The sequence below is a fragment of the Oncorhynchus nerka genome, linkage group LG14 (genome assembly GCF_034236695.1).
Source record: "Oncorhynchus nerka isolate Pitt River linkage group LG14, Oner_Uvic_2.0, whole genome shotgun sequence".
Classification (NCBI taxonomy): Eukaryota; Metazoa; Chordata; class Actinopteri; order Salmoniformes; family Salmonidae; genus Oncorhynchus; species Oncorhynchus nerka.
The window spans coordinates 60344500-60611763 of record NC_088409.1 but is presented as its reverse complement, the minus strand read 5'-3'; the positions used below and the strand labels follow the sequence as shown (position 1 = coordinate 60611763).

The 267264-nt window shown below is 44.6% G+C and overlaps 10 protein-coding genes and 2 pseudogenes across 21 annotated transcripts in view; 3 read left to right on the top strand and 9 right to left on the bottom strand.

Annotated features, from left to right (window-relative positions):
• The window catches only part of rap1gap2a (RAP1 GTPase activating protein 2a), a 140943-nt gene extending 82021 nt beyond the window's left edge, over window positions 1-58922 (bottom strand). The window contains exons 1-2 of one of the 2 annotated variants that reach the window (XM_029680620.2): window positions 58703-58922; window positions 54841-54876 (exon numbers count right to left, since the gene is read on the bottom strand). In XM_029680620.2, coding sequence (XP_029536480.1) covers window positions 54841-54876; window positions 58703-58746 — 80 coding nt within the window. In that variant the 5' untranslated portion in view covers window positions 58747-58922. Of the gene's footprint in view, window positions 1-54840; window positions 54877-57851; window positions 57870-58702 lie in introns of those variants that run through there. The other variant, XM_065000229.1, reaches the window with a different exon arrangement.
• A 30614-nt stretch (window positions 58923-89536) lies between these two features.
• On the top strand, window positions 89537-98876 carry LOC115141597 (XIAP-associated factor 1-like). 2 transcript variants are annotated; one of them, XM_065000227.1, is made up of 7 exons: window positions 89537-89677; window positions 96681-96816; window positions 96935-96991; window positions 97168-97372; window positions 97518-97588; window positions 97770-97988; window positions 98145-98876. In XM_065000227.1, exons 1-7 carry the CDS (start codon window positions 89634-89636, stop codon window positions 98175-98177), a joined length of 765 nt encoding a protein of 254 aa, XP_064856299.1. In that variant the 5' UTR covers window positions 89537-89633; the 3' UTR covers window positions 98178-98876. The 2 variants fall into 2 exon arrangements, with proteins under 2 accessions (XP_064856299.1, XP_064856300.1); XM_065000228.1 differs by lacking the exon at window positions 89537-89677 and adding an exon at window positions 95701-95956.
• Window positions 98877-99002: 126 nt separating this feature from the next.
• Window positions 99003-102126, top strand: LOC115141598 (F-box only protein 39-like). The gene is made up of 3 exons (XM_029680617.1): window positions 99003-100231; window positions 101195-101371; window positions 101750-102126. The coding sequence occupies exons 1-3, from the start codon at window positions 99086-99088 to the stop codon at window positions 101876-101878; spliced, it is 1452 nt and encodes a 483-aa protein (XP_029536477.1). The 5' UTR covers window positions 99003-99085; the 3' UTR covers window positions 101879-102126.
• LOC115141245 (tektin-1-like) lies at window positions 102074-106733 on the bottom strand (annotated as a pseudogene).
• A 308-nt stretch (window positions 106734-107041) lies between these two features.
• LOC115141244 (centrosomal protein of 55 kDa-like) lies at window positions 107042-108604 on the top strand (annotated as a pseudogene).
• Window positions 108605-109133: 529 nt separating this feature from the next.
• On the bottom strand, window positions 109134-119888 carry LOC115141596 (inositol polyphosphate 5-phosphatase K-like). The gene is made up of 13 exons (XM_029680616.2): window positions 119745-119888; window positions 118665-118770; window positions 116251-116355; window positions 115958-116066; window positions 115458-115574; window positions 115117-115292; window positions 114603-114714; window positions 114194-114303; window positions 111469-111706; window positions 111004-111141; window positions 110835-110918; window positions 110654-110758; window positions 109134-110482 (listed from the first exon to the last, which is right to left on the bottom strand). Exons 2-13 carry the CDS (start codon window positions 118757-118759, stop codon window positions 110402-110404), a joined length of 1470 nt encoding a protein of 489 aa, XP_029536476.1. The 5' UTR covers window positions 118760-118770; window positions 119745-119888; the 3' UTR covers window positions 109134-110401.
• Window positions 119889-123516: 3628 nt separating this feature from the next.
• LOC115141595 (phosphatidylinositol transfer protein alpha isoform-like) lies at window positions 123517-137944 on the bottom strand. The gene is made up of 12 exons (XM_029680615.2): window positions 137753-137944; window positions 136436-136466; window positions 133082-133227; window positions 131489-131580; window positions 131177-131184; window positions 130375-130449; window positions 129775-129858; window positions 126276-126353; window positions 125657-125767; window positions 125127-125249; window positions 124900-124965; window positions 123517-124119 (listed from the first exon to the last, which is right to left on the bottom strand). Exons 1-11 carry the CDS (start codon window positions 137767-137769, stop codon window positions 124918-124920), a joined length of 813 nt encoding a protein of 270 aa, XP_029536475.1. The 5' UTR covers window positions 137770-137944; the 3' UTR covers window positions 123517-124119; window positions 124900-124917.
• A 1285-nt stretch (window positions 137945-139229) lies between these two features.
• Window positions 139230-171567, bottom strand: LOC115141594 (large neutral amino acids transporter small subunit 4-like). Its single transcript, XM_029680613.2, has 14 exons — window positions 171356-171567; window positions 169776-169992; window positions 161039-161279; window positions 160614-160669; window positions 160428-160504; window positions 151978-152070; window positions 151659-151792; window positions 148675-148877; window positions 144901-145044; window positions 144646-144772; window positions 144316-144448; window positions 143834-143907; window positions 143604-143727; window positions 139230-143376 (listed from the first exon to the last, which is right to left on the bottom strand). The coding sequence occupies exons 2-14, from the start codon at window positions 169933-169935 to the stop codon at window positions 143215-143217; spliced, it is 1728 nt and encodes a 575-aa protein (XP_029536473.1). The 5' UTR covers window positions 169936-169992; window positions 171356-171567; the 3' UTR covers window positions 139230-143214.
• A 153-nt stretch (window positions 171568-171720) lies between these two features.
• On the bottom strand, window positions 171721-179816 carry LOC115141593 (NLR family CARD domain-containing protein 3-like). Of its 3 annotated transcripts, none has more exons than XM_029680612.2 (8): window positions 178703-179816; window positions 176141-178296; window positions 175543-175992; window positions 175306-175392; window positions 175046-175129; window positions 174848-174931; window positions 174501-174584; window positions 171721-172767 (listed from the first exon to the last, which is right to left on the bottom strand). In XM_029680612.2, the coding sequence occupies exons 2-8, from the start codon at window positions 178084-178086 to the stop codon at window positions 172674-172676; spliced, it is 2829 nt and encodes a 942-aa protein (XP_029536472.1). In that variant the 5' UTR covers window positions 178087-178296; window positions 178703-179816; the 3' UTR covers window positions 171721-172673. The 3 variants fall into 3 exon arrangements, with proteins under 3 accessions (XP_029536472.1, XP_064856298.1, XP_064856297.1); XM_065000226.1 differs by having other exon boundaries at window positions 176141-178223; XM_065000225.1 differs by lacking the exon at window positions 178703-179816 and having other exon boundaries at window positions 176141-178695.
• An 814-nt stretch (window positions 179817-180630) lies between these two features.
• LOC115141592 (unconventional myosin-Ic-like) lies at window positions 180631-234499 on the bottom strand. 6 transcript variants are annotated; one of them, XM_029680609.2, is made up of 32 exons: window positions 234024-234499; window positions 198553-198708; window positions 198174-198289; window positions 196973-197171; window positions 196483-196563; window positions 196028-196207; window positions 195196-195294; window positions 194486-194599; window positions 194227-194298; window positions 193522-193641; window positions 193003-193076; window positions 192786-192891; window positions 190928-191008; window positions 190623-190714; window positions 190106-190200; window positions 189887-189933; window positions 189629-189709; window positions 188859-188964; window positions 187439-187556; window positions 187040-187153; window positions 186656-186732; window positions 186456-186524; window positions 186047-186131; window positions 185606-185765; window positions 184895-184978; window positions 184626-184719; window positions 184480-184535; window positions 183157-183292; window positions 182863-182933; window positions 182512-182609; window positions 182053-182152; window positions 180631-181678 (listed from the first exon to the last, which is right to left on the bottom strand). In XM_029680609.2, exons 1-32 carry the CDS (start codon window positions 234111-234113, stop codon window positions 181652-181654), a joined length of 3198 nt encoding a protein of 1065 aa, XP_029536469.1. In that variant the 5' UTR covers window positions 234114-234499; the 3' UTR covers window positions 180631-181651. The 6 variants fall into 6 exon arrangements, with proteins under 6 accessions (XP_029536469.1, XP_029536467.1, XP_029536470.1 ...); XM_029680607.2 differs by having other exon boundaries at window positions 181995-182152; window positions 234024-234497; XM_029680610.2 differs by lacking the exon at window positions 234024-234499 and adding an exon at window positions 230601-231042 and having other exon boundaries at window positions 181995-182152.
• A 16544-nt stretch (window positions 234500-251043) lies between these two features.
• Window positions 251044-256673, bottom strand: LOC115141591 (14-3-3 protein epsilon-like). 3 transcript variants are annotated; one of them, XM_029680606.2, is made up of 7 exons: window positions 256444-256673; window positions 255028-255227; window positions 254662-254768; window positions 254098-254304; window positions 253817-253953; window positions 253302-253349; window positions 251044-252036 (listed from the first exon to the last, which is right to left on the bottom strand). In XM_029680606.2, the coding sequence occupies exons 1-6, from the start codon at window positions 256505-256507 to the stop codon at window positions 253342-253344; spliced, it is 723 nt and encodes a 240-aa protein (XP_029536466.1). In that variant the 5' UTR covers window positions 256508-256673; the 3' UTR covers window positions 251044-252036; window positions 253302-253341. The 3 variants fall into 3 exon arrangements, with proteins under 3 accessions (XP_029536466.1, XP_029536464.1, XP_029536465.1); XM_029680604.2 differs by lacking the exon at window positions 253302-253349 and having other exon boundaries at window positions 251044-252039; XM_029680605.2 differs by lacking the exon at window positions 253302-253349 and having other exon boundaries at window positions 256444-256672.
• Window positions 256674-259451: 2778 nt separating this feature from the next.
• LOC115141590 (adapter molecule crk-like) lies at window positions 259452-265475 on the bottom strand. Its single transcript, XM_029680602.2, has 3 exons — window positions 264945-265475; window positions 264054-264616; window positions 259452-262532 (listed from the first exon to the last, which is right to left on the bottom strand). The coding sequence occupies exons 1-3, from the start codon at window positions 265162-265164 to the stop codon at window positions 262395-262397; spliced, it is 921 nt and encodes a 306-aa protein (XP_029536462.1). The 5' UTR covers window positions 265165-265475; the 3' UTR covers window positions 259452-262394.
• Window positions 265476-267264: the final 1789 nt, after the last annotated feature.

The following is a 267264-nucleotide window of genomic DNA, read 5'->3' as shown; positions in this document are numbered from 1 at the left end:
CAGCACCCAGCAAGTGGGGAAGTGAAGGAGTAAACATTGGTTCAAAAGAGGCAGCTGATCCAGTGAAGGTTTTCGGCTGAGGAGACGGAGTTTACCGTAACAGGTGATCTGGTGTGTCTGTGTGTGCGTGAGTGAGTGAGTGAGTGAGTGAGTAGGTTGTTGTATGGTTGTGATTCTACCACCAGGCAGTGAGCCTAACCTTCAGGGAGATGTTCATGTCATCAGAGACTGCAGCTCTCTACCTAGAAGGTCCGGCAAACACAAACCCCGTGCCTTACTACAGATATAGTAACATACATTCAGCCTAGCCACTCTTCTCTCTTCAGCACCAGACCAATCCGTCATTGAGTGAACGGATGACATACACAGACAGACATGGTGAATAGGTTATCCAGTCGTTACCTCAAGAAGGGGTCGATACTTTTAAACGTCAAACAGATTACGTCAGCACATTATAAAACGCCCTGTAGCACAATCTGCTGCTGTGTCCATGACCCTCCAGCAACCTCTCCCCATGGCAACGAATACACTCCGGGAACACAGATTAGAACGTTCTGCAGGCGCCACGGGACCCCAGGTCCGATCTCCATGGTTATGGGGGGCAGAGGAAGATCCCTCAGGTGATGAACATGTGACGGTAAGGGTTTTTAGTCTGTCCTGTTACCGTGGCAACAGTCTCCGCCTCCCCCCCCCCCCCCCCCAGGCTCCTTGGTTTAAGACACACGTTGCTCCAGAGATATTACCACGTCTCAAAACGCAGTCAGTCAGAGCGTCGGAGAGGATCACCAAGAGAACGGATCTTTCACATGGAGCAATGAGAAGATCGAAGATGGTGTATCATTTTTTTCTCGGTCATCGTTGCTATGTGTCACGCAGGCTAAAACTTCACGGAAACCAACAGGGCTTTCGACCCAAGTGGAAAACGTCTTTGTTCAACTCCGTGGTTGTGAGGACAACATTTCTTAACATCTTGGATAAATCTCAGATATTTGGAATTGATAAGCATTACATGTACCGTAAGTGCGATCAAGCAGTTCCTGTCCCACAAACAAATCAGCGCCAACCAAACACTGCCGCCTGCTATAACAGGTATAGGCCTCAGGGGCAATTTATGCTCGATCCGGAAATACGGTCGGAGACCCTGTATGGATGGTGTGACCCAATTGCGGATCCTCACGCAGGCTCGCAGAGGACAAATTGAGCTCTGTACCGCGCCTCTCCACATAGCTCCGCATTGACATGATTGCTTGATGGTAGGTGAGGGCGGGAGGTCCTGTATAAAACACAAACTCACTTCTTTCACAACAGCTCTGCGCCACATCGGTAAAGCACAAAAAGTATGAATGCACCAGACTTCTGCAGTGGCTGAATCATCGTAAAATGCTGCACGACCAATGAGGACGTCGGATTGAGCATGCAGCATCTTTATGCAGATGATACAGTCTTATACTCAGCTGGCCCCCCCTTAAATGCTCTACAACAAAGCTTTATTATTGTCCAACAAGCTTTCTCTGCCCTTAACCTTGTTCTGAACACCTCCAAAACAAAGGTCATGTGGTTTGGTAAGAAGAATGCCCCTCTTTACTACCTCTGAGGGTTTAGAGCCTGAGGTAGTCACCTCATACAAGTACTTGGGAGTATGGCTAGAAGGTACACTGTCCTTCTCTCAGCACATATCAAAGCTGCAGGCTAAGGTTAAATCTAGACTTGGCTTCCTCTATTGTAATCTCTCCTCTTTCACCCCAGCTGCCAAACTAACCCTGATTCAGATGACCATCCTACCCATGCTAGATTACGGAGACGTAATTTATAGATCGACAGGTAAGGGTGCTCTCGAGCTGCTAGATGTCCTTTACCATTCGGCCATCAGATTTGCCACCAAAGCTCCTTATAGGACACATCACTGCACTCTATTTGCCTCTGTAAACTGGCATCTCTTTATTGCCGTTGCAAGACCCACTGGTTGTTGCTTATTTTTAAAACCTTCTTAGGCCTCACTCCCCCCTATCTGAGATACCTACTGCAGCCCTCATCCTCCACATACAACACCCGTTCTGCCAGTCACATTCTGTTAAATGTCCCCAAAGCACACACATCCCTGGGTCGCTCCTCTTTTCAGTTCGCTGCAGCTGCCGACTGGAACGAGCTGCAAAAAACCCTCAAACTGGACAGTTCTCTCTTCATTCAAAGTCTCAATCAAGGACACTCTTACTGAAAGTTGTGGCTGCTTCACGTGATGTATTGTTGTCTCTACCTTCTTGCCCTTTGTGCTGTTGTCTGTGCCAAATAATGTTTGTACCATGTTTTGTGCTGCTACCATGTGGGGCTGCTGCCATGTTGTGTTGCTACCATGTTGTTGTCATGTTGTGTTGTTGCCATGCTATGTTGTTATCTTAGGTCTCTCTTTATGTAGTGTTGTGGAGTCTCTCTTGTCATGATGTATGTTCTGTCCTATATTTTAATATTATTTTGAATTTTTAATTTCCAGCCCCCGTCCCCACAGGAGGCCTTTTGGCTTTTGAAAGGACACCATTGTAAATAATAATTTGTTCTTAACTGACTTGCCAAGTTAAATAAAGGTTAAATAAAATAAATAAAATAATAATAATGCCCAGGAGTTGAGGAGAACCAAGGACGCACCTCCCTCTAGTGGTGAGATGAGAAAGAACAGGGGGGAAATGCGTTGTTTCTCCTCAATACAAGACTGGAATTACATTGACTCACTCCTCTGGTTCCCTCCAGTGGGCAAAACATATATGACACGTTGACGGCGACGACAGACTAATACTGTAGGTCACTGAACGAAAAGAGGCCTAAAAGGCAAATGTGATTCAGAGGGTGAGCTTGGTTAACAGAGAACTCATGTGAAAACATGTGTTCAGTTAAATTAAAATAGTATTGGACTGGTTACGGCTTGAATAGTAACACCGTCTTGAAGGAAGCCGAGGAAGCCACTGATACTGTATTACTGCACTGATACTGTTTTACTACACTGAAACTGTTTTACTGCACTGATACTGTTTTACTACACTGATACTGTTTTACTGCACTGATACTGTTTTACTACACTGATACTGTATTACTACACTGATACTGTATTACTGCACTGATACTGTTTTACTGCACTGATACTGTATTACTACACTGATACTGTATTACTGCACTGATACTGTTTTACTACACTGATACTGTTTTACTGCACTGATACTGTATTACTGCCCCGATACTGTATTACTGCACTGATACTGTATTACTGCACTGATACTGTTTTACTGCGCTGATACTGTTTTGCTGCACTGATACTGTTTTACTACACAGATACTGTATTACTGCACTGATACTGTTTTACTGCACTGATACTGTATTACTACACTGATACTGTATTACTACTGCACTGATAATGTATTACTACACTGATACTGTATTACTGCACTGATACTGTTTTACTACACTGATACTGTATTACTGCACCGATACTGTTTTACTACACTGATACTGTTTTACTGCACACTGATGCCCTTTGAAACTGTTTTACTACACTGATACTGTATTACTGCACTGATACTGTATTACTGCACTGATACTGTATTACTACACTGATACTGTATTACTGCACTGATACTGTATTACTACACTGCTACTGTATTACTGCACTGATACTGTATTACTACACTGATACTGTTTTACTACACCGATACTGTATTACTGCACCGATACTGTTTTACTACACCGATACTGTATTACTGCACCGATACTGTTTTACTGCACCGATACTGTTTTACTACACTGATACTGTATTACTGCACCGATACTGTTTTACTGCACTGATACTGTATTACTGCACTGATACTGTATTACTGCCCCGATACTGTATTAATGCACTGATACTGTATTACTGCACTGATACTGTATTACTGCACTGAAACTGTTTTACTACACTGATACTGTTTTACTACACTGATACTGTATTACTGCACCGATACTGTTTTACTACACTGATACTGTATTACTGCACTGATACTGTATTACTGCCCCGATACTGTATTAATGCACTGATACTGTATTACTGCACTGATACTGTATTACTGCACTGAAACTGTTTTACTACACTGATACTGTTTTACTGCACTGATACTGTATTACTGCACTGATACTGTTTTACTGCACTGATACTGTATTACTGCACTGATACTGTTTTACTGCACTGATACTGTTTTACTGCACTGATACTGTATTACTGCACTGATACTGTATTAATGCCCCGATACTGTTTTACTACACTGATACTGTATTACTGCACTGAAACTGTTTTACTACACTGATACTGTTTTACTGCACTGATACTGTTTTACTGCACTGATACTGTATTACTGCACCGATACTGTTTTACTGCACTGATATTGTATTACTGCACTGATACTGTATTACTGCCCCGATACTGTATTAATGCACTGATACTGTATTACTGCACTGATACTGTATTACTGCACTGATACTGTTTTACTGCACTGATACTGTTTTGCTGCACTGATACTGTTTTACTACACAGATACTGTATTACTGCACTGATACTGTTTTACTGCACTGATACTGTATTACTGCACTGATACTGTATTACTACTGCACTGATACTGTATTACTACACTGATACTGTATTACTGCACTGATACTGTTTTACTGCATTGATACTGTTTTACTACACTGATACTGTATTACTGCACCGATACTGTTTTACTACACTGATACTGTTTTACTGCACTGATACTGTATTACTGCCCCGAAACTGTTTTACTACACTGATACTGTATTACTGCACTGATACTGTATTACTGCACTGATACTGTATTACTACACTGATACTGTATTACTGCACTGATACTGTATTACTACACTGATACTGTATTACTACACTGATACTGTATTACTACTGCACTGATACTGTTTTACTACACCGATACTGTATTACTGCACCGATACTGTTTTACTACACCGATACTGTATTACTGCACCGATACTGTTTTACTGCACCGATACTGTTTTACTACACTGATACTGTATTACTGCACCGATACTGTTTTACTGCACTGATACTGTATTACTGCACTGATACTGTATTACTGCCCCGATACTGTATTAATGCACTGATACTGTATTACTGCACTGATACTGTATTACTGCACTGAAACTGTTTTACTACACTGATACTGTTTTACTGCACTGATACTGTATTACTACACTGATACTGTATTACTGCACTGATACTGTTTTACTGCACTGATACTGTATTACTACACTGATACCGTATTACTACACTGATACTGTATTACTACTGCACTGATACTGTTTTACTACACTGATACTGTATTACTGCACTGATACTGTTTTACTGCACTGATACTGTTTTACTACACTGATACTGTATTACTGCACCGATACTGTTTTACTACACTGATACTGTTTTACTGCACTGATACTGTATTACTGCCCCGAAACTGTTTTACTACACTGATACTGTATTACTGCACTGATACTGTATTACTGCACTGATACTGTATTACTACACTGCTACTGTATTACTGCACTGATACTGTATTACTACACTGATACTGTATTACTACACTGATACTGTATTACTACTGCACTGATACTGTTTTACTACACCGATACTGTATTACTGCACCGATACTGTTTTACTACACCGATACTGTATTACTGCACCGATACTGTTTTACTGCACCGATACTGTATTAATGCACTGATACTGTATTACTGCACCGATACTGTTTTACTACACCGATACTGTATTACTGCACCGATACTGTTTTACTGCACCGATACTGTATTAATGCACTGATACTGTATTACTGCACTGATACTGTATTACTGCACTGAAACTGTTTTACTACACTGATACTGTTTTACTGCACTGATACTGTATTACTACACTGATACTGTATTACTGCACTGATACTGTTTTACTGCACTGATACTGTATTACTACACTGATACCGTATTACTACACTGATACTGTATTACTACTGCACTGATACTGTTTTACTACACTGATACTGTATTACTGCACCGATACTGTTTTACTACACCGATACTGTTTTACTACACCGATACTGTATTACTGCACTGATACTGTATTACTGCACTGATACTGTATTACTGCACTGATACTGTTTTACTGCACTGATACTGTTTTACTACACTGATACTGTATTACTGCACTGATACTGTATTACTGCACTGATACTGTATTACTGCACTGATACTGTATTACTGCACTGAAACTGTTTTACTACACTGATACTGTTTTACTACACTGATACTGTATTACTGCACCGATACTGTTTTACTACACTGATACTGTATTACTGCACCGATACTGTTTTACTACACTGATACTGTTTTACTACACTGATACCGTATTACTGCACCGATACTGTTTTACTGCACTGATACTGTATTACTACACTGATACTGTATTACTACTGCACTGATACTGTTTTACTACACTGATACTGTATTACTACACTGATACTGTTTTACTACACTGATACTGTATTACTGCACCGATACTGTTTTACTACACTGATACTGTATTACTGCACCGATACTGTTTTACTACACTGATACTGTTTTACTACACTGATACCGTATTACTGCACCGATACTGTTTTACTGCACTGATACTGTATTACTACACTGATACTGTATTACTACTGCACTGATACTGTTTTACTACACTGATACTGTATTACTGCACCGATACTGTTTTACTACACTGATACTGTTTTACTACACTGATACTGTTTTACTGCACTGATACTGTATTACTACACTGATACTGTATTACTGCACTGATACTGTTTTACTGCACTGATACTGTATTACTACACTGATACTGTATTACTACTGCACTGATACTGTTTTACTACACTGATACTGTATTACTGCACTGATACTGTATTACTGCACTGAAACTGTTTTACTACACTGATACTGTTTTACTACACTGATACTGTATTACTGCACCGATACTGTTTTACTACACTGATACTGTATTACTGCACCGATACTGTTTTACTACACTGATACTGTTTTACTACACTGATACCGTATTACTGCACCGATACTGTTTTACTGCACTGATACTGTATTACTACACTGATACTGTATTACTACTGCACTGATACTGTTTTACTACACTGATACTGTATTACTACACTGATACTGTTTTACTACACTGATACTGTATTACTGCACCGATACTGTTTTACTACACTGATACTGTATTACTGCACCGATACTGTTTTACTACACTGATACTGTTTTACTACACTGATACCGTATTACTGCACCGATACTGTTTTACTGCACTGATACTGTATTACTACACTGATACTGTATTACTACTGCACTGATACTGTTTTACTACACTGATACTGTATTACTGCACCGATACTGTTTTACTACACTGATACTGTTTTACTACACTGATACTGTTTTACTGCACTGATACTGTATTACTACACTGATACTGTATTACTGCACTGATACTGTTTTACTGCACTGATACTGTATTACTACACTGATACTGTATTACTACTGCACTGATACTGTTTTACTACACTGATACTGTATTACTGCACCGATACTGTTTTACTACACTGATACTGTTTTACTACACTGATACCGTATTACTGCACCGATACTGTTTTACTGCACTGATACTTTATTACTGCACCGATACTGTTTTACTACACTGATACTGTTTTACTACACTGATACTGTATTACTGCACCGATACTGTTTTACTACATTTACATTTACATTTAAGTCATTTAGCAGACGCTCTTATCCAGAGCGACTTACAAATTGGTGCTTTCACCTTATGACATCCAGTGGAACAGCCACTTTACAATAGTGCATCTAGGTCTTTTAAGGGGGGAAGGATTACTTTATCCTATCCTAGGTATTCCTTAAAGAGGTGGGGTTTCAGGTGTCTCCGGAAGGTGGTGATTGACTCCGCTGTCCTGGCGTCGTGAGGGAGTTTGTTCCACCATTGGGGGGCCAGAGCAGCGAACAGTTTTGACTGGGCTGAGCGGGAACTGTACTTCCTCAGTGGTAGGGAGGCGAGCAGGCCTCCCTACCCTGATACACTGATACTGTATTACTGCACTGATACTGTATTACTACACTGATACTGTATTACTGCACTGATACTGTATTACTACACTGATACTGTATTACTGCACTGATACTGTATTACTGCACTAATACTGTATTACTACACTGATACTGTATTACTACACTGATACTGTATTACTACTGCACTGATACTGTTTTACTACACTGATGCTGTATTACTGCACCGATACTGTTTTACTACACCGATACTGTATTACTGCACTGATACTGTTTTACTACACCGATACTGTTTTACTACACCGATACTGTATTACTGCACTGATACTGTATTACTGCACTGATACTGTTTTACTGCACTGATACTGTTTTACTGCACTGATACTGTATTACTGCACTGATACTGTATTACTACACTGATACTGTATTACTGCACTGATACTGTATTACTACACTGATACTGTATTACTGCACTAATACTGTATTACTACACTGATACTGTATTACTACACTGATACTGTATTACTACTGCACTGATACTGTTTTACTACACTGATGCTGTATTACTGCACCGATACTGTTTTACTACACCGATACTGTATTACTGCACTGATACTGTTTTACTACACCGATACTGTTTTACTACACCGATACTGTATTACTGCACTGATACTGTATTACTGCACTGATACTGTTTTACTGCACTGATACTGTTTTACTACACTGATACTGTATTACTGCACTGATACTGTATTACTGCACTGATACTGTATTACTACACTGATACTGTATTACTGCACTGAAACTGTTTTACTACACTGATACTGTTTTACTACACTGATACTGTATTACTGCACCGATACTGTTTTACTACACTGATACTGTATTACTGCACTGATACTGTATTACTGCCCCGATACTGTATTAATGCACTGATACTGTATTACTGCACTGATACTGTATTACTGCACTGAAACTGTTTTACTACACTGATACTGTTTTACTGCACTGATACTGTATTACTGCACTGATACTGTATTACTGCACTGATACTGTATTACTACACTGATACTGTATTACTGCACTGATACTGTATTACTGCACTGATACTGTATTACTGCACCGATACTGTTTTACTGCACTGATACTTTATTACTGCACCGATACTGTTTTACTATACTGATACTGTTTTACTACACTGATACTGTATTACTGCACCGATACTGTTTTACTGCACTGATACTGTATTACTGCACTGATACTGTTTTACTACACCGATACTGTATTACTGCACCGATACTGTATTACTGCCCCGATACTGTTTTACTACACTGATACTGTATTACTGCACTGATACTGTATTACTGCACTGATACTGTTTTACTGCACTGATACTGTATTACTGCACTGATACTGTTTTACTACACCGATACTGTATTACTGCACCGATACTGTATTACTGCCCCGATACTGTTTTACTACACTGATACTGTATTACTGCACTGATACTGTATTACTGCACCGATACTGTATTACTACACTGATACTGTATTACTACACTGATACTGTATTACTGCACCGATACCGTTTTACTACACCGATACTGTTTTACTACACCGATACTGTTTTACTGCACCGATACTGTTTTACTACACTGATACTGTATTACTGCACTGATACTGTTTTACTGCACTGATATTGTATTACTGCACTGATACTGTATTACTGCACTGATACTGTATTACTGCACTGATACTGTATTACTGCACTGAAACTGTTTTACTACACTGATACTGTTTTACTGCACACTGTATTACTACACTGATACTGTATTACTGCACTGATACTGTTTTACTGCACTGATACTGTATTACTACACTGATACTGTATTACTACTGCACTGATACTGTATTACTACACTGATACTGTATTACTGCACTGATACTGTTTTACTGCACCGATACTGTTTTACTACACTGATACTGTATTACTGCACCGATACTGTTTTACTACACTGATACTGTTTTACTGCACTGATACTGTATTACTGCACTGATACTGTATTACTACACTGATACTGTATTACTGCACTGATACTGTATTACTACACTGAAACTGTTTTAATACACTGATACTGTTTTACTGCACTGATACTGTATTACTACACTGATACTGTATTACTGCACTGATACTGTTTTACTGCACTGATACTGTATTACTACACTGATACTGTATTACTACTGCACTGATACTGTTTTACTACACTGATACTGTATTACTGCACCGATACTGTTTTACTACACTGATACTGTATTACTGCACCGATACTGTTTTACTACACTGATACTGTTTTACTACACTGATACCGTATTACTGCACCGATACTGTTTTACTGCACTGATACTTTATTACTGCACCGATACTGTTTTACTACACTGATACTGTATTACTGCACTGATACTGTATTACTACACTGATACTGTATTACTGCACTGATACTGTATTACTACACTGATACTGTATTACTGCACTGATACTGTATTACTACACTGATACTGTATTACTGCACTAATACTGTATTACTACACTGATACTGTATTACTACACTGATACTGTATTACTACTGCACTGATACTGTTTTACTACACTGATACTGTATTACTGCACTGATACTGTATTACTGCACTGATACTGTTTTACTGCACTGATACTGTATTACTGCACTGATACTGTTTTACTACACCGATACTGTATTACTGCACCGATACTGTATTACTGCCCCGATACTGTTTTACTACACTGATACTGTATTACTGCACTGATACTGTATTACTGCACTGATACTGTATTACTACACTGATACTGTATTACTACACTGATACTGTATTACTGCACCGATACTGTTTTACTACACTGATACTGTTTTACTACACCGATACTGTATTACTGCACCGATACTGTTTTACTACACTGATACTGTATTACTGCACTGATACTGTTTTACTGCACTGATATTGTATTACTGCACTGATACTGTATTACTACTGATACTGTATTAATGCACTGATACTGTATTACTGCACTGATACTGTATTACTGCACTGAAACTGTTTTACTACACTGATACTGTTTTACTGCACTGATACTGTATTACTACACTGATACTGTATTACTGCACTGATACTGTTTTACTGCACTGATACTGTATTACTACACTGATACTGTATTACTACTGCACTGATACTGTTTACTACACTGATACTGTATTACTGCACTGATACTGTTTTACTGCACTGATACTGTTTTACTACACTGATACTGTATTACTGCACCGATACTGTTTTACTACACTGATACTGTTTTACTGCACTGATACTGTATTACTGCACTGATACTGTATTACTACACTGATACTGTATTACTGCACTGATACTGTATTACTACACTGAAACTGTTTTAATACACTGATACTGTTTTACTGCACTGATACTGTATTACTACACTGATACTGTATTACTGCACTGATACTGTTTTACTGCACCGATACTGTTTTACTACACTGATACTGTATTACTGCACCGATACTGTTTTACTACACTGATACTGTTTTACTGCACTGATACTGTATTACTGCACTGATACTGTATTACTACACTGATACTGTATTACTGCACTGATACTGTATTTACACTGAAACTGTTTTACTACACTGATACTGTTTTACTGCACTGATACTGTATTACTACACTGATACTGTATTACTGCACTGATACTGTTTTACTGCACTGATACTGTATTACTACACTGATACTGTATTACTACTGCACTGATACTGTTTTACTACACTGATACTGTATTACTGCACCGATACTGTTTTACTACACTGATACTGTATTACTGCACCGATACTGTTTTACTACACTGATACTGTTTTACTACACTGATACCGTATTACTGCACCGATACTGTTTTACTGCACTGATACTGTATTACTGCACTGATACTGTATTACTACACTGATACTGTATTACTGCACCGATACTGTTTTACTACACTGATACTGTATTACTGCACTGATACTGTATTACTACACTGATACTGTATTACTGCACTGATACTGTATTACTACACTGATACTGTATTACTGCACTGATACTGTATTACTACACTGATACTGTATTACTACACTGATACTGTATTACTGCACTGATACTGTTTTACTACACTGATACTGTATTACTGCACTGATACTGTATTACTGCACTGATACTGTTTTACTGCACTGATACTGTATTACTGCACTGATACTGTTTTACTACACCGATACTGTATTACTGCACCGATACTGTATTACTGCCCCGATACTGTTTTACTACACTGATACTGTATTACTGCACTGATACTGTATTACTGCACCGATACTGTATTACTACACTGATACTGTATTACTACACTGATACTGTATTACTGCACCGATACCGTTTTACTACACCGATACTGTTTTACTACACCGATACTGTTTTACTGCACCGATACTGTTTTACTACACTGATACTGTATTACTGCACTTATACTGTTTTACTGCACTGATATTGTATTACTGCACTGATACTGTATTACTACCCCGATACTGTATTAATGCACTGATACTGTATTACTGCACTGATACTGTATTACTGCACTGAAACTGTTTTACTACACTGATACTGTTTTACTGCACTGATACTGTATTACTACACTGATACTGTATTACTGCACTGATACTGTTTTACTGCACTGATACTGTATTACTACACTGATACTGTATTACTACTGCACTGATACTGTATTACTACACTGATACTGTATTACTGCACTGATACTGTTTTACTGCACCGATACTGTTTTACTACACTGATACTGTATTACTGCACCGATACTGTTTTACTACACTGATACTGTTTTACTGCACTGATACTGTATTACTGCACTGATACTGTATTACTACACTGATACTGTATTACTGCACTGATACTGTATTACTACACTGAAACTGTTTTAATACACTGATACTGTTTTACTGCACTGATACTGTATTACTACACTGATACTGTATTACTGCACTGATACTGTTTTACTGCACTGATACTGTATTACTACACTGATACTGTATTACTACTGCACTGATACTGTTTTACTACACTGATACTGTATTACTGCACCGATACTGTTTTACTACACTGATACTGTATTACTGCACCGATACTGTTTTACTACACTGATACTGTTTTACTACACTGATACCGTATTACTGCACCGATACTGTTTTACTGCACTGATACTTTATTACTGCACCGATACTGTTTTACTACACTGATACTGTTTTACTACACTGATACTGTTTTACTGCACTGATACTGTATTACTGCACTGATACTGTATTACTACACTGATACTGTATTACTGCACTGATACTGTATTACTACACTGATACTGTATTACTGCACTGATACTGTATTACTACACTGATACTGTATTACTGCACTGATACTGTATTACTACACTGATACTGTATTACTACACTGATACTGTATTACTACTGCACTGATACTGTTTTACTACACTGATACTGTATTACTGCACCGATACTGTTTTACTACACCGATACTGTATTACTGCACTGATACTGTATTACTACTGCACTGATACTGTATTACTACTGCACTGATACTGTTTTACTACACTGATACTGTATTACTGCACCGATACTGTTTTACTACACCGATACTGTTTTACTACACCGATACTGTATTACTGCACTGATACTGTTTTACTGCACTGATACTGTTTTACTACACTGATACTGTATTACTGCACTGATACTGTATTACTGCACTGATACTGTATTACTGCACAGATACTGTATTACTACACTGATACTGTATTACTGCACTGATACTGTATTACTGCACTGAAACTGTTTTACTACACTGATACTGTTTACTACACTGATACTGTATTACTGCACCGATACTGTTTTACTACACTGATACTGTATTACTGCACTGATACTGTATTACTGCACTGATACTGTTTTACTGCACTGATACTGTATTACTACACTGATACTGTATTACTACTGCACTGATACTGTTTTACTACACTGATACTGTATTACTGCACCGATACTGTTTTACTGCACTGATACTTTATTACTGCACCGATACTGTTTTACTACACTGATACTGTTTTACTACACTGATACTGTATTACTGCACCGATACTGTTTTACTACACTGATACTGTATTACTGCACTGATACTGTTTTACTACTGATACTGTATTACTGCACCGATACTGTATTACTGCCCGATACTGTTTTACTACACTGATACTGTATTACTGCACTGATACTGTATTACTGCACTGATACTGTTTTTACTGCACTGATACTGTATTACTGCACTGATACTGTTTTACTACACTGATACTGTATTACTGCACCGATACTGTATTACTGCCTGATACTGTTTTACTACACTGATACTGTATTACTGCACTGATACTGTATTACTGCACCGATACTGTATTACTACACTGATACTGTATTACTACACTGATACTGTATTACTGCACCGATACCGTTTACTACACGATACTGTTTTACTACACCGATACTGTTTTACTGCACCGATACTGTTTTACTACACTGATACTGTATTACTGCACTGATACTGTTTTACTGCACTGATATTGTATTACTGCACTGATACTGTTTTACTGCACCGATACTGTTTTACTACACTGATACTGTATTACTGCACCGATACTGTTTTACTGCACTGAAACTGTTTTACTACACTGATACTGTTTTACTGCACTGATACTGTATTACTACACTGATACTGTATTACTGCACTGATACTGTTTTACTGCACTGATACTGTATTACTACACTGATACTGTATTACTACTGCACTGATACTGTATTACTACACTGATACTGTATTACTGCACTGATACTGTTTTACTGCACCGATACTGTTTTACTACACTGATACTGTATTACTGCACCGATACTGTTTTACTACACTGATACTGTTTTACTGCACTGATACTGTATTACTGCACTGATACTGTATTACTACACTGATACTGTATTACTGCACTGATACTGTATTTACTGAAACTGTTTTAATACACTGATACTGTTTTACTGCACTGATACTGTATTACTACACTGATACTGTATTACTGCACTGATACTGTTTTACTGCACTGATACTGTATTACTACACTGATACTGTATTACTACTGCACTGATACTGTTTTACTACACTGATACTGTATTACTGCACCGATACTGTTTTACTACACTGATACTGTATTACTGCACCGATACTGTTTTACTACACTGATACTGTTTTACTACACTGATACCGTATTACTGCACCGATACTGTTTTACTGCACTGATACTTTATTACTGCACCGATACTGTTTTACTACACTGATACTGTTTTACTACACTGATACTGTTTTACTGCACTGATACTGTATTACTGCACTGATACTGTATTACTACACTGATACTGTATTACTGCACTGATACTGTATTACTACACTGATACTGTATTACTGCACTGATACTGTATTACTACACTGATACTGTATTACTGCACTGATACTGTATTACTACTGCACTGATACTGTATTACTACTGCACTGATACTGTTTTACTACACTGATACTGTATTACTGCACCGATACTGTTTTACTACACCGATACTGTTTTACTACACCGATACTGTATTACTGCACTGATACTGTTTTACTGCACTGATACTGTTTTACTACACTGATACTGTATTACTGCACTGATACTGTTTTACTACACTGATACTGTATTACTGCACTGATACTGTATTACTGCCCCGATACTGTATTAATGCACTGATACTGTATTACTGCACTGATACTGTATTACTGCACTGAAACTGTTTTACTACACTGATACTGTTTTACTGCACTGATACTGTATTACTGCACTGATACTGTATTACTGCACTGATACTGTATTACTACACTGATACTGTATTACTGCACTGATACTGTATTACTGCACTGATACTGTATTACTGCACCGATACTGTTTTACTGCACTGATACTTATTACTGCACCGATACTGTTTTACTATACTGATACTGTTTTACTACACTGATGCTGTATTACTGCACCGATACTGTTTTACTGCACTGATACTGTATTACTGCACTGATACTGTTTTACTACACCGATACTGTATTACTGCACTGATACTGTATTACTGCCCGATACTGTTTTACTACACTGATACTGTATTACTGCACTGATACTGTATTACTGCACTGATACTGTTTTACTGCACTGATACTGTATTACTGCACTGATACTGTTTTACTACACCGATACTGTATTACTGCACCGATACTGTATTACTGCCCCGATACTGTTTTACTACACTGATACTGTATTACTGCACTGATACTGTATTACTGCACTGATACTGTATTACTACACTGATACTGTATTACTACACTGATACTGTATTACTGCACCGATACCGTTTTACTACACCGATACTGTTTTACTACACCGATACTGTTTTACTGCACCGATACTGTTTTACTACACTGATACTGTATTACTGCACCGATACTGTTTTACTGCACTGATATTGTATTACTGCACTGATACTGTATTACTACCCCGATACTGTATTAATGCACTGATACTGTATTACTGCACTGATACTGTATTACTGCACTGAAACTGTTTTTACACTGATACTGTTTTACTGCACTGATACTGTTTACTACACTGATACTGTATTACTGCACTGATACTGTTTTACTGCACTGATACTGTATTACTACACTGATACTGTATTACTACTGCACTGATACTGTATTACTACACTGATACTGTATTACTGCACTGATACTGTTTTACTGCACTGATACTGTTTTACTGCACTGATACTGTATTACTGCACTGATACTGTTTTACTACACTGATACTGTTTTACTGCACTGATACTGTATTACTGCACTGATACTGTATTACTACACTGATACTGTATTACTGCACTGATACTGTATTACTACACTGAAACTGTTTTAATACACTGATACTGTTTTACTGCACTGATACTGTATTACTACACTGATACTGTATTACTGCACTGATACTGTTTTACTGCACTGATACTGTATTACTACACTGATACTGTATTACTACTGCACTGATACTGTTTTACTACACTGATACTGTATTACTGCACCGATACTGTTTTACTACACTGATACTGTATTACTGCACTGATACTGTTTTACTACACTGATACTGTTTTACTACACTGATACCGTATTACTGCACGATACTGTTTTACTGCACTGATACTTTATTACTGCACCGATACTGTTTTACTACACTGATACTGTTTTACTACACTGATACTGTTTTACTGCACTGATACTGTATTACTGCACTGATACTGTTTTACTGCACTGATACTGTATTACTGCACTGATACTGTATTACTACACTGATGCTGTATTACTGTATTACTACACTGATACTGTATTACTACACTGATACTGTTTTACTGATACTGTATTACTTACTGCACCGATACTGTTTTACTACACTGCACTGATACTGTATTACTACACTGATACTGTATTACTACTGCACTGATACTGTTTTACTACACTGATACTGTATTACTGCACCGATACTGTTTTACTACACTGATACTGTTTTACTGCACTGATACTGTATTACTGCACTGATACTGTTTTACTGCACTGATACTGTTTTACTACACTGATACTGTATTACTGCACTGATACTGTATTACTGCACTGATACTGTATTACTGCACAGATACTGTATTACTACACTGATACTGTATTACTGCACTGATACTGTATTACTGCACTGAAACTGTTTTACTACACTGATACTGTTTACTACACTGATACTGTATTACTGCACCGATACTGTTTTACTACACTGATACTGTATTACTGCACTGATACCGTATTACTGCACCGATACTGTTTTACTGCACTGATACTGTATTACTACACTGATACTGTATTACTACTGCACTGATACTGTTTTACTACACTGATACTGTATTACTGCACCGATACTGTTTTACTGCACTGATACTTTATTACTGCACCGATACTGTTTTACTATACTGATACTGTTTTACTACACTGATACTGTATTACTGCACCGATACTGTTTTACTGCACTGATACTGTATTACTGCACTGATACTGTTTTACTACACCGATACTGTATTACTGCACCGATACTGTATTACTGCCCCGATACTGTTTTACTACACTGATACTGTATTACTGCACTGATACTGTATTACTGCACTGATACTGTTTTACTGCACTGATACTGTATTACTGCACTGATACTGTTTTACTACACCGATACTGTATTACTGCACCGATACTGTATTACTGCCCCGATACTGTTTTACTACACTGATACTGTATTACTGCACTGATACTGTATTACTGCACTGATACTGTATTACTACACTGATACTGTATTACTACACTGATACTGTATTACTGCACCGATACCGTTTTACTACACACGATACTGTTTTACTACACTGATACTGTTTTACTGCACCGATACTGTTTTACTACACTGATACTGTATTACTGCACTTATACTGTTTTACTGCACTGATATTGTATTACTGCACTGATACTGTATTACTACCCCGATACTGTATTAATGCACTGATACTGTATTACTGCACTGATACTGTATTACTGCACTGAAACTGTTTTACTACACTGATACTGTTTTACTGCACTGATACTGTATTACTACACTGATACTGTATTACTGCACTGATACTGTTTTACTGCACTGATACTGTATTACTACACTGATACTGTTTTACTACTGCACTGATACTGTATTACTACACTGATACTGTATTACTGCACTGATACTGTTTTACTGCACCGATACTGTTTTACTACACTGATACTGTATTACTGCACCGATACTGTTTTACTACACTGATACTGTTTTACTGCACTGATACTGTATTACTGCACTGATACTGTATTACTACACTGATACTGTATTACTGCACTGATACTGTATTACTACACTGAAACTGTTTTAATACACTGATACTGTTTTACTGCACTGATACTGTATTACTACACTGATACTGTATTACTGCACTGATACTGTTTTACTGCACTGATACTGTATTACTACACTGATACTGTATTACTACTGCACTGATACTGTTTTACTACACTGATACTGTATTACTGCACTGATACTGTTTTACTACACTGATGCTGTATTACTGCACCGATACTGTTTTACTACACTGATACTGTTTTACTACACTGATACCGTATTACTGCACCGATACTGTTTTACTGCACTGATACTGTATTACTGCACCGATACTGTTTTACTACACTGATACTGTTTTACTACACTGATACTGTTTTACTGCACTGATACTGTATTACTGCACTGATACTGTTTTACTACACTGATACTGTATTACTGCACTGATACTGTATTACTACACTGATACTGTATTACTGCACTGATACTGTATTACTACACTGATACTGTATTACTGCACTAATACTGTATTACTACACTGATACTGTATTACTACACTGATACTGTATTACTACTGCACTGATACTGTATTACTACTGCACTGATACTGATTACTGATGCTGTTTTACTACACTGTATTACTGCACTGATGCTGTATTACTACTGCACTGATACTGTATTACTACTGCACTGATACTGTTTTACTACACTGATACTGTTTTGCACGATGCTGTTTTACTACACCGATACTGTTTTACTACACCGATACTGTATTACTGCACTGATACTGTTTTACTGCACTGATACTGTTTTACTACACTGATACTGTATTACTGCACTGATACTGTATTACTGCACTGATACTGTATTACTGCACAGATACTGTATTACTACACTGATACTGTATTACTGCACTGATACTGTATTACTGCACTGAAACTGTTTTACTACACTGATACTGTTTACTACACTGATACTGTATTACTGCACCGATACTGTTTTACTACACTGATACTGTATTACTGCACCGATACTGTTTTACTGCACTGATACTTTATTACTGCACCGATACTGTTTTACTACACTGATACTGTTTTACTACACTGATACTGTTTTACTGCACTGATACTGTATTACTGCACTGATACTGTATTACTACACTGATACTGTATTACTGCACTGATACTGTATTACTACACTGATACTGTATTACTGCACTGATACTGTATTACTACACTGATACTGTATTACTGCACTGATACTGTTTTACTGCACTGATACTGTATTACTGCACTGATACTGTATTTTACTGCACTGATACTGTTTTACTACACTGATACTGTATTACTGCACCGATGCTGTTTTACTACACCGATGCTGTATTACTGCACTGATACTGTATTACTACTGCACTGATACTGTATTACTACTGCACTGATACTGTTTTACTACACTGATACTGTATTACTGCACCGATACTGTTTTACTACACCGATACTGTTTTACTACACCGATACTGTATTACTGCACTGATACTGTTTTACTGCACTGATACTGTTTTACTACACTGATACTGTATTACTGCACTGATACTGTATTACTGCACTGATGCTGTATTACTGCACTGATGCTGTATTACTACACTGATACTGTATTACTGCACTGATACTGTATTACTGCACTGAAACTGTTTTACTACACTGATACTGTTTACTACACTGATACTGTATTACTGCACCGATACTGTTTTACTACACTGATACTGTATTACTGCACTGATACCGTATTACTGCACCGATACTGTTTTACTGCACTGATACTGTATTACTACACTGATACTGTATTACTACTGCACTGATACTGTTTTACTACACTGATACTGTATTACTGCACCGATACTGTTTTACTGCACTGATACTGTATTACTGCACTGATACTGTTTTACTGCACTGATACTGTTTTACTACACTGATACTGTATTACTGCACCGATACTGTTTTACTGCACTGATACTGTATTACTGCACTGATACTGTTTTACTACACTGATACTGTATTACTGCACCGATGCTGTATTACTGCACCGATACTGTTTTACTACACTGATACTGTATTACTGCACTGATACTGTATTACTGCACTGATACTGTTTACTGCACTGATACTGTATTACTGCACTGATGCTGTTTTTACTACACCGATGCTGTTTTACTGCACCGATGCTGTATTACTGCCCCGATACTGTTTTACTACACTGATACTGTTTTACTGCACTGATACTGTATTACTGCACTGATACTGTATTACTACACTGATACTGTATTACTACACTGATACTGTATTACTGCACCGATACCTGTTTTACTACACCTGATACTGTTTTACTACACTGATACTGTTTTACTGCACCGATACTGTTTTACTACACTGATACTGTATTACTGCACTTATACTGTTTTACTGCACTGATATTGTATTACTGCACTACTGTGTTACTACCCCGATACTGTATTAATGCACTGATACTGTATTACTGCACTGATACTGTATTACTGCACTGAAACTGTTTTACTACACTGATACTGTTTTACTGCACTGATACTGTATTACTACACTGATACTGTATTACTGCACTGATACTGTTTTACTGCACTGATACTGTATTACTACACTGACTACTGCACTGATGCTGTATTACTACACTGATACTGTATTACTGCACTGATACTGTTTTACTGCACCGATGCTGTTTTACTACACTGATGCTGTATTACTGCACTGATACTGTTTTACTACACTGATGCTGTTTTACTGCACTGATGCTGTATTACTGCACTGATGCTGTATTACTACACTGATACTGTATTACTGCACTGATGCTGTTTACTACACTGAAACTGTTTTAATACACTGATGCTGTTTTACTGCACTGATGCTGTATTACTACACTGATGCTGTTTTACTGCACTGATACTGTTTTACTGCACTGATACTGTATTACTACACTGATGCTGTATTTACTGCACTGATACTGTTTTACTACACTGATGCTGTATTACTGCACTGATACTGTTTTACTACACTGATACTGTATTACTGCACTGATACTGTTTTACTGCACTGATGCTGTTTTACTACACTGATGCCGTATTACTGCACCGATGCTGTTTTACTGCACTGATGCTTTATTACTGCACTGATACTGTTTTACTACACTGATACTGTTTTACTACACTGATACTGTTTTACTGCACTGATGCTGTATTACTGCACTGATGCTGTATTACTACACTGATACTGTATTACTGCACTGATGCTGTATTACTACACTGATGCTGTTTACTGCACTGATACTGTTTTACTACACTGATGCTGTATTACTGCACTGATGCTGTATTACTACACTGATGCTGTATTACTGCACTGATGCTGTATTACTACTGCACTGATACTGTTTTACTACACTGATACTGTATTACTGCACCGATGCTGTTTTACTACACTGATGCTGTATTACTGCACTGATGCTGTATTACTGCACTGATACTGTATTACTACTGCACTGATACTGTTTTACTACACTGATACTGTATTACTGCACCGATGCTGTTTTACTACACCGATGCTGTTTTACTACACTGATGCTGTATTACTGCACTGATACTGTTTTACTGCACTGATACTGTTTTACTACACTGATACTGTATTACTGCACTGATACTGTATTACTGCACTGATGCTGTATTACTGCACTGATGCTGTTTTACTACACTGATGCTGTTTACTGCACTGATGCTGTATTACTGCACTGAAACTGTTTTACTACACTGATACTGTTTACTACACTGATACTGTATTACTGCACCGATGCTGTTTTACTACACTGATGCTGTTTTACTGCACTGATACTGTTTTACTACACTGATACTGTTTTACTACACTGATGCTGTATTACTGCACCGATGCTGTTTTACTGCACTGATGCTGTATTACTACACTGATACTGTATTACTACTGCACTGATACTGTTTTACTACACTGATACTGTATTACTGCACCGATACTGTTTTACTACACTGATACTGTATTACTGCACCGATACTGTTTTACTACACTGATACCATTTTACTACACTGATACCGTATTACTGCACCGATACTGTTTTACTGCACCTATACTGTTTTACTACACCGATACTGTATTACTGCACTGATACTGTATTACTGCACCGATACTGTTTTACTACACTGATACTGTTTTACTACACGATGCTGTATTACTGCACCGATGCTGTTTTACTGCACTGATACTGTATTACTGCACTGATACTGTTTTACTGCACTGATACTGTATTACTGCACTGATACTGTATTACTGCACTGATACTGTATTACTACACTGATACTGTATTACTGCACTGATACTGTATTACTGCACTGAAACTGTTTAACTACACTGATACTGTTTTACTACACTGATACTGTATTACTGCACCGATACTGTTTTACTACACCGATACTGTATTACTGCACCGATACTGTTTTACTACACTGATACTGTTTTACTACACTGATACCGTATTACTGCACCGATACTGTTTTACTGCACTGATACTGTATTACTACACTGATACTGTATTACTACTGCACTGATACTGTTTTACTACACTGATGCTGTATTACTGCACCGATACTGTTTTACTACACTGCTGCTGTATTACTGCACCGATACTGTTTTACTACACTGATACTGTTTTACTACACTGATAATGAATTACTGCACCGATACTGTTTTACTGCACTGATACTCTATTACTACACTGATGCTGTATTACTACTGCACTGATACTGTTTTACTACACTGATGCTGTATTACTGCACCGATACTGTTTTACTACACTGATACTGTATTACTGCACCTGATACTGTTTTACTACACTGATACTGTTTTACTACACTGATGCCGTTTTACTGCACCGATACTGTTTTACTGCACTGATACTGTATTACTACACTGATACTGTTTTACTACACTGATGCTGTATTACTGCACGATACTGTTTTATTACACTGATGCTGTTTTACTACACTGATACTGTATTACTGCACCGATGCTGTATTACTACACTGATACTGTATTACTACACTGATACTGTATTTACTGCACTGATACTGTTTTACTACACTGATACTGTATTACTGCACCGATACTGTTTTACTGCACTGATACTGTATTACTACACTGATACTGTATTACTACTGCACTGATACTGTTTTACTACACTGATACTGTATTACTGCACCGATACTGTTTTACTACACTGATACTGTTTTACTACACTGATACTGTTTTACTACACTGATACTGTATTACTACACTGATACTGTATTACTGCACCGATACTGTTTTATTACACTGATACTGTTTTACTACACCGATACTGTATTACTGCACCGATACTGTATTACTACACTGATACTGTATTACTACACTGATACTGTATTACTACTGCACTGATACTGTTTTACTACACTGATACCGTATTACTGCACCGATACTGTTTTACTGCACTGATACTGTATTACTACACTGATACTGTATTACTACTGCACTGATACTGTTTTACTACACTGATACTGTATTACTGCACCGATACTGTTTTACTACACTGATACTGTTTTACTACACTGATACTGTTTTACTGCACTGATACTGTATTACTACACTGATACTGTATTACTGCACTGATACTGTTTTACTGCACTGATACTGTATTACTACACTGATACTGTTTTACTACTGCACTGATACTGTTTTACTACACTGATGCTGTATTACTGCACTGATACTGTTTTACTGCACTGAAACTGTTTTACTACACTGATACTGTTTTACTACACTGATACTGTATTACTGCACTGATACTGTTTTACTACACTGATACTGTATTACTGCACCGATACTGTTTTACTACACTGATACTGTTTTACTACACTGATACCTGATTACTGCACCGATGCTGTTTTACTGCACTGATACTGTATTACTACACTGATACTGTATTACTACTGCACTGATACTGTTTTACTACACTGATACTGTATTACTACACTGATACTGTTTTACTACACTGATACTGTATTACTGCACCGATACTGTTTTACTACACTGATACTGTATTACTGCACCGATACTGTTTTACTGCACTGATACTGTTTTACTACACTGATACCGTATTACTGCACCGATACTGTTTTACTGCACTGATACTGTATTACTACACTGATACTGTATTACTACTGCACTGATACTGTTTTACTACACTGATACTGTATTACTGCACCGATGCTGTTTTACTACACTGATACTGTTTTACTACACTGATGCTGTTTTACTGCACTGATACTGTATTACTACACTGATACTGTATTACTGCACTGATACTGTTTTACTGCACTGATACTGTATTACTACACTGATACTGTATTACTACTGCACTGATACTGTTTTACTACACTGATACTGTATTACTGCACCGATACTGTTTTACTACACTGATACTGTTTTACTACACTGATACCGTATTACTGCACCGATACTGTTTTACTGCACTGATACTTTATTACTGCACCGATACTGTTTTACTACACTGATACTGTTTTACTACACTGATACTGTATTACTGCACCGATACTGTTTTACTACATTTACATTTACATTTAAGTCATTTAGCAGACGCTCTTATCCAGAGCGACTTACAAATTGGTGCTTTCACCTTATGACATCCAGTGGAACAGCCACTTTACAATAGTGCATCTAGGTCTTTTAAGGGGGGGAAGGATTACTTTATCCTATCCTAGGTATTCCTTAAAGAGGTGGGGTTTCAGGTGTCTCCGGAAGGTGGTGATTGACTCCGCTGTCCTGGCGTCGTGAGGGAGTTTGTTCCACCATTGGGGGCCAGAGCAGCGAACAGTTTTGACTGGGCTGATGCGGAACTGTACTTCCTCAGTGGTAGGGAGGCGAGCAGGCCTCCCTACCCTGATACACTGATACTGTATTACTGCACTGATACTGTATTACTACACTGATACTGTGATTACTGCACTGATGCTGTATTACTACACTGATACTGTATTACTGCACTGATACTGTATTACTGCACTAATACTGTATTACTACACTGATACTGTATTACTACACTGATACTGTATTACTACTGCACTGATACTGTTTTACTACACTGATGCTGTATTACTGCACCGATACTGTTTTACTACACCGATACTGTATTACTGCACTGATACTGTTTTACTACACCGATACTGTTTTACTACACCGATGCTGTATTACTGCACTGATACTGTATTACTGCACTGATACTGTTTTACTGCACTGATACTGTTTTACTGCACTGATACTGTGTACTGCACTGATGCTGTATTACTACACTGATGCTGTATTACTGCACTGATACTGTATTACTACACTGATACTGTATTACTGCACTAATACTGTATTACTACACTGATACTGTATTACTACACTGATACTGTATTACTACTGCACTGATACTGTTTTACTACACTGATGCTGTATTACTGCACCGATACTGTTTTACTACACCGATACTGTATTACTGCACTGATACTGTTTTACTACACCGATACTGTTTTACTACACCGATACTGTATTACTGCACTGATACTGTATTACTGCACTGATACTGTTTTACTGCACTGATACTGTTTTACTACACTGATACTGTATTACTGCACTGATACTGTATTACTGCACTGATACTGTATTACTACACTGATACTGTATTACTGCACTGAAACTGTTTTACTACACTGATACTGTTTTACTACACTGATACTGTATTACTGCACTGATACTGTATTACTGCCCCGATACTGTATTACTGCACTGATACTGTATTACTGCCCGATACTGTATTAATGCACTGATACTGTATTACTGCACTGATACTGTATTACTGCACTGAAACTGTTTTACTACACTGATACTGTTTTACTGCACTGATACTGTATTACTGCACTGATACTGTTTTACTGCACTGATACTGTATTACTGCACTGATACTGTTTTACTGCACTGATACTGTTTTACTGCACTGATACTGTATTACTGCACTGATACTGTTTTACTGCACTGATGCTTTTTACTGCACCGATACTGTTTTACTATACTGACTGTTTTACTACACTGATACTGTATTACTGCACCGATACTGTTTTACTGCACTGATACTGTATTACTGCACTGATACTGTTTTACTACACTGATGCTGTATTACTGCACCGATACTGTATTACTGCCCGATACTGTTTTACTACACTGATACTGTATTACTGCACTGATACTGTATTACTGCACTGATACTGTTTTACTGCACTGATACTGTATTACTGCACTGATACTGTTTTACTACACCGATGCTGTATTACTGCACGATACTGTTTTACTGCCCCTGATGCTGTTTTACTACACTGATACTGTATTACTGCACTGATACTGTATTACTGCACTGATACTGTATTACTACACTGATACTGTATTACTACACTGATACTGTATTACTGCACCGATACCGTTTTACTACACCGATACTGTTTTACTACACCGATACTGTTTTACTGCACCGATACTGTTTTACTACACTGATACTGTATTACTGCACCGATACTGTTTTACTGCACTGAAACTGTTTTACTACACTGATACTGTTTTACTGCACTGATACTGTATTACTACACTGATACTGTTTTACTGCACCGATACTGTTTTACTGCACTGAAACTGTTTTACTACACTGATACTGTTTTACTGCACTGATACTGTATTACTACACTGATACTGTATTACTGCACTGATACTGTTTTACTGCACTGATACTGTATTACTACACTGATACTGTATTACTACTGCACTGATACTGTATTACTACACTGATACTGTATTACTGCACTGATACTGTTTTACTGCACCGATACTGTTTTACTACACTGATACTGTATTACTGCACCGATACTGTTTTACTACACTGATACTGTTTTACTGCACTGATACTGTATTACTGCACTGATACTGTATTACTACACTGATACTGTATTACTGCACTGATACTGTATTACTACACTGAAACTGTTTTAATACACTGATACTGTTTTACTGCACTGATACTGTATTACTACACTGATACTGTATTACTGCACTGATACTGTTTTACTGCACTGATACTGTATTACTACACTGATACTGTATTACTACTGCACTGATACTGTTTTACTACACTGATACTGTATTACTGCACCGATACTGTTTTACTACACTGATACTGTATTACTGCACCGATACTGTTTTACTACACTGATACTGTTTTACTACACTGATACCGTATTACTGCACCGATACTGTTTTACTGCACTGATACTTTATTACTGCACCGATACTGTTTTACTACACTGATACTGTTTTACTACACTGATACTGTTTTACTGCACTGATACTGTATTACTGCACTGATACTGTATTACTACACTGATACTGTATTACTGCACTGATACTGTATTACTACACTGATACTGTATTACTGCACTGATACTGTATTACTACACTGATACTGTATTACTGCACTAATACTGTATTACTACACTGATACTGTATTACTACACTGATACTGTATTACTACTGCACTGATACTGTTTTACTACACTGATACTGTATTACTGCACCGATACTGTTTTACTACACCGATACTGTATTACTGCACTGATACTGTATTACTACTGCACTGATACTGTATTACTACTGCACTGATACTGTTTTACTACACTGATACTGTATTACTGCACCGATACTGTTTTACTACACCGATACTGTTTTACTACACCGATACTGTATTACTGCACTGATACTGTTTTACTGCACTGATACTGTTTTACTACACTGATACTGTATTACTGCACTGATACTGTATTACTGCACTGATGCTGTATTACTGCATGCTGATACTGTATTACTACACTGATGCTGTATTACTGCACTGATACTGTATTACTGCACTGAAACTGTTTTACTACACTGATACTGTTTACTACACTGATGCTTTTACTGCACCGATACTGTTTTACTACACTGATACTGTTTACTGCACTGATACTGTATTACTGCACTGATACTGTTTTACTGCACTGATGCTGTATTACTACACTGATACTGTATTACTACTGCACTGATACTGTTTTACTACACTGATACTGTATTACTGCACTGATACTGTTTTACTGCACTGATACTTTATTACTGCACTGATGCTGTTTTACTACCGCACTGATGCTGTTTTACTACACTGATGCTGTATTACTGCACTGATACTGTTTTACTGCACTGATACTGTATTACTGCACTGATACTGTTTTACTACACCGATGCTGTATTACTGCACTGATGCTGTATTACTGCACTGATACTGTTTTACTACACTGATACTGTATTACTGCACTGATGCTGTATTACTGCACTGATACTGTTTTACTGCACTGATACTGTATTACTGCACTGATACTGTTTTACTACACTGATGCTGTATTACTGCACCGATGCTGTATTACTGCCTGATGCTGTTTTACTACACTGATGCTGTTTTACTGCACTGATACTGTATTACTGCACTGATACTGTTTACTACACTGATACTGTTTTACTACACTGATGCTGTTTACTGCACGATGCTGTTTTACTACACCGATGCTGTTTTACTGCACTGATACTGTTTTACTGCACTGATACTGTTTTACTACACTGATGCTGTATTACTGCACTTATACTGTTTTACTGCACTGATGCTGTTTTACTGCACTGATGCTGTATTACTACACTGATACTGTATTACTGCACTGATACTGTTTTACTGCACTGATACTGTATTACTACACTGATACTGTATTACTACTGGATGTGCACTGATACTGTTTTACTACACTGATGCTGTATTACTGCACTGATGCTGTTTTACTGCACCGATACTGTTTTACTACACTGATGCTGTATTACTGCACCGATGCTGTTTTACTACACTGATACTGTTTTACTGCACTGATACTGTATTACTGCACTGATACTGTTTTACTACACTGATGCTGTATTACTGCACTGATACTGTATTACTGCACTGAAACTGTTTTACTACACTGATGCTGTATTACTGCACCGATACTGTTTTACTACACCGATACTGTATTACTGCACTGATACTGTTTTACTGCACTGATACTGTATTACTACACTGATACTGTATTACTACTGCACTGATACTGTTTTACTACACTGATGCTGTATTACTGCACCGATACTGTTTTACTACACCGATACTGTATTACTGCACTGATACTGTATTACTACACTGATACTGTTTTACTACACTGATACCGTTTACTGCACCGATACTGTTTTACTGCACTGATACTTTATTACTGCACTGATACTGTTTTACTACACTGATGCTGTTTTACTACACTGATACTGTTTTACTGCACTGATACTGTATTACTGCACTGACTGATTACTACACTGATACTGTATTACTGCACTGATGCTGTTTTACTACACTGATACTGTATTACTGCACTGATACTGTATTACTACACTGATACTGTATTACTGCACTGATACTGTATTACTACACTGATGCTGTATTACTACACTGATACTGTATTACTACTGCACTGATACTGTTTTACTACACTGATACTGTATTACTGCACCGATACTGTTTTACTACACCGATACTGTATTACTGCACTGATACTGTATTACTACTGCACTGATACTGTATTACTACTGCACTGATACTGTTTTACTACACTGATACTGTATTACTGCACCGATACTGTTTTACTACACCGATACTGTTTTACTACACCGATACTGTATTACTGCACTGATACTGTTTTACTGCACTGATACTGTTTTACTACACTGATACTGTATTACTGCTGATACTGTATTACTGCACTGATACTGTTTTACTGCACTGATACTGTATTACTGCACTGACTGCACTGAAACTGTTTTACTACACTGATACTGTTTACTACACTGATACTGTATTACTGCACCGATACTGTTTTACTACACTGATACTGTATTACTGCACCGATACTGTTTTACTACACTGATACTGTTTTACTACACTGATACCGTATTACTGCACCGATACTGTTTTACTGCACTGATACTGTATTACTACACTGATACTGTATTACTACTGCACTGATACTGTTTTACTACACTGATACTGTATTACTGCACCGATACTGTTTTACTACACTGATACTGTATTACTGCACCGATACTGTTTTACTACACTGATACCATTTTACTACACTGATACCGTATTACTGCACCGATACTGTTTTACTGCACCTATACTGTTTTACTACACCGATACTGTATTACTGCACTGATACTGTATTACTGCACCGATACTGTTTTACTACACTGATACTGTTTTACTACACCGATACTGTATTACTGCACCGATACTGTTTTACTGCACTGATACTGTATTACTGCACTGATACTGTTTTACTGCACTGATACTGTATTACTGCACTGATACTGTATTACTGCACTGATACTGTATTACTACACTGATACTGTATTACTGCACTGATACTGTATTACTGCACTGAAACTGTTTTACTACACTGATACTGTTTTACTACACTGATACTGTATTACTGCACCGATACTGTTTTACTACACCGATACTGTATTACTGCACCGATACTGTTTTACTACACTGATACTGTTTTACTACACTGATACCGTATTACTGCACCGATACTGTTTTACTGCACTGATACTGTATTACTACACTGATACTGTATTACTACTGCACTGATACTGTTTTACTACACTGATACTGTATTACTGCACCGATACTGTTTTACTACACTGATACTGTATTACTGCACCGATACTGTTTTACTACACTGATACTGTTTTACTACACTGATACCGTATTACTGCACCGATACTGTTTTACTGCACTGATACTGTATTACTACACTGATACTGTATTACTACTGCACTGATACTGTTTTACTACACTGATACTGTATTACTGCACCGATACTGTTTTACTACACTGATACTGTATTACTGCACCGATACTGTTTTACTACACTGATACTGTTTTACTACACTGATACTGTATTACTGCACTGATACTGTTTTACTGCACTGATACTGTATTACTACACTGATACTGTATTACTACACTGATACTGTATTACTGCACCGATACTGTTTTATTACACTGATACTGTTTTACTGCACTGATACTGTATTACTGCACTGATACTGTTTTACTGCACTGATACTGTATTACTGCACTGATACTGTTTTACTACTGATGCTGTATTACTGCACTGATACTGTATTACTGCACTGATACTGTATTACTACACTGATACTGTATTACTGCACTGATACTGTATTACTACACTGATACTGTATTACTGCACTGATACTGTATTACTGCACTGATACTGTATTACTGCACTGATGCTGTATTACTACACTGATACTGTATTACTACACTGATGCTGTTTTACTGCACTGATACTGTTTTACTACACTGATGCTGTATTACTGCACCGATACTGTTTTACTACACCGATACTGTATTACTACACTGATACTGTATTACTACACTGATACTGTATTACTACTGCACTGATACTGTTTTACTACACTGATGCTGTATTACTGCACCGATACTGTTTTACTACACCGATACTGTATTACTGCACTGATACTGTTTTACTGCACTGATACTGTTTTACTGCACTGATACTGTATTACTGCACTGATACTGTTTTACTGCACTGATACTGTTTTGCTGCACTGATACTGTTTACTACACTGATACTGTATTACTGCACTGATACTGTTTTACTGCACTTACTGTATTACTACACTGATACTGTATTTACTGCACTGATACTGTTTTACTACACTGACTGTATTACTGCACTGATACTGTTTACTGCACTGATACTCTATTAATGCACTGATACTGTATTACTGCACTGATACTGTATTACTGCACTCAAACTGTTTTACTACACTGATACTGTTTTACTGCACTGATACTGTATTACTACACTGATACTGTATTACTGCACTGATACTGTTTTACTGCACTGATACTGTATAACTACACTGATACTGTATTACTGCACTGATACTGTTTTACTGCACTGATACTGTATTACTACACTGATACTGTATTACTGCACTGATACTGTATTCCTACACTGATACTGTATTACTGCACTGATACTGTATTACTACACTGATACTTTATTACTACACTGATACTGTATTACTACTGCACTGATACTGTTTTACTACACTGATACTGTATTACTGCACCGATACTGTTTTACTACACCGATACTGTATTACTGCACTGATACTGTATTACTACACTGATACTGTATTACTACTGCACTGATACTGTTTTACTACACTGATACTGTATTACTGCACCGATACTGTTTTACTACACCGATACTGTATTACTGCACTGATACTGTATTACTGCACTGATACTGTTTTACTGCACTGATACTGTATTACTGCACTGATACTGTATTACTGCACTGATACTGTTTTACTGCACTGATACTGTTTTGCTGCACTGATACTGTTTTACTACACTGATACTGTATTACTGCACTGATACTGTTTTACTGCACTGATACTGTATTACTACACTGATACTGTATTACTACTGCACTGATACTGTTTTACTACACTGATACTGTATTACTGCACTGATACTGTATTACTGCCCCGATACTCTATTAATGCACTGATACTGTATTACTGCACTGATACTGTATTACTGCACTGAAACTGTTTTACTACACTGATACTGTTTTACTGCACTGATACTGTATTACTACACTGATACTGTATTACTGCACTGATACTGTTTTACTGCACTGATACTGTATAACTACACTGATACTGTATTACTACTGCACTGATACTGTATTACTACACTGATACTGTATTACTGCACCGATACTGTTTTACTACACCGATACTGTATTACTGCACTGATACTGTATTACTACACTGATACTGTATTACTACTGCACTGAAACTGTTTTACTACACTGATACTGTTTTACTACACTGATACTGTATTACTGCACCGATACTGTTTTACTACACTGATACTGTATTACTGCACCGATACTGTTTTACTACACTGATACTGTTTTACTACACTGATACTGTATTACTGCACCGATACTGTTTTACTGCACTGATACTGTATTACTGCACTGATACTGTATTACTGCACTGATACTGTTTTACTGTACTGATACTGTTTTACTACACTGATACTGTATTACTGCACTGATACTGTTTTACTGCACTGATACTGTTTTACTACACTGATACTGTATTACTGCACTGATACTGTTTTACTACACTGATACTGTTTTACTGCACTGATACTGTATTACTACACTGATACTGTTTTACTGCACTGATACTGTATTACTACTGCACTGATACTGTATTACTACTACACTGATACTGTATTACTGCACCGATACTGTTTTACTACACTGATACTGTATTACTGCACCGATACTGTTTTACTACACTGATACTGTATTACTACTGCACTGATACTGTATTACTGCACTGATACTGTTTTACTGCACTGATACTGTTTTACTGCACTGATACTGTTTTACTGCACTGATACTGTTTTACTACACTGATACTGTATTACTGCACTGATACTGTTTTACTACACTGATACTGTTTTACTGCACTGATACTGTATTACTACACTGATACTGTATTACTGCACTGATACTGTATTACTGCACTGATACTGTATTACTACACTGATACTGTTTTACTGCACTGATACTGTTTTACTACACTGATACTGTATTACTGCACTGATACTGATCTCAAAGCAGGACTTAGCCCTTAATACTCAACAGTCTTACATTTGACATCAGAACAGTCTAACAGTCTAACCAGTTCGTAAGACGGGAGACAACGTGATTACACACCGTTGGTTTCTGCAGTGCTGTAACATTAGCTATCTGTGAGCAGAAAGGCCTTGTGTTCTGCGTGTTCTCGCTGTGGGAAGCGGGGCGGAGGAGCGAGAGAACGTCCATCCTGAGGTTAGAGGACGGGCGCGGTACTATCACTTCCTATAAAGGGATGGGTGTGGTGCCATCACTTCCTTCACGAAAAACCCATCAACTCTCAGAATCAGTTCTCAACCTATTTCTCACTCAGCCTCCGCATGACCCCTAATAACACTTCCTTAAATAGGACGGCGAGTTACTTTCACAACATACCGTACAACCCAGCCAAGAGACATTTACAGGAAGAAGGAGAACCTCTCTTGCAAGAGAGGAGACCAAACAAGCAGAGGTGGACCTACGTTCGTTTACCCGGCCCTCCTGAAAATGATGGCTTTCCAAAAAAAAAAGTAAATGCCACGCTCCAAAAATAGCTTCTGCTGAAGCTTGTTGACAGTTAACATTTCCACCTGGGCAAAAAAGTGATGAAACATACATGACTTCCTCACAGATAGATAATAGCTCCACTGTTGCTGTGTTGTTGGCTGTTGGAGGAGCACGGTGTCGGTTCCATTGTGCGAGTCATTTTTTATCATCCGTCTCTGACTCTTGAAGATGGTCAACATCTCTACCAGCGCAGACGGGTTAATTAGCAAAGAACATCTTCTCTCAGATAAAAATGTGGGTGATGAAGTGAAGGTCCCGTGGTGAAGTGTGAACCAGCCATCCAAAAGGCCCAGAGTCAGACATCTTACCCCTGCTCCAAGATGACTAGCTCACATGTAGAGTCAGACATCTTACCCCTGCTCCAAGATGACTAGCTCACATGTAGAGTCAGACATCTTACCCCTGCTCCAAGATGACTAGCTCACATGTAGAGTCACACATGTTACCCCTGCTCCAAGATGACTAGATCACATGTAGAGTCAGACATCTTACCCCTGCTCCAAGATGACTAGCTCACATACAGAGTCAGACATCTTACCCCTGCTCCAAGATGACTAGCTCACATGTAGAGTCAGACATCTTACCCCTGCTCCAAGATGACTAGCTCACATGTAGAGTCACACATTTTACCTCTGCTCCAAGATGACAAGCTCACATGCAGAGTCAGACATCTTACCCCTGCTCCAAGATGACTAGCTCACATGTAGAGTCAGACATCTTACCCCTGCTCCAAGATGACTAGCTCACATGTAGAGTCAGACATCTTACCCCTGCTCCAAGATGACTAGCTCACATGTAGAGTCAGACATCTTACCCCTGCTCCAAGATGACTAGCTCACATGTAGAGTCAGACATCTTACCCCTGCTCCAAGATGACTAGCTCACATGCAGAGTCAGACATCTTACCCCTGCTCCAAGATGACTAGCTCACATACAGAGTCAGACATCTTACCCCTGCTCCAAGATGACTAGCTCACATGTAGAGTCAGACATCTTACCCCTGCTCCAAGATGACTAGCTCATTTGTAGAGTCACACATGTTACCCCTGCTCCAAGATGACTAGCTCACATGTAGAGTCAGACATCTTACCCCTGCTCCAAGATGACTAGCTCACATGTAGAGTCAGACATCTTACCCCTGCTCCAAGATGACTAGCTCACATGCAGAGTCAGACATCTTACCCCTGCTCCAAGATGACTAGCTCACATGTAGAGTCAGACATCTTACCCCTGCTCCAAGATGACTAGCTCACATGCAGAGTCACACATGTTACCCCTTCTCCAAGATGACTAGCTCACATGCAGAGTCACACATGTTACCCCTGCTCCAAGATGACTAGCTCACATGCAGAGTCAGACATCTTACCCCTGCTCCAAGATGACTAGCTCACATGTAGAGTCAGACATCTTACCCCTGCTCCAAGATGACTAGCTCACATGTAGAGTCAGACATCTTACCCCTGCTCCAAGATGACTAGCTCATTTGTAGAGTCACATATGTTACCCCTGCTCCAAGATGACTAGCTCACATGTAGAGTCAGACATCTTACCCCTGCTCCAAGATGACTAGCTCATTTGTAGAGTCACATATGTTACCCCTGCTCCAAGATGACTAGCTCACATGTAGAGTCAGACATCTTACCCCTGCTCCAAGATGACTAGCTCACATGTAGTCAGACATCTTACCCCTGCTCCAAGATGACTAGCTCACATGTAGAGTCAGACATCTTACCCCTGCTCCAAGATGACTAGCTCACATGTAGAGTCAGACATCTTACCCCTGCTCCAAGTAGAGTCAGACATGTTACCCCTGCTCCAAGATGACTAGCTCACATGCAGAGTCACACATGTTACCCCTGCTCCAAGATGACTAGCTCACATGTAGAGTCACACATGTTACCCCTGCTCCAAGATGACTAGCTCACATGTAGAGTCAAACATCTTACCCCTGCTCCAAGATGACTAGCTCATTTGTAGAGTCACACATGTTACCCCTGCTCCAAGATGACTAGCTCATTTGTAGAGTCACACATGTTACCCCTGCTCCAAGATGACTAGCTCATTTGTAGAGTCACACATGTTACCCCTGCTCCAAGATGACTAGCTCACATGTAGAGTCAGACATCTTACCCCTGCTCCAAGATGACTAGCTCACATGCAGAGTCACACATGTTACCCCTGCTCCAAGATGACTAGCTCACATGCAGAGTCAGACATCTTACCCCTGCTCCAAGATGACTAGCTCACATGTAGAGTCAGACATCTTACCCCTGCTCCAAGATGACTAGCTCACATGTAGAGTCACACATGTTACCCCTGCTCCAAGATGACTAGCTCACATGTAGAGTCAGACATCTTACCCCTGCTCCAAGATGACTAGCTCACATGTAGAGTCAGACATCTTACCCCTGCTCCAAGATGACTAGCTCAGATGACTAGAGTCACACATGTTACCCCTGCTCCAAGATGACTAGCTCACATGTAGAGTCAGACATCTTACCCCTGCTCCAAGATGACTAGCTCATTTGTAGAGTCACACATGTTACCCCTGCTCCAAGATGACTAGCTCACATGTAGAGTCACACATGTTACCCCTGCTCCAAGATGACTAGCTCACATGTAGAGTCAAACATCTTACCCCTGCTCCAAGATGACTAGCTCATTTGTAGAGTCACACATGTTACCCCTGCTCCAAGATGACTAGCTCATTTGTAGAGTCACACATGTTACCCCTGCTCCAAGATGACTAGCTCACATGTAGAGTCAGACATCTTACCCCTGCTCCAAGATGACTAGCTCACATGCAGAGTCACACATGTTACCCCTGCTCCAAGATGACTAGCTCACATGTAGAGTCAGACATCTTACCCCTGCTCCAAGATGACTAGCTCACATGCAGAGTCACACATGTTACCCCTGCTCCAAGATGACTAGCTCACATGCAGAGTCAGAACTCTTACCCCTGCTCCAAGATGACTAGCTCACATGTAGAGTCAGACATCTTACCCCTGCTCCAAGATGACTAGCTCACTGACATCATTTTACCCCTGCTCCAAGATGACTAGCTCACATGTAGAGTCACACATTTGTTACCCTGCTCCAAGATGACTAGCTCATTTGTAGAGTCATGCACATGTTACCCCTGCTCCAAGATGACTAGCTCACATGTAGAAAAGTCAGACATCTTACCCCTGCTCCAAGATGACTAGCTCACCTCATGCAGAGTCACACATGTTACCCCTGCTCCAAGATGACTAGCTCATGCAGAGTCAGACATCTTACCCCTGCTCCAAGATGACTAGCTCATTTGCAGAGTCAGACATCTTACCCTGCTCCAAGATGACTAGCTCACATGTAGAGTCACACATGTTACCCCTGCTCCAAGATGACTAGCTCACATGTAGAGTCACACATGTTACCCCTGCTCCAAGATGACTAGCTCATGTAGAGTCAGACACATCCAAGATGACCTTACCCCTGCAATCCAAGATGACTAGCTCACAGAGTCACACATCTTACCCCTGCTCCAAGATGACTAGCTCACATGTAGAGTCAGACATCTTACCCTGCTCCAAGATGACTAGCTCATTTGTAGAGTCACAGACATGTTACCCCTGCTCCAAGATGACTAGCTCATTTGTAGAGTCACACATGTTACCCCTGCTCCAAGATGACTAGCTCACATGTAGAGTCAAACATCTTACCCCTGCTCCAAGATGACTAGCTCACATGCCAGAGTCACACATCTTACCCCTGCTCCAAGATGACTAGCTCATTTGCCAGCCACCATTAAGTCAGACATGTTACCCCTGCTCCAAGATGACTAGCTCTGGAACACATGCAGAGCTTCAGACATGTTACCCCTGCTCCAAGATGACTAGCTCACATGCAGAGTCACACATGTTACCCCTGCTCCAAGATGACTAGCTCACATGTAGAGTCAGACATCTTACCCCTGCTCCAAGATGACTAGCTCACATGTACCCCTGAGTCACACATGTTACCCCTGCTCCAAGATGACTCACACATGTTACCCCTGCTCACATGTAGAGTCAGACATCTTACCCCTGCTCCAAGATGACTAGCTCACATGCAGAGTCACACATGTTACCCCTTCTCCAAGATGACTAGCTCACATGTAGTCACACATCTTACCCCTGCTCCAAGATGACTAGCTCACATGCAGAGTCAGACATGTTACCCCTGCTCCAAGATGACTAGCTCATTTGTAGAGTCACACATGTTACCCCTGCTCCAAGATGACTAGCTCACATGTAGAGTCAGACATCTTACCCCTGCTCCAAGATGACTAGCTCATTTGTAGAGTCACACATGTTACCCCTGCTCCAAGATGACTAGCTCACATGTAGAGTCAGACATCTTACCCCTGCTCCAAGATGACTAGCTCACATGTAGTGTCAGACATCTTACCCCTGCTCCAAGATGACTAGCTCACATGTAGTCAGACATCTTACCCCTGCTCCAAGTAGAGTCAGACATGTTACCCCTGCTCCAAGATGACTAGCTCACATGCAGAGTCACACATGTTACCCCTGCTCCAAGATGACTAGCTCACATGCAGAGTCACACATGTTACCCCTGCTCCAAGATGACTAGCTCACATGTAGAGTCAGACATCTTACCCCTGCTCCAAGATGACTAGCTCATTTGTAGAGTCACACATGTTACCCCTGCTTCAAGATGACTAGCTCACATGTAGAGTCACACATGTTACCCCTGCTCCAAGATGACTAGCTCACATGTAGTGTCAGACATCTTACCCCTGCTCCAAGATGACTAGCTCATTTGTAGAGTCACACATGTTACCCCTGCTCCAAGATGACTAGCTCATTTGTAGAGTCACACATGTTACCCCTGCTCCAAGATGACTAGCTCATTTGTAGAGTCACACATGTTACCCCTGCTCCAAGATGACTAGCTCACATGTAGAGTCAGACATCTTACCCCTGCTCCAAGATGACTAGCTCACATGCAGAGTCACACATGTTACCCCTGCTCCAAGATGACTAGCTCACATGTAGAGTCAGACATCTTACCCCTGCTCCAAGATGACTAGCTCACATGCAGAGTCACACATGTTACCCCTGCTCCAAGATGACTAGCTCACATGTAGAGTCACACATCTTACCCCTGCTCCAAGATGACTAGCTCACATGCAGAGTCAGACATCTTACCCCTGCTCCAAGATGACTAGCTCACATGCAGAGTCAGACATCTTACCCCTGCTCCAAGATGACTAGCTCACATGTAGAGTCAGACATCTTACCCCTGCTCCAAGATGACTAGCTCACATGTAGAGTCAGACATCTTACCCCTGCTCCAAGATGACTAGCTCACATGCAGAGTCACACATGTTACCCCTGCTCCAAGATGACTAGCTCACATGTAGAGTCAGACATCTTACCCCTGCTCCAAGATGACTAGCTCACATGCAGAGTCACACATGTTACCCCTGCTCCAAGATGACTAGCTCACATGCAGAGTCAGACATCTTACCCCTGCTCCAAGATGACTAGCTCACATGTAGAGTCAGACATCTTACCCCTGCTCCAAGATGACTAGCTCACATGTAGAGTCAGACATCTTACCCCTACTCCAAGATGACTAGCTCACATGCAGAGTCACACATGTTACCCCTGCTCCAAGATGACTAGCTCACATGTAGAGTCAGACATCTTACCCCTGCTCCAAGATGACTAGCTCACATGCAGAGTCACACATGTTACCCCTGCTCCAAGATGACTAGCTCACATGCAGAGTCAGACATCTTACCCCTGCTCCAAGATGACTAGCTCACATGTAGAGTCAGACATCTTACCCCTGCTCCAAGATGACTAGCTCACATGCAGAGTCACACATGTTACCCCTGCTCCAAGATGACTAGCTCACATGTAGAGTCAGACATCTTACCCATTTACATTACATTTAAGTCATTTAGCAGACGCTCTTATCCAGAGCGACTTACAAATTGGTGCATTCACCTTATGACATCCAGTGGAGCAGCCACTTTACAATAGTGCATCTAAATCTTTTAAGGGGGGTGAGAAGGATTACTTTATCCTATCCTAGGTATTCCTTAAAGAGGTGGCTCACATGTAGAGTCAGACATCTTACCCCTGCTCCAAGATGACTAGCTCACATGTAGAGTCACACATCTTACCCCTGCTCCAAGATGACTAGCTCACATGCAGAGTCACACATGTGTGCACACGTGCGTGTCTGTGTGTGTGTGTGTGTGTGCGTGTATATACAGTGCAACACATCACATCTCACCTATAGGATCCACATCTGCACAGTCATTCACACAGAGAGAGAGAGAGGGATGGGGGAGAGGGGGACAGAGGGGAGAGAGAGGGGGAGGAAAGAGAGAGGGGTGGGGTGAGGGGGAAGGAGAGACGGGAGATGAAGTACAAAGGTGGGGAGAGAGAGAGGGGAAGAGGGAGTGAGAGGGTGAAAGGGAGGGGAAGAGGGAGTGAGAGGGAGAAAGGGAGAGAGGGAGATGGAGAGAGACAGGGAGATGGCGAGGGGAGAGGGGGACAGAGGGGAGAGGGGGAGAGAGAGAGAGCGAGATGGGAGAGAGAAGGGACAGAGGTGGAGAAAAGGGAGGGGGAGAGAGAGAGACAGGAGAGAAAGGGGACAGAGGTGGAGAAAAAGGGAGGGGAGGGGGAGAGGGGGACAGAGGTGGAGAAAAGGGGAGGGGAGAGAGAGAGACAGGAGAGAAAGGGGACAGAGGTGGAGAAAAAGGTAGGGGAGGGGGAGAGGGAGAGATGGAGGGGTGAGAGGAGATGGAGAAAGACAGGGAGATGGAAAGGGAGGGGGCAGGGGAAGGGTGGGGCAGAGACAGAGACAAAGAAGAAGAGCACAACAACATTCATCCGCCATGACAGTGCGTCTGTCCACCACCTTCCTGCTCCGACAGTAAAACGCATCCCAAATGGCACCCTATTCCCTATATAATGCACTACTTTTGACCAGAGGGCTCTGGAAGTGCACTATAAGTAGCGCACTATAAAGGGAATATGGTGCCATTGAGACACAGCCTATGTCCACACATCAGACATGGAAGTCCTTGTTAGTCTCAATACCGTAACTATAGTGTAAACATTTCAACCCAAAATGACTTTCTGAGAAACGTGAGAACCAGACACGTGAGAAAAGAGAACAGACAATTGTTACCACATTTAAAAAAAACATGAACCTATGAAAACTATTGATAAAAAACTCTTGAATAGAAAAATGTTCTTTAATGACACCTAGAGACAAGAAAAAGCCACTGGGAATGTTCACCTGTCGACAGACGTGTGCTCAGAAACCAGAGAAGCACGTTTATATAAGGACTGTCCGGGGGTGTCCTCGGATGGGGCCACAGTATCTCCTGACCCCTCCTGTCTCAGCCTCCAGTATTCATGCTGCAGTAGTTCATGTGTCGGGGGGCTAGGGTCAGTTTGTTATATCTGGAGTACTTCTCCTGTCCTATTCGGTGTCCTGTGTGAATCTAAGTGTGCGTTCTCTAATTCTCTCCTTCTCTCTTTCTTTCTCTCTCTCGGAGGACCTGAGCCCTAGGACCATGCCCCAGGACTACCTGACATGATGACTCCTTGCTGTCCCCAGTCCACCTGGCCATGCTGCTGCTCCAGTTTCAACTGACCTGAGCCCTAGGACCATGTCCCAGGACTACTCATCTTCCGGGTTGGAGCGAGCCGGTCGCATCCGTGCTTCGGTCTGCAGGTTGTATAACTTTTTCATTACATTTCATTATAGTACAACGGTCTGATTTGTCTAATCTTAGCAATTTCTTCTTAGCTAGCTACATAGTCGTCGTTGTATCAAAGATAATTGCGTAATTATCGTATTTCGTCGTCTCCTATCTGCCCAACACGTTCACCGTCTACCGTAGCACTGTAGTAACTATCACACTCAACTGAACGACTTGATTAGTGTAGTGTTAGCTAGCTACATAGTTGTCTTTGCTGTCTTCGTATCCAAGATAATTGTGTAGTTTAGAGTGTGGAGTCTTAGAGTGATAATTGCGTTATTATCGTATTTCGTCGTCCTCCTATCTGCCTAGCAGCTAGCCAGCTAGCATACGTTCACCGGCTACCGTAGCACTGTAGTAACTATCACACTCACCTGAACGACTTGATTAGTGTAGTATTAGCTAGCTACATAGTTGTCTTTCTGCTGTCTTTGTATCCAAGATAATTTTGTAGTTTAGAGTGTGTAGTCTTAGAGTGATTATCTTAATTCACCGAGGTTAGCTAGCCAGCTATTTTGTCGTCCTTAACGTAGGAGACACTCCTAGCTAGCCAACAGCCAGCCAACGTCTACTGAATAGAACTTTCGCATTCCGGTCGCATTCCGCTTCGCTCCACAGGTAGTATCACATTTTCATTTCATTTCATTACAGTCCCAACGGTGTGATTTGTTTGATCGTAGCTAGCTACATAGCTAGTTACATAGCCGTCTTTGTTTCAAAGATAATTGTGTAGTCTAGAGCGATTTTCTAGGTTAGCTAGCCAGCTATTGTCATTCTCCTAACGCAACGTAACGTAACCAACACTGCTAGCTAGCCAGCTAGTTCCCGAAAAGCAACATTGTAGAAACTTCACACTCAACGGTACGACTCGATTAGGGTAGTGTCAACAACGCAGCTAGCCTACCCCAGCAGTACTGTATCATTTTAATCATTTTAGTCAATTAGATTCTTGCTACGTAAGCTTAACTTTCTGAACATTCGAGACGTGTAGTCCACTTGTCATTCCAATCTCCTCTGCATTAGCGTAGCCTCTTCTCTAGCCTGTCAACTATGTGTCTGTCTATCCCTATTCTCTCCTCTCTGCACAGACCATACAAACGCTCCCACCGCATGGCCGCGGCCACCTAATCTGGTGGTCCCAGCGCGCACGACCCACGTGGAGTTCCAGGTCTCCGGTAGCCTCTGGAACTGCCGATCTGCGGCCAACAAGGCAGAGTTCATCTCAGCCTATGCCTCCTCCAGTCCCTCGACTTCTTGGCTCTGACGGAAACATGGATCACCACAGACAACACCGCTACTCCTACTGCTCTCTCTTCGTCCGCCCACGTGCTCTCGCACACCCGAGAGCTTCTGGTCAGCGGGGTGGTGGCACCGGGATCCGATCTCTCCCAAGTGGTCATTCTCTCTTTCTCCCCTTACCCATCTGTCTATCGCCTCCTTTGAATTCCATGCTGTCACAGTTACCAGCCCTTTCAAGCTTAACATCCTTATCATTTATCGCCCTCCAGGTTCCTCGGAGAGTTCATCAATGAGCTTGATGCCTTGATAAGCTCCTTTCCTGAGGACGGCTCACCTCTCACAGTTCTGGGCGACTTTAACCTCCCCACGTCTACCTTTGACTCATTCCTCTCTGCCTCCTTCTTTCCACTCCTCTCCTCTTTTGACCTCACCCTCTCACCTTCCCCCTACTCACAAGGCAGGCAATACGCCGACCTCATCTTTACTAGATGCTGTTCCTCCACTAACCTCATTGCAACTCCTCCAAGTCTCCGACCACTACCTTGTATCCTTTTCCTCTCGCTCTCATCCAACACTTCCCACACTGCCCCTACTCGGATGGTATCGCGCCGTCCCAACCTTCGCTCTCTCTCCCCCGCTACTCTCTCCTCTTCCATCCTATCATCTCTTCCCTCTGCTCAAACCTTCTCCAACCTATCTCCTGATTCTGCCTCCTCAACCCTCCTCTCCTCCCTTTCTGCATCCTTTGACTCTCTATGTCCCCTATCCTCCAGGCCGGCTCGGTCCTCCCCTCCCGCTCCGTGGCTCGACGACTCATTGCGAGCTCACAGAACAGGGCTCCGGGCAGCCGAGCGGAAATGGAGGAAAATCGCCTCCCTGCGGACCTGGCATCCTTTCACTCCCTCCTCTCTACATTTTCCTCCTCTGTCTCTGCTGCTAAAGCCACTTTCTACCACTCTAAATTCCAAGCATCTGCCTCTAACCCTAGGAAGCTCTTTTGCCACCTTCTCCTCCCTCTTGAATCCTCCTCCCCTCCCCCCTCCTCCCTCTCTGCAGATGACTTGTCAACCATTTTGAAAAGAAGGTCGACGACATCCGATCCTCGTTTGCTAAGTCAAACGACACCGCTGGTTCTGCTCACACGGCCCTACCCTGTGCTCTGACCTCTTTCTCCCTCTCTCTCCAGATGACATCTCGCGTCTTGTGACGGCCGGCCGCCCAACAACCTGCCCGCTTGACCCTATCCCCTCCTCTCTTCTCCAGACCATCTCCGGTGACCTTCTCCTTACCTCACCTCGCTCATCAACTCATCCCTGACCGCTGGCTACGTCCTCCTGTCTTCAAGAGAGCGAGAGTTGCACCCCTTCTGAAAAACCTACACTCGATCCCTCCGATGTCAACAACTACAGACCAGTATCCCTTCTTTCTTTTCTCTCCAAAACTCTTGAACGTGCCGTCCTTGGCCAGCTCTCCCGCTATCTCTCTCAGAATGACCTTCTTGATCCAAATCAGTCAGGTTTCAAGACTAGTCATTCAACTGAGACTGCTCTTCTCTGTATCACGGAGGCGCTCCGCACTGCTAAAGCTAACTCTCTCTCCTCTGCTCTCATCCTTCTAGACCTATCGGCTGCCTTCGATACTGTGAACCATCAGATCCTCCTCTCCACCCTCTCCGAGTTGGGCATCTCCGGCGCGGCCCACGCTTGGATTGCGTCCTACCTGACAGGTCGCTCCTACCAGGTGGCGTGGCGAGAATCCGTCTCCTCACCACGTGCTCTCACCACTGGTGTCCCCAGGGCTCTGTTCTAGGCCCTCTCCTATTCTCGCTATACACCAAGTCACTTGGCTCTGTCATAACCTCACATGGTCTCTCCTATCATTGCTATGCAGACGACACACAATTAATCTTCTCCTTTCCCCTTCTGACGACCAGGTGGCGAATCGCATCTCTGCATGTCTGGCAGACATATCAGTGTGGATGACGGATCATCACCTCAAGCTGAACCTCGGCAAGACGGAGCTGCTCTTCCTCCCGGGAAGGACTGCCCGTTCCATGATCTCGCCATCACGGTTGACAACTCCATTGTGTCCTCGTCCCAGAGCGCTAAGAACCTTGGCGTGATCCTGGACAACACCCTGTCGTTCTCAAATAACATCAAGGCGGTGGCCCGTTCCTGTAGGTTCATGCTCTACAACATCCGCAGAGTACGACCCTGCCTCACACAGGAAGCGGCGCAGGTCCTAATCCAGGCACTTGTCATCTCCCGTCTGGATTACTGCAACTCGCTGTTGGCTGGGCTCCCTGCCTGTGCCATTAAACCCCTACAACTCATCCAGAACGCCGCAGCCCGTCTGGTGTTCAACCTTCCCAAGTTCTCTCACGTCACCCCGCTCCTCCGCTCTCTCCACTGGCTTCCAGTTGAAGCTCGCATCCGCTACAAGACCATGGTGCTTGCCTACGGAGCTGTGAGGGGAACGGCACCTCAGTACCTCCAGGCTCTGATCAGGCCCTACACCCAAACAAGGGCACTGCGTTCATCCACCTCTGGCCTGCTCGCCTCCCTACCACTGAGGAAGTACAGTTCCCGCTCAGCCCAGTCAAAACTGTTCGCTGCTCTGGCCCCCAATGGTGGAACAAACTCCCTCACGACACCAGGACAGCGGAGTCAATCACCACCTTCCGGAGACACCTGAAACCCCACCTCTTTAAGGAATACCTAGGATAGGATAAAGTAATCCTTCTCCCCCTCCCCCTTAAAAGACCTAGATGCACTATTGTAAAGTGGCTGTTCCACTGGATGTCATAAGGTGAAAGCACCAATTTGTAAGTCGCTCTGGATAAGAGCGTCTGCTAAATGACTTAAATGTAATGTAAATGTAATGATGACTCCTTGCTGTCCTCTGTCCACCTGGCCATGCTGCTGCTCCAGTTTCAACTGTTCTGCCTTACTATTATTCGACCATGCTGGTCATTTATGAACATTTGAACATCTTGGCCATGTTCTGTTATAATCTCCACCCGGCACAGCCAGAAGAGGACTGGCCACCCCACATATGCTCTCTCTAATTCTCTCTTTCTTTCTCTCTCTCTGAGGACCTGAGCCCTAGGACCGTGCCCCAGGACTACCTGACATGATGACTCCTTGCTGTCCCCAGTCCACCTGACTGTGCTGCTGCTCCAGTTTCAACTGTTCTGCCTTATTATTATTCGACCATGCTGGTCATTTATGAACATTTGAACATCTTGGCCATGTTCTGTTATAATCTCTACCCGGCACAGCCAGAAGAGGACTGGCCACCCCACATAGCCTGGTTCCTCTCTAGGTTTCTTCCTAGGTTTTGGCCTTTCTAAGGAGTTTTTCCTAGCCACCGTGCTTTTACACCTGCATTGCTTGCTGTTTGGGGTTTTAGGCTGGGTTTCTGTACAGCACTTTGAGATATCAGCTGATGTACGAAGGGCTATATAAATAAATTTGATTTGATTTGACTGGGGAGTGGTACGTACCACGGGCCTTTTCTCCGTGTTCCACAAGAAAAAAACAACTCAGGTCCTCAGCAAAAAGAGACTAACAGACAAAAGAAAAGGAAAATGCAGACAAAGAAAGGAGAGAGAGGACCCCATTTACAGACAGAGAAAGGAGAGGACTCACCACATTTACAGACAGAGAAAGGAGAGAGAGGACTCACCACATTTACAGACAGAGAAAGGAGAGTGAGAGAAGTCACCACATTTACAGACAGAGACTCACCACATTTACAGACAGAGAAAGAGAGAGAAGTCACCACATTTACAGACAGAGAAAGGAGAGAGAGGACTCACCACATTTACAGACAGAGAAATTTACAGACAGAGAAAGAGAGAGGACTCACCACATTTACAGACAGAGAAAGGAGAGAGAGGACTCACCACATTTACAGACAGAGAAAGGAGAGTGAGAGAAGTCACCACATTTACAGACAGAGAAAGGAGAGAGAGAGGACTCACCACATTTACAGACAGAGAAAGGAGAGAGGACTCACCACATTTACAGACAGAGAAAGGAGAGAGGACTCACCACATTTACAGACAGAGAAAGGAGAGAGAGGACTCACCACATTTACAGACAGAGAAAGGAGAGGACTCACCACATTTACAGACAGAGAAAGGAGAGGACTCACCACATTTACAGACAGAGAAAGGAGAGAGGACTCACCACATTTACAGACAGAGAAAGGAGAGGACTCACCACATTTACAGACAGAGAAAGGAGAGAGGACTCACCACATTTACAGACAGAGAAAGGAGAGAGATAACTCCTCACATTTACAGACAGAGAAAGGAGAGATAGAACTCACCACATTTACAGACAGAGAAGGAGAGAGAGAACTCACCACATTTACAGACAGAGAAAGGAGAGATAGAACTCACCACATTTACAGACAGAGAAAGGAGAGAGAGGACTCACCACATTTACAGACAGAGAAAGGAGAGAGAGGACTCACCACATTTACAGACAGAGAAAGGAGAGAGAGGACTCACCACATTTACAGACAGAGAAAGGAGAGAGAGGACTCACCACATTTACAGACAGAGAAAGGAGAGAGAGAGAGGACTCACCACATTTACAGACAGAGAAAGGAGAGAGAGGACTCACCACATTTACAGACAGAGAAAGGAGAGAGAGAGCTCACCACATTTACAGACAGAGAAAGGAGAGTGAGAGAAGTCACCACATTTACAGACAGAGAAAGGAGAGAGAGGACTCACCACATTTACAGACAGAGAAAGGAGAGAGAGAGCTCACCACATTTACAGACAGAGAAAGGAGAGTGAGAGAACTCACCACATTTACAGACAGAGAAAGGAGAGAGAGAGAACTCACCACATTTACAGACAGAGAAAATAGAGAGGACTCACCACATTTACAGACAGAGAAAGGAGAGAGAGGACTAACCACATTTACAGACAGAGAAAGGAGAGGTCTCACCACATTTACAGACAGAGAAAGGAGAGAGAGGACTCACCACATTTACAGACAGAGAAAGGAGAGAGAGAGGACTCACCACATTTACAGACAGAGAAAGGAGAGCGAGAGGACTCACCACATTTACAGACAGAGAAAGGAGAGAGAGAGAACTCACCACATTTACAGACAGAGAAAGGAGAGTGAGAGAACTCACCACATTTACAGACAGAGAAGGAGAGAGAGAAGACTCACCACATTTACAGACAGAGAAAGGAGAGTGAGAGAACTCACCACATTTACAGACAGAGAAGGAGAGAGAGGACTCACCACATTTACAGACAGAGAAAGGAGAGAGAGAACTCACCACATTTACAGACAGAGAAAGGAGAGAAGACTCACCACATTTACAGACAGAGAAGGAGAGAGAGGACTCACCACATTTACAGACAGAGAAAGGAGAGATAGAACTCACCACATTTACAGACAGAGAAGGAGAGAGAGAGCTCACCACATTTACAGACAGAGAAAAGAGAGAGAGGACTCACCACATTTACAGACAGAGAAAGGAGAGGGGACTCACCACATTTACAGACAGAGAAGGAGAGAGAGGACTCACCACATTTACAGACAGAGAAAGGAGAGATAGAACTCACCACATTTACAGACAGAGAAAGGAGAGAAGACTCACCACATTTACAGACAGAGAAGGAGAGAGAGGACTCACCACATTTACAGACAGAGAAAGGAGAGAGAGAACTCACCACATTTACAGACAGAGAAGGAGAGAGAGAGCTCACCACATTTACAGACAGAGAAGGAGAGAGAGGACTCACCACATTTACAGACAGAGAAAGGAGAGAGAGGACTCACCACATTTACAGACAGAGAAAGGAGAGATAGAACTCACCACATTTACAGACAGAGAAAGAAGAGAGAGAACTCACCACATTTTGCGAGGCATCTTTGCTCGGTGCGAGTTACCCGACCTTCACTCCTCCTTTCAACCCTCTGTCCTCCCTATCCCCCCATAAACACACACACACACACACTCAGTCCTGATTATGGTGTTATTAATGAGGTGGTGTGCTTTTGGTGCAAATTGAATGCAGAGCGCTCACTTTGTAGTGGCAGGGGAGCGAGGGTGAGAGAGAGGGGGGAGGGAGTTGTTGCCAGCCTCTCATATCCCCAGGAGCATCGCCCGCTTGGTCCATCAGCAAATCCACACTGACCTGCTCTGACATGCAAGTAAGCCAACGTGTGCGGGCGCACACACACACACACACACACACTACTAAATAGGCTTTGACTGTCCAGAATTTGTTTAAGGATTTCAGAGAAATGGGCAAGCGCACAAAAAAATAAATATAATTCCACACAAAAACACACACACAGGGCTTTAATGAGAGCTGTGAGAGAGGGGGTGAGAGTGGGAGAGAGGGGGAGGGAGTGGAGAGAAGGGGAGAGAGGGGGAGAGAGGGGGAGAGAGTGAGAGAGAGGGAGAGAGTGGGAGAGAGTGGGAGAGCTACAGCACTACAGCAGCCTGTGAACAACAGACACCTGCAGCCAGCTGCTTTGAAGTTCCCCTCTCCCTCCTCCTCTCCCCTCCTTCTCCTCCCCCTCCCCTCTCTCCCCTCTCTCCCCTCTCTCTCCCCTCTCTCCCCTCCTCCTCTCCCTCCTCCTCCTCTCCTCTCACTCCCTCTCCCTCCCTTCTCCCTCCCCTCCCTCCCCTCCCTCCCACTCCCTCCACCACTGTTCTCTCACCAACATGCCTGGTATACGTGACCTCGCTTGGAGGGGCCTTCGACAGACAGACACACACAGACACGCAACCCAGCAGCCCAAAAACCCAGCCAGTCAGTTGACCAGCACTAGTCAGTGCCGTTTCAGCAGGAGCACGGTCCACAGTCACAGTCACGACTACCTCATTCATATTCAGGCCCACTCCAAACAGCATAATACACTTGGACCGCCACAGACTAAACAGATAGGCAACAGGCCAACCTTATTTAGCATATCCTGTGTGGGGCGGCATGTTAAAATACACCGTGGGCGCGTCCCAAATGGCGCCCTATTCCCTACACAGTGCTCTACTTATAGTGCACTACCACAGCCCTCTGGTCCAAAGTAGTGCACTATGCAGGGAAATAGGGTTCCATTTGGAAGGCAGCCCTCGATTTGGAGGTCTCTAATGGATCACAGAGCAGAGTACACTCCTTTTAAACTCCACCTCCTGTTGCTACTCAACATCAAGGTGACAGAGACAGTGGAAAGGGTAGATGTACAAACGAGAGGAAGAGAAAGAGAAGACGAGAGAAACAAATAATTGATGAGAGTGTTTATTTGTGCGTGGCAGTGAACTCAGTCATCCCCTGGGTGGCTATGAATAGCTATGGGGTTGTGAGGCAGAATCAGGATCCATTTTCTTGTCCAACGGGAGACTAACCCAGACTAACACATCTCTAGCACATCTCTACCGCAAAATGCTCCTCTCATCGATACGGCAACCTCTATTACAGGGGTGGGGGAAACTTTTTGGCTCGAGGGCCACATCGGGATTTCGAAATTCACAGCTATATTGGCACCGATTTGTCTGTCAAAATGAATTGCGGGCCAGAATGAGGGCAGTTATTTGAAAATATATAGGTCCATTATAATTTCTATAAATATATAGGTCCATTATAATTTCTATAAATATATAGGTGCATTATAATTTATATAAATATATAGGTCCATTATAATTTATATAAATATATAGGTGCATTATAATTTATATAAACATACTGTATAGGTCCTTTCTATCTTGTCTCAGATGTTGAAGTGGCCTCGAGTGATTTTTTACCCCACAATAATCATTCCCACACAAAAAAGGAATAAACAGTATATTATTGACCTTTCTTTAATAAGTCACCATTGGGACCAGCGTGTCTTTTACAAGGGAGCCTTGAATATACCATTTCATAAAATACAAGATACACTGTATATAACCTCAGCAAAAAAAGAAATGTCCCTTTTTCAGGACCCTGTCTCTCAAAGATAATTCATAAAAATCCAAATAACTTCACAGATCTTCATTGTAAAGGGTTTAAACACTGTTTCCCATGCTTGTTCAATTAACCATAAACAATTCATGAACATGCACCTGTGGAACGGTCGTTAAGACACTAACAGCTTACAGACGGTAGGCAATTAAGGTCACAGTTATGAAAAGTTAGGACACTAAAGAGGCCTTTCTACTGACTCTGAAAAACACCAAAAGAAAGATACCCAGGGTCCCTGCTCATCTGCTTGAATAAATGGTAATAAATGGCCATGTCTGTACTGTGAGCCGCCTAAGACAGCGCTACAGGGAGACAGGACAGACAGCTGATCATCCTCGCAGTGGCAAAACGCGTGTAACAACACCTGCAAAGGATCGGTACATCCGAACATCACACCTGCGGGACAGGTACAGGATGGTAACAACAACTGCCTGAGTTACACCAGGAACGCACAATCCCTCTATCAGTGCTCAGACTGTCCGTACCAGGCTGAGAGAGGCTGGAATGAGGGCTTATAGGCCTGTTGTAAGACAGGTCCTCACCAGAAATCACCGGCAACAATGTCGCCTATGGGCACAAACCCACCGTCGTTGGACCAGACAGGATTGGCAAAAAGTGCTCTTCACTGACGAGTCGCGGTTTTGTCTCACCACCGGTGATGGTCGGATTCACGTTTATCGTCGAAGGAATGAGCGTTACACTGAGGCCTGTACTCTGGAATGGGATCGATTTGGAGGTGGAGGGTCTGTCATGGTCTAGGGCGGTGTGTCACAGCATCATCGGACTGAGCTTGTTGTCATTACAGGTAATCTCAATGCTGTGTGTTACAGGGAAGACATCCTCCTCCCTCATGTGGTACCCTTCCTGCAGGCTCATCCTGACATGACCCTCCAGCATGACAATGCCACCAGCCATACTGCTCGTTCTGTGCGCGATTTCCTGCAAGACAGGAATGTCAGTGTTCTGCCATAGCCAGCGAAGAGCCCGGATCTCAATCCCATTGAGCACGTCTGGGACCTGTTGGATCGGCGGGTGAGGGCTAGGGCCATTCCCCCCAGAAATGTCCGGGAACTTGCAGGTGCCTTGGTGGAAGAGTGGGGTAACATCTCACAGCAAGAACTGGCAAATCTGGTGCATTTGACAGTGAGAGGACGTTTATATGGTTTATATATATATATATTTTTTTACTTTACTCAAACCTCCTGCGACCCGGATTGAATGGGCCACCCATGCCCTATTAGCAAGACTCCCCAAACCAGTCCTCCTCCACTCAGGTAGACACATCGCTTTCCCTCAGCTCTGTTGGGTCAAGCCCCTATTCCAATATGTGGAGCCAACCATGGAGGAGGATGGAAGGACTAAGAGAGGAGCTTCACACAATCCTGAACTCTAATGCTGGAAAAGCATGGCTGTCACTAATCACACATGGAGTGTGCCAGCATTTCTCCACCAACCCACACATTTTTAGGCACGCATGTGCCCAAGCTCTCTCTCTCTCTCTCTCCTTACATTTATGTCATTTAACAGACGCTCTTCTCCAGTGAGTTCATAAATGTTCATACTCTTTTCATACTGGTCCCCCGTGGGAATCAAACCCACAACCCTGGTGTCGCAAGCGCCATGCTCTACCAACTAAGCCACACGGGACCTTCTTCTCCCGCTCTCTGCTTTTCTCGCTCTCCCCCTCCTTTTAACGATCTCTGTGAATGCAGATGTTCTGCGACAGCCCCTGCATCACAGTTTATGAACTCCCACAAGGCAGTCAGCGAAGGGGGAAAACAGTTGCAAAAAGGGAAGGTAGAATAGAGAGAGAGTACATGACTGTGGATAAATAAATAGTGTATAGATCAGTGGAGATTCAATCACAGAGGGCCACGGGACCGTCGGCTCCTCTAAGCTCAGTGTCAATGGAACACTTACCGGCCTTTCAGCGCTGCGATGGTAGACTTGTCAATCCTAGAGAGAGAAAGAGAGAGAACGAGAGAGAGAGAGAGCGAGAGAGAGCGAAAGAGCGAGAGAGAGAAAGAGCGAGAGAGCGAGAATAAGACAAAGAGGGAGAAAGAGAAAGAGAGAGAGAGAGAGCGAGAAAGAGCGAGAGAGAAAGAGCGAGAGAGAGAAAGAGCGAGAGAGACAAAGAGCGAGAGAGCGAGAGAGCGAAAGCGAGAAAGAGGGAGAAAGAGCGAGAGAGAGAGAGAGAAAGAGAGAGAGAGCGAGAAAGAGAGAGAGAGCAAGAAAGAGAGAGAGAGAGAGCGAGAGAAAGAAAGAGCGAGAAAGAGAGAGCAAGAAAGAGAGAGGGAGAAAGAGTGAGAGACAGAAAGAGAGAGAGAACGAGAGAGAGCGAGAAAGGGAGAAAGAGCCAGAAAGAGAGAAAGAGCGAGAGCGAGAAAGAGAGAAAGAGCGAGAGCGAGAAAGAGCGAAAGAGAAAGAGCGAAAGAGAGAGAAAGAGAGAGAGAAAGAGAGAGAAAGAGAGAGAGAGAAAGAGAAGAGAGCGAGAGAGAGCGAGAAAGAGAGAAAGAGCGAGAGAAAGAGCGAGATACAGAGCGAGAGAGAGAGAGCGAGAGAGAGTGAGAGAGAAAGAGAGAGCGAGAAAGAGAGCGAGAAAGAGAGCGAGAAAGAGAGAGAGAGCGAGAAAGAGAGAGAGAGAGAAAGAAAGAAAGAAAGAAAGAAAGAAAGAAAGAAAGAAAGAAAGAAAGAAAGAAAGAGGGGGGGTTAGGGGAGAGGTGGGAGAGAGAGGGAGGTTACTGGTCATGAAACAAAATATGATGTTGTCTATGTTATCACTTAATTATGTGGCGCTAACAGGCGCAACATGGTTGGTACCTTCCAATGTAATAGATTAAATAATTAGTGTTGTAAAAAAAATCATTTTTAGATGCATGGAGTTCAAACACGAACACATTTTACAGGCCAGTCAACAAGAATGAACTCTGAGCGGATTCCAATAACAGACAAACATAAACCATCCACAACATTTACATCTATATTAGAAAGCTTTAAAAACAGTCATTCACCCTCTAACTGCTCACACAGTGACTATGGCTGGCGCTAGTTGTTGGACCTTTTTAAGAGCAGTTGATATCGTACTTCGTTCACTTCAGTCCCAGACTCTGGTGATTCAAATAGAAATCGACAAAGAAAATAGGAATTTCAACATTTTCTATAAGGAAACACCCGAAAGAAAACAACGATTGAATGATTTTAATGATGGTTAACGATTTAAAACCACTGCCTGTTAATTTGATCATTCTAAAGGCTGAAAATCACTTTGGTTTTACATTGTAAAAACAAATAAGATCAAATAAAATATCTTGGTAATGTTATTGGTGGGCATTGTGTTTTGTCTGTGTGTGGTGAAGCCTGCATAATGCCATCACAGACATAAGTGGACACCTCTCACAACCATGAATGACCTTCATGACAACTGACCTGAAAATGTCAAGACTCCTAGTACAGTACACCTATGCTCCCTAACTACAAGCCCTATGTCACTTAGCCAAGTAGTATCTATGCATCCCAAATGGTACCCTTGTCCCTACATAGTGCACTACTTTTTTTTTTACCAGGGCCCGATGGGCCTTGTTCAAAAGTAGTGCACTCTGTAGGTAATCAGATGCCATTTGATGTCTATTCCAGCTTCCTTGTCATCTCAGACATAAACAAATATCAGTTGAATGTTGTCCAGTGCTTTGAATATCATCATCACAATCTTTCTGGATGCTTCTATGAATGGCCTCTCTGTGATCATCATCATCACTGGTCAACAACAACCATAAAGCCCCCCCTGTAAGAGGCATCACAGTGTGGTCATTCTATAGCCCAGTCAGCCTCCCCACCCTCCTCTGCTGTCTCCACCCTGCCAGCCTTACACTGGCTGTGTACTATGAGACTCAGGGACAATGATGTAGGCTTTATTGGGCTGTATCTCTGGAGGCTCGTATAGAGAGGGGAAGTGGCCCTGCCCTGCCCTGACCACAAGGCTGATACATACACCAACTCAAGAACATTGTCTGATAAGAAGCCTGCACACACCCTGTGACTACATCTCTCCATATGGAGTGTGTGTGTGTGTGTGTGTGTGTGTGTGTGTGTGTGTGTGTGTGTGTGTGTGTGTGTGTGTGTGTGTGTGTTATTATAAATACACAGAGATGCACAGAGATGCAGTCTGGAGGTACTCCTCCATCAAAAACAACATTGTGTCTCAGCACCACAGATGGCATGGATGATTAATGCCATGATATATGCCTCTCCTCCACTAACTCTCCTTATGCTACCTCTTTTTCTCCTCCCTCATTACTCTCTCTCTCTCCTTCACCATCTGATGGGCCTGACACCTCCCTCCCTCCCTCAGTCTCTCTCTAATGCCCAGCCTGATCTTCAGAAATGCCACCACAACAGCAAGCTGGCATAGACCTGGCAGGCCACAGATAACTGTTCCCAGCTCTAGAGCAACAGTAGAAAGATGTAGCTTAGCAAGAATCCAAACAGCCACTACTTGAGAGTGGATGCAGTAATTCATTTCAGCACCTTTTAACCTCTGGGTTTACTGTAGTCAACACTGTGCCTGCTTGGCAGCAGCCAGCCTGTTTCAGCATGAGGAAGTGGTTTGAGTGTATTCCATTATTGACTACATGGTGGGTTGACAGCATCAATGCAGTAATGCATTGAGGTGAGCTGAGAGAGGGTAGTTCACCAGCTGTCTCATGGTCTCTCTACAGTGGCGTTTCCAACCCTGGTCCTCCGGTTCACCCAACAGTACACATTTCCTTTGTAGCCCTGGATAAACACCTATTTCAACTAATTGAGGGCTTGATGATTAGTTGAATCAGATGTGCTTATCCAGAGGTACAATAAAAATGTGTACTGTTGGGTGAACTGGACACAGCAACAGTGACACACAAAATGCATGCGTGTGTGTGTGCGTGCGTTTGTACCTGAAGTGAAGTGTGTGAAGGCGTGAAGCCAAGCTCCATTCACCACACGTTGTCAGCGTTTCTCTCTTCTGAGGCGATTGCCTTTTCACTTTTCAGGAAAAACTAACTCTCACACATGAAAATGTCATATAGGCCTTGCAAACTGAGATCATACACACATTCATGAGCTGACACAAGTGGTGTAAGAGATTCACTTAAAAGTGGCAATCTGGTATTTACTTTTAAATTAATATTACTTAGAAATGCGTCATGATCTAAGTTCAACTGTCTACCCCAAAATATGAGTTTGTTTTACATAAACAATATAATTATATAATTATAAACCAAAGCTGTTTAGCTTAAAGACATTTGATCATTTGGATCTCATGGATGGTCCCATTCCTCAGCTGTTACCCAAAAAAAGTGGCAGGGTGTCTTGCTTTGTGTCATTAGACAAAAAGCGATCACATTTTCTGCACCCGAGATACAAAAACGCCACTAGAGAAACACAAACAGAGTCCTACAGATGAGAGGACAACAACACAAAGCAACTCATTGACAACCGTCTGTGATCATTCCCCCTGGTAGAGACAGTACAGAGACAGAACAGAGACAGTACAGAGACAGTACAGAGACAGAACAGCAGCCAAGCAAACTGCTGCAGAAGTGTTGCACACACACACAAAGTGGAACAGACAAAGCCCTCCACCCATCCTTCCTTTCAAAACACATTCAGCTCTAGTCTGAACAACGGCAGCCTGCTGAATTCACACACCCACGTTCACACACACACACACACACACACACACACACACACACACACACACACACACCTCCAGCCACCAGCCCTAAGAGAGTTAAAGGTAACGTACCAGCCGTATCCCCCAAAGGATACACTCCTCTTCCTTCTCAGCATTCTGACAGGGGCAGTGGGATTGTCACTCTCACTGTTTTTAATTTTTTTTATCTCGCTCCTCTCTCTTTCACTCTCTCGGCCTTTGAAGAAGTGTAGACAGTCCTGCTCTGTTTCCCTCCTCCCTCACCTGTCCTGCCGCTGCGCACAGTTTGGCACTTCAGCACACAACTCAGCTCCACACAGAGGGGAGGAGAGAGTATGGGGCTGGGAGGGGCCAGACATTCTCATCTGTTCTTCTCTCTCTCTCTCTCTCTCTCTCTCACAATTAGCCACACTGGACTCCACCCTCACACTTACTTACACAGATTCCAGCACACACACACACACACACACACACACACACACACACACACACACACACACACCACATATGCCTACGTACGCACACACATCCACACTGACTTCACACTCCCTGTGTATTCACTTGTCGTGTAACTATTAGTCTTTTTATTTGATCTTTAACTCTGCACTGTTGGAAAAAGACGCACCAGGTTCACTATTAGTCTACACCTGTTGTCTACGAAGCTGTGAGGAAGAACTGAACTGAAATGTCCCTCACACCCACATTCCCTCCTCTCGGAGTCACCCAACCTGCCCCACAAGAAGGAAGGAAGTGTTGCCACAGCCGGTGTCACTTCCTCTGTTCTGGACTTACCAGGGCGGTCTTCATCAGGAAACGACTTGATTTATTTCTATCAACGTGGCCCTTGCCAATACAGTCACATACGACGACACACACCGTGAATATGTACCGTACATTCAAATGTACTGTTTATTCATTGCTTCAGACATATCAGACACTGTCGATTTTGCATTTTGAATGGAAGCCTGATCTGGTCTGATTTCCGGCCTGGTCTGATGAAGCCAAGATTGAACTCTTTTGGCCTGAACACCAAAGCTTTTTATGGGGTATTGTGTGTTGATTGATGAGGGGGAAAAAACAATTTAATACATTTTAGAATAAGTCTGTAACGTAACAAAATGTGGAAAAATCAAGGGGTCTGAATACCTTCCGAATGCACTGTATGTATATATATATATAACCATCTACATACAGTACATACTGTAGGAGCTGCAAAGTTGCCGCTCTGAATGAACCAGGACCCGTGAGACAGCCAGGATGTGTAAAAAAATGGCACCCTACTCACTATATATTGCACTACTGTATATAGGGAATAGGTTGCCATTTGGAACACAGCTCCAATTTGACTGTGAACAAAAGGAGGGTCCTTCCTGCTCCAGCTCTGCCACATTCTTAGGACTAAAATAAACAACTATGATTATTACTTGTTTTCTTTGTATTGAAATAAAGTTTTTTTTTCCAATATTCAACATAAGAAACACCACAGCCTTTTCCTCACTGTCTAGTATCTGGTATCACTGTAACCCAGTCATTTTTTGTTTAAGTCAAAGTCAATGAAAAATGGGTACAACTTTGTCACAGCAAGTTCAAACAACTTGATTGTAAAGTTTAAAACTGTTTAAACATAAAACATGTTTTATTGTTTATTGAGAAATTAACCTATGAAGTATTTCTAAATCAAAATGTGTCAGGACAACTTGTCACGTTCTGACCTTAATTTCCTTTGTTTTGTATTTATTTAGTATGGTCAGGGCGTGAGTTGGGTGGGTTGTCTATGTTTGTTTTTCTAGGTTTTGGGAATTTCTATGTTTCGGCCTAGTATGGTTCTCAATCAGAGGCAGGTGTCATTAGTTGTCTCTGATTGAGAATCATACTTAGGTAGCCTGGGTTTCACTGTGTGTTTGTGGGTGATTGTTTCCGTGTCTGTGTTTGTTCGCCACACGGTACTGTTTCGGTTTTGTTCACGTTTATTGTTTTGTATTCATTGAGTGTTCAGTTCATGTTTTTAAATAAACAACCATGGACACTTACCACGCCGCATCTTGGTCCGATCCTTGCTACACCTCCTCTTCAGACGAAGAGGAGGAAAACCCTTACACAACTAGGTACTCACGTTTTCTTGGTAATATCACATAGAAATTATATTTTGTTTAAGCAGAGGTTAGTCAAGTCATTGTTGACATTCATTTAAGAAGAACAAACTATCATATTTCCCAGCATGCTCTACTTCATGTAGATAAAAAAAAAAAAAAGTTTTTAATATCTGTGTTTTTGCATATACAGAGCATTCGGAAAGTATTGAAACCCCTGGACTTTTTCAACATTTTGTTTCGTTACAACATTTGGTAGTTGTTTGACATTCATACTATACTTGGTGAGGGATACATCCCGGGTAGCCTATACATGAGGGGGATATATTGTACATTGATTGATTGAGTCATCTTATACTACACAAAGATAAATAACATTAAACTAATCCCCATCAGTTTGTTTGATTGTTTTGTACCCCCTTCTGAAACGGCTGTTCCAGATTAAATGGTTTAGGTAAATGGGTAAATGGTTAAATGGTTTAGGTAAATGGTTAAATGGTTTAGGTAAATGGTTAAATGGTTTGGGTAAATGGTTTAGGTAAATGGGTAAATGGTTAAATGGTTTAGGTAAATGGGTAAATGGTTTAGTTAAATGGTTTAGGTAAATGGTTAAATGGTTTAGGTAAATGGTTAAATGGTTTAGGTAAATGGTTAAATGGTTTAGGTAAATGGTTAAATGGTTTAGGTAAATGGTTAAATGGTTTAGGTAAATGGTTTAGGTAAATGGGTAAATGGTTTAGGTAAATGGTTAAATGGTTTAGGTAAATGGGTAAATGGTTTAGGTAAATGGGTAAATGGTTTAGGTAAATGGGTAAATGGTTTAGGTAAAAATGGTTAAATGGTTTTAAATGGTTAAATGGGGTAAATGGGTAAATGGTTTAGGTAAATGGGTAAATGGTTTAGGTAAATGGGTAAATGGTTAAATGGTTTAGGTAAATGGTTAAATGGTTTAGGTAAATGGGTAAATGGTTTAGGTAAATGGTTTAGGTAAATGGGTAAATGGTTTAGGTAAATGGTTAAATGGTTTAGGTAAATGGGTAAATGGTTTAGGTAAATGGTTAAATGGTTAAATGGTTTAGGTAAATGGTTAAATGGTTTAGGTAAATGGTTAAATGGTTTAGGTAAATGGTTAAATGGTTTAGGTAAATGGGTAAATGGTTTAGGTAAATGGTTAAATGGTTTAGGTAAATGGGTAAATGGTTTAGGTAAATGGTTAAATGGTTTAGGTAAATGGTTAAATGGTTTAGGTAAATGGTTAAATGGTTTAGGTAAATGGTTAAATGGTTTAGGTAAATGGTTAAATGGTTTAGGTAAATGGTTAAATGGTTTAGGTAAATGGTTAAATGGTTTAGGTAAATGGGTAAATGGTTAAATGGTTTAGGTAAATGGTTAAATGGTTTAGGTAAATGGGTAAATGGTTTAGGTAAATGGGTAAATGGTTAAATGGTTTAGGTAAATGGTTAAATGGTTTAGGTAAATGGGTAAATGGTTTAGGTAAATGGGTAAATGGTTTAGGTAAATGGTTAAATGGTTTAGGTAAATGGGTAAATGGTTTAGGTAAATGGGTAAATGGTTAAATGGTTTAGGTAAATGGTTAAATGGTTTAGGTAAATGGGTAAATGGTTTAGGTAAATGGTTAAATGGTTTAGGTAAATGGGTAAATGGTTTAGGTAAATGGTTAAATGGTTTAGGTAAATGGGTAAATGGTTTAGGTAAATGGGTAAATGGTTTAGGTAAATGGGTAAATGGTTTAGGTAAATGGTTAAATGGTTTAGGTAAATGGGTAAATGGTTTAGGTAAATGGGTAAATGGGTAAATGGTTAAATGGTTTAGGTAAATGGTTAAATGGTTTAGGTAAATGGTTAAATGGTTTAGGTAAATGGGTAAATGGTTTAGGTAAATGGGAAAATGGTTTAGGTAAATGGTTAAATGGTTTAGGTAAATGGGTAAATGGTTTAGGTAAATGGTTAAATGGTTTAGGTAAATGGTTAAATGGTTTAGGTAAATGGTTTAGGTAAATGGTTAAATGGTTTAGGTAAATGGTTAAATGGTTAAATGGTTTAGGTAAATGGTTAAATGGTTTAGGTAAATGGTTAAATGGTTTAGGTAAATGGTTAAATGGTTTAGGTAAATGGGTAAATGGTTTAGGTAAATGGGTAAATGGTTTAGGTAAATGGTTAAATGGTTTAGGTAAATGGTTAAATGGTTTAGGTAAATGGTTAAATGGTTTAGGTAAATGGTTAAATGGTTAAATGGTTTAGGTAAATGGTTAAATGGTTTAGGTAAATGGTTAAATGGTTTAGGTAAATGGTTAAATGGTTTAGGTAAATGGTTAAATGGTTTAGGTAAATGGTTAAATGGTTAAATGGTTTAGGTAAATGGTTAAATGGTTTAGGTAAATGGGTAAATGGTTTAGGTAAATGGTTAAATGGTTTAGGTAAATGGTTAAATGGTTTAGGTAAATGGTTAAATGGTTTAGGTAAATGGTTAAATGGTTTAGGTAAATGGATAAATGGTTTAGGTAAATGGATAAATGGTTTAGGTAAATGGTTAAATGGTTTAGGTAAATGGGTAAATGGTTTAGGTCTCCTCACAATGTTCCTAACCCTGGCAATCATTACAAATTCCAACTGTTGGATATGGTTTTGCAAAATTCCGGGGACATTTTTTTAAGTTACCAGGTTTTCAAGAAATACCGGTCATTTGATTCCTGGAAACGGGAGGGAATAAGCAGGAAATCCTTCAACCAGGATTTTGTGAAAATCTTGGAATTGTGAGAAAGTTACTTGAATTTTGCAACCCTACTTGCAGCCCTGATGTGGCCTGTAAAACTAGGTCTCAAAATAAGGCCTTATGAGATGTGTAATGAGATGTGTAATGAGATGTGTAATGAGATGTGTAATGAGATGTGTAATGAGATGTGTAATGTCTCTTCTGTAAGAGTTTACAAAAGAGTATTCTAAGTGCAATCAACTTCATATAAAACATTTCTTAACGTCTGTTTAGAGTTCAAACCGCTGATAACTTTTGTATTTAATTATCAATGAGCTTAAAGTTAAATGTATCTCCATCCTTTTTTGACTTACTCAAACATTTAAAGCTGATACAACTCAAATCTGGACCCCCCCTACATGGTCACAGTGACTCGGTTTGAGTAATGACTACAAAATCGCATTAAGGAACAACGTTCCCCTCAACGTCAGCAAGACAAGGGAAGCTGATCATGGACTACAGGAAACGGAGTCCCTGTCCACATCGACGGGGCTGAAGTGGAGCAGGTCGAGAGCTTCATGTTCCTCTGTGTTCACATCACTAAGGAATGAACATGGTCCACACCAACCAACACAGTCGTGAAGAAGGCACAACAAAGCCTCTTCCCCCTTAGGAGGCTGAAAAGATGTGTCATGGTCCCTCAGCACCTGAAAAAGTTCTACAGCTGCACCCTTGAGAGCATCTTGACTGGCTGCATCACCGCCTGGTATGGCAACTGCTCGGCATCCGACCACAAGGCGCTGCAGAGGGTTGTGCGTACAGCCCAGTACATCACTGCCATCCAGGACCTCTATACCAGGCGGTGTCAGAGGGTTGTGCGTACAGCCCAGTACATCACTGGGGCCGAGCTCCCTGCCATCCAGGACCTCTATACCAGGCGGTGTCAGAGGAAGATGAATTAAATGAGATGAGCATCACATGAACTCCAATCTGCAGCGCTCCCAGTGAAACTGTACCTCCGTCTGTCTGTCTTTCTGTGTTTTAGATGAGCCAGACTGGATGCCCGGCGCCTTTTCACATTATGACATGAATCCCCACACAACGCTCAATTAGATTGTTATTGTCTAGTGGACATGAGCTGTGTCAAAAAAAAACTAACGAGGCCGATAAACTCATCAAATGTGTCGTGTCACAACTATTGTGTCAAATGTGTCGTGTGTCAGTTGTACAACCCGAGGCCCACTTTCCATCCGTAGTGTCATTTCCGCTTGAGCCGACATATTACGCAGTGTTTACTATGAATGCCATCTCCGCAGCTGAGGGGACGATGCTTAAGGCATCGAAGTTATCGGTTGTACAGTATAGCACGGCTTTAGTCACCCCAGTAAACCTTCACATGAAGGAGACCAGGCAACCTCTGACCTGATGACACATTCTAAGGATGACACATTCAACACAGGCACAATGTACTGTTGTACTGTACAATACTGGCAGGAAGGAGCTCCTTGTCACAAGCTACTTTTACAGTATAGCAGCCCCACACATTTCAGCATATTTACAGAAGAATGGCCTTTTCAGTTCCTTGACACACATGCTTCAGATATATGATCAGAAACAACCTGAGGCTACAGTGTAACCAGCAACACCATCCGTTCACGAAACCGACCCAATGCTTTCGTCCCAAATGTACGCTTTCTAACGGTCGATTTTGTGCTCAACGTGGCCTTCTGTCCCAATGGGAATGAAGAAGTATTTGGTGCTTTCTTTTTCCTCGGTAGAAATAACTTCTTTGACGTGAAAGAAAGGGACTCAGCCACTGTCATTCAATTCCTCTTGTCCTATCTGGCATCCTATTCCCTTATTGTGCTGGTCAGAATTAGTGGACTATGAAGAGAACAGGGTGCCATTTGGAACTGTCCCGTCTAAGCCCCCTCCCCCTCTATACAAACCAGCAGTCCTGGCAACCCTTCATTAGGCACACCTGGACTTCATCACGTCCCTGATTACTTCCCCTTTATTTAGCCGTCTGGTGTCACGAGTCCTTGGTTGCTATTGGTTTGTAGAGTTCAGTACGCGGCTCATGTTTGTTTCTGGTCAGTATTAAAACTCACCTTCTGCACCCGCGTTCTTTACCCGGCGGGTACTTTACGGGAACACACACCGTATAAAGCGAGTGCGTTACACCACGTTCACGTAATCATCCCACAGAGGGTACAAACTGCCAGAAGTACGTTGAAGTCCTGAGTCAATTAGATGCAGTAATGGATTGACACAGTTTCTAATATCTCCCCAGTGGTGTGTGTCCTCACACATTACTACAGGATGTAAAGACATGTGACACGTGGTCAAATAGAATTGTATTTCTTTGCACATGGCAGCACGCGCAAGACGGGATACATTGTTCGAGGCAATATGAAAGTGTTTTTCCACTCCATTCCTGTGTCTCATTATTTGGGCCAGGAGTTTTTCCTGAGCACATGACCTGACCAGAAACAACATCACAAATAAGCTTCACAATGCCAAATAGCCAGCGTCAGAATTCCCTGACACCCAACGGAGACAGCCATCAACCTTTGTTCCAATGTCAACGCCATCAGACACTCAGTCTGATGCCTGCCTGCTCTGTAGGAGTGAGTGACAGTGACAATGCTCAGTACCGATGTCTCAGACTGTCTCTTGTCATGGTGTCTTTTTGTCTAGCTTAGGTAAGCAGCTTTATCAAGGCTCTTTCTATCAGTCTCTCAACCAGAGTTTTACCCCACCTCCTGCCACTAGAGATTTAAGAGTCATGGGGGGACAAGCAATACAGAGCGGGGGGGGGGGGCTGAGGGAGAGAGAGAAACAGAGAGAAAACCAATAGATCGAGAGAGAGAGAAAGAAAAAGAGAATCTGGCAAGGGCCAGGCGGCACTGTTGCAATGCACTCAAAGTGCATCCTAAAGTAGAAAGGAAGTTGGTGAAGGGAGGGAGAGAGGGGGACAGACGGAGGAGTGCCGGAGATTAGACTTTAAAATCAGGCGGATACAATATGTTACATGAGCGAGCCTCATTCACACACATGGGCCAAACCGTTAAATACGCAGTTGGACGTTAATTAAACCAACTTTAACATGTTCACAATGACGTTGCACCTGAATATATACTGGAGGCAGTATGTATGGTTATGCCAATAAGCTTGGAGCTAAATGGACTGCGGTCTTGCAGTGCTGAATAGGGTGTTGTGTTGATGTCTGGTGGATGGATGGCCTTGCCTTTTCTCTCTCTTGCTCTCTCTCTCTTGTTTCTCTCTCACACACACACACACTCCCTCCCCCAATACTGGAACCCCCCCCACACTGGACCCCCCTACTGGACCCCCTTACTGGACCCCCATCCCACCCCTCTTTCCTGCCACCTCATCCCCCTTTTCACCACCTCATCCTTTCATTCTCATCGCTCTTTTTCCTTTATTTCACGCTAATCTACATCTCTTTATCTTAAATCGCCCTCCAACCCAATACTGAACCCTTACAAAAAAGGGTTCGCAAAGAGTTCTTTGTGGAGGGTATATGGTGTTACATGGAACCTTTTTGGTTCAAGGTAGCACCTATTTTTCCTAAGAATGTTGTCTGACAACTCTCCTCCTTTCTCCCTCACGCCGACCTTACTTCCCATTTCACCCTTACTCTTTCCTCTCCCCTTTTCCCTCCTTTCATGTGTTGATCCTCTCGTTACCCGTGTTGATCCTCTCGTTACTCGTGTTGATCCTCTCGTTACTCGTGTTGATCCTCTCGTTTCCCGTGTTGATCCTCTCGTTACCCGTGTTGATCCTCTCGTTACCCGTGTTGATCCTCTCGTTCCCGTGTTGATCCTCTCGTTCCCGTGTTGATCCTCTCGTTCCCGTGTTGATCCTCTCATTCCCGTGTTGATCCTCTCGTTTCCCGTGTTGATCCTCTCGTTCCCGTGTTGATCCTCTCGTTTCCCGTGTTGATCCTCTCGTTCCCGTGTTGATCCTCTCGTTCCCGTGTTGATCCTCTCGTTCCCGTGTTGATCCTCTCGTTCCCGTGTTGATCCTCTCGTTCCCGTGTTGATCCTCTCGTTTCCCGTGTTGATCCTCTCGTTCCCTTGTTGATCCTCTCGTTTCCCGTGTTGATCCTCTCGTTTCCCGTGTTGATCCTCTCATTCCCATGTTGATCCTCTCGTTTCCCGTGTTGATCCTCTCGTTCCCATGTTGATCCTCTCGTTTCCCGTGTTGATCCTCTCGTTCCCATGTTGATCCTCTCGTTTCCCGTGTTGATCCTCTCGTTCCCATGTTGATCCTCTCGTTTCCCGTGTTGATCCTCTCATTCCCATGTTGATCCTCTCGTTTCCCGTGTTGATCCTCTCGTTCCCATGTTGATCCTCTCGTTTCCCGTGTTGATCCTCTCGTTACCTGTATGCGCATAGAGCCCAGCGATTTTCTCCACTGATCTTTCATAAGGCCCAACCATACGCCCACACAAACTGCTACTGTACCAACCACACACCACCACCATGTCACTTTCTACTGAGCCTTCTGCCATGCTCATCTGGTATTCATGCTTCCAGACAGAACGCACTGATGAGAGGAGAGAAAAAGTACCTTTAAACCATTCAATAAGCAGTTTTGCTGTTTTTCGTCATTATAGCAAGATGGGTGGGAACGCAGTGCCCACTGCTGGATAGCCACATATTATGTGAACGATGAACTTGAGATTTGGAGAGACAACTGCCCTCTGACTCATCTGACAGCTTATCAAAGTTTGCGCTTATCCCCCAAGTGAGAGAGCAAGAGAGAGAGAGAATGAGGGGGGGGGGGGGGGTTGGAATGTGAAAAGGAGGGAGAAGAGAAGAAAGAGCCATTCAAGGTGAAACTAAGATAAAGGACAGGGAGAGGTGAAAGGAGAGAGATACAGCGAAAGAGAGACAGAGAGACAGTCAGAGAGAGAATTGAATGAGGGAAAAAGGAAATGAAAGATCCTGAGATTGAATGGAGGCCAATCAATTAGGGGAGGGAATGACAAGCAGGGCGGTGAGGTGGAAAATGGAGCTAGCGGATGAGGAGCGGTTAGAGAGAGAGAGGACGTGAGAGAGAGGGAGAAAGAGATGAGGATGACAGATGGAATGAATGAGAAGAAGAGGATCACACATAGAAGAGAACGAGTGCACTCCAAATTGACCTTTAGACATCCAGGTACAGTGGATTGGGAAAGTATTCAGACCTCTGCACTTTTTCCATATTTCATTATGTTACAGCCTTATTCTAAAAATGATTCCATAAACAATCTACACACAATAACGCATAACGACAAAGCGAAAACAGGTTTTTAGAAATGTTTGCATATGTACATAAAAACAAAACTTCGTTATGACAATCGAAATTGTGCTCAGGTGCATCCTGTTTCCATTGGTCATCCTTGAGATGTTTTTACAACTTGGAGTCCACCTGTGGTAAATTCAATTGATTGGACATGATTTGGAAAGGCACACACCTGTCTATATAAGGTCCCACAGTTGACAGTGCATGTCAGAGCAAAAACCAAGCCATAAGGTCCAAGGAATTGTCCGTAGAGCTCCGAGACAGGACTGTGTCGAGGCACAGATCTGGGGAAGGGTACCAAAAAATGTCTGCAAAATGGAAGGTCCCCAAGAACACAGTGGCCTCCATCATTCTTTTTTTTTGGAAAGACCAAGGCTCTTCCTAGAGCTGGCCGCCCAGCCAAACTATGTAATCTGGGGAGAAGGGCCATGTCAGGGAGGTGACCAAGAACTTGATTGTTACTCTGACAGAGCTCCAGAGTTCCTCTGTGGAGATGGGAGAACCTTCCAGAATGACAACCATCTCTCAGCACTCCACCAATCAGGCCTTCATGGTAGAGAGGCCAGACGGAAGCCACTCCTCAGTAAAAGGCACATGACAGCCCGCTTGGAGTTTGCCAAAAGGCAACTAAAGGACCCTCAGAACATGAGAAACAAGATTCTCAAGTCTGATGAACCCAAGATTGAACTCTTTGGCCTGAATGCCAAGCGTCACATCTGGAGGAAACCTGGCACCATCCCTACGGTGAAGCATGGTGGTGGCAGCATCATGATGTGGGGATGTTTTTCAGTGGCAGGGACTGGAAGACTAGGATTGACGGAAAGATGAACGGAGTAAAGTACATAGAGATCCTTGATGAAAACCTGCTCCAGAGCGCTAAGGACCTCAGACCGGGGCCAAGGTTCACCTTCAACAGGACAACAGCGCTAAGCATACAGCCAAGATAATGCAGGAGTGGCTTCGGGACAAGTCTCTGAATGTCCTTGAGTGGCCCAACCAGAGCCCGGACTTGAACCAGATCGAACATCTCTGGAGAGGCCTGAAAATAGCTGTGCAGCAACGCTCCCCATCCAACCTGACAGAGCCTGAGAGGATCTGCAGAGAAGAAAGGGAGAAACTCCCCAAATACAGGTGTGTCAAGCTTGTAGCATCATACCCAAGAAGAATCAAGGATGTAATCTCTGCCAAAGGTGCTTCAACAAAGTACTGAGTAAAGGGTCTGAATACTTATGTAAATGTGATTTTTTTAAAATGCTTTGTCATTATGGAGTATTGTGTGTAGATTGATGAGACATTTCGTTTATGTTATCAATTTCTGAATAAGGCTGTAACATAACAAAATGTGGAAAAGGTAAAGGGGTCTGAATACTTTCTAAATGCACTGTACAAATTAAAAAGGGGGAGAGGGGCTTTATATATAGCCCTGTCCCAGATCTGTTTGTGCTACCTTGTCAACTGAAAGACCATAGGAGTTGGCAAGGCAGCACAAACAGACCTGGGATCAGGCTAGGCTGTACAGGCTTACATCAAGTATCAACGTCTCATCTGCTGTAATTTATAGAAACATGATGCCTGCTTAGAAACAGCCAACACTTTACCAAACATCTAAATGAATCTGTGGAGCGTATTCCTTATCTATGCCAGTGGAGGCTGGTGGGATGAGCGATCGGAGGACAAGCTCATTGTAATGGCTGGAATGGAATAAATGGAACGATATCAAACACATCAAAAACATATGGATAACACGTTACAGCCATTACAATGAGCCTGTCCTCCTATAGCTCCTTCCATCAGCCTCCACTGATCTACGTATCAGCTCCCATAGCTGGAGGCTGGCTGGCAGAGATCTGAGAGGCAGCAGTACACCTGAGAAGATCCCATTATAGGTCTATTTCCAGCTGTCACCAAGAGGATGGCGAGAAAGAAACCAAGACGTTGCAGAACATTACAATGGAAGATTTGCATCTACAGTATCACACACACACACACACACACACACACACACACACACACACACACACACACACACAGACAGTGACACACAGACACGCACAGTGACACACACACACAGTGACACAAGTGCACGCACAGTGACACACACACACACACGCACAGTGACACACGCGCACGCACTGTGACACACGCGCACGCACAGTGACATACGCGCACGCACAGTGACATAAGCGCACGCACAGTGACACACACACACAGTGACACACGCGCACGCACTGTGACACACACACACGCACAGTGACACACGTGCACGCACTGTGACACACGCGCACGCACAGTGACATACGCGCACGCACAGTGACATACGCGCACGCACAGTGACACACGCGCACGCACTGTGACACACACACACACGCACAGTGACACACGTGCACGCATTGTGACACACGTGCACGCACTGTGACACACGCACACACACGCACAGTGACACACGTGCACGCACACACACACACACACGCACAGTGACACACGTGCACGCACTGTGACACACGTGCGCGCACTGTGACACACACACGCACAGTGACACACGCGCACGCACTGTGACACACACACACGCACAGTGACACACGCGCACGCACTGTGACACACACACACGCGCACAGTGACACACATGCGCACAGTGACACACAAGCGCGTGACACACTCACACACACATTCTCTCATTAGATGAATGACTGGGTGTATATATTCGACAGAGGAAGCTCAATCTGCACTTGATGTACCGGAACGTGGCTAATGCTGTTCATGTCCATTTCCAGAGATGAATCTGTGTAAATTCATTTTTTTTTTTATATGGGCTGGCTTTCAAAAGCTAAGAACACTTTATTCCCTCTGTGTCAATGGAAGCTTCTGAGGGAGTGTGCTCATTAAGACACACACACAAGCGTGTGCATGGAATCACACGCACAATCATACACACAGATGAACACACACACACACACACATCTGCATAATGTTAGCATCCGCAAAAAATGCCTACACACACGCACACGTGCACACGAGCACACACGCACTCAGAAGTAAACACTTCTGCACAGCCAGCGCCTTTGACATGACTGGCAGCTAAGCGTTCCCACGTTCTCTCTTTCTCTCACTCTGTCTCTCTCTCTCTTTCCATCTCTCTCTCACAGCAGCCAGGCTGCAGCTGGCGGTGCTCTCGCACTGACGAGCACACAGCAACAGTTTAACACGGTCTCTCATACGCACTCATGCCACCACCCACTGTCTTCTTGTCACAGCAGTCAGAGAGAACCAAACAGGAATATATGACACGACTTCTATAGTACTGTCCTCCTCAAGGTTCATGTGAAAGCTTACCTTGACTCGCCCACGGATCCCTTGCATGCTGTAGAGAACATGTCTTAGCGAGTGGCTGGTCCAACATTAGCGGATGGAATGGCAGAGCATGAGAGGACAGCGGAGATTGACTGAGATGCGTGAGTGAGTGAGTGAGAGAGTGTGAGAGAGAGAGAGTGTGTGAGAGAGCGAGAGAGTGTGAGAGAGAAGGAGAGAGAGAGAGAGAGAGAGAGAGAGAGAGAGAGAGAGAAAGAGAAAAGCGAGAGAGTGAGAGAGAGAGAGAGAGAGAGAGAAAGAGAAAAGCGAGAGAGTGAGAGAGAGAGAGAGAGAGACACAAGAGGAGAGTGTGTGTCAGAATGCAGGATGCGTGGGAAGATGTTGTTGCCATGGTGAGGGATACGCCTAAGCTCTTCCCTGGTTGGGTGATGACCTAGAGGAGAGGAGAAAAGAAAGGAAGGGTTAAAGCCAATACTGTGACACTGGTTGAGGTCTTCAGTACCTTCACCTTAGTCACAGGTCAGTGCACAGACACTCACACCCCCCCAGGCACGCACGCATGCACACTCCACGCACATGCCTCACAGCCAAATGAGACTGCACAATGAGGTGGGGGGGAGATACAGCATTGAAATCAGCGACACCAAAAAAATACACACACTCATATATCCACACCCTTCCACATGCACATACACTGACACACACACACACACACAGATACATACACAGACACACACAGAAAGAGATACATACACAGACACACACACACACAGAAACAGATACATACACAGACACACACACACACAGAAACAGATACATGCACAGACACACACACACACACACAGAAACAGATACATGCACAGACACACACACATACAGAAACATACACAGACACACACAGAAACATACACAGACACACACACACACACAGAAACAGATACATACACAGACACATACAGAAACAGATACATACACAGACAGACACACACACATACAGAAACAGATACATACACAGACACACACACATACAGATACATACGCAGGCACATGCACCCAGGCACGTTTGGCACACACACAAACAGGGGACCCATAAATCAGCTATTTCAACAAAGCTGCCTCCTGCCTGCCTCAGTATATGTATGCCCAAAGAGCAGACCAGCCACAGCAGTGTCCCATCAATACTCTAAACAGAGTTCACACAAATCAGCCACTCTAAACGATTTGCTATTGGTTTTCCCTGTGGCGTTGTAAGAGCTCTCTGGTAATAACAGAGCATGACCCCTGATAAGGTAGTGTGTGTGTGTGTGTGTGTGTGCACGTGTCACATAGTGAGCGGAGCAAAGCCTTCGGGACATGTTTAATCAAATCTACTCCCCAAACACGCGTCACACACACACACAGTCAGTCAGTCAGTCAGTCAGTCAGTCAGTCAGTCAGTCAGTCAGTCAGTCAGTCAGTCAGTCAGTCAGTCAGTCAGTCAGTCAGTCAGTCAGTCACAGTCAGTCAGTCAGTCAGTCACAGTCAGTCAGTCAGTCACAGTCAGTCAGTCAGTCAGTCAGTCAGTCAGTCAGTCAGTCACAGTCAGTCAGTCGGTCAGTCACAGTCACAGTCAGTCAGTCAGTCAGTCACACACACAGTCAGTCAGTCAGTCACACACACACAGTCACACAGTCACAGTCAGTCAGTCAGTCAGTCAGTCAGTCAGTCAGTCAGTCAGTCACAGTCACAGTCAGTCAGTCAGTCAGTCAGTCAGTCAGTCAGTCAGTCAGTCAGTCAGTCAGTCAGTCAGTCAGTCAGTCAGTCAGTCAGTCAGTCAGTCAGTCAGTCAGTCAGTCAGTCAGTCAGTCAGTCAGTCAGTCAGTCAGTTCAGTCAGTCAGTCAGTCAGTCAGTGTCAGTCAGTCAGTCAGTCAGTCAGTCAGTCAGTCAGTCAGTCAGTCAGTCAGTCAGTCAGTCAGTCAGTCAGTCAGTCAGTCAGTCAGTCAGTCAGTCAGTCAGTCAGTCAGTCAGTCAGTCAGTCAGTCAGTCAGTCAGTCAGTCAGTCAGTCCAGTTTGTCAGAGTTCAGTCAGTCAGTCAGTCAGTCAGTCAGTCAGTCAGTCAGTCAGTCAGTCAGTTCTCAGTCGGTCAGGTCAGTCAGTCAGTCAGTCAGTCAGTTCAGTCAGTCAGTCAGTCAGTCAGTCAGTCAGTCAGTTCAGTCAGTGTCAGTAGTCAGTCAGTCAGTCAGTCAGTCAGGTCAGTCAGTCAGTCAGTCAGTCAGTCAGTCAGTCAGTCAGTCAGTCAGTCAGTCAGTCAGTCAGTCAGTCAGTCAGTCAGTCAGTCAGTCAGTCAGTCAGTCAGTCAGTCAGTCAGTCAGTCAGTCAGTCAGTCAGTCAGTCAGTCAGTCAGTCAGTCAGTCAGTCAGTCAGTTTGTCTGTTTGTTTAATGCTGTGTTCTTTCAGTTTATCTTCTTTCCTCTCTAATCTCCAGGCAGTTTAGTGTTGGGGAGAGCCTTTGTGAGTTCTAATTGGTGCAGGTTCTGGGGTTGCCTTGGAAACCCTTTTGATAGGGTTCTCCGGAGGTCCACCAAAGTTTTGGTTATTGTATAGTATAACAAAACCAAACACTATACACAATGTGACCTTATTATACAGTACACGATGTAACCTTACTGTCACCACACTCAAGGTTTCAAAGTGGGGAGACATTTAAATGAACCAAGCCATCAAATGGACAATAACGTGCAGCACTGCTTTGTCACAGCCATGATGATGTAACTAATGGCCAGTAGTGTGCAACGTTTTTTGGTTCATCATAGGTTTGTAATGCAGCACGAGTCGATCCACCCAAATGAGAGATAATATGGTCAGTACAACAACCTCAACTACATGACTGGCTATAGTGGCGCAGTGGTTCTAAGACACTGCATCTCAGTGCAAGAGGCATCACTGTAGTACCTGGTTCAAATCCGGCTTTGATTGGGAGTCCCATAGGGCGGCGCACAATTGGCCCAGCGTCGTCTGGGGTAGGCCGTCATTGTAAATAAGAATTTGTTCTAAACTGTATTTCTACTTAGTTAAAGAGAAGTTAGAGCTGATTTGAAATTACTACAATTCAAATGATATGACTGGAGTAATGATTTGTTGTTGAAACCTTTCCCATATACTGAAGCATACTGTATGCCATTAGCTATCAGCAGTGAAGGGCGAAACGATATGCTGCACAGCTGTATCGTAAATGTAAGTACTAGTCAAATGAGATTCATCAAGGTTGAACTGTGTGCTTTTAATAAGGTTATGTCAATTGTGGTAGAACCATAAAAGCGCTCCTGTGTGCACAGTCCTGGGTGTAATATAGAGAGGTCCATCCCATCCTGTTCTTTAACCTTTACTAAGGGGAGTGGAGATGAGAGACGGTTGTCAGACAGGAAGACGACACGAATACACTAGAAAATACAATCACTATTGTAGAGACAATCAATCCCCTCCTGGATAAAGATCCCTGCTGCCTTCATTGGTTTTGTGCGTCAAGTCATTCAGTTTTTTGTTGTTGTTGAAAGAAATGGCGCCCTATGTGTGCACTGCCGCTAATACCGTATCCCCCAGTATGGTACAGGGACGGTATGAAGGTATGAAAATATGGATACCGTCCTACCATTGCTCTGTGACTGAGAGAGTTGAGTAGAGCTCTACCCTTTCTCTGTGACTGAGAGAGTTGAGTAGAGCTCTACCCTTTCTCTGTGACTGAGAGAGTTGAGTAGAGCTCTACCCTTTCTCTGTGACTGTGAGAGTTGAGTAGAGCTCTACCCTTTCTCTGTGACTGTGAGAGTTGAGTAGAGCTCTACCCTTTCTCTGTGACTGAGAGAGTTGAGTAGAGCTCTACCCTTTCTCTGTGACTGAGAGAGTTGAGTAGAGCTCTACCCTTTCTCTGTGACTGAGAGAGTTGAGTAGAGCTCTACCCTTTCTCTGTGACTGAGAGAGTTGAGTAGAGCTCTACCCTTTCTCTGTGACTGTGAGAGTTGAGTAGAGCTCTACCCTTTCTCTGTGACTGTGAGAGTTGAGTAGAGCTCTACCCTTTCTCTGTGACTGTGAGGGTAGAGTCCTACCCTTTCTCTGTGACTGTGAGAGTTGAGTAGAGCTCTACCCTTTCTCTGTGACTGTGAGGGTAGAGTCCTAACCTGTCTCTGTGACTGTGAACGTTGAGTAGAGCTCTACCCTTTCTCTGTGACTGTGAGGGTAGAGTAGATTCCTATCCTGTTTCTGTGACTGAGGGTAGAGTAGAGTCCTACCCCTTCTGTCTGAAGAATATAAATAAGAAAAGTAATACCATAATCAACATTACCCTGGTTGACACATGACACACTCAGGCTACATCCTAATTGGCACCCTGTTCACGATTTAGTGCACTAGTTTTGACCAGGGCACTACGTGCTCTGGTCAAAAGTAGTGCACTATACATTTACATTTAAAGGGAAGGGAATAGGTTGGCTTTAAAGGGAATAGGTTGGCTTTTTGGATGCAACCTCCCTCTATTTCTGTTGGGAGATATTCTGAAACATACTGTCAGTTCACAGGCTCTCCATCTCACTGACATGTGCACTGCACTGTCTAGGGTCAATCACCCTCATAACATAATGTTTACTAGACAGGCAAATGGGGGCATGGACATCAATACTGTCATAGCGTCATACATCAATGGAATACGAAACAGCTCTCTCTCTCACACACACACACACACACACACACATGCATGCACGCACCAATAGCCTCGGAAATCCCTAACATTGTGGGAGTCAACCCCTCTGCCGAGGGAGGCACCAATGCAGGCACGCACGCACACACAAACACAACAGGCACACACACACACACATCCGCACACACTGATACACGCTTAAAGGTCCAGAACAGTGAAAATCATATTTTTCATGAAATTGGATGATATTTAGACGACACCAGTTCAAAGTAGTCAAGGTAAGCTTTCACAAGTACCAGCATGCTTGTGTTGTGAGAGTTGCAAAGAAAAAACATATCTCAGACTGGCCAATAAAAAGAAAAGATTAAGATGAGCAAAAGAACACCAACACTGGACAGATGAACTCTGCAGAGAAGGCCAGCATCCCGGATTCGCCTCTTCACTGTTGACGTTGAGAATGGTGTTTTGCGGGTACTATTCAATGAAGCTGCCAGTTGAGGACTTGTGAGGTGTCTGTTTCTCAAACTAGACACTCTAATGTACTTGTCCTCTTTCTCAGTTGTGCACCAGGGCCTCCCACTCCTCTTTCTATTCTGGTTAGAGACCGTTTGCACTGTTCTATGAAGGGAGTAGGACACAGCGTTGTACGAGATCTCCTGTTTCTTCAATTTCTGACTGACGAGTTTCAGAAGAAAGTTATTTGTTTCTGGCCATTTTGAGCCTGTAATCGAACCGACAAATGCTGATGCTCCAGATACACAAATAGTCTAAAGAAGGCCAGTTTATTGCTTCTTTAATCAGGACAACAGTTTTCAGCTGTGCTAATATAATTGCAAAGGGGTTTTCTAATGATCAATTAGCCTTTTAAAATTATAAACTTGGATTAGCTAACAAAACGTGCAATTGGAACACAGGAGTGATGATTGCGGATAATGGGCCTCTGTACGCCTATGTAGATATTCCATTAAAAATCAGCCATTTCCAGCTACAATAGTAACTTACAACATTAACAATGTCTGCACTGTATTTCTGATCAATTTGATGTTATTTAATGGACAAAAAAAAGGTTTTCTTTCAAAAACATGGATATTTCTAAGTGACCCCAAACTTTTGAATGGTAGTGTAAATATATATTTTTTTTAATTAATTGGGTGGATGGGCGGCACTGAAAATTACAACCATGTCACGAGTGTGCAGTGCACATTTTGAGAGAAGTTGCTCTATCTTTTGAAGGGATAACATTCGATGGGTATCGGCAGGAAGCAAATTCTGAAGACGGATGCTACAGCGTCATTGACTATTGATCTTGCAAGCGCTGACCATAACGTACGTTTCAGAGTTTGATGAATCAGACACGGCAGCCAACATTTTGGGGAGATCGGGGGTTTGGAAAACAGTGAGTCAAAATAGTTGCACAGATACCGGAACTTGTGAATTCAATATAGACTTTATTACAAACGTAACATAGCCGAGCCCTTCCATGGAAGGACCCTATTACACACGTAACAGAGCCGAGCCCTTCCATGGAAGGACCCTATTACACACGTAACAGAGCCGAGCCCTTCCATGGAAGGACCCTATTACACACGTAACAGAGCCGAGCCCTTCCATGGAAGGACCCTATTACACACGTAACAGAGCCGAGCCCTTCCATGGAAGGACCCTATTACACACGTAACAGAGCCGAGCCCTTCCATGGAAGGACCCTATTACACACGTAACAGAGCCGAGCCCTTCTATGGAAAAGACTAAATTCTCATATTACAGAGTCCTGCCTTTATAGTATTCTGTCTTTGCATTATGTATAGAGTCTCCTCCCTCTATATGTAAATAGCTTATTTTGACCTTTCTCCACCATTATCTTTCCATCTCAGTTCTTGCTTGTTATTGACGCCCACATCTGACAGCTGTATAGGTTATAATGGTAGCGGGGCCCTGGTCCAATATGTTCCATTCCTTTATATAGCCATTCTGTCTCAGCTCTTCAAAGTGGACAGTCTTAACACGGCCTGCTAATATTGGAGTCATGAGTTTTGCATGTGTTTTGCTACCACAGAGGGGCTGATGTTAATTCATGCCACTGTGGCTGTGGCTGCTTTGACTTGTTAAAAGTATATTTTCTGTCACACACCTGTAAGTCACTGTACCGTTTTTGTTCCTCCATCCCCAAGCCCCCTACATCGAGTCTGAGATGAAGGAATGTGGTCCACAAAAGGAGTTGCGGTGTGTAAAACGTTAGCATTTGTAATTTACCCCTGAAAAAATATATATATATTTTGCCCTTCAAGTGTTTGGGTTGTGTTCTGACAGTTGATGTAGCTGGTGTCACTGGGGCTAATCACTATCCCTCTCCTTGTGTCTTTCCACTGTCATCAAGCAGTAATGATAGACATTTCAGAAAATTCGACATTTACTCTGTCTGCACGGCTTCCCAGGCAACCGCCGCAGCAGGAGCAATGTGATACAAAACCAGCTTTCCATAAAGGTAAAGAAGTGGGGATTTGATGTGAAGCCTGTGAAGACAAACCCAACGTACTGTAAGTCATAGTTATTATCAATTGATCATTAAAAGGCACACAAACTTTTCCAAATAGAAACATAGAAAAGTTCAACAAAATAGTGCACAACCAAATACTGCATATTTCAAATTGAGTACTTCGAAAATACCGCAAAACACATTGTAAAATCACTACATCAATGAATTGATAGTGTCGTAAGGAAATTAAATTCACTATCCACTTAAACATTTTTTTTCCCCTTTTCAAAAACATTACAGGCTGCGTAGACAGGCTCCTGGATCCTATCCTCTACCCTCAGTCACAGAAACAGGATAGGAATCTACTCTACCCTCACAGTCACAGAGAAAGGGAAGGACTCTACCCTGTCTTCAGCGAGGTGACCCTTGACCCACAACCGTATGTGGGGAAGCTGCGCGAGCAGTCCATCCCAGGACCCCTGTTTGCCCAGTGTGAGACGCCTGACAAGGAGGAGGCTATAGCTGGATTTGTCTCCCACTTCAATCTTGGGGGATGACTGAAGCCAAGTGGTTGACTGAAGGCTGTTTGAAAGGAGCGGGGGTACATGGGTCCTTCTCCTCTCCCGCTTCCCTCCCCATCAATCTCTGTAGTTGGTTGATTTCCCTAAAGCCTAACGCCTGGATCACACCGGCAGCTTAAATGCGCAAAATGGAACGCAGCATCATCTGGATAAGTGTGCAACAAAAGAAAAACATTCCCCTTCTGCTACCATTTCTGTCAAGCCGTCTACGCAGACAGTTTGACGACGTATACGTTCGATAGATCCAACGTTATGCACCACACAGAACGCACTGCAACTGAATGTACTTCTGGTGCATCAAAACGCAATGATGCTGTCAGTGTGATCAAGGCGTAAGTAATCCACTTTTACGTGATCTGACATGACATTTTGTTACTTTGCATAGTTTTTTTTCAAGCATTCGGATGGGACATGAGTGTTACAAATTGTAAGAATCAATGGGTCCTTCACACTGTAGAGTGGCCTAGGGCCTATATCAGGCTTACGGCTCTAATTATTATTATTTTTACATTTAAAATGATGTCTCACCATTATTTATCACCTTTATTTCTCATGAGTGTTCACGTTGATCAATATTTCAGCTATGCTGGCCTATTGTAAATGATCAAATAAATGTATGATCAGTACATCAAATTCTGAACAAATTGCCATTTATAATGCTAATGCAGAGGCACCAATAAATTGTCCAGTACACTTATTGTATGCTGTTTTCATGTATACTGAACAAAAATATAAACCCAACATGCAACAATTTCTAAGATTTGACTGAATTACAGTTCATATTATGAACTTTAACTCAGTAAAATCTTAGAAATTGTTGCATGTTGCGTATTCCCTGTCATGTGAAATCCATAGACTGGGGCCTAAATGAATTTATTTCAATTGACTGATTACCTTATATGAGTCAATTTAAATTATTTTCTCATATTATCAGTCAATTGAAATGGATTTCACATGACTGGGAATACAGATATGCATCTGTTGGTCACATTTACCTTAAAAAAAAAAAGTAGGGGAGTGGATCAGAAAATCAGTCAGTATCTGGTGTGACCATTTGCCTCATATAGCAAGACATGTCCTTCGCATCGAGTTGATCGGACTGTTGATTGTGGCCTGTGGAATGTTGTCCCACTCCTCTTAATGGCTGTGGGAAGTTGCTGAATATTGACGGAAACTGGAACACACTGTCGTACACGTCGATCCAGAGCATCCCAAACATGCTCAATGGGTCTGGTGAGTATGCAGGCCATGGACAAACTGGGATATTTTCAGCTTCCAGAAATTGTGTACAGATTCTTGCGAAATGCAATGTCATGCTGAAACATGAGGTGATGGTGGCTGATGAATGGCACGACAATGGGCCTCAGGGTCTCGTAAAGGTATCTCTGTGCATTCAAATTGCCATCTGTAAAATGCAATTGTGTCCACTGTCCGTAGCTTATGCCTGCCCATACCATAACCCCACCGCCACCATGGGGTACTCTGTTCACAACTTTGACATCAGCAAATCGCCCACACGACACCATACTTGTGGTCTGAGGTTGTGAGGCCGGACGTACTGCCAAATTCTCTAAAACGACGTTGGATGCGGCTTATGGTAGAAAAGGGGTACATTCAATTATCTGGCAACAGCTCTGGTGGACATTCATGTAGTCAGCATGCCAATTGCACGCTCTCTCAACACTTGAGACATCTGTGGCATTGTGTTGTGTGACAAAACTTAATATTTTAGAGTGGCCTTTTATTGTCCCCAGCACAAGGTGCACCTGTGTAATGATTTAATCAGCTTCTTGACATGCCACACCTGTCAGGTGGATGGATTATCTTGGCAAATGAGAAATGCTCACTAACAGGGATGCAAACAAATGTGTGCATGAAGTTTGAGAGAAATAAGCTTTTTGTGCATATGGAACATTTCTGGGATCTTTTATTTCAGCTCATGAAACATGGGACCAACACTTTACATGTTATGTTTATATTTTAGTTCAGTGTAGTTACAAAACAATAGAAATGCAATTGTGTATTACTGCTGTTTGTCTGATATCCAACCCGTGATCAGCTCGTTGACCATGAGAGTATTTTGCACAGAAAATGGGTTGAGGCAAACTACTTAGTCAATTGTTTCCCTTTGTTGGTTATTGGGGTCAGTTAAGATGGGGCCCGAGAAGAAAGATAATCCGATAGGGATAGCCAGGCCCTACCTACGCACTAAAAAGGGCCATGCATGCACAGTAAAACAACACAGCATCATATTTCAAATTATACCTGGTTTGGATGCACTTGAAATTAATTACAAAAAGTGTTCATTTCCAACGATGTTGGGTAGCACTGCAATGGCACCCCTAAATTAGGTTATTACCGTAATTGCGTTGCAACAGGGTCACCAATGACGGGTTATTATAGGCGATTTGGTGACGCGCCTCTCACAGCTGCGGAGGAATGGAGAGGGGGAGTCATGGAGTCGATCCTTTCGGTTTCTATTACGATGAACAGGCAAATGAAACTCCGACTTTATTCACAACATGTACTTCCCATAGCTCCGTGAAATCAGCGACATTAACGGGTCCAAATCGCGCGAATAGCTTCAAAATAAAAGTCTTATTTTGAACACAATATCACAAATTGTAGGTAGCCTATATTTGACCTGTTTCGCAATGCAGACCTTGAAATATTTTCAAAAAGCAGACATTGAATATCACTCTGAGCATGTTTAGGTTATGAATTCAATGTTGGATGGTATATCAATACAGAGGAAGGAAACCGCTCACTATTTTGCAACAAGGCACTAAAGTAATATTGCAAAAAAATGTTTCAAAGCAATAAACTTTTTGTCCTGAATACAAAGTGTTATATTACTGAGTAACTACCACATTTTCAAACGTAGTGGTGGCTGCATCATGTTTTGGGTAAGCTTGTAATCGTTAAGGACTGGGGAGTTTTTCAGGATAAAAAAAAAAGAAACGGAGGCCTCCCGAGTGGCGCAGCAGTCTAAGGCACTGCATCGCAGTGTTGTGGCGTCACTACAGCCTGGGGTTTGATCCCAGGCTGTGTCATTACCGGCCGTGACCGGGAGTCCCATAGTGCAGCACACAATTGGCTCAGCATCGTCCGGGTTAGGGGAGTGTTTGGCCCGGGGGACTTTACTTGGCTCATCGCGCTCTAGCAACTTCTTGTGGTGGGCAGGGTGCCTGAAGGCTGACTTTGGTGGTCAGTTGAATGCCGTTTCCTCCGACACATTGGTGCGGCTGGCTTCCGGGTTAAGTGAGCGGGTGTTAAGAACCGCAGTTGCTTATCAAGACGACAGTGAATGTTCCAGAGTGGCTGAGTTACAGTTTTGACTTAAATATGCTAGAAAATCTATGCCAAGCAGTGGTGATTTTAGCATGTAAATCTTGGTGGGGCAAAAAAATGACATCATTATGCATGCCAGCAAAGCCACTACACAACAATAAACAATACATTAATTGCACTATAACGGTGACTGTTAGGGCCTACATAAAGCTGTCCAACAGCAGAGTCCTAACAGCAGTCCCAACATCTTACCACTGCTACACCTGGCTATCAGCGAAGCCTTGTCTGGCAGCGAAACAGTTAATTCAGCTTCATTCACTGCCTTTTTGAAAAACATATGTGGTTCCTGACCATTTAGATATACAAACTATGGCATAAGGGAAGGACAAGCGGATAAGAGGCAAACCGTCATTTTGATTAAGACATTAATGAGCGAGTTAGGATGGACGTCAATATAACTATTGGTTCAGCACTTTTGAAATGTACAGCGACAGATTTCAGAACATGGGCCGTTCTTACATTGTTCTCCCTGAACACCAAGTCAGAACCGTAGGATAAATAGCGGTGCATATAAGCAGACAATGAAAGCTCTTACAATATTCAATGATTACATTTCTCTAAAACAGGCTATATCGTGCACCACAAATTCAGAACAGTAGGCAAAATTAAGAGGGGAAAAGGGACCAAATTACTAGTGTGAGGCACATGGGCTACTAACAGGTTAATACACCTAGCTACAGTATACATACCGTACTGTGCAAAAGTTTTAGGCAGGTGTGAAATGCTGTAAAGTAAGAATGGTTTCAAAATAAATATTTATCAATTAACTAAATGCAAAGTGAGTGAACAGAAGAAAAATCTACATCAAATCCATATTTTGTGTGACTACTTCAAAACAGCATCAATTCATCTAGGTACACTTACACAAAGTCAGGGATTTTGTAGGAACATAGTCAGGTGTATGATTAAACAATTATACCAAACAGGTGCTAATGATCATCAATTCAATATGTAGGTTGAAACACAATCATTAACTGAAACATAAACAGCTGAGTTGGAGGAAGAAAACTGGGCGAGGAACAGCTGAACTCAGCTAGCAAGGTGAGGTTGCTGAAGACAGTTTACTGTCAAAAGTCATACCCCATGGCAAGACTGAGCACAGCAACAAGACACAAGGTAGTTGTACTGCATCAGCAAGGTCTCTCCCAGGCAGACATTTCAAGGCAGACAGGGGTTTCCAGATGTGCTGTCCAAGCTCTTTTGAAGAAGCACAAAGAAACGGGCAACGTTGAGAAGCGTAGACACAGTGGTCGGCCAAGGAAACTTACTGCAGAAGATGAAAGACACATCGTGCTTACTTCCCTTCGCAATCGGAAGATGTCCAGCAGTGTCATCAGCTCAGAATTGTCAGAAAACAGTGGGACCCTGGTACACCCATCTACTGTCTGGAGAAGGCTGTTAAGAAGTGGCCTTCACAGAAGACTCACGGCCAAAAAGCCATACCTCCGATGTGGAAACAAGGCCAATTTTAAATGCATTCCAGGTGACTACCTTATGAAGCTGGTTGAGAGAATGCCAAGAGTGTGCAAAGCTGTTATCAAGTCAAAGGCTGGCTATTTGAAGAATCTCAAAAATAAAATATATTTTTATTTGTTTAACACATTTTGGGGGGTTACTACGTGATTCCATATGTGTTATTTCATAGTTTTGATGTCTTCACTATTATTTTACAATGTAGAAAATAGTAAAAATAAAGAAAAACCCTTGAATGAGTAGGTGTTATAAAACTTTTGACAGGTAGTGTATGTTGCATTTGCTATAGGCCTATTGTTAACCTTTTTGTTGGTGACACTTTGATATCTTGACAATATGCAGCCGTTTAAAGGGCAAATCTACAGTTGAAACAATAACAAAATGGACACCCCACCTCTGTTTTGGTAAAAAGCTGAGGGATGGGCCTGAAGAAATGTAACCACTCTCTCAGATACATATTATTTGAACCATGTTATGAGACTATACTATAAACCATCTAGTTTTTCAAAAGTATCTGTAATCTGATTACAATACTTTTGTTGGTAATGTAATGGATTACAGTTACCGTTTACATTTAATGTTTACAAACATTGGAGAAAAACAAGCTTATATTTTGGGTTCTCATGGAGTGTGACAGTTAATATAAGCTCAGGCATTTATAAGTTATATTATATATATACACCCATTGATTCTTGAGGAATATAATTTATATAAATGCCTCATGAGTTTACATTAACTGCCACAATTTATAAATCCAAAGATTGGATGTAACAACTACAGATGACCCCTTTACGTATATCAAAAGTGTGCGCGTTTGAGCATGTGTCCATTAGGACTATCGAGAAAAGAAATGTATCAGCATGAATTATATTGAGCAATAAAAGCCCTATTTGTATTCGATAGCCTGGGATCCGCACTATGCAGTTGTTGCAGGAGCGCATTATTCACTGGCCGTCCACTAGTTTAAAAAACAATGATTGATAGGCAGTTTAAACCTCTTGAATTCCACCATTATTGGGTTCAAATACACATTTAGACTTGTGAACAGCCATCGACAGCAACCACAATCCCTAGGCGCAAATAGCTAAATGAGAACGCAGCAGTAGATATCAATAATACGTGATCTCCGTAGACTACATCACTGCTGTCATCCTTACCTCCAAGCGTTTATTCAAATTGGATACCCTTTGGATGCCGACAGCAGTCGCACCATTGTTCAGACATAACTTGGACTGTAGCCTACAACAGCCTATTCCTGCTCTTTTCCCTCGATCCATCAAACCCATTTGGTGTGTCATAGTGGAATTTAGGTGGAACACATTTAAATTTGCGCCTTTTTTCAATGCTGATTTGAATGTCATTGAGAAAACAAGTGTAAAATGTGTTTTTTTTTTCCGCAAACATCCTTTCTTAATTTAAAAGTAATCCTCGAAGTAACCATCCAGTTTTTCAAAAGTATCTGTAATCTGATTACAATATTTTTGTTGGTAATGTAACGTATTACAGTTACCGTTTTTGGGTAATCCGTTACTTCCCAACCCTGCTAACGCGTTAGTTCTATTAGCTATGCTGACTATGACGTTAATTTAGCTAATATCAATCCCTCCAGGATTCTGCAATCGCATAATTCAATGCAAAATCTACCCGTCGAGTGCATATTATGCGAGAGCTCGCAATGTTGACCAATCCCCGCACTTTTAGCGCATAAAGGGTCCAATCGAAAGCGGGTTCGTAATTTTGATCATTTACTGCACTGTTACGGTGGAAAATGTCCCAATCCAACCACATGTGGAAAAAGTTTTTTTATCCTGGCCTGTCAGCGTATTCGCTTGCGAAGATGATGGGTGATTGTTGATGGCTGACAGGCAGGCAGTACAGTGAATAGAAATCAATCTAATTTGCCAACAAAAATAACGTGCGAAACAATTTCCAAATGTTTTTGAAAACAAGAGAAAGTGGACAATAAACAGTAACTTCGAATCAGCAAAGCATATGAGAACGTCAGAACAGTTCCCACAGCAGCGGCAGATTATCATGATTGAAGTGGTAGCAGGGAAGAAAGAATCAAGGTGAGTGGCGTTTTACTCAGCGAACATTGGCTTCAGTAGGGTGGCCGGCACTCTGCTCTCCCCAGTCTGTCTATGGAGAGCGCTGCTCAAAGCACTGAGTGCAATTGATCCGTTTTGCCGTTTTTAACTCTCTAAAACTTAATACGGATCACGAAAGCACAATATTTCTGGATTTAAAATTGTAACTGTTTTAAAAGTACATATCAACCACAATACACAATTTTTACGTTATTTTTTCTTTATTCTCCCTTACGACCCTTTCAGAAAATAATCACAATCAAGTATTTTGAAGACAATTTATTGGAAAGAAATATCGATCCTCAAATGGAAAGCGATTGATCAGCTTTGAATCTATTCGTTTTATAGAGATAGTGTGAATGGGAGGTGCATCTCCTGTTGATAGCAAGCCCCAAACATGATGGAGAGGAATGTGAGAGTGAATTATGACAGAGCTGTTTGTTCAGGAACATAACCTAAATTCAACACTTTAGATGTTTCTAATAGTTTTTGTATGATGTATTCTGTTTAAAATCGTCCTAAAACTGTGCACATTACTTTTGATTGCTTTATATGAAATTAACGTGAAAAAAAACATTGCAAAATGTATCGTAGAATTTCTGAAAAACTGCCGCAAAATCAAGCATTTTCGGCCGCCACTGCTCGTTCTGAAGGCACTGTAAATGGATCCTAGCCTCCCACGCATAGGCTTCTTTCTGTCCCTAACACAAAAACTGAAATAAAATCATATAAAAACCAAATCGTTTTTTAAACTAAAACTTTTGATCAAATCTAGTAAAGTGGATCTGAAAACTATCTGAAATTAAACTGATTTCCAAATCAAAGTCGTAAAAATAATAACGATAAAAACACCTTGGTATGAATTGGCCTTGAGAGGAGAGACCGTGTAAGGAGTTGTGAAGCCCCGGCTAACCAGTACCTCTCAGCCCCAAGTCCTCTGAACTTCCTGACCTTGAACAAGTCCTCCATTTTGACTGTGGGTCGTGTAGTGTAGTGGTGGATAGTGAGCGCAGAATGTCCGACTGGAGGGCAGAGGGACCCACAAAGAAGACAAAATCATGAGCATGGTTCAGCAGTTACACAAATGTGAGAGTCAGTTTGCAATGCCTGGAGGTGTATGTTGAAACAGCACGTTCCAGTATGTTTGTGAGCGGTGAATGTCTGTGAACATAGTGAGTATGTCTGTGCTGTGAATGTGTGTTTCTTTCCCAGTTGAAGCTCGCATCCGCTACAAGACCATGGTGCTTGCCTACGGAGCTGTGAGGGGAACGGCACCTCAGTACCTCCAGGCTCTGATCAGGCCCTACACCCAAACAAGGGCACTGCGTTCATCCACCTCTGGCCTGCTCGCCTCCCTACCACTGAGGAAGTACAGTTCCCGCGCAGCCCAGTCAAAACTGTTCGCTGCTCTGGCCCCCCAATGGTGGAACAAACTCCCTCACGACGCCAGGACAGCGGAGTCAATCACCACCTTCCGGAGACACCTGAAACCCCACCTCTTTCAGGAATACCTAGGATAGGATAAAGTAATCCTTCTCACCCCCCCCCCTTAAAAGATTTAGATGCACTATTGTAAAGTGGCTGTTCCACTGGATGTCTTAAGGTGAACGCACCAATTTGTAAGTCGCTCTGGATAAGAGCGTCTGCTAAATGACTTAAATGTAAAATGTAATGTAAATGTTTCTCGCCATGCAGACGATGGGCTCCAGCAGCTTGTTGCTAGGCACATCCATCCATGGAAAGCACGGTGTAAGAAGGTAATCCACCGTCAATTGACTCTTGGCACAGGATGGCCCTCGCACTTATAGTACCATCACGAACAAAAAAACTTGCATCTTAAATCTCCTCAGTAGTAGAGAAAAAATAAACACTTACTATATCATGTGTAAAAGTGACCCTTTTGAAGTGTGTGGCTGACTGTACTTTCCTGACAGGCTGCAATGGTAGCTCTCTGGGTGATTTCCTAGGAATACTTGCATAGTTTGTTTAGAATGTAAACGGTCGTCAGTGGTGACAGTAGATTTGGGCAGAAAAAGTATTTTATGCGGTCAATCTATGGTGTGACACTGGATCTTATTAGGAGAGGTTCTGAGGATACTAAAAATGCCCCTCTTGTATGGTGACAACTTCCCCACAAAAGGGCTTTATTACAGACAGGAAGACTCCTCAGTTTCATCTGCTGTCTGGGTGGCTGGTCTCAGACTATTCCGCAGGTGAAGAAGCCGGATGTGGAGGTCCTGAGCTGGTCTGGTTACACGTGGTCTGCGGTTATGAGGCTGGTTGGACATACTGCCAAATTCTCGAAAATGACGTTGGCGGCTTATGGTAGAGAAATGAACATTCAATTCTCTGGAAACTGCTCCGGTGGAAATTCCTACAGTCAGCGTGTCAATTGCACACTCCCTCAACTTGTGGCATTTGTGGTGTCAAAACGGCACATTTTAGTGTCCTTTTATTGTCCCCACCACAAGGTGCACCTGTGTAATGCTGTTTAAATCTGCTTCTTGATATGCCACACCTGTCAGGTGAATGGATTGTCTTGGCAAAGGAGAAATGCTCACTAACAGGGATGCAAACACATTTGTGAGAGAAATAAGCTTTTTGTGCAAATGGAAAATTTCAGGGAGCTTTTATTTCAGCTCATGAAACATGGGACCAACACTTTACATGTCCATTTATATTTTTGTTTACGCATATATAGATTATTTTTTCAATAAATGTATGTTTATGTAACTTTAAACAATATTTGTTTTGTGATTTTTAAATCAGAAAAACGTTCTATAACAACCAAGTAACATTTCGTCAGGTGGACTTTTATTTAGAAAATTTGCCGTATGACCTCAATGTCGCTACGTTCACAATGCTATTTCCCATGTCACCAGTTGGGCTTAATGAATTTGGTTTCAATTGCTAGGTTGTGCGTAGCTACTTCTATTTTGGGGTTAGAATTTACACCTATTCCGCGATGGCAGACAAGAAAGAAGAGAGAACCAGTATCTGTGACCAGTGGTGAGACAATTAAAACATTTGAATATTTAAAAAAAGTGTTTTAAAAGTTCAAAACAAACCATCAAAGTAGTGGATATTCTTCAGCATGAATTTGAAGGATATACATCGGCTACTCGTTTTTCTAAAGACATAGTTTGTTGAGAGAGAGTGTTCACTTCATAATAACATACATTGTCAATAATATTGACTGGACTACCATAATTTCAGGTTGATGAGGCATTTCAGTCAATACATGGCATGAAATCCTAGTCTAGAATCTTTGAAAGTGAAAATGCTTGCACAGACCACAGTAGAGCTGGCCTTGACATTCTCTTCAGCTCTATGTTCAATTTGTTCAGACCATACATCAAACACACACACCACAAAAGTACCACATTTTCATATTTGAGTAAAATTAAAAAAAAGGTAGAAAATGACTCAAGTGAAAAGTCACTCAGTAAAATACTACTTGAGTAAACATTTTAAAGTATTTGGTTTTAAATATACTGTAATGACCTGACTAGATCATAAATGAACAATTGTCCAGACAGAGGCTTGAGTTTGCGAATTGACGGTTTATTGAACCAACTTTACACAGGCTACTGTTTGGGCCGTAGCACACGCCAAATAGATGACAGATAACCCACAAGCCAATCGTGACCTTCTCTTGTGAAGCCCAGACGTAAGAGAGAGTGAACAAAGGCTGAACCTGGTCTTAACTTCCAATGCCCAACCCCCCTCCACGCCACTCCGCCAACCACCAGGATGCCCGGCATCAGAACATTCCAGGCATTCCCGTGATTGGCAGATAGCAGGTTGATTGACATGTCGGACCCCACGAACACCGGGTACTGGTCAGTACAACACAACCACCTCCTAGCCTAGCACATAACACACAGCTGTCTGTGCGGGTCGCTACACAGCCCCCCCACCACAAAGTCCCTCGTCCCCGAGGGAACAAACAAAGTCTCTGAAGTGACCCGGAGGTCTCCTTTGCCTGCGTGGCCGTGATGGTGGCAGAGTGCCCCTCTGGGAACCAGGGGATGAAGGCAGGGATATGGGGGACAAGGAAGCGGGAACGGGTAATACAGTCCGTGGTTCTGGGGAACCACGCGGTGACACAGGGGGAGACAGGGGGAGTGGGCTGTCTGGAGCCTTGTCTGCAGCACCTGAGGGTGGGTGCCTGGAGAATGTCATTGCCAGAGAGGGGAATTGTGGGGGTTCCTGGGGTTTGGGGAGAAGAGGCCCCTCTGTATGGGGCTAACCTGTCCCGGTGCAGTGCCACCTTTCTCCCCTGGGAGGAAGCTGCACCCGGTACACAACCTCCCCTACCCTCTCCAGGACACTGCAGGGTCCCACCCAGTGACTGTCCAACTTGGGGCATCTGCCTTTTTTCCTTAGGGGCTGTAGACCCAGACCAGCTCCCCAGCCACAAAGTGCCTTCCCGGGTGTGCACGTCATAGTTCCTTTTCTGCCTCACACCTGCATTCACCAGCTGCTCTCTGGCGAAGGTGTGGGCTGTCTCCAGGCGGTCCTGGAGTCTCCGGGCATACTCCGGCCCCGGAGGAACATGAGGGCTATCCAGGGGCCGACCAAACGCCATCTCCGCAGGGGTGCGGATCTCTCTCCCCAGCATGAGGAGGGCAGGCGTGCAGGAGGTGGAGTCTTGGACAGCGGAGCGGCATGCCATGAGGACCATAGGCAGGTGCTTGTCCCAGTCACGCTGGTGTTTGGAAGAGACGATGGCCAGCTGCTGTCCAAGCGTTTTGTTGAAGCGCTCCACAAGGCCATCACTTTGAGGATGGAGAGGAGTAGTGCGGGTCTTGTGCATGCCCAGCCTCTCACACATGGTGGCGAACACACGGGACTCAAAGTTTCTGCCTTGGTCGCTGTGGATGGACTCTGCAGCTCCAAACCTGCTGAACATCCCCGCTGTCAGGGCGTCGACGATGGTCTCTGCCTCCTGGTCAGGCAGAGCATAGGCCTCGGGCCATTTTGTGAAATAGTCCATGGCCGTGAGCACCCAGCGGTTTCCACTGTCTGGTGGGGAACAGTCCAACTACATCCACTCCCACCCTCTCCATGGGAGCCCCAACTGGGAACTGTTGGAGCTGAGCATGAGAGCGGCCTGGGGGGCCCTTTCTCGCTGTGCAGTTGTCACAGCGGCGACAAAAGTCCTCCACATCCCTCTTGTGCTGCCCCCAGTAGAAGCCCTGACGGAGACGGCGCAGTGTTTTGTGACCCCAAAGTGTCCAGTCCCCACCCCCCATGAGTACTCTGGAGCACAGCCTCCCGCAATGCTTTTGGGACCACCACCTGCCACCTCTCCTCTCCCGTAGCTGACTCCTTCCATGCCCGCTGTAGCACGCCATCAGCCAGCCGCAGTCTCTCAAACTTCGACCACAACCCTTTGGTCGCGAGTGAGAGCGCTGTCACCTCTTCCCATGGTGGCCTCACCTGCGCCTCTACCCACTGTAGCACTGGCTGTAGGTCTGTGTCCCGTCCCTGCTGCTGCCGCCATTCAGCCACGTCGACAGTCTGCAGCTCACAGCAGACAGGCCCGCTCGCCCGACACACTGTGGCACAGACACCCTCCTCTGCCCGCAGCTCTCTCTCCCGTCCCTCTCTCCGTTCACAGTGGCGGCAGCCGTCTGCAGTACAGGGCCGACGGGACATGGCGTCGGCGTTGGAGTGGCGTGCCCCTGCCCTGTGCACCACCGTGAAGTCATACGGCTGAAGCTCCTCCAACCAGCGTGCCACCTGCCCCTCTGGCTCTCTGAAAGACATGAGCCACTGGAGAGCAGAGTGGTCAGTCCTTACAGTAAAGGGCAGACCACCCAGGTAGTACTTGAAGTGTTTGACGGAAGCCACAACAGCCAAGAGCTCCCGCCGGGGTGACTGACACAGTAGCGGCGCTCATGTTTGTCAAATGTTTTGCTGAAGTACGCCACCACTCTCTCCCCTCTGGCCCCACCTGGGCCAGCACCCCACCCATGCCCACATTGCTCGCGTCTGTGTCCAGGATAAAGGGCAAGGTGAGGTCAGGGGGCGAGCACGGGGCCTCGATCAGTGCACGTTTCAGGGTGTTGAACGCCTCCTCACACTCCACTGTCCAAGTGAAAGCCTTGTCCTTCGGCAGCAGGCGGTTCAGTGGAGCAGCAATGCTTGAGAAGCCCCGTACAAACCTCCTGTAGTACGAGGCCAGGCCCAGGAAGCTCTTCAGCTGACGCTGGTCGGTGGGGGTGGGCCAGTCTCTGACAGCCCCTACCTTGTCCTCCATGGTGCTGATCCCCTCCTTCCCCACTCGGTGGCCCAAGAAGGACACCTCTCTCCTCATGAAGTGGCACTTCTCGGGGTGGAGCTTCAGACCTGCGGCAGCCACCCTCTCCAGCACACGCCGTAGCGCCCCAGGGCTGACTGGAAGGAGCTGCCATGGGCCAGGATGTCATCGAGGTATACCAGACACTGCTGTCGGGGGATGCCATCCAGCACCCTGTCCATCAAACGCTCAAAAGTAGCTGGAGCGTTGCACAGGCCAAAGCACAGGACCTTGAACTGCCAGTGTCCTCTGTTAGTGGAGAACGCAGTTTTGGCTCTGGCCTCTGGGGAGAGGGGCACCTGCCAGTAGCCGCTGCGGAGGTCTAGTGAGGAGAACCAGGAGGACCCCTAACCAGGTCCAGCGACTCATCGATACGTGGTATGGGGTATGAGTCCTTCCTGGTTACCTCATTCAGCCGCCTGTAGTCCGCACAGAACCTCAGCTTGCCCCCCTTCTTCGGAACCATGACGACTGGCGCCGCCCAGGGGCTGTCTGAGGGCTCAATGAAGTCTGCCCGCTGCATCTCCAACACAGCCTTGTCTGCCGCCTCCTGGCGTGCCAGCGGGATACGGCGGGGACGCATCTTGATGGGTCGAGCATCACCTGTGTCGATCTCATGCTGCACCAGATGGGTCTGACCCACCTCTTCCTCACTCAACGCAAAGCTGTCTCTGAATTCAAACAGCAACTGCCACAACCGTCCCTGCTGCTCGGGGTCAAGACCAACACAGTTCCTCCCCCATATCTCCCTCACTGCAGACAGTGTCCTCTCCTCTCCCATCTGGGGTAGCTGGGCTGGGGGGTGCGGCCCGGGCTCACAGAGGGCTGTGTCATGGAGGTAGCTGGGGGAATGTAACACACCGCCGTAGGTGACAGGGGGACTGGGGAAAAGTCACACACAGCTGTGGGGGGGGGCGCAGCCATGAGTCTCTGCTGCTTTAACTGTTGGAGTAAAGGGTTTGTTGGGTTGAGTGAATGTGACATTAGGGGGGGCCATGGTGACTTCCGTCCCTCCCTGGAAGCTCAGTGTGCCCCTATTTAGGTCTAACTGGCAGCCTGTGCTCCTAAGAAAGTCCAACCCCAGGATACAAGGGTCCTGCACAGCCGCCACCCACACAGGATGACGCACAGTCCTGCCCCCTACTGTCAGAGTCATTATTCCCTTCCCTTTCATGGGTGCCAGCTCACCTGTGACTGTGCGGAGCTGCACAGTTGTAGGCTCACACTGAGTCCAACCTGGCACAATATCTGGCCTCACCAGGGTTACTGTGGACCCAGTGTCCACCAGGGCGGAGCAGGGCACCCCCTCCACAGTGACAGGGACATGACAAAAGTCCCCAACACAGGTCCGGCCCACCACAACAACAGGCTCCATCCGCTTGCCCTCGTCTGCTTCTGGGGGAAGTGGAGCCTTGCTTCCCCGTCTGTGCCGGTGGGCTCCTCCTGAAGATGATGGTGGTTGGGATAGAAAGCCAGGGGTCCGCACTACCCGGTCTATGCGGACCCCGAGCCGTTTCCCTGAGCTCTGGGGGACATGGGGCAATCTCGGCGCAGATGGCCTGGCTGGCCACAACCCCAGCAGACCCTGGGACCAGGGCTTGTGTTTCGTGCCGCCTGTAGCGACACAGCCAGAATGAGTTCTGTCATTTCGGCCACCCAAGCAGGCTTTTCCGGCTCCGGGCTGCTCTGCCCCCCAGCTCGCACAGAGGGTGTGTCTCCCTGCACCCCCACCAAAGCCCCAGCTGAAGCCCCAGCCCACACCAGCTCCCTCTCCAAAGCCATCTCCAAGGCTGTCTGCAATGACTCAGGATGAGCCAGCTGGGTCTGTATGCGCAGCTCCGTAGGGGAGAGCGCCTGTATGAACTGGTCCCGTGCTAGCTCGCTCTGCACGGAGGGGGGCATGTGAGCATATGCCCGCCGAGAGAGGCTCTCAATGTCATTAGCTAGCACCCGTAGAGGCTCTCCAGGCTGCCTGCGTCTATTCCTCAGTTCGGAGCGCAGTAGCCCGGGCTGTACACACTGTCCATAGCGCCTCCTCAGTGCTCCCACTAGAGCACCATAATCATGCCTGTCCTCGGGGCTAATCAATATCAAACAGGACAGAGCTTCATCCGTGAGGCATAAAGCCAACTGCAGTGCCCTTTCTTCATCCGACCACCCCCTAAAATGAGCTAACAGTTCAAACTGAGCATGAAAAGCTTCCCAATCCGCCTTACCGGAATACTTCGGGGTCTTAACAGATACAGACGCACCCGGGAACTGGGCGCCGCCATGTTTGTTTACATCCTGAGCCCCAGATTCCTCGTCACCCCGCGTCGACGTCGCCACTTCGGTCCGCCCACCAGAATCCGCGCGAAATACACTCGACGAAGCACTCATGCCCGCTTCAGCCACCATCACTCCAACGTCCTCCCTCAAGCGGCCTCTGCGCTCCGACGCCCTGGCGATCTCCTCAGACAGAACCCCGACGTCCATTCACACGCACCTCCTTGGCCATAATCGTCCCCTACCTCCACCTTCACTTTCGGATTCCTCGAAGCATTTTCAATCCCCGTTCTCACCTACGGTAGCTAGCCACATAAGTCAGCTAGCTAGCTGGCTAACTTGTATCAACGTTTTTACTTCTGACACCAATGTAATGACCTGACTAGATCATAAATGAACAATTGTCCAGACAGAGGCTTGAGTTTGCGAATTGACGGTTTATTGAACCAACTTTACACAGGCTACTGTTTGGGCCGTAGCACACGCCAAATAGATGACAGATAACCCACAAGCCAATCGTGACCTTCTCTTGTGAAGCCCAGACGTAAGAGAGAGAGAACAAAGGCTGAACCTGGTCTTAACTTCCAATGCCCAACCCCCCTCCACGCCACTCCGCCAACCACCAGGATGCCCGGCATCAGAACATTCCAGGCATTCCCGTGATTGGCAGATAGCAGGTTGATTGACATGTCGGACCCCACGAACACCGGGTACTGGTCAGTACAACACAACCACCTCCTAGCCTAGCACATAACACACAGCTGTCTGTGCGGGTCGCTACAATACTTAAGTATCAAAAGTAAATGTAATTGCTAAAAAATGAAGGGAAAGAGGGATACCTAGTCAGTTGTACAACTGAATGCATTCAGCTGAAATGTGTCTTCTGCATTTAACCCAACCTCTGACTGAATCAGAGAGGTGCGGGTGCTGCCTTAATCAACATCCACATCTGGGCCTGGGGAACAGTGAATATATATATATGTTCTCAAGTATCAAAAGTCAAATGATAAATAGCTTATACCTTAAAGCAAACTAGACAGCATCATTTTCCTGTTTTTAATTTGATTTACGGATAGCCAGGGACATGCTCCAACACTCAGACATAATTTACAAATTAAGCATTTGTGTTTAGTGAGTCCGCCAGATCAGAGGCAGTAGGGATGACTAGGGATGTTCTGTTGATAAGTGGGTGAATTAGACAATTTTCTTGTCCTGCTAAGCATTCAAAATGTAATGAGTACTTTTGGGTGTCAGGGAAAATGTAGTAAAAAAATACATTTTATTTAGGAATGAAGTGAAAGTAAAAGTTGTCAAATATAAATAGTAAAGTACAACTACTTTCAAGTATTTTTTACTTAAGTACTTTAAACCACTGCACACACAAGTCTGTGGTCTTGTGGCGCCTCTAACACTTCTTCTGTGCTCGTGTTCAACTGTCAGTCACAAAGAGGTGGCTGTGTCCAACTTTGCCTTGCACGAGTCCCACTGCCAGCGGTTCCTATGCCTGTGTCCAGACTGTGATGAGCCGGTTCCCAGAGAGCTATTGGACCAGCACCATCAGAACCAGCACAGCCAGGTAAACCACTGCTGTAATGAAACCAGGATCACTTCCAAATACTTGAGTAGATGTTGAGGGATCAAGGCCCCCGATATTTGTATATTTTCAAAATATTGTCGCTCTGTCACTTCCACAGGTGAAGTGCACCAAGTGCGACAAAAAGGTGGAGAGTTGCCAGCTCCTGGACCATGAGGTGAGACTATTCAACGGTCACCGGCATTGCCACACACACACACCATGATGATGCCGTTTCAGTAAAAGGAGTCAGTTCCTCTACATGATCGTCATAGTCAAACTGTAATTGATACAGGTGTATAATAACGACTGTTATACAGAATGAATCACCCCCCCCTCTCTCTGTCGGACTAGTGTAAGGCAAGGCTGCAACGCTGTGAGTTCTGCCCGGTGGAGCTGCCGCTGTCGGCCATGGCGGAGCACAGCTTGGCGTGTGGCAAACGCACCGAGCGCTGCTCCGACTGCGGACGCTACATCACTCTGAGGGACCAGCCGGAGCATGGTCAGATCTGCCCTGACCTCAATGCTCCCGATAACCCCTCCCCGCCGTCCTCCAACGGTGAGGCTAACCCCTACAGTTTAAGTTGATTTGCCATATGTAATATTCAACACATTGGAAAATGGGAAATCATAATCACTATAGAGTCAGATGAGATTGATACTCTGGTGTTCAATGTTATGTTCAAACTGTTTTCTGGATGCAGGCAGGCGAACGGCAGTGGTTTGCAGGAGCTGTATGAGGTCCTTCCCATTGGAGGAGATGGCGGAACATCAGGTATGTTCTTATTCAACAGCATGAACCCAAGTCATCGTCGTCAGATCACTCCTCCTCGTTTTGCCCGCTTCCGGTACCTATATTAAGCCTACTTCTGGACAAACAAGTATTCTCAATGCATTCTCCATGGAAAGAGGTTAGTGTTTAAATCGCTTGTTCCATTCTCTTCCCCCACTGCTAGCTGGAGTGTGACCACACATCAGAGGAGTCTAAAGGTGATGATGATGATGAGGAAGATGGCAGCCACAAACAGGAGCAGGCCAGTCCTCGTTTGACCAGTTCTATGAAGTCTACATTGTTCTCAGCCCAAGGCAAGAGGCAGGAGGGGGAAGTTGACCAGATCAGCACCTGTCCCCACTGTCACCTGGCTCTCCCCGTAGTCACACTACGATGGCATGAGGTATGGCTCTGTCCCAAAAACACAGTACCCTTCTGGGTTGGGTCAATTCCATTTCACTTCATTCTCCAACCCTGGAATTGACCCAAACCCTGGTCCCCTTTTTTAAGAATTTGGAGTGTTTCTCTTTTTCATCAATCTTTTTTTTTCTCCTTTCAGGTCAAATGTCAGATCCATGTCAACTTGAAATGAGAAACGTGCTCAGAACCTCTGAAGGAACACTCCATGGTGAATTGGCATAGTGGAGGACAAGTTGTGATTTATTTGAGCAAATTGCAAGTTATATTTCGCAGAAAATCTGTATTTCAGAGGCAGTTGAGTTATTTCTGGTGATTGGATGGGTTGGGTAATAGTAAGAGATGATGACTTATTACATTAGTCAGGATTCTTCTCTCTACAAGAGGACAAGAATCCTATTTTACCATTGTTGTATAATTAAGCAATAAGGCCCGAGGAGGTGTGGTAAATGGTCAATATACCACGGCTAAGGGCATATATCACAAACCCATGAGGTTATTAGTGCAGTAAAGATAAATGTTTTGTCATACCTGTGGTGTACATTCTCATTCCACGGCTGTCAGTCAATCAGCATTCAGGGCTCGAACCACCCAGTTTATAATACATTGTTTACAACAGAAATACAGTGTTCTGAAAATGGGAATGTTTTCTCCATTAAAGTTGTACATTTTAATATTGGTTTACAAATGTACATAAATGATATACCAACAACAACAAAAAATAATCGCTGTAATGCACACACACAAGGAGATTATATTTTCATAATAGGTCCAAATGCTGTGAGCGTTTTATCTTCTCCTATTGTGATGTCACAAGGTGTCCCTTTGGTTTCACGGTAACAACAATAAAAGCTATGAAGGTTCCAGAGCTTCAGTTTTGGTGTCTAGTCCATTTCTTAGGTGACAAGTGGGACACATTGATGGTGACCCAACAGACACAAGCATGTGTCCTCTGCTTCTCTGTGGTACAAGTTAACTCCAGAGTCACATAGTATACATTTCAGACGACAGGCTATTCATATTTACATTTGGTGGATGAATATTGAGAGACGTTAGTGGTTTGGCAACACTTCTTCCCTGTCAATGGATTACCCCGAGGATCCAGAGGAACAGTTATCGGAGAATAAGAACGAAGAAGAGGGGGAGGATAAAGGAATAGAGATAATGGATGAGGAAGAAGGCGAGATGGAGGAAGATAAAAAGCCTAAACTGGGCTGGGCTAATCTCCCGGACGTGTGTCTGCGGCAGGTGTTCTGGTGGCTTCGTGACCGCGACCGTGTCAAGGCGGCCCTGGTCTGCCGCCATTGGCACCACGTTATGCGCTCGCCCTCCCTCTGGAGGGTTCGAAACTTCAACTTCTCCGGCCGCATCTCCAGGACCCGCCGTTTGGCGCTGGAGACGGCCGTGTGCTACGCCAAGACCTACGGCGCTTACCTGGAGGATCTGGAGATCCGCTTCTCCCACCCCCTCAACTCTCTGGTGGCCCGGCGCTTCCAGCAGACGCTGAGGACCTTCCTCGCCGCGCTGCGTAAAACCGGCGGCCGACTACGCCGCCTAACTGTCAACCACATGGCGCTGGACCGCGCCGCCTGGTGCCGAAGTGTACGCAACTCCCTGGTGCGCAGCCTCGCCTTCTACCTGCGCCGTGAGGGCTCCCGCCTTGGCTACTTGAGCCTGCGGGGGGCCCGCCTCAACCTGCCCCAGGGCCTGGAGGTACTGGAAGCTGTGGCTGCAGCTCAGCAGCACATCCACCTGGGCCGCCGGCCCGGCATCACCCACCTCAACCTGGAGGACTTCTTCTCACAGCCGTTGGCAGTCTTCGTCAGCCCCGCCTTCCCCCAGGTCATGAACCGCTTCCAGGGCCTCTGCACCCTGACCCTTAACTACAGCTGCCTGTCGGACGAGCTGCTGGCGGCCCTGTCCGCGGCGTGTAGGAGCCTGGGCGGGGGAGGGTCCCTGCAGACGTTCACCGTACGATGCCATATCCACGAGCCCCACATCCAGGTGGTCTGGGGGGATGCCTGGTCCCATCTGGCTCAGCATTGTCCCGACCTTCGGGTGCAGATCACAGTGGAGCGGATCCTCGACGTGGACAAGCTGGGGAGGATTCTGCTCAGAGAGATCCCGCTGCGCTTGCTCAGTCTCACCAGCTGCTACTTCAGTGAACAGGACTGGAGTGCCAAGCCTGCCCTTACCAGCCTAGTGCCCTGCTACAGGAGCTGTTTACAGGTGACGATTGGTTGCTCCACGGACGATTAGTAAAGCTTAAACCAAGTTTATTCCCCCATTGGGTCAATACAGCTGCATCAGACAAATATATATCCACTAGTGGATATATATTATATATCCCCCCAATTTGGACGGAGTCTCCTCCACCCTAAACATAACTTCCTGCCTAGCAATAAAGATGTAAAGTGATACAGGGAATAAACTGTTCCTTCTCACTTAATGTGACCTGACCTCGACCCCCCCTTCATCACTAATCTACGGCTCTCCACCCTTATCAGCGCCTGCCGCGTGATCGTTTCCCCCTGCACTCAGTACATTCCAAGCTTAATTGCACCACCATATACATTCCTCCGACCTATAACCACTAACTTCTGGTGTAAACCCTCGACTATGGCACCCCTCGTGTCTCTAGCATAACTAATGATTCATAATATTTAAAGTTCAGAAATCCGTACCCATCACCATCGATACACTGTAGTAGTCCGTTATGGAGCAATGATGGCCCCGGCTTGTGTGGCCATAAAGTATGTGCAGTATACGTACAGTTTATTCATGTACCCACGTTGCCTTTTTATAGCCATGCAGTTCAGACTAAGCCTAGTCCTGGAATAAGAGATTCTCCATTGAGAATGTGTTTTATTCCAGGACTCCGCTTAATCTATGTCAGGGAAACCAGCCCCAAGAGACATTTAAGTCATGACTCTAAGGGATGGATTCAATCCGTATCGCGTTAGTATCCCGGGAAACTTTTGGGTTACAGCTAAATTGAAAATGAAAAGGCAATGTTACTGCATCCACAGTAAACGCTGCATATGTCCGCTCAATTGGAAACGATCTTCACATTTTCCCGCGATATGGATTGAATCCAGCCCTAAATTGCCAATAGGGAGTCGGTGGAACTCAGTCCTTTAACGACATGAATCCATGTTGTGAATCTGTCTCCACCTCAATTCCTTGGTGTAGAAATTGAGCCTGGACCTGAACAACAGCCACGAGTCTGTGGACGAGGAGCTGCTGGAGGTGGTGCTGCTGTGCAGCCGGCTGGTCTACCTGAAGGTCTGGGCCTTTCTGGACATCAGCTTCCTGGACCGGCTGCTGCAGAAACGCCTGGAAAAGAAGACCATCCTCAGGACCATCAAGGTGAGCCAGAGCTCTGGTGAACTAGGATAAAGCCATACAGGCCTACACACCTGCATACCAATCTATGTCCTGGCATTGAAGAGATTTACTAACACAAGCTCCACACAGACCCACACTAGCCTGCTGTGTCCTCCTGCCCAGTGAACTGGGATGTTGCAGGCATTTTAAAGTTTGTTTGGGTCATTAATGAAGACGCCATCAAGCCGGGCAGTCATCTTTGTCCGTTCTTAAAGGGTCAGGTCACATTTCCTTCCTTGTACTTCTTTAAAAGCTACTGATGACACTTTGTGTGTTGCACCTAGCTATAGCAATGTGCTTGACTGTCTTATGTGAGTAACATACTGTGTGGTGTATAAGCTGCTTGTGTTTGTGTCCCAGGTGCGCATCTACACCAACAAATATGAGACTCATGATGAGGATGGGCAGCTGGAGGAGGTGTACTCTCGCTACAGACAACTCATCAACTCCGAGCTCCACTACCTCGCCATCTCCTACCCCATGCTCTGACTCCTGCCTAACAGACACAAGGGCCCAAATAGACAGCTTTATATATATAAATATATATATATAAATAATAACACCATTTAAAGTAAGAGGAAGGAAACTTCAATTTGATACACAATCATGGATGGGTCTGGCAAATACAGCACACACACACGGTGCCATCACTGTAGATATAAACACACGCTCCACAATCTGATCCTCCTTTTCTTCAAACCCAAATATTGTATTAAAATTGCTGCAAACAATACAAGCACTCCAGCTTTCCAACCTAATGTATACCTCATATTTTATTCATCAGTGAAAATGCTAGCCCGGGTATGTCAGCACAAGCTAAAGAGCCCCACTATAAAGTCAGTGTGGCCATGGTCTAGGCTTGTCCCAGATCTGTTGATGCAAGTCAGCACAAACAGATCAGGGACCAGGCTTGTCACGGTGGGAGTGGTATTCAGAAGCTGTGAGTGGAGATGGGCTGGCGGAGCTGGGTGCAGAGGACCTCGTCGATGTAGAGAGAACGGGACTGGATCTCCTCTTCCAGGATCAGCTGTGAGCGGGTCAGGGCCACCAGCTCAATCTCCGACTGGGCCTGGGCCTCTCGTAGTCTGGGGGGGGGGGGGGGGTCACTGGGTTGAAACAGCAATGGGAGGCTACTACAACTCATGGCAAATCGGCAAAACATTCAATATGTCATTCACAATACATTTAGAAGAGTCTCTTCACCAGAGATGGGTGTATCTACTGAACAGAAACGACTTGAAATGAAAGCTGTGATATCCTGTTTGTGTAACAAAATCATGAGTATGGTGAATCTCTAATCAGTGGGTTGTGTTAGGATAACTAATCTTATACATCATACAGAGCTAAAACATACTATAAAATAGCTTGAGTTGTAATGGAAGTGAAAATAGTGGTCAGAGACCCTAGACGAGTCGGAAGAGATCAGTACAGTCGACAGGAAGGTGGGGTGCAGTGAGCTCCTGGACCTCGGAGAGCAGGCGGACCTGCGCCGGGTCATGGCAGAGCTCGATGCTGGGTCTCTGGCTGCGGGCGGACAGCCGTGTCTGGGCCACCTTCAGGGGACCTGCTTTGTCTTTGATGGCCACGTGCAGGGCCTCCAGGTTCCACTCCTGGCTGGCCACCTCTGACAGAACCTTTTTAGGGAGAAAGGAGGGGAATCATTCCAGTAACTAATCATGGGGGAATCGTTCCAGTAACTGATCATGGGGGAATCGTTCCAGTAACTGATCATGGGGGAATCGTTCCAGTAACTGATCATGGGGGAATCGTTCCAGTAACTGATCATGGGGGAATCGTTCTAGTAACCGAAAGCCAACCTTCGGCCGACTAGGTGACCAAATATGCTAACGTGCCCTTGAGCAAGGCACTTAACCCTAATTGCCCCTGTAAGTCATTATGGATAAGAGCGTCTGCTACATGATGACAAAAGAATCACAGGGGAATGGCCTGGGTTATGCATATAAAGTAAGTTTTTCTTCACATTGCTGCTGACCTTTGCCAGGTGGTCCTCTAGTCCTTTGGCTGTATTGGTCTCCTGGACCTGCATCCGGAGGGCATTGCCCGTAGCGTTGTGCTGCCTGCACATGTCAGCAGCTGTCTGCTCCAGGAGGCTCTCTAGCAGAGCCCTCAGAGACAGGGAGTTGTTGTTCACGTGTTCTGCTTTTTACGATGGTGATGTTGGAGAAGGTCTCCCACTCCTCTGGTGTCACAGTGGTACTAGGATTGGATGGATTAAATGTTTTCATTTTTTTTTGTTCAGTGTGTCATGAAAGGGTGGCAGGTTAACCTGTAGAAAAGGTTTAGATACACCTTAGCCAAATACATTTCAACTCAGTTTTTCACAATTCCTGACATTAATCCTAGGTCAGTTACGATCACCACTTTATTTTAAGAATGTGGGATGTCAGAATAATAACAGAGAGAATGATTTATTTCATCAAATTGCCAGTGGGTCAGACAGTTACATGCACTCAAATAGTATTTGGTAGCATTGCCTTTAAATTGTTTAACTTGGGTCAAACGTTTCGGGTAGCCTTCCACAAGCTTCCCACAATAAGTTGGGTGAATTTTGGCCCATTCCTGACAGAACTGGTGTAACTGAGTCAGGTTTGTAGGCCTCCTTTCTCGCCCACAAATTTTCTATAGGATTGAGGTTGGGGCTTTGTGATGGCCACTCCAATACCTTCCCCATTTTTTCTCCAAACATAACGATGGTCATGATGGCCAACAGTTCTATTTTTGTTTTATCAGACCAGAGGACATTTCTCCAAAAAGTAAAATCTTTGTCCCCATGTGCAGTTGCAAACCGTAGTCTGGCTTTTTTTTATGGCGGTTTTGGAGCAGTGGCTTCTTCCTTGCTGAGCAGCCTTTCAGGTTATGTCGATATTCGACACGTTTTACTGTGGATATAGATACTTTATCTGTTTCCTCCAGCATCTTCACAAGGTCCTTTGCTGTTGTTCTGGGAATGATTTGCACTTTTCGCACCAAAGAACGCTTCTCCTTCCTGAGTGGTATGAAGGCTGCGTGGTACCATGGTGTTTATACTTGCGTACTATTGTTTGTACAGATGAACGTGGTACCTTCAGGCGTTTGGAAATTGCTTTCAAGGACAAACCAGACTTGTGGAGGTCTATAAAAAAAATTCTGAGGTCTTGGCTGACTTCTTTTGATTTTCCCATGATGTCAAGCAAAGAGTTTGAAGGTAGGCCTTGAAATACATCCACAGGTACACCTCCAATTGACTCAAATTGTGTCAATTAGCCTATCAGAAGCTTCTAAAGCAATGACAATTTTCTGAAAATTTCCAAGCTGTTTCAAGGCACACTCAACTTAGTGTATGTAAACTTCTGACCCAATAGAATTGTGATACAGTGAATTATAAGTAAAATAATCTGTCTGTAAACAATTGTTGGAAAATTGACTTGTGTCATGCACAAAGTAGATGTCCTAACCGACTTACCAAAACTATAGTTTGTTAACAAGAAATTTGTGGAGTGGTTGAAACACAGGTTGGAGTTATTAAAACTAATTTATGTAAACTTCTGACTGTAAGTAGGGTGGTTAGAGGAGGTTTTACACTGACCCCTGCTGGCTGAAGGGAATAATGCTTCCAATGGACCTACTGTATGCAGAATGCACCGACTGTTTATCACAAGGCACTGTGACAGGCCTTCTATTTCTATCTGTAGAATTAAGAGTTCCCCTGCAGGTCAAACTGCATGCTGGGTGAAGAGAAGGGATTATCTTTAGTTTGAAATAATGACATTTCCTTCATTGAATTTCCTACTGCCCCACATTACACAAAGACAAAGTGCCAACGTTTTAACCTGGTACTGCGAGTGCTGTCTGACTAGTCACGTTGTCAATATTCGGGGAGGTGTTTGTGAGGATGGAGCAGAAACTATCTGCTCTGCATGGAACTTGTCCCATAGGTCCTTCTCTAGGTAGTACTTTGCTGAGCGGTACAGTCTGGAGCCAGAACAGAAACATGCATGAGAAGCATCGCAGAGATCATGAGACGTGATCGTGTGTGCGTGTGACAAACCACCTCCTCCCCTCACCCACCTGATCTGTTCATTGGTCTGCTCCAGGGTGCGGTTCAGCAGTGATGGCACTCCCTCGATCACCTTCCTCTCCTTCACCAGTTCCCGCTCCACCGCGTCATGTACCAGGTCAATGGAAACACGCATGTTGATGGAGTACATACAATCACTTCCTACAGGTTGCGAGTTTAAGTCTCATCGCGGACAACTTTAGCATTGTAGCAAGTTTTCAACTACTTACTACTTTTTAGCTACTTTGCAACTACTTAGCATGTTAGCTAACCCTTCCCCAAACCTTAAACCTTTTAGCTAACCCTTCCCCTAACCTTAAACCTTTTAGCTAACCCTTCCCCTAACCTTAAACCTTTTAGCTAACCCTTCCCCTAACCTTAAACCTTTTAGCTAACCCTTCCCCTAACCTTAAACATTTTAGCTAATGGATTTATGTACAGAATAATAAGAACTGCTCTGAGGTTGCACTGAAGGATCTCCTTATCAGTTGGTCTTAATCTGGTGACTCTAGGTCCCTGTTTTCTCCTCCATAGATTTACTTAGATTTGTGTATTAGGTAGTTGTTGTGGAATTGTTAGATTTCTTGTTAGATATTGCTGCACTGTCAGAACTAGAAGCACAAGCATTTCGCTACACTCACAATAACATCTGCTAACCACGTGTATGTGACTATTCAAATTTATTTGTTGGAACAGTGGGCAGACTCCTTCCCACATAATTCTGCATCACTGCATTTTCCGACTGACTGATTGGGAGTTTACTTCTCACCTCTCAGTCAGGCACTGCAGGGCGACTCTGAGGGGCTCGGCACACCTCTCCATGGCTCTCTCCACCCGGCTCTTACAGGTTATCAGCACCTTAATCTCCTGGACAATCTCCTCCAGTTTCTGGTCCAGAACTTAATGTCATAGATTCTCTGCTCTGAACAGAGATAGGATGGTAGGAACGGCGTGGTTGGGTATTATGAGGGGTGATAATGTATGTGTTATTACAAAGTGGAACAGACAGACCATTCAGTTGCAGTGATGCATCAACCACTACTTTGACAGGAACGTATTCTGTTATAATCTCTATTTATTGATGTTTGCCTTACCCAGTCTCTTGTTGGCATCCCGTTGCATGCGTTTGGCTGCCATGCCACTCTCCTCTATCAGCCGTGAGTCTCTCAGAGCGTGAACGCTCAGCCTCAGCACTCCCATAATGTACTTGGTTTGCAAGTCTCCATTCTGGTGGTAGGAACTTGGGCTGAGGGTCCATCACCCTAGACATTTCTCTGCTGCAATTCTTTCAGCCTGAAGGGGGGGGGGGAGAATTCCCTTTCAATAAAGACACAACAACAACACAAATGTCACAAATAGCAATTGGCTACAGTAGCTGACTAGTATCAACAGAAAATGGATCTACACTACAGTAACGTTAGAAAGATAGAGGGTTGTCATAAAAATAAACTTCAGCAAACTAGCTAACAAACGGGGCTTGCAAGATGCCACTAAAATATAATTAGTGAACCAAATCTCTCTTCTTACCATACCTTTACTGTGCGGTGTGAAACACCGTGTTAAAAGTTGCAACAATGTTGCCTGTCTTGTCTGCAATGAATGAACTCAAGGAAAGGTTGTAAACAAACGGTTGCTAGATCAACGCAAAACACATTGCAATCTTGGCGGGGCCATCGACCGCGGGAAATGTAAAAGGTCAGCGACGTGTACATTTGGATTATATTTGCAACATCATTAACAACATCTGTACGAGGCAATTTGCTCGATAGCTTGCTATCTTAGCAACGATATCATCCAGCAACTAAAACAACTTCGCCGACAAGATAGGCAGAAAGGCTGTGTTGCTCCAGAAAGGATATGGAGATCAATAAACTCAGAAAGGAGAATGCATATCTGAGGAAGTCATTGGATGAGCTGTCTCGTCAGAAAGAAGAACCATCAGAATCTGAAAATAGCAAGCGTGTACTAGAGAAAATCCTGTCACTGGAGCCTCTACGGGAGAAGAACACTCAGCAGCTACTGGCCAGGGACCAGGAAATCTGCTCTCTTTGCCTGCAGGCCCATGTGGCAGGGGGCAGGACAGTGGCCGGTCTGCAGGCCCAGATAGACCACTATGTCAGGGAGGCGGAGCAGAGACGCAATAAACTTCCAGTCACTCCAAGCTGAGACAGAGGACGTTAAGAACAAGCTGGTGTCCATGTCTGCTAAGTGCCAGGAGCTGGAGAGTAGTAGATCTGGCGCTGGGTTGCAGAGCTGCCCATCAGATGGACAGGTGCTCACCACCAGTACTGCAATGAGCCACGACCACCTCAGAGATGCCCTGGAAAAGAACCAGCAGTGGCTGGCCTACGACCAGCAGAGAGAGGCGCACGTGTTGGCTCGGGTGTTTGGGCTGGAACAGCAGCTAAACCAAGCCAAGCAGGCCCTCGCACAGCAGCATAAAGACACCCATTCAGAAGAGAGGTCAGTGCAGATACAGAAGCACTATGAGATATTGTTACTGACGACCAAGAAGGAGCCGGAAGCTCCGAGAGAGCAGGTCAATACAGCCCAGAGACAACCGTCTGAGCTGCAGTGCAGGTATGAGGAGAAGCAGAGAGAGGTGTGGCAGCAGCTCCAGGCGGAGAGGCTGAGTATCCGGCAGAGTGTCCAGAAGGAGAAGCGCCGCTCTGGGGACAGAGAGAGCCGTCTGTGGGGTGACATGGAGGAGCTCCAGGCTAGACTAGAGGAAAAGGAGATGAGGTCTGCTGAGCTCCTGGTACAGGTGAATCTACTGCAGAAATCCCTACTGAGACTGCACGAGGAGCAGAAACGGGTCACAATTCTGGAGCAGCAGATCCAGGTGTCCGGCCAAAGACCCGGAGGATGAGAAGCGAGACTGTCAGTATTTACAACAACAGCTCCACAAGGTGTTGGAGTTGCGCAAGGCAAAGGACCACGTCACCAAACACGAGTCAGAGAAGGGGCAGAGGGAGTTGTCCGGCCTGTACGATGCCAGCGCTCACAGCAGATCCCCAGCACCCCTGAAGCCGTCCAAAGAGAGCTTCACCTCTCCCTCTCAGGTCGTCAACCAGCTGGACGAGAGCTTCTTAGTGTCCCAGCTGTCGAGCCCAGTACCCCACCGAGAGCTGCTGGCCCACCTCGAGCACCGTCTGTAAACACTGGGCTGTACAGGGGCTGGGAGCATACAAGTAAGCCTAGATCTATCCTATCTATTTAGATTCTAGTCATTCAATTGTTATGGCTGGGAGTACCCACTCCAATAAGTAGTCTGGAATAGGCTAGAGATGACATTTTACTATTCTAAAACGTGCTAAATGTCACTTCCCTTTTCAAAATGTTTTAGGTGGTGCAAACGCAAGCTGTAATGTCATGGTTACTTTGGGCACTGCGTCTGTGTTGAGAAAAGTAAAACCTCAAGTCAACCTGTATGTCAATGTACCTTGGTCCTGGACCGGATTGGCGATCAAACTGGAAATGGCGCTTACTGTATACTGTAAGGAACATTGCTTCAAGCAAATGAGTTGATCAATCTATTTATTTTATAAAGCCCTTCATAACTGTTGGAACTATTTACTTTTATATTTCTCTCTCTGATGTTTTTCCTCTTTGACTAAAGTGTGAATGTTGTTCCGAATGTCCGTGTATTATTGTCCTCCTAGCAGAAATCTTCTAAATACCCGTTCATAAAATGTTTTAAAAAAAGCTTTATTTTTATATTAAATGTAATTTCTCGTTTCCAGCTAAAGACGACAACATAAACACAGTGTAGACTACATTGTATCAAAGGTTTAAAAATGACTTGTTGCAATTTCTATTCCAGACTAGTGCTAAATGACAGGCATCATTCATTTACATGTTTTATTTCAGCTTTAAATAGGTTACAGTATCATATTTGTTTTCATTCATTTACCACATGTTACTGAGAAAATAGAGCACTCCTAATTTTCAATATACTGTAAATACAGAGTCAATGTACAAGCGTTTAAAATAAGCAAGTAGACTTTTGAACAGGTCTCGCTTATGCTGAAATTGGTCCAAAAAAAAGTACAAGAAGTTCTATAGATTAAATGTTGATGCGTACAGAACAAGAAAGACTTGCATATTTTTTAAGAATAAGAACAATATAATCATTTTCAAACACACCAATAGATAATCAAATAGGAATTCTATAGTTTTGTACCAAAGCATCCATTGAACAGTTAGACTGGTTGTTGAAGCCACTGTTTTCTTAGATAACTTTTCATCCCCAATCATACATACTTGAACCACAATGACTTCAATAAATACCTAAACCAGTAACACACATCTATAAAAAGGGCATGGTCATGAATGTGAACAAGAACAAATTGTGCGATATATTTCTCGGAATGGCACAGCACAGCACAGCACAGCGCGTTTTGTTAGCGGAGGGAAAATGTAAATGTATCAACCATTATTTAAAACAATGTCGTATTCATGCATTAACAATACCATTATATGATTGGTCGAATTCTCAAGTGAAACAGCCACGACTCTGAAGTTAATGTTAGACTTCTGTACAACCTACCTGGAACATCTGACAATGTCCAATGTGTTCTGTATCAATCCCAGAGACAGAACACACAACAAAAAAATACACTGGGCAAAAACACTGAACCTTTCTTAAAACGATACTGCCAATATCTCTCCGCAACTGATTTTAAAAGCGGGATCAACACCTGAACAGAACTTAAATAAACGCGTAGCTTACTGTTATTACTGTTGCCACAACTGGCAGCGGAGAACAAGACAGAAACAGTTATGATTCATTAAAAACAAAGTGCACTGGCCTACAGTTAGGTAACATTCCATGACTTCAGCAGCACCACAGCTTGCAGACAGGCCAAAGGTCAAATGTGTAACAGCATCGACAGACAGACAGTGTTAAGAGGTCATGTTTGGTCCAGCAATAAAGTCTGGTCCACTCACAGGTCCTAACTGGCTGTGGCCCTTTCAAGGCCGTCGATGTTCTCCGGCGCGATACCTTCCTCAACGGCCACCTTGGACTCGTGTACCTGAAATCAGACGGAGACATTTCGACATTCAAACTCCAATATTTTTAGTCCAGGAGTTCTAGGACTAGGCTGAAGCTGCATCCAGAAAACTGACCCAAAATGCATGAACGTTAGTATGTATATTCTTCTGTCTGGACTGTTCTTGGTGGCTTACAGTAAACCTGCACTTACCTTAAAGGGTGAGCTAATACCCACAATGCATTGGAGCGTACTGCAGTAATAGCAGAGCACGCACTCCCCTCCCAGCGCCGGAATCTCATCCTTGCTCACATAGACCTGGGTAAACACAGAAACATATTCAAGCATCTCCATGTCATCAAACACAAAAAAGACGCGCGCGCAGTCATATTACCTGGGTGAGCTCGTCATTAAACGAGACCTCATCATCCTTCACCCAGGTGTAGGTAATGTAGTCCGAAACACTCCTGAATCCCACCTGTAACACACAAACACAGACCTGTTAAAAACTACACAGACCACACTTCTATGATTCAAAAGAACAGGGTTACGTCGACTCTGACCTTGAAGAGGCCGATCCAGTCCCAGGCGCTAGAAGGGAAGGGCTGGAGGGGGCTGTAGATCACCATGGCGTCAAAGTCGGCGCTCCATTCACCCTCGGCACACACGCGCACCAACGGCACCTCGTACATCTTCCTCAACTACAGCGTGGGGATAGACAGGAGGGAACGGCAGAACAAACGGAGGGAAGAGGTAGTCAGGATTGGCTAGAGGGTGAAGGAGTATAAAGGCAGTATATTTGCATCATACGGTTTCGTTATAAAGAGTCACGTTGGAAAAGAAGACCAGGGCCTGTATTCAAAAAGCGCCTCAGAGTAGGAGTGCTGATCTTGGGTCAGTAAGTGTCGCCTCTTAGATCACAATGAATAACATATGGACAGGAAGGAACTGATTTTAGATCAGCACTGCTACTTTTAAGACTCTGTTCATACGGTCTCAGATGTGGGAAATGCCGCTGCCTCAGTCACCTCCAAGGTAAAGATGCCGATGACAGGCTTGTGGTCGCTGACGCCGTACTCCATGTTGCTGGTGTACGAATCCTGCTTGAGTTTCAGAGGGAACTCTTCCTCCTCCTGCTGATTCTTGGTGTTCTTCTCATCCAGACCAGAGTCCCTGTCCTCGTCCTTTTCCTCCTCTGGGGGTGGCTCTTTAGGCTTCACCCTCCACAGGATCCGGTCTGTCCAGGCCGGCTTACGCATCTTACCACTGGGCAGGCAGACAGACGGGCGGACGAGAGAAGAGACACAGATTTAGTGAGAGAGCGAGAGGAAAGAATGATTAAGTCAGAATGGGAGAGATGGAGAGGAACCGGCAAACGGACAAGCGAAGAGATTTAGTGAGAGACAAACAAGATGTGGAGAAACAGAAAGACCAAGTTCCAAATGAACTAGTATATCACTTAGAATGCATGCCCAATACATTGAATCATTCTAGCAGTCTGCTAGTATGGATATTTGAACAAAGCCTGTGAGAGAATGACATGAGAGTGTGTTAGAGATGGAGAAAGTATGACGAAGTATCTCATAAGGTAGCTGGATTTCTTTAGCGTTTCCGCCATCTCAGTGTTACTTCAGTCTGCTCTACATGATGGATCAGATTCCGCAGTGCTTTGTATCCTTTCATATTCCTCATTAGTCGTCTCTCATAGCGGATTAGTTTTCCATTCTGTCTCACTGGGTGACTCATACAGTGAGTGCCCTCTTTATTGTACTGATTAGTGCACAGAGGTGGAGGCCGTAAGTATTGACACTGACACACACACACAAACATTAATAAATACATACTGTACAGATAAGTGCATTGGAAAGTATTCAGACCCCTTGACTTTTTGCACATTTTGTTACGTTACAGCCTTATTCTAAAATTGATCAAAAGTATCGTTTCCCTCATGAATATACACACAATACCCCATTATGACAAAGCGAAAACATGGTTGTAGACATTTTTGCAAATGTATAAAAAAAACAGATACCTTATTTACATAAGTATTCAGACCCTTTGCTTTGAGACTCAAAATTGATCTCAGGTGCATCCTGTTTCCATTGATTAACCTTGAGATGTTTCTACAACTTGATTGGAGTCCACCTGTGGTAAATTCAATTGATTGGACCTGATTTGGAAAGGCTCACACCTGTCTATATAAAAAGGTCCCACAGTTTGGTGGCAGCATGTCTGTATAAAGGTCCCATGAAGCATGGTGGCAGCATCATGCTGTGGTGATGTTTTCCAGCGGCAGGGACTGGGAGACTAGTCCGGATCGAGGGAAAGATGAACGGAGCAAAGTACAGAGAGATCCTTGATGAAGTCCTGAGCGCTCTGGATCAGGTTCTCAGACTGGGGCGAAGGGATCACCTTCCAATAGGACAACGACCCTAAGCACACAGCCAAGACAATACAGGAGTGGCTTCGGCACAAGTCTCTGAATATCCTTGAGTGGCCCAGCCAGAGCCCGGACTTGAACCCGATCGAACATCTCTGGAGAGACCTGAAAATAGCTGCGCAGCAACGCTCCCCATCCAACCTGACAGAGCTTGAGAGGATCTGCAGAGAAGAATGGGAGAAACTCCCCAAATGCCAAGCTTGTAGCGTCATACCCAAGAAGACTCAAGGCTATAATCTCTGCCAAAGGTGCTTCAAAGTACCGTTTATTTTATTTGATACATTTGCTAGAATTTCTAAAAACCTGTTTTTGCTTTGTCATTATGGGGTATTGTGTGTAGATTTATGAGGGGGGCAATTGAATCAATTTTAGAATAAGGCTGTAACCAAATGTGGGAAAGTCAAGGGGTCTGAATACTTTTCCCGAATGCTCTGCATATAGCGATTCGTTACAACTATATAGTGAACAATCCACGCGGCAGGGAAGGAGGTTGTGCTGTATATAGCCAGCAACCATGCCTGTTATAAACTGACAGCTGCTTACGCCCACACAGAGGCAATGGTACAGTCGGCTAGCAAAGCTGCTCTCTCTCTCCGTATGAGGGTGAATGGTATTGTGGGAGTTAAATGAATTAGGCTTAACAAATCCAGAACACTGTGTCCACTGAGAATGGCAGCCACCTCCGCACAATGCTGATACGCTTCAATGGGGATTTTCCACCGGCTTCATGTGGAGAATAAAGCAACTTTGATATACCGTATGTGCTGTTAGAGACAACTGTGTTAGCTGTAGAAAACCCCAGAAGCACGCACGCACACACAAACACACACACAAAGAGAGCACAAGGTCTGGGGTTCTGTAGGCACCATTTTGTGGGAGAGAGGGGCATTTTGACTTTCCAGTGCAAAAATCTATCCGTCACTGCTTTGCAAACCGTTTTAGTGGACTTATTGTGCAGGAGAAGAATACTGCTTAAGGGGGATTAGGGGGGTGGGGGGGAATTAAGAGAGGGGTGTTTTGAACAGCTTACTGGAAACCAAACCATGTCCCGTGGGGCCTGTGAAGTCAAAAGAGAGCAGAGTTGAGCATTTGAAAAAATGGTGTCTTGTAAGGAGAGCAGGAGTCAGCTCAGCAAAAGCAAGCAGGAAAGATGACACGAAAGTGACAATGCTGAAAGAGTGATGCTTTGTCGAGCCAAAGAGTAATACACATCAGGAGAGAAAGTGTGTGTGTGTGTGTCAGTGACTGTCTGTGCACGCATAACTCGGTGTGCGAGTGTTCCCATACGCCTGTCATTGAACGTCAGCCATTACCTGCTGTCATAGCAGTCAGAGAACCTGTCGAATTTGTAGGTTGGTTGAAAGTCCAGAGGTCCCTCGTCAAACTCCTGCAGGAGAGCCTCCGTCTTCTTCATCATGGTCAGCTGATACAACCACACGGAATGACAACAAAAGCATTACATTCAACATCCTCAGGAAATACGATGGCGGCATCCCAAATAGCACCCTATTCCCTTTATAGTGCACTTCTTTTGGATCAGAGCCCCATGGGCCCTGGTCAAAAGTAGTGCACAATGAAGTGAACAGGGTGCCATTTGTACATCCCATGTCTTACATGCATGAGAACAAGATAGCTAACTGTACGTGTGTAAAATGAAAAGCCAATCTATGTATAGTATGGTCCAAGATAGAGCAAAACAAATGCATCCCTCATGAGTCTGACCTGGTCTTTGCTCCACAGCAAGTTGAACTTATGGCTGGTGATGCAGTTGCGCAAAAAATGCATGCCGTGGTCTTGGATGCGGAAGTTCAAATCCCCAAACCAAAAGACCAACCTGAGAGAGGGAGGGAATGAGAGAGAGAGAGAGGGAGGGAATGAGAGAGAGAGGGAGGGAATGAGAGAGAGAGGGAGGGAATGAGAGAGAGAGGGAGGGAATGAGAGAGAGAGAATGAGAGAGAGAGGGAGGGAATGAGAGAGAGAGGGAGGGAATGAGAGAGAGAGGGAGGGAATGAGAGAGAGAGGGAGGGAATGAGAGAGAGAGGGAGGGAATGAGAGGGAGAGGGAGAGAGAGCGCGAGCGCGAGCGGGCTCAATGTGAACATTCAACACAGAGAGCACAGTAGTACTTAAAATCATATCACAAGCAGATGTCAAGCTTCTCCATTTATAATACCGAAGCAGCAACTGTGTGAATATAGGAAAAAACACTCACTCAACTGCGTTTAATGTATACTGACTTGTGGTCGAGGATGTGCGGGGTCTTTTTGGGGTCAAAGGTCTGCGTGTCCAGGATGTACTCGAACTCGTCGACGCGCTGCGAGGCGTACTGCATGTGTGCCGCCAGGTGACAGTTAAGGAAGCAGAGCATGTGGCCGTAGAAAGACAGGCGGATGGACACCCCGCCTTTATTCCCCTGTTGGGCGCAAGGTCAATCAATCAAATGTATGAAAAGCCATTTTTTTTTACATGAGGCTCACACACAAAGCCTTATAGGTGCATTTATAACACTTTTAGTGCATTATAACACTCGCTATAAGCTGTCATAATAACTAATAACACCCACTGAGCCTGATCTTACCCAATAGCCGGAGATGCCTGTGCGAGAGTAGGTGTCCTGGATGTCTCTAATGAATGGAACGTGGGCCAGTTTGGAGAAGAACAGCAGTAGGAGGCCCTGCATGCGGATGGAGGACACCTGCAACACAACAAGTTACCAGACACCCTGAGATCGCTTCATCTAAACCTGGGCTATTTTCAGACTCTTTTAAGTATCCTGGAGAAAGACCAGGATGAAAAGGCAAAACCTGGGCCATTTTCAGACTCTTTTAAGTATCCTGGAGAAAGACCAAGATGAAAAGGCAAACTCAGAAGTGTGGAAGCGAAGTGGCACATAAAGAAGCTAACGATATCACTTTGAAAGACAAGGAGGTGAAAATAAACGGAGGACAAACTACGTTGGGAGCACATTCTTCTGTTGCTTCAGACTAAGGTTGGTGGCATGAAACTTGATCAAACCGGTCTATGGGGCTGGAGTGGTATTGTTAGGTGTTATGAAGCCATATTGTCCTACTGTTGTACCTTCAGGTAGCCTCGTGGTGCCAGGCTGGACATGAAGAGATGGCTCCAGGAGTCCTCAACAGCCATGTCTATGATGAACCTGTGAGGAGCAGAGTACACCTCCTGGAGACTAGAAAACACACACACACACACACACACAGATTATAACTAATAAACTTACTGAAGCATTTTCACCATGCCACTTAGAAAGAACTTTGTACACTTTACACAGTAAAAAACAGATTTTCCTGTCATGCCATTGTACTGTGTCTTAATCAATATCCAATCAGCGTGCAGTAGCTCCGCAACCCCACCCAATCACGTAGAGGTCTGGGGTCTTTGGGGAGTTCAGGTGAAGCAAGGAGCTGATGTCATCTGGAGGATCAGCTGTAGCAACATTCCACGTGACCATGTGAAGCCTGGAGGGAGCGAGAGAGAGAGAACGAGAGGGGGGTTAGAGGGGCGATGGAACGCAAGAGAGGGAAAGAAAGAGGGAGCAAGAAAGGGAGAGAGAGAGTACAGCAGATTATGATTCACTTGCACAGCAGCTTTCCACCAAACTCATTTGAGCAAAAGCCTGACAAATGGGACTGCAACTTTCAGAAGCTTATTTAGTTACACAACATCATGTTTAGCCAGTCTTTAATGGACCGTGGTGGTTGATAAAGCCTATTCACATCTCTAACCATAGCCTAAATCAATTCAGATACTGTGAATGAAGAACACTTCTCAACGAGGAACTAAGCCAATCCCTTTCCATGTCCTAAGCACAGAAATAAAACAAACACTGAACATTGACTTATGATCTCTATGGTCCTAACATCATAACCTTTCAGTTCTGTTGACAAAAGGGCATTTTGTGTCATCCAATCAAAAAAAAGGATAAGCGTGCCAGAGATTACGATCCAGAACGGAAGAGACCACCACACACTGCCTGCTCTGAGCTCAAGAGGCTGATCAAACAAGGGTCCAAAGCCTAAAATCAAGACATGAAAAATGTGTCTAACTTCTCGACCAACTCAGACCCTCTGCACTCAGATAACCGACAAAATTGGAATAAAATGGAGAAGTCATTGCTGGACATTTTAGTCAAGAAGAATCATTAGTATCCAGTTTTACGATACTTTGTGTTCATCAACTAAACCCTTGCAGCGAAGAACCATATGCAATGCATTTGGATTGAAAACAAATCATATGACCTTATAAAGACAGAGGAAGTGGAGGTCAAGTTGCAATAAGGCCAAAGAGAACAGAAAAGAGGAACTCTTTCCTATCATGTCCACCTGAAGTTCTCTTTCTTGAGAAGGTTGGCCCTTTTACCACAGATGAGGAAGGTGTTGTCCAAGCTGCCTACCACCTGCTCTTGGAGCTGGGGCGAGGGGTACAGGTCGTCCACGCAGGTCATGAGCTGGGCAAGGCGCTGGCGCAGCAGTAGGCGGCTGCCTGAGGACTGGGTGGCAGAGCTGGCTATGCTGTACGAGCGGACGCGCCCTACGAGCGAACCGAACAACCGGCAGACCTCATCCATTGTGTGTGATCTTCTGGAAGGAATCTCAGTGTCGGGAAGAGATGAGGAAAATATGCAGGACTAAACTGATGCGATGAGAGGTTCAGGCAGGTGATTCTTCCTTGTTTACAAGGGGAACATTTCACTGCAGATCACTAGTTTCTCCTTTAATGGAGATTTGGATACTTGAATCTTTGCAGAGGTCATAGGCAGGGTCTTCTACAGTGGTCCAACTACAGATGTATGTCCTTGGCGATTCTTTCTTGTGCCAAGATCCATCAAAGGGAGACCCTCATCACAGCACTTCCCCTTGGCATCATGTGCGAGTCTGAATCTGATATGAAAGACCATACCGAACTCCTGCTGTCACCAAAGCACAGAAATGGCTACAGATTCAAAGGTCCTGTCTTAGAATTCCTTACGGTATAACAGGTGGAAGAAGAGCAGCTAGGACATATCTCAAGACTATTGTACGCTTTAGACGGAGCAATGATGCCTTACATAAAATCCAGCCTCTGGAAGTGAATGAGAGACATAAGAATATTTTTGGAGGGTCTGAAGTAGACTGAGAAGGATTACGGGCTAAGCAGAATCAAGAAGGGGCCACATGAGACCCACTATGTGAAAACCAACCCCTTAATGTTAGAAAATGTATCTTAGTCCAATAATTTGCTTAACACCCATCCAGAATGAGGAAACTGGGCAAGGCTTAAAGAGAAAGACAAAGTGGCAGTGGTGGTGGTGGACTTTGGGGCCCAATCATCTGCTTTATTGAACTTTCCTCTGATTTGGAAAGAGTGGCATGGATGATATCTCTAATATGTGTGGGAATGCAATGCACTGGCAAACCTAATCACAATAATACTAAAGTATTGTGCTCTCAGCTATGTATTGGGTGCTGGCACTGCCAGACAATGTGACGTTAAACTGTGTTCTGTCTGGAGGAATACAGACCTAATAAGGAAATAGTAAGCCTGTGTGCATACACTAGAATGACATGTTTGAATTGCCTACACAGATATCAGATAACCAACAATCCAACCATGTGCAGTTCTTTGTCAGGTCAAATGCTATGCTGCCTGTATTGCTGAATATGACTCTGTGTGCGGTGTCCATTAACCATAAACAAATTAAATGTGCAGTGTCTCCTTATGCACAAAACATGCTCTCTAATCAAAGTTGTTAGCCGGAGCTCATATGACCACAAGGGGACATTCAAACCTGAAAGTGTCTTCGTCGCAGCAGTTCTTCTCCATGCTGACTGAGTTCTTGACTTGTGACTGGGGGTTTTCCTTGGTATCATCGTCATTCTCCATAATCTCACCAGCTGCAAAATCATGGAATTATGATAGCATTAAAAACAACAACCTCAAGGAATCATGATAACGTTACAAACAACAAACTCGTGATATGAAAGCACAGCAATATGTTTTCTGAATAAACATTTTAAAAGTATTGAATGTCAAGACAGGAACCCTAGCTTGCTAGCTAATGTAAAATAGGGTCCACTGCTCATGACGTCATTTCTAGTGGTGTAAAGTACTTAAGTAAAAATACTTTAACAAGTACTACTTAAGTCTTTTTGGGGGGTATCTGTACTTTACTATTCATATTTTTGACAACTTTTACTTCACTACAATCCTAATGACAATATTGTACTTTTTACTCCATATATTTTCCCTGATACCCAAAAGTACTCGTTACATTTTGAATGCTTAGCAGGAAAGGAAAAAGATCAAATTCAAGAGGTGTTAGCCTCTGGCTATCCTTAACTTTTTTTTAAACAAGAAAATGGCGCCGTCTGGTTTGCTTAATATAAGCAATTTTACATTATTTATACTTTTACAAGTACTTTTGATACTTACGAATATTTAAAAACAGATACTTTTAGACTTTCACTCAAGTAGTATTTTACTTGGTGACTTTCACTTTTACTTGAGTCATTTTCTATTAAGGTATCTTTACTTTTACTCAAGTGTGACAGTACTTTTTCCACCACTGGTAATTTCGGACATCAATATTTGCTCATCTGACCCCCCTGCTAACTAGCTTGATAGTTACAGTATAGTAGCTGCATGCAAACAACACTCTGAATTGCAAACGTTCAACGTTACATTGTGTTCTCTGAATTGCCATTTCTGAACGTTAGGAATGTTTTTACACAGTAGATAAATTAGCTACCCAAGTTATTCGCTAGCAATTAGCGTAGTTCCTTTAAATTAGCTAGCTATTGTATCTGTGTTTAGGCTTACAACCGATTAAAATATAGAACAAATAATACATGTACACTGTTCTTACTACCTGGCAATGCCTGTTGTTTTGTCGTAGCCTACTCTCACTCGGATTACAGACATTTGCACGAAAAAAAAAGACAATTGGGTGAGATTACGCAACACACTTTGTTTACATTTTGCACATGCACTTCCTCAAAGAAGAGCTTCTACTTCTATGGTGCTATGGCAGCCCGTAAACAAGCATTAGAGGTGAATGCCCCCACCTACTGTATGGATGGTAAACTATATACAAATATATTCATTATAGGAGAGGGATAAAAACGGCATCATACAAAAATAAACACATTCCAATTCGAGTCACATCCCTGTGAGGGCAGAACATCCGTTGACAGGATTTTATGCAACGCCTTGGCTGTAAACTCAAGAGTCCCAGAAAACGTTCTGCTGCACTCACAATGATTCCAATTTCCTCGGATTTCTTCGTTGTTTGTGCTGTGAAGTTCATGACCATTGCAATAAATGCTATGAAGTCCACCTTTTCCACAAGTAATATACCTGGAGCCCTTGATTGCCGAGAAACATTCACTGGTGCAGTTTCCACAGTTGCAGCATATGACCTCAGCTGACATATGATATTCTTCCCATCTGCATACACTTGATACATGCCCAAATCTTTGTAGGGGCTTGTGCACATAAGCACTTACATGGTATGTCATAAAGCTTCACAGCTTCACATCCAAGCTTCACAGCTTCACATCCAATAATTTGGATGAAGTGGGTTTCCTTACTCCATCCACCATACATGTCAGTAGGCCTGCACCAATCACTTCACCTACTTCCTCAGGTATATCATCTGCATCCTGAGAGATAACCCCCTTGACCGGCGCCCTGCTTCGGTAATACATATACAAAACATCCCATTCAAAAATATTTTTGAGGTAGAATGCTAGCTTCTTCTGTTCCGCGGACACAGAAAATCTGAATAAGATCAGCTCTTGTGACTCACATATGCCACCTCACTCGACGCATCCATGATACGTTACTCTTCGTGACTTCAAAACGGATCCCCCGGGTAATATTGATCCAAAACTCATACTATAAACAAATCTAGGGATATCTTAGTTTCTATCACAACTTTACTGAATTAGTTTCCTTTCTTTTTTCACGACTGTAGCCCATTCGTTCTCACGCTCATCTTTACCCACCCGCCATCACTTTCAAACATTTCCGTCAAATCAAAGTTTATTTGTCACGTGCGCCGAATACAACAGGTGTAGTCGGCCTTACAGTGAAATGCTTACTTACAGGCTCTAACAAATAGTGCGAAAAAAAAGGTGTGTAGGTAAGTAAAGAAATAAAAACAACAGTAAAAAGACATTTGAAAATAACAGTAGCAAGGCTATATACAGACACCGGTTAGTCAAGCTTATTGAGGTAGTATGTACATGTAGGTATGGTTAAAGTGACTATGCATATATGATGAACAGAGAGTAGCAGTAGCGTACAAATAGGGGTTGGCGGGTGGTGGGACACAATGCAGATAGCCCGGTTGACCAATGTGCGGGAGCATTGGTTGGTCGGGCCAATTGAGGTAGTATGAACATGAATGTATAGTTAAAGGGACTATGCATATAAGATAAACAGTAATCTTCTCTACAGTAATTCCTCAATGAGTGAGGGTTAGTGAGGTCAGGTCAGTGGGACCATTCTAGCCAATGAGAGGGCAGGTACGCGTGTGAACAACAGGCACAACACAGTCGTTTTTCTCAAAGTTGGCGAAATGCCACGTGCAACCTCTATTATCAGTACATTTTTAACTGACCAAACATTACAAAACCTCTACTCTATCAAATAATTTAACACTCTCGCATAGACCTCCATACAAAAAAAGGGCTTATCTCACATGGACAGATTTTGGGCGGAGTAAATCCTCTCGCCTTTTAGTTCCTATTACAACTTAGACAAATGACTGAATGGATGACATACTGACTGGCTGAACTGAATGAATCAAACTTTCAAATATGTTGGAAATACTTTTTGTATAGTAGGCAAATAGGCCTACATTAGGGTATGACTATGGCTGCATGCCTCCAGAAGAGCATCTCTTTGAGGCTGAGGGGTGCTTCTCCAAAGGCGCATGGTGCTGCATGGAGATCACAAGCTCTTCAACTGGGCAGCCGTGTCGCAATGGAGGGAATAGCCTATAAAAGGAGACTACCGCAACATAGTTATTGTAAAGTGTGTGAATAAGCTTATGCCAGACGTAGCCTACGTTTAATCTTTCCCTTGTTCATTTCAAAGTCCATATGTTCATGACCCGATTAATCTAAATCATGTCAAAGGATTTTAAACTCATATTAACCCCTCCTACAAAATATGCTTTGGCAAGATTGAGTGATGAAATATACCGGCGAGAATGCCAAGCGTGTGCAAAGCAGTCATCAAGGCAAAGGGACGCTATTTGAAAAATCTCAAATACAAGATATATTTTGATTTATATAAAAAAAAATTGGTTACTACATGATTTCACATGTGCTATTTCATAGTTTTGATGTCGTCACTATTATTCTACAATGTAGAAAATAGTAAACAAAGAAAAACCCTTGAATGAGTGGGTGTGTCCAAACTTTTGACCAGTAGTGTCAGACTCCAGTGCTTAATTCACAAATTCACCAAACATCTATTATTATTATTATTTCATTATTCCTGGTATATACTACTGGTTATGATTGCAGACAGAGCCAAGAGAATGGGATGGTGCAATATTGTATTAGTCATATGTTGATAAGGTGTATGCATGGGGATGTCCACGTCACCCAGAGATATGCCCATGCTGTGGAGATGCACCTAGCGGACTGAAACGTCACCGTTGTAGGCATAATACAGATAGTGCTATCTAGACTTGCCCTGGCAAACAGATCCATTACATTAGCTCCATAAATGTGAAGTTAACTCAGCTGAGTAAGAGAGACTTTACTTGAAAACGTGCAGGAGTCCTCTTTCTGGTTTCCCTGACTACAGTTTTTAAATTTAAATACTGTGTTTTTCTTGTTCGCATAGCACTCCTCAAAGGGCGTTTGGTGTATGTTTTTTTGTTGGCGAGAACTGCCAAAACTCTAAAAAGGTATGATAGTCCGTAATCGGAACACGGTGTTTGTATGTTCACAGATGAAATTTCACGTTTACGTTTCATGCATGGCTTCTCTTACGATCCTAACAATTTAATGTATGGATTCTCTTACGATCCTAACGATACGTACATTCAACCTTTTGGCAGCTAGCTGGCTCCATAAAAGCGGCATCATATAAAGACAGCAACTATGCATCAAAATCAGATGTATTCTTCTCTGTCCCAAGCTACTTTAAAAGTTGAATCACTACACTTTCACATTTATCATCAACATAACAATATTTTCTCCATTTATCATCAACATAGCAATATTTTCCCCCTTCAACATACCTTCTGTGGCGGTCCTTGACTTACACAGGAGGACAGGATCGAGCCTTCTCATCAAGCAGCCTGCTTCTGTTCAGTCAGTCTGACTGTAGTCTAAATTGGTGTCTATAGATCTACAGAAAAAGGTGTGCAAGTTGAAAAGGGTGACAGGGTGAAATAAGTGGGATCAAAATGCTTTACGGTTAGGACACCCCGCTGACGTGAGTTCCATTTTGGAAAACCATATGAACAACGGGTTGTTAAGAGATTTACTTACCGTGATCTTTTAAACCATTTCTGTGAAATTCTTTGACTTAAAAAGGACGTAAAGAAAATCAAGCAAGTCAGGAAAAATGGGAACACAGCTCTTGCACCAATGAAAACAATCACAGAACACAAAGAGTATAAATATACTATTTTTTATATTGAATAACATAGGTTGTATAGAACAATAAATGTTGCTCAACCAATTAAATCAGAGAAAATGACCCTGTGAATTAATACAGAAAAATACAGTACAGGACATGATTTATTACTCAGAGACCAGGTATATTGTTCCATATTTCCTGCCCCAAAAAGACGTACACCCAAAGCCATAACACTACAACTGGTTTTCAGCCTGCTGATTCAGGTTGGCCTGCTGATGCAGATGGTTACAGTGCATTGTTCTTGCCCAGGGACAAAGAGGGAAATACAGAGACATCGTAGTACTTTGAAAGACAGGAGTGACCCACAAATTCAGGTTTGTCCACAAAACACATGAGGAATTAAAGACAATAGAAAATACTATCACTACAACTCAAAAACAAAATTCCCATTTAAAAAAAACTCGACAAGTGACATAATTAGTTAGGAATGTGATGGCCACCAGAGTTACGGTTGCTGTGGACCTCTGGGCTGCTGGGACCTCTCCATGGCTTGCCTGGACAGTATAGGGGTCTGCATGCAGCCATATCATTTCCAAGTACAAGGGCAGGGCAGAGATGCTGGTGTTTCAGTAACAGATCTGAAAAAGTGGAACGAGAGAAAGATGTGTGACCGACTTGATTATAATCTATAAAATGCAAATCTGCAAGATAGACAAGGCTTGTTTCCTTGTGCACAATTATAAGGGGACTTATTGCTTGAAGATTTAGAGCAGGGACCATCAACTAGATTCAGTCAAGGGCTGATTATTTTCTTGAGCAGATTGTCAGGGGGCCGAAACATAATTACAAATACATTTGTAGACTAAAAATATACTGCAAGAAGCCCAAAAAGAATATACTGACTAAAACAATCATTTCAAACCTTGCTTACATTTGTATAAGATCACATACAGTGCATCTTGCTATTACGCATGGGAATTAAAATGACTTGGAGATGATTTGCTGTTTTTTTACAGTCTTATGTCCAACTTATTTTTCCTTATTGGCGAGAAAGTTTTCCTTGCTCAGAAAACTTGTGGGCCAAATAAAATCAAATGTGGGACAAAATTGGCCCGCGGGCCACTAGTTGGGGAAACGTGATAGAGTATGGGATCGGAGCGATTACACTATAACACTGTAGCTGATTCATATGGGGTAAGGTGCACGTCCTGAGCTCCTCATGCGTGTCGTGTTCGTTTGGTACCAAGCGGAAAAAAATGTACTTACTCTAAATACAGGGAATGACATACCTGGACTTGTCCTATGAGAAACGGTCATCATTGTTTTCTGTTGCAAATTGCTTTAAAGCATTTTCCATTACGCGCACTAATGAACACCTCCCTGAACTCAGTCTCACCACCAGACAGAGCAGTACTCACAATCACAGCTGCACAGCCTCAGTCCTCTGAAGCAGAACTCCCTTTGACTGGATCCTTCTCCCTCATCTGACACACAAACACACAGATAAACACAGACACTCAATAAGTAGGATATCCAGGACAACACATTTCCGTTGCCTAATGACAAAACCAATAAGAGAGTAGTACTGTACATCTCATTCGGAGTTAATTGATGCCAAAGACCAAACAAATGTACAGTAAATTACCTCATCCAGCTCTTTTTGGGTCTCCTCTTCAATACGGCGAATGTCCTCCATTGTCAGTCCGATCCATTTATCAATCAAACAGAACAGCTGTCTGTGGAACTTTGTAAACAATCGCTTCTCTTGCTGGAAATCAGAAAGGGAAAGAAATTAGACAAAACAATTACTTCAAAAAAATATTAGTAATATCAGCATTTATTATGTGCAACTTGGAGTAGCATGTCTCTGGCATATCACTATCTGTCCACTAGAGGACAGAAAACACTTTTTAGTCTTTATTGTAAACTAGTCTTTTGTCACACCCAGAGACTGCACAGCTTTGATATCTTATTTCTCAGCCAACTCTGTCTACTAGTTTCTTCTTCAAGGGTTCCAGGGCGGAGTCATTTTTTTGCATGAACATTGGGCGATATGAAAATACTGGACTTTGCCTCTGTAATAGCACTAGGTTTGAACTGGAGCACTCAAAGATGTAGGCACCAAAACGGAATATTATGCAAATACTGGAATAATTGACAAGTCTCCTACCGCACCTTCTGAATGAAGTTCTCAATTTTGTTCTGGACTCCCCACCATTTGAAGTTGACTGTGACTAACTTATAGGCACACATGTGAGGAGAGTTTGTGTTGCTGGGAAGCTCTTTCTGCAGAGGTAAAGACAAGTTATTACAACCTCAAGCAGAGGCAGAACAGTTGACAACACATAATAGAGCTTCTGAACCAGAATAGATACAGCCAGAGTCATATATCAAGAGAGTTTCGGCCAGGTTTTTAGAACGGACACCATGTCGGAACATTTATTCTCAAGCAAAACAGCGCAGCGAATTTCATGAACGTTTTTACTTATTAGCATTCGGGATAATGTGTATCCAAGTTGGTACGGTGTTGTGGTGGTGTCAACAAATTGCATATCCGCTTTCACTGGACATCTTCATAGGTTTGGAAGAAAACTACCAGAAATAAACAGCGCGATGCGGAAACATCACGTAGCAACGACTATGGAGGTGAAATTGGCGCTCTCGGAACGTTCAGACAGAAACTACACTGGCTCAACTGTCTAAATATACTGTAGGACTCTGGATACAGCTACGTGTGAAATTAGCTGATGTGAAAAATATGATAACAATGGAGGAATATTAGTTTGGGTAGTACCTTCCAGTTAGGCCCCAGGGGGCCCCTGCCTGTCTTCTCTGACTTGAATATGGCAGGATCTTCTTCTGGCTTATAGTCCTGTGTGGAGCAGAGTGAGCAGATGAGTAGGATGCAAAGATACCAGTGTTCTATTTAATTCTATTCAGATAACTGGGTGGTACTCATCAGGGAACACTGTAGCAAAATGTAGTAGAACATTTATCAAGTTAAAATGAAGTGTTATGCCTTAAAAAATAATTGGTTTTGGGAAAGTTCCTGCAGATTTGTGGCAAGTTTGTAAACTTCTGGCAACATTTTGTGGCAAAGGTTTGCCACTAGTGCTGAATCAGCGGGAAACCTTTGGCAACAACAATATTTATTGCAAATAGTGGCAAATCGTTCACTAGAGTTTTTTTTCTGACAAACAAGAAGTATTTGAATCTGTGGCAAACCCATAGACATTAAGGGAAAACCTGTGGCAACAATATTTATTGCCACTAGTGGCAACAGTTTACCAGACAGAAGCCGTTACTGGTAAATAGAGATGAACCGTATGGAAATTTCAGATCACGATTATAGTGAGCAAAATGATCACTGTTATCAGTATTATTCAAATACTGGATACAAACACTGAAATCAGTTCACCAAGTTTTATATTGAAAACTAACAAACAAAATTAGCAGGACTATGCACTTTGAGTGCATAAACATTAAAATAATAGCATTAAATATGGCACCATGTGGCCATGAGAGGTACAAGTTTCCCCAGTGCAGGTTTAAATGAACACAACCTTAAGTAAATCAAAAGTGCATATAAAAGCAACACAAGTAAAGCAACGTGCATTTAAGAACAATACAACCATATGTAAACAAATCCAACATGCATGTAAGAACAATACAACCATATGTAAACAAATCTAATGTGCATGTGTTGACATCAAAATAACCTTGGACCAGATGACGGCAGGCCTTGGCTGCTGTGTCAACGCTCTGAATTTTCAGAGCCTTTGAGGTGGCCAGGTTCAAAGCACCCAAGCCACAGATCTGGGAACTCTTCAAAAGTCTTGATCATGTTTGATGCGTTGCCCCCCCCCCCGCCCCCCCCCGAGTGATCTTCTGGGAAGAACTGTGTTTCCAGGCAGTTTGATTCCAGTTGCCAGTCTGGGGTGAGGTAATGGATAGTGAAGCTGATGTAGGGTTGAACCACCCCTGCTTTCACTGGTCCAGAGGTCAGTAGTTGCAGCAAACCATGTGCCTTGAGCCAAACTTTTTCCAACATCAGCTTTAACCTAGTTGTACAGGTTTGGGATTTCAGTCTTGGAAAAGGTTTGTGATGGCACTTTGTAGTGAGGCACGGCAACCTTAATCAGCCTCAGAATGCCAGGCCTCTCAACAATTTGAAATGGCATCATGACCTTTGCAATGTAATATGAAAAGGGCTGCAGTGAGGTCCTGAGCATTTTTTGACGTGGGTGCATAAGCAGCCTGCCTTTTAAACGCTTGTTCAGTGTCTGTGTCACAAGTTCACAACTGTAGATGAGGGACCAGTAGCGTCGCTGGGTTTGCCTGCTGCACGTCCACTCTGTAAACAAGGGAAAAGAAAATGTATTACTTTTATTACTACATTATTATTCACTCACACAATCTTCTGTGTTGCATTTGAGTACATGCAATGAGCCGTGCACAATTTACATAAATACAAACGGGTCTTAAGACAGTGATAGTAATTGCAATGAGCACAGCAATTAACATAAATACAGGAGTCTTGTATAGGAGTCTATAGTGTTTCTCCTGTTGAAACACTTTTACAACCAAATCGACGTCTGACGGATTTTAAATGAACAAAATATATGTTGGTTGGGTGACTAAACTACATAAGGTGTGATCGTGTGCAATGGGTGAATAGAGTCTGCAGACACACGACGGGTACAGCAGGACAACGTGCAGTGTTTTTACAAGAGTAGGTAACACTGAACGCTTCCGTTAAAATGATTGACAAGCTATTAGCATGTTTGATAGACAAACCATGACATTTCCCCCACATCATGCATTGAGCTAAAAGTTAACTTACCTTGCATTCGCTATAAAGTAGCGGGTGGTGATCACGAAGATGATTCAAGAGATTTGAAGTGTTGCCCCCTTTCGCAGCTATTTCTTTCTGCTGCATGTTCTGCAGACAGGGTGACCATCTTCGATTAGGTTTCCCTCAGCATTCTTGTAAAACCCAAAATACGACCACACTTCAGATTTGGTCCTCTTAGAAGGCTGAAAAATCTCCCGAGCGCTGTCACTGCCTTACGGCATGTTTTCACACAAAACAAAACCCACGCTGCATGTTGCGCCAGACTGTTGCTAACTTTGGTTGATGCTGGACAGTATTTACCATATGAGTTTTTCAAAACGTGGTAATCAAACACGCTTTTAATGATAATTAAAATTTGAAACGGTAATACTAACAGTCGAATTTTACAGTGGTTTATCGTGAAACCGGTAACCGTTTCATCCCTACTGGTAAACACATTGAGCTCAAACCGGGTGGAAAATGCTAACTAGCTACCGAAGTTGTCAAGTGAGTGTTTTTTAACTTAAAACTTCCTAATTGTGTAAGCTAATTGGTGGCTGGTAAGCATGTCATGTTTTATGGGATAGTGTGAAACACATTTTGTTGCTAGCTAGATCTGTTTCAATCTGTCAGCACCACTGACTGGCTAGTTTACCCAGAAAGACTCACAGCTGTAATCGCTGCTGAAGGTAATTCTAGCATGTATGATGGACTCAGGGGGTTGAATACTTATCTAATCAAGATAAGCAGTATTAGGGTTAGGGTTTTACTTCATGTTTAAAAAAAAAAAAATACTTTTTTATGTGACTTTCTTCCACTTCGACATTAAAGTATTTTGTGTAGATTGAAAAAAAAAGGAGGGAAAAAAAGAATTAAATCCAATTTAATCCCACTTTGTAAAAAGTCAAGAGGTGGGAATACTTTCTGAAGGACCTGTAGTACGTTTAGTATGTTTAGTTCTCTGTGAGAAGGAAGTTCCTTTAAATGTATCGACACAAACCAAATTGCATATACATTTCAATGTTGTTAATACACAAAGTAATCAAAAACCTGTTTCAATTTGCATTTTCATAATCAGTTTGAAGCAAATTTGCAGCAAACAGAATGTTCGCCACAAGTTTCCCAGTATTGTTTTCCAGAATTTCACAAGTCGCTGCAAATTTTTGGCAACAGTTTGCCACGAAAGTCATTTCATTTTAAAATATGAGCTGGCCACAAATTTGTGGCAATTTGGCCAAAGATTTGCCACAACTATTTGCCAGAAGCCTGCTTCTCAGTAAGGGAATTTCTATTGGACAAGTTCAGGCAATCCCTCCCTTTTTCAGTCAATTTTTTACCATTTGCTGCCTTATGAATACAACCCTGATGTGTCTGGGTTTAGAACAGTAAAAGAGTTTCAAAGAATGGTTATTACTAATAAATTGTTAGTACATTCACACTGATCAATCACTGTCATCACCTTGACATCCACTTGGCTTTTGTCAGCGATGTCAATGTAGACTACTTCAGTCTTCTTCCACTGATCTGGGTCTAGTCCGTGTACCTATGCAGGGAATCATTTATAGTAAGTTACCCACTTCAAGAGCTAAGAATGCCTCACTGGTAGTCACTAGGTATAACATGCAGGGTTGGCCTTGGGGCCAATTACATTTCAATCCACTCAATTCAGGAAATAAACTGAAAAGCAAATTCTAAATCCAATTTGGAGGGAAATTGAATTGAAATTGGCCCCAACCCTGATTACATAGCACTTTGATACATTATGTGTACATGTTGTTTCAGTGTCATCACCAACAGAGCAGGTCTGAGAACTAAAAATGCAAACACGAGAAGGGTTTCCGTATCCTTTCACCAAGTCGGAGGATGGACGCGGAAATGACATGGAATGAAATGACGTCAATGGAAGTGACTGATTGGAGTCTGATCGATACAGTAAAATAAAAAGGGGAAATCGTTAAATTAAAGGACTAGTGACGTCCGCTAACTGAATTAAATGTGCCGGTGGTCCATGCTTGACATGGTGTACATTCAGACTCATTACATTACGCTGCTCACTCACATTGTCCTGAACCCCCATGTCGGGCTTGTGCCACGTCTCAATTTTAATCAGAAAATTGTCCTTCATGTATTCATTCTGCGGAAGGAAGAGCAAGTAATAACATAAACGAGATCAATCAAGTGTCCAACACATACTGGGTTCAAAGACTATTTGAAATCATGTCAAATACTATACGTGCTTGATTGAGCATGCTGGCTTAATCAATCCATGGAATAGTCCTTAACCAGTAAACCCCATCCTGGGCTAGAGCAAAAAATCCAAAGTGTTTGAAAGATTTCAAATAGTATTTGAACCCAGGTCTGAAACTGAAAGTAATATATTTATTTAACCTTTATATATGGACTATAAGTGATTACATCTTGAGGCATACATCAGCTATGAGCAGTGGTCCTTTAAAAAATATATATATATTATATATATATTTCACCTTTATTTAACCAGGTAGGCCAGTTGAGAACAGGTTAACTGGCCTACCTGGTTAAATACCAGTGTGACCTGGCCAAGATAAACGCAAAGCAGTGCGACAAAAACAACAGAGTTACACATGGGATAAACAAATGTACAGTCAATATCACACAAAAAAAAAAAACATGCACATGCATGTGCGCGCACACACACACGTTCACCCTGGCAAAACGAGTGTCTGTCTTCCTCTGTGTTAAGTCAGCCCTATCCGCTTCTCTCCTTTCCTTTTGACAGGCAAGGTTACCAGCTCCTCTTTCACCATGTTTACAGCTGAATAGTGTGCAAGTAAACAGTAACATACTGTATATGTAAATGTATAGAAGAAAACAGTACTTACTGTAATAACTGCAACAGGGGAAGAGATGGACATGAGGAGACAAAGAGAGTAAACAATGTTTAGGGGAACAAACGTTCAAAATAATATCTCAATAGTTGCACATGTTAGAAATTGGCTAACTCCTTGTCAATCAAACTGAGAAGTTGTCTATATACACCATTAATACCCAATGCCTGGCTATTGGTCCAGACATTACATAGATTCCAATAGCATGTCCTCACAGTGCTGGCTGCTAGCGTGTATACCCAAATTCATTATTCAACATATTCTCTCGCTACAGAAGGGCTAGGTAACAAAGAGCAGGGGACTTACCAGTCCGACAGTAGGGGTAAGCATTCCAGGCCTTCTCGTGGATGTTAAGAGCAGTTGATGGTGCCAGAATGCGCACATAGTTTGGCACTTTACTGCAGAGAAAAAGTAAGATATTCTTATTTTAGGGTCAAATCCATATGAATTCAATCACTTTTTGACCACATCCCTTTGACCTCAACCACCGCACCCAATTGAACGCACCCAATTGAACAAAACTTTCCCACACATGTTTGCCAATAGTAGAAGTGGTGAGAAAGTGCCTTTTTGGCCCTAAATGCCAAAAGAGTCAGGAGATAGGAGGTGCTCAAAGTTCACCCTATTTAAATATAGCCCACCCTACCATGAGAGATCCGTATCTTCATCACTGAAAAAAACAAACGGTTGAATTTGATATACACTGAACAAAAATATAAACGGACATGTAGTGTTGGTCCCATGTTTCATGAGCTAAAAAAAAAAAAAAAAATCCCAGAAACATTCCACATGCAAAAAATTGTATCTCTCAAATTTTGTGCACAAAATTAGTTAATATCCCTGAGGCATATCAAGACGCTGTTTAATCAGCATGATCATTACACAAGTGCACCTTGTGCTGGGGAAAATAAAATGACACTAAAATGTGCAGTTGTGTCACACAACACAATGCCACAGATGTCTCAAGTTTTGAGGGAGCGTGCAGTTGGCAAGCTGACTGCAGGAATGTAAACCAGAGCTGTTGCCAGCTAATTGAATGTTCAATTCTCTACCATAAGCTGCCTCCAACGTTGTTTTAGAGAATTTGGCAGTACGTCCAACCGGCCTCACAACCGCAGACCACGTGTAACCACGTCAGCCCAGGACCTCCACATCCGGCTTCTTCACCTGTGGGATCGTCTGAGGGTGGGGTAGTGAGGGGAGCTGAGGAGTATTTCTGTCTGTAATAAAGCCCTTTTGCAGGGAAAAACTCATTCTGATTGGCTGGGCTGCCAAGTGGGTGGCCCTATGCCCTCCCAGGCCCACCAAGGATGCACCCCTGCACAGTCATGTGAAATCCATAGATTAGGGCCTAATTTATTTAAATTGACTGATTTCTTAATATGAACTGTAACTCAGTAAAATCTTTGAAATTGCTGCATGTTGCATTTATATATTTTTTAAATATTATATATTTATATTTTTTTATATTTATATTTTTTTCTCAGTACAATTTGAAAGCATATAAACAGGGTTGTGAAACTATTTTATAATTTCTTAAAGATCTTTTTTATTTATAAAAAGTGGAAATCTGCAGTTCAAATAATAAGAACATGAACACCCCACCAATTTCTCGTGAAATAGCTGAGGGATAGACATAACCTATGGGTTGCAAGGACTGACCGTTATAGTTTTAACCATGTTTTGAGGCTATACAGTATTTGTTTAAAATGATATTGTTTACAATGGAGTAAAACAAGCTTATATTTTGGGTTCAGTTGAACTGAGCTCATGACGGATTTATGAGTTACATTCTTCAAGAAACAATGGGTATATACTGTACCATTGGGTGATTGTGGGTGGGTGGATGGATGGGAGTCACTGGGTAGATGGATGGATAGGTGGATGGACCAATCGTACCTGTGCAGGTGATATATCTTGTGGGTGTACTGGCCCTTCTCTCCGTCCTTCTCATAGGGTTCATTCTTCAGCACCTCCACCCCTTCTCCTCCACCCGTCTCATTCTTACTGGTCTCAGCCACAGAGTACAGCTGCCCCACTTGGTACTGTGGAGAGGAAGAAAGAGTGACCTACAGTTACACACAGACTAAATAATCCCAATTGTTCACAAGTTGCATTAACAGACAGCTGCAACCACTTCAGTGGGCACATCCCTAACCATTCACTCCTCAGAGCACCTGTACAGGGACAGTTTTCCGTATTCACCACTGGCAGTTCCTTGTGCATTTAGCCCAGATAGACACAGACTTCAGCATAACAGCTCAACAGGATAACAGTATTGTCAGCAAGCATAAGGAAAATACTGTAATAGCCATCTGTGGCAGTTTCTTTTTTTGATGACAGTCTCTCTGCCAACAATTCCCTCGTTAAATGCTCGCCAGTGATTTCAGGATGTAGAGCTCTGTCAAAGACCTTTGGCAGGTGGATTACTGTCTCCAACTCTGCTGTACCAGCCTAGGCAGCACACCCCATCCATCCACCACCACAGGCCTTGAGTCACCCAGCAGCAGTCGATGACGTGGCACGCACCCACAGGTTGCTGTGTGCAGCGTGACTGCAATAAAGTTGTCCTGGAACGCAGCCACTGTGCGTCAGGGAGCTAGTGACCCACAGGGAACTGGTGACTCGCTTGCTGCACATTGACACTACTCAATAACCAACAGCCAACTGACATTTAAAAACACAGAATAGTTTGTGCCGGGCTGATTAGATAAAAGCATATCATTTTGGGATGACTTAACAGGTGAAACAGCTCTGTTTGGAGGAAGATGGGGTACAATCACATCCTCTACCGAACAGTGTTATTTTGGTGGTTCCATCTCATGCGCGAGTAGGTGGTTAGGAATGTGACGACACGTGTAAAACCAGCATTTCACTTATTGTTCCCCTGCGTGCGTGTGACTCATATGTCCATCTTCCTCAGGCTGTGGAAGTTTTAAAGTTACGGCCCATTTTGTACAGAGAAATTGGCATAGCAGGCAATTTAACCAATCACAGCCCTCCTTTCACTTGTATCATTGCACATCCTGCAAATCACCAAAAGAAGGCAACTATTTTGAATCCATTTTTATACTGTGAGTCAAAGTAGCAGAGACCTCATTCTGGAACTTCGATATGCATGTAGAGTATATTATGTTCAACAATATATTGAAACATTTGCCAAATCTAAAATGGTTTATGCTTATTCTTTTCAATAGAAAGATAGAAAATGTCCTCCAAAAGTACCTTTCTATGGTATGTTTTTGTTCCAATGAGGAATCACCCTTATGTAAGGCTATGAATGGAATTTAGGGTTATGATCCTTGATCTGGAATCTTATTTTGGGGGAAACGATTGAGACTTAGATTTAAGTCAGCTTTAAAAAATAAAAAAAATAATAAAAAAGAGCGAGCGGGGAATGATGCTGGTGACTAGAACTCTGGGAACAAATGGAGAAAGAGAGGGAGACTGAGAAGGAAGGAGAGAGAACGGTGGAATCAGCACTGTTGCTGATAAGTTGTTGCCAAGATGGAATGCAAGATTATGTCTGATGAAAATAAATCTGGTCAGAACATACAAGGGTCATTCCACCTCAAAAAGCTCAAGAAATAGGATTGACACCCACCGTCTCAGATTGTTCTGAAATCACTTGTGTTGTTAGAAACAGATAAGATTAGTAGTGCTGAGAGATTAGTGATTTTTGAGGTCGATTGGTTAGATTCTAAAAAAAAATATGATTTTGGTTTTGATATTTTAAATGCACTTTGCATTATGTGAGTTGAAAGCTGTAACAGAGAATGATACAGAAATACCAATGATGGTAGGGACTGCCCACGACTGCTTATCACTTACTAATCATCAGTTATTCACACTAATAAAATTATTTAATTGTGTATATTACATTAGTTTTATTTGATTACTTTATGTCATCCCAACTCATGACAAAAATCACTATTTTAGTAGTTCTTCAACATAAATAAGGCATACTTTCATGACTGCTGAATAACAACTATCAACCACTTAGATCATGTATTTTCAGGTAGAGATACCTCAAAGAAACTGCTCTCTATGTGTCCCCTCTTGATTGCACATTCTTCAGTCTCTTACAGAGCAGGCATAAAGTAAACAGACTGGACAAGGAGCCATGCAATGGATTATGGCCATTGTAGTTAATTATCACATTGTCTGAATAACATTGGCCTTTTGGAAACTACAACTCCCTATTACGTCGCAGTTTGGACATGATCTGATTTATCTCTAGAGAAACTGCCGCAAAATGTGCGCATTGAGCTCACAGAAAAAAAACAGAACGAAATGGATTTCAAATAATTGAACCGACATCAATTAGTTGTTTAAAAAGCAAAAAATTACCAAGTTAATCGCTCAGCACTAAAGATTAGCATTCCTTGCTGTCATACCTTGACAATAAAATGGTTACAGAGTAAGGAAACCCATGTCATTGTGTAATTTGGGTGAACTATCCCTTTAAGTTCTTCAAACTTTTTTCACCTAATACAGGAACAGCAGCATCTAGTAGTCAGAACCTGGTAATATAAGGATGTAGGATGGGCCATAAACCTAAAAAAGTTAGGTCGAAATCAGATACTATATTTATCAAACATTATATGAATCCTATAAACTAAATTGGCCAATTTAGGTGCAATCAATTAGCTTAATTTCTCAAGAGATCAAATTTGATTTCAACAAAATAATGTTGCAGGAAGGCTAATCTTATTGGTTTCTAATTACAGAAACGATTTCAGAACAATCTGAGATGGTGGGTGACATGGCTTGCTGAAATGACATGGAACGACCCACAACTACTGACTTCAACTGCAAAGCTTCAGTCAGGAATACGGTGCTCCGTTTTAATTCATATGGCTAATATTTTCTGCCAATGTCCGACCTGACTGTGTGTGGCTGGCTAACCACTGCAATCACGAACATAATGGAAACCATGCCAACATCCTGTGCACACACACCATCATAAAAGGTGTGTGTACAAACAGGAACCTGAAGGTTAGAGGAACATAATGCAGACCAACTGCTTGACATACAGACTGCCCTGATTCCTCAAGAGCACAGGCACGTTAGGTAACGGGTTGGCCCCGTGAACTTTCCGCTTTTGCGTACGGCAACGTTCATGGGGCTAGGTAATGGTTGACCTCAATTTGACCGTTGAGTCAGAAAACGAGAATGTAGCTTGACCAGCTTGATAGGTGACATGAAGCGAGAGTTCAAGACACAAATAAATGACACTCGGTCGCTACTTACCTCTTCCACAGATATGGGGAGGATGACTCGACTAGGAGAGAGAGAGAGCGCAACATCACATTACAAGACATTACAACACCTGCAGCTCATGACTAAATGTTATTGCTCATCTAATTTATCACTTGATTTATTAGTTCCCAACGGACAATTCTCTGATAACAACTGCTAAGAGTATGCTAATCAAAACACGTTTGGCCTAATAGACCTGGGACGATAAATCTGAAATAAATCGACACCGACCACTTAATCGCAGGCATTTCGCTTACATCGTTCATGACGATAAGTAGCCTATACTAGAGAAATGTGAAGTTTGAAAGAAAACAAGCTAGCTAATAAGAGGGATTGTTAATGGGACAACCGATGGCGACAGCCATCAAACTAGTAGTAGTTTCATGGATAAAAAAAGTGGTGCACATTAATGTTCTATTTACCGTTAAATTGGGCAGTTTATCGCGTTATGGATTATTGACCATACTGTCTGTCCTGCTCTACCTATCAACTATGAACATTGCAAGCCTGAACGTGCTACTGATTCTAGCTGTAATATTGTCCGAGGAAATTGAAGCCCGGTGTAGATTTCTACTATCAGAAAACAATTCGCTTTGGCTCCATCCTCTGCCAGTCTACAATAGGCAATAATCACCACCTGTCCCTAGTCTAAGCAGCACTGAATATTTCATTATAAACAGATCTGGGCGTAATGAGAGCCAAGACAGGCACCATACTAATTCTACGGTATTGATACAGGCAGGTTTGGGGCATCAGGATGACACGTTGATATGGCAGTTGTTGACTCTCGTAACCAATGAGTTAGATGACATATCATGCAAGTGTATACTTTGGATTAGTTTGAGATAAAAGGCACACCCTTGTATGTTTTTTTATTAGGCCTGACGATGCATGGGATGATTATAATTAAAGTTATGGTTACAAAGTTAGTGGCACTTTGTCAGTTAAGATACATTTTGATAACTGACAATACATTTCCATTTAGGCAAATGTGTTGATTATTTTTTACTTAATTCATTAATTCAATGAGTCTATCCATACAGTGAAGACAGGCAACAAGCAGTCAATAGCATTGACAAACTTGTCATTTTAGGCAAAGATAAAACACAGCGAATACCAACTTGCACGTGTTTTTTAAAATTCCCAAATGGTAAGTAGGCTATACTAGACTAACAGAGAAAATACTATAAACGAAGAGGATAATTGTCACACAAGACATTTTCCCAATGGTTTGCCTGTGTATGACATCGTTCTCCTGCGTGACACGTTTGAACTAAACACCATATTTTCCCAAACATTTTTACTTACAATTCTTTAATGAGCATTTTGGTAGTGTTGTCCGTGTATATGCAGCATTCAGATGTCTAGCTTACTGGTTTAAAACTCCAAATCGGCGGAGGTATGTTTGTCCGTCTGCGACCCACGGTCTCCGCGGTTTTGCGCTCCTATTTTTCTTGAATTCACTTCCTGACAGATGCCGAAAGGGGCGCGGCGTCACCTCAAGTCAGTCACCTCCATTTAGTAACCTTATCCTCATTCGAAGCAAAACATACAGACCTGAAACAAACACACTACACCATGGTTTGCGCTGATCACACATGAAAACCAGTATGTTATTTAACCACATGCAAATTCTTATTTTACTGGTGAGGTTATTTTTTAAACTGTAAGCTCTTCCATTGAAGTCTACCTAGGTCAAATGTTGTTGGGGTTTTAAGTGGAGTGCATTTGTTTGTAAGTTGTTTCACCGGACACAGTGGTTCAGTTTCACTGAGCCCAAATGTTATTCCAGTCCTCCCAGTTTCACTCCTCATTCAGGCTTCTTGGCTGTGACAGTTGGTGGAGGGTGAACTCAGTAACCCCCCGGTGTTTTCTTGTGTCGGTCTTTGGAACAGGTTAGTAGCAACCTCAGCAAGTCAAACCAGTGGTTTAGCCTTTAATAAGCTTGAGCAAGACTAGAGCAACACAAATAATAATTGTAAAGACTGGAATGGAATAAATGGAATGGTATCAAACATATGGAAATCATGTTTGAATCCATTCCATGTATTCCATTACAATGAGCCTGTCCTCCTATAGGTCCTCCCACCAGCCTCCACTGCTGTACATGTGTGAAACACTCCTATTACCATTATGATTTTAGGTGAGAGTTGAAAACATGCATTGTTACTGTATTGTGCTTTTCACTTTAACGTTAATGTTTACTTTAATTACCCCACAGCAATTAATCCCCAGTGATCAAGCAAACCATCTAAAATACCTACATGTTTTTTGGCATCATGTTGTTCTTCAAGTATCACTTCACTCCAACTCTCTTAATTGGTGTGTTAATAACAACACCCAAGAAAAATAGTAGTGAATTGGGCAGCTGAGTTGTGGTGTAGTAGTGAACTGTAATAGCCTGTCCTCTGGTGGAGACTCGAGACTCTTAAAACAATATGACTTTATAATGAAACACAGTAAAGGCTCTTTTTCTTTTTGGAAAGTTGCCAGCCATTACAGGCATGATTAATGTCACTTCTCCTGACTGCAAAAATGTGGCTAATATGAAACCTACAATAGCCTAACCCTGAGAAATGGAATTTCCCCCTAGGGTGGTTGGATTTAGGAATGACTGCAGTTGCGAGGTGGCTTCCTCCACTTAAAGCAGACCATCCATGCTTTCTTCTGTCCATTATATTGCATACAGCTGCAACATGGGATATGTCATGTTGTTTAACACATCTTGCATTAAGAGTGATTGAAAATCCACCACACTTTGAGGAAACGTGCAAAAACGTCAAGGTCAAATAATTACAAACGGACACTTTATTTTACAAATTAATCTGTTTATGTTTTTCATATATAGATTGTTTTTCCTTCTCATTTAGAAAATGACTCAAAATGTCAACAATGGCTATAATGTGATATAAAACAAAAACTGAGATCCAATATACAGTATATAGACATGAAATATTGAAACAATCACCAAAAAAGAGAATGTAAAACAACAAAATATACATTTGAGAGAAAAAAACAAGGTACAAGTCAGGGAAAAGCATTGGTGTTTCAGCTGAAGCTCCCGTTCAATGTCTAAAAGTCACACACAAACCATTATAACACTCTATCCAAAATAAACACTGCTTGTTTTTCATCATCAGAGAATAGCCAGTCAATCAATCACACTTTATATCCCAGGGAAGGGGATAGTAGTAAAAGTATGTCACATCTAGAAAATAACTACGGTGATGGCATTTTGAGTAGAATGACAGTTTTAAGGTATGGCAGTGTAAATAGTGCTGATTCTCCCATACTGAGGGAATGCAGATCATCCCAACCCCACATTCACTGTGCTGGAGTACAGTATAGCATCATTATCAGAATCCACCTGCAATCTCTAGACACATGTTCAAGCCACGAGAACCAGTCTATAGGGCTATACATGCTTTTTCTCTTTTCGCTAAATACATTAATGTAAACGACAAGTAGAGTGATGTTCAAAGTGAGGATGTCTAGACCTGTAGATCCTTGAAATCGAGAAACCCAAACAGACAGGCCCAAACAGCAGTCAGTAGCAAGGAGCCATTCTATATTGAGGGACAGGGACCTACTGGATGGTGCATACAAGAGGAGAGACTAAGACCACCTGCGGTAAAGTAACAAAAATAACAGTTTCTTGCAGTTCCGATGTCATTACTCTTATTAATTTTTTAAAAACTACTGGGAATACATTCTATGCTAACATGCAGAACCAGCAAGAGGTGCACTGTCTATGTTATATTTCAGTGCATGCCATTCAGAGAAATAGCATTGAAATCCTGATATGAGGACTAAGGTGCACATGTGCCATTCAGTTCTCACGTATTTCATTCCTGAAGCTTTTGGGGATTCTAGCATTGTCTCTCAGTTCCATCGCCAGTATGTGAAGGATCTCTTGGGTGGGTGGTTTGTGTTTGGGTGAGACTGCAGTGGAGAACCAGGTGTGTCAGTGCAACAGTTCAGGATAGTGGTTTTGAACATGGATGGATCAATGTGACGGGGTCATGGTGAGAGAGGGCGGGGCACCGACTTGCCGTATCGTATCCGCGTCTCAAATCATCTGAACACATAGAGAGGCAATCTGCTGGTTACATGGCTGTCTTAGTTAGTGCTTCTGTGAGTGACTGAGGAAAAGCAGGTGTCCCGTCCAGTCTAAACACTGCGTCTGCGGACGTAGAGCTACATCAATCAAGTTGTCACGCTCTCTCTCTCCGGTGTCTGTTACCCGCAACAGATCATTCAAGAACATAATGTCCTATCATGACCTGCCTGCCCGCCCCACCTGGGTCCCAAGATCACAACATTCACAACAGCTGCAAGAGTGTGGATTTAGAATCAGATATCATATTCAAGCATCTCTCCGTCTCCCTTTTTTTGATTTGAAAAGTGAATCAAAGTTGAAGTTGGAATTCGATAATTCAAGTAATTTGTCGCTACAAAGTGAGGCTTTGTAAGTGAGACCATTGATAGATGCAGGATGGTCACTATCTGACCAGTACATCAAGAAAAATATGAGTCCATGTTCCTGTCATTGAGAAGCACCTTTGTAATAAACATTACATTATATCAATCCACATTCTTGCGTTGTGTGTGTGTATGTGTGTGGTTGGACAACAGTGGTGTTCACAGAGTTATGTGTTGCCGGGATGAGTAGAGGATTGCTCAGCAACTCACATAAGTACTTATTGCTACAACGAATCAGAATGTAATTCAGGTACTGTAGAACAGTGGCAGGTATAGGCCCATAGCAACCACAGTTCACCTTAAGCTACACATCTCCTATCTTAAACCATTTCTCGTAAAACCATTTGTACTAAATCACATTTGTCTTGAAACAGAACAAAAGCTTGAACAGCATGTCAGTATAATTTTGCAGGTAAAATACAGTTGATAAAACTATTACTTTTTAAAAACCAGGTCTCCTGACAAAAACAAGATCTGGTCATCACAAATAAAAAGAAAAACACACCAATTCAATAAGAAATTCATTTTGCACGACAAAACGGACTGCCAAGACAAGACCAGTCAGTGGTCTTGATAACCTAGCCTACACTCTTAGGGGGAAAAAACGTGTTATCTAGAACCTAAAACAGTTACTCAGATGTCCAAAAGGATTCTACCTGGAACCAAAAACGGTTCTCTTATGGGGACAGCCAAAGAACCCTTTAGGAACCCTTTTTTTCTACAGTTGTGCTGTACCTTATGTTGTTGTGGCACATTATTACCGGTAAGAGGCTTGTTTCAACCTGTGCCATGCTTTTGTTTGAAGCACAGCCACTTTGCACAGTCACATAGTATTCCCTAGAAGTAAAACGCTGGCCTGCACACTGCTCACTGGAAACCCATTGGCCGAATCACTTGCTCTCAGCTCAAATTGACTCAAAGCAAAGCTATTGCCTCGGGCTTTTACCTAGAGTGCTGAGTGTTACAAAAAACATGCCTTCGCTTTCTAGTCTCCTAGAGCTGTTTGAACAGTCTTAAAACGACAGCTTCTCTGTGGCTTTAACACTCCACGCCTCTGTTATCCTCAACAACAGAACTAAAAAGACAAGAGTCACAAGGTTTGGTCTTTGAGACACTGGAAGGAACACTCGCTAGATGAGAAGGTTGGTTACATCGACTAGCTTCTAAAAGTTGCATGAGGTTCCATTCTTACCAATTCATTTACAATGATGACTATCCCCAACATTGCAGAACGTTATGGGAACGTTATGGCAGGATGAACTCTTAGCACCATTTGGCGTACTGGAACTTCTATACCGCCTATTTCACTCCTACCTCCAGTCCAAACTACTTGTGACAACAGAGAGGCATTGACATGTAACAACCACAGAGAAAAATACAGGCCTATCGCCAATAAACGTTTAGATAACGTTTCAATAACGTCATAATCATTAAACCAGTTTTCAGGGCGTGAAGTAGAAGACCCCAAGTGCAGCACGAGACGGTGCGAGACTAACTTGGATCAGAATTTGAAAGTGAGGCGATACTCGTCGTCGTTACTGGCATCATTGAAAAGTTCTTTTCGCAGGGTGACTGGAGAATCAGTGTCCTCTTTTTGCACTGACAGGCAGGAGTGAGCACGGCATCATTGACAGAAAAATGTCATGATAAAAATGATAGAGCACTGAAACAAAGAGGAGACTGGAAGGGAGGAGAAAGTCGTGGAGATCCTCCTCCCTCTTCTTCTCTCCTTTCTCCTCAGTTCACAGACCCGCGCTTGTCCTTTCTAGTTTCAGTGGTGAGAAGATGAACACTGTCCATTTGGTGGTGTGTCCCTGGAAAAGAAACCGCGTGTGTGTTGAAGAGGTTTCACAACGTGTGTGTTGTTGCGTGTCTTTCACAGTATATGTAGTCAATGATGTTCTGAGGAGTGTAAAAGTGTGTGCGTTTATCATAGTAGTTGTCTGAGATTGGTGAACATATACTGTAGGTTTGACAGAGTGTGTTTGGCAGTCGGCGTGGTGTGTGTGTGTGTGTGTCGAGCGCTTGTGTGTATGTGTTTGTATGTATGTCTGTGTCTGTGTGTGAGGGGGAATGTAAGGGAGTTGTGTGTGTGTGTGTGTGGGGGGTGAGAGAGAGAGAGAAAGTATCGTCTGAGTGCAAGTGCAGACGGTAGAGGGACCGGAGTTGGTGGGTGAGATTGCGATTTCATCATACAGTTCAGTCACACCTGTGACCTCTCCCCTCCTCACACTCTCCGTTCCTCCTTCTCATTGTTGAAACAAATCTCCGTCCGTCAGTCTGTCTCTCTAGATGAAGGCCTCGGGCGTGCTGCCGTTGTTGATCTGGACGTAGATCTTGGGGTCCTCCTCGCGCTCCTGCTTCTGGCGTTGGAGCTGGCGGCTGTAGCAGAGCAGGTAGAGAGGCAGGCAGAAGCCCAGCACCGTCAGCCCCAGCAGGCCCACGTTGACCTGCGCACAACCACACACAGGAAGTGACATCAACAGTGAGAAGAATGGAGGGAACAGCGGTGTTGTTTTCACATCGGGACAGCAGTGTGTGCTATGACATGCACTCGGGGCAGATTGCTTTAGAACAAGGTGGCTGCTACACATCAATCGTATCCAGGAGCCTTTGCAGCATTATGCTCATAGCACATTAGTATACTGGAAAGGGTGAAAGGTCGTTGCTCTCTTACCCATAGGGGGTCTCCCTTCAGGGGGCCCATCATGGCCATGAAGAGGGGCTGCTGCAGCAGGGCAAACAGGGCGCTGATGAGGGACTGCATGCCTGTCAGACTGCCAAACTGAGACGACGGGTACCTAAGGAGGACAACCAGCATGAGGCGCTTGTGTGGAAGGGACTGTGCACCCACCCACGCACGCACACACACACACACACACAGACACACACACACGAGACACTTACACAGCAGCATAGAGCCCTCCAACCGCAGAGTGGATGAATCCTCTCACAATGGTGTGCAGAATAAACGATAGAATCTGAAGGCAGAGAAGAAAAGAGAAATAGTTCAACATGATGTGTTCCAGAATCTACAGACCCAGGGCATGCATGGTGCCCTGTCCCTCCATCCTAAAATGGAGTCCATGTTTAATAAATAATGGCTTGACAGAGATGTTCCCAGAGCTGGGTTGTAAATAACTTGCATAACTTGTAATGACACAACTGTCCACCAGGGGACACTGTTGCATTAACCAATGGCTCAGCTGCAATAACATGTGAGTCACTCTCCCTCTTTCTTTCTCTGCACCAATATCTCTCCCTTTGGCTATAGGAGGGCTTTACAAAACACTGGGAAAGCAGGCGGTGAAAAGTGTGCTTCTCCACAGCCCCTAGAGGAGAGGAAAGAGAGAGCGAGATGGAGGAGAGGAAACAGAGGGACGACTTACCTGGAGAGGGAGGCTGGGGACGAGGCAGGTGACCCCGAAGCCCATCAGTAGCAGGTTGGTGAAGATGAAGGCCCGTGTGGCATTGGTGATTTTCTGGATCTGTCTGTCACGACGCTTGGGCTGGGTAAGATCTCTATCAGAGGGGACATCACATGTTACACACATACTCCCTGGTTATACAAATAACATAGTAGTGTCCTGTGGATGCTAGGGGAGTATCTGGGAGGCAGGGGATTGCTCTGTTGGAGTGTGTGTGTGTATGTGTGTGTGCCTGCGCATGAGTGAGTGTGTGCGTGCGAGCTCGGGTGCGTTCGTGCGTGTGAAACTCACCTTTTGCCCGGCTTCGCGTTCTCATCCTCACACTCTTTGAGTTTCCAGTCCATGATGTACCCGATCACTGGGGCGGTCATCAGACAGAGCAGCTGCAGCACTCCGAAAATGGAGGTGTACACACTCACTGTGAACGGCAGGAGAGACAGAGACATGTTATTGCCTCTAGAGCTTACACTCACACATTTTCAAGACAGACAGACAGACACGCACACACACACGCACACACACACACACACACACACACACACACACCTGTGTTCAAGTCTCTGTCGGACAGCGACTCCAGGATGTTGTTCATAGCTCCCATGTAGAAGATGAGTCTCAGCTGGGTGACACACATGGTGATCAGGCTGAGCATGAAGATAGGACTCAGGATACTCTTCATGAAGGACTGGGCTGTGGACACAGGAGGAGAGACAGATTAACGTCAACAACAGTACCTGACCATTTTACTCCAGTAAAACTCAAGTTTAAACGGTGATGCTGCGTTCAATCTCAGAATGCAGAATAACTCGATTTATTAATGGAGGACGATACACAGGATTATATATATATTTTTTTATAAGAATCAGATTGGAGTGAGGTTTATCCTGTGTGTACTGTACAGGATATGCCTTCTTTCATTTCCTCCACATGCCGTGATGGAAAACTACCAGGGCGTAGCTGCTTCACCTCAGAAACAACATGGAGGTAGGGAAACAGGGAAGCTCGGTAACACGATGGCAAGATAACATGTGGGGGCCCGTGCTGTAAGCAAGGGGCCTGGGGCCATGGTCCGTTAATCATCTACTGGTCTCAAAGCTGTAAAAGCTGCGGCAGGGCAGTGGAAAAGTCTTAATGGTCACGCCACAGATGTGTCCAGCGTTTATTGCCCAGCGATGCAGGTATCTCTCCAATGCTCTGGAGACGGGACCATCGTTGACATGCTGGCTGGACAAGGGGCTTACAGGCTGGTACATTACATTAGAGCAGGTGGTTCTAACAGTCTGTCTCAGTCTATAACACTGGGTCTCCCCTGTGTCCTGGACCTATAATATGAGTTAGAATATTATTCACAAAGCGTCTCAGAGTAGGATCTGGGATCAGTTTTGTCTTTTAGATCACCATGAATTAAAGGGGGGGGATCTGATCCTAGATCATCACTCGGGTTTACATTCTTGACTGGCACACTATGTGACCACACTTGTAAGGACACACCGTGATCATTTTCAAAATACCTAGCCTACACTGGCAACAGTCGCCATGGCCAGTGTTGACTTAGATACAAAACAGTCCCATAATGGTTTGGCTGATATAAGAACCGTGTGGTGGAATTATTGTAATCAAAAAAGAGAGACTTTTAGATTTCTTCAAAAACAATCCAACTGTATCATTTCATTACTGCAGCACGGGAGCTGGTCGGTAACCACCCCTGGAGGTGACCACAGAGAACTCAACCAGCTGGTTTGAACCACAGCATTTTATAGCAATGTCCATCCTCCTTCAGTCTACATGACACACAACAGATGTATGGAATGGGTCACAAGAGCCATCTCCCCCAGGTACCCCAGTACAGAAACATTAACTCATGCTCTGGAATGTGGTATCACCCCAAAACATTGTGCATTTCCTGTCCGTGTCCCCAGAGGCCCACTTTCAGCTCACACGGACACAATAAGAGTTATACGAACCCTCTTTTCTGTTGCATAAAACAACCATTTGATGCAATTACAGCATTATAACATAATCTTTCAACTTTGCTCTCACAACCGATCCACAAAAGAGGTCCCAGGCACCAAAGTATCTTTGAGTGAGCCTTCTTTGGGGAAAAACTCCTAACAACCAAATAAATCCCCACCATCACATGCATCAGATTGATGAGTGGACAAACACAGATATATATATAAATACATATTTATATATATAAATAAATATATAAATATATATATATATATATTTATATAAGAGAGAGACAGAGAGAGAGAGAAAGAGAGAGGCTTGGGGAGTTGGCCCTTAGCAAGGGGCCCCTTGAAAACCTCCTGACACGTGGAACTTGTCCAACAGGGTTACAGAACCGCAGGCATCCATCCTGTGTGTATAATGACCCCCTTCGGACCTTACTGACTGCTATCTGCCCTCTGGCCCGGCCCCACCACCGCCACCCGAGCAGCACTTCTTGGAATGCGGTCCGAATCGATTGCACGGTCCGTTCGGTACCAAAGATAACCTGCAGAGAACCACAGGTTTCCGAGCCCGAGGGAGTGCGGAGGGAGCACAGCGGAGGTGAGGAGGGGTCACGTGGCTGATTTGAGGGTGTTTTGGAGGTTTGTGGCTAATTGCAGTGTACAGATCTGGGTTAGTGAAGGCAAAGTGCATAGCCAGTTGTGCGTTTGCAGGATTTAATTTGGGAGAGGGAGGATGGCCTTGATGACCTCAGCGCCAATGACAGCGCTCCCTCAGACAAGCTGGCGGCTGGGACCTAAACACTGGCTGGTGGGCGAGCCCACTCTGAAACATAAAAATTGCACTGATAAAGTCAGAGCTCTTCTTTACAAAAGTTGTAGAGTATGGAATAGCAATCCGCTTCATGGAATAGCAATCCATCATAGAGGAACAGTCGACCATATGCTAGATCTAGGCCTGTATCCAGGATCAGTTTAGCCTATTATATCATTAAAAATATGATTATATGAAAAGGGGGGACCTTATCCTAGATCAGTACAAGATACAGGCCCAGATCTTGCATATGGTCGATTGTTTACCTCTGTTTACCCATAAGGCAGGGCTACAATGATCCATTGCATTGTTGTGTTGGATCTATTTTTGTCTGTCAGTCTGCTCTTCCTCCCGGGGAAGGACTGCCCGTTCCATGATCTCGCCATCACGGTTGACAACTCCATTGTGTCCTCCTCCCAGAGCGCTAAGAACCTTGGCGTGATCCTGGACAACACCCTGTCGTTCTCAACTAACATCAAGGCGGTGGCCCGTTCTTGTAGGTTCATGCTCTACAACATCCGCAGAGTACGACCCTGCCTCACACAGGAAGCAGCGCAGGTCCTAATCCAGGCACTTGTCATCTCCCGTCTGGATTACTGCAACTCGCTGTTGGCTGGGCTCCCTGCCTGTGCCATTAAACCCCTACAACTCATCCAGAACGCCGCAGCCCGTCTGGTGTTCAACCTTCCCAAGTTCTCTCACGTCACCCCGCTCCTCCGCTCTCTCCACTGGCTTCCAGTTGAAGCTCGCATCCGCTACAAGACCATGGTGCTTGCCAACGGAGCTGTGAGGGGAACGGCACCTCAGTACCTCCAGGCTCTGATCAGGCCCTACACCCAAACAAGGGCACTGCGTTCATCCACCTCTGGCCTGCTCGCCTCCCTACCACTGAGGAAGTACAGTTCCCGCGCAGCCCAGTCAAAACTGTTCGCTGCTCTGGCCCCCCAATGGTGGAACAAACTCCCTCACGACGCCAGGACAGCGGAGTCAATCACCACCTTCCGGAGACACCTGAAACCCCACCTCTTTAAGGAATACCTAGGATAGGATAAAGTAATCCTTCTCACCCCCCTTGAAAGATTTAGATGCACTATTGTAAAGTGGCTGTTCCACTGGATGTCTTAAGGTGAACGCACCAATTTGTAAGTCGCTCTGGATAAGAGCGTCTGCTAAATGACTTAAATGTAAATGTAAATGCTCCTATCTAAATTCTACACCATGGCTGGAGCAGGATATTGTGTTGGTGAAGTGGTTGGACAGCTTAACATCAGACAGGTTTCTGGCAGACATGTCCTTTGTTGTGTCCAGATTATTCAAAATGGTGTAACAAAGAAACTGGCAAACTGGCTTTTGGCCTCATGAAGTATGGATTTGTGGAGGTTCAATGCTTGAAACCCATTATGGCAAAACCATTTAGACAATGAACCCCATCACACTCGGTGTGCACAGAAAATGCATGATTTATTTTCCTTACTCTCGATCTGAAAGACATCAAAAGCAGTCATAATCTCTGGTCTGGGATGAACAGATGTGGCCTGGCCAGACACTTACATTCCTCCTGAGACTTGCACTGGACCTCCAGGTCAACGGTGGAGAGACACAGCTTGTTGCCCTCCTGTTGGGCCAGCTCCTTGGGGTTTTGCTTCATGCTGTTCCCCACGCTGAGTCGTCTCCCCACCGTGGTCACCTGGCGGTAGAACTGCTTTCCAGTGATCTTATGGTCAAAGCCCAGCCAGCTGAACTTGATCTTCACACTGAGGGAGATAGGGAGAGAGACAGAGAGAAAGGGAGAAAGGCAGGGAAAGGGAGGGAAAGAAACAGCGAGAGAGAGAGAGAGAGCGAGCGAGAGGGAGAAAGGGAGCGGGGGAGGATGAAAAAAAAACAGAGCAAAGAATGAGACCACATCCAGCTGAATGAGAGCAAAGCCAGCTGAGCTCCTCATCATTAGATTTCCTTTTTTACAGGGCCTCAAGCCTTCGCCATGCTGCAGAGGAATGTGTGCTGGGGGATGTAGTGTACTGAGCTCCAAGGAGAATGGAGACTCTATGGAAGGCCTTAATATTCCTACTCCAGCTTAAGTTGTTGAACCTCAAGTCCTAGTATTATCCCCTAAACCTGTTATTGTTGGCTAATATTAGAAACTGTCTGTCTATTAGGTTATAACTAAGGATATAACCAATGATATAAGGAACAAATACTAGTAATACTAAACTAATATTAGGTTAAGGGGATGTTTAGGAGTGTGATTAGGAGCGTGATGTTAAGGAGTGTGATGTTATGGAGCGTGATGTTTAGGAGCGTGATGTTATGGATTGTGATGTTAAGGAGTGTGATGTTATGGAGCGTGATGTTATGGAGCGTGATGTTTAGAAGTGTGAATAGGAGCGTGATGTTAAGGAGTGTGATGTTATGGAGCGTGATGTTTAGGAGTGTGATGTTTAGGAGTGTGATGTTAAGGAGTGTGATGTTATGGAGCGTGATGTTATGGAGCGTGATTAGGAGCGTGATGTTAAGGAGTGTGATGTTATGGAGCGTGATGTTTAGGAGTGTGATGTTAAGGAGTGTGATGTTTAGGAGTGTGATGTTATGGAGTGTGATGTTATGGAGTGTGATGTTATGGAGTGTGATGTTATGGAGTGTGATGTTATGGAGTGTGATGTTTAGGAGCGTGATGTTATGGAGCGTGATGTTATGGAGCGTGATGTTTAGGAGTGTGATGTTACAGAGTGTGATGTTACAGAGTGTGATGTTACGGAGCGTGATGTTTAGGATCGTGATGTTTAGGAGCGTGATGTTAAGGAGCGTGATGTTTAGGAGCGTGATGTTAAGGAGCGTGATGTTAAGGAGCGTGATGTTAAGGAGCGTGATGTTAAGGAGCGTGATGTTATGGAGCGTGATGTTATGGAGCGTGATGTTTAGGAGTGTGATGTTACAGAGTGTGATGTTACAGAGTGTGATGTTACGGAGCGTGATGTTTAGGAGCGTGATGTTTAGGAGCGTGATGTTAAGGAGCGTGATGTTTAGGAGTGTGATGTTTAGGAGTGTGATGTTATGGAGCGTGATGTTTAGGAGTGTGATGTTAAGGAGTGTGATGTTATGGAGTGTGATGTTAGGGAGTGTGATGTTATGGAGTGTGATGTTATGGAGCGTGATGTTTAAGAGTGTGATGTTATGGAGTGTGATGTTTAGGAGTGTGATGTTATGGAGTGTGATGTTATGGAGTGTGATGTTATGGAGTGTGATGTTATGGAGTGTGATGTTATGGAGTGTGATGTTTAGGAGTGTGATGTTATGGAGCGTGATGTTATGGAGCGTGATGTTTAGGAGTGTGATGTTACAGAGTGTGATGTTACAGAGTGTGATGTTACAGAGTGTGATGTTTAGGAGTGTGATGTTTAGGAGTGTGATGTTTAGGAGTGTGATGTTATGGAGTGTGATGTTTAGGAGTGTGATGTTAAGGAGTGTGATGTTACAGAGTGTGATGTTACAGAGTGTGATGTTACAGAGTGTGATGTTACGGAGCGTGATGTTTAGGAGCGTGATGTTAAGGAGTGTGATGTTTAGGAGTGTGATGTTTAGGAGTGTGATGTTAAGGAGTGTGATGTTTAGGAGTGTGATGTTACAGAGTGTGATGTTACAGAGTGTGATGTTACAGAGTGTGATGTTACGGAGCGTGATGTTTAGGAGCGTGATGTTAAGGAGCGTGATGTTTAGGAGCGTGATGTTTAGGAGCGTGATGTTAAGGAGCGTGATGTTAAGGAGCGTGATGTTAAGGAGCGTGATGTTATGGAGCGTGATGTTATGGAGCGTGATGTTTAGGAGTGTGATGTTACAGAGTGTGATGTTATGGAGTGTGATGTTACGGAGCGTGATGTTTAGGAGCGTGATGTTAAGGAGCGTGATGTTTAGGAGCGTGATGTTTAGGAGCGTGATGTTAAGGAGCGTGATGTTAAGGAGCGTGATGTTAAGGAGCGTGATGTTATGGAGCGTGATGTTATGGAGCGTGATGTTTAGGAGTGTGATGTTACAGAGTGTGATGTTACAGAGTGTGATGTTACGGAGCGTGATGTTTAGGAGCGTGATGTTTAGGAGCGTGATGTTAAGGAGCGTGATGTTAAGGAGCGTGATGTTAAGGAGCGTGATGTTAAGGAGCGTGATGTTAAGGAGCGTGATGTTATGGAGCGTGATGTTATGGAGCGTGATGTTTAGGAGTGTGATGTTACAGAGTGTGATGTTACAGAGCGTGATGTTACGGAGCGTGATGTTTAGGAGCGTGATGTTTAGGAGCGTGATGTTAAGGAGCGTGATGTTTAGGAGTGTGATGTTAAGGAGCGTGATGTTAAGGAGCGTGATGTTATGGAGCGTGGTGTTATGGAGCGTGGTGTTATGGAGTGTGATGTTTAGGAGCGTGATGTTATGGAGTGTGATGTTATGGAGCGTGGTGTTATGGAGTGTGATGTTTAGGAGCGTGATGTTATGGAGTGTGATGTTATGGAGTGTGATGTTATGGAGTGTGATGTTTAGGAGTGTCTTACGTGTAGTCCATATCCTCAGGTCCAGGGAAGGGCTCCAGGGGCCAGTTGAAGAAGCAGTTGATGAAGACGAGGCCAGCACAGGCAGCCCACACCAGCAGGATAGTGATGAAGGTGGCTCCTAGGTCATAGATCACCTGATGAGAGAGGAAGCAGGGACCAACAACCACAACATTAGCTCTATGTCTGACCTTCACATTGACACGCGGGAATAGGAAAGTAGAGTCAAATAGTTAGCCTTGATAGCTAACCTCCATAATGGTGTGCATGGTATGCATGCATGTGTAGACTAGCTAAGTAGATGTGCGTGTGTGTAAGCTACCTTGATCCCAGGGAAGGTGACAGCGGAGGATGCATACGATCCAATCATGAGAGCGATGAAGGTGGAACGAAGATCACCAAACATATTGGGAAGCTGAGGAGAAAAACACAAGAAAGCGACAGGATATACGATTAGGCCACGCTTAAATCAGATCAATGCATTCACTTGTGCAAAAACACACGCAATAGCCATAGAGACACGCACGCATGAAACAGAAACAGTTTTTCCAAAAATGTAAGGCATGACATCATATTAGGAAATCCTGACTGTGTTTTTTGGAGGTTGTTGACATGGAATGAGTAATGTGGGCGGAGTCTTGGTGATGCTTTCCCCACACTATTTATGGCAGTGAGAGAAAGTCCAGAGCAGCCTGCATATTTTGTCCTCTACTTGAGGTTAGCGCACAGGTTGTTCTCAACTCAACTGCTAACTGTAAACAACTGTCCTTGGGCAGAGAAGTAGGGAGCGAGGGGGGGAAGGGAAGGAGAGAGGATAGAGAGACAGAGAAAGAAACAATTAAAAAGGGGAGCGCAACATCTGTCTGGCAAACTAGGCAGCCCTCCATATCTCCACTGTGTGTGCGCTTGAATCCCCCGTGACAGAGTCGGGGAAGGGAAATGGAGGGAGAACAGCAACAACAACAAACGCCACTGACACAAAAACACACCAAAAAAATGTACTGACTGAGCCGTTCACCGGCGCAACAACTCCTGAACATGACTGTTTGATGGCACATCCGTCCATCCACCCTCACCACAGGTTCCCTGCTTGTTAGAGCCGCGGAGGAAATCTCTCACCCCGTGCCGTGGCCTCCCCAAGACGTCATTACCCTCCACCACTAATTGGAGCAAAGGTTAACGGCAGAATCAAAACATCTACACTAACAATCACATTCCAGGCCTCCTGGAGAAGTGAAATGAGCTGGAAACATCTCTATTGTGACATTTACAGTAGGAGTGAGTAGAGTTCTACTGCAACTCAGCATTGGTGCCTAGTTAGCAGGATAAGAAGAGGTGTGTGTGTGTTCATGTGTGTTTGGTTTTACTATCCTTGTGGGGACCAGAAGTGGGGAGATTTCACCAGTCCCCAAAAGGAAAAAGGGTATTTTAGGCTTTGGGGTTATGGTTACAATTAGGATTAGGTTTAGGGGTTTTATGGTTAGGTTAAGGGTTAGGAAAAATAGGATTTTGAATGGGAATCAATTGTTTGGTCCCCACAAGGATAGTAAAACAAACATGTGTGTGTGTGTGCCTGTATTATCAGGCTGGCACACAGAGGAGAGAAACACTGGTCTTATGCAAGGCTACCTCTCCACCATCTCTCCTAGCACACTACCTACCTCCACCTAGCTCAGCTTCAATCAGCAGTGTTGGCTGTGGAATTACCCTGGACTAAACTCATACGGAATAGGCTGAATAATGTGCTTGAGTGTCGCCAGGGATTTCAAATCAAATCCAATTAGATTTTTCACAAGACCTTACCGTGAAATGCTTACTTTTACAAGCCCTTAACCAACAAAGCAGTTCAAGAAATACAGTTAAGAAAATATTGACTAAATAAACTAAAGGGAGAAAAAAAATCTAATCAAATAAAAATAAAATAACAAGAAAATGACATAACAATAACGAGGCTATATGATGTGCTTTCCATTTGCTCTGCTCTCCTCAGTTCACCTATTTCTCTGTCACCACCAGACTGTCAGTGTGTCACCTGACTATAACATGACCACAATGACCTCACTGGGTCGGTCGGTCGGTCGGTCGGTCGGTCGGACGGACGGACGGACGGACGGACGGACGGACGGACGGACGGACGGACGGACGGACGGACGGACGGACGGACGGACGGACAGACAGACAGACAGACAGACAGACAGACAGACAGACAGACAGACAGACAGACAGACAGACAGACAGACAGACAGACAGACAGACAGACAGACAGACAGACAGACAGACAGACAGACAGACAGACAGACAGACAGACAGACAGACAGACAGACAAGCACAGCCCCAAAAATATACTGACCTATATCCCAGTCACCCTTTGTCTGTCTGCTCTGCTAATATTGTTGTTTACCAGGTTTGGATGTAATGGAACGAGTTCACCTGCCTTTGATCAAATGAAGGACATGCAGGGGAAAGGGAAATAGAATGAATTGTCAACAGAAGGTAGAGCCTAAAACATCAACAGCATCGGAAGGTCCAAACCAGCTCCCAGCCTAAAATGCTGCATTTACAGTAGCTGCCTCGCCTCATTAGTTTTAGTGGTCTGAAGTCAGTTTGACTGGGAGTTGCTGTGGTGGTTCCAAAGCAAACCGCCACAAACAGGATTCCTCAATCTTGTTCACGTGCAGAAACAAACCACATAATTATGTCTTATAGCTATGACATAATAAGAAGGATATCCAGCTGTCAGCTGTAATGAAGGAGGTAGACGTACAGCCTGTGAGGAGAGGCTCATGTTGGGAAACAGGATCTGTGTACACCTAGAAAAAAAAAAGCCTTGGGACACTACGTTGTAGAACATTTCGATAGAAATACTTTATGTGATGTAGAATAAGGACGTCAGCACTAATAATGACATTTCTCTCTGCAACGTTGAACAATGCTTGCCTAATGAACCTGGCCCTGATAGGAGTGCAGCCTTGAGTTTGTCTTCCTAATCTGCCTGGCCACCGCGCAGTGTTCCGATATCGGAGCACTTCCTGAATTGGGCACCATCAGGCATGACTAAATACAGTGTCTTCTAGAGAGAGAAACAACAACCCAGGGCTGGTTAATGATTGGCCAACTCTTCACCTGAGACATTACCTGTTCCTGTTTCATGAATACAGTCTCTGCCCGCATCCCAAATGGCACCCTACTCCCTGCCTAGTGTACTACATTTGACCAAGTCCCTATGGACCCTGTACAAAGTAGTGCACAATACAGGGAATAGGGTGCCATTTGGGGCACAGACCGTCTCTGTTAGCTCTGCTAGAGCCAAGCCGAAAAGGCAAGGTCAATACAAATGTGACTGCATTCACCTACCAAGCTCTATTTGGCTCCATTATGGGATCTGGAACAGTCATGGAGATAAAAGACAAAAGTCTGTTTGTAGAGTGTTGGACTATGAGTAGCATCTAACTCCATAGGATGTACTGGAAGCTAAACCATGTTGCTATGTTGTTGTGGGGGAGCAACAACTTGATGGGCAATCATTTAATCAATACAGGCTGATCACTCCGGATCTATAAACTGCAGCCAGTGCCGTGTCTGTGCCCTGAACAGTTAAGAAAACGTCTACAATGCACTTTCATACCCTCACTAGGCTAGGTGCTAGTAGTTATCACTTGAGACGATTGAGAAAATCCCTATCTGAAATGCTGAGTGATGTTTGCAGTCAGTCAAGAATGCCTGTGGTAAGCAGTGATCCTCTAAAGCAGTGGTTCCCAAACTTTTCATAGTCCCGTACCCCTTCAAACATTCAACCTCCAGCTGCGTACCCCCTCTAGCACCAGGGTCAGCGCACTCTCAAATGTTGTTTTTTTTGCCATCATTGTAAACATAAGAATGAGTGTGAGTTTATGTCACAACCCGGCGTGTGGGAAGTGACAAAGAGCTCTTATCGGACCAGGGCACAAATAATAATAATCAATCATTTTGCTCTTTATTTAACCATCTTACATATAGAACCTTATTTGGTCATCGTAAATAGTGAATAACTCACCGCAGGTTAATGAGGGTGTGCTTGAAAGGATGCACATAACTCTGCAACATTGGGTTGTATTGGAGAGAGTCTCAGTCAAAAATACTTTTCCACACACAGTCTGTGCCTGTATTTAGTTTTCATGCTAGTGAGGGCCGAGAATCCACTCTCACATAGGTACGTGGTTGCAAAGGGCATCAGTGTTTTAACAGCGTGAATTGCCAAGGCAGGATACTCTGAGCGCAGCCCAAACCAGAAATCTGGCAGTGGCTTCTGATTCAATTCCATTTTCACAGAACCGCTTGTTGCAATTTCGATGAGGCTCTCTTGTTCAGATATCAGTCAGTGGACTGGAGGCAGAGCATGAAAGGGATAACGGGTCCAGTTGTTTGTGTCATCCGCTTTGGGAAAGTACCTGCGTAATTGCGCACCCAACTCACGCAGGTGCTTCGCTATATCACATTTGACATTGTCCATAAGATTGAGTTCATTTGCACACAAAAAATCATACAATGATGGAAAGACCAGTGTGTTGTCCTTGTTAATGCAGATGTAACAGTATAACTTTAGACCGTCCCCTCGCCCATACCCGGGCTCGAACCAGGGACCCTCTGCACACAACAACAGTCACCCACGAAGCATCGTTACCCATTGCTCCACAAAAGCCACGGCCCTTGCAGAGCAAGGGGAACTACTACTTCAAGGTCTCAGAGCAAGTGACGTCACTGATTGAAATGCTATTTAGCGCGCACCGCTAACTAAGCTAGCCGTTTCACATCCGTTACACAGAGAAGACCTCCAACTTCTTAATCATAGCCTCAATTTTGTCCCGCACATTGAATATAGTTGCGGAGAGTCCCTGTAATCCTAGATTCAGATCATTCAGGCGAGAAAAAACATCACCCAGATAGGCCAGTCGTGTGAAAAACTCGTCATCATGCAAGCAGTTAGACAAGTGAAAATTATGGTCAGTAAAGAAAACTTTAAGCTCGTGTCAATACTTTGCCCCTTGATAACCAGCGCACTTCTGTATGTTGTAAAAGCGTTACATGGTCGCTGCCCATATCATTGCATAGTGCAGAAAATACAAAAGAGTTCAGGGGCCTTGCTTTAAACAAAGTTAACCATTTTCACTGTAGTGTCCAAAACGTCTTTCAAGCTGTCAGGTATTCCCTTGGCAGCAAGAGCCTCTTGGTGGATGCTGCAGTGTACCCAAGTGGCATCAGGGGGCAAATGCTTGCACGCACGTTACCACTCCACTATGTCTCCCTGTCATGGCTTTTGCGCCATCAGTACAGAAACCAACATGACAAGCAGCTACGTTTGGCTACATAGGGACCATTAGGGGAATTGCCACGAGAGAGTAATGGTTAATGTGATTGGATGTTAATTATTTGACTAGACTACCTGTATTGGACATTGTGTTGTTATTTCACTGGACACTAGTTTAATTTTATTTTTGGCAGTAAAACGAGGCTACTCAGGCGCGTAAAAAAACCTCACTCAAATGTATAGCCCCGTGGGAGAATATAAATGTGAATATAAACTTTTTGAAAATGTGAAGAAAAAATTATAATTTTAATGATTTGGCGTACCCCCGGCGGCACTGTACGTACCCCTGGGAGTGTGCATACCCCAGTTTGGGAATACCTGCTCTAAAGCCATTAAGGGAAGCAGTCTTATCCTATTCGCATCTAAGTAAATACTACACATTCTACACTTTCCATATCAAAATGTTGCCAACAAGGAGAAGTGCTGTTTGGGGTTTAAGGCTTGGGTTCTGTATCAGCACATTGTGACATCTACTGATGTAAAAAGGGATTTATAAATATATTCTATTGATTGAATGTCTGTCTCAAATGTGTGCAGTTCTACTTGAAAAACAAACCCTGGCCTGGTTTCATCCGATTCTTCTGTGTGACGGCAGCAATGATCGTTATCTCGAGTGCAGCAGGCGGAGACAGAGGGAGACAAAAGTGGGGGAGAAACGAGGAGAGTGAAAGAGTGGAATAACTAAAAGCCTCTGAGGCACAAACGCCAGAAAGAACAGACAAGGAGGATATTGACAGAGGGGGGAAAACAGAGAAGTGAAAGAGAGAAGAGGGGCTGCTGTTGCGTTAAAAGCTTCACTGCTTACTGGACTGCTTACTGGACAGCCAAAGGAAACCAGTACAAACCGGTCCAATACTGACAGGACGGAACGCCATCATAAAATGAGTCAACATGCTGTGTCCCTGACGACCACACGCAGACAACACCAGCCTGAATATATCTCCATCTCTGTGCCATCACTCTCTCTCTCCCCTTCTCATCAACACTTTGTTTTGCATTTCTAGCCTTACTGTGAATCTCTATCCACCCCTATCGAAACCTAAAGCTAAGTGCATGGTGAAAACAACATCATGTGCAGCAGTTGACGGCCTTTTAATAAGTCAATCAACATGACCCTGAGATCAGTGCCTCCACAGTCTATTAGTGTCATCAAGCACCAGTTAGCAAGTAAACATCTGATGGCAGGACATTTTACAGGCAGGGGGTCGGTGTATGTGGTGGTGACCCTGTCTGAGTAAAGAGGAGCTATCATTAGTCTAGCCTGGACCAAGATCTGTTTGTCCTTTCCTGGCAAGAGAACATCATATGCAGATCTGGGACTAGCACCAGTTTCACTTCACCTTTGACATTCATCTCTCTACCTCTCTCCGTCGTTCTCTTTCCAAGTGCCAGGAAGCAGTAAATAAACTAAATCTATGTTTATCGAGCCAGACTGAAACTTAATTCCCCCGAGGACCTAGTGACACAGAACCCAGAGCGGGATTGGGACCAATGAAGAAGTCCTAAGATAGAAAGGATTAGTGTTTCATGCAAAACATGACTCAGAGATACTAGAATCATCATAACAAGTGTCACAATGTACAAGAGGAGGAGTGCTGTGTGTGTGTGTGTATGCATGTGTGTGTATGTGTGTGTGTGTGTGTGTGTGTGTGGGGGGGGGTCTGGTTGAGAGAGAGATGGATAGAGGATGGTTAGGAGATATCCGCAGTGGTGATTACTAATACTATAGTGGACTGAAGGAGAGATTGAGGTCAAAGCTATTAAAGGGAAGTGGGAGGGAGAGATGGAGAAGAGAGAGGGAGAGACAGACAGCTGCTGGTAACCGGAGAAGGGGGCAGACAGAGGTAGGCTAGGCAGTTTATTGATAGAAAACAGAGGTGGGTAAAGGAGAGCTCTCCTCTAACACCTTGGGTTCTCCTCCACTTGTTTTTCTGCAGCTGTGCCGCCTGGGACACAGAGTGCTGAGTGTGCAATCATAGAGAGAGGGAAGGAGTGAGGGGGGCAAGCTACCAAACCACCCCCTTTTCAGCAAATTAGAAGAGTCAGGAAGAAGAGAACACATAGAAACAAAGAAAAGGGGTATCGTGTTGCATACCTTTCTTTTTGTGTAAATATACAATCCAGACGAGAATAAACCTTAACACAACTGTCTGTAGGGGACCAACTCAATGAGTTCAGACTGATTTAAAGAGATACAATGTATCCATTTGGCTTTTGTGCAAAAAAGGCTACATTTGAAAAAATATATATATATAATATATTTTCCTCTGTGACAACCTTTGACCCCCACACCCGGGAGGAGAGTGGCGAAGAAGAAAGTTTGGAAGAAAAAGGTCCGGCTGTACAAAAACACCCGGAACCCGGACCAGCAGTGTAAAACACACTGTTAGTCGGAGCAAGGAATTACCACCGTGAGGTTACTGCAACAGAACAGCTGAAACAACACCAGTTCCACACCAGACCAGTTCCTTGACACACACACGCACGCACCCACACACCACATACACACGTGAGGGAATTAAACGGCTATAGCACAACAGGCTCAGGCATGCTTGCGTGGGGAATGAATGAAACCAGAGAAAATTAAAACAACACGAACAGTCTGGGAGTGAGTGGCAGAAGAAACCAGTTGGGCAGCTTCTGGGTGTCGTGGTAGTGTGTGTGTGTGTGTGTGTGCCAGCCAGCCCCGCTGAGCCCCTGCAGTGGGGGGTGGTGAGGAGGCCAGGGGGCAGGAAACTGTCAGGAAGGGGTTGAAGGAACCCCAGCAGCGCTAAGTGTAACTGACTTCCTACTTCCTGTTTGTTAGCTCAGCATACAGTGTGTCTCTTTTCTCTCAAAGTGCTTGTTGTGAGTTTCTTTGTCTGTGTTTAGGGGCAGATAAACAATGAAACAATGAAATCACGTTATCTGTAAACACCATTGTGTCAGTGAAACCCGTCCGAACATTTAGTCTAGCTGCCAGTGAACCCTGGCAGTCTTGGGCCGGCCAATCAAAGGACTCTGTCAGGATGATGAATAAGTAAGGAGGAGGTGTCTTTTTTTGGCTCTCAGTTGGACCAGAGCACGGTTGAATAATAGATTTGTAACGCAGGGTCTGTCTCGCTTTCTTTATTTTCTCACTCTCTCTCTCCATCCCCCTGCATGTGGCCTCCCTGTGACGCAGCACTTTCTCCGTGCTGACGACATCCCCATGTCCCACCCGCCCACCCCGCTCGTCGCTCCCCTCTCCATCCCCACTCCTCTTCCCGCTCCCCTGTCTCCTTATTCCACCCTAGCGCACTCCCCCCTCCTCACCACTGTCCCCATCCCCACCTCTCTCTGCTCCCTTCCCTCTCTCCCTACTCCCGCCATAGACAATGCATCCTCGCTCACTCCCCTCGGTCCCCTCCCCAGCCTCTCCCTGCGGTACAGGAGAAGACGCCACTTACCGTGAGGGAAGTAAAGGTCATGCACATTCCTCCGAACCCGTTCAGTGCCAGAGCAAAGAATATGAGGATGGACAAATCTGGACAGGGAGAACACATGTGTTAAGGAGACGGGATGGAACAGACACACATACTATACTAGAGTAGAACGTGAGTAAATAAAAAGAAAGAACAAAGAAATATGCATACTCTTGGGGTCGCTCGATCCATAAGCGATCAGGATACAGGAGAAAGCAAAGCAGGTGCTGAAATAACAGAACAGGTTGAATATGAGGAAGGTTTATTCATACGATGACACACCAAAGCCAAGTCAGAAACAGAACATTAAAACTGCAGCAGGAAGTTGCGGCCACTAAAAGGTATTCAACCCTGTACCGAGTCATAGGTTTTGTGACAATCGCAATAAAACATTAGAGTGCCGTGTTTGCATGTGCAATATGCTGCAATTATTCTGACAACACCGGGCGCCATCCCACTTCTGACACCAATATAGCTCATTTTGGGTATAGCCCCTGCCGGGACTCAAACCCGAGTACAGAGACTGTCACCCCAACACCTTTGCTTAAATGATAGTGGCCGCAACTGTACATACTACCTTGTCTCCGTTCTATTACCTGCCGAGCAGCCGGAGCTTGCGTGGGCCATACTTGTCCATGACAATGCCCAGGGGCAAGGTGATGGCACTGAGGAGGAAGGAGCCCACAGTGAAGGCCAAGTTCAGCATCTCATCCTGGTCTTTACAGATGGGCCAGCCGTTCATCTGGAGGTACTCCTCCTCCACCACGGGGCTCTGGGTGATCCCCTCCGCATCCCCAACCTGGACTGGCTCAGACTGGTTCTGACTGGTGCTGTTACCTGGAGGCACAAGGGAACTGAATTGAACCTTCAAATTCAACACTATGGTCCCGGAGGGAAATAGATTTAACATCATGCATAGAAGACATTAAAAACATACATTAAAAAGGGATTCCTGGTGTTTCGGTCGAGAAATTAAGCATGATCCGATTGGAAAAGACGACCCATAGATGAAACAATCACACTAAAGTTTCTTCCTGAAACTTTACATTCTAGTTTGATTAGATAGAATGTGCCTATTGGGAGAACGTCATGGACCATCTGAATGGTGAAATGCTTCTGAGGGTTGTTTGGGGTTGGATTGCAGCATTTCTTGCGCAAGTGTTCTAAGAAATGTCCTGCCTCACCGGAGGCCACCGATTTCAGAGGAAACATCTTGAAAAGTAATCCATCTCAACAGCACGTGTCTATTTCTGTTTCACTTGTGTCTCGTGTGTCTCTTTCCCCGAGACAGTGTGAGCCATGGACAGATCAGGTAAACAGAAAAAGCTCAGTGAAAGATACTGCAACCAAACTGCTGGGGTCAACAAGCTACTCTGAACTCCAAGTCCATGGCAACCCAACCCCCTTAGCACCCCCAGATGTTCCCAAAGTGAATTCCTAAGAGGATAGAGAGAGTAATCATATCATCTGTTAGTTATTTCCGCCTATCATACTTAATAGCACTGTTTGTTATAAGGACTGGAGACCAGTGCCTTGGTTATGAGGCAGGTTACTGTCGTTGTTGAGGAGAGAAAAATAACTGTAGCCAACACCCCAGTCTCCATGGGTTTAACTCAGACCAAACAGAAGACTATGACATTGACATTGAAAAGTCTCATAAAACATTCTTGTTGTGGCCTACGGGAGCTGTAAGGCATTGAGTAAGGGCCTGGGAGGAGGATAGGCTGCAAGAAAACAAGTGATTTTTTTAGTGCTATTCTCAGGTGACGTCACGTGACTTTGGACAACCTCTCCAAAAACCTTTGGTAACACAAGGTGTTTTTCAAGCAGTCTTGAAAAGCAGGATGTTGTTTTCTTGAGGGTGAGGCTGTGAGTAGACATGGCTGTATTATATAATATGTAGGTTATAGGTCATGGTAGATGGTAGTTAACAGATAGGTTAGCAGAAGGCCAACGGCAGCTGGGCCTGCCTGGCTGGCGGGCTCTTACTGCTGAGCAATCCAGACAATGTGAGCCTGTGCTGCTGCTGCCGATCCAATAAGGGAAGCGCCCTGAGTGACGCTGAGCACAAACACTGTGTTAGCGCAACAAAGAGCTTATAGCGCCTTCAAACAAAACACTGTTCACTTCTCCGTTTTGAGGGTTTACAACATGATTCTAATGACTCGCGGAACATCCAGAGCCAATGAAATCATATGAAACAAAAAAAGGTTATTGTGACGTTACTGCTATGATACTACAGTTCACGGAACGTACAATATTCAAAGAAAAATGGATTTCCTAAGCGTTTTTCCTCATTTATCTAGCCCGGGCCCTGCTTTCCAGCTACTATGTGCCTGCAGCTTTCTTCCTTGTAATTTAGAGTCTGAATAAGAGCATTCAGACTCTAAGGCCATGCTCTAACAAGATTATGACATCACCAACATAATAAGAACACAATGTGACATTTGTCTTCTTTAAGATCATCCATCAATGGGAAATGGATGTGTTTCTTACACATGTCCACAGATGCCGTGTCAATCGCACCGCGTCTGACCCGATCACTTACCAGTGATAAATGTAAACGACTGACAGAATCCCACGGACTAGCTTTGTTGCCAGAAAATGGTTGCCATCTGCGTAGAACGTCTGCACTTCCTCGCGTTAACTCATCAGAGGAAGAGAGAGAACCAGAGATAACCAGCTGACAGTATTTTTCCGGCATCATAAGCCTTTCAAGCACTATCTATTTCAAAGCAGTGAGCAGACAGTAGATTCATCAGCTCCAGATTAATGTCCTCCCTGTCCTTCCGAACACCACTAACATCCCACTGTTACTGAGCGCTGATAACACTGACACAACACTGATTAAAATAGCTGGAAAAGCCAGCTTGGTGCCAGATTTGTTTTATTTTTATATAAAAATATATGATTTTATTGTCACATACACCAGATAGGTGCAGTCAGTGAAATGTGATTTTTACATGGTCAACCATAGTAGTACAGTGACCCTGGAGCAAATGAGGGTTAAGTACCTTGTTCAAGGTCTGTTTGTGCTGTCTTGGCAACTCCTATGATCAAGCCAAACAAAGGGTGACCAGACTAGTTTAAGGAAGCTGGTAAGGCTGAGTTCTGTCAGGGAGGTGGTTGCGGTCACAGGGTGGGTGAAGGTGAGGGGTGAGCGGGGAGAACCCTCTGCTCTCTCAAGTCTCGGCTGAAATAACACTCATTCCACACTGGCCCTAGGGTCTCGTGTTTCCTGCCAGTAGCTAGCGACATGAGATGCCACAAGGCTCATAGGGCCTTATGCACTGACACAGACACTCCAACCTTGTGCCCCTGCCATACACCTGACCTTAAATCACAGGAGGGGACGGGGAAGGGGGTCAAAGACAGGGACAACCACACGTGGAAGAGTTATGGAACGTGCTTTTCCAGGTTCCATGACAGGAAAAAAAAGTGACTCTATTCTGTTTGTTGGCAGCCTCGTTAAATAAAGGTTAAATCAAAATAAAAAGTGTCAATTCAGTTTTAATAGTACTGGCACTGGATGCTTCATAGTAAAAATAAAAACAAGAGGCTTGATATTTCCCGTACAATATGTTCTGTACACGTTGTCAGTGAACCATGCCGTAGCTGAGTGTAAACCCAACTATGTCAACAGCACACACCTTACAGTGTTAAACCAACAGACGCGAACCGATCGCTGCAGCTGTACATAGTCCATCTGTCAATAGCACACCCAATCTACCTACCTCATCCCCATATTGTTTTTATTTACTTTTCTGCTCTTTTGCACATCAGTACCTCTACTTGTACATCATCATCTGCTCATCTATCACTCCAGTGTTAATTTGCTAAATATGATTACTTCGCTACTATGGCCTATTTATTGCCTTACCTCCTCATGCCACACTGTATATAGACTTTATTTTTTTGTATTGTGTTATTGACTGTACGCTTGTTTATTCCATGTGTAACTCTGTGTTGTTGTTTGTGTCGTACTGCTTTGCTTATTCTTGGCCAGGTCGCAGTTGTAAATGAGAACTTCTCAACAAGCCTACCTGGTTAAATAAAGGTGAAAAGATGTAATAAATTTAAAAAATGTCACGGGGGAATGATGACAGTTCAGTTGATGTGACAAAACACAAGAGCTGCCGGAGAGAGAGAGAGAGAGAGGTGAAGGGACTGGGAGTCCACGGTGTTGCATATGGGAGGAATGCGAGCCTCACACTTCACAATGTCAGCCTGACCACAAACTTTTCCAGTAGCAGATAGGTGAGGAACCAAAACAGAAGCAGCCCACGGTCCAATCTCAGATCCTTTCAATGGAATCAATGATATGGGGACCAAGGTCACCATGACACCAAACACTTACATAAAGGACTCTCAGCAATCTGTTTGACAGATACCTTTTGAATGCATTCATTTTTTAAAACATATGAGAAGGCAAGGATGGAAGAGCGTCAAGACTGACCTGATCTGCATAAATGAAAAGGCTTATTCACATGGTAAATGCTGCCTGGAAAATAGAAAACACTGTGGCAAATGATCAGAGGACTCCTGAGTCCATCACAGGCCATGTTCTAATGATATTAGTATATGTTCTAGTCCATCACAGGCCATGTTCTAATGATATTAGTATATGTTCTAGTCCATCACAGGCCATGTTCTAATGATATTAGTATATGTTCTAGTCCATCACAGGCCATGTTCTAATGATATTAGTATATGTTCTAGTCCATCACAGGCCATGTTCTAATGATATTATTACGTTCTAGTCCATCACAGGCCATGTTCTAATGATATTATTATATGTTCTAGTCCATCACAGGCCATGTTCTAATGATATTATTATATGTTCTAGTCCATCACAGGCCATGTTCTAATGATATTATTATATGTTCTAGTCCATCACAGGCCATGTTCTAATGATATTAGTATATGTTCTAGTCCATCACAGGCCATGTTCTAATGATATTATTATATGTTCTAGTCCATCACAGGCCATGTTCTAATGATATTATTATATGTTCTAGTCCATCACAGGCCATGTTCTAATGATATTATTATATGTTCTAGTCCATCACAGGCCATGTTCTAATGATATTATTATATGTTCTAGTCCATCACAGGCCATGTTCTAATGATATTATTATATGTTCTGTCCATTCATGTTCTAATGATATTAGTCCATCACAGGCCATGTTCTAATGATATTATTATATGTTCTAGTCCATCACAGGCCATGTTCTAATGATATTATGTTCTAGTCCATCACAGGCCATGTTCTAGTCCATCACAGGCCATGTTCTAATGATATTATTATATGTTCTAGTCCATCACAGGCCATGTTCTAATGATATTAGTATATGTTCTAGTCCATCACAGGCCATGTTCTAATGATATTATTATGTTCAAGTCCATCACAGGCCATGTTCTAATGATATTATTACGTTCTAGTCCATCACAGGCCATGTTCTAATGATATTAGTATATGTTCTAGTCCATCACAGGCCATGTTCTAATTATATTATTATATGTTCTAATCCATCACAGGCCATGTTCTAATGATATTATTATATGTTCTAGTCCATCACAGGTCATGTTCTAATGATATTAGTATATGTTCTAGTCCATCACAGGCCATGTTCTAATGATATTATTATATGTTCTAGTCCATCACAGGCCATGTTCTAATGATATTATTACGTTCTAGTCCATCACAGGCCATGTTCTAATGATATTATTACGTTCTAGTCCATCACAGGCCATGTTCTAATGATATTATTACGTTCTAGTCCATCACAGGCCATGTTCTAATGATATTATTACGTTCTAGTCCATCACAGGCCATGTTCTAATGATATTATTACATTCTAGTCCATCACAGGCCATGTTCTAATGTTATTATTACGTTCTAGTCCATCACAGGCCATGTTCTAATGATATTATTATATGTTCTAGTCCATCACAGGCCATGTTCTAATGATATTAGTATATGTTCTAGTCCATCACAGGCCATGTTCTAATGATATTATTATATGTTCTAGTCCATCACAGGCCATGTTCTAATGATTATTATTCACAGGCCATGTTCTAGTCCATCACAGGCCATGTTCTAATGATATTATTACTATGTTCTAGTCCATCACAGGCCATGTTCTAATGATATTATATACGTTCTAGTCCATCACAGGCCATGTTCTAATGATATTATTACGTTCTAGTCCATCACAGGCCATGTTCTAATGATATTATTATATGTTCTAGTCCATCACAGGTCATGTTCTAATGATATTAGTATATGTTCTAGTCCATCACAGGCCATGTTCTAATGATATTATTATATGTTCTAGTCCATCACAGGCCATGTTCTAATGATATTATTACATGTTCTAGTCCATCACAGGCCATGTTCTAATCACAGGCCATGTTCTAATGATATTATATGTTCTAGTCCATATGTTCTAGTCCATCACAGGCCATGTTCTAATGATATTATTACGTTCTAGTCCATCACAGGCCATGTTCTAATGATATTATTATATGTTCTAGTCCATCACAGGCCATGTTCTAATGATATTATTACATTCTAGTCCATCACAGGCCATGTTCTAATGTTATTATTACGTTCTAGTCCATCACAGGCCATGTTCTAATGATATTATTATATGTTCTAGTCCATCACAGGCCATGTTCTAATGATATTATTATATGTTCTAGTCCATCACAGGTTCTAATGTTCATCACAGGCCATGTTATTATTATTATATGTTCTAGTCCATCACAGGCCTTCTATTCCATCACAGGCCATGTTCTAATGATGTTATTATATGTTCTAGTCCATCACAGGCCATGTTCTAATGTTATTATTACGTTCTAGTCCATCACAGGCCATGTTCTAATGATATTATTATATGTTCTAGTCCATCACAGGCCATGTTCTAATGATATTAGTATATGTTCTAGTCCATCACAGGCCATGTTCTAATGATATTATTATATGTTCTAGTCCATCACAGGCCATGTTCTAATGATATTATTACGTTCTAGTCCATCACAGGCCATGTTCTAATGATATTATTACGTTCTAGTCCATCACAGGCCATGTTCTAATGATATTATTACGTTCTAGTCCATCACAGGCCATGTTCTAATGATATTATTACGTTCTAGTCCATCACAGGCCATGTTCTAATGATATTATTATATGTTCTAGTCCATCACAGGCCATGTTCTAATGATATTATTATATGTTCTAGTCCATCACAGGCCATGTTCTAATGTTATTATTACGTTCTAGTCCATCACAGGCCATGTTCTAATGATATTATTACATTCTAGTCCATCCCAGGCCATGTTCTAATGTTATTATTACGTTCTAGTCCATCACAGGCCATGTTCTAATGATATTATTACATTCTAGTCCATCACAGGCCATGTTCTAATGATATTAGTATATGTTCTAGTCCATCACAGGCCATGTTCTAATGATATTATTATGTTCTAGTCCATCACAGGCCATGTTCTAATGATATTATTACATTCTAGTCCATCACAGGCCATGTTCTAATGATATTAGTATATGTTCTAGTCCATCACAGGCCATGTTCTAATGATATTATTACGTTCTAGTCCATCACAGGCCATGTTCTAATGATATTATTACGTTCTTGTCCATCACAGGCCATGTTCTAATGATATTATTACGTTCTAGTCCATCACAGGCCATGATGCTGTGCTTTATTTGTCCTATCATCTCAAGATCTCAGTGATGACACATATTTTCGGCCCACTGCCTCCCTAAGTGTCTGTGTATTTGAAAGATGAAAGGAGGACAGACGAGTCATAGACTATGGGAACACAGAGAGAGAGAGAGAGAGAGAGAGAGAGAGAGAGAGAGATCCAAGTCACCGGTTTGCTGTAGCATTTAGATGCAAATAAACCAATAAAACAAAAGATGCCCTTGTGAGCACCTGGAAATGTACCTGGTCCTTTCATCCCACCACCCCTTGGTTTCATTCATCATCTCTGTGATGTGGGTGATTTAGTGGAACCATTAAATCCCCACAGAGAGAGAGAGCTCTGAATCATAGCTGCATTAGAGGCTTATTAAACAGGCTGACTGCTATTGATGTGTTTTTTTGTCTCAAAGCTCAACTTTGGCTGGGCTGGAAACAACGCAAGTGTCTTGGACAATGATATAATAAATCCCTCTCACACACTTTCAACACAAGCCAGGCTGTATAGGTGTGTTTTTCTAAAAGGCCACTTGCTGTCCTTTATGGCAACATCAAAAAACTGTTCAAAAACCCCAATTATGTCATATTCTGCAGTAGTTGCTCTGGGCCTGTATTCGTAAAGCATTTCAGAGTAGAAGTGCTGATCTAGGATCAGGTCTCCCTGTCTATGTAATCTTAGTCATGATCTAAAAGGAGAAACTGATCCTATATCAGCACTCCTACTCTGTGACTCTGTGAATTTGGTACTGGTTACATTTGCATTGAAGTAGACAAAGCCCCTCAGGAGGAACTGATCATGTCAAATATAAGTGGAAACTCATTCAATTCCTCTGCTCAATGTGATTGGATTAGAAACCCCTCACCCCTTCATCCTATCCTCACCCACAGAGCATCCATTTGATCTGAACATTCTATCACATCCTTCTATTGTAACCCCCCAATGAAATAACTTACGGTATTGTTCTAAAGAGCCCCATTGAAGTGTTGTACCATTCCAACAAATTGAATTAAAACTACACAGACACATAAAGTCCTCTTTGTCTCACAGTAGTGAAATAGAAACACCTTTTGTTGCTGAATGAAATAAGCATAATAAGTAGGATAGCTTAAAACACACTCAATCTTTGTCAGACCTTCCAAGCCCAAGTGATACCCATTCACCTGTCTCACATGCTGAAGAGACGTTTCAGTTGAAAACATTCCGTTGGACAACTGACTAGGTATCTCCCTTTCCCCCAATACTAGATATAGGGGGGGAAATGCTATAAAAACAAAGGTTGCTAAATGTCACAATGAAAACAAGTATTTAAAGCAACAAAAACTACACATTCAGTGAAGCAACAAAAACCTTCCATCATTCTCACATCTACAATACTTATATAATAACACAGGTGTAACCCATGTAATAACGGTATTCCCTTTTTGGGGTTTCCTATACATTGTAATAAAAATGGCCTACAACGTAAAATAACATTGAGCACCTGGAATAGTGTTATACTGTATAAATCAGACCAATTGTCTCAATTTCCCAACCACCTATAGTGACAAAACAGGATATACAACACAGAGCATTATGGGTATTGTAGTGCATCATGATACACAGCCTTACCAGGTTCTCTGCAGAGGTAGGAGTAGAAGCCTTCAGACTTGAGCATGATGAGCAGGGAGCCCCAGCCCAGCAGCACAGCAGAGAACAGCAGGTTCTCTATGACCGCTGTCACAGCCATCCACCAGCGCCTGGAGAAGGCTGTGGCCAGGGAGGGTGCCATCTTCACGAGGAGACGAGGGGCACAACGAGGCTCGTAGAACGAAGGAGGGCTGGTGGCCTGGAAGATAAGGTCGATACATATTAAGGGTCAGGTCTAAGAGTGTGAAGAGACACATTTGGTAGTTGTTTGACATTCATACTATAAGAAACTGTATATGAGTTAGTGAGGGATACATCAGAGGTAGCCAATACATACACTAATTATGGAATGTGTACAGTAGAAGAGGAAGCTATCAGCCTTTAAGTCACTGGGCTTCCCTTGTCTTTATCCTTGTAGGTTAATAATTTGTCACTATTACAAAACAGCTGAGCTCTTCAATGAGAGTGCCTGGACAACAAAACCCCCTTACTCATGTCCCAAAACACCGCACCAGCTCCCTCTGATTGGCAGACAGTTTCCTGGACCTCTACCATTGGCTGCATATTAATAACGTTACCAAGGATGACTCCACGTGAGGCCAAGATCCCGCCGGTTCGAACCAGTGCCGCGCGAGATTCTCAGCAATGAGAACGTTTTGTTCCCATTTTCAATACATGCCTATGGGCTAACAGTAATATACAATATATGTTACGTAATATATAATGACGAGGATACGTTGCTCGTACTAAGCCTGTTTCAGGCTACATTTTGTGATACATTCATATTTTGTCAAATTCATTCCCAAATAATTGTATGACCAGCGGTGAACAACAGACCCACTGGCCAACTAACCATTAGACATGCATTGCATACTATAGTAGTCTATGAGGTGGTATTCGTTTTCTCGTGATTTCACAGTCATTTTATTTTTTACTACATATTAGACTATTAATGTTGGTTATTTTATTATATATAAACTCTTAAACTCAATCTGCAGAAATGCAAAATAAAATCATGATAAAATGACACTGTGAAAAAGTCAACTGCATGCTGTTATTTCCCTAAAATAATTGAAAATAAAGCGTTGCAAACGGTGTATAGGCGACTCAAGCAAAACACCATAAACAAAAACATAACTGGGACGATCACCCTCTTAAATCACGTGCACTAGACAATATGTAACAGTAAAGTTGCTATATTGAAAACTAACAGCACTGCAAGCAACAATAAACACCTCATGTTAACAACATCAAATTCATAGTATAACTGACTCGTACTGTCCTTGATAGGCCTATAGTCATTTTAAGAGAACTTTCAATTTGAACATTGTTGCATGTTTTGTCTCGGATAACCAGTCTACATTTCAGGCCCGGCTACGAAGATATGACAAAATAGAAACAATATTGCATTTCTGCACTCTATATATATATATATATATATATATATATATATATATATATTGTTTTTTGAGTGATCAATTTTCAATAAAAGCAAAGTAGAGCATTTACAGATTCCTCCCCTTAGAATAACAGTAGAGCATCCCTAAAGTGCGGTACCATACCTGAGTGTCTGGAACCAAGAACAAGGTCGCCTACCTCTCCTCTGACTGGACTCTGTCTTTGTATTCAAATCTATAGTTGTTATTCTCAAAACAACAAATAACATCTATATACTGTAGATTGTAGACTTGATGCTAATTGTTTCTTTGCATCAACATTTCTCTTTTCAACGCCGATTCCTGCTTTTATTTTCGCACCGAAAGCTGCACAAACAAGCCTGCGTCTCCATTGGCCAGGCCCCGAGCTAGAGAAGAGCTCAAACCAATCAGAGAGGGCTTAAATTATTAAATAAATAATTGGTACAAACAGCCAGCTAATGTTTTGACACAGAAGACGTGGGTGTTATGGCAAATAATATGAATTTAAATAAGGACTTGCACGCATTGTTTTATTTTCAATTACATGTCGAGGTTCGTACATTGTCTAGTCTAATTATAGATAAAACAAAAATAGCAAACTTGTTTATGGTTGAGTTAAATGGGAAGCATTTTCCCGAAGTTTAAAAAAAAATATTTCCAGACAAACTTTTTCCAAAGTGCATAAAGGGATTATGAGTTTCTACCTTCACATGTGACAAAGTATAGAATTCGATGTGTAGTAATAGTAGCACTGTCCCTGGGCATCACAAAAATCACCTTATGATTCAGGTACTTTACATATATTCATTTTTCTATGGAAATGGGAAACAAAGGATAATGACATGTCCCCATGGACCAGACTAGGAAGGATGCAAACAAAAACACTGCAGAAAAGTTTAAATTGATGGTGACATCTTGTGGTAGAATAAAGAAATACTCTCAACTTAATTTTGTCACCCTCAACTTAATACATTTCTATATTAATTCTAAGTAGTGAAATTTAGTTGGCTACCAACAAATTATTGTTAACCCATTAATGCCCAACTTTGTTAGAGTGAACATGATCATCTTTTGCACATATGACCCTAGCCTTCCAGTAGGTCATGTGTATGCAGGTCTATTGCTCCCTGCTGGCCATCCATGGAAGTGCTGTTTAAACGTTTAAACTCGTTACTTGGAGGCGTTTCTGACAACACAAGAATGCAACCTGTTGGAAAAACGTGTAGACCTATTGCAGACGATTTCATTGACCTGTGGCTCCATTCATTGACCTATTACAACCTGACAACCAAATATAAACTCTTAGTTCTTTGAACAAAAATAAGAATTAAATATTAATAACATATTTCATACCATGTATATGTGCAAAAGTACCATATCACACAAATTATAAACAACCACATCATCCACCAATGATAAAGTACTTGGAATCTATCATCAGCAACAGGAAAGGCAGATGAAATCAGATGCACACTTTGATGTCCAGATGAGATGTGCTCCTGGCGAACTCCTTCAGCTTCCTGACTCCCTCCTTTGATAACTTGTTGTCAAACATCCTGAGCAAAGAGACAAAGTCACAATGAAATATCAACATATGTCAAATATTATCTTGTTCAAATAGTAGGAAACTGAGCAGATAACAGTATCAATGCTAAGTCAACTAAATGAAAGATGGTAAGGTTACAGATGCTAAGATGTTAAGGTTACAGATGCTAAGATGTTAAGGTTACAGATGCTAAGATGTTAAGGTTACAGATGGGGTGGCAGATAGCCTAGCGGTTAGAGTGTTGGGCCAGTAACCGAAAGGTTGCAAGATCATATCCCCGAGCTGACAAGGTAAAAATCTGTCGTTCTGCCCCTGAACAAGTCAGTTAACCCACTGTTCCTAGGCAGTCATTGAAAATAAGAATTAGTTTTTAGCCGACTTGTCTAGTTAAATAAAGGTAAAACATATATTTTTTTAAATGCATACCTCCAGATTGGAATTCAAATTTTTTAATTGGAGCATATATATTTTTTTCACCTTTATTTAACCAGGTAGGCTAGTTGAGAACAACTTCTCATTTACAATTGCGATCTGGCCAAGATAAAGCAAAGCAGTGCAACACAAACAACAACACAGGGTTACACATGGAATAAACAAGCGTACAGTCAATAACACAATAGAAAAAAATAAAGCCTATATACAGTGTGGCATGAGGAGGTAAGGCAATAAATAGGCCATAGTAGCGAAGTAATCATATTTAGCAAATTAACACTGGAGTGATAGATGAGCAGATGATGATGTGCAAGTAGAAATACTGGTGTGCAAAAGAGCAGAAAAGTAAATAAAAACATCATGGGGATGAGGTAGGTAGATTGGGTGGGCAATTTACAGATGGGCTATGTACAGCTGCAGCAATCGGTTAGCTGCTCAGATAGCAGTTGTTTAAAGTTAGTGAGGGAAATATAAGTCTCCAGCTTCAGCGATTTTTGCAATTCGTTCCAGTCATTGGCAGGGTTAGTCTGAAAGGAGTTTACAGTCTAGCCAGACACCTAGGGATTTGTAGTTGTCCACATATTCTGAGTCAGAACCGTCCAGAGTAGATGCTAGTCGGGCGGGCGGGTGCGGGCAGCGAACGGTTGAAAAGCATGCATTTGGTTTTACTAGTGTTTAAGTGCAGTTGGAGGCCACAGAAGGAGTGTTGTATGGCATTGAAGCTTGTTTGGAGGTTAGTTAACACAGTGTCCAAAGAAGGGCCAGATGTATACAGAATGGTGTCGTCTGTGTAGAGGTGGAACGCTGTGGTACCCCCATAGAGACTGCCAGAGGTCCGGACAACAGGCCCTCCGATTTGACACACTGAACTCTGTCTGAGAAGTAGTTGGTGAACCAGGCAAGGCAGTCATTTGTGAAACCAAGGCTGTTGAGTCTACCGATTAGAATATGGTGATTGACAGAGTCGAAAGCCTTGGCCAGGTCGATGAAGATGGCTGCACAGTAATGTCTTTTATCGATGGCGGTTATGATATCGTTTAGTACCTTGAGCGTGGCTGAGGTGCACCCGTGACCAGCTCGGAAACCGGATTGCACAGCGGAGAAGGTACAGTGGGATTCAAAATGGTCAGTGATCTGTTTATTAACTTGGTTTTCGAAGACTTTGGAGAGACAGGGCAGGATGAGCAGTATATAGGTCTATAACAGTTTGGGTTTAGAGTGTCACCCCCTTTGAAGAGGGGGATGACCGCATGGTATAACATGGTATATACATGGTATAACAGAGTATGTGTGTGTGTGTATACTGCTCACCAGAGATATTCCAGAGTGGTATTCTCAGTCAGTGCTTCCATGAGGAGTTCTGCTCCCTTATCAGTAATCTGGTTGTCACGGAGCCTGAGGAACACAAAAACAAGTCTGTTGCTAATATTGTTTTACTTGACCAAAAGCCTATGGCCGAGGATCAATCCAAGACAGATGAATAACCTAGGTACAGTGATAGTGCACATCTGCGATCGTTTGAATCCAGGCCATATTCTTGTAATTACCTAGTGTGAACTGACATGAGAATGTGAGAGAACTTGACCACAGATGTGTAACTATGCTGTTTTTAACCGCAAAGAATGATATCTTTGATCACAGTGCTTTCCCATTCTCACCTGACATCTTTAAGTGTATGATTGGTCCGCAGTAGATCCGCCAGATAGCCCGCTCCCACATCGCCAATGTGATTGATGGCCATCCTTAAACCATGGAATGATGGCAGACAATGATTGGTGAGAGACTGCTTTATAATAGTTGTATTATAGTTTTATTGAGTACCTGTAGCCTATCAGAGCATTGATATCCTGTGTTACCTGAGGTCGACCACTGTGTGGTTGTCTTTCAGTCCTTCTGTAAGCACCTTGAGTCCCTCACAACCCAGTCCTGTCCCCACCACCCTGGAAAAGGAACAATTCCACAGGGTTGTGTTCATTAGGGCATGCCATGGAAAACGTTTTAAACCGCTTTGCAACAGAAAATAAAAATGAGTGCATGTAGTCCCTCCAAGGTGGTGATGTCAGTTGTCCTATTCAACTATTCTCTCTGCTTCAATTAGCCCTTATACTGTCCTCACCACAGTCTCTCGACACGGCAGTCTGGGCTCTGCAGGGCACAGGCTAACACAACTGCCCCCTCTGGACCCAGTGGATTCTGCCCTAGCCTTTATGAGGAACGAATACAGGAGATAAATACACAGGGTTTTCATTCTCACGTATCAAGAAACACATACTGTTTGGAGAAAAATATAAATAGCTTAATTTTTGTGTTTGGATTAGGCCTGATTTAAGGTTTTACACATGACTTAGCCCACCTGAGGGTGCTGAAGAGAGGGAGTACAGGCAACAATCTGCGCAGGCCTTCTGCGTCCAGCCCCTGGGCCTCCAGATTCAGATCCTGCAGGTCTGGGATCAGCTGCAGCAGGAAGGCCAGCTCGGTCCAGTCCCTCTTGGCTGGGCCAGACTGGTCTGGGACCTGTTGCTGGGCCAGGACCTGCAGCCAGGCTTGTAGACGCTGCACCAGGCCTGGGTCCTGGGCCTCGTACAGGCAGTGGCACACGTTGACCTGCCTCTCTGGACTCAGTCTGCCACATTGGAGCTGGGAGTGGAGCAGGCTCAGGAGAAAGGGAGGGGTGAAAGGAGGAGGAGAAGGAGAGGGCAGGGATAGAGAGGAGGAAGAGAGAGATGGGAATATATGGGATCTGCCTGGGAATAGTCCATCCAGGATGACACGGGTTTGAGGTACCAATAAGCCAGATAAAAATCTAAGGAGAAAAATACAAAATAATCTACAATTAATGGAGAGAAAAATAAGTTAACAGAGACAATTTCTGAACGTTAATATGGGATGAAGTGAATTACAAAACACAACACTACTTTTGTCTATGTTATTTTATGCACATATTATTTGACCTGCAGAAGAGGTCCATGTGACCAGACTGATGGTGTCCACCCCAGGAGAAAGCCTTCTTGATGTATCTGCGCAGGAGCCGTCTGGGCCTCAGGAGTTTATTAGCAGTGGAGGTTAACACTTTGTGCAGGGCGACTGGGAACATGGCTACAACGACGGCTGACTTGAGGCCTAAGAACGGGTCTGAGCCGGAGAGGGCCTGCAGGACATAGTACAGAGCAGCCAGGAACTCCTGTACACTAGTGTGGAGGAAGTGGAAGCTCCTCTGGTAGGTGAGCGAGGCCAGGTCCTCTCGGAGGATCTCCACCAGGAAGGCCTTGGACAGCCCGCTGCAGTCCAGGGAGAAAGAGCTCAGATCAGCCTGGTCGAAGAGGAAGCGCCGCTCCAGTAGGCCCTGGAAGGCCAGGGCTCCCAGGTCTCTCAGCATGGGCCGCATCTCCTGTAGGACCCGCGGGGCCTCCTGGAGGCGCTGTGGGCTGCAGCCTTCCTGACTGCGGCCCTCTCCGTGGAACACCAGGACGGACTTGAGGAAGCAGCAGTAGATCTCTGTGATGGTGATGGGCTTGACATCGCCGCTCATTAACGTCACACTGGGAACAGTGAAGGAGAAGATGGAAGGGGTTGGAGTGGCTTTTTCAGCGCTGTTGTTGGTGGTATCACCGGAGGCTGCTGGCGTTGTCCTAGCTGTACTGGGCAGAGTGGTGGTGGTGACTTGGCTAAAGTAGCTGGGGGCTCCGTCACGGAGGGCAGTGGAGACGATCCAGCAGAAGGCCGGTATACGACACATGAGCTGGAGGGGCTGGTAGGAGGAAACGTAGCCCCACACGGCAGAGGCCACCAGGGGAGAGCTGCAGCTCTGCTCAAAGTAGTGCCTCTGCTGGTCTGTGGAGAAGCCCAGGACGCTGTAGAGCTGGGTCACCAGCAGTGGAGGGACCTTGGAGACGGCGTGGGGCCGTGATGTGACCAGGATGGAGATACCGGGGAGGAGGTGACCCTTGATCAGGTTCACCACCATCTCCCCCATGCCCAGCCTCCGCTCCGGATCCGAGCACTTGGGACTCCGTTCAAAGTCCAGAGGGAAGCGGAACTCATCGAGCCCGTCCAAGATGAGCAGGATCCGGCTGGGTTGGGAGTCAACGACCCGGGCCAGAACAGGTTTGAGGTGGCTGTAGTGCACCAGAAGAAGCTCCTGCAAGCTCTGCGGCTCACTGAGCAGATTGAGCTCTCTGAAGGATAGGGACAGGACTATCTTCTGGGAGTCAGAGTCCCTGGCCCACTCATAAACCAGACGTATAACCACGGTGGTCTTCCCACTGCCAGCCACCCCCGAGAGCAGAGTCATATTGTCTCCTGGAACAGACAGCAGACTCTGGCAGACATCTTGAAAGGTACAGACCTGGTCCTGGCTCCGGAAGGCATCACCCACCATGGCTGCCTCGTGCTGGTGGTACTGCAGGGGAACAGAGTAGCCCACGCACCTGGACAACGTAATATCTGTAAAGGAACCAGGCTCATTAACGCTCTCTGAGCTACTAGTCCCGATCCTAAGGTAATCAGTGGGACCGTGCTGCCTGCCTAATATGTCCTTGTGTTTCCTCAAGTGCTCCTGCATGTTGGTTGGACCAGAGTCACTGCTGCTGGTTCCAGTGCCCTTGGGTGGGATAGCAGCTAGCATAGACCCTGACTCTGTGTTGGCTCTCTGTGACTGTAGTACATGAAAGAAGGCTCGACAGGCTTCCTCTCCACGCCCGTGTAGCACATCCAGCAGAGTCCTCATGCAGTCCCTCTCCCCTGGGTGACCTCCCCCTCTCACTAGGCTGAGGTCCTCCTCAGTAAGAGCCCCTACCTGATAAAGAAGCTCCTGGAGGTGGGTGACATTTTGGCTCCAGCTCTCCACCAGTTGCACACGACGCTCCTGTAGTTCTATACTGCGTGGCCCCACCGCCATTATGGGGACTGGGGAGACTCACTCTTGCGGTGACTGGTTTACCAGAATATATTTATCTGTTGCCCACTTATTCAACAACATACAAGACTCGCAGGAGAAGTGGTTTGAATATGGAAGTGGTTCTTCCGCATTCCTTTCTGTAAATCAAGGCGTTGTTTAAAGCATAAAATGGAGCAATACAGGTCCACATAGTCGCAGTTGTCATTTCAGCTAAAAACAGAAAATAACATTAATACATTTTATTATGACTTCAAAACCTGATGTAGGCCTAAAAATAATCATATGGCATGATATTAGTGTGACATTGTAGCTTAAGCTATAAAACAAACTTGTCGACTATAAATGTTGTGTTATTGAATTGTAATTATTAAGTCAACATAACTAGAAAATAATTATATATTTATTTTTAATGGTGTAATATCGGACTTCCCAAAACAGACTTTAATCCGCTGAGTTTGCAAGATTCCATAATAACCTGTTGCCACTAAGATTACAATTTAATATATTACACGTTATAACATTATTATTACAATAAAAGTTATGACATCAGTGTCAAAGGTGTCAAAAAAGAGTCAGAACATAAAAGGTAGAATGATTGCTAAAAAATAAAACGTACCCCTTTTGAAAGTGAAACTATCTTAACTTTCCCGAATGATGAACCACTGATATACCTAGTCTAGTCTATAAATGAACATTGATTAACAGCCAATGCCATGTTTTTAAATAACAAAACTATTACTAAAGCCTGGTGTGTTGGTTTTATACACCTATAGAGCAGAGAGACTATTCAAACTCAAGACTAGAGATAATGTCAAATTCCTCATCACAGCTGAGGATTGCGTCACTTCGTACTGTCTCTTGAGATCAAAACGTCATTTCAACATGTTGCAAGATGGTAGGTTTTAGCTGTTCTGGCTTGGGATTTATAAAGACCGCACAGTAAAATTCAGAGTAAAGATTACTTGCATAATCTAGTTTTACTGTTAAAATGCATCAAATTATCAAGGAAGGACGTTTGTAATGAAGGACCCAGACAGAATAATATCATTTAAAGTTTATTTTTTTACATTTTATCTTTAGCGTGTTGGTCTAATTCTACATGATGGTGCATACAGACACTCAGGACTGATAACTTATGTATTGTAAATGATTAAAAAATAGGATTTGGTTTGAAGACAGGCTTTATAGAGAAACTTCTATGACATTCTAAAAAGGAGGAATCCGATTTTTTTGGTATATATAGTTTTTACTCTGGAATAAGTGACATTGTCGAGGAGGTATTTGTCACAGAATTCCATACAAAATGGGTTGTAATTTCTATTAAACTCAAGGCACATTAGCAACACACAATTTTTTAAACAAGTCTAAATGAATGTTACACTTACAAATCCTCACTTGGCTCAAATCTCTTATTAGAGCACAGAACACAATAGCCTGGTCCCAGATCTGTTTGCGCTGTCTGGCATTGGCAAGAGAGCACAGACTGATCTGGGACCAGACTAACCAAGCACACATCTTCCACCAGGAAAATAATAACACTTTAAATTGACATGTAATCATACAACAGACAATTAACAGACATTTCATCAACTATTGCGTCTTTGGCTAGCGTCAGTGCAGTAGCACACCTTTAATTAGGCATATTGCACCTGTCATACCGTTCTTTCACTGGGTTGCCAGCTGTACACAGCTCAGAGGAGGCTTGGTCATAGGAGGATGGGGGGGGCACATAGGAGGATGGGGGGGCACTCAAGAGGCAAAGCAAAGGAAGAAGCAGCACAGAAACGTGAAGAGTGAAACGTTGCTCAGAAAGTCTGCTGGGGAGAGGTGTGTAGATTAAAACTCACATCTATGAACTGTAGTGTCACGTGGGTTATACCAACACACCTCTGGTTTGTTACAAAGATAGCTAAGTGTTCCTGAGGATGTTACCGTTGATCCGTGTGCTTTCTGTGAAGAACACCCGTGGCTATGATGTATATGCTATGACGTAGGTATTAAAACACCAGGAAAGTCTCGATTGCATTTACTGCAGTGCATGGGGCCTCTTCTCTCTTGAAGGCCTGTGTTCAGAAGTGCCAATCAAAACATTAAAAACATTGTTGAGAGGGCTGAGCTGTGAGTTGTCGATACGCCAGAAACAGGCTGTATTGTAGCGTAACACTGTGGACAGATTCTATATCAATATGTAGTGCATTCGTCTGTACCATCGTCCCCGACACAAAGGACAGCCCAAAAATCGTGGTCGGGAAAGTAATGGTAAATGTGTTAAAAGAAGCAGTGAACGTTGTCCCGACTACTACTATAGCCTGACGAGAGCTGCTACACTTACCCAGAGTACGGAAACGGCAGCCTGGAAACGCGACACAAAAGGAAAGCAAATGGATCATAGCGTGTTTTCCAAAAAGCTTCAATTCTAGAGGTCTAACTTGGAGTGAAGTGTAAGTGTGTGTGTACAGTATGCATGTCTTTCTCTCTGAATCGTCTTCTTCCAGGCCATCCTGAGGGTATACGAGACATCTGGCTCTAACGGAGGAGTCAAGGTCATCCCCAAAGTGTCATTGTTTAATTGGTGTATCAACATATAAATAATCCATTAACAATAACTTAGTAAAGGAGAAAGGCACAATTGTTGGGTGGAAAACAAGAGATAAAACGCAAAGACTATTCTATTCTTTACTACCCCCCCCCCCCCCCCCCATTTCCTTTCTCTTGCCTTTTTCCTTTATCTCTATTATACATTGTAAAGACCAGTTTCCATTATAAATCAATTATAAAAACACATTTCTCATCACCAAAATGCTTTGGTTTACGCTTCCATTTGGGCTCCTCCGTGATATTTACATCAAACAACGATTTAGAGATCTATGGCACTGCACAGACCAAATGTACTCCACATTCTGGCCAGTATGCTCTGGGTCAAAAGGTCACACACGCACATGACTTTTCTGCTAATATCCCTTCGGATGGAAAACCTCAAGAGCATTGTGTCCGAGTCGACAAAAGTTTGAAAAAAAATAACTCTTCATTATGACCTTCTCTACCAAACTCCCTTCTCCTCGATAGCTCAAAACAAACCTAGCCTCTACATACCATCAGCCATCTACGTCATTTCCACTATAACAAAAGCCTCTGCCCCCAAACAGTTAAGAGTAGTATCAGAGAGGGTGCAACGTCTACATTACTGAACAGAGAAAATATTGTGAAAAAAGAATGACGGAAAGAAAAAGGAGACCCGATACACCCTCATTGACTGCTTGTTCATGTCCCCAAATTAAGCAGAAGTAGTGCAGGAAAATGCACCAAAACATTGTTATTCCTTGGCTTCATATAATAAAATCGTAATATTCAAATAACAAGCATTAATCCCCAAAATATATAAAACATAAATATCAATTAATTCAATCGCTTGACTTTCTCTTAATTGGAAGCACATGCCCGTTCCTGTAGCGAGAGCTGGCATTTGATTGGCTTAGGCAGAGAAGGGTCTGCGGTGGTGATTGGTGAATAGGAGCGTATTCCAGGAAGGACTTCCTTGGCGTGGTCAGATGATCAGCCATGTCTATCATCTTGAGTTCAGTCGAGGGGCAGTCTGAAATAGTTCAGGGAAGACATCAGAGGTAACCATTACAAAGAAGTTAACTTCACTTTAACTCAATAATTGATTGGTTCTCTTTACAATGTAAACGTGCAGAACAAAATGGTGTCTACCAGAGATACACCTACAATGAAAATCAATGTACAGTTTAACAGGGGGCGTTAAACAAAACAATCGTGTCCTGTAACGTCACACAACAACAACCAGCTTTAAAAAGTCAAGTACAGTCAGCTGATATAAATTAGAGTGCAGGACTCCAATAATTAATCAACTCTGACTCTAATCATGCAGTATTGATGTTTCCACCTACTGTATTAGTCCTGTAGGGGAGGACTGATGCTTTATATCCCTCCGTTATTCCGACTCACCACTGAGAGGTGGCCATTCTTCGCCTTGGCAACCAGCAGCTCAGAACCAGAGGTGAAGTCTATGATCCCTTCCTTACCTTGGCCCATCGTGAAAGTTATACTGGGAGAGAGAAAGAAGAGACGCAGTTCATTTACAGTCAAAACATATTTTTCTAACAAATGAAACTAATCGGATTGCAGATGGTGATGGTGTCTATGAATTCAAGTCCTGTCAGCTGGTGGTAGAATTCCATGCAAGCAATTTAACCCCAGAATGTCAATTGTGCATAGTTTATATTAATATTAACGTAGACCTGTTTTTCGATGCCGCTGAATAACACAGGACATGGCTTATCTAGTTCCAGGTCTCAGTATCTACAAATAGACTTATCCAAATAAAGTGATACCTACACCACAAACAGAATGACACGCCATCAAATCCACCATCCGACCACGGCCCGCTTCAGTGCAACAACTCACCTTCCCTGGTTGATGTTGATGCTGTTGACCTTGTCGGCACAAATGGCCACTTTGGTCAGGGTCTCGATGATGTGGTCACTCTGAAGCACCACATCTCCCTACAGACCAGAGGAGACCGGAGAGGAGTTACATCTTCACTTACTAGCCCGTCCCAGATCTGTTTGCGTTTGGCGTGACAATGACATTAGGTGTTGGCAAGACAGCACAAACTGACCTGGGATCAGGCTACTTCACTGCTACACCTAACAGAGGCTTCGGTTAAGTACGTAATAGCCGGTGTGTCATGGGGTTATGGCCATGGGGTTAGGACCATGTTATGACTGTGTAAGACAGCGCTGAGGTCAGCCTCACCTTCTGTTTTTTGTCTTCAGTGGGCACGTGCAGTACGAAGACACCGTCACTGAGAGAACTGACTGAGATACCTAAGGCCGGACAGACAGACAGAGAGAAATGGTCATTGGGAGAACTATGAGCATCACTCAGACCAATTCAGAGTGGCGTCTGTAAGGACCCCAGACAACAGTAACCCGGGGCTTGGGTCCATTCCGTTTCCAGTCAATCAACTTAGGAAGTAAACAGAAATTTCAATTGAAACGGCATTTGACCACCAACCCATCCTCGACCCTGAACCATGTGACCACTGACCTTTGAGGGCGGCGTAGTCGATGCGCTGCTTGAGCTTGGCCTCCTCCACGATGACGGCACAGTTGGAGGTGAGCAGCAGCTGCCTTGGTCGAGCCTTGTAGCCCTTCCTGTCGTACTTGGTCACTGGGACTGCATACTGAGGAGTGGGAGGGGGACATTATTAGTCTTGTAGCCCTTCCTGCCGTACTTGGTCACTGGGACTGCATACTGAGGAGTGGGACATTATTAGTCTTGTAGCCCTTCCTGTCGTACTTGGTCACTGGGACTGCATACTGAGGAGTGGGAGGGGGACATTATTAGTCTTGTAGCCCTTCCTGTCGTAATTGGTCACTGGGACTGCATACTGAGGAGTGGGAGGGGGACATTATTAGTCTTGTAGCCCTTCCTGTCGTACTTGGTCACTGGGACTGCATACTGAGGAGTGGGAGGGGGACATTATTAGTCTTGTAGCCCTTCCTGTCGTACTTGGTCACTGGGACTGCATACTGAGGAGTGGGAGGGGGACATTATTAGTCTTGTAGCCCTTCCTGTCGTACTTGGTCACTGGGACTGCATACTGAGGAGTGGGAGGGGGACATTATTAGTCTTGTAGCCCTTCCTGTCATACTTGGTCACTGGGACTGCATACTGAGGAGTGGGAGGGGGACATTATTAGTCTTGTAGCCCTTCCTGTCGTACTTGGTCACTGGGACTGCATACTGAGGAGTGGGACATTATTGGTGGGGGAGGGGGTTTGTATTTCATTGGACAAGAGGAAAGACTGTGGGAAAGATCGAGGGTGTGTCACAAAGGCAGTGGGCTGGTTTCAAACGTTTGAGCTGCAGGGAGCAGCATTAACCACTAGGCTGGAGCAGCACTAACCACTAGGCTGGAGCAGCACTAACCACTAGGCTGGAGCAGCACTAACCACTAGGCTGGAGCAGCACTAACCACTAGGCTGGAGCAGCACTAACCACTAGGCTGGAGCAGCACTAACCACTAGGCTGGAGCAGCACTAACCACTAGGCTGGAGCAGCATTAACCACTAGGCTGGAGCAGCATTAACCACTAGGCTGGAGCAGCATTAACCACTAGGCTGGAGCAGCATTAACCACTAGGCTGGAGCAGCATTAACCACTAGGCTGGAGCAGCATTAACCACTAGGCTGGAGCAGCATTAACCACTAGGCTGGACCAGCCATGCCACAGACACGATCAGGGTTAAGAATCAGTAACACATGAATATACTGTACTGAGTATATATTAAAAAGACAAGTATGCAACCCTACATAAATCCAAAGTAGAGAATCGAATGGGCATATAAACACACTAGTACTGTACTGACCTTCATCTTCTCACTGCCAAGTGACTGCAACACCTTGGGGTTAATCTCCTCTCCATCTGAGGAGAGAGAGGCACAGGACGAATGTTAGGTGTGTGTGTGTGTGTATATATACACGTGAACGCAAGCGTGTTTATCAAGGCACTTACTGAGTCTTGTGCCCATAAAGAGCTTTGGGACACTTTGGGGGTAGTTGTCCTTCTTGTTTTTGAAGATCTCACTGGCCACCAATTTCTGCTCCAACTTCATTGACAGACAGAGAGCGAACGGACAAACAGTTTGGAGAGAAGTTATATTGGTGAAGTAGAAGGCCAACATCTGAAGTTCTGAACTCGTATTGGTGAAGAGCTATGAACACACACATTCATTTGTAAGGACATACAAAATGTACCACTATACTCAATAATAGGCTATATACCTGGTGTTTCCACTCTGGGTTGATCCTCTTGCAGTAGCCCCACACCATGTTCTGCATGTACAGTTTACGGAGCTGCTCCGACGCCTATTGGATGGAGAAGGACTCGTCACGTGCCATTTTAACAACTCAAAAATGTGTCATCAAGAAAAATGCCTCAATTCAGACAGAGCTGTTTCAATGTCACCTACATCAATGGTTGCAAAATGTTACTAAATGATTCCATAGGTGTCATTTCATAGTTTTGATGTCTTCACTATTATTGTACAATGTAGAAAATAGTCAAAAATAAAGAAAAACTCTGGAATGAGTATGTGAGTTCAAACTTTTGACTTGTACTGTGTACATATCACATGAATACACATTAGACATGGCAAAACGTATAGAATTGCAAGAAAATTTGCTTTAAAACTGCAACATGTTCTCTGCACCGCATGACAACATGTGTAGAATTGAAGGAAATAAGCATTAAACCTGCAACAAGTTCTCTCTGCCAACAAGAGGGGTGACAAGAGGGGTGTGAACAGTTTGTGTCACAAACCGTGCTTGTGCCCAGAGAAACAGACGTGGTGGGTGCGCAATGTTCCCCAATGTTGGACGGGGGGGCCTGAGTGGAAAAAGTCTGGGAACCACTGACCTACATCATAATACTGTTCAAATGTGATTGAGACGGTTTACTGACTAGCTCTGTGTCTCGTGTAAATGTTGCGTTACCTCGATGAGGGCGGTCGGCGCCGTGGGCCAGCTCTTGTCCAGGACCGACTTGGGGAGGTTCCTGCGCAGCTTCATCAGGAAGGAGTAGCGCACATAATCCAGGAAGTACTCATTCTCAGGACAACGCTCATTGTGGCGGTAGATGAAGCCCTTGATGAACCTGAGAAGACACAGACAGAGAGCTTTGTAAAACACTCCGTCAGCAACAAATTGATCAAATAACTTCTACACATCAACGCAACACCGCAAACATCACAGTGGCCCAGAACACGAGTGGATGTCATCTGGGAAAATACAAGTTTCTCCATATGAGTAGAACTCGTAAAAGGAATCCAAGGGAGCCCATTGAGCCCGAGAGCAGTGTCACAAGCTAATGAATATTCATCAATTTTCTTTCACCCTCCTGGTTAAGTTAAACTCGTGCCCAGTAGAGCCCCCCACCTGCGGATGGTGTTGGCGGCCTGCCTCTTGCGCTGTGCCCTCCTACAGGCCAGGATGCCCCTCCACCACGCCTGGACCACAACCGCTGGAGGGGGACACACAATTTACCAATTGACTTATTATTTCACCCGAGTTCATGGAGATCCAGCGGCGAGAGAATCAAGACCCGGGCCCGTCTGTATCAAGCGTCTCATAGTAGCAGTGCTGATCTAGGATCAGGTCCCTTCTGTCCATGCAATCTTATTCATTGTGATAAAAACTGATCCGAAGCCTGCACTCCTACTCTGAGAGGCTTAGTGCAACATCCAACTGAACAAGACAAGAGTGATCGAATAGACATGCACAGTGACTACAGAAGAGCTAAATGCTTGCTGACAAGGGACGTAGAGGTTAAGGGTAGCCCTCCTACCTGATGATCGGAGTTTGCGGTATTTGGTCTTCTGGCTGTAGCCCTTCCAGGATGACTGCAGTTTGCTGGCTGAAGAGAGAAAGAGAGAGAGAGAGAGAGAGAGTGAGAGAGAGATGTTCAGAGGGTTCGGATACTACAGTCCGGAGAGACAGCAGGTGACGGGCCGTCAACTAAGACCATGTGATACGTGACTCTCTCACCGAGGCTGTGTTTCCTCGTTTCCAGCGCGTCCTCTGTGGCGAACAGGGTCTTTGGAAAACGGATGAAGATTTTGGATCTGTAAAAGCAAACGGAGTGCCACTCAGCTGGCAGTCTGCCTTTATACAACACACAGGGGCATTCAGAGCGTGTTCAGCACGGGGAGGGATTTAGTTCAGCCCTGACGAGATAATGGACTTTAGACTTTCCCTGAGAGGAGGCAGAGTTGCAGGATTAGATCAACACAAAGTGGACACTGAACTCGTTGGGGAGATGGGATGTAGATTAACTAATGGGAGATACATGCATGTCACTAGAATTAGCACGTGTGTGTGTGTGTGTGTGTGTGTAACGCCATGACTGTTTTCACTGGGTAAGGGTCTCACCTGCCCAGTTTGTACTCCTCAGGTTTGTAACCCAGGTGTTTGACCAGTGTGGAGACTCCGTCTGCCAGCTTGCCCTGCCAGCTAGGCCAGGTCTCCGGGCACAGGGACTTATACCTGCCAGGGACGGACAAAAACAACACACACTGGTATATTATATGCAAAATATTACATTTAGGTTATTTCACTAACTTTGAAGAGTTGTGGAGATTCGTCAATCCCTTGCAGGTGTATTAATTTGCTAACATAATTATTTCATCTGCCATTGAGTGAACCTATAATGCCAGTGAACTACATTCAAGCCTGATAGAGGCAGGACTAGCTCCGGGCCAGGCAGGTCTAGCTCCGGGCCAGGCAGGACTAGCTCCGGGCCAGGCAGGACTAGCTCCGAGACATAGTCACCTCTGGAGGAAGGTCTCATAGTGGCGGCGGTAGGCGAAGCCAGCTCTCCTCACGCGGAGGTTCTCCATCAGACCCAGGTACTTCACCTGATGCCTGATGAGAACATCGTCGAACCGTCCTGAGAGAGGTGAGAGAGAGAGAGAGAGAGGTGAGAGATGAGAGAGAGAGGTGAGAGATGAGAGAGAGAGTGAGAGAGAGAGAGGAGAGGTGAGAGGTGAGAGAGAGAGGTGAGAGAGAGAGGTGAGAGAGAGAGGTGAGAGAGAGAGGTGAGAGAGAGAGGTGAGAGAGAGAGGTGAGAGAGGGTGAGAGAGAGAGGTGAGAGAGAGAGGTGAGAGAGAGAGGTGAGAGAGAGAGAGGTGAGAGAGAGAGAGGTGAGAGGTGAGAGGTGAGAGAGGTGAGAGATGAGAGGTGAGAGATGAGAGATGAGAGGTGAGAGGGACCACATTAGCCTAAGTTACAGTAGTATATAACTGGTGAGATTGTTATTGACATTTTCCATTTTTGCTTCTGTTGAATGGTTTGTTGTTACAGTTGTTAGCAGTAACGCGTGACGCTTATTCAAGCAAAACATAGAAAAACACAATTGCTCCGACTTAGTCCCAGAAAAGCAGACAACGGACAATAAGGAGGGTAGGCGTGAGAAGAGAAAGAGCAACAGTAGGAAAGACACAGAAGGCCATCTATTGACAAAGGCCAGCTCGATATACTGAGCAACGCAGTCTGAAGCACAGTGGTGCCATTGATGTCACTGAACACAATCAAAACACAAGGTCAGATTTAAGAAACGTAGACACAAAAACAGACAAGATATTATTTGAAAAAGTTATATTGAGCTGGCCCAGAAAACCTATGTGTGGTAGCAGATGGCATAGTTAACGGCTGAGAGACCATTTCACAGTTTTAAAGCTAGTTCCCGGCAATTCTACATATTTTGTCAAGGGGCTGAGAGAAAAACTGCAGTTTCAAAGCTCATTTCCAGCAATGGCTTATGCAATCGGAATTACTTAACATAACAAAATCAAACGGGGGCCCCGAGCTATTTTTAGAATTTTTGATTCTGTCTAGTTTTTATTTTGGTGACTGTTAGTTCTCAGAGATGATCTTATTTAAAAAATATATTAAGACATCTTTTATATCTGGTTTAAGTCATTTCAGTTTACACTGAAAGAGTTTTTACCATCCTGAAAAATTAATGAACATGTATACATGCAGCGGTGCGCCACCACTAAATGCATATAGGTGAAACACTGTATTCATTAGGCACCAAACGGAAGCAAATGTACTGGAACAAGGAGGGACTACCATGACCAAATCAGAAAAGCTCATTTTAGTTCTCCGTTGAACGTTTTGAAACATATTGCTCCGGTGTGCCCGAATGAATACGACCCTGTTGCGAGCAACGCATCGGTTTCCTTCCTACCTGCTTGCTTGGCATCGTTGGGCTTGATGCAGCGCACGTACGACGGCTCCTTGGACATCAGGATCTCCATTAACTTGGCCAGGCTGGTCTTGAACTGGGTCGCTGCCTGGAGGCAGAGACAGGCACAAAGAAAAGAGAGAGAAAGAGAGTGAGCACCGAGCGAGGGGTGTAGAGAGGAGAGATGCAGGAAGAGGAGAGGAGCAGAAAGGACGGCTGCTGGCTGGACCGAGGCCGAGACTGGACAGAACACAGGTCCCAGTGTGAAGTGACAGGGTTGGGGGCAGTGACAGGGTTGGGGGTAGGGACGGAGAGAGAGAGAGGGCGTCTCGTCAACAATGAACACAATCAAGTCAACGGACTCGACACCAACGACCCACGACCAATGGGCTTCCACTGTGTGTGTGTGTGTGTGTGTGTGTGTGTGTGTGTGTGTGTGTGTGTGTGGAGGGCAACAGAGTGTCAGGGCATTCCTCAGTGTGTGAGCGGGGAGCAGAGATTCCCCTGTCACTCACTACACCCTTCAGTGTGGAGGGAGGAAGATCCACAGAGCATAAACAAGAGGCTGTTTGTAAGTGTGTATGAGACAGGACGTGTATATATATATATATATATATATATATATATATATGAGTATATATATATATATATATATTGTGCATCAGTGTATGCTTTGGGGTACATTGCAGACACGCATGTATTGGTGCGTGCCCATGGGCGTACCTATGACCTTTGCCCTCTGAGTGGTACTACAGGGTAATGGCTGTTCTCACCGTCTCAGGTCTCTTGCTGTCCTTCAGCTCCGCCCGGTCAAAGCACTGGGTCAGAATCTTATTATCAGACATACACATGACCTGTGGATGGACAACGCACAGAGAATGAGTACAGCTCACTACGACTAGAACTGCCACACTGTTCTACACACACACACAGGGATAGAACACAATCTCAGAGTCTGGTCTATTCTCCTATCATATCATCCATCTACTATCTTAATCCTTTCCCCCTTTGGCCTGAATTCTCCCGCTCACCTCTTTCAAGTTCCTGAAGAGGAGGTCATTGTTCTTGTCCAGGAAGCCTAGAGGGGGAAGAGAGAGAGGAAGAGCACATGAACTCCGAGTAAGGTTGGGGGAAAGAATGATTACACACACAGTGACAGACCACTACAGAACATCCTTCCTTTCCCTCTGGTCTTCTCCCTCTCCCTTCCCCCTAACAATTGACGCTGCTGCTGCGCCACACACACACACCGTTGACGTTGTAGTTGACCTCTCCAGCGTAGTGCAGCAGTCTGAACTCCTCTCGGCCCATCACCTTCCGGGTCTTTCCATCGGCCAGCTTGTGACTACGAGGAACACACAAACAACAGGTGACCATTTGTCAGGGCACACCATAGACACCGTAGCAAAACATTTTGCAACGGAAAAAGAAAACAAGCTTTTCTTTTTAAAACACTTTCAGGTAATCCCTCCCGGTTTCAACCGGTTTTCTTCCATTTGGTACCGAATGAACACGACTTATGTTTACAACGGACTAATGGGAGGAGTTCTCCTTTAACTCGTGTGCATTTTGTTCCCAACAGATATTTAGTTTTTAATAGTTATGCACTACTGAAGACCAAGCATTACAACATTGTTGATTCATGTAGTGTCTACGGGCTTCTGTGTCCTGACGAAGTCAACTGACCGCCAGCTCTCACGACGTCTCCTGTTGCTCTGTTAGCAGAGGGAGGTTTGGACGCGTGCGCTTGTATGGGCGTAGACTCACGTTGTCAAGTGGGCGTGGCCTCCCACAGTATTCTCCAACTTCTCCAGGAAGGTGATGTCACTGGCGTCCCCTGGCCTCAGGCACTCCTCGTCCTGAGAGAGAGAGAAAGAGAATGAGGGAGAGAAAGAGAATGAAAGAGAGAATGAAAATGAAAGAGAGAAAGAGGGAGAATGAAAGAGAAATACATTAGATGGACAGTTGACTGTGACAGCAGGACATACCAGACACAGAGGGGCCAAGAGGCGAGAGAAAGGTGAAAGGTCAACTTGAAAAGGGTTACGTTAAAGCTTGAAACGGATTCTCACCAGAATGGAGATGATGCCTTTGAACTTCTCCTCCACCAGATCACAGATGATCTTGTTGTTGAAGTACTGCACAGGCTCCCACTGTGAGACAGCAAGGAACACAACGGCATCTAAAAATGGCTTGTTTAGGAGACCGAACTGTCCGACATGTTAACGGTTGGGAAACAAAACATTTACAGAATGCTGAGAATCCGGGACAAGGAGGACATTCTGAACCCACACGCTATGCATATGTTCAAACAAACCTTCATGGCTGTTTGCTGCCGCACACACACACACACAGTTCACAGCCACTTTATTAACAGGTGTACCACCACATTATCATCATCATCAAACACAGCCCACATTACACGTTGTACAATAACGCCCCCTTTGATGAATGACTGCCTGGGTATGAATCGCTCTCCCACGGCCCTCTGCACTCAGCTCCCTCATGGGCCCGTATTCACAAAGCGTCTCAGTAAGAGTGCTGGTGTATGATCAGCCCCCCCCCCTTTTCATATAATCTCAGTCATTATGATCTAAAAGCCTAAACTGATCAGCAGCACTCCTGTTGTGAGACGTGGAGCGGGCAACCAATCCCCGTGTAGACAGTCATACAGAGCCGACAGGGAGAAGGTGGAAGGAGAGGGGGAGTGGTAAAGGGAGAAGGTGGAAGGAGAGGGGGAGTGGTAAAGGGAGAAGGTGGAAGGAGAGGGGGAGTGGTAAAGGGAGAAGGTGGAAGGAGAAGGGGAGTGGTAAAGGGAGAAGGTGGAAGGAGAGGGAGAAGGGGAGTGGTAAAGGGAGAAGGTTGAAGGAGAGGGAGAAGGGGAGTGGTAAAGGGAGAAGGTGGAAGGAGAGGGAGAGGTAAAGGGAGAAGGTGGAAGGAGAGGGAGAGGTAAAGGGAGAAGGTGGAAGGAGAGGGGAGAGGTAAAGGGAGAAGGTGGAAGGAGAGGGAGAGGTAAAGGGAGAAGGTGGAAGGAGAGGGAGAGGTAAAGGGAGAAGGTGGAAGGAGAGGGAGGGGAGTGGTAAAGGGAGAAGGTGGAAGGAGAGGTAAAGGGAGAAGGTGGAAGGAGAGGGAGAGTGATAAAGGGAGAAGGTGGAAGGAGAGGGGAGTGGTAAAGGGAGAAGGTGGAAGGAGAGGGGGAGTGGTAAAGGGAGAAGGTGGAAGGAGAGGGGGAGTGGTAAAGGGAGAAGGTGGAAGGAGAGGGAGAAGGGGAGTGGTAAAGGGAGAAGGTGGAAGGAGAGGGGAGAGTGGTAAAGGGAGAGGTGGAAGGGAGGGAAGGTGGAAGGAGAGGGAGAGTGGTAAAGGGAGAAGGTGGAAGGAGAGGGAGAAGGGGAGTGGTAAAGGGAGAAGGTGGAAGGAGAGGGAGAGGGGTAGTGGTAAAGGGAGAAGGTGGAAGGAGAGGGAGAGGGGGAGTGGTAAAGGGAGAAGGTGGAAGGAGAGGGAGAGAGGGGAGTGGTAAAGGGAGAAGGTGGAAGGAGAGGGAGTGAGACAAGAGGGGGAGTGGTAAAGGGAGAAGGTGGAAGGAGAGGGAGAGTGGTAAAGGGAGAAGGTGGAAGGAGAGGGACGAGACAGAAGGGAGAGGGGGAGTGGTAAAGGGAGGAGGTGGAGGTGGAAGGAGAGGGACGACAGAAGAGAGGGGGAGTGGTAAAGGGAGAAGGTGGAAGGAGAGACAGAAGAGAGGGGAGGGGTAAAGGGAGAAGGTGGAAGGAGAGGGACAAGACAGAAGAGAGGGGGAGGGGGAGTGGTAAAGGGAGAAGGAAAAGATAGAGGAGTGCAGTAGAGGGAAGGGAAGGTCCCTCCGAGACGTAGGGTTGAGAGGGGAGGGGATGGAGATCGAGACGGCCTGGTAGGAGAAAGAGAGAGCAGTCTCACCGTGATTCCCTCCGCTTCGTACTCATCCTGCTCGGACTTGAGGGTGAGCTCGATGAAGAGCTGCTGCAGCTTCTCGTTGCAGTAGTTAATGCAGAATTGCTCAAAACTGCGACACAAACACACCATTACAGGTGAACCGTTAGACGACGGTAAATGGTAAAACACTGTCGAAAATACACCGGATGATGGGAAAATGAGTTCTATATTCCTCTGGTACCTGTTGTGCTGGAAGACTTCAAAACCATAGATATCCAGCAGGCCAATGACTGAAGCGTTTTTATAGGTCTCATCCTAGAAGAAGAAATGACAGCTTTCATGAAGGAGCAATTCGTAAACTTCTCAGCGACAGAGTCATCCAACAGACTCCGAATAAAACGAGTAGCTCGTCATTGGTTAACGTGCATACCTAAACCCGGCACGGTAAGCACCGCCGAAATGACAAACTCACAGCAGACATGGACTAGACGCATTACGGCTAGAGAGAACCTCACAGCTCAAATATGCACTGACCTAATCCCCATCAGACAACAGCCTGTACAGAAACACAGTACTACAACACATCCACAAGGGGGAGCCCTACCTCCACGGTCTATGAAATGGCCAGCCAATAGGTCAAAAGTGCAGGCTGACAGGAGGGTGAGAAGACTAGGGTAGATTTAGGGATATCAGGCCAACAGGGGGGGGGGGGGGGGGGTCAGCGGTGAATGGGGCGTTAGTTCATGTGTGTGTGTGTTACCTTGTAAGCCAGGGAGACGTTGATCTTGTTGACCAGCCAGGTGAAGGTGCGGCCGTACACGGCCTTAGACAGGGCGTCCCGGGCCGACGACGCCTGCTCCAGGTTCAGAGGGCTCTTCAGCTGGAGGACACACACACACATAGATCAGACATGGACACACACACATAGATCAGACATGGACACACACACAGATCAGACATGGACACACACACAGATCAGACATGGACACACACACAGATCAGACATGGACACACACACAGATCAGACATGGACACACACACAGATCAGACATGGACACACACACAGATCAGACATGGACACACACACAGATCAGACATGGACACACACACAGATCAGACATGGACACACACACAGATCAGACATGGACACACACACAGATCAGACATGGACACACACACAGATCAGACATGGACACACACACAGATCAGACATGGACACACACACAGATCAGACATGGACACACACACAGATCAGACATGGACACACACAGATCAGACATGGACACACACAGATCAGACATGGACACACACAGATCAGACATGGACACACACAGATCAGACATGGACACACACACACAGAACAATGGAAACAGTCCTTTGTATGCCGTTATATATGGTGACTATAGAACGTCTCTCACCGGGCTGCATATAAAAGAGCACTGACGCAGAGAAGGTTCCAGCCTACCTCTTCCCCTTTGGCGATGATCGTCTTGTGTGTGAGCGCTTCTTTCAGGACCAAGCCATCCACACTGAGTAACTGCAAAACGTCAACAGCAAAAACATCAACACGACACCAGCGTCAATGTTATCCATCCTACTGAGACAATGAGCAGTGGAAGTACAGAGCCAGGGGAAGAGAGTAACGACACGGTACATGATTGACTGAGTGTAGTAGGAGTAGTGTTTCCATGGGTACACTGTAGTAAGTGGGGGGGGGGTCATACCCTCGCCAGGTATTTGATCTGTGTGTCTGTAGTGATGTAGGCATTGCCGCTGTCTTCTCCTCCATACTGAATGTTGCCCAAGTGAAGAACACTGGCAATAATGTTTAACAGCTCCTAGGGAGAGAGAGAAAGAGAGAGAACGAGAGAGAGAAAGAGAGAGAGCCATGTGAAGATTAGACATGATAAGATAACACATTTTATTGCGATGTGCTAAAAGACAACGCTATCTTGATGGCTGAACGTATTAAACTATATTTCATAAAGCCTAATCTAACTAAAAGGGGGCCAACCATCCTCCCCCCACATGCAAGCATATAGTGAAGGTGGCCTGTGTGTGTGTGTGTGTGTGTGTGTGTGTCAGTACTGTATACGATAGATAACCACCTGCTCTCCCCCCCTTTCCCTTTCTGAACTGATACACACGGAGCTCTGGCCACAAGCCCAGACTACAGTCATGAAAGTGCAAGAGACACTCGCACAAAGCACAAAATCAGCTCTTTCACCACGACCACGCCCTCTCTTTATCCCCTGTAAGATAAGATCCCTTCATTGGTCAATACAGACAGTCACACAACCGCAGCACAAAAGGTGCAGAAGCACAGACGTGATTGGTCAGAGTCAAAGGGTACCAGTACTCAGTAGTAGTATTCGAGGCAGCGCACCTCAGTGGCTGACGTCACGTCTGAGTGTGACAACAAACAGGTTCTTACCTCCACCTCGTCCTCGCTGAAGCCGATGACAGACAGGGCCTTCCTCACCACCTTCCAGTCGCTGCGGTCGTTGATGGAGCTCACCTTGGGACAGTTCCCCTGAGACCCAAAAACACCACATGGTTACATCAAAACCTCCCTCGACCAAAGGCAGCCGACCGCTGAAATCGGTGTTGGTAAACAGGGAGACAGGCGCTCGTGTTCGTCAGGCGAGTGCAAAACAAAGTTCGATCAAAAACATCCACCAAGGTGAAGAGATTTACACATGTTTTTTTGAGATATGGGCAGTTTGATGTTTTGCATGGTTTCTCTCCACAGGCTGTACACATGTATGCATACTAAATTGTAGATTCAACACACACACACACACACGTTTATTGGCTGACTAAATCGGTGCGGGCACGCGCGCGCGTCCGCACCGATTTAGTCAGCCAATAAACGTGTGTGTGTGTGTGTGTGTTTTTGCAGAAGTCTTGTAGGTCTCAGTGGGGGAGGGATAGACAACTCCTTCACCTGAGAGCGTCTCTATAGCAGCACTAACAACACACTGGGTCCATTAAACAGGCTCCCACTGGGCTAGAGACAGCACACGGTAGAGAGAACGTCAGTGAGAGAGAGATGGATGGACGAGAGAGAGAGAGAAGGCAGGGATAACTGCAGCTACAGACACACCTCACCTGCCCTAAAGGAGAGACTCGGGGATAAATCTCAAATCCCACACGATTGCATGACTTTTGACCTGAGCCCCAAACAGCTGGACAGACTCTGGTCCAAAAGTGAACCGTGTCCCATTCCAGACCCAACCATAGAGCGAAGCTCTGGTATCCCCCACCTTGACGAGGTACTGGTACTGCTGGGGGTTCCTCTCCAGGCCTAGGCGCCGCAGCAGGTCCTCCTCACCCCCCTCAATCAGCTGGTAGAAGATGTGGAAGTTCCTCTCTCCGTGGTTCTGGTGCACCACCCGTGACTTCTCCAGCAGGTAGTTGAGGATGTGGCCCCCTACCGGTGCACCCTGCCGCCGGGAGAGAGGGAACCGGGGAACGGGGGAGGAGGAGAGGTGAGGCAGGGATACTGAGACAGACACAGAGCCACATGCAGGTGTACACGCCCCCAGGAAACGAACGAGCCCCGTGGACAGTACAGTAACGTAGGAGTGGAAAAATAAAAACATATTGTACAAGTTCATATGGAAGGACTGGCAGTGGATATGTACTGCTATCCCCCTTACCGGAACATACTCGGTCATTGTGTGTGTGTGCGCGCGTGTGTGTGTTTGTGACCACTCACCTTGAAGTCAAACTGGATGTCCATGTATTTGCCGAAGCGGCTGGAGTTGTCGTTGCGCAACGTTTTGGCGTTTCCAAAAGCCTGGGATCACACACATAGGGAGGAAGAGAGGGAGGAAGAGGGGGAGGAAGAGCGGGAGGAAGAGAGGGAGGCAGAGAGGTGTTAATGTGGGGTCAGACAGTCAGGTGTGTTGTGCTATGGCTGAGACACGGGGCTAGATTACAGGGCAGGCAGTCTGTCTGTCTGTCTGTCTGTCTGTCTGTACTGCTCTGCTGTGATCTTTACACATCTTCTCCCAATCTGTACTCCACTAGCCCAGCCAACACACCTCAACACAGTACACTACATGAGTAGAGACCCCCCCCTCACACTCCAGGAGAGGCCGCATATACACACACACACACAGAGAAATATAACATCCTGTTTTACACTGGACCAAGCCAGGCACATGCAGGGGATGACGTGGAACCCCCCCCCCCCCGGCGGTCACCTCTAGGACAGGGTTGGACTGCAGCAGGCGGTCCTTGACAGTCTCCACCTGGTCGCTGGCGGGACAGGTCACGGCGTAGTACTGCAGGATCTTCTTTGAGGCCTCCGTCTTGCCGGCACCGCTCTCCCCCGAGATGAGGATGCACTGGTCCTTACGCTCCGTCCGCATGGACCGGTACGAGTTGTCAGACACCGCGTAGCTGGAAGGAAGGCAGGAAGGAAGGAAGTAAGGGAAATAGAAAGAGAGCGAGAGCGAATGAGTCAGTCAAGTCCTGTGGAGGAGGAAGAACTGTGCAGATACAAAAAGTTTGGGTTCGTTTGAAATTATTTTGCCTATATATTGTTTTTATTGTCCTCACAATTTCACCGGGTCAAATTCCTGGTCCATGCAAATGTACTTGGTGAATAAAGATGATTCTACCCTTTTAAATAAGATCCCGTTTGGTAGGTGTGGTGGTCACACAGTAAAGTGAGCTACGACAGTCCTGTTCCAACAGGCTCCATGTAATATCAGAGGGGCGCCATGTTTATTCAGCCCGTTTTGCCCACACGACAGGGGTGTGGGATTCAGAGGGGTGGGGTTAAACGTGGAAGACACATTTCGGATGAGTGCATTCAGTTGTGCAACTGACTAGCTATCCCCCCTTTCCCCTTCCCTTGAAACATAGAATTGAGATAACGTTAGCGCCAATGTCAACCCCTCGAGAAAGACCCCTATCAGTCACCACCCGAAAGCCCCGGGAGAGGGTGGTTGAGAGTGGGGGGGGGAGGCAGGCCTGGGGCAGGGAAATCTCCTCCTAGGAGGAACACCCCTCTGGTACCACCTTGCACCATCAACCCAGCCTTCCTCCCTTCAACCTGTCGCCAATTCATCTCTGCCCCCCTCAGACAGACAGAAAATATTTGGCTACATGGTTGAGTAGAACGGGGGAAACACAGAGTGGAGGAGCAGTGAAGCCGGGAACATGGAGGACTCTCCAATAATACAGTCCATTGTTGGTCCGTAGTCAGAGAGGAGGAGGAACCGGCCAGGAATTAACCTCTTCGCCTAGCAACTCAAAACAAACACAGGCTCAAGCACACTCTGAAAACCTCTCCGTTACATACCTGTTAGTCCACGACTGAGGCAACTGGGATGGGAGGAGGAGGAGGGGGAAGAGGGAGAGGTGGTGGGTTGGGGTACCCGGGTTCAGGTTACTCACACGTGGGGAGAGACCTCGTAGAAGTTAACGCCTCGGTAGCGCTCCATGTGGTTCTTGGTGTAGATCTCCAGATCCTTGTAGGGGTTCACCGACACCAGGACTGAGCCGATGTATGTCTGAGAGAGAGACAGAGACAGAGAGAGAGAGACAGAGAGACAGAGAGACAGAGAGACAGAGAGACAGAGAGACAGAGAGAGAGAGACTTCAGGGTGTCTGAGGTGACAACACAGTGGGGGAAACGCTGGGATGCATCTACACAATTTAGATGCATTATTCCAGCAGGCACAAATCCATTAGGTCAGCAACACGTTATGCAACGGAACAGAAAAGAAACAAGCGTTGACCCAGAAGGTGAGAGTAATTGGGGTAGGCGTCTTACATAGATGAGGTTCTCCTTGAAGCGCTTGCGCAGGTTCTCGATGAAGGCCGCCTCGCTGGTGTGGTTCTCCAGCAGGACAAAGTCCTGGACACCCACCCGGTCCCTGGCCGTCAGGGCACTCTCCATGCTGATCCGCACGCCGTCACTCCCCACAGCCTGGAGGGAGGGGAGAGGGAGGAGGTGGTTGGCAAAAGGAAGCTATTCTATGAGGCAAAGAGACATTCTAAGCAGACCCTGGTTAAGTTGAAATCAACGTTGCGCATCCAGCATCTCCCAGTGTGTTCATTTATGCCTGACAAGTAAGCGCTCAGAACAGCCCCGGGAATCTAGCTTACGTACCTCAAGACACACACTATGACACTTTACGCTTCCCAAAAAAAAGGTACCCATTTACACACACATTCAATAACATACACAGACAGAAAGTGATTGTAGAAACTGGAGTTCTGCAGCGTTCCACACCAACGAGCTCTCCTCAGAAAGCAACTCATTTTGTAAGCCTATGAACGCTACAACTAGAAGCGGAGGAAAACCCAACCCTGAAAGAAAAAAGTTACCACTTCGACCAAAGTCTTAAAAAAGGCCCCACCCAATCTAAAATCCCCAGTCTGATAATAAAACGGAGCATTCAAAACACTTCAACTTACATCCTTCAGCTTGTCAATGCGTTCGCCCAGAAACCGGTTTTCTACGATGGAGACGTGAGTTTTACGCACCAGATCGCGAATGTTACCCAAATCCATGACTCACTATCACTATACAGTACCACACAGATCTGTCACCACGCTCTGGACGCATCAACGAGGTAGGGAACGCACCGATGATTATGCCAGCACACACACACACACGGGTCCACACGCAAATGTTTATTGTCCATGTTCATTACCACACACACACACACACACACACACACACACGCGCTACAGAGCAGCTGCATGTGTTGTTGTTGCGTTATTGACACACTAGGGCCTCGGCTCAGGGGATGGAGAGGGGTGCTCCTCCTCCTAATTAAGGGCTAGGTGAGGCAGCTGTGGACAAGACGGCCTGTAGCACAGAGGAGAAAAACAGAGAGAGGGGGGATGAAACGGACAGAACACGCAAGTGTAGCAGAGGAGGGGGGAGACTGGAGAGGAACGTGTGGTGCCAGGAAACGATTCCATTCCTTATCCATCACTGTACCCCCCCAATGTTCCAAAAACAACTCCCTGCTTCACACGGTACCCTACCCTGCTCCCCCTTCCCCCTCATTCTTCTCCCTCATCCCTCCTTCCATCCTCCCTCTCCCTCCTTTATGCAACAGGGTGCTATAACAAGAGATGGCAGAAGAGATGTGAAGTAGAAGTAGAGGTGTGAAGTGAAGTAGTCCCAATAGTTGTCCCAAATAGTGCACTACTTTTGACTAGATCCCATAGAGCTCTGGTTAAAAGTAGTGCACTATGCAGGGAATACGGTGCCAATTGTGACGCAAACCCTGGTCGTGAAGGGCTCTACACAGTCTATGCAAAACGGAGCAGACGGAGGTCCGCTTGCCTTCCATGAATGCAGCCGCACAAATACACGTAGAACTTCATAAGGAGCGAGGCAAACGGACCTCTGTCGGCGCCATTCGCATAGACTGCGTAGAGCCCGTCAGACTTAAATCCTAAGGAAATGCCTGGGCTCGAGGAGACTCAGCACACCAACACTTAATTACAACATCTCATGTCGTTTTGAGTTATGACTTAATGGCGTGCGAGTTGTTCCAGCTACAATCACTAATGTGATCATCCGGTTGCAGGAGAACTGTCCTGCACTGCAGTACATTTGAAGATTAAAAAAAAGACTTCTGAAGTTCGGAATTTCCACTTTGAAAATTCAGACTTGATTTTCCCGTACGAAAGATGCATCAACCCTTGCAAAAATGTCCATGAATTATAATCCACATTTCCTGTTGTTGCAGGTTTATTTTCCTGCCGTAGCAAACTGGCTCAAATTAAGATGCAACATCTGTAATCTTTACAGGGTGATGACTCAAGCTTTCACACCAGCCTCTAACTCTCACTTCATTCACACTGTATCCCTCCGAGGGTCTTCAGGTAGTTTGTGGTCACCACCACCCCTCCATCTCATTTCTCTCCTTCACCACCCCCCCCCCCCCCTTCAAGTCATCGGCCCGTATTCACAGCCCCAGAGTAGGCGGAATGATCTGGAATACTTTCTGACCTTTCAGACCATAACGAATGGTATGGAGAGGGGTGACCCGGTTCTAGATCAGCACTTCCGACTCTATCGTTTCACACAGCCGGAGGAACAAAGTACCTGCAGTTCCTGAGGAAAAAAGTGGTCCGTCTCAGGGCGGTGCTGCGCTGAGAGAAGTCTCTCTCTCCCAGGGTTCGTTGGGCTCGTTAGCAAGAAGCCTGTTATCTGGGCATCTAAATCGCTCCAACAGCCAGGGGAAAGCTATAGTAATATAATTATGGGTTAGCAGGTAGCCTAGTGGTTAGAGCCTTGGGCCAGTAACCGAAAGGTTGCTGGATCGAATCCCCGAGCTGACAAGGTCGTTCGGACCCTGAGCAAGGCAGTTAACCCACTGTTACCCGGGCGCCAAAGATGTGGATGTTGATTAAGGCAGCCCCCCCGCACCTCTCGGATTCAGAGGGGTTGAGTTAAACGCAGAAGACCCATTTCAGTTGAATGTATTCAGTTGTACAACTGTCTAGATATCCCCCTTTCCCTAATGATGCCATGTGTGGACCATTCTACTGATTATATTTCCATGGGAAAACATTTCAAGAAATGATGGAACATTGCCAACATTCTTTTGAACACAGGGAGGGAGTCCTCTCTGACAGGGAGATGATGAGGAACCCCAATTCTCCCAGTTAGTGAGAAGCCTGTTATCTGGCCATGTAATCCAGGGATGGGAAAGTGGGGGGGTGGGGGCCACAAATATACTCATGAGGGGCCGCAGTTGCTCGCGGGTGACTAACAAAATCAATGGGGGCACCCGACTGGTAATTCGACCACGATAACAACTTCAGATTGCTAAATTAGTTTAGCGGCCAGCTATCTAAAACACTTTAGCTGACATGGGATAATTGATTGACTATCAGTAACTGACATTAGAGAAAGACATCTGATGCACCATCAAATGTTGAAATTGCACCTTGTCCACTCTACTATTCGAACTCGCAAAAGTAAGTTGAGACCCAGACTGGGGGCGCTCCAACAGCAAGGGGAAATAGAAATGGAATTACTAGAATGGACTTCCCCATCTAAGTTAATGATGACATGATGGGTGGGTGGACCGTTCTATTGATTCCATTTCTATGGGGAAAGCATTTCAAGAAACGATGGCACAGTGCCAACGTTCTTCTTAACACAGGGAGGGAGTTCTCTCTGACAGGGAGAGGAACCCCTTTTCTCCCGCTTTTGGTTTCCCATTCTCGCAGAGTTCTCCCCCTAACACCACCTCTCTCTCAATTACTTCATTGTTCCTCAAAATGGGGCTTTTTGCAGTTGTGTTTTCCTGCCTCCCCACCCTCTGCCCCTTCCCACCACACGTCTTTGTTGAACACACCAACACCCCTGCGCTCGTTACAGTACTTGCCGCTATAACAGCATGCGGTCACCTTTTCCAAATCCTGTGAGGAAAACAAAGGAGCCGGGAGCCCGACTAGGCCCACTGCTGTGTTCCCTCTCCCTTACACACTCACTCACTCATCTGCACAGAGCAGTGAACGACCGGGTGCGGCTCAGGGGAATGAATGGGTCTGCTGCATAACCATAAAACAATGCTTTGCCCTTTGCAGTGTCCTTTGGTTGCTTAAAAAAAGGTTGAAATTGTGATAGAAACGTCCTCTCACTGCGTTCATTTTCGGCAAACTTAACGTGTGTAAATATTTGTATGAGCGTAAGATTCAACAACAGACAAACTGAACAAGTTCCACAGACATGTGACTAACAGAAATGTAATAATGTGTCCCTGAACAAAGGGGGGTCAAAAGTAACAGTCAGTATCTGGTGTGGCCACCAGCTGCATTAAGTACTGCAGTGCATCTCCTCCTCATGGACTGCACCAGACGTGCCAGTTCTTGCTGTGAGATGTTACCTCGCTCTTCCACCAATGCACCTGCAAGTTCCTGGACATTTCTGGGGGGGAATGGCCCTAGCCCTCACCCTCACCCTCCGATCCAACAGGTCCCAGATGTGGTCAATGGGATTGAGATCCGGGCTCTTCACTGTCTTTCCTGTCTTGCAGGAAATCTTGCACAGAACGAGCAGTATGGCTGGTGGCATTGTCATGCTGGAGGGTCATGTCAGGATCAGTCTGGATGTGTACCAAACTCACTAAAAGTGGCAGTAATAAAGCCTCTCTTGAAAAAGCCAAACCTTGACCCAGAAAATATAAAAAACTATCGGCCTATATCGAATCTTCCATTCCTCTCAAAAATTTTAGAGAAGGCTGTTGCGCAGCAACTCACTGCCTTCCTGAAGACAAACAATGTATACGAAATGCTTCAGTCTGGTTTTAGACCCCATCATAGCACTGAGACGGCACTTGTGAAGGTGGTAAATGACATTTTAATGGCAACGGACCGAGGCTCTGCATCTGTCCTCGTGCTCCTAGACCTTAGTGCTGCTTTTGATACCATCGATCACCACATTCTTTTGGAGAGATTGGAAACCCAAATTGGTCTACACGGACATGTTCTGGCCTGGTTTAGATCTTATCTGTCGGAAAGATATCAGTTTGTCTCTGTGAATGGTTTGTCCTCTGACAAATCAACTGTAAATTTCGGTGTTCCTCAAGGTTCTGTTTTAGGACCACTATTGTTTTCACTATATATTTTACCTCTTGGGGATGTTATTCGAAAACATAATGTAAACTTTCACTGCTATGCGGATGACACACAGCTGTACATTTCAATGAAACATGGTGAAGCCCCAAAATTGCCCTCGCTAGAAGCATGTGTTTCAGACATAAGGAAGTGGATGGCTGCAAACTTTCTACTATTAAACTCGGACAAAACAGAGATGCTTGTTCTAGGTCCCAAGAAACAAAGAGATCTTCTGTTGAATCTGACAATTAATCTTAATGGTTGTACAGTCGTCTCAAATAAAACTGTGAAGGACCTCGGCGTTACTCTGGACCCTGATCTCTCTTTTGAAGAACATATCAAGACCATTTCGAGGACAGCTTTTTTCCATCTACGTAACATTGCAAAAATCAGAAACTTTCTGTCCAAAAATGATGCAGAAAAATTAATCCATGCTTTTGTCACTTCTAGGTTAGACTACTGCAATGCTCTATTTTCCGGCTACCCGGATAAAGCACTAAATAAACTTCAGTTAGTGCTGAATACGGCTGCTAGAATCCTGACTAGAACCAAAAAATTTGATCATATTACTCCAGTGCTAGCCTCTCTACACTGGCTTCCTGTCAAAGCAAGGGCTGATTTCAAGGTTTTACTGCTAACCTACAAAGCATTACATGGGCTTGCTCCTACCTATCTCTCTGATTTGGTCCTGCCGTACATACCTACACGTACGCTACGGTCACAAGACGCAGGCCTCCTAATTGTCCCTAGAATTTCTAAGCAAACAGCTGGAGGCAGGGCTTTCTCCTATAGAGCTCCATTTTTATGGAACGGTCTGCCTACCCATGTCAGAGACGCAAACTCGGTCTCAACCTTTAAGTCTTTACTGAAGACTCATCTCTTCAGTGGGTCATATGATTGAGTGTAGTCTGGCCCAGGAGTGGGAAGGTGAACGGAAAGGCTCTGGAGCAACGAACCGCCCTTGCTGTCTCTGCCTGGCCGATTCCCCTCTTTCCACTGGGATTCTCTGCCTCTACCCTGTTACGGGGCTGAGTCACTGGCTTACTGGGGCTCTCTCATGCCGTCCCTGGGGGGGGTGCGTCACCTGGGTGGGTTGATTCACTGTTGTGGTCGGCCTGTCTGGGTTGGCGCCCCCCTTGGGTTGAGCTGTGGCGGAGATCTTTGTGGGCTATACTCGGCCTTGTCTCAGGATGGTAAGTTGGTGGTTGAAGATATCCCTCTAGTGGTGTGGGGGCTGTGCTTTGGCAAAGTGGGTGGGGTTATATCCTTCCTGTTTGGCCCTGTCCGGGGTGTCCTCGGATGGGGCCACAGTGTCTCCTGACCCCTCCTGTCTCAGCCTCCAGTATTTATGCTGCATTAGTTTATGTGTCGGGGGCTAGGGTCAGTTTGTTATATCTGGAGTACTTCTCCTGTCCTATTCGGTGTCCTGTGTGAATCTAAGTGTGCGTTCTCTAATTCTCTCCTCTCTTTCTTTCTCTCTCTCGGAGGACCTGAGCCCTAGGACCATGCCCCAGGACTACCTGACATGATGACTCCTTGCTGTCCCCAGTCCACCTGGCCATGCTGCTGCTCCAGTTTCAACTGGCCTGGGCCCTAGGACCATGTCCCAGGACTACCTGACATGATGACTCCTTGCTGTCCCCAGTCCACCTGGCCATGCTGCTGCTCCAGTTTCAACTGTTCTGCCTTACTATTATTCAACCATGCTGGTCATTTATGAACATTTGAACATCTTGGCCACGTTCTGTTATAATCTCCACCCGGCACAGCCAGAAGAGGACTGGCCACCCCACATATGCTCTCTCTAATTCTCTCTTTCTTTCTCTCTCTCGGAGGACCTGAGCCCTAGGACCGTGCCCCAGGACTACCTGACATGATGACTCCTTGCTGTCCCCAGTCCACCTGACTGTGCTGCTGCTCCAGTTTCAACTGTTCTGCCTTATTATTATTCGACCATGCTGGTCATTTATGAACATTTGAACATCTTGGTCATGTTCTGTTATAATCTCTACCCGGCACAGCCAGAAGAGGACTGGCCACCCCACATAGCCTGGTTCCTCTCTAGGTTTCTTCCTAGGTTTTGGCCTTTCTAGGGAGTTTTTCCTAGCCACCGTGCTTTTACACCTGCATTGTTTGCTGTTTGGGGTTTTAGGCTGGGTTTCTGTACAGCACTTTGAGATATCAGCTGATGTACGAAGGGCTATATAAATAAATTTGATTTGATTTGATCAGTCTGCAGGAAGGGTACCACATGAGAGAGGAGGATGTCTTCCCTGTAACGCACAGTGTTGAGATTGCATGCAAAGACAAGCTCAGTCCGATGATGCTGTGACACACCGCCCCAGACCTCGACGGACCCTCCACCTCCAAATCGATCCTGCTCCAGAGTACAGGCCTCGGTGTAACGCTCATTCCTTCGACGATAAACGCAAATCCGACCATCACCCCTGGTGAGACAAAACCAGGGGCGGCAGGGTAGCCTAGTGGTTAGAGCGTTGGACTAGTAACCGGAAGGTTGCAAGTTCAAATCCCCGAGCTGACAAGGTACAAATCTGTCGTTCTGCCCCCACTGTTCCTAGGCAGTCATTGAAAATAAGAATTTGTTCATAACTGACTTGCTAGTTAAATAAAAGGTATAAATAAATAAAACACGACTCGTCAGTGAAGAGCACTTTGCTAGATCTGTCTGGCTGTTAGGGTTCATTGAACAAGCATGATAAACAGTGTTTAAACCCTTTACAATGAACATCAGTGAAGTTACTTGGGATTTTAATGAATTATCTTTGGAAGACAGGGTCCTGAAAAGGGGACATTTATTTTTTTGCTGAGTTTATATAAGCCATATGGACCAAGCAGCTAAATGGGTTAATTTGCATTTTCAGCATCTTTAAAGTCTGAGGCATAACAGCTATGACAAACTAACATTACCATCCATTACAGTTACAGTGAGTGACTTGTAAGTGGTTATGTTTCTATTTTGAATCAACTGTAAGTGGTCCTTAGCCATGGTATCCTGTTATATTAACCCATGAATAAAGGCTTCTTTATTTAAAAAAAAAAGGTCACTTCTTGATCATATTTCCTCGGGTAAATGAGCTCAGTGGAAGAGTAAGACTAATGCTGCGTTTATTGTAGACGAGGGAAGCAAAAACATCATACCAGTCGGCATAGCAGCACAAGAAAGCCGGTGATGGCAACAGCAAGCCAGCACGACTGTATCCGTTGCTATGGTGATTTCAGGCAACACTGCAAATCAACATCCGGGAGAAAACAACTACGGAAGACCACAAAAGTTGAAATATTTTTTGACTGAATTCACCGTCGGTCTCGCATTGAAAACAATTACATCCGGTTTGCAGTCTACCTCGTGCCACCTAACCGCAGCATTAGAGTAAGAACAGGGAGGGATTTAGGTCTGTTGGAAAGTGGCCCCCTGTTCTGATTCAGCCAGCGTAACAAATAACACACATGCGTGTAATCTGATCCTACGGACAGCATGGTTAGGCACTCAGAGTTTACCCCTTTGAACACTGCCACTATGAATCAGTTGTCTGACCCTCCTCCGCTCTTTCGTCTTATCAAAAACGGAGGAATGCGGAGAGGGAAAGAGAGCGAGCACAGATGGATAGTTTAGTTGTTTTCACAGACATGGGATCACACACACCGACTACATATTGTGACTCACTACAGAACTGACAGGGGACAGCAGTCGTCTTCCTCAAGGTTGTCGGCTGACTGAAGCTTCTGGGTTTTCCATGACAGCATGTGAGGTCAAAAGTGGCCATTTAGCAAGTTAGCATGGAAGCAAAATGTTGTTTTGTTTTTTTAAACAGTCAAGATATGTATCAAACCACAACACGGTATCCTGCGCACTTTCACTTTTAAAGCGTAACTTTCCGTAACTTTCGGGTGTATTCTATATTTGAACTGCTATTAGTGCATATATCGTGTGTTCTAATGCATGGCTTGTTATAAACGCTTAGAATACATTACAAAGCGGGTATTCATAGGAAGTGTTACTGTAGAAATCTTTCACACGGAAACACACATACTGAGAACCTACTGAAGTGAAATCAATAAGGGTTTATGATGCCAGACTTGGGAAGAGCAGTTTTAAAAAGAGATCTAAGGAGACCAGTATTTGCTATGACAAATCCCCCCCCCCTTAAGGCTTGGAAAAGAGGGGCGTGTGTGAAGGTGTGCACATGCACGTGTGTGTATAGGGGAAAGGACATGTGTGACAATAGCTCGACGTTGGCAGGTGACAACATTCTCCATCTCCCACTCAAAAAATAATAATAATATTCCCCTTAAATTTTTTTTTTTAAAGAACAAGTTCTAAGATTCTTGTCCAGCCCAAAACACAGACCGAATGGTTGGAGGGCATTACAAGAACACCAGTCAACAGGTTCAAATCAATGGCTCCGTTCTCCAACTTTCTCTCTGCTAAACGTTTCCTGTAACGCAAACTAGTCCTTTCCCCACTACAGCAGATCAGCCAATTAAAAAGAAAAGCAACCGTACAGCCAATAAGAGACAGCGGTGACTGATTCAGTCTCTCAGGGGGACATTCAGTGTATTCTGTAATCAGTGGGTCTCTGTGCACCAGCCCCTAAAATTAACTGCATTTCCGCTCAATGAGATCATTTACAAAAATCAGGAGCAACTGACAGGGAGAGAGATGGAGGCGATAGCAAGGTCATCTATTGCCTGGCTAAAGTATTGTATACAATGAGGGTCATATAGCATGAGTAGCTTTCATTGTTTTTTTGTTTTTACAACTTCTCTGGAGCCATGTGTAGGAGTGACCCAGCTGCCACCACCTCCCCTCTTACTTATTTTCTCCCTCTCAGTCACTCACTCTCTCTATACCTTCTTCTTGCACTCTCTCCCTCCCTCTTTCTAGAGGAAGCAGTCCGTGTAGAGTGACACACTCCACCCTCCTTTTCTCTCTCCCTCCCTATTTCTAGAGGAAGCAGTCCGTGTAGAGTGACACATTCCACCCTCCTTTTCTCTCTCCCTCCCTCTTTCTAGAGGAAGCAGTCCGTGTAGTGACACACTCCACCCTCCTTTTCTCTCTCCTTCCCTCTTTCTAGAGGAAGCAGTACGTGTAGTGACACTCCACCCTCCTTTTCTCTCTCCCTCCCTCTTTCTAGAGGAAGCAGTCCGTGTAGTGACACTCCACCCTCCTTCTCTCTCCTTCCCTCTTTCTAGAGGAGGCAGTCCGTGTAGAGTGACACACTCTACCCTCCTTTTCTCTCTCCCTCCCTCTTTCTAGAGGAAGCAGTCCGTGTAGAGTGACACACTCTACCCTCCTTTTCTCTCTCCCCCCTCTTTCTAGAGGAAGCAGTCCGTGTAGAGTGACACACTCTACCCTCCTTTTCTCTCTCCCTCCCTCTTTCTAGAGGAAGCAGTACGTGTAGACACACTCCACCCTCCTTTTCTCCTTCCCTCTTTCTAGAGGAAGCAGTCCGTGTAGAGTGACACACTCTACCCTCCTTTTCTCCTTCCCTCCCTCTTTCCTTCCACCCTCCTTTTCTCCTTCCCTCTTTCTAGAGGAAGCAGTCCGTGTAGAGTGACACACTCTACCCTCCTTTTCTCCTTCCCTCCCTCTTTCTAGAGGAAGCAGTCCGTGTAGAGTGACACACTCTACCCTCCTTTTCTCTCTCCCTCCCTCTTTCTAGAGGAAGCAGTCCGTGTAGAGTGACACACTCTACCCTCCTTTTCTCTCTCCCTCCCTCTTTCTAGAGGAAGCAGTCCGTGTAGAGTGACACACTCTACCCTCCTCTCTCCCTCCCTCTTTCTAGAAGAAGCAGTCCGTGTAGTGACACACTCTACCCTCCTTTTCTCTCTCCCTCCCTCTTTCTAGAAGAAGCAGTCCGTGTAGAGTGACACACTCTACCCTCCTTTTCTCTCTCCCTCCCTCTTTCTAGAAGAAGCAGTCCGTGTAGAGTGACACACTCTACCCTCCTTTTCTCTCTCCCTCCCTCTTTCTAGAAGAAGCAGTCCGTGTAGAGTGACACACTCTACCCTCCTTTTCTCTCTCCCTCCCTCTTTCTAGAGGAAGCAGTCCGTGTAGAGTGACACTCCACCCTCCTTTTCTCTCTCCCTCCCTCTTTCTAGAGGAAGCAGTCAGTGTAGAGTGACACACTCCACCCTCGTTTTCTCTCTCCCTCCCTCTTTCTAGAGGAAGCAGTCCGTGTAGTGACACACTCCACCCTCCTTTTCTCGCTCCCTCCCTCTTTCTAGAGGAAGCAGTCCGTGTAGAGTGACACACTACCCTCCTTTTCTCTCTCCCTCCCTCTTTCTAGAAGAAGCAGTCCGTGTAGAGTGACACACTCTACCCTCCTTTTCTCTCTCCCTCCCTCTTTCTAGAAGAAGCAGTCCGTGTAGAGTGACACTCCACCCTCCTTTTCTCTCTCCCTCGCTCCTCCAGCACAGGGCCCAACCGTGGAAGGTGGTGAAGTAGTCTCTCTCTCTCTCAAAGAAATTCCACAAAAACATCTTCAAGCACACACACATCTGGACTTAACCACCCCTGGAGAGAGAAACGTGTCCCTCTGTACAAGGAGAAGGGGGCCTGTGAGGGGCTACGGGAGAATACAGGATGACTCACACAGAAAGCCAAAAACAGTACTTGACTAATTGTTTTATGAAGTACAGCTTCGCTTCTTCCTTCCTCTCCCTCCCTCCCTCCCTCCTTTTAGAAGACGGTGATTTAACAGGAGTAGAACATTCCACTACTGCCATGATTAATGTTGCCGAGCAGCTCACAGTTTCTTTCCCACCCCCACGCTGACAAGGGACTAAGTAGGATTCCATCGTTAACGTTACTCTGATAGATCTGTTATTACGACCGTGGGCTTGCGACCCAAACGCCATCCTATTCCATAGGTCTCTGGTCAAAAGTAGTGCACTGTGTACGGAATAGGGTGCCATTGGGGACACCGTCCATAGTTGGTTGAGAGCAGTCCAGCGGTCTGAGACTGAACACAACACGAGCCACTTCACCGTGAATCAAATAAATCAGCGCATAGTAATATTAGCTTAAACATTAAGATGTTCTATGCTGAAATCGCTCCGCCATTTCCTGGTTGCTAAAAAAATGGTTCACTTATTTTTCAGTTTGTGTGAAAAAACAGCATGTATAGTTTAGAGCGGGGTTTCTCAAACTCGGTCCTGGGGCCCCATCTGGGGGCACATTTCCTTTTTTGCCCAAGTACTACACAGCTGATTTAAACAACAAACTCATCACCAAGCTTTGATTATTTGAATTCGCTGTGTGGTGATAGGGCAAAAACCAAAACGTGCACCAGGTGGGGGGGGGGGCAGGACCGAGTTTGTGAAACCCTGGTGTAGAGAGTCATGGTACCATCTAAACTGCTGGAAAATACAATGTCCTATAACTAGCAATATTGGATTTTCGATTGTTTGAAGCTGGTGTACGAAACCTAAAAGTAAAAGACGCAAGAACGAAACTGGAAAAACGGGAAGCCGTAGAAGTAGCGAGCATAGAACAGATCAACCGCTTCGTAGACTTTCTTTCAATGAGAATGGCAGCTCTATCACACACGTCTACGTGAATTTGGTCCGGTCCCCCAAAAAGTGACATATTGCAGCTTTAAAAAGTGATAGTTCAGCAACATTACATAGGTTTCCTAATCTATATAAATAAAAGATCAGTGAGGAATAACAGGATCAGTGTGGATTGCAGTCTCTTCTTGTCCATATGCTGCTTTTAAGGTAAGGAAACACTCTAGATTTGCAATATCCCTTTAACAAGCTCCGATTAAACACAAAACGGAGGATTGACATAGATCAAGCCTGGTCATGGATTAAAAACGATGCTCCGTAGACAACCTCCATTGAAAGGGTTGATAATCCACTAGCAGGCTTAATCTGTGTCCAGACATCTGGCCTAAAAAGTGGAAATGAGGCAAATAAAATGAAATGTTCAGAAAAAGCTGAATCGTGACAGCGGCGGTGAGCTCCAGAGTTAAGGGGTGGGATGGCGGTGTACTGGCAAGGCCCATGAAATCCCAACTTTATGAGAATCATTAGCAGGTGTCAGTGTTTTCTGTCTGTTTGAGGTGCTTGGTGGCTTCAGCAGACAGCCAAGCCACATGTAGCCTTTTCACACATTCGTTCTGAACCAAAATGTAATATCTGGCTCAGATATTTTATTTTGGACATGATCCTTTTCAGCACGGCTCTAGCGGATGCGTAACCAGGCCAGCGCACCACAGCTTGGTTTCGCTCTGTTCAATTCGGCTCAGTCGTGTGAAAAGCCAGGTAATTCCCTCTCGGTTTCAGTCTGTTTTTCTCCGTTTCATGCCTAATGAACAGGACCCAGGTGAGGTTGTTGGGGGCTCTCCCTTTTCTGCCCCCACTCTACAGACAGGTCCCAGCGTTCCCCAGGCCAGCCCCTAACACAGCTCAGGTAAAGCCCTGGCCACATTCACCCTGTCATCCGTAGCCTTGAAGCCCTGCCTGCTGCTGACGCTGAGCTCCACAGCCCCCTCTACTGGACAAGCCCACTGCTCAGCTGGCAGTAGTAGCATGTGATAGAGGAGCCAGTCAGAAATGAGAACTTCACCTTCACTTTTCAAAACGTACTCTTTCTATAGTTGTCTGTACTCTCCAATATATGCTACAGAAGGACGCTCAGGACTTGTAGCCTTTACCAGTTTCTCTCTCCCTGTCTGGGTACTGCCAACACAATCAGAGACCCCGCCTGCAGGAATCGGATAAATGTTTTCCAGACGGTGTGAGTTTGCCTCTCCTCTCACATGGGCACCGCTGGGCATGAGAATGAACAGAGAATGAAGGAAAAAAGAAACAAAGAAATGGACAGAGAAGGAAAAAGAAAACATCACAGACTTGCTCAATGCTTCATTGGCATACATGGTGGCTGTACATGGTGGCTGTACATGGTGGCTGTACATGGTGGCTGTACATGGTGGCTGTACATGGTGGCTGTACATTGTGGCTGTACATTGTGCACGGTAATGCTTATGTAGCATATCTGTGCAGAACAGAGAGGAGGGGGGGATATCCATCTGTCCTGGTTGTTAATGCGTTCCTCTCCCACAACTTTCAGGACCTCAAGGCCTCTAGAGAAATCATTTCTAATACTTTAGCTGTGCCTGATTGAGCTTGTCTGGCACAACGGAACCAATAGAGGTCCCAAACCCCAACCATCTGTCACTCCAGGCAGGTGAAAGCAAACACTCCCAAGTATTTGAAAGATGTCAAATAGTATTTGAACCCAGGTCTGCTGCCTAGTACCAATTCAAATTCAGCCTTGACGGCCCGGCTGTAATTCGCGCTGTTGTCAAGGGACTGGAAAGGGGATGTAACCTTGGCAACAACAAAAAAAAACACACAAAAAAAACAAACCTTATCAAGAGTCAGGCAGCTCTTTCTTCACATCGGTCTGATATGCAGACTTATGTAGTGTCCTCTAGTCTTCCTTTCATTACACCACCTTCTATTCTGTCGCTCAATACTCCTCCCTCACATTCCTGCTGGATCAAGTCGGACATTTCAAAAATAAAATAAATATGAGTTTGATGAATTGAAGAGACTCATTTTCAAAGATGGACTTTGTGCACCAAGTGTGTCTGAAGTGAGGACAACCTGGGTCATTATGAAGTTTAAACAACAGCAGCCAAGCACTGTGCCAGACTGTCTCAGTTCAACAGTGTTGCCAGAACCTGAGTTGGAGCTAACACAGCAGAGCTCTCTCTCACACACACACACAGACACACTGCAGGACATACTGTACAGACACACACTCACACTGCAGGACATACTGTACAGACACACACTCACACTGCAGGACATACTGCACACACACACTCACACTGCAGGACATACTGTACAGACACACACTCACACTGCAGGACATACTGTACAGACACACACTCACACTGCAGGACATACTGTACAGACACTGCAGGACATACTGCACACACACTGCAGGACATACTGCACACACACTGCAGGACATACTGCACACACACTGCAGGACATACTGCACACACACTGCAGGACATACTGTACAGACACACACTCACACTGCAGGACATACTGTACAGACACTGCAGGACATACTGTACAGACACACACTGCAGGACATACTGTACAGACACACACTCACACTGCAGGACATACTGCACAGACACACACTCACACTGCAGGACATACTGCACACACACTGCAGGACATACTGCACTCACACTGCAGGACATACTGTACAGACACACACTCACACTGCAGGACATACTGTACAGACACACACTCACACTGCAGGACATACTGTACAGACACACACTCACACTGCAGGACATACTGTACAGACACACACTCACACTGCAGGACATACTGCACACACACACACTCACACTGCAGGACATACTGTACAGACACACACTCACACTGCAGGACATACTGTACAGACACACACTCACACTGCAGGACATACTGTACAGACACTGCAGGACATACTGCACACACACTGCAGGACATACTGCACACACACTGCAGGACATACTGCACACACACTGCAGGACATACTGCACACACACTGCAGGACATACTGTACAGACACACACTCACACTGCAGGACATACTGTACAGACACTGCAGGACATACTGTACAGACACACACTGCAGGACATACTGTACAGACACACACTCACACTGCAGGACATACTGCACAGACACACACTCACACTGCAGGACATACTGCACACACACTGCAGGACATACTGCACACACACTGCAGGACATACTGCACACACACTGCAGGACATACTGCACACACACTGCAGGACATACTGCACACACACTGCAGGACATACTGCACACACACTGCAGGACATACTGCACACACACTGCAGGACATACTGCACACACACTGCAGGACATACTGCACACACACTGCAGGACATACTGCACACACACTGCAGGACATACTGCACACACACACACACACACACACACACTGCAGGACATACTGCACACACACACACACTCACACTGCAGGACATACTGTACAGACACACACTCACACTGCAGGACATACTGTACAGACACACACTCACACTGCAGGACATACTGTACAGACACACACTCACACTGCAGGACATACTGTACAGACACACACTCACACTGCAGGACATACTGTACAGACACACACTCACACTGCAGGACATACTGCACACACACACACACTGCAGGACATACTGCACACACACACACACTGCAGGACATACTGCACACACACACACACTGCAGGACATACTGTACACACACACACACTGCAGGACATACTGTACACACACACACACTCACACTGCAGGACATACTGTACACACACACACACACTGCAGGACATACTGTACACACACACACTGCAGGACATACTGTACACACACACACACACTGCAGGACATACTGTACACACACACACTGCAGGACATACTGTACACACACACACTGCAGGGCATACTGTACACACACACACACACACTGCAGGACATACTGTACAGACACACATCTGGGAGAGAGGAGGACAGTAGATGCACATGGTGACTATGGTCCAGCTGCTCGTTCATTGGTTCCCAGAGTGGAAACACTTCTGGTCTCCAATCACACCACTTCAGGGAAAACTGACCAAACAATGCTGAGGGGAAAACACACAACCCCCAAGTCATGGGACCCAGCATCCGTGGGAAATAAGCAATGAGAACTTATTTTCACTCTCACTCTGAGGAACCTTTATCTAGTTTCACTCTCTTCCCCTCCCCTATTTCTTCATTCCTATATCACTTCCTCTCCCTTATCTGGGCCCACCATATCTCTCCCTCCCTCTCCCTCCCTCATCTAGGCCCATCATATCTCTCCCTCCCTCATCTAGACCCACCATCTCTCTCTCTCCCTCATCTAGACCCACCATCTCTCTCTCTCCCTCATCTAGACCCACCATCTCTCTCTCTCCCTCATCTAGACCCACCATCTCTCTCTCTCTCCCTCATCTAGACCCACCATCTCTCTCTCTCCCTCATCTAGACCCACCATCTCTCTCTCTCCCTCATCTAGACCCACCATCTCTCTCTCTCCCTCATCTAGACCCACCATCTCTCTCTCTCCCTCATCTAGACCCACCATCTCTCCCTCCCTCCCTCATCTAGGCCCACCATCTCTCTCTCTCCCTCCCTCCCTCATCTAGGCCCACCATCTCTCTCTCTCCCTCCCTCATCTAGGCCCACCATCTCTCTCTCCTCCCTCATCTAGGCCCACCATCTCTCCCTCCCTCATCTAGGCCCACCATCTCTCCCTCCCTCATCTAGGCCCACCATCTCTCCCTCCCTCATCTAGGCCCACCATCTCTCCCTCCCTCATCTAGGCCCACCATCTCTCCCTCCCTCATCTAGGCCCACCATCTCTCTCTCTCTCCCTCATCTAGACCCACCATATCTCTCTCTCCCTCATCTAGACCCACCATCTCTCTCTCTCCCTCATCTAGACCCACCATCTCTCTCTCTCCCTCATCTAGACCCACCATCTCTCCCTCCCTCCCTCATCTAGGCCCACCATCTCTCTCTCTCCCTCCCTCCCTCATCTAGGCCCACCATCTCTCCCTCCCTCATCTAGGCCCACCATCTCTCCCTCCCTCATCTAGGCCCACCATCTCTCCCTCCCTCATCTAGGCCCACCATCTCTCCCTCCCTCATCTAGGCCCACCATCTCTCTCTCTCCCTCATCTAGACCCACCATCTCTCTCTCCCTCCCTCCCTCATCTAGGCCCACCATCTCTCTCCCTCCCTCCCTCATCTAGGCCCACCATCTCTCTTTCTCCCTCCCTCATCTAGGCCCACCATCTCTCTCTCTCCCTCCCTCATCTAGGCCCACCATCTCTCTCTCTCCCTCCCTCATCTAGGCCCACCATCTCTCTCTCCCTCCCTCATCTAGGCCCACCATCTCTCTCTCTCCCTCCCTCATCTAGGCCCACCATCTCTCTCTCTCCCTCCCTCATCTAGGCCCACCATCTCTCTCTCCCTCCCTCATCTAGGCCCACCATCTCTCTCTCTCCCTCCCTCATCTAGGCCCACCATCTCTCTCTCTCCCTCCCTCATCTAGGCCCACCATCTCTCTCTCCCTCCCTCATCTAGGCCCACCATATCTCTCTCCCTCCCTCATCTAGGCCCACCATATCTCTCTCCCTCCCTCATCTAGGCCCACCATATCTCTCTCTCCCTCCCTCATCTAGGCCCACCATATCCCTCTCTCCCTCCCTCATCTAGGCCCACCATCTCTCTCTCTCTCCCTCCCTCCCTCATCTAGACCCACCATCTCTCTCCCTCCCTCATCTAGGCCCACCATCTCTCTCTCTCCCTCCCTCATCTAGGCCCACCATCTCTCTCTCTCTCTCTCTCTCTCTCCCTCCCTCTAGGCCCACCATCTCTCTCTCTCTCTCTCCCTCATCTAGGCCCACCATCTCTCTCTCCCTCATCTAGGCCCACCATCTCTCCCTCTCCCTCCCTCCCTCATCTAGGCCCACCATCTCTCTCTCCCTCCCTCCCCATTTAGGCCCACCATATCTCTCTCCCTCATCTTGGCCCACCATCTCTCTCCCTCCCTCCCTCATCTAGTCTCCCTCCCTCATCTAGTCTCTCTCTGTCTCACTCTCATAAACCCACAATTCCCCTCCTCTCTCTCCCCCAGTTGTAGGCGGCAAACCCATACCGCTGGCAGGCGAGATCGCTCAGTGCGCGACCCAAATGTGTGACACGACCCTCAACTATTGCCGGTGACTCATCAGCTTGAAGCAACATCTGGCTGAAGTCTAATATGATAAGGATGAGATCCGGCAGCGTGTGCACAGTAAATACTACCCCGCCCCTCCGCCCAGCAGCTGAGTTTACAGAGGGAGTCAGGAGTCATCCGTCCACCATGTTCTAGTCATCAGGGCCTGGTGCCCAAACGCACCGCTGACACCTACCATCCATTACTGTCAGACACTGAGCAGCTCGCTCCTATTTCAACCCTCCTTCATTTCAAACATTTTATAGCCCGGCCATAATAGATTCAACATTTTATTTATTTAACTCGGCGAGTCAGTTAAGGACACACTCTTATTTACAATGACGGCCTAACCCCTGGGCGACGCCGGGCCAATTGTGCGCCGCCCTATGGGACTCCCAATCACGGCCGGCCGAGTAACACAGCCTGGGAAACGAACCAGGGTCCGTAGTGACGCCTCGAGTGCTGAGATGCAGTGCCTTAGACCGCTGCGCCACTCGGGAGATGGGAGACATCGGCCACGTTCCAGAACGACTTAATTGTCGTCGCGCTGCATGCAGCAACAAACGGAGCTATATGACGTGACATCTGGCAGGCGACAGCATTGTTTCGCCTTCCTGGAACTCGTGTCTCCTGGAGCCTTGGAATGAAAAACAGGAAGACAGGCCTCATTAAACATTCTAATAGTCACGTTTGAACAATTGTAGCACTAGGCGAATATTTACGCACTCAAGCAGTATCATCTCCCCATCTAGCCGTTTCTCTCCTCCCAGTCTCCTCCTTCCTGTCCGTATCGATGGTCGCTAGGGTTATTTTCCATTCTCCGGCTGCGTGATCAGACTATTAGTGTCTGCTGTGTCGTTATGCAGCTCTGCTACTGGGGGGAATAGACCCCGAACCCTCCTGGCCAGAAACACATCACAGCCACTCTCTGCTATCTTTCTAGTGATGGACAACTGTTGACATTGCCACAGTGTGTCTAGTTAAATAGAAACTGCTATCTAAATCCATGCGATTGCAAACACAGCCCTCTGCAATGCTACGACGGTTCCCATTGGCTCCAGACTGCGGTGAAACTGTCCTGGAACCTGCAGCCACCCACCATGACACTAACCAGAGCGTCTGACTGTCAAGCCTCCTTTTCCCTCAACCGTTACACTCAGTCTCCGTCTCACGGGTGTGCGAGTGTGTTTGTGTCAAATCAAATCCAAATGTGTCACATACACTTGTTTAGCAAATGTTATGGCGGGTGTGGCGAAATGCCTGTGTGTATGCGTGTGTTTGTGCGGTATGCTTGTGTGTGTGTGATTCTTTTTGCTTGTCTGTCTATCAGTTGAAAGAACAGGGAAAGGTGGAGGGAGGTCAATAATCTATATTTTGAGGGACGGTAACCTTCAGTTTGCTAAAGAACCAAATGTGAGGAGGCTTGACGGGAAGAGAAAGGGGGGGAGGAGAAGATGAAAGACCACTGTGATGTCAGGTCAGAAGAATGTAAGTCATGTGGGCAGGAAAGAGCCAGTTAAAAAAAAGGAAAAAGAAAATAAAATAAGAGGGAAGAACACAGAGAGAGCGCGACAGGGGAGAGAAAGAGAGAGCGCGACAGGGGAGAGAAAAGAGAGCGCGACAGGGGAGAGAAGAGAGCGCGACAGGGGAGAGAAAGAGAGAGAGCGACAGGGGAGAGAAAGAGAGAGAGCGACAGGGGAGAGAAAGAGAGAGAGCGACAGGGGAGAGAAAGAGAGAGAGCGACAGGGGAGAGAAAGAGAGAGAGCGACAGGGGAGAGAAAGAGAGAGAGCGACAGGGGAGAGAAAGAGAGAGAGCGACAGGGGAGAGAAAGCGACAGGGGGGAAAGAGAAAGCGACAGGGGAGAGAAAGCGACAGGGGGGAGAGAAAGCGACAGGAGAGAAAGCGACAGGGGGGAGAGAAAGCGACAGGGGAGAGAGAGCGACAGGGGGAGAAGAGAGAGAGAGCGACAGGGAGAGAAGAGAGAGAGAGCGACAGGGGAGAGAAAGAGAGAGAGCGACAGAGAGAAGAGAGAGAGCGACAGGGAGAGAGAAGGGAGAGAGAGAGCGACAGGGGAGAGAAAGAGAGAGAGCGACAGGGGAGAAAGAGAGAGAGCGACAGGGAGAGAAAGAGAGAGAGCGACAGGGAGAGAGAGAGAGAGAGAGCAACACAGGGAGAGAGAGAGCAAGAGAGAGAGCGACAGGGAGAGAAAGAGAGAGAGAGCGACAGGGGAGAGAAAGAGAGAGCGCGACAGGGGATAGCAAGAGAGAGCGAGAGAGAGCGACAGGGGAGAGCGAGAGAGAGCAACAGGGGAGAGAAAGAGAGAGCAACAGGGGAGAGAAAAAGAGAGCGACAGGCGAGAGAGAGCAACACAGGGAGAGAGAGAGAGAGAGAGCAACACAGGGAGAGAGAGAGAGCAACACAGGGAGAGAGAGAGCAACACAGGGAGAGAGAGAGCAACACAGGGAGAGAGAGAGCAACACAGGGAGAGAGAGAGAGAGCAGAGAGAGCAACAGAGAGAGGAGAGAGAGAGAGAGAGAGAGAGCAGCACAGGGGAGAGAGAGAGAGAGAGCGCAACACAGGGGAGAGAGAGAGAGAGAGCGCAACACGGGGGGGGGGGAGAGAGAGAGAGAGAGCAACACGGGGGGGAGAGAGAGAGAGAGAGAGCAACACGGGGGAGAGAGGGGAGAGAGAGAGAGAGAGAGAGAGCAACACGGGGGGAGAGAGAGAGAGAGAGAGAGCAACACGGGGGGGAGAGAGAGAGAGAGAGCAACACGGGGGGAGAGAGAGAGAGAGAGCAACACGGGGGGGGGAGAGAGAGAGAGAGAGCAACACGGGGGGAGAGAGAGAGAGAGAGAGCAACACGGGGGGAGAGAGAGAGAGAGAGCAACACGGGGGGAGGGGGAGAGAGAGAGAGAGAGAGAGCAACACGGGGGAGAGAGAGAGAGAGAGAGAGAGCAACACGGGGGGGAGAGAGAGAGAGAGCAACACGGGGGGGGAGAGAGAGAGAGAGAGAGAGAGAGAGCAACACGGGGGGAGAGAGAGAGAGCAACACGGGGGAGAGAGAGAGAGCAACACGGGGGGGAGAGAGAGAGAGAGAGAGAGCAACACGGGGGGGAGAGAGAGAGAGAGAAACACAGGGAGAGAGAGCAACAGAGAGAGAGGGGGGGAGAGCGAGACAGAGCAACACACACAGAGAGAGAGGTTAGCAACACACACAGAGAGAGGGAGAGAGGAGAGCAACACACAGAGAGAGGGAGCGCAACACACAGAGAGAGAGAGAGCAAGAGAGCAACACAGAGAGAGAGAGAGAGAGAGAGAGAGAGAGAGCAACACAGAGAGCGAGAGCAACACAGAGAGCGAGAGAGACAGGGGAGAGCAACAGAGAGAGAGAAGAGAGAGGAAGAGGAGAGAGCAACAGACAGAGAGCAACAGAGAGAGAGCAACAGAGAGAGAGAGAGAGAGAGAGAGAGCGCGGATAGCAACAGAGAGAAAGAGAGAGATCAACAGAGAAAGAAAGAGATCAACAGAGAGAGAAAGAGAGGACAGCAACAAAGAGAGGAGAGCAACGGTGAGAGAGAGGAGAGCAACACAGAGAGAGAGAGACAGGGGAGAGCAACAGAGAGAGAAAGAGCAACAGAGAGAGAAAGCAAGAGAGCAACAGATGTAGGAGAGAGAGAGCAACAGAGGGAGCGAGAGAGAGAGAGGGAGGGAGAGCAAGAGCGAGAGAGCGAGGAGAGCAACACACAGAGAGAGAGAGAGCGAGAGAGAGAGCGAGCAACAGAGAGAGCAAGCAACAGAGAGAGCAAGCAACAGAGAGAGCAAGCAACAGAGAGAGCAAGCAACAGAGAGAGCAAGCAACAGAGAGAGCAAGCAACAGAGAGAGCAAGCAACAGAGAGAGCAAGCAACAGAGAGAGCAAGCAACAGAGAGAGCGAGCAACAGAGAAAGCGAGCAACAGAGAGAGAGAGAGAGAGAGAGAGAGAGAGAGAGAGAGTAGAGTAACAGAGAGATTGAAGAGGAGATAGCAAAAGACAAAAGACTGCGAGCAAGAGGGGAAACTCAGAGAGCTGTAGCCTCAGTGTGGTCAGAGAGGATGCTGATGAGCTCATACTCTGTCATGACATAACGCTGTCTCTCTGGTGACTCAGTGTAATATTGACACGGGGGTGGCTTCCAGGCTCACCCACAAATATACTCAAACTGACGGGTTTCTCCCTCTGACTCGCTGTGCCCCTCTGGGTCTCTGGGTCTTGTGAATCATTGTGGGGACACCGGGGTGTGAGTGTGCTGTTGCGGTCTACTTTTCCCATACACAGCAGAGAGAAGATGTTTCCACGGTGAACAGGCCCGACAAGCCTGAGCGACCGTCTAGTACAGAGCATCTGCTGTCGGAGGCAGCGGACCTGGAGCAAGAAAGTCCCCACAAGCGCAGTCCCCCGGGGACCAGCCTCCTCTGAGGGAGCTCGTTATACACACGGAAAGTATTGGACAGAGCAGATAAAACACGGGACACAAACCAACCAGGAGCGAAGATCACGAGGCTCCACTGTGCCACGTGACTATTGGTTCAGCAGTGTGACGCTGCGCATCTGCAGGACAGAATGAAAAGAAGCCTTGCCCATCACCTGGGAACATCAGCAAAATGTACTGCACCTACAGTACACAGGGAGCCCCAGCCCCCAGGTACCTCTCTGCAGAGGATTCTACCGCCTGCCGCCGACGTTCATCCCATCACCAAGGATAGTTGGACAAAGCAATGTTACGGCAGCTCGCTTGCTCGGGTAACGGGAAGCAAACAGGCCGCGCACACAGTCTGCACATCTGATTGCCTCTCCTTCTCGCCAAGAGACACCCTGCCACACACACACACTGCTTTTCTGCGGAGCCAGCACTTTGTGCCGTGCAGGCACTTCCTGAAGTGTCTCCGGTATTCCATAAAGACGTGAACCCAGCCAACCAGCTGAACCGGACTAGCCCTCCTCTCCCTCACCACAGCAGAAATGAGGAGGGGGAAGTGGTTTCAGCGCACACACACACACACACACACACACACACACAAGCAGTCTCTAAAACTATCAGTGGAGATTCCTCTGTGCGGGCGAGGTGAAGGGGGCAGCCGTGTACCTCGCACTAAGGCCACACCCTGGTCTGGGATCAGATTTTCTTACGCTTCCTGGTTTAGAGGCTACACTGCTAAACTGATCCTCGGGGACAAGTGATTAACCATCACCTTTCCCCCACCGATCCTCTCAGTTGAGGTGAGTCTGACCCTGGCCTCAGCACAACAGGGCAATGGCATATCAACCAACAAAGGCAATTTCTCTCACTCACACACACAGCAAACAAGCCTTTGGAGTCAACAGGGGCGAGCTGAGACTCGCAGTGGGAGGACCTCCCAACAGCCTTTCACCATGTCTTTTGTCCCCGCCTCAATATCTGGGAGACTGCCGTGCACACCAGCTGGAACTCATAAAGTACAGTACAAATAGGGCAGATGAGCCCGTCCTCCCTCCCTCCCTCCCTCCCTGGTCTCCTCCTCCAGGCTAGAGGGGCCCTCTCAGGCTTATTTATACCCACACGGCCTTATATGGGCAGCACCCGCTACCGGCAGCAGGCTGAGGGGTATGAAGTGCAGTTTACATACACGCTTCCATCCCTGGTCATCTACGCTCCCTCTCATCTATAGCGATCGAATACCAATACTGGCAACACGCCCTTTCCTCAACTCCTCCACTCAGTCCCCTTTTCCTTGTCCCTCCATCCTCCCCGAGCTAACTATGCGAGGGAGCAAGGACATTTCCTTTCTCTCCGGCAGAGCGGGGTGAAAGGTCGTGTTTAGAGATGTTTATGCTTTGCTTACTGTCACAGATCCACTGTAAACGGAGGGAATCAGAAGCACTTGGGGCGAGTTGTCAGAATGTCTAACGCTGCCTTTCCTGTTCCCTCGGTGTGGCTTCTGGTGCCGATCCGACACCAGTAACACCTGCACTGCTGCCCCAACAAAGGACTACAGAACGGATTTGGCATACCGCTGCCAAAAATCTATCCTACAGCATATCAAAACGACAGAACCAATTCCCTCTACTCCTCTCCGGCACTAGATCTATCCTACAGCATATCAATACGACAGAACCAATTCCCTCTACCTCTCCGGCACTAGATCTATCCTACAGCATATCAAAACGACAGAACCAATTCCCCCCGCACATATATCTGCCATTTCTCCTCACTTCTCTAACCAAAACACTGTTACAACATACCGCATTGACTCCCAGCTGCAGACGGTGCCAGACATGCAGCACACACGGCCACGCCCAGACCAAACAGGCTCCGACTATCGCTAGGCAGCTCATAGGAACATATAGGACGGGAGCCTACGGACAAGGGGGACGGGAGCCTACGGACAAGGGGGACGGGAGCCTACGGACAAGGGGGACGGGAGCCTACGGACAGGGGGACGGGAGCCTACGGACAAGGGGACAGGAGTTTACGGACAAGGGGGACAGGAGTTTACGGACAAGGGGACAGGAGCCTACGGACAAGGGGGACAGGAGTTTACGGACAAGGGGACAGGAGCCTACGGACAAGGGGACAGGAGTTTACGGACAAGGGGGACAGGAGTTTACGGACAAGGGGACAGGAGCCTACGGACAAGGGGGAAGGGGGACAGGGGACAGGAGTTTACGGACAAGGGGACAGGAGCCTACGGACAAGGGGGACAGGAGTTTACGGACAAGGGGACAGGAGCCTACGGACAAGGGGACAGGAGCCTACGGACAAGGGGACAGGAGCCTAACAGAGCAGGGCCCATACTCATGCAGGGTATCTACGAGGTCTATGAGGTCCCCTCTCATTCAATATGATTTGAAAGGCAAAACTGATCCTAGATCAGCATTCCTACTCAGAGCTGCTTTGTGAATATGGTTCAATACTAGAGTATCCATATTGTCCAAAGCAATGACACCACACACACACACACACACACACACACACACACACTAGATAAAGGCTTTGCAGAAGGTAGAATTGTAATTAAACCCACCATATGATGTGAGTTGGTGTGTGGTTTGACTTTGCGATAAATTCAGCAATCTAGGACTGATGAAACTTCAGACTTGGAACTGGGCTTAAACAGAGGCCCCCACGGACCAGGCATAAGCAAGCACAGCCTCTTTCCCAAACGGAAGCTCTCAACAGTCTGGGGACAAACACACTTCACATTGCAACATCTCTGGAATCTTGTCCCCAACCAGCCACAGAGCAGAGTCAGGGGTCAGGCTGCTTAGATGACAATACACAGACAACAGCTGAGGCAATGACACACACACATATCTTTCCACACACACGCCTCTGTGGCAGGTCATTGGGTATTATTACTACCCACGAATGAGCAGGCAGCACTGTAATCATGACAACACAATGACACACAGACGAGCGCCCTCCCCACCGTCTCATTCTACACCCCCCCAATTACTGAATGCCATCTCACACACACACACACACACACACACACGGAGAGAGAGAGAGGGCCTGAACACACAGGGCTTAGCTGGCTCCTCTCCTAAGGGGCCAGTCAGGACAGAGTTAGAGGATCAGATGACTGCTGACAGGAGCTTATTGTGAGACAGGCCTATAGGGTGTGCTGGTGGATCACACTGAAGGAACCGCCCCGTGCACTAAGCAGGCTATCCACCCAAGCACATAGTTAAACCCAACCTGGACGTAGACTTGGGTGTGACATGAATGTCCCGCTGCGTGTCCCATAGAGTGAGCGAAGGCTATAGTGTGTGTTTGCGTGGGAGTTCTGTACGGACAGAGGTGTGTGTGTGTGTGTGTGTGTGTGTGTGTGTGTGTGTGTAGTGGGAGCAAAACATAGGCCATGGGGGTGAGGGATCCTTAAGAGATGATGCCAGGTGTCACTCCATTTTTGTTCCACCTCCTCTTATCAAGCCCAACCTCCTTGGCAGTGTTTGCATTCGCTCACTCTCTCCCTCACAGCCGGGGCCAAGCGCTTATCACGCCCTGCTCCGCTTGAAACAGAAAGACTCACAGCGGTCGCAGCTGAATGAAAAGCAAAAAACACTATTATTTCATAGAGTATGTGACAGTACACTGGAAGGTTTAGGATGGTCTCGTTTGAACGGGTGATACATCTAGTCTATTTGACATGCATCAGAAGAGATAAAAGGAGGCCTGTTGGTGCTGGCAGAGGAACTTGGCAATATCCTTGTCTAATTCAGAGCGCTACATTTAATTGATCCTATCAGTGGTAAACTCATTGTGCTCGTTTGACTAATGGGTTCGCCAATCCAGGGGCTCTACTGTAATTGCGTTGACATTCATCGATCCATTACCATGACAGACAGAGGAGACACTTTCTACTAGTTTAACTACCCCTCCCCACCCCCCACCTGTGGGTGGGTGGCTGGCGTTCAGATAGAAATATATGATGTAGAACAAACATGCTACACTGGTGGAAGGAGCCTGATCGCGCGAGAGCACAGCGAATCGGTCGGTCCTCTTGACCGGGCTACAACCATGCCTCGCTGACAGCTGGCATATGGAATCACATCATCTTTACTCGTGACCTTTATCGGCAACATTCCACAACGTCGTGTCCTGCTGAACGCAGCCCTGTACAAATCCATCTGGCCTGAATATTTATTTTCCGATGACCCCTCCTCCCCCCACATCACGTTGAGTGATTGACAGTACAGGGTTGGGACAACACAAGGACACACCTGGTAGGGTTTGCCGTCGGCTTACGGCCCAGGCAGTCATGGAGTGTACCTGGGCAAAGGTTAACATGCAGGCGGCCTGACAGGCTGGCCAATCAGGAAGAGCTGGGGGGTGCTGGCCAATGTCCCGGCGTTGGCAACCACACTGAAAGGAACTAAGTTTATGTACAGTCACTGTATCAAACGTTCCATGCTAGCCTGGTCCCCGGTCCGTTTGTGTCGTCTCGACAAAGGGGTGGCAATGACAATGAGGAGTTGGTAAATCAACACAAAACAGATCTGGGACCAGGGTATATCCATGCCTGGTTAGCTTCTCAGAGGACCACAATACACACAACAGGTAGGTGGACAGGTAGGGCTCTAGCTGGTACACAGAGTGTGGGAACGAACACAGTGGGACACAACAGGTAGGTGGACAGGTAGGGCTCTAGCTGGTACACAGAGTGTGGGAACGAACACAGTGGTACACAACAGGTAGGTGGACAGGTAGGGCTCTAGCTGGTACACAGAGTGTGGGAACGAACACAGTGGGACACAACAGGTAGGTGGACAGGTAGGGCTCTAGCTGGTACACAGAGTGTGGGAACGAACACAGTGGGACACAACAGGTAGGTGGACAGGTAGGGCTCTAGCTGGTACACAGAGTGTGGGAACGAACACAGTGGGACACAACAGGTAGGTGGACAGGTAGGGCTCTAGCTGGTACACAGAGTGTGGGAACGGTCACAGTGGTACACAACAGGTAGGTGGACAGGTAGGGCTCTAGCTGGTACACAGAGTGTGGGAACGAACACAGTGGGACACAACAGGTAGGTGGACAGGTAGGGCTCTAGCTGGTACACAGAGTGTGGGAACGAACACAGTGGGACACAACAGGTAGGTGGACAGGTAGGGCTCTAGCTGGTACACAGAGTGTGGGAACGAACACAGTGGTCACAGTGGTACACAACAGGTAGGTGGACAGGTAGGTGGACTCTAGCTGGTACACAGAGTGTGGGAACGAACACAGTGGGACACAACAGGTAGATGGACAGGTAGGGCTCTAGCTGGTACACAGAGTGTGGGAACGAACACAGTGGGACACAACAGGTAGGTGGACAGGTAGGGCTCTACCTGGTACACAGAGTGTGGGAACGAACACAGTGGGACACAACAGGTAGATGGACAGGTAGGGCTCTAGCTGGTCCATAAGGCTACAGGTCATCTACCACAGAAAGGGGCCGTTTTCTTAGTGAGCACATACCTCGTTCATCTGAGTGGAGCAGGAGGGCTGGAATACAACGACCCACAAAGTTAATAGAAGAAGTAGTTATGAAGTCCAAGACATGCTTATAGCAGGTTATAAAGCCCTGTTCATGCAGGCTTTGAGTAAAGTGTTACTGAAAGCAGCACTGAAACTACAGGAGTCTCCAGTCTGGGCAGAAGGCATTGCATCCAAGTGTTGCCCATTTATTAGAGAAGACGTGGTGATTATCGTGATACAAGGACACACCCACAAACTATCACTAAAATGCTTGTACTTTCCACTCCAGTCAGTGAGCTCAAAGTGAACTAAATGTTCATTCATAAAAGGCTTTTTAAACTCCTATATCGCGATTATACCACAGTTCAATCATGGCATCATACCCAGGGATGTTACAGGCTTACTAGGTCAACTGGTACCAATTCCTATGTTTAGTTTAACGGAGCAGAAGTACCACAAAGTGAAGGATTAGCGATGGAAAGCGGATCTCTAAGCCACGCCCCCTTTCCTTTCTCTTCCCACAGCCCTTCACTCTACCCCTGTCCGTCAGGTTTATCAGTGTGAGTGTGGATGTGTGTGTGTGTGTGTGGGGGGGGGGCTAGTGTAGGTCTCGAATTCTGAGACGCATCATACTCGACCAGTCATGCTCACTAGGCACGAAACGGAAAGAAACCTGGACAAAACAGGGAGGTACCACCTGAAACAGTCCAATAACAAAAAGCCCATTTTCCTTTTCTGTTACACATCATTTAGAAAAGCTGTGTTACTGTGTGCCTCACAACGAACACAATCCAGGTTTGACTGAGCCAGAAGGGTTCCCCAGTCTGATAGTAGCTTGCTCCTGATAGGAAGCGAGACTTGGTAGCAGGGCGGGGCCCTCTACTCTTCTTATAGGCCGGGACATTTCTGGTGGAAACGCCACAGCTAAAAGTAGACGAACTCCAGATCGTCCAACCGGCACAGTTCATGACTCATGCAGCACTCTACATTGACTCAGTACCAGACTCGCATTCTACCAGACTGACTCATTCCATAAATACACTCAACAACCCAACGCTAGACTTGGACTGAAATTGGTGCCGGAACTCATTTTGGGTTCCGGTACTGTTGATATTTAGATGCAGAATCTCCACAATACTTTTGAGATAATATTCTAGAAGATGAACAGGAGATGGAGGAGTAGAACATTTGAGGTGATGGTACTCAGCTCCGGTGAACTCCTGCCAAAGTCAAGCATGGCCTCCACCTCTTCTTCGTTCTCCAAAACCGCACTCATACACATACCTCAGACGTCTGACCAGTAGTATGTTGACGCGGGCGAGACTCAAAAACAAACTAAAAAGCAAAAGCACACAAAACACGTTCTCTCCCGCGCGCCTCACTCTTCACCCACTGCTCTCCTCGCTCTCTCAGACTTGTCATAGGAGCTCCCAAATCAATAAGTAGTGTGTTTCTCCCACCATCTCCCCCGTCAGTCGGTCTCCGTCGTTCTTCCCCACTCCCCTTCCTAGACGACCATATACTTTTTGCTGTCTAAATAGAAACAGGCTGTGGCCCAGACTCCATGTCCTCCTCATCGAACTCATGAACGTTGGCAGATCCACTCCTACCAGGGTGTGTGAAACATCAGTGTGGCCTCACTGTCTACCACAGTATTTGGTGGTTTATTAGGATCCCCGTTAGCTGTAGCTACTCCTCCTGCGTTGCACACAGAACATGAAACATGACACAGAAGTACATCGACGTGGCTGTTTTCAGGGCAGCGTGTCCCAGACATGCCCCATCTCTCGGTTGCTTGGTTTTCAAACTCCGGGCAGAATGTGTGTGACACGCCAAACCTGTGAAACCACAGCTCACTGAGAAAGTACAGTACTTTTGCAAGCTGTCCCTAGGTCCACTAATTCACAAGGCCTGGGCGAATGTTGTCGAGACCTTTTATCATTTGAACAAGAGCTTTCCTATTCTAATACATAATCTCCCTCCTCATCCCCTCTCAATCTTTGTTCGTTAGGCTCTAGTACAAATCCAAAACGTTCATCATCTGTTCCAACTAACAAGGTAATCCAACAAACTGCAGTGTTGGTGAGTGTTTTTTTCGGGGGGGGCAGAGGTTGACGAAATGGTTTAGGGCAATCAGCCAGGCAGCCATGTTGGCCAAGTTCGAGTAGTAAGCCCTGAGAGTTACCCGTTAGAGGTGGAAGAGGCCGAGGCACTGAGGCAGGTGGAGCCAATAAGTCTCCTGGGGTAAGGCTCTGCAGCACCGACAGCTGGTTCTGTGACGAGAGGGTCACAACAAGACGAGGTCTGCAGAGCCGCCCATGTCACCACCATTGAGTTCACACACAACACACATATTGGCTGGTCACATGTAGCAGCTGATGACAAAAGCATTTGCTGTGGTGGTGGTGGTGGTGGTGGGGGGGGTCTTTAAATAACATGAAACAGAATTGCCCAATGGCAAAGCGATACATGCAAAAAGGATATTATGCAAACAATGTGGTGGGGTCAAGCAGAGGGTTATATTTGGCTCTGTGAACGCCACTGTCAGAATCTCTTTGTGAGACAGAGCTGGGAGGTGCCGAAATATCCGTAGAGTGCAGACAGCTGGGAAAAAGCTCAACCCCGGAATTATTCTGCCTTGGGCTAAAACTGGAATCCTCGTAGGAGGACTTCTTTTTAGGGAGGGGGAAAGAAAAATCACAGCATCCCTCTGAGCTAGTCAAATGGAAAGTCTTGGCTACAGTTAAACAGCAGACAAAATATCCCCAAGAAGTTCTGTTGTGGGAAAAAAGTACTGACAACACCACTGATTGGTTTTAGTGCTTTCCTAACTCAACAATTGAACAAACAAACAAAAATCGCCATGATGAAGCTGCAGGTTTATTTGTTTTTAGTACTGGATCTACACATACACAGCCATGAGATGTGAGTGGAGAGCAATGCCACATCTCAAGCCTGGATACAGTCGTAGTTGGACAGGTGGCCACTCACAGTCCTGTTGACATAACCCCAGGTCACCCAAGACACTCACACAGCTACCCACAAACCACCAGGCATCTTAGTCTAGTTAGCCCATTTAGTGATACTACACAAACGATCTGGTTTTAACTACTACGACAAGTATTTTAATTCGCCAATGTATGGGATCGTGAGGCTATTAGGAGTGGCTGGCTGGCTGGCAGTCAGGACAGGACATGGATTGGCAGTTGTTACATCACGCATGGCATGACTGCCAGCCACTCCTAATAGCCTCATGATCACATACATTGGCGAATTAAAATACTTGTCGTAGTAGTTAAAACCAGATGGCCTCGTCGCCGACTTGCTACATTGTCACAAATATGAAGCAGGCAAACTTCTTCCCGCTACAAAATAACTTCGTAACAGCCGGTTTAGAAAACGGGGTCGAAACAAGGTACCTCAAGATATACATACCTTCAATTAGCCGAAGTCGTGAGTTACTTCGCCCCGAAGTCTCTTCGCCGGTAGGCTACAAAAAGACAGCAGTCTGTTCCGTTTCTCGTTGAACCCAGATTCAACTCCCGTCTCGATGTGACCAGTCCTTTCAGCGGGTCCTCGTTACTGATCCAACACGCAACTAACAATCTGGCGGCTGTAATTCTATTGAAGGTTTTTTCTCCACCGCTTTTTAGTAGCCTAGATTATCCACCACTTTTCACCTATTTCAAATGATCTTACACTTTATTTTTATTTTTGTAAGAGTAGCGTTGTCTAGCAAGTGCACTTCAAGTATACAACAGCAGTCATTTTAAGCCATAAAAAAAATATTATATTATTCTGAGTATTTGAGTCCCCTGTTGAGTCGTGGAACATGTCAGTAATTTCCTCTCCCTCTTTCAAACACTCAACAGCCCTTATGCTGCGTTCATAACCTATTGGGAACGTGGTAGTTACCAGTTGTGAAGTCGTAAATACAAGTTGGATGCATTCACGTGCTTTGAACTCGTTGAAAAAAACCCCCGAGTGGCTAATGATCAACAAGCTGCATTAACCATGAACTAAAATAACAGCTATCATGCTTGTAAAAGCAAAGTGAATTCTAAATGCCTGTGAAACCTTAGCCTATGTATTTTGTAAATGTGTATACCCCTGTGTATAAAGGGTGTCTCTGTTATTTGGTATATTGCGTTATATTCGTATAAAAGTCATGGTTGTAAACAAATGATCGTGTTCCAAAAACATATAATAGATTGCTTTTTTGTTGTTACAGTAAACTGCTGAAAATTCTGTTTTCAAAAGGTAATTTCCTTAGGTGACGACAGAGGTCAGCAAGTGGGAGAAGTTGGAGCGCATAAGTTATATGCGGCAATCACATGCTAACTGGTTATAGTTATGCACGTTCCGCGTTCAACCAGTTAGCAAGTCAGACATTTCGGAGTTTCCTAGTTCCAACTAGCACATTAATGGGGCAATAGACGACTTTCCCACTTGCAAGTATGACTTGGAAGGGCATTCAAGTGAATTTCCCCAGTCGTATATGGTAAATACTACCTTCACACTTGGTTATGAACGCAGCATAGATACCAGGAAGTTCTCGAGACCCATCCCACAGATTTAAGAAGAAATATAATTTGTTTTACATCAAACTGTTTTCAACAAGCGTAACACTAAATAGGCTATATGGGAAGTAGTCTATGCAATGTTTGCATTGGATAGCCCTGTGTGAACCTAATGTTGCACTGTGAGAGCACACGTCCTTGCTTTGATTAGCCTATTCAATGTTTGCCTATAGGGATGTTTGCCTATAGCTTGTACCCTAAGACTAACATATGGGTTGAGAGTGCCTGTAAATATTGTTGTACTGGTGAGAATATGCCGTTGAAAATCCTGAACGAGAAAAGAAAAACCGCCGACGGCATTCAACTCGCTTTCCCTTCGCTGACTTTGTAGTAGTGTTCTTCTCCCCTCTACTGTCAATAGACCTGTCACTGCACCTTCTGTCCGCGTTCTACCATGCATTGCGTGGTTGGTTCTTGGAAAGGGTGTGGCCGCCATGCGACTTTTTAATCAGATCTGTGGCAGCAAGTTCAACAATTTGCTATTGATATGTTAATGTTATTCTAGTATATTATGCACATTCTACTGTCATAGTAGGCTACAGGTCTGAGGCTTGTACACTTTAACGAAAGTTCACTGTCAGCATTGCTTTATTATTGTCAGCATTTCTAAATGGTGCCATATTACACCACCTCTTCCCATGTGAAGGTGACCTTTGCAGTTCAATTGCCTGCCTTTATGTGATAATGGACTGCAATATGGCACCCCTGCCAGAAGGGGTAGTGATCGATTCAGTACTGCAGCCCACCTCTCTCACTCTCTCTCTCTCACACACACACACACCACCCAGATTTGCTAGCCCTCCTCACTCTGCTTTAATTATGCTGGGAGGAAAGGTTGTATCCTGTTGACAAGGCCCTGTTCATTGGAAAGACAGACTGTACTCCAGGGAGTGTCTCTGTCTCTCGCCACAGAATCTGTGTGAACCTGGAAGAGGGCATTGTTCCTTTCTCGATAAGGAATGAGAAAATGGTGTATGTGATATGCCTACTCATTAACTCGTACACTACTCTTGTGCCTTCAGTTCACAAGTCCACATGTTCAATCTCACACACACACACACACAATCAGAGACACAAGAGGGTGATGTGACCATGGTGGAATGTTGGGATGCATGTTCTGTCTTTTCCTCACCTACATTCTGTACCATTCCCGTCATTAGCCATTCCTGCTCACCGAACGAACACGAGGCTCAAACTGAACTTGATAAAACTAAGATTTATCAGATGACATTAATAGCGTCTCGCCGGTTGGACGCTATAGATCTCAATCTATTCCTAAGATCCAAGTTGGTCAAAGTTGGTTTGTGTACGAGTCCAACACTCCCTTAACCTCCACTGCTTTCTGTGGCACAGCCTTGTTGTTTCACCATATGCTGTCTGATTTAAAGCCCCACACCCTGCATTCCTTAGATTGTGCGAACTGGAGACTCAGTCCCACCCGCTCGATCACCACTCTCTCACATTCACCGGGAACTTGTGCAATCCCCATTCCATAGGGAAACATGTCACCCTTCTTTACATTGATAATGTGCTATGTTAATATCATTATTTAAGTGGCAAATCGACCATTCAGTTGGTTTGGATTTTCTTATTGTTTATCATTTGTTTATTCAAATTGCCTTTCCCGCCATTCATTTTCTGCTGTATACTTTTCCGAATCTGTATTTACATTGGATGACGTTTTCACGCCTCTCCAAACACACCGAAGTAGACAGCACATTATGAGCCCTGTGTAACATTTTTCACTTGGCACTCGACATCAATGGCCTAGCAGGTGTGTTCTGACTGCGGGCACTGAGTGTAAAAATCGAATGAGGATGATATCGATTGTACTCTGTCAAGCCAACTATTTGGCACAAACAAATTTACCGTACATAGTCGAGCCGCTTGGAGGCAGCTGAGGGGAGGACGGCTCATAATAATGGCTGGAACGGAGCGAATGGAATGGCATCAAACACATGGAAACCATTACCACAAGCCTGTTCACCCCAATTAAGGCGCCACCAACCTCCTGTGGTCAGGCGAAAACCAGAGTGAGCGGCCAAGGTGAACAAATTTTTCCCCTTCCACAGTGAACCTCTAAAATGATACATCAGCTCTACTTCCACACAGGCAGATCCTAGCCTGGTCCCAGACATGTTTGTGCTGTCTTGCCAAGGTTGGCAAAGTTAGCATGAGAGCACGAACAGATCTAGGACCAGGCTAGGGAAATCCCACTCTAGGATAGCTAGTTATTTCAAGTGTATGAGGAGTGAGCAGGTTGAATGGATGGACTCACCTTGGTGCAGCTGTGGCAGTAGCTCTCTCCATTATTCCCAGGGGACAGGATGATCTCACCAGTAGGGATCAACTGGATCCTCAGCTCCATCGTGGTCGCTCTCTCTCTCTCTCTCTCTCGCTTTCCTTCTCTCTTTCTCGATCCCTCACTCTCTCCCTCTCTCTGTCCTCCGTCCACTAACTCAGGTCCTTCTGACGGCGTAGCAATGAATTCAACCCACCCCTCGCACGTTTGTAAAAATTCCTCCCCTTAACGTCAGTGAGAGTAATAGGGAAGTTTCTGTTACACTGTCAAGAGAAAGAGTGAAAATTAAAACTAAAGTAGAAAAATAGGATTTTACTGGCCGCACATACAGGGATTTACATGTATGCTTCTTTTCTCAGTTATCTAACGAGGCCAAGACAGTCAAAGCACAAGGATGTTTCCTGCGTCTGTGCAGAGTGCTCTAGTGCGAATTTCCCCTTAGCAGGCAAAGGATATGTGTTGATGGTCACAGTGTCAGGCTCTCTTTCCACAGCCGGCCCTGCAGTATAATTGATGTCCCTGCACACCAGATCGCTGTGGCGCAATGCACTCTGGGTTGGCCCGGGTATCAGGGCTTCCTCCTGGACCCATGCATCCTGTCTCGGACGTTCACAGGGTAAACACCAGAGGAACCCACTCTCTCTCCTCACGTTTCCCCTGGCTATTTGTATTACTATTCTTTTTTACATTTAACCTTTATATTTAACTAGGCAAGTCATTTAATAACAAATTCTTCTCTACAATGACGGCCTACTTGTAAAGCCCCTTGTACAACTGGGAGACACGCGTAAACGCCACATGCATCCCCCACCTCTCCAAAAACAAATAAGAGACTTGTGCCTCTTGTGTGTCTAGTGTCTTCGGTTTCCTCTTCCCAAGTGGTACACAAATGAATGTAGACAGGCAGATGGTCAGAGGGTCATCAGACAGAGGCTGGAAGCAGAGACATTGTGACCATATCTCTGTCTGGGGTGACAGAATGGTATATATATATATATATATATACACACACAGACAAACCCATTGATCTTTGCAGTGACACTGACTGCCCTCAGTGCCCTGTGACCCCTCCCAAGGTTCCTGTTTGTTCCTTCGTACAGCATCTTCTCAGCATCCTCTCAGTCACACCCTTTAAAAACTGCCCTCCCTGGACCACTGACGTCCAGGGATCTCAGCAATGCCACCGCACAAAATGAATGATCAACACTGATATGGGTTGAATATCAATGATAGATTGAGTTCTGCTGAGTCTGGAGTTGTAGCATGGGTCTGGGTGTATGAGTGTCGAAGGAAACGTGGCTCTATATTACTGTATGTTTTGGGTCTTCAATATGGTCAGTCGGTGGTGGGATTTGTGGTGAGGGTGACTGAGAATATGTATAGAAACTGATTGTGGTTGTGTTGAATAGTGTTTTGGGGAAAGTGTGTGTGGTGTAGTGGGCTGTGGGCTGAGTCTCTTCTGTAACTTCTGTGTTACTGTTCCTTCTTATCCTCCATCACAGTGTTCCCTAGATGTGTGTGTTCATCACCATTTGTGTACGGCCTTGTGAACATGCAGATATGTGTGTAAGAGCATGGCTGTTGGTACAGTGCATTCGGAAACTATACAGACCACTTCCCCTTTTCCACATGTTGTTGCTTTACAGCCTTATTCTAAAATGGATTTAAAAGCAAAAACAGTTTTTTTAAAATTTTGTACATGTACATTTGTACATTTATTAAACATAAACAACATAAATACCCTATTTACATAAGTATTCAGACCCTTTGCTATGAGACTCGAATTTGAGCTCAGGTGCATCCTGTTTCCATTGATCATCCTTGAGATGTTTCTACAACTTGATTGGAGTCCACATGTGGTAAATTCAATTGATTGGACATGATTTGGAAAGACACACACCTGTCTATATAAGGTCTCAGAGTTGGCAGTACATGTCAGAGCAAAAACCAAGCCATGAGGTCGAAGGAATTGTCCATAGAGCTCTGAGACAGGATTGTGTTGAGGCACAGAACTGGGGAAGGGTACCAACACATTTCTGCAGCATTGAAGGTCCCCAGGAACACAGTGGCCTCCATCATTCTTAAATAGAAGAAGTTTGGAACCACCAAGACACTTCCTAGAGCTGGCCCAAACTGAGCAATCGGGGGAGAAAGGTCGTGGTCACTCTGACAGAGCTCCAGAGTTCCTCTGTGGAGATGGGAGAACCTTCCAGAAGGACAACCATCTCTGCAGCACTCTACTAATCATGCCTTATGGTAGATTTGCCAGACGGAGGCCACTCCTCAGTAAAAGGCGCATGACAGCCCACTTGGAGTTTGCCAGGCAACTAAAGGACTCTCAGACCACGAGAAACAAGATTCTCTCATCTGATGAAACCAAGATTGAACTCTTTGGCCTGAATGCCAAGCATCACGTCTGGAGGAAACCTGGCATCATTCTTTTGGTGAAGCATGGTGGTGGTAGCATCGTGATGCAGAGATGTTTTTCAGTGGCAGGAACTGGGAGACTAGTCAGGATCGAGGGAAAGATGAACGGAGCAAAGTACAGAGAGAGCCTTGATGAAAACCTGCTCCAAAGCTCTCAGGACTTCAGACTGGGGTTAAGGTTCACCTTCCAACAGGACAACAGCGCTAAGCACACAGCCAAGACAATGCAGGAGTGGCTTCTGGACAAGTCCCTGAATGTCCTTGAGTGGCCCAACCAGAGCCCGGACTTCAACCCGATCATCTTTGGAGAGACCTGAAAATAGCTGTGCAGCAACGCTCCCCATCCAACCTGACTAGGCTTGAGAGGATCTGCAGAGAAGAATGGGAGAAACTCCCCAAATACAGGTGTGCCAAGCTTGTAGCGTCATACCCAAGAAGACTCGAGGCTGTAATCGCTGCCAAAGTTGCTTCAACAAAGTTCCTGAGTAAAGGGTCTGAATACTTATGTAAATGTGATATTTCAGTTTTTTTCTTTTTAATACATTTGCCAAAATGTCTAAAAACATTTTTCTCTTTGTCATTTATGGGGTATTGTGTGTGTAGTTTGATGAGAGGGGGGAAATGATTTAATACATTTTAGAATAAGGCTGTAACGTAACAAAATGTGGGAAAAAGTCAAGGGGTCTGAATACTTTCCGCAGCACTGTACATGTGGTGGTAGTGGGCCCTTGGTGTATGTCTTCCTACAGTGTCTGGGGGCTGCTGAGATGGGAAGTGACAGTGACACACATCCTTTGACCTGTGACATGCGCCCGAGGAATTCCTGATATCTGGGCATCAACAGGAAACAGTGGCCTTGACGCAGCAAGATCTCAGCCCGGGCTCAGCCTAGCAGACTGTTGTGGATGAGAAGAGAGAAGAGAACACACACTGACGTCCCTGAAACATACTGGGAAGAGTAAGAACTGTAACAGAAGGCAACCAGAACCAGAAATGGACATGAAAAAAAGATTCATTTGGCAAAACACCAAAAGTAATGACCTTTTGAATTACCCTCTATGTAGCATGACCTTGCTTATGCATTTACATATTGTTTATGAAGACTTATTGAATGCCCTATAAAGCCTTTACATTTAACATTTACATTTAAGTCATTTAGCAGACGCTCTTATCCAGAGCGACTTACAAATTGGTGCGTTCACCTTAAGACATCCAGTGGAACAGCCACTTTACAATAGTGCATCTAAATATTTTAAGGGGGAGGGGGGGGGGTGAGAAGGATTACTTTATCCTATCCTAGGTATTCCTGAAAGAGGTGGGGTTTCAGGTGTCTCCGGAAGGTGGTGATTGACTCCGCTGTCCTGGCGTCGTGAGGGAGTTTGTTCCACCATTGGGGGGCCAGAGCAGCGAACAGTTTTGACTGGGCTGCGCGGGTACTGTACTTCCTCAGTGGTAGGGAGGCGAGCAGGCCAGAGGTGGATGAACGCAGTGCCCTTGTTTGGGTGTAGGGCCTGATCAGAGCCTGGAGCCTTTATATGGTGTGGTTCGTTGAAAGTAAGATCGCTAATAGTGTACTTTTCTGAGACGGTTTTCAAGCTCAAGGATATAGTTTGTTGTTTACACTGATCACGGATAAGATATTGTGAGTTTCCAAAAACAATGCAGAAGATAGTTATTAATTAACAGAAGACAGGCTCAAGGTCCTTTCCTGGCTGAACGTTTCTACACACACTTCCGCTTTCTCAATGCTGTCCATCCTTCAACACACAAGGTGAAGGAGGCCCAACTCTCTCTCTCTCTCTCTTTCTCTCTATGCTGGTCTAAACTATCTTTCATGTCCTATCCACTCACACTGTCAGGGTGATATGAGGTGTGTGTGTGTGTGTGTCAGAACCTGCAGCTGTTACAGTAGTGTGTGTCAAGGTGAGCCAGGCGCAGTGGGAGAACTCCTACACGACGGGCCAGTGTTCCTGAACTAGGCGTGGACACAACTTGTCACTGACAGAGAAGTCTTTAAAGGAAGTAGATAGGGAATCGCATCCTGTTTGTGTGAGAGTGAGAGTCAGGGGCCAATCTGTGAGTAAAGGGCACGTGGGCATGACAACGAGAAAGGGCAAGGAGGGATATGGCAGAGGTTAAAAAATATAAATCAAATCAAATGTATTATTATAGCCCTTCGTACATCAGCTGATATCTCAAAGGGCTGTACAGAAACCCAGCCTAAAACCCCAAACAGCAAGCAATGCAGGTGTACAAGCACGGTGGCTAGGAAAAACTCCCTAGAAAGGCCAAAACCTAGGAAGAAACCTAGAGAGGAACCAGGCTATGTGGGGTGGCCAGTCCTCTTCTGGCTGTGCCGGGTGGAGATTATAACAGAACATGGCCAAGATGTTCAAATGTTCATAAATGACCAGCATGGTCAAATAATAATAAACACAGGCAGAACAGTTGAAACTGGAGCAGCAGCACGGCCAGGTGGACTGGGGACAACAAGGAGTCATCATGCCCGGTAGTCCTGAGACATGGTCCTAGGGCTCAGGTTCTCTGAGAGAGAAAGAAAGATGGAAAGAGAGAATTAGAGAGAGCATACTTAAATTCACACAGGACACCGGATAGGACAGGAGAAGTACTCCAGATATAACAAACTGACCCTAGCCCCCCGACATAAACTACTGCAGCATAAATACTGGAGGCTGAGACAGGAGGGGTCAGGAGACACTGTGGCCCCATCCGATGACACCCCCGGACAGGGCCAAACAGGAAGGATATAACCCCACCCACTTTGCCAAAGCACAGCCCCCACACCACTAGAGGGATATCTTCAACCACCAACTTACCATCCTGAGACAAGGCCGAGTATAGCCCACAAAGATCTCCGCCACGGCACAACCCAAGGGGGGCGCCAACCCAGATAGGAAGATCACATCAGTGACTCAACCCACTCAAGTGACGCACCCCTCCTAGTTACTGAAGTAACTAACAGGAATAAGCTAGCGCTATCTCCCAGGGGTGACTGGAAATAGCCATTCCTATTTTTAACACTAAAAAGGAAATCCCTAATATTTCCATGCCGTTTGTTCCTTCAGTCTGTTCAAAAGCAGTTATCAGCCTCCGACAACGCAGGATTCAGCAGCGCCGTTTCCACAGGAAAGCACATGACGCCAAATAGGCTACCACTCAAGCACCAGCCCAAAGAACTGTCCTCACACTACATTTCCCTAGAAATATTCAGAACGTACTTAATAAAATGTGTATTTTAATTAGATGACACTGTATTTTGGTGCTGTATTTTAAAAAAAAAATCTTACATTTCCCCTACGGTTGGTTATTTTTGCCTTAACTTTGAATGGGGCCAAACTCGTGCCAATTAGAGCTAATCTTTTTTATCTTGCGCTAGCAATTGCTGCCCTCTGGCGGTTTCAGATAAAAACACAGCTTTATTCACTCAAATGAGTCTTAAAATGAATGGGAAATGAATGATGTCGTCATGGTATATCTACTGTACACACACCTCTAAAGCCTCCACTGAAGTTAGAAGATTGAAAGCACACACCAACAATTAAAACCAGAATCCACCAATGTACAGCTCAAGAAGACTACAAGCAACTAAGCAACTGTAGGCCTAAGCCAAACAGAGGTAGTAGCTACAGTGCCTTGCAAAAGTATTCATCCCCCTTGGTGTTTTTCCTATTTTGTTGCATTACAACCTGTAATTCAAATAGATTTTTAATTGGATTTAATGTAATGGACATACACAAATAGTCCAAATTGGTGAAGTGAAATGAAAAATATAACTTCTTAAAAATAAAAAAATAAAGGAAAGGTGTTGTGTGCACATGTAGCCCCTAAATAAGATCTGGTGCAAAAAATTACCTTCAGAAGTCACATAATTAGTTAAATAAAGTCCACCTGTGTGCAACCTAAATGTCACATGATCTGTCACATGATCTCAGTATATATACACTTGTTCTGAAAGGCCCCAGAGTCTGCAACACCACCAAGCAAGCGACCCCATGAAGACCAATTAGCGTGCCAAACAGGTCAGGGACAAAGTTGTAGAGAAGTACAGATCAGGGTTGGGTTATAAAAAAATATCAGAAACTTTGAACATCCCACTGAGCGCTATTAAATCCACTCGAGTGGTTTAAGGGGAAACATTTAAATGTCTTGGAATGGCCTAGTTAAAGGCCAGACCTCAATCCAATTGAGAATCTGTGGTATGACTTAAAGATTGCTGTACACCAGCAGAACCCATCCAACTTGAAGGAGATGGAGCAGTTTTGCCTTGAAAAATCCCAGTGGCTAGATGTTCCAAGCTTGTAAAGACATACCCCAAGAGACTTGCAGCTGTAATTGCTGCAAAAGGTGGCTCTACAAAGTATTGGGGGGGGGGGGTGAATAGTTAAGCACGCTCAAGTTTTCCGTTTTTTTGTCATATATCTTGTTTGTTTCACAATAAAACATTTTGCTTCTTCAAAGTGGTAGGCATGTTCTGTTAATCAAATGATACAAGCCCCCCCAAAAATACATTTTAATTCCAGATTGTAAGGCAACAAAATAGTAAAAATGCCAAGGGGGGTGAATACTTTCGCAAGCCACTGTAGGTGAGTAGCCTCCATACACACTAGGTAAACAACACATTACACACAGAAGGAAAAACAGTGTTTTGAGAAGGACTGAAGTACGAAAGCTGAGAAATCAAGAATAGTCAAATCCATTTTTAAAAACTCAACAAACCTTTTGAAAAGGCATGTTTTAGTGCTGCAGTATACCAGATAATGATTGTATGAAAGAATGGCATATATTTTTTGTCCCAATGCAGAAGTGTTGCCAGCACTGATGAGCCTGGTCTTTGAGTGTTCCTCTGCGTTATGAAAGGCAGATTAAAGAGAACAAGTGCAAAAAGCTGAACGAAGTGCCTCTTTTAATCAGGCTCCATTCAAATGTGTTTTCTGTTAGCCAAATAGACTGGACATTAGAGGAATCACTCAAGTATTGACTGTGCACATCAGATACATCGACTGAGTGTACAAAACATTAGACACACCTAATACTGAGTTGCAACCCCTTTTGCTCTCAGAACAGCCTCAATTAGTCGGGCATGGACTCTATAAGGTATCGAACGCATTCCACAGGGCTGCTGGCCCATGTTGACTCCAATGCTTCCCACAGATGTGTCAAGTTGGCTGGATGTCCTTTGGATGGTGGACCATTCTTGATGTGCCTGGCACCTACTACCATACCCCGTTCAAAGGCACTTAAATCTTTTGTATTGCCCATTCACCCTCTGAATGGCATACACACAATCCATGTCTCAATTGTCTCAAGGCTTAAAAGTCCTTCTTTAAAATGTCTCCTCCCCTTCATTTACACCGATTAAAGTGGATTTAAGAAGTGACATCAACAAGGGATCATAGCTTTCACCTGGTCAGTCTATGTCATGGAAATAGTAGGTGTTCATAATGTCTTGTACACTCCATTTACAACTTGCTTAATGATAAAATCAGTCTCCTATTTTACATGTCAACTATAATCTACAGCCGTCCTAGGTCTGATGAACAGATCTCAGGTGGGGGGGGAAAGTGAAGAGGAAAACAGAGTGTGAGGAGAAGGAAAGTATTCCCAGCAGAACTCCTGCCCGTCAGTCCATTAATATGTGACCCTCAGGTGAGGTCAGATATATTCCCAGCAGAACTCCTGCCCGTCAGTCCATTAAGATGTGACCCTCAGGTGAGGTCGGATATATTCCCAGCAGAACTCCTGCCCGTCAGTCCATTAATATGTGACACTCAGGTGAGGTCGGATATATTCCCAGCAGAACTCCTGCCCGTCAGTCCATTAATATGTGACACTCAGGTGAGGTCGGATATATTCCCAGCAGAACTCCTGCCCGTCAGTCCATTAATATTTGACACTCAGGTGAGGTCAGACATATTCCCAGTTTGGGATCATCATGATACAAATGTCTTACCTGTTTTCTATTTCTCACAATGCAATATACATACAGTCAACGGATCAGCTATGATCTCCTATCTCAAATATCTAATGTAGTTTCATCTGAGTTTCAGTGGAAGCAGCCTCTGTATGCACACGTCTGAGACTGCTCTTCTCTGTATCACGGAGGCGCTCCGCACTGCTAAAGCTAACTCTCTCTCCTCTGCTCTCATCCTTCTAGACCTATCGGCTGCCCTCGATACTGTGAACCATCAGATCCTCCTCTCCACCCTCTCCGAGTTGGGCATCTCCGGCGCGGCCCACGCTTGGATTGCGTCCTACCTGACAGGTCGCTCCTACCAGGTGGCGTGGCGAGAATCTGTCTCCTCACCACGTGCTCTCACCACTGGTGTCCCCCAGGGCTCTGTTCTAGGCCCTCTCCTATTCTCGCTATACACCAAGTCACTTGGCTCTGTCATAACCTCACATGGTCTCTCCTATCATTGCTATGCAGACGACTACACAATTAATCTTCTCCTTTCCCCCTTCTGATGACCAGGTGGCGAATCGCATCTCTGCATGTCTGGCAGACATATCAGTGTGGATGACGGATCACCACCTCAAGCTGAACCTCGGCAAGACGGAGCTGCTCTTCCTCCCGGGGAAGGACTGCCCGTTCCATGATCTCGCCATCACGGTTGACAACTCCATTGTGTCCTCCTCCCAGAGCGCTAAGAACCTTGGCGTGATCCTGGACAACACCCTGTCGTTCTCAACTAACATCAAGGCGGTGGCCCGTTCCTGTAGGTTCATGCTCTACAACATCCGCAGAGTACGACCCTGCCTCACACAGGAAGCGGCGCAGGTCCTAATCCAGGCACTTGTCATCTCCCATCTGGATTACTGCAACTCGCTGCTGGCTGGGCTCCCTGCCTGTGCCATTAAACCCCTACAACTCATCCAGAACGCGGCAGCCCGTCTGGTGTTCAACCTTCCCAAGTTCTCTCACGTCACCCCGCTCCTCCGCTCTCTCCACTGGCTTCCAGTTGAAGCTCGCATCCGCTACAAGACCATGGTGCTTGCCTACGGAGCTGTGAGGGGAACGGCACCTCAGTACCTCCAGGCTCTGATCAGGCCCTACACCCAAACAAGGGCACTGCGTTCATCCACCCCTGGCCTGCTCGCCTCCCTACCACTGAGGAAGTACAGTTCCCGCTCAGCCCAGTCAAAACTGTTCGCTGCTCTGGCCCCCCAATGGTGGAACAAACTCCCTCACGACTCCAGGACAGCGGAGTCAATCACCACCTTCCGGAGACACCTGAAACCCCACCTCTTCAAGGAATACCTAGGATAGGATAAAGTAATCCTTCTCACCCACCCCCCCCCCCCCCCTCAAAAGATTTAGATGCACTATTGTAAAGTGGCTGTTCCACTGGATGTCATAAGGTGAATGCACCAATTTGTAAGTCGCTCTGGGTAAGAGCGTCTGCTAAATGACTTAAATGTAATGTAAATGTCTTGTCCTCCAGGGGGTGCTAAAGGAGCTGCTCTTGCGTCACCCTGTAACCGGTGAGGAGAGAACAGGAGAGTCTGGACAGCATAAGCACACAGTTGTCTGAGCTGTATGACTGCTTTATTATACGTTGAATCCTAACTGAAGGGTTGGCACTGTCTTCAACAATCCTGACAGTCATATTCATCCAATAACAGAGAGGTAAACACCAACCAATGGAGGCAAGGGTGTGTCCATCCAAGAAGATATGTCGATTTGACCTGCCAATGGACTTCAGACAGCTGGAGAATGGGTTGGATGGATATGCCCCAATTCAGAATGTGAGATCTATCTTTCATTCATTTGGTGGAAGTGCGAGGACTTCGGAGGTCATTCTCTTGTGCCTTTCTGTGTGTCCCAGCCAGGCCTCTCTCCACAGGGCTATCTCCGCAGGTTTCTGTCGAGTGTGTAAGCGAAGAAGCAACCTCTACAGGAGACTCTTTGAGAAGTTTGATAAGGACAGGGATGGACTGCTTTCTCTCAAGGTAAATCCAAATCAAATGGCATCATGTAACGTGGCTCCCCCCACCACAGTGGATGGCCTGAGAGGAACCCTTACCAGCAGTCACCGACCCAGCAGAAACAATTGTTAGACTGACTAGTTTAAGGATGAAATGTGAGAATCTAAATCCTTTTAAAGTGTATAATCCTGTTACAAAATAGTTGTGGACAATTCTATATTGAATCACATTTTACAGACCACGTACAATGGGCTGTGTCTCTGTATTGCAGGAAATGGAACGTGGCATATGTGACCTGTACATGGCAGATGTCACCTCCAGCGGCTGATGGTATTGATTGAAAGCAGATGCAAAATCACACGTTGACTGTGTGTCATTCTGCGCAACATGTGCCCCGTCTGAAAGATTATTTCACTCTGCGTTAGTTTAAGTCAGTCTTGTGTTTGACACATGGTAACCAACTGTCAGATGACAAAATAAACACTTTCACATAAAAGAAACAATCAAGAAATGACCAGCAAATATACTTATATTTTTGAAAGTTATCACTATTAACAGATTTAAATCAACACTTCAAATGAACACTGTTTAAATGAACGCTTGAATTATCAACACTGGAAATACAACTGAGAGTTTGTTCGGAAAGACGACATGGAGGAATATTGTGAAAAGGACCGTTTAGAAGAGGCAGACATTTCACCTCCAACGACTAGACTGTTGTTAATGATTTCAAGACGTACATGTGTTCGAACAAAACCGAGACCAGCACCTCAAAGGGCTGTACTAGGCCCAGCAATCTCACGTACCAGACTTGATAGGGCTTTCTTTATAGACACTGTGGCTGTTCATACTGGGGGCCCTGTAACCTAGTTAGGGTCTTACAGTCACCTGTCATCGGTGTCACGGTGACAATTCATGTGTTTTTAGGCTTATTTGTCCCCTTTCATTTTAATAAACATGTCAAAGCCAACATTCTTGTAATGTGGGCCCACATACAGTACAGTGTGTTCGGAAAGTATTCAGACCCCTTGACTTTCCACATTTTGTTACGTTACAGCCTTATTCTAAAATGGATTAAATAGTCCCCCCCCCCTTAATCTATCTACACACAATTTAAGAAATTCTTCACATTTATTAAAAATACAAAACTGAAGTCAGTACTCAGTACTTTGTTGAAGCACCTTTGGCAGAGACTACAGCCTCGAGTCTTCTTGGGTATGACGCTACAAGCTTGGCACATCTGCATTTGGGGAGTTTCTCCCATTCTTCACTGTAGATCCTCTCAAGCTCTCTCAGGTTACATACATTACATTTACATTTAAGTCATTTAGCAGACGCTCTTATCCAGAGCGACTTACAAATTGGTGCATTCACCTTATGACATCCAGTGGAACAGTAGTGCATCTAAATCTTTTAAGGGGGGTGAGAGGGATTACTTTATCCTATCCTAGGTATTCCTTAAAGAGGTGGGGTTTCAGGTGTCTCCGGAAGGTGGTGATCGACTCCGCTGTCCTGGCGTCGCGAGGGAGTTTGTTCCACCATTGGGGGGCCAGAGCAGCGAACAGTTTTGACTGGGCTGAGCGGGAACTGTACTTCCTCAGTGGTAGGGAGGCGAGCAGGCCAGAGGTGGATGAACGCAGTGCCCTTGTTTGGGTGTAGGGCCTGATCAGAGCCTGGAGGTACTGAGGTGCCGTTCCCCTCACAGCTCCGTAGGCAAGCACCATGGTCTTGTAGCGGATGCGAGCTTCAACTGGAAGCCAGTGGAGAGAGTGGAGGAGCGGGGTGACGTGAGAGAACTTGGGAAGGTTGAACACCAGACGGGCTGCGGCGTTCTGGATGAGTTGTAGGGGTTTAATGGCACAGGCAGGGAGCCCAGCCAACAGCGAGTTGCAGTAATCCAGACGGGAGATGACGAGTGCCTGGATTAGGACCTGCGCCGCTTCCTGTGTGAGGCAGGGTCGTACTCTGCGGATGTTGTAGAGCATGAACCTACAGGAACGGGCCACCGCCTTGATGTTAGTTGAGAACGACAGGGTGTTGTCCAGGATCACGCCAAGGTTCTTAGCGCTCTGGGAGGAGGACACAATGGAGTTGTCAACCGTGATGGCGAGATCATGGAACGGGCAGTCCTTCCCCGGGAGGAAGAGCAGCTCCGTCTTGCCGAGGTTCAGCTTGAGGTGGTGATCCGTCATCCACACTGATATGTCTGCCAGACATGCAGAGATGCGATTCGCCACCTGATCATCAGAAGGGGGAAAGGAGAAGATTAATTGTGTGTCGTCTGCATAGCAATGATAGGAGAGACCATGTGAGGTTATGACAGAGCCAAGTGACTTGGTGTATAGCGAGAATAGGAGAGGGCCTAGAACAGAGCCCTGATGGGACACCAGTGGTGAGAGCACGTGGTGTGGAGACGGATTCTCGCCACGCCACCTGGTAGGAGCGACCTGTCAGGTAGGACGCAATCCAAGCGTGGGCCGCGCCGGAGATGCCCAACTCGGAGAGGGTGGAGAGGAGGATCTGATGGTTCACAGTATCGAAGGCAGCCGATAGGTCTAGAAGGATGAGAGCAGAGGAGAGAGAGTTAGCTTTAGCAGTGCGGAGCGCCTCCGTGATACAGAGAAGAGCAGTCTCAGTTGAATGACTAGTCTTGAAACCTGACTGATTTGGATCAAGAAGGTCATTCTGAGAGAGATAGCGGGAGAGCTGGCCAAGGACGGCACGTTCAAGAGTTTTGGAGAGAAAAGAAAGAAGGGATACTGGTCTGTAGTTGTTGACATCGGAGGGATCGAGTGTAGGTTTTTTCAGAAGGGGTGCAACTCTCGCTCTCTTGAAGACGGAAGGGACGTAGCCAGCGGTCAGGGATGAGTTGATGAGCGAGGTGAGGTAAGGGAGAAGGTCTCCGGAAATGGTCTGGAGAAGAGAGGAGGGGATAGGATCAAGCGGGCAGGTTGTTGGGCGGCCGGCCGTCACAAGACGCGAGATTTCATCTGGAGAGAGGGGGAGAAAGAGGTCAGAGCACAGGGTAGGGCAGTGTGAGCAGAACCAGCGGTGTCGTTTGACTTAGCAAACGAGGATCGGATGTCGTCGACCTTCTTTTCAAAATGGTTGACGAAGTCATCTGCAGAGAGGGAGGAGGGGGGGAGGGGGAGGAGGATTCAGGAGGGAGGAGAAGGTTGCAAAGAGCTTCCTAGGGTTAGAGGCAGATGCTTGGAATTTAGAGTGGTAGAAAGTGGCTTTAGCAGCAGAGAGAGAAGAGGAAAATGTAGAGAGGAGGGAGTGAAAGGATGTCAGGTCCGCAGGGAGGCGAGTTTTCCTCCATTTCCGCTCGGCTGCCCGGAGCCCTGTTCTGTGAGCTCGCAATGAGTCGTTGAGCCACGGAGCGGGAGGGGAGGACCGAGCCGGCCTGGAGGTTAGGGGACATAGAGAGTCAAAGGATGCAGAAAGGGAGGAGAGGAGGGTTGAGGAGGCAGAATCAGGAGATAGGTTGGAGAAGGTTTGAGCAGAGGGAAGAGATGATAGGATGGAAGAGGAGAGAGTAGCGGGGGAGAGAGAACGAAGGTTGGGACGGCGCAATACCATCCGAGTAGGGGCAGTGTGGGAAGTGTTGGATGAGAGCGAGAGGGAGAAGGATACAAGGTAGTGGTCGGAGACTTGGAGGGGAGTTGCAATGAGGTTAGTGGAAGAACAGCATCTAGTAAAGATGAGGTCGAGCGTATTTCCTGCCTTGTGAGTAGGGGGGAAGGTGAGAGGGTGAGGTCAAAAGAGGAGAGGAGTGGAAAGAAGGAGGCAGAGAGGAATGAGTCAAAGGTAGACGTGGGGAGGTTAAAGTCGCCCAGAACTGTGAGAGGTGAGCCGTCCTCAGGAAAGGAGCTTATCAAGGCATCAAGCTCATTGATGAACTCTCCGAGGGAACCTGGAGGGCGATAAATGATAAGGATGTTAAGCTTGAAAGGGCTGGTAACTGTGACAGCATGGAATTCAAAGGAGGCGATAGACAGATGGATAAGGGGAGAAAGAGAGAATGACCACTTGGGAGAGATGAGGATCCCGGTGCCACCACCCCGCTGACCAGAAGCTCTCGGGGTGTGCGAGAACACGTGGGCAGACGAAGAGAGAGCAGTAGGAGCAGCAGTGTTGTCTGTGGTGATCCATGTTTCCGTCAGTGCCAAGAAGTCGAGGGACTGGAGGGAGGCATAGGCTGAGATGAACTCTGCCTTGTTGGCCGCAGATCGGCAGTTCCAGAGGCTACCGGAGACCTGGAACTCCACGTGGGTCGTGCGCGCTGGGACCACCAGATTAGGTGGCCGCGGCCACGCGGTGTGGAGCGTTTGTATGGTCTGTGCAGAGAGGAGAGAACAGGGATAGACAGACACATAGTTGACAGGCTACACAAGAGGCTACGCTAATGCAAAGGAGATTGGAATGACAAGTGGACTACACGTCTCGAGTGTTCAGAAAGTTAAGCTTACGTAGCAAGAATCTTATTGACTAAAATGATTAAAATGATACAGTACTGCTGAAGTAGGCTAGCTGGCAGAGGCTGCGTTGTTGACTATGTAGGCTAGCTGGCAGTGTCTGCGTTGTTGACACTACACTAATCAAGTCGTTCCGTTGAGTGTAATGGTTTCTACTGTGCTACTGTGCTGCTATTCGGGGCTAGCTGGCTAGCTAGCAGTGTTGATTTACGTTACGTTGCGTTAAAAGAACGACAATAGCTGGCTAGCTAACCTAGGAAATCGCTCAAGACTACACAATTATCTTTGATACAAAGACGGTTATGTAGCTAGCTATGTAGCTAGCTACGATCAAACAAATCAAGCCGTTGTACTGTAATGAAATGAAAAATGTGATACTACCTGTGGAGCGGCGAAATGCGACCGGATTGTTGAGTGCGGAAGTTCTGTTACGTTAAGGACGACGAATAGCTGGCTAGCTAACCTCGGTAAATTAAGATAATCACTCTAAAACTACACACTCTAAACTACACAATTATCTTGGATACGAAGACAGCAAAGACAACTATGTAGCTAGCTAACACTACACTAATCAAGTCGTTCAGTTGAGTGTAAGTTGTGCTGCTAATCGGTAGACGGTGGACTAGCTAACGGTAGACGTTAGCTAGCTAGCTAGCTGCAGGGCGGTGTAGACTGCGTTAGGACGACGAAATACGATAATTACGCAATTATCTACGATACAAAGACGGCTATGTAGCTAGCTAAGAAGAAAAATTGCTAAGATTAGACAAATCAAACCGTTGTACTATAATGAAATGTAATGAAATGTAATACTACCTGCGGACCGAGTGCAGATGCGACCGCTCGCTCCAACCCGGAAGTTGCTGCGTCGCTGCACAGCTATTTTCAGGTCTCTCCAGAGATGTTAGATCGGATTCAAGTCCGGGCTCTGGCTGGGCCACTCAAGGACATTCAGAGACTTGTCCTGAAGCTACTTCTGTGTTGTCTTGGCTGTGTGCTTAGGGTTGTTGTCCTGTTGGAAGATGAACATTCGCCCCAGTCGGAGGTCCTGAGCAGGTTTTCATTAAGGATCTGTCTACACTTTGCTCTGTTCATCCCTGTTGCTGAAAAACATCCCCACATCATGATGCTGCCACCACCATGCTTCACTGTAGGGATGGTGCAAGGTTTCCTCCAGACATGATGCTTGGCATTCATCAATGTAACTCTGTGTCACACTGCTTTGCTTTATCTTGGTCAGGTCGCAGTTGTAAATGACTTGTTCTCAACTGGCCTACCTAAAGGTAGAAAAATTAAATGTAAAAAAATTCAGGCAATGGGTTCAATCTTGTTCTCATGGTCTGAGTCTTTAGGTGCCTTCCGTCTGGCCACTCTACCATAAAGGCCTCGACACAATCCTGTCTCGGCGCTCTACAGACAATTCCTTTGACCTCGTGGCTTGGTTTTTACTCCGACACGCACTGTCAACTGTGGGACCTTATATAGACAGGTGTATGCCTTTCCAAATCATGTCCAATCAGTTCAATTTACCACAGGTGTAAATAAGCTATTTCTGGTCGTTTTTTAAATGTTTTATACATTTGCAAAAATGTCTTAAAACCCGTTTTCTTTGTCATTAAGGGGTATTGTGTGTAGATTGATGAGGAAAACAATGTATTTAATCAATTTCAGAATAAGGCTGTAAGGTAACAAAATGTGGAAAAGAATCAAGGGGTCTAAATACAAATGCACTGCATTAACCTGCCATACCGGTATACAAGTATAACACGATGTATATGACAACTGCTAGCAAATCAATGCAATCCATCATTACAAAATGTTTTACCTTTCAATAGAAAGCTCTGATGAGAGATTTGGTGCAGGGGGCCAACCAACCATGAGCCCTGTGGGTGGTGAGTAGACTAGGGATTTATCTCCAACCTTCCACCAGTGTTTCTCAAATGACAGGGACTTAACATGGCCCACCGTAAATAAATGGGCATACAGCCAAAAGACAAGCTTCCATTTTGTGAGTCATTTCTAACTACATTTTTTTTTAAAAACTCAATACCATGGCTTTACTCCGATGCTTTTTGAAAAGCCCAAAAAAAATCAAGAAGCATGAATTCATCGTTTGATGTAATCAACACCAACAGACATTTCGGTATGTTTAATTTAGATTGTTTAATGTTAATTCCATGCTGTGTTTCAGTAAGAACAATACAGATTGTGGCTCCAGTCAGATATCCAGTAGTACAAATTAGCTGTACGTTACACATAATGAAGCTAAAAGAAAAGGAAAACATTGAGCTATATAAAAGGAGGGGAAAGAGGCAGAAAATTAATTAACTCATGCAGGCTTGAAATCATCTATTTAGAACCCTGTCATCTAGCAACAGAAGCCAGTCGAGAACTGTCTGTTAACGCAACGCTTCCTCTGATTTTTACAGCTACCAGCCCTCATCTGAAATCAGCAAGTATTTGCAATACAGTATTTAGCACAACATACAATCCAAAACATCACAATAGAATCACTATGGTGTAAAAGTTAAGCATTTTGCTCCACGTGGATATCAAGAATTTTGCCAACCTCCTCTGATAAACTAGGTTCACGAAAGAGGACTTTGTTTAGACTTGCCCTTAAAAAGGATTAATGATTTGCATCTCTCACTAACAGAAATATTACAGCTCCCACAACTAATAGACATATCAGTAATAAAAGTTAATTTCTGTAATTACATTAAGAAAAAGAAAATCTCAAAATACATCCAGCAACTGATAAAATATTGAGGAAAGAGCAAAAACAAAACAAAATTAAAACAATAATGAAAACAAAGAATTTTTTCAGAACCGCATGTACCAAGAAAAATAAACCAGGGACTCTTTGCCTTTCCAAAATTGTATTTATTGTCTCAATTAAGTGGTATTTATATTTGAATTGAATTAAAGGGCAAAAAAACAAAAACAAAAAAAAGAATAACAATGACTGATTATTTCTAAGACCATGTGGCCAGAGAGCTGCTGAGAGCCACGGTCACTTGGGCGTGGCGGCCACAGTTTTTTGTGTGTGGGGGTGGGGTGGGGTCTCAGGTTGGCTGTAATGTCTCACTGGGGCTCATCCTCCACATCTTGCAGCGCCTCTTTGTTCTGTTCTTCACCTGCTTGAAAACAAGAGAAATGGACGGTGAAGGCTGGGCTTTCAGGTTATGTACACCAGAGACAATCCTCTGTCTAGGTGATCAGACTCAGTGGCCAAACATCAAACATATTGAGATGCTGTGGAAGTATTGCATTACTCCTGTGCGAGTTTTAACCTACAATCTCCAAAGTTACAGGTGGACAGGCCGAAGTGAGCCCAGCAGTGGTTTCATTCAGTGTGTCAAACATCTTAGCACATGCAGTGAAACGTTCAACCACCATTTACAACCTTGTAGGCCATATCAAAAGAACTACTGCAGCGCTTCAATCAAATAAAGACAACTCTTATAGTAATTAAATAGCTATAAAATGAAACGTCCTATATAGGCCCTACTTGACGACAACCTGACAGATGACTTCCGTTTACAATTGAGAAGCGTTTGATTTGTCAATTTCCCCATAGCCTACTCATTCCATGATTTATAAGCCATCTAGCGAACACCGTGACATCCAATCTTTAAATCCCTCGACAGATCTGCCCAAGACTCACCTGCACCCCAGTATTCTATTCCAACACAAGGCACTCTATTGTACTGGCATTCTGTCGTTAATGAGACAGTTGTCTAGTTGTGTCATGCTACAGGACGCCAGGCAGACAGAATGACAGAGCAGAGCGATTATGGGACTGGATGTAGATGTATGTCACCCAGTCAAAGACAGACAGGATATCCCACACAGCCTCAACAGTTGGTGCCATGCTGTTAAGTCCTCCAGTCTCCACAATACACGGCTCTGACAATAGCTACGGAGATCAAGCACTGTACGTCAACGGATCAGGCAGGCGACTACAGAGCGCCAGACTCTACACACAAACCCATGTTCTAACTTGGTGAGACACCTCGCAGCCCCACAGAGAAAGATAGTTACCGCGTTACCTAGAGCTGTCCTTTACTGGACCTAAAATGGTTCCAGCTGAAAGACGATACTCGCTCACCAGTATAAAAAAATATATAAAAATAAAAAAAATCAGTCAGCTGTCCAAGACATGTGGAAATCATAAGAAAAATACATTCGCTCCAGGTTACCTTCAAACTAAATGCATGACTGATACACCGGGGCAAAAAAAAAATCACTATGTAGAAAGACAGATTCATAAGACACGCAGTGTGTGAACATACAACTTTCCCGGTGACAAACCAAACGGGTGAGCGGCACTGCAGTGAGTTAGTAGTGAAGGGGGACAGAACAAACGATTCAAACCAAGGGAAGGGCAGAAAACACTTACAAAGTACAGATTATGGGAAATTAACAGCTGTTTTGCTCCTTTAGGACTCTACACGGATAGAAGGAGAGAGGAGAGATGAGTTGGACGTTAAGATGAAGGTTAAAGAAGCTACAGCTCTAGAGGGCAGAGAGGGGACCACTAAGCAATGCAGAAGGAAGTGAAAGGTTGAAAGGCACAAGGTTGAGTTAGAGACGGATGGAGATGTTAAGAGTGTGTGTAATGATCCACGTCAGCAGCTCTGAAAAGAGCCGAATTACCAACAGCACACACCTATAGGAAACACAGTGCTACTTTTTTCTGGTAGGATAGCATCCGTTCACAAACGTTGTAATGGGCATACAAAACAAAAAAAATAGCAGAGGCAAACTGCTGTAATATTGTAAATATACCTCAGACTGGAAGAAATGAAGGAATTGAGCATGTCCCCTCAAACATCAATTTCCCCATTAATAACATTACCAACTTCCTCCATGCATTGGAAAAATCCAGGTGGGTGAGCTCTCACTCACGCTTACCATCTCCCTGCATGTCTGAAGTCCATAGTGTCAGGTTGTCACGTAACAACTGCATGATTAGTGTGGAGTCCTTGTAGCTTTCTTCGCTCAGCGTGTCCAGCTCTGCGATGGCATCATCGAACGCAGCCTTCGCCAACCTGCAGTACAAAACACTGGTCTTATGTCGCACTCGTGTCAAGGAAATAAGTCACCTTACTGAATCGTTTGAGCACACATGATCAACAGCTTAATTAGAGCTCTAAATTAGAAGTCTATCAAGGAGAGCGGTGCGAGGTACTTGCCTGCACGCGCGGTCGGGTGAATTGAGGATTTCATAGTAAAATACGGAGAAGTTAAGAGCGAGGCCTAGGCGAATGGGGTGTGTCGGTGGCAGTTCGATCATGGCGATGTCGCTAGCAGCTTTGTAGGCGACCAAACTGTTCTCCGCAGCCTCCTTCCGGTCGTTCCCGGTAGCAAACTCAGCCAGATACCTGTGGTAATCGCCTTTCCTGAGGGAAGAGCAAGACAGAGAAGAATTAGTGGGCCAACATGGTGTAAAAGACACAAAGGCTCGGTGAAAACATGGGTCCATGTGAAAAACAACTATGTTCCCAACTCAGGGCTGTGACAACCTAAAGCATCTAGGGGATGGGTCCGATTCAATGATCAACGAATGGAGTAAATGTTAGAAAAGCAGCAATTCCTGATTTAGCAAGAAGAACCACAATCCCTGTTCTATGCTTTATTCTAGAGCCATTAGAGTTGTGGAATACGGTTTTAATCTGGTTGTTTAAAAAACTGCAATAACCATCTATCAAGCATCTATTCCCAAACAACAAATCGACAACAAAAGCAGAGGCTCATACATTTTGTAGTAGAAGACCTTGGACTCTCCCGTGTTAGCAGCTGGAATAAGGTGCTTGTCCAGTACATCAAGAATGTCATTACAGATCGACTTCAGCTCGTTCTCAACCTGCAGGAGAGAGAAAAAAATAACTCAATGAATGACCAGCCACTGACACAATGTTAGGCACAACACACAGCAATACACAAATGGTATCATTCAGGTGAATTAGCCTAAATCATTTTATAATGTTCAACATTTTCTCCAGTGGAAATGCTACCATATTGCTTTAAGAGGGCTGCAGCTCAAATGCCTCTCTCATCATGTCAGATCTCTCTCGCACTACACTAATGCACTCAGAATGACTCATCCTTCTGGGCTTACTCACCGTTTGCCTGTATTCCCGGATCATTTTCAATTTGTCTTCTCCGCCCTTGTTTTCTTCCCTTTGTTCAATACTGCTGATTATCCTCCATGATGCTCTCCTCGCCCCAATTACATTTTTGTAGGCCACGGATAGTAGGTTTCGCTCCTCGACTGTTAGTTCCACATCCAACCCGGCCACTCTCTTCATGGACTCCACCATTTCTGTGGGAAGCAGAGGGGAAGTCATAAGTAATTGGTGCTGAAAGATCAGATCCAATGTAAAACTAGGGGACAACATTTGATGACTTCACATTACAGACCTTTCTTATGCTGAAGTTACAGATTATAATTTCTGTATTCACAAAGCATCTCAGAGTAGGTGTGCTAATCAATTTTGCCTAATCGACCATCATTAATATGATTATAAGGACAGGTGTGACCTGATCCTAGCTCGGCATGCCTACTCTGATGTGCTTTATGAACACAGGTTCTGGAAAATACAATCTTGGGAGGTAGCATCTGCTGCAAAATGTAGGCTTACATGCATGAACATACACCCAGTGACAAGGTACATAATCATATCTTTAAGAAACCGGTAGTTACGTCAATGTCAAGAATGAAAGCCGCACGTCTGAAGAATTGCGTTTGATTTGGGGGTGAAATTAAGCTGGTTTTTATTTCGGGGCAAATCAAAGTTGCATGTGGCCAGGGTTCCGTAATCTGACCGACATGATCATGCCTTGTAATCACACATCTAAAAACAGCTTCATGCCAATTGACAGACATGTTCTCTCACTAACTTAACTACGTCAAAATTGCTTATCATTGGGGCGTCGGTTTTATTTAAGGTCAGCCGTCGATTCGTCACACCCAGATAGCAGGCTATAACGTTGGACCACGAGAATGTTCGCTAACGTGGGTATTTGGCTGGCCAACAGATGTACATAGTGATCTCATGTTATATTATAGCTAGTAATGTAGCATAGACTTAAATTGGCTGACATTGTTCGGGAAAAGTAATCCCCACATAGGTCCTGTAGCACAGCTAACGTTAGTTTGCTAACGCGCTAGTTAGCTAGCTACCCCCCCCCCCACCCCCACCACTTGCTTACTAGCTACCTAGCTCTCGCACCATCGATAATCCGCCATTTTGTATTCTCTTTAAATTATCCATATCTTTGAACAAATCTGGACAGTTGAGTAGCTATCGTATTGGCTAATTAATGCTAGTAACACGGCTCCCTAGTTAAGCCAATGAGTTAGCTCAGGCTAACTAGCTAGCTAACGTTAGCGCACTGACATCACCATCCTCGCCCCTGCAAGAGGGAGGAGGGTGAGTGCAAGTGTTAGCTATGTTGGAAGCTACTACCATTAGCTAGCTGGGGGGAGACAACGGCAAACATGTCCCTCCATCGAATAATACAATTGTATATCTTACCGTCATATCTTTCCGCCTGCTCGGCGAGTTTTGCCTGATATACTAGATCGTCCCGGTCGCCCATTTTGTTGCGAGTGGCGAAGTTTAGTTTAAACTGACAAATTGATAAAAATGCTCGACAGTTGCTGCTACTAGGTCAATCTGTCGGCGGGTCCTGTGAAAGCAACGGATAGATCAGTGGCGTTTCCACCCCACCGGTTGTACTGGAGTAAAAAAAAATGGCGAAAATCTCAATCCGGGAACCTATCACCCCCCTCTGAGGATCACCCCTTCCTCATAAAACCCCCTCCCATTCTTGCACGGCATGGCAACCAGTGTCTCGGGATTCCAAACATTTACACCCACATTATTATTATCATGGTGAGCATTATCACACACACACAAAAAAAATGTAGGCTGATAAGGCTTTCTCAATATTCTTATCAAGAACATCTGTAAAATGGTATGGAATCAGCTTGATTCTTTTTTGGTATTTGCAGTGGTATTGTTAACAAACACGCCCCCATGAAGAAAATTAGAATTAAAAACAGGTTCAGCCCCTGGTTTGACAGTGATCTTACAAGAGTTACTCCAACTCAAGAATTGCATTTGGCGAAAGGCTCGGCACACGCATACATACTCAAGCTGACTGGCTATCGTTCAGGCAAATGAGAAATAAGTGCACTCAGGCTATCCGGAAGGCCAAAGTTAGTTACTTGCGGCCTCTCTCTCTCTGTGGGTCTAACCCCAAGAAGTTCTGGAAAACAGTTAAAGACCCGGAGAATAAACTCTCCTCCTCACAGCTGCCCATGTCCCTTAATGTTGATGATGTGGTTGTTACTGACAAGAAGTACATGGCTGAGCTCTTTAATCACCAATGCATTAAGTCAGGATTCCTATTTGACTCTGCCTCTTTGCCCTTCCAACATTTCCTCATCTTCCACCCCTTCTAATGCGACTATCCCCGATGCTTCTCCTTTTCCCCCTGCACCGCTACAAAGTTACTCCCTGCAGGCAGTCACTGAGTCCGAAGCGCTAAAGGAGCTCCTTAAACTTGACCCCCCAAAAAACATCTGGGTCAGATAGTTTAGACCCTTGCTTCTTTAAGGTTGCTGCCCCTATCATCGCCAAGCTTATCTCCAACCTTTTTAACCTGTCGCTCCTTTCTGGGGAGGTCCCATTGCTTGGGAGGCAGCCACAGTTCGTCCTTTATTTAAAGGGGAGATCAAGATGATCCTAACTGTTATATGGCTATTTCTATTTTGCCCCGTTAATCAAAAGTGTTGGAAAAACATGTCAATAATCAACTGACCTACTTTCTTGATGTCTATAGTATTCTCTCGGGTATGCAATCTGGTTTCTGCTCAGGTTATGGATGTATGTGTCACTGCAACCTTAAAGGTCCTCAATGATGTCACCATTGCCCTGGATTCTAAGCAATATTGTGCTGCTATTTTTATTGACTTGGCCAAAGCTTTTGATACGGTAGACCATTCCATTCTTGTGGGCCAGCTATGGAGTATTGGTGTCTCTGAGGGGTCTTTGGCCAGGTTTGCTAACTACCTCTCTTAAAGAGTGCAGTGTATAAATAAAGTCAGAAAATCTGCTGCCTCAGCCACTGCCTGTCACCAAGGGAATACACCTAGGCTCAATCCTAGACCCCAAGCTCTTCTCAATTTATATCAACATAGCTCAGGCAGCAGGAACTCACTCATCCATTTATATGCAGATGATAGTCTTATACTCAGCTGATCCCTCCCTGGATTTCAAGTTAAATGCTCTACAAACCTTTCTTAGTGTCCAAAAAGCTTTCTCTACCCTTAACCTGGTTCTGAACACTTCCAAAACAAAGGTCATGTAGTTTGGTAAGAAGAATGCCCCTCTTTACTATCTCTGAGGGTTTAGAGCCTGAGGTAGTCACCTCATACAAGTACTTGGGAGTATGGCTAGAAGGTACACTGTCCTTCTCTCAGCACATATCAAAGCTGCAGGCTAGGTTAAAAAAAAAAAGGTTAAATCTAGACTTGGCTTCCTCTATTGTAATCTCTCCTCTTTCACCACAGCTGCCAAACTAACCCTGATTCAGATGACCATCCTACCCATGCTATATTACGGAGACATAATTTATAGATCGGCAGGTAAGGGTGCTCTCAAGCGGCTAGATGTTCTTTACCATTCGGTCATCAGATTTGCCACCATTGCTCCTTATAGGACACATCACTGCACTCTATTCTCCTCTGTAAACTGGTCATCTCTGTATACCCATTGCAAGACACTGGTTGATGCTTATCTATCAAACCGTCTTAGTAGGCCTCACTCCCCCCCTATCTGAGATGCCTACTGCAGCCCTCATCCTTAACACCCGTTCTGCCAGTCACATTCTGTTAAAGGTCCCCAAAGCACACACATCCCTGGGTCGCTCCTTTTTTCAGTTCGCTGCAACAAAAACACTCAAACTGGACAGTTTCTCAATCTCTTCATTCAAAGACTCAATCATGGACAATTACTGACAGTTGTGGCTGCTTTGTGTGATGTATTGTCTCTACCTTCTTGACCTTTGTGCTGTTGATTGTGCCCAATAATGTTTGTACCATGCTTTGCGCTGTTACCATGTTATGTTGTGTTGCTACCATGCTTTGTCGTCATGTGTTGCTGCCTTGCTTTGTTGTCGCCTTAGGTCTCTCTTTATGTAGTGTTTGTTGACTCGTTGTGATGTGTTTTGTCCTATATTTCTTAATCCCAGGCCCCTGTCCCCACAGGAGAGCTTTTGGTAGGTCGTCATTGTAAATAAGATTTTATTCTTAACGGACTTGCCTAGTTAAATAAAAAATAAAACACGTGAAACAGGCTGGCTGTGACATCTTTAACAAGTCTGGGACCAAGTTTTAGTAGAAAGGCCTGTAATAATAATAATATTAATCAGCTGTCTGGATATTTAAATACAAATACACACACGAGTAGGGCAACTGGCTTTTTGTAAGTCTGTTATGCATGACAAGTGAGCCAAATTATGAAAAAAGGCAGTGCAATTTGATCTCATCAATTTATGACAATCAACAAGATTGCTAGGGTACAGTATTTTCATTTGCCAATCCTTTGACTTTATTTACTATGTATATCTTAACACATTACATGCTACAGAAAATTTAAAAAAGGTCATTTCAATTGTCTTAAAAGAATATATAGTGTTATAATACAATGGCACATTTTGATATCACAATTTCCATTCGCGGTTGCCAACCAAGCCCCATTATGAAAGGTAATGACTTACACACAGGGTTACAAAAATACAATACTTTAGAATATTTATAGGCATTAAAATAAGAGCAGATTACATAAGCAACAGGCATGCACTGAGAAAATGAATGGAAAACGCAGACATGATTGAACAAATGTTAATACTGGAGTAGCTGATTACAAAAGGAACTAAAACGGTAATCACTTACATTACCAGCACAAATATTGTAACAGTCTTGAAAAACTAGATTGCTTCTTGGATTACTTTGAAATTCAGAAAGGGTCTTGGTGAAAAAACATGACAGCTTTCTGTTTTCTCAATGACATTAAAATCAGCATTGAAAAAAGGCGCAAGTTTACGGTTGTTCCACCTGAGTGAGTTTGACCACAAGTCAGAGACCATTATGACGACACACCAAATGCATTCGATGGTTCCTTTTATCTGCTTCTAATGCTTATAAATGGGGAAGTACTCAAAAAGTAACTGAAAGTAATCAGATCATGTTACTGAGTTTGAGTCATCCAAAAGATATTACTGACTACAATTTGACAGGTAACTAGTAACATCTAGAAAGTAACCTACCCAACCCTGCCCATAAACATAGATTGTGACATTAATTGGCAAAACAACAATTACACAGAGAAATGGTACAAGTTTGTGGGCAATGGGAAAACCCCTTTTGTTTGCGGACAATCCAATCGTTAAAAGGTTATATATTCTATTCATCTGGACTATGCAACATCAACTACCCAGAACCTACATCTAAGTCCAGCACCCAGTGTATTTTTGACGAGGTACTACATCATTGGAGTTTAACTCGTATTACCATAATCATTTCTGTACACTTCACACCCTGATAATGCTTTTAGATTTTTCACAGCTGCTTTTTGGGGGGCTAAATTACCTTCATTATATATTTTTAAAAGCCACAGACAATGAACACAGCAGAAATGACATATTGGCACAATAAAGGCAATAAAAGGGAGGGGTCAGACTTGATAAGTAATTGTAAAAAAAATAAAAAATAAAATAGCTTGAAGTGCATTCTGAAAAAACCAAAACACATTTCACCTATAGCAACCTCAACACAGACTACTGTATTGATCAACACGGGCTAAGGCTCAGAGGCAGCCTAGCACGTAGGTTCTTCCAGAACCTCTCTGCCTAAAGCTGTTGCAGTGCACCCTAGTGGCCAGTTCTACAGAGGACAAGGTCATCCCCTTCTCAATTCACCACCTCCTAAATCTGTGGGAAAGCACTCTAGGAGGTGAAGTTATCCAAGTGAATGTCAGGGGCACATTCAGGGGGCTGCAAAGTGTAAGAACGGTCAGATATAGGTTTAATTCATAGTGGACCAGAGATACTCATCTGCTGTGCACAGTAAACCCCTTTACATCTAACATTTGTGATGCTGTGCCAGGGTGCAAACGTTGTCCTATTTCTACATAATAGAGACGGAAAGATTGTCATGTGTCAACAGGTGGAATTAACTGTGATCTCAACAGAGAACACCTACTCAAAAGTTGACAATCTTAACAATAGTATGGTGGTTTGTGGATACACGCAAATTAAAAGTGTTTTTTTTTGCTCACTCTATTACACTAATTAATACAGACAGACATCAATTCTCAAAATATAGTGGATGACTGGAATCTAGAACAGAAAAGTGAGAACATTCCATGTCAATGACCTGCCTTGACCTCGTAACCAACGTGTACAGGAGGACAAGTAGATGCTACCGTAATCAGTTTTGAATCTTGCAAGGAGAAAGCCAAGTCATACTAATATTGAGCATTAACACATATGAAAATGTTGTTTTAACAGTCTATCTTTGGCTATGGTATTATATGGTATGGCAGAACATATGCGCGACCCTGGCTGATCAGACACAAATAGGCATCTCCACTGTCAAGAACAAGGTGAAAAGTTAACAGTGTAAAAAATATATGTATAAAAAAAAAAAAAATGTTGTTTCAGTGATTCGGAGTGGAGCAGACAAAGACTTTAAAAAAATACAGACAAGCAATGTAGGACAGACAAACAAATAACAAGAGATTTAGCGCAGACAACATAGCTGACACATTTGATGAGATCTCTGCAATAGTGGTGGACTGGCAATGTTACTTCTCAGAAAAACGCAGAAAAAAATGATAAAAAACACGATTTTAGCATGTAATGGTCATCAACAATTTCATAATGATATGTTCTTTTTTTCTTTCTTACAGAAGACTACTAGTAGTTACTTGGTCGTGGATTTGTAGCGAGGATGATAGTTTTGGGTACAATGTAGTGTTAACCTAACGGCTCTCCTTGACAGTCAGAGAAAGTGTTTCTCCGTGGGTCTCTGTGTGTACGATTCCAGTCCAAGAGAGCATTTCTACCTTGCTTTCCCTCTCCCTGAATAGCTGTCCACACACTCCCCCTCTTCCTCTTGGTAACACATAGTCACTGTCCTCATCCCCATCAGACAAGGCCTGAGTCTTTCTTTAGAAGGGGTATATGTGGGTGTTTTGATAGAGCTGGCCATGGTGCTGAAGTGGTATAAATACTGGTGTTGTGAGTGAAGATGACACAGCGTAATGATTATCTTAACGGGACCAACTGAGGAACAGGAAGTGGCCATGAGGAGGCTGCTGATTGGCACAGGGGCGATGGTGGCAGGAGAGGGAGTGAGTGTGTGTATTTAAGGGCAGGGTAAGGGATGGGAGGAGCCCAAGGAGCCCAGTGTCCACTCTCAGCTCACCTCGTCCTCTGGGTTATTATGGTCCAGCAGCTTAACGTGGGTGAAGGGGAAGTGGCCTCGTTTGCCCTTGCACTCGCCCTCCCACTGGCCGTTCACGTTGATCTTTGTCACCTTCACCATGTCGCCCACCTGTTGGAGGAGAAGGACTCGTCAAACAGACAGACCTGGGTCATGTTCATTACGGCACGCAACGGGAAAACACTTCAAAACAATTTTCAACGGAACACAAAAATGGGCCTTTCTGACTAGACGAGTCCAGGGAGACGCTCGCCGTTTCCGTCCGCTTGGTGCCCAACGAACACCGTGTTCACCCTGTAATGACCTTGTTGTAGTAGTTGCAGCAAGATCGCCATTTGTGAAACTTTGTATCGCAGCAGTTAATTTTGCCTCGCAAACACAAACCAGTACTGCAGAGGTCCATTTGCTGGTTCACCCTGTCGGCCTCTTCATTACATTCTTCTAAAGAGAGTGAAGTACTCTCATCGACTAAGATGTGACCAGGAAGTGTGTGCGGGGGGCTAATCATTAAACCTATATACCTCCTGAGTCATACCACTGGCAAACACCTTCATGGAGGGTAAATATCTTGTTGGTGATTATCGGAGCGCAGTGCTGACAGACTCTCGGGTGAATAGAAAATCTAAACTCTCTGGGACCCAAAAGTATATAAAAGTTTGGCAAAAAGTCTTTGACATTACTTTTTGTACTTCAAAAGACAGAGGCAAAACAGACTACTTCCACCTGGTAGCTGATTCCGTCAAGACAGAAAGTGAACATCATGCATCTGTTTCACTGTCCCTTCTTCCCTCTCTCCAAGCAGGTAAAAAAAAGAGAGAGGGGAGCAGCTGAGACTGCTGGCTTGTTGCCCAGAGGCCGCTCTGGCTCAGAGTAATGTCATTAGAGAAATTCAAGGAAATGTTCCTCTACACAAAGTATTTCCTTCCCACAACGATCTCCACTTTGGAAGCCCTCTTTCCCCTTCCGGACAGTTCGTTAAGACAGCCAGGGAGGGAGCCTCTGGCAGCTTTCTCTAATGAACTTCAGAGCAGTTGGCTATTGATTTCACTGACTGACCACCACTCCCCATAGACTGGTTCGTATTCATTAGGGCACGCCCGTAGCAAAACGTTTTACAATGGAAAAATAAAACAAGCATTTGAAAGTCCCTCCCGGTTTTAGTCTGTCTTCTTCTGTTTGGTGACTAATGGACATGAACAAGACTAGCTTGTTTTAACAAGCCTAGCGACTGGGAAACGGAGGGGCATGCAACTGGTTAAGAAGCTGAGGAGGAAGTCACAGGCAACGAGTCACAGAGGCCACATACCAAGGCCTTCATTCCTTCCAGCAGTGAACGGAAATGGAAGACATAACTTGGAATGACCTACTGGGAGGGAACCTAGGGACTTCTCTAGATTATGACTTTACAGAAGGCATAATAAAAAATAAAAAAGTGATTTGATTCCCTGGCCTCAATCTTGACATAATGCCAAAGGAAATCTATGTTTTACAATACCAATAATGATTAGCCTCATTGCACTGAAGGCTGTGGACAAAGGAAAATCCATGACAAAATGAAGAGGATCAACAGAATCTGACAGAGGGATGATGAAAAAAGGGAAAGAGGAGACGAGAGCACAGCTAGGTAGGTACCTCTAAGGCAAGGGCGGTCTTGTCGTAGGCATTGGGCACCCTCTTCTGGATGGCCCTGGCAAAGACGGGGCCGTTCTGCAGGTTGGGCAGAGGTGTGGGCTGGGCGTACTGGCTCGGGTCTAGCAGAGGAGGGCCCTGAACACTGGAGCCATCTACAGAGCCCACCCCACCGGGACCCCCTGCTCCAGGGCCCCCCGAGGTGGGAGAGGCCGGTCGGTACTTCTCCACGTAGGGCACAGGGATCATCCCGGCACGCCCCTCTAAATTCTGAGCGTTCCACCACTGCTCCTCAGGCTTCTCCAGGACCCGCAGGATGTCGCCCTTTCTGAAAGGAAGGTCCTCATCGTCGTTGCCTGGGAAATCAAAGACGGCACGGACAAACTCGTCTTCCAGCCGCTGCGGCGGGCCGCCAGCACCTGCGCTGACCAAGAAAGAGTGTTTGGCCTTGTTGATGGGCTCTATCAGAGTGGTGGTGTCCAGGTAGTGGATCTTGTAGAACTCCAGCAGCGAGTGGAGGGCGTCAAACTCCTGGTCCCCTATGCGGAACTGTGGAGGCGCCTGGCCTGGGAGAGGAGGGTGGGGAAAGAGGGATGAGTAGAAAAGGAAAGAACAGAAACCATTTCACTGGCCAAAGTTATTAGGCCCTTATTCATTGCCATGTGAATTACCACATTTATGGCCCATAAAAGGCAGTTGATTAGATATTTGACGTCTGGTTAATCCAAACCTCACTGTTTGGTTGATTCACGTGTAGGAAGTTAATCTAAAGTTATGTTCCAAATAAAGCCAAATCAACGTAGTGTCTTGCTGGATTCATCTTTTATCATTGGGTTGCATGCGGATACCCTGGGGGCTTCTTTATTCTGCAGCCCCAAAACATGTCTCTCTTACCTGCGCCAGACTGCCGGTTGTTGCTGATGCTGTTGATTATGTAATGCGACACTTTGGAATTCTCTGAAACTGACAGCACGTAGTCGCCTGGACTTGTAATTGAGTCTCTCACCAAAAACACTCCGTGTCTCTGTCCTTGTAAAAGTGAAACTGCCTCCTGTCTACTTAATCTACCCCAGTACCAACTTGCACGGTCCTCTGCGTCAAAATTTCCGGCCATGACTCCCACTCCAAAGTCGAGGCTTCACGGGCCTTCCCTTTGCCTCCCCTTATCCTCAAACAGCATTCAACTCATACAAAAACTTTAGCGCGGAGAACACGTTTGGAAAATAGGCGACATTCGCAACTTGCTTTTGCCCATCAATTTAAAATCCACAAGCCGGTCCTCGTACAAAACGTGTCTGATCGCCTGATTGAAATGATATGTCGATTATAACTTACCCAACCCACTTGTAAAACAGTATAATTTTGAATAATACCTTGTAACTTGCCACAAGTAACTTCAAAAAATGAAATGGCGGATCCGGGGAAACAAAACTGACCCCATTAGCCGGATATGACGTTTATGTAAATTACGTAGCAACGTGTCAGATGAGGGTGTCCATGTTGATAAGGTCAAACATTACTTTATTTTTGATAGGCTATAAGATAATAATAATAACAGTATACATTGTATTAATTAATCCAACCCATGGATTATATCATTTGTGGTCTATTTGATGGCCCAATAAATCCAAAATATGATGTGCTTTAGGCCTGAAGGCCACTGATTTCGGCAATTATGCCCGACTACATTTATTTGTTACAGGTTTGTCAATTAAGAACACATTCTTATTTACAATGACGACCTGTCAGGGAGCGGGCGCAGCACATATAACAAAAGTAGGTAAAACAATATCATACAAACAACAGTCAAAATACACATAATGCACAGTCAGTAAAACATTCAGCAATAGGCAGCATTTAAGAGGCAGGGGGGAAACACATGCAGTTATCAGTTAAAGCTGCAATATGTAACTTTTTGGGCGACCAAACCAAATTCACATAGAAATAAGAGTTATAGATCTGACAATCGAGTTGAAAGAAAGTCTAAGAAGCAGTAGATATGTTCTATGTGGCTATTTCTATGCTTCATGTTCTGAGGTTTCATTTTTGCATCTTTAAACAGCTGAAAATACAATATTTTTGGTTATAGAATACATATTTCACAGCGGTACAATGATTCTCTACACTATACTTGGTTGTTTTGTCACATTAACTGAAATTTGGCAAACTATTAGAATTTTAGCAACCAGGAAAAGGCAGAGCGATTTCTGCATAGTGCACCTTTAAAATCTCAGACAGTTTGTTTTTAAAAGTACCAATGAACACAAAAGAGCTTAGTTTCAGTGTTTTTTGAAGGATGGTCCAGACTCTAGCTGCGGAGAATTGAAAATCAGTTTCAACAAAGATACGAGGGACTTGAGGATTGCCAGGTTTATATAATTGCTGGATTTCAGGTTGCTGTTGGTGGTGGGGAATCTCAGTTGTGAGCTGATATAAAGGGGGGTCTTGCCGAGGGGGGATTTGTATATGATTGTGAGGCAGTGGGTTTGACATCGTACATGTAGGGATGGCCAGTCAATGGATTGATACATCACAGTGATGGGTTTTGTTCAAATGGCCAGCTTCAGTAATCTGTTCTAGCACATTCTACTGGTGTTTTTTGTTGTTGTCAGGCAGCTCAGCCCCCTTTCAGAAGGTCCGAAATGTATTTTAGTTCTTATTGGTCAAGGTCACGCCAATTATTATTATGTTAGCCTATCAGCAACCTAGATTCCCGGGACATTCAGTGCAAGACCCCAGCACTGACAGGGCAGGTGTCAGACATGTTCTTTCCCTATCCTGACAAGCACTGCATTTTTCCCCCTGCTACTCATCCTCCTGCATGAGGTCACATACCTTTGCTGTTCTGATGTTTTATTGTGCGTGCAGCTAAACATCCATAATCTGTCAGTTTCAAGAGTGCTCAGACCTGTGTGTGTGTGGATATTTTCTGTCCATTAAAACCCCTTAAACTGGAGTACTGCCTCCTTGTTGTTCTAACCTGACAGTAGTGGTTACTACCGGCCTAAACCCAGCACCTACGGTTTCCCTCCTATTTGAATGGTACTTAGATTTGACAACCTACACATATTTTTCATGGTCCTTGGAGCCGAATCCAGTAACTCCTACAGCCCAAGGATGCCAGTTAACATACAAAATCCTCCACAAGATGTGGTCTGTCCACGGCGACCAGCTCACCTGCCACAATATCTTGATAATTACGAAGATGGCTACG

What these genes read in the sequence shown, in the direction of transcription:
- LOC115141597 (XM_065000227.1), top strand. Translation starts at nt 89,634, where the DNA reads ATGGCAGACAAGAAAGAAGAGAGAACCAGTATCTGTGACCAGTG. An exon ending in CTCCCCGCCGTCCTCCAACG is followed by an intron (nt 97,373 to 97,517) that starts GTGAGGCTAACC and finishes TTCTGGATGCAG; the next exon opens with GCAGGCGAACGGCAGTGGTT. An exon ending in AGGAGATGGCGGAACATCAG is followed by an intron (nt 97,589 to 97,769) that starts GTATGTTCTTAT and finishes CCCCACTGCTAG; the next exon opens with CTGGAGTGTGACCACACATC.
- LOC115141598 (XM_029680617.1), top strand. Translation starts at nt 99,086, where the DNA reads ATGGATTACCCCGAGGATCCAGAGGAACAGTTATCGGAGAATAAGAAC. An exon ending in GCTACAGGAGCTGTTTACAG is followed by an intron (nt 100,232 to 101,194) that starts GTGACGATTGGT and finishes TCCTTGGTGTAG; the next exon opens with AAATTGAGCCTGGACCTGAA. An exon ending in CCATCCTCAGGACCATCAAG is followed by an intron (nt 101,372 to 101,749) that starts GTGAGCCAGAGC and finishes TTTGTGTCCCAG; the next exon opens with GTGCGCATCTACACCAACAA.
- LOC115141596 (XM_029680616.2), bottom strand. Translation starts at nt 118,759, where the DNA reads ATGGAGAATGACGATGATACCAAGGAAAACCCCCAGTCACAAGTCAAG. An exon ending in TGCGACGAAGACACTTTCAG is followed by an intron (nt 116,356 to 118,664) that starts GTTTGAATGTCC and finishes CGCTCCCTCCAG; the next exon opens with GCTTCACATGGTCACGTGGA. An exon ending in TGCTGTGGAGCAAAGACCAG is followed by an intron (nt 114,304 to 114,602) that starts GTCAGACTCATG and finishes TGGTTGTATCAG; the next exon opens with CTGACCATGATGAAGAAGAC.
- LOC115141595 (XM_029680615.2), bottom strand. An exon ending in TTGAGAACTTCATTCAGAAG is followed by an intron (nt 125,250 to 125,656) that starts GTGCGGTAGGAG and finishes TCTGATTTCCAG; the next exon opens with CAAGAGAAGCGATTGTTTAC. An exon ending in CCCAAAAAGAGCTGGATGAG is followed by an intron (nt 124,966 to 125,126) that starts GTAATTTACTGT and finishes TTTGTGTGTCAG; the next exon opens with ATGAGGGAGAAGGATCCAGT.
- LOC115141594 (XM_029680613.2), bottom strand. Translation starts at nt 169,935, where the DNA reads ATGGCACCCTCCCTGGCCACAGCCTTCTCCAGGCGCTGGTGGATGGCT. An exon ending in AAGCTCCGGCTGCTCGGCAG is followed by an intron (nt 160,670 to 161,038) that starts GTAATAGAACGG and finishes CTGTTATTTCAG; the next exon opens with CACCTGCTTTGCTTTCTCCT. An exon ending in AACGCGAAGCCGGGCAAAAG is followed by an intron (nt 144,449 to 144,645) that starts GTGAGTTTCACA and finishes CCCCTCTGATAG; the next exon opens with AGATCTTACCCAGCCCAAGC.
- LOC115141593 (XM_029680612.2), bottom strand. Translation starts at nt 178,086, where the DNA reads ATGGCGGTGGGGCCACGCAGTATAGAACTACAGGAGCGTCGTGTGCAA. An exon ending in TGCCGTGTCGAGAGACTGTG is followed by an intron (nt 175,130 to 175,305) that starts GTGAGGACAGTA and finishes TTCCTTTTCCAG; the next exon opens with GGTGGTGGGGACAGGACTGG. An exon ending in CATACACTTAAAGATGTCAG is followed by an intron (nt 174,585 to 174,847) that starts GTGAGAATGGGA and finishes TGTGTTCCTCAG; the next exon opens with GCTCCGTGACAACCAGATTA.
- LOC115141592 (XM_065000223.1), bottom strand. Translation starts at nt 199,295, where the DNA reads ATGGATTTGGGTAACATTCGCGATCTGGTGCGTAAAACTCACGTCTCC. An exon ending in AGTCCAACCCTGTCCTAGAG is followed by an intron (nt 196,564 to 196,972) that starts GTGACCGCCGGG and finishes GTGTGATCCCAG; the next exon opens with GCTTTTGGAAACGCCAAAAC. An exon ending in GAAGTCTTCCAGCACAACAG is followed by an intron (nt 192,892 to 193,002) that starts GTACCAGAGGAA and finishes TTTGTGTCGCAG; the next exon opens with TTTTGAGCAATTCTGCATTA.
- LOC115141591 (XM_029680604.2), bottom strand. Translation starts at nt 256,507, where the DNA reads ATGGGCGACCGGGACGATCTAGTATATCAGGCAAAACTCGCCGAGCAG. An exon ending in TCCGGGAATACAGGCAAACG is followed by an intron (nt 254,769 to 255,027) that starts GTGAGTAAGCCC and finishes TCTCTCCTGCAG; the next exon opens with GTTGAGAACGAGCTGAAGTC. An exon ending in TCACCCGACCGCGCGTGCAG is followed by an intron (nt 253,954 to 254,097) that starts GCAAGTACCTCG and finishes TTTGTACTGCAG; the next exon opens with GTTGGCGAAGGCTGCGTTCG.
- LOC115141590 (XM_029680602.2), bottom strand. Translation starts at nt 265,164, where the DNA reads ATGGCCGGAAATTTTGACGCAGAGGACCGTGCAAGTTGGTACTGGGGT. An exon ending in CAACCGGCAGTCTGGCGCAG is followed by an intron (nt 264,617 to 264,944) that starts GTAAGAGAGACA and finishes CTCCTCTCCCAG; the next exon opens with GCCAGGCGCCTCCACAGTTC. An exon ending in AGACCGCCCTTGCCTTAGAG is followed by an intron (nt 262,533 to 264,053) that starts GTACCTACCTAG and finishes CTCCTCCAACAG; the next exon opens with GTGGGCGACATGGTGAAGGT.